Genomic DNA, 288,358 nt, shown 5'->3' on the forward strand with positions numbered 1-288,358 from the left:
TGTTAAGGTGCTGATATTCACATACAGAAGCTGAAGATAGTATTTAGGCCAACACATTGTTTTTAACAGCAGAAACATGCTGTACATATTTAATATTTTAAATAATTTGCATCAATAAAGGTGATGCTAAATCAGTGCAATATTATAATAACGAATCTTGAAGGCATATTTTGACATTTTAAATTGAATGTATTTTAGACTGTGTCAGGAAGGTTCTTTCATTCTGAGAGCAAAAAGAAAAGCGGGATTAATTTTCTCCCGTTCTTACCCTGCTTTTCTTGTCGAAGAAAAGCTTCACGGCACTTTCGTAAAAACAGGCCAAAGTAAAGCTTGAGATCTATGGCGCTGAAGTCCTTGGAGGGCCCGCTCGGAATTATTTTTTTAAAAAAACGGTTCGGGCTGTCAGAGAGATTGACCTCCCGCGCCCGCGAGTGCCGAGCGAGGCGCGACACTGCCCTCGCCGGACAATGCCGCACAGCGCGCGGCGCGGGAGGGTGTCAGAAGTAACGCTACGCCGGAGAAGCGGGAGTGAGCGTGACAGCATGGAGCCGGAGAGGCCATTTCGGCTTCAGCGCTTGAAGTCGAGCTTCGGGTTCCCGGAGGGAGGCTGACAGTTGTACAAAAAATGGGGTAAAAAAGGAGAAGTATTTTATTTTTATGTGGCTGCTACTTTTTTAAAAAAAAAAAATTTTTTACAGTGACATTTAGGCCTACTTCTCATTCTAAAGCAACGCTATCATATGTAGGCCTACATTCGCTCACATTATCTTTGCATTCTTCTCGCTCTGGACAGACGGCAAAATTTAAATTCGGTAGCTACATGTTTAAAATATTTGAACAGTGTTAAGTCGGTCCCACTAAATTGCCTGTTGCTACTCAATCAACATTTGTCCTTAATAACATTTGTCCTCTTAAATAGGCCTATATGCGAGGTTAAATGTTTTCTTCGCAAACCCAGTTCGGCGAGTTTGTTTTAGTGATTGCTGAACTCGAGTGTGCGTGTTTATGATGAAAACAATAATGACAACTTCCTTTCGTTTGTTGTGAAACTTAAGGACAAAGTTTATCGAATCCCACCCAATGCTTATAATTTTGGAAGTGTAGCGCTGCTGTAGAAGAGGTTGGCGTAAGAAGAACATTGCCCGCGGGTGCGGTGGACATTTCATTTCAGTATATTTGCCCATTCAGATCGAATGCTTTATTTCTCCCTCGATACCGCGGCATCGAGGCCGGAAGCAAACTGGCGGTTTAGTCGTGTCTGATTTACTTATCGGGAACATGCAGAGCTGTCGCGAGCACATTTTATGGCACCCAAAAATCCCTCCGGGGGCAAACCGTGTTGAGCACAAGGGAGGATTTTTTCATCTTAGCTTGATATAAACCTAAATTATTGGTTTATTATTCGTCCACTCTGTCTGAGAGCCTTCGCTTTAAGACTCTAGGCTATATGTATAGACTCCAGTCTGCACACTCTGGACTCAGACTCTAGGTTTCAGACTCCAGAGGCCGGACTCCACAGCACACGCCCTGGGCATCGCCCTCGGCTGTCCGGCCTGCTGAAACACGACTGACCATTTGGAGAAGTGCTCGAGAAATGAGTTCACTACGCAGCACACACAGTGGACAAGGCAATCGGGACTTTTCCACTCCTGAAGAGAGTGAATCTGACAAGCTGTCCCAAAACTCTGCGCAATAATTCTTCAACATTTCAGAGGGAAACTCGAAAAAGAACAAAATTTGAAATGCTGCCCACATATGTAGCTAATAGGGTACACTGTGCACACAAATACACATATAGTGCCACTCACACACACACACACACACGTGCACACACACATACACGCATATAGTGCATTACAGATTACATTACAGGCATTTGGCAGACGCTCTTATCCAGAGCGACGTACAACGAAGTGTATAACCATAACCAGGAACAAGTGTGTCGAAAACCCTAGAGAGAAGTACCGTTCCAAGTGCAGGGAACAACCGCATAGTTCAGCTTGGACCCTGAAGGTTAAACTGATTAACACTAACACAAACGAGAACAGCAACAACGCAGTCTATGCAAAAATACAAGCAATAGTTAAGACGAGTGCATTAACTAGTCACCTACGAAACAGCTACCTAGTTACAACCCTAAGCTTACAGTCAATTTAGAGATTACAGGGAGGTAGGGAGGGATGGGGAGAGGTGCAGCCTGAAGAGATGAGTCTTCAGTCGTCACTTAAAGTGGGTCAGTGTCTCAGCTGTTCTGACCTCCACGGGGAGGTCATTCCACCTGTGGGGCCAGAACAGACAGGAGACGTGTTCGGGAAGCGCAGGTGCGAAGAGGGGGAGGTGCCAGGCGTCCTGAGGTAGCGGAACAGAGGGGTCTGGCTGGCATGTAGGGTTTCAAGATCTTGTGGAGGTATGCTGGGGCTGATCCCTTGACTGCCTGGTATGCTTGGACCAATGTTTTAAATTTGATGCAAGCTATAACAGGCAGCCAGTGGAGGGTAGTGAGCAGGGGAGTGACGTGGGAGTGTCTGGGGAGGTTGAAGACCAGACGAACTGCAGCATTCTGAATGAGTTGCAGGGGTCTGATGGCAGATGCCGGTAGTCCAGCCAGAAGAGAGTTGCAGTAGTCCAGGCGGGGTAGTACCACTGCTTGGACCAGGAGCTTGGTTGAGTAGGTGGTGAGAAAGGGTCGGATTCTCCGGATGTTATACAGGAAAAATTTGCACGCCCGGCTTACCGCTGCGATGTTCTTGGAGAGGGACAACCTGTTGTGCCACTCACACACACACACACGGGCATGCACAAACACACGGGCACCCACATGCACACACAATCACACATTTAGTCTCACTCACACAAGCACACACACACACACACACACAGTCCACTTCTGTATTTAGTGGTGATAAAGTGCCTGTTGTTATGAAAAATATAAATTACTCCAGCATTGAAACAGACGAACCCGAGGACACCCAAGTAAAGAACAAATTCCAGTTAACAACAATTTATTCGTTGTAGATTATTTGTTTGAATTAGTATCAGATTTCCTCTTTATGTTCAGAAGAACGTAAAGTCCTTTTCATGATAACCAAGGGGCATATTTAGAAGCAGAATCGAGCTGCTTCTCCTTTTACATTCTGCTTTATAAAAAGACGCAGCTCGTGAAATCTGCTCATCCATGCCTCTGGCTGAAAGAATAAACCTTGCGCAGCACATATTGTCTCGGAAAATGAAATAATTATTTGTTGTTTTCTTATTTTTGTGATGTCATAATTATTTTTTTATTCTCTCTCGCGCCCAGCAACCCGTCTTGTTGGACAAATTAACACCATTAACATCAATGAAATAGATTGAATAAATTCAATGGCATCAATTCACACATAGACAGATTCACAGAAATGATTTAAAATAAGCTTACTGCCTGCTGTAATCTTTTTACTGGGCCACGGGGACCACTATCAATATTTACATAGATGAATGCAATTCTTTTTAACTTCTAGATGATATTGCGCCTCACTTTTTCATTGGTGATGTCTGGTTGTAGAATAGAACATCAAAGAAGATACACTGGCGCCATCTTGTGGGAATTAACAAAATAGATGCTTTGTGGACAATTGCTGTAATTTGCAAAAAACAGGTCAATACAATTATTTAATAAAAAAAGTTTCATATTTTATGCAAGTGTTTTTCATGATTGCATTTTATTATATTTATATATCCTCTGAAACAAACAAGCCCCTATACTGCCCTTCAAAGTGTAATTTATCAGTGTACTTTTTTTAGAAAAACAAAATGGCAGAATCTTGACAGAAATCACTATTCATTTGGCCTACGTGTCTTAATGGAGAAATTGCAAAAAAAGGAGTTCTTAACTTGATGAGAATGTACTTTTTTTTATTATCAGAAGGTAAAATGGCTGACAGCATAAAGAATGAAATACTACTGATGAAGCTGCCTCCCCACAGAGCAGCATGTTATTTAGGGGAGAGAGTACGGTGTGGGATGTAATATATCCACCCAGTAATGGCGTGAGTATTCCCCTCTCTCTACGGGCCCTTATCGCGTATAAAGCTTTGACATTTTGCAGAATCTTCTTTGGGAAGCACTCAAAACCAAGCACCGGGGGAAACAACATGGCTCAGGCCTACATAAAGTAAATGCCACAGACGAGTCAGATTCGTAAGTGCCTGGTGTATTCGGCTAAGCGCCGTCCCCTGAGTTTAAATAAAAAGAAAACTTGTGAAACAGGGATTTTCAAACCTTACACACATTGGAACAGTGGGGCCCATCCACACACTAGAACAGTGGGGCCCATCCAAACACTAGAACAGTGGGGCCCATCCACACACCAGAACGGTGGGGCCCATCCACACACTAGAACAGTGGGGCCCATCCACACACTAGAACAGTGGGGCCCATCCACACACTAGAACAGTTGGGGCCCATCCACACACTAGAACAGTTGGGGCCCATCCACACACTAGAACAGTGGGGCCCATCCACACACCAGAACAGTGGGGCCCATCCAAACACTAGAACAGTGGGGCCCATCCACACACCAGAATGGTGAGGCCCATCCACACACTGGAACAGTGGGGCCCATCCACACACTAGAACAGTGGGGCCCATCCACACACTGGAACAGTGGGGCCCATCCACACACTGGAACAGGGTCTTAACTGATATTATATCAAATGAGCTCTCAGCAGCCTCTAAAGTGCTTTAATTTACTCTACTGGCATTTAGCAGGCGCTCTTATCCACAGTGACTTATTCTGCCGATACAAGTGCACAGATCAAGGATGGAAGTGCTGTAATTCCCCGGCGGGGGAGAGCGTACAGCCCCAAGAGAGCCAGCAAGCACAGGGACGCAGGCTTGACTGACAGCCTGCAAGTGACCCTATTGAACATTAAGCCAGGCTATACAATCAAGGGCACAGCAACCCATTAAATGAAACAACTGCAAAGAACCCCAGGCTCTAAAAAAACAAAACACAAAAAAAGATAGAAAGAAAAGAAAACAAAGTTACACTTAATGTGGTGTTAGTGCTTTCTAAAGCGCTATAGAGGGTTTGGGGGGGGGGGGGGGGACCAAGGTGCTGCCTAATGAGGTGGATCTTCAGTGTACTTCAGAAAATGGCCGACATCTCTGCTGCTCTCCTGATCGTTGTGGGGGAAATTAATTCAGCCACCGAGGGACCGGAAAAAGATTAATCAGAATGCATGTAAAACAATATTTACAGTCGGATGCCTCACATTTCTTTTGTGTGAGTGGTCGTTTTATTTTCACAGCTATGCTGAATCGGCTCTAAATGAGTATCATAATACTTCAAGAGGGATTGCATAAGAAGAAGAGAATTACAGAACAACAGTCATTAGTATACAGCAAAGTTTAATAACCTATAAATAAACATCTGTACCTTACAAACTCCTATATGTGTACCTGTGTGTGTGTGTGTACGTGTTCAAAAGATATATACAGAATATACTTGGGATAGGGGGACTTGACTCATTGAATGGCATTGCTTTAATACAGTTCAGTGTCTGTTTTTTTGCAGACATTTTGAATTTTGCCTCATAGTCATTGCTTGATTTGAAAATACAGATTTCAGCAGTACAGATGGAAAAGAACCAATTTGAAAAGGCTGTCCCAATACTTTTGCATTTAACTGCATAATATAATTTGTGGATGGGCGATATGCGCAGTGCATCCAGCCACAAAATCAACAGATGGGTATAGAGCAGTCTATTTTAATCAATACCGCCGAGGCGCATGACACGTTCGGTGATCTATACGGCGCGCGGATTGGCTGATTTAGTAAGGCTGATTAAATAGGATGAGCCATTCCGATAATTTAAAGGTCAGTCAATCTGGAGCATTAATTTTAAAAAGTAGAAGAAAGCAGAACAGGCTGATGTGCGCGGTAGGTTGAAGCCGTGTGCAGGGGAGGGGGATGGGGGGATGGGGGATGGGAGTGGTACAATGACCACACATCTGCACGCTGCCTTTCAGTAGAATAAGAATATACTACCTTGGTAGCCTTGGTTTCCTTCTTCACAGAAGAAGAAAACAGAGAGACGGGAACAAAAGAACAATAGAAGGGAAGGATATGAAAGAGGCCTTGATGTTGCCCAGCATCTGATGCAAATGCCACACCGGGAGGACACACAGAAGCCAAGTCGGCAGCAGCGGAAAACAATATAAAATATGTCGGGAGGGGGGGAAGAAAACAGAAAAACAAAACAAAGCAAAACATGTAAAAGCAATGTTCAGTGTAAACATCACGTTCTACGTAACGGAGAGGGAACGAACACAGCCCCCGGGGGGTAAAGGCGTCGCACTCGATAAAATAGCCTACGAGGCGCGGTAACGCGTTTCGATGAGAAGGACCTAGTCAGTCAGTCAGTCGCAGGCCGCGGTCATCAGTCAGTTAAATGTTATTTCGCGCAGTGCAGCGTGACGTAAAATCGATCCGCGTGGGGAGGGCCGGAGAGCCTGACGCCATTACCTCAGGTATTAGCCGGAGCCACAGGTGGAGCGACATGCAATTTAGCTCGCTAATAATGTGAGAGTGCACAAGCAGCCCGTCCATTCCGAGGTGAATGTAGACGTCTTGCTCTCCCGGCCCGGTTTCCATAATGGCTGTAATTCCATACGTGCTGTGAAAGGGTACCCATGCTCACGGAAATTGAACCTGCTGCATATATTGAAACTGAATGTATCGTAATGATATTGCGACGCTTCACAATTTATGGGCTAATGTAGCCTACAAAATATTACCACTTTTACAAATTGCAATTAGTAAAAGAAAAATACATTAAAAGTTGTGCCGCATGTTTATCATGATTTCCCCCCCGCATACGTTCAATATATTGCTGCGTTTCATTTATTTATTGATTTATTTTACTGAGACAGCGAGTGGCCATTTGGCTATCCCAGAATTAGCTCACGTTATTATTTCAGGAAGGACTGGTTTGTTTGCTTGTCAGCAGAAGAAGCTTGCTTGTCTTTGGAAGGTAGCCTAATTTACGAATGGTTTCACATGACGGACGACTCACTGAAGAAAGACATCTGCAGCTGGCGCTTCTCGGGATTGATTCTCTCTTACTGTTTTAACATTGATACCACCTTTTGTGGGGGGAAAAAAAACGTCAGCACCTCAATCCCACGAGTTTGTGACAGAAAAAGCCCGTGTATAACAGGCTCTTCAGATTTGTGTCAGTAGGCTATTGCCGACTGTAGCTTTTTGAACCAAATTGGCTGAATTGTAGGCTAATCGATTTTGCACCGGCCTTGCGGGATTGAAAAGCCTGCTGGCTTTCCCCTCATTCCGTCCTAAAACCACCTGCTTCAGAAAATAGAAACAGTTTGATATCCTCTTGAGACCTCACAGACAAAAATTACGTTTTTTTTGACATAATACAAGTGTTTTCGAACGACAAAAACATTGCAGTGAAAACATTTTTAAAATATATTATTTATTTTATTTTTTATCGATTGCGCACTTGCAGTGTAGGCATCCGCATAGTAGAATATGTGGTTCTTGAGATTAAGACCAGAGCCTCGTGTCCCCTACGAGGTACAAAAACGAATTGCTGGGTTTCAGGAAGTTATAGACCGTGCTAATAGAAATAAAAACGAAGGACTCCTTCCTCGGCTTCTTGCAAAACAAGAATTTCCGAGGCCATTGGTTTTTATTTTAGCTGTATAATGTCGCGGCTGCAGCTTCTTTTGCGGACAAATTATGCTACATCGGTTTGGGCTTTTAAAATGAGCCCAATAAGTACCACAGTCAAAGACAAAAGAAAAAAAAAACTGCCTGCGCCACGCCCTTAAGGTAATATACCCAGTAAACAAAAGGAAATTTAGAGGAAAAGCAAACTCAGGCGTGTGGGGCTGTGTCTGTGTAAACTTTTCCATTCCTTGTACCAATCCTCTGAGCATTTGGAAATATTGACTATGCTGCAAAGAAGAACTCAGAACAGAAATGTGTTTTTTCTTTCGAAAAAAGAAAAATGAGAATAGCCTACAATTTTAACCTTGAGAAATATTTGGCCATTTTTTTATTGGTTACAATTACGCTTTTCATTTTAAAAAATGATTGTTTTTTTCTTCTTCTTGTTTTGCGAAATGTCCCACACTAGCAACTGCAAAGATTGGTTAAACATTGCAGATCTTTGTGGAGTTGTACAGCTGGGCTGCACAACAAGGACAGATCTGTTTCAGGCTTCCATGGGACCACTGCTCTAGATGATTTAAATAGCCCAGTCATTTGTTCCATCTCATAAAAAAAGAAAAGAAAAATCAGCCTTGAGCCAGAGCTTTAGGCTCTAAATGTAACAGAAGTTTCATTTTATATACAGGATTCATTATTAAACAGTTGAATGAACTGTTGAGGCTATCCATCTCATTGCTCAACAGTGACCCCTGCAGGTTGACCGTGCGCCGGCGGGCATGCCTCTGTTGAGCTGCACATGAAGAGAGAACGCCCCGCTTGTGAACTGCAGTGTGATAAGAAGGTGGCGGTTGACATCACGTGCGTCAGAGGAGTACACACGCTTGTCTGCGCTTTCCCGAAACGACAGCAGAGTTTGGAATGAGAGCTGCAGCGTAAACACGAACGAACATTTCCGAACTGTGGAGGAAAGGCGCGGAGAGGCGTCCCTTTTGGATAAAAGCGCTAGATATATGCAGTTTTGAATTTTGAAGTTTTAAAAGCCCAAACATTTGCTGTGCGCACACGGAGATGATGTAACTCACCAAGCATTTGCGATTGTGTACGCGGATGAGTCAGAGATGGAAAGTCCACGGGTCAGATTAAGTAAAAGTCTTGCCATGTGTTTTCTTCCACCCATGAACTCCAGGCAGCTGTTTAAAAAAAACAAAAACATTTTGCCTGAAGAATCAGTGATGTGCCCCACAGTCCACAGTTAATTCCTGTCCATGTGACCAGCCACTTTGTAGGTGACACCTAATTTGGCAAAAACACAATGGGTCCCGTGGGGCACTACTAAACTAGTCTTAGCACAGGCCAAGGAGGGGAGGTGCAGGCAGAATTATCAGAGCTTCCCACAATTCATTGCACAGAGGGGGATGGAGGCAGAGTCATCAGAGCTTCCCACAATTCATTGCACGGAGGGGGATGGAGGCAGAGTCATCAGAGCTTCCCACAATTCATTGCACAGAAGCACCTCCTCTGGCTCGTTACCCTCCTGAGTTGAGGTATTCTAATTTTTTGACAAAATACAATAGTATGGATGACAATAAAACTTGCAGTTTTCAGAGGTATTATTATTTATTTTATTTTTTATTGAATGTCCCTTGTAATGAGGGTTTCAGCATAGTAGAATATATTGATTCTTGAAATGAAGACTAGAGACTCATGTCCCTGACAATTAGGGCCGGTTCTAGGCATAGCTGACATTTGCGGTCATCTACGTCCCCATCTGTCGGCACCAAACAAAGAGGAAAAACTTAATGTGAGTAGAAAAACCAGCGCCATGAAAATTAACTTAAAATTTACCTCAGTTGGGTGCTGCTTCCATTTTACAAATGAATGAGGTGACGGTATTATGTGTCTGACAGGATCTGCGGGTAGCTACCTTTCCGGAGGCTGTAATCTTGATAGAATTCACGTAAATGCAATATACCCCATTGACATTGCCATTATTCAGTTTTCTAATTGAATTTAGAATTTCTAATTGACGTTGAACACATTTAATATTCTTGCTTCTTCTTCTTTTTTTTTTTTTAACCTGTTACTTGTGTGGGGAGAAGTTATGTAATATGGGGGCATTTCAGTATTCAGTCAGTGTTCTAGAACTCTATTGCTTTCAGTTACCAGTAGTGATTGCGACATCAGCATTAGAATGTTCAGTTAAGAAATCGTAATGATTGTGACATCAGCATCAGAATGTTCAGTTAAGAAATCTCCAATCACGTATTTGTGACCTCACACCGTAAAGGATCAAACAGTGTGAGCGTTTATGTTTTTCTCTTTGTGGACGGCTTATTTCAGGACCTCCCCTTACAGAAATGAAGCGTACCCCAATATAATTGGTGCAGCATAGATTATCACAATCTGATAAGATACTGCAACACTTCACAATAAATAGTGGAAATATACAAATTATTGCCACTTTCAGATATTTAAATATGTCCAGGGATGTGCAATAGAAAATACGCCCTCTTTCACGTCTATGGTTTCACATCGCCACCAAGTCCTAACAGCAGATAAATCTATTTTTAAACATATTATCATTATATTTTCCAAAAGGTCCTACTGTTTATAAGACATGGCAAATTTATTCCGTGTCTGTTAGGGTCACATACATTGATGGCTACAGCTTAGAATTGCCTCTCTCCATTCACAAAATGTGGGGTCAAGGGTCTACCGGATAATTTTGCAGCAGAGCCTTTTGACTTCAAAACCAAATTTTAAATAAATATCAATATTTAGCCAGAGTATAAGTAGTTAAGTAGTTAAAATGCTTCAGGACAGCCATCTGCGCCTGATTGCCAATGGCTGCCACAGAGATCAGTAAACAAGCGCGAACTGTGAACAGGAACTCGAAGTCAAGAACCCATTCATTCATCCGTCATAACAGAAGCAGCGGCTTGGGTTGATGTCAGCGTGCGACATTCCGGCGAAAGAAAGCGGCATTTTTTCCACAGTGAACTCTGACAGTTTCTTCCCTATTCGGTGCGACTACCATTTAAACAAAACACCACTTTATAAAAGACAGGAGTCATTCAGGACCGTGTTTACGTGAATAAGAGGAACCTTGGGAAATTACCGATCTTATCCTTTTCTTATGTCGTGCTAAAAGGGTGCGCGGTAAATGAGAATATTATTCACACTTGGCCGTGTTAGAAACAGAACGCTTTCAGAAAGCAGGGAAGTGTTCAGCGAGATCGGCTTTTTTTGTTTGTTTTTATTGTGTCAGACGGGTGGCTTGCGGTGCGTGCGCTCAGCCGTTCATTCCGGAGATAAATTGCCGGTGGTGCGGCGCAGGAAACATTCCTGGGGACGCTCCGCCGGAACGACCTCTATTAAAGACAAGGGCAAACATCAGAGACCCGCGCCGCTGACTTTGATCTCGGAAAGCACGGATACAGGAGCCAGTCTCTGACAGTCTTCGGAACAGATGGTGCCTGTTTGAAACCCTCTGAGGAGCAGGTAGAACACGGAGACGCAGGTGTGGCGGGGCCTTGCGCAGGTGCATTTTTTTGGGAGGTGCTGGAAAGTGAGCACTGATGAGTGAACAGGCTTCACACCTATGGAGTGCCCTTCAAAAGTACGGTTAGAGGTAGAGTGAGTTTTTTTTTTTGGGGTTTTTTTGTTTGTTTGTTTTTTTACTCAAGGAATTTGGATTTGAGATAAAAATCAGACAATCAGCTTTTATTTCATGGTATTTATGTGCGTGTATGTTTCGCCATTTTACAGAAGCAGATGTTTTTGTACTTTTGTTATCTCAAATGCAACTGCCTTTACCATACTTTAGGAAGGGCATGAGCAGGAGTTGGAACACTGAGGACAACCCATATTGGTGGTTTTAGAGTTCTTCTTCAGTCGGTACATGACCACAGACATCCCCACACACAGTTACATAAACATGCATGCAGAGACACACACATACATGTGTGAATACACGCATACACACACACACACACACATGCACACATGCACATGCACACACACACACACACGTACACACACACACACACATACACACATGCACACACACACACACACACATACACACACACACACATGCACACACACACGCATACATACGCACACACACACACACACACACACCAAACACAGGCACAGAAGCACCGACTCCTTGTCACTGGCCAGTTCCCTGTTGACATCTCTCCGGGTGTTTGGCAGGCTGCCCATTGAATGCTTCAGGGCAGAAGTATCTATGGCTCCGGAAACGCAGCGAACGCCAAGATGCCATGCTGCCAATCAATCACAGAACACGCGTGCCACCTTTTAGGAAAAGTGGAAAACAACATGGACAAGTTACGGGGTCCACAAATGACAAAATATGGGATCCAAGTATGAACTGGGGAGGGGGGCGGGGGGTCAGGGGGTGTGGGAGAGCAGGGCCACGTCAGAAATATACGTACAACGTTTTATTTTTTATGTCGAAATATCAGAGCCAAATCGAGAGGCTTGCTCTTGTTAAAAGCAAAAGAGGAGGGGGGGGGGAGGTCAAAGGTCAGGTTCAGCTCTCGACCAGCTGGAACTACGCTGACTGAAGATTCCATCACAGTTGGAGGAGGCAAATATGCCTCATTGTGCTCGCGCTCATCGCCATCTACATTTTTTTTTTCCCGATCCCCATATTTAACAGGGGTGACATGCAGTGCATATCTTTACGTGTTTTATGAGAGAAAACCGGTTTTGATTCATAAAGTGACCGCGTTACGTGAGCGAGGGGCGTCCGAGAGAGATGCTGCCGGAGAGACTCGCAGAGCTGGCGACGCTGTTTTTGGGGGGCCGTCAGACGAGAGGAGACGGACGAGCGGGGGTAAACTATACCTTTATCGACAGAGGTCTGCCGTCGCTTCTGCTCCTGAAAGAACCAGAAAAAAAAGAAGAGAAGCGGTGTGAAGCTCGCAGTGAAAGATCACAGTTTCGAGTGGCAGCGCCTGGCAGAATGGTTCGGGAGTGCCCAGGGAGGAGAATGTGGATTTTGTGTGTGTGGATGCAGCATGCACGACGGCGTTCAGAGAAAGAGCAGAGCCGTAAAAACCAGGATGTAATGGAGACGGACAAGCGGACCACCAGCCTGGACAGCTGTCTAAAGTGTGAAGCAGGTGTGGCAGTGCTGATTGGGCGGTCTCTGATTACATCGCACCAGCGACCAATAGGGGAGCCTGCTTTTGGAGTCTCGCTCTATGATTTTCTGGGAGGAATTTTCTCCATTGCCGTCTTCAGTTAGTCCAAATTGTAGTTTTTGGATTAATTGGATATCTTAAGGCAAGGATAAGACCTACAAAAGTCAGAGTGTATAGACTTGAGAGAAGGGTTATTTGATGTTTTGCCAAAATATTACCAGCATATATATATATATTTTTTGAAGTGCACAGCAGCCAGACTATATATGTTTGAAAACCTAATTTTATTCCATATTTTTCCTCCTGCATTTTTGGAATGCATGGTCATAATTGGAATAATCAGGTTTGCAAAATTGCACCGGAATGAAGCACAAGACTTCTGGAACAAATTTGCATATGCCAGCCCTGTAGCTCTCTCAAATTGACAGATGTTCTGTTCAGAATGCTTTTGCTTCTCCAGTTCTACAAATATGCTTTCACAGTAATGGTGGTATATTTCTTGTCTGAATTAGTGTCAAGTAAAAATATAAGATTTATTATTTTTTTTGTTGTTGTTGCTGTCAATACATTTTTTGTCTGCCATAGTAGTACTAATAATTTTGCTCTCAAGTCTTACAAGTTTTGCGTGCCATTAAATGAGAAAAATGAACCATTACGTTTTATCACGTAACATTTATTTGGCTGACGCTTTTATCCAAAGCGACATACAGTAAGTGCATGCCGAAGGTCAATGGAACAACTACAGGACACAGGTCCGATAAAGTACAATGCTCGTTATGTAACAGCTATTCATAGCCCTGAACATGTTAAGTCCAGTTCACTCAGTAAGCGTAGGCTAGGTCAGAGAGTAATGCTAAGTCAAACTAGGACATTGTAGACTCACATCGCTTATCCATCAAGACTGGGAAAAAATGTTTTTCATTGCTTCAAATGTGTGTACACATGCCGACCATGTTCAACGTTTGGGAACTGTCAGTGTGTCACTGTTACTGAGGACCTGTTATTGTGTTACTTATTACTGTGTGAAGTAAAAACAGTTTCACCAGTGAAGAACAAGTTCATTTTACTGTCAATGAGGCAATAAGAGCTGAAAAACAAACTGGAACAAACTCCCTGTCCCTCTTCGAACCACACCCTCATTTCCCATCTTCCTCTGTGGTCTGAAGACACATCTCTTCAGACTGTACCTGGACTAACTGCCACCACTCTGCGGATCATTTAACTTAAATCCCCCTCTTTCATGCAACTCATGTTACATGTACCTCCATTCCAGCACTTATTGTACTTTGTATTATCGTCCTAATGTTGTAGCTTGTACTGCCCACTAGTTTGACTTAGCATAGATTAGGTCAGAATAATGTTCGCTGCGTGAACTGGACTGTGTTCTTGGCTATAAATAACTGTAGAAAATGAGTATTGTACCTTATCGAACCTGTGTTTCGTAGTTTTTCCAATGACCTTTGGTATGCACTTTTGTACGTCGCCTTGGATTAAAGTTTCTGCTAAATAAATGTAATGTAATGTACTGTAAAAAAGTAAACTTTGCAATAAACCAGTGAAAGTCCACACTGGCCAGAGAGGGAAAAAGGAAAAGTTTGTATATTTAATGTCTGTGCTTTTTACGCTCGGCAGGGTGACCTCACAGCTGAGGAAATATGCGGAAACCACTGGCTGGCCTCCTTGCATTGTTCATGGAAACTCTCCGTTTCAAACACGCCTCATAAATGACTGTGGAGTGTTCAGTTCCACTCGCAGTTCAATTAATTGCCTGAAATTAGACGGTGCAGATTTCCTCTGGGAAGCCGGGATTGTAAAATATAACGCACTTTGATAACCACATCCATGAAAAAAATGACATTGAAGTTAGCAATGTTAATTAGAGCACCAACAAAAAGTGACATTTTGGCCAATGCTTTCGGCAATGACCTTGAAGGAAAAAAAAGTATACATATGCATATATATATATATACTGTATATAAACTGTGGGTCAGAATAACAGCTCATAGAACTTATAATTAAAAGCATGCCTCCTCTTGAGAGGATGTTGAACAAAAGTTGCCCTCTTCGTGAAGCATTATATCATCTTTTTGTTTATGCAGATGGATAAACACTCTACTGCAATTCAAAGAGTGGTTTAACCTTCTTTCATTCTAGCTGGAATCTGTGCACACACACCCACGCACACGCATACACACGCACATACACACACACACATGCACACACGCACACACACAGACACTCACACACACACTGTACTGGGAATCCACTCACTCACAGGCCCTACAGAATACAAAGTAACTACACTCTGGCTCCTTATAAAAGTAATAATTGAGTAAGAGGAAAGGAAATAGTGGCTCTCTTTTATAAACCGTAACCTTTAATTACAACCTAACAGAGAAAGGAAAGATAAAAAAAAAAACATACACTGAGGCGTTAAAAAATAAATGTGGAGACAGAACGCTTTGCCAAGAAGGCTGAAAACATTTTCCCCTCCAGTTCCATCGGAGAAGCCTTTAGCTGCATTTACCCTTTTGTAATGCGATCCGCAATAGGCTCACACCTTGAGCTCTCCAGTTCAACAGCAGACAATCCCGTCTGCCCCCCCCAGGCTGAGTTAACCGCTCGCCCCCCCCCCATCTTATTTCTTTCTTCAGTGCACCGTCTGGGCTGTAGAATGGCTTTTAAAATCCCACAAGTGAAGTCAAAGAAGCTCGTGCGCGAACTGGAATTAAGACCCATTACGTCCCCTGTTTCTCTCCAACGTGTGGAGACTGTGAGAGAGTGTTTTTGAATTTCGTAAAAAACAAGCCGTCAAGATGCTTTCAGCGCTCCAAAAACACAGCGCAATTTCACAAACGCCTCACGTTGGCTGGCTTCCGTTGCGTAACCCGTCCACGTCTCCCCTCCTGTTACATCACTGGATCCAATTTACACAGATTTCGCTGAAAAAGGTCCAATTCATTCTGCCATTTCACTGAAAACATTTCCAGCAGACATAATGTTCTTGAAATCGGTAATGAGTTTTTCTATAACTGCCTTGCGGTCTTTGTCGCTCATTCTGTTTCTTTGTGCAGATTAAAACCTAAAAAAAAGTCTAAATTTGGATTTTTATCTGCAAATTTACTGTTTATTGCTACTGTTTGCTGTTAATCACTTGTGAAGGAATTGTTCACTTTCTGATGTTTTCATACGATGTCATTTAAAATTTATATTTTGCCCTGATGGTTTTATGTGCAATGAAGGATCGTTTTGATGCTTCAGGGGATTCAGAAGTTTGTGGTCTGAAGCAGGGCTGCCCAACCCTGTTCCTGGACATCTACCATCCCGCAGGTTTTCATTTAAACTCTAATTTGGCACATCTGATGCAACTAATTAGCAGCTCAATGAGATCTCTAGCTGTTGAATGAAGCTGCGTGCTTTGTTAGGGTTAGAGTGAGAACCTACAGAATGGCACATTTCCAGGACCAGCCTTTCTTGTCTAAAGCAAGAAAGCACTGTTCAAGGAACTCCAAATCAGTTTGTAACTCTAGGTTATTTAAACTGTTAACATGGCTTTTTAACGGCATTTAAATTCTCTACATGATTACATTTTAATGCATTCTTTTTTGCAGGGGTATATTTCATGTAATGAGAAACAACTCTAATAGTTTAAACCACTCTATAGTGCATTTTGCTAAACCCTGGATTATACAGAAATGCGTAATCTTGTGCAAAGTAATATTGGCCTTTGATTGCACTCTTCAGGGTGGCCTCCACCCTGCAGGAAATAGAACAATACCCAGCATGCCCTGCAGGAAGTAGATCAATACCCAGCATGCTCTGCAGGAAGTAGATCGATACCTAGCTTGAGTGCCTGATCCTAATCGAAAAACAGAAAGCTGGAGTTATGGCTCTCCCAGGCAGCAGAAAACCAGGAGCGGTCGGAAAGTTATGTTCTGTTCATTACAAACACATTACACAGGACCAAAAGGCATATAAGTGCAGACAGGGTACTTTCAAATTGATTTTGTTGAGGAACTAAATGTCATTGGATTTTTTTTTTTAAATAGTAAAAAAGACTTTTCCACACCTGCATCAGACAGGTCCGCCAGATGAGAAAAAGAATATTAAAGAAAAGTGGAGTCCCACACAATACACGAAAACTTTTCTCAAATTATTTTTACTTTTGTTCTTAAAAACGTTCCTACAAAAACCCAATATGGGATTCATGACACATGGGCAGACCTTTATTTTTTGTGCATATCCCAGATGATGAATGCCGACTATTTGTAAATTTTATGCACAGTCCTGTTAATGTGATTAACATAAGGAAACAGCCATGAACAAATACAGGTACGAATAAAATGACGAATGGCGAAATATTCTTGGAAACGTTCTTATACACAGTTTAAGATCAAATGTGATCGTACGCATGTTTTGTGAGTGAAGCCCCTTGTCTCACTTAGAAAGGAATTTATTAGTGAAACAACGTCTCGGTCACCTTGTCCTTCATCAGGGATCTGGCAAACAGTGGGAGAGAACCCATTTAAATTGCATCAGTTGGTCCCCTGACCAGGTTTAGATAATCATGTCATAAAGCAGAAATTCATCTTAAAGCGACAGGGTGTAAATATTAGTATGCCTTAAAATCAGTAAACAGATACACGTCTCCCTTACAGAGTGTCAAAAATGCAGCAAGAGAAAAAACACACAAAAGGAGAAAATACAGCACAAGACAGCTACAATGACCTGCTGAGGTGCACGGACACAGAACACCAGTACAAATACAAATAAACCAAAACACATCAAATCCACAAGAATGCTAAAATCACTGAACTACCCAATTGGACATGACATAAAGCACCAAGCCAGTAGAATGACTCATCTCAACTTCCTGTTTGGTTTATCGCCTTGCTCATAGTAATTCCTTTTATAGAACTGAATAAGTGAGCAAATAGCAGCAGAGAAAGCACACGTGATCAGATTGGTCTGCAGTGTGGGCAAGTTTCTGTCTAGTAAGCCCTAAAAAAACCCCCATCCTGCACAAGGTACTACAGGCCAGACACCATCAAGCAACTTATAGCTGTCCAACTTATAGCTGTCCAAAACTTATAGCTGTCAACAGTACCAATGTTGTAATGGTCCACTGGTGGGGTTCAGCTGTCTTCCTGGATTAAAAGTCTTGCATTGTAACGCTGTTTCGCATCGATGTACCTTAGCCGGTCATGGTGACTTTTGTGCGTTGTATTGTCTTCTTGTGTCATTTATTTATTTATTTATTTATTTGAAAAGGCATACCTGCCTTCAGTAAATCAACTGATGGCAATTGCAGATTTTGTTGGCAGAGTTATAGAGCGGCCTAATCCTAGCCAAGAAAGCATTATGTTGATTATGTTGTCTGGGGTTCTTTTGGCCAGCTATAAGTTGGACTGCTATACAGTATGTTGCCCGATGTATCGGGCCTGTAATACCATGTGGGGGGTAGAGGTTTTTTTTTTAAGGGCCTACTAGACATTAACTTGCCCGTACTGCTGACCAACTCACTCATGTGCTATCATCCGCAACCGGCTCCTTCTGCAGATATTTGCTCACCCATTCAGTTTTATAAAAGGAGTTGTTATGAGCAAAGGTGATAAAACAAACAGGAAGTAGCGATGTGTCACTCGATAGCTAACATGCTATCACATGGGCATCGGATGCCATTGTGGTCAGTTCCAGCTTAGTTGTCAGCCGATGTTGCTCTGTTGCTGTATTCTAATGCCTTATTATATGTGTTTTATTGTATTTTGCATTCGCCGTGATGGTCTTGTCTGTTTTATTGTTGTGTACCTGCCCAGGGGACTGCATGTGAAAATGAGCTTCTAGCCATGTGTGGTACAATGCATCAGATTTCTACTGCTTGCAATGTATGTTAAAAATTGTAGGTACATCGTCCCTGACAAATAAACTTGAATAAATAACAATAAATAAAAACCGGTCTCAGGTGTCTAAAACATGCCTGCTTGAAATGGGCGTGGACCAGAAACTACAGGGAAAATGGAAGCAGTTACCAGGAAATCCACCTGCCGTGCCATAATGAATTTCCTGCCAGTAAATCGGAGGTTCCATTTACCCCGAGCAGCCTCCCTCAATTTACACTGTCAACAGCCCTCACAAGGCCTCAGGGAAGCCTGCGTCACCAGCAGAGTTCTCAATCAATCAATCAGCCAATCAATCGATCAGCCAATCACCCAATCAACCAATCAAAAGATCTGATTCAAACACAGTCCACTGTTTGCTCTGTCAGACTCTCTGTTGCATTTGCTACTTTTATTTTGTTTTTGTTTTCTTTTGCTCAATAGGCAAGAGCTTTTTTTGTTTGCTTATTTATAACCCACTCACTTCTTTTCTATGTGGGAAGTTGTAAATCTTGTGTCTTAATTGCTCTGTGACTTTTGTGCTGCTTTCGTTGGGTACCACGCACTTTCAGTCCTGCAGTACTCCCCGTCCTGCCCAGACTTGCATCTCCTCTTACCCAGCTGAAGGGCCATCTCATAACTTATTAAAATCCTCTTTGTACTGGAGTTATTTTCTCTGTGCACTCATTGCTGCTCTTGGCTGTTTCCTCTATGCATCCGATGCACAGATTTTTGTTCTCCCTCTCTTTCCCACCTTCTGATTTACTGATATCATCATAGTTTTCCAGTTTTGTTTTCTTAGTTACAAGTCCCACCATCTTAAATGTTAATTTCCCAGATTTGCTACCAAAAAAACTAAAATAGTCTCAGTTTCAGTTTCAGAACCTCAGCATATTTAGGGATGTTCCCTTGTTGTTGTGTGGGCGCCTTCTCTACAATTCATAGAATCTGCCATTTTAAAACAATGAGTTCTGTGTACTTCATTTCTTGAAATTAATCATTCTTTCATTCTTTGGATTGTTTCTTACAATTCTCTGTTCACCAGTAAAGTTGAACTCCAGGCATTTCATATTTTAACGAGCTTTCTGGGACTGTACTGTAAACATTGGATATAATCATCAAGGCTGCTGTTATCTAGCTCCTGTCTTTGCTATTTTGGATATAGTATTATAAAGTAGGTATTCAGTAGTGTATTCCAGAAGGGGCTGAATCTGTTTTGTGTAGCTAGTTTGGCAGCTAGATAACATTGACTATGAGACTTAAGTAGTGTTAGTTTGGCATTTGGAATGTTTTCTATGGATAGCATCCTTTGTTGTTCTGTTTTTAAAATAAGACAAAATTTTATTTCAAGAATGCAGTGAGTCAAGGCAGTGCCAGCTCTACCCTTTGAGGGGCCCTATGCAGGATTTGAATGGGGGCCCCATCAACCCACTCACAAGCTTCCATCCATTATCTGATAATCCGCTTACTCCTCGTCAGGGTCACGCTGGAGCCTATCCCAGCATTCGTTGGGCAAAAGGCAGGAATACGCCCAGGACAGGTCACCAGTCCATCGCATACACACACACCTATGGGCAATTTAGACTCTCCAATTAACTTAACCTGTCTTTGGACTATGGGAGGAAACCAGAGTACCTAAGCAGGATAAGCGGGTATAGAGATAATGGATGGATATACATATATATATATATATGTTCAACTCACACATATTTAAAATATCAGAAATGATTTACTCTTTGAGAACACATCTGTTTCGTTGAGAGCTCGTGGAAAAACTGTTTTGCATGGATTTCCCCCTCTGGAATATCTCACGGTGAGCAATTGTGTCCAGGCTCCACCGCGCCCAGCCAGTGTACGACACACCCGACTGCCGTTTCCAGGCAGTGGAATAATGCTGCATATCGGCGTTCGGCATGTATGAGATGAAAGGGGCGACATAGCTCAGGAGGTAAGACCGGTTGTCTGGCAGTCGGAGGGTTGCCGGTTCGAATCCCCACCCTGGGCGTGTCGAAGTGTCCCTGAGCAAGACACCTAACCCCTAACCGCTCTGGTGAATGCGAGGCATCAATTGTAAAGCGCTTTGGATGAAAAGCGCTATATAAACGCAGTCCATTTTACCAAAGCTTTTGCGGGTACAGCTAATTACGGGGCCCTTGCCCGTCGTAAATCTGCCGATAGGCGTGGCCTCGCACTGTTCCCGCGCTCGGCCCACATTGCTCACTGAACGTCCGACAGCCCGTTGCAGCCCCGTTCTCTTTCAGACCCCCCTCTAGCGCCTCATCGACCGGAGGTCATGGTAAATGGTAAATGGACTGCATTTATATAGCGCTTTTATCCAAAGCGCTTTACAATTGATGCCTCTCATTAACCAGAGCATTTAGGGGTTAGGTGTCTTGCTCAAGGACACTTCGACACACCCAGGGTGGGGCTCGAACCGGCAACCCTCCGACTGCCAGACAACCGCTCTTACCTCCTGAGCTATGTCGCCCCATAGCTCAGGAGGTCATCATTTACTGTCCCTGTACATCAGGGGCGGTCACACCGAGTCCCTAGGGGGCCGTGGTGTCCGCCGCGGGGTTTTTTTTGTGTTTTCCTTTCGATCAGCCGCCAATTTTAGCCTTGAGAACAAGGCGTGACGATTCATTATTAGCCAATCAATGACTTCGATGAGACGCTTGTGCTGAGAATACCCCCCCCCCCCCCAAAAAAAACAGCAGCAGACACTGCGGAACCTCCTGGACTGGAGCTTGACACCTGTGTTCTACATCGTTGTTGTTCACATCTTTGTAGTCTGTAAATATCATAGATTAACATATCATTTTTAAACCTGAAAATATAGAACATTCAGCTGTGTGTGTATTTTAGAGTGGTTCCATATGAGTCAAAGAGGTGTTTACATAATTTTCGTTGTTTTGTATATACAGTATATATAAGTTGTACTGTAGTAATTTGTACATTAAAAGTCTCTCCGGATATTTTTACATCTTCCTCCCACTTGTACTACTGTGCTTAGTATGTCCACTACAGAGTACCAATATCAACAGCAGCAGTGGTAATTTCATTATTATTATGATTATGATTTGGATTAGGATTATGATGACAATGAGGATTATTATTATTAGTGTTGTTGTTGTTATCAAGTGCTAGCTGAAACGTCTTGCTCGTGAAGCTCCAGCAGCAGGCCCAGGGCCGAATCGTGAGGCACCATACGGTCAGTCTCTGCGGTCGATGGGACCCTCTGCGCTATGTACTCTGCTCCAGGAGGGTCGATCTTCTTCTTTAGCTCAAGGAGGTTGACTGAGCCGGGGATCTTTCCCGCGTACTCCTCCAATCCCTTTTTTGATAACCCGCAAGCACTCCGATGATTACGGGTTCATTCCACACATCCTGCCTGTTTCAATCTCTAGGTGTTTATAACTGAACTGTCCCCCCCCCCCCCCCCGACCATTATTGAGGTGTTGGTCTGATGGTGCTGTCATGTCCGTACATTTGCTGGATTTATCCTTGTGGAGTGTAATCACTACGTCAGGCCCGTTGGCTGATAGTTCTCTATCTGTGCATATTATAGCAGTCAGCAGCCACACTGCCATGCACCCTGCTCCTGCTGAGTGGCTGATGCTAAGCAAGTGTGGGCTTGGTTAGTATTTTGGATGGGAGACCACCTGGGAAAACTAAGTTGCTGCTGGAAGTGGTGTTGGTGGGCCAGCAGGGGGCACTCTCCCCTCTGGCCAAATAAACCCCAATGCCCCAGTGCAGTGACGGGGACTCTGTGCTGTAGGAAATGTCACCTTTCGGATGAGACGTTAAACCGAGGTCCTGACTCACTGTGGTCACTAAAGACCCCATGACTCTTATCGCAAAGAGTAGGGGGGTTCCCCGGTGTCCTGGCTAAATTTCCAAGCTGGCTTTCTCAAACTTGCCACCTAATCATCCCCTGATTTAATTAGCTATAAAAATGTTCTCTCCCTCTCCACCTTAGCTGATGTGTGGTGAGTGAATCTGGTGCAAAAATGGCTGCCGTGCATCACCCAGGTGGATGCTATACATTGGTGGTCGGTGTGGTGAGGTCCCACCCATGACTGTAAAGCACTTCGAGCGTTCAGAATAGTGCTATTTAAATGCAGTGATTCATTGATTCGTTCCTCGGTATAGTTTGTTTGGGGGAGGCCTCTCATCCACCTGAATTCCTGGGGAGGGCGAGTCAGTCTACGTCGGCCCTTGGACGATGCGTTTTTGTGATGATGAGGAATTTCATTTTATTTTATTTTTTTTGTGTTTTAGTGTCTGGCTTCTTGATTTCGCTCATTTTTCAGTTTATTTTCTTGAAAGTACCTCATGTGACTACTGGGACAGCTCAGGTGTAAATGGCCTCAAATCCGTCGGCAGCTTTTAAGCTCACTTTTGGGAATAATTTGGCGGTAGAGGTCTTTTCTCACTCTGTCTTTCGCGACAGCATGTTGTGTACAGCCACCTTCACTGACTCCAATGTACTTGTACGTGCCCTCTCCTGTTCTTTGATTCAGGTGTTGGCATCACATTTGTAAAGTAAAACTTGAACTCTAGCCATGTTTTTAATATGAAACTTTTATTTTCCTGCTGCCATCTTGACCAGGACTCCCTAGCAGAAGAGATATTGTATCTCAATGGGACCTTCCTGGTTAAATAAAGGATAATAAATAATAAATAAATAATAAATAAATAAATAAATTTTAATCGTGACACTAAATTTATTTACAAATGTTCAGTGGGCCGGCCAGCTGGTGATTGTCATATCTGGGCATAGTTTTTTTAAACTCATCCATGCAGAAAAGGTAGTTAACTTTCTAACTCTGGGTTTTATAACTCACTCTAAGTCCTTTCATTTAGCTGTGAGCTCAGTGGCACGAGAGCAAGGTAGAAGTGGAGAGAGATGCTTTTTGATGTTATTACGCCCCAATGTTATTGACCCTTCAGCATTGGTCATCGCAGGACAGATCTTATAGACTTCCATGCACGTTATGATCCATGCCGAAAGCTTTCCGTAGTCTAACCAGGCCCTCTTTAGATTATTTTTCCTGGTCTAAATTCACCCAAAATTATCTTGTTTATCAAGAGGTGGTCTTTACTGTACGTCCATGGCTTCTCCTCTTGCATCCTTTGTATTCTGATGGTAGAGTGTGTGTGTTCTTCCTGTAATTATCATAGATGTGAAGACCGTACACATGGCTTTGTATCTTCAGTCTTTGGTAGTCAATACGTAAGACCCACAATAAGCCATTCAGGTGTTTCTGCTGGGGAGTTTGATTGATGCTTTTTTTGCACACTTTTGGCAGGACTTTGTGGATGCTTACGAGATATTTCAAACATTGTCTTCCCCAGAATATTTTTAATTGCCGGTTTTATTGATGGTATAGGTAGTCTGTTCAACATTCACTGCTCTCTGTGGCTGGCTGTACACATCTTTGCACAAGTCCTCTTGTTTTTTATTCACTCTGTGTCTTTATTTAGCGAGTTGTCATTTTGAAAGACGTTACTCCAGAAGTCGACAACTTCTCCAGGTGGTGGTGGTGGTTCATCCACATCAATCTTTTTTCTTTTATTTCTCAGCAGAACTTTGTTTTTGCATCCTCTTTGAAGGTCTCATTCTGCCTGAAATATTTGTTTCTCTTTTCAAATCTTCAGACTCTTTGTGCTTCTGCTTGAATTCGCTGTTTTAGCGTTTCTCTGGCAGGTGATAAGTCTTCAGCCTTCTTGATGCCATAACATTTTTCAATTTGTTTTCTTTTTCTTTCTTTGATGTTTGAGCCTTTCTGTATTACTGTCAAGACTGATATTCCACTTGAGATTGAAGGCTTTTTTTCTTCTTCTCAATTTTTGCTTTCCAAGAAGGTCTCCTTTCTCTTGTTTTTTTCTTTTGAGTTTTGGAACTATTTTGTCAGTGAGTGTTGAAGTAGCACCATATTCACTTTGGCAGATGTCAATCACGCTGGGTGTTCCGTTGATGTCTTCTTTGATTTCTTTAATAGCTTCATTAGCAGTGTCGATTGCAGCACTGACGCAGCGATCTTTCTTTATCTTTGGCAAGAATCTTGTCTCAGCCGTTTGTTGTTTTTTTTCACAGTACAGTACTCTCGGCCGTGTGTGTTTCCGTGATGTTTCGCGTAAGTTCACCGCTATCCGTTGTAGCATCAAGAGGTGTCATCGTTAGTATTTTTAACTTCTTTTGCAGTTGCTGAATTCTAGGTGATGTGCGGGAGGGTGTTTTGCCTAGCATTCGCTTTTATGATATCAGGGAGCATCAGTGTCAGTGAGCCGTTTGCCCCAGAGACTGTTTCCTCTCTATTAAGTCTCCCTCCTTATTGGCTAGTTTGCTAGCATCGTGGTATGGTCGCTTAGTTTGGTTCTTTCGACTTGACGTCGTAGGTTTCAATGGTGGTGGTTGTTTCTGATGGCTTAGAAGCGGCAGCATAGTGTGCCTCCATAATTTATTTATTCTCATCCCATTTCAGTCCATTTCTGTCATGTTTGTTCAAGGGTTGTTTTGGGCGTTAGTATTCAGAAGGTCTCTTTGAAGAATGTCCTTTGAATGGTTGTCCTCTGGTACTCCTTGTTGGGTAGAGTTTGTCCTAGATATCCCAGCAAACAATGTTATAACATTGCCACTACATGGCAGCAACATTGCGATAATGTTTTGTGTTAGCTATTATTTTAAGCCAGCTTCCCCGATCATGGTCCTTGTTTATCCGCGCGACCACATGAAAATCTAGTGGTGCGCAGCTTTGTCATATCTGTATCGGTGCTCGTGCTCCTGAGCCGTTACTGGGCACTGCCAGCTCGAGCCAGCTGAGCTCACACCTCGCAAGGGTTACTACTCCCTGAAGTAGCCTAGTAGTTATTAATTACTGCCCGTTACCGTTTTATTATTATTATTATTATTATTATTATTATAGCAGTGGTAATAGTAGTAGAAGTAGTAGTAGTCGTAGCAGCTGTTTTTAGGACCAGCTACTGTATCCATCAATAAATGTAGCCTAAATATCTATTTAAAGACATTTGCTCATAAAATAACCGGAAACGTTCCAAAAATCTACAAATTACAACAACTTACCTAAACATCACGGCCTGTGCTACGGTACTCAAACTTTCCGTCGCGGCCGTCATATCTATTACATTCGCCGCTCTGCACGCGCAGTCAGCGACTGATCTCATAACTTCAAACACCAGCGTACACACCTATCTCCGTAGCTCATTGGCTACGCGGTCCGTCCTATTTGCATGTGTGAAATAGGATAATGTGATTGGACGAATGCCATTTCAATCACTGAGCGGGGTTTCGGAGGCCGGGTTAGCTGTGCAGCTGCTGAGTAAGTCATGGTAATGCGTGCAACAGCGAGGAGACTGCCACAAGCGAGCAAGAAAAAAATCTGGCTAATGTTAGATTTAATAAAAAATAGACACTATTAAGGATTCTTATCTTCATTTAACTCTGCTTGCAAAATGCGACTGACGCGGAAACGGTGGACTATCTGCACGATAAGCATCCTTCTGATTTTCTATAAGACAAAAGAAATAACAAGAAGTGATGAACATCAGGAAGCTCAACTCACGGGGTAATGTTAGCTAAGCTACGTTCTCTATTGCCACTATAGGGCTTCTTAATTAGCCTATTGATCTACCAGTGAATCGATGTGATATGAAATGCCTTTCCCCCCCATAACGATATAAGGAGTACGTCTTTACTGTGCATTGTTTTTCTTTCTTTGTCTAAAAGTGTTGCATTTATTTATATAGACAGCTAGCTAGCAGTGTGTATCGTAGAAGCTAGGGTCCTGCAAATGGTCCAGCCCTTGGTAATTGTATTGGGACGGACTCATGTATTCCTTTGTTTGCCCAGAATTTGCTCTCACATTTATCGCTCACATACTTAGTCCCGTCAAGTTCAGTCGTGTTCATCTGGCACGTTTGTGTATTCCAGTTTTCGTGTTGTAGGCTAATTATGGAGGAATACTTAAGTTATTTCCATTTTTAGTGTGAATTGCGGAAAACGTGTGCTGTGCGAATGAATCAGACCGTCTGTCTCCCTCTCTTTTCTTAGGTTGGCTCGTTACTCAGGTAGACTACGCTGGGACAGTTCCGTCGTAATTTACAAATAAAATCACGCAATGAGATTTTAAAATGACCTTATTTAACGGCTTTGAATACGACTCCAAAGACGTTGACGAAAATAGTGATTTATAAAAATGCCGTTAAAGGTGGCACTTCCGTGAAGTTAATATACTAAAAGAATTTGATTTTTTTTTTTTGGCTGTGCTGCAGGAAATGTGATCCTTTTAAAGAAAGTTACCTCCACAGCTTGTAGGCCAGTTTACAGTTTTCTTGATCGCATACTGTAGTGTGCCAGTGACCGCTTGTATGGTGAAAACAACCAGATTTATCCAAGAATTGTTCTGGGGGAAAAAATACAAAGTGATTTTCATCACAAAGCTAGTTGCATCTGAATGTTGACTTGAAGACTACTGAAAGCTATTTTGTGGAGAAGAAAAGAATGGGAGAAAGTGTGTGCTTATTTGGCAAGACCCTGATGTCATTCGATAGGTACGGAAAGAAAATGTGATTTGTATCTTGTGCAAACATGTCTGAATGGAAATTACCTTCTTGAGTTCATCAGGAAGTGACGAGAAAAACAGAATTTGTCCAAGTGGAGGGCGCACCAACAAAAGCAGTTTAGTCCGAATAACATGTGGTGTGAATTATTGATTAGCCTGCATTGTGTACATGATACTGCTTTAACAATAATAATGGTAATAATAATTTCTGCACATCTGGATTTTACTAACTAAACTTACTGTAGAAGAGGTGTCTTGCTCAGGGTCCATTGGAGTCGTTGTGTGCTTGAAGCTGCAAGCTTTATTTGCATCTCTAGACTGCTGTTATGTTATGTCATGTCCCACAAATATTTGAATGGTCAGTTGCATGGCCTGTAAAGCACACAGCTTGGTTGATCTCTTCCTGGAGGTGTTGTGGATTTCTGAGAGGGAGCTAGATTTCTGAGAGGGAGATAAGGCTACAGCTTGTGTGGCCGTCCTGGTGTGTGTGTGTGTGTGTGTGTGCGTGCGTGCGTGCGTGCGTGCGTGCGTGTGCGCGCGCGTGTCTGTGTGTCTGTGCTTGCGTGTGTCTGTGTGCGTGTGTGTGCACGTGCGTGTCTGTCTGTCTGTCTGTGTGTGCGTGTGTGTATGTGTGTGTGTGAGTCCGTGCGTGTCTGTGTGTGTGTCTGTGCGTGCGTGTGTCTGTGTGCGTGTGTGTGCACGTGCGTGTCTGTCTGTCTGTCTGTCTGTGTGTGTGTGTGTGTGTGTGTGTGTGTGTGTGTGTGTGCGTGTCTGTGCGTGTGTGCGGGTGTGCGTGCGTGCGTGTGTGCGTGCGTGCGTGCGTGTCTGTGTGTGCGTGTCTGTGTGTGTGTGCGTGCATGTGTGTGTCTGTGTGTGTGCGTGTCAGGGTGTGCGTGCGTGTGCGTGCGTGCCTGCCTGTGTGTTGGCAGTTAGGAGAAGGTGGCGTTTGGAGGGTAGAGAGCAGCCCTGACGTTTGCCCTGTGAGCGAAAATTATCTGCAAGATCTGCGGTTTCCTTTTCTCGTTCAACTCACGCTCTTGCACGAGTCTTCAAAGCAAAAACAGGAAAACACTCTCTGGCCCGGGAGTCGATGAGTCTGACGCTTCTGACACCACAGAATGCCAGTGAACTGCCACCATCTACTCCAGCCATGTTTGATTGTGGCAGTCAGTGTAATTTTAAAGAGTTTTGGCTTTTGCATTAGAAAAAACCAAAACATATTTATACATTGAATTGAATAAACATTTTATCGACTGAAACAGCTTTACTGTAGCACCAGCTGTGGCACCACCCCCAAGATAACGGCTGGTCCCATCCTGGCCACCCCCAACGGACAATTTTCAGGTCCTGTCACTGTGACAGAGACGGGCAGCTGATTAAACCGTAAGGGAGGCTAGTGCACAGAGGCTGAAGATGCCAACGGAGCCGCACTGCTAAACGTCAGCTTGAGAAACATGCAGTGCAACTGACCTGTGTTGCAGTTAAGATGGCACCCTGATGGGTCGGCAATTATAAGGATATTTTTAATCCTAATTGTGACCCTAATCCCCCCCCCCCCCCCACCCCCCATTCACTCAGAATTCCATTTGAATTCTTAAAATTTTTTACATTTTTTTTTTTTTTACACGTTTTCTTCCTACATGACAGATAGCTAAACAGGATTTGACCCAGGCGATATAAAAAGACGAAAGTGTAAAAATGCCACATTGTTTTTTTACGAGGGCGCCGCTGTCTGACAGAGTGAGGACGAGCCCCGCCGCTTCATCCTCCTCCAGCCTTTAACCCCCGTGCCTGTTGCCACGGCCATTTTGAATTGATGTCCATGACAGAACGCGGGTCGTGGGTGAAGGATTCGGTGCACAGAAACGCAGCCCCCCCCCCCCGCCCCCTCCCTCTCCCCTGGTGCGCTTTTTTCACCATGGTGATTGTAAGGGTAAAAAATGTTGCTGGCAAGCGGATGACATTTATGCTCTGTGAATGATATTCGTTCGGCTGGTCTTTTAAAATGTTGACTTGCAGACCAGTTCCCTTTTAGTTTCGTTCGCTTTTCAAAGAAGTAGTAAATTAATATTTTTTAAAATTTCTTTTTATCTATTTCCTGGAAATTTCAAACGAACCATCGCAGCTATCGGTACGGGGTACCTTAAATCTTGATCTCCAGTGTCTTCAATCTGAAGTAGGCTAACGCTGATGTTCACAAAGGGAACGAAACCACTGACTCAATGGGTATTTTTAGCCTGTTCACTCTGTCAAGGATATTGCTAGAAAAGAGTGCCGGCGTTGTTCCTATGGATCAGTACTGTTCTGTCCCGAGAGTACACTGACTGATCATGAATAAATTCATGAATTAATCCATGGCCGGCGTTGCTCATTCAGACCTAATGGCCAAATACGACATGTCTGTTGAGGATGGCCGGGCGGGTTTATTCTAAATCCGCTCGTATCCACAGACTGACGACCGGCGGGCATCCCGCTGATCGTGTTCAGCAGTTCTGTAATGTCTTTAGTAGCTCTGCAGTGTGCTCAGCAGTTCTACACTGTGTTCAGCAGTTCTGTAATGTCTTTAGTAGCTCTGCAGTGTGCTAAGCAGTTTTACACTGTGTTCAGCAGTTCTGCCATTTGCTCAGCAGTTCGGTTTTCAGCAGGTCTGTAACGTGCTCAGCAGCTTGGCAATATGCTCAACAGCTCTGCATGGTGCTCAGTAGCTCAGCACGGTGTACAGTAGCTCTGTAATGCCCTCAGTAGCTCTGCATTGTTTAGCAGCTCAGCACTGTGCTCAGTAGCTCTGTAATGTGTTCAGTAGCACTGCAATGTGCTTTGTAGCTCAGCACTGTGTTTGGCAGTTCTGTAATGTGTTAAGTTGCTCTACACTGTGGGCAGTAGCTCTGCAATGTGCTCAATAGCTCTGCACTGTGCTCAGTAGCTCTGTAATGTGTTCAGTAGCTCTGCATTGTGCTCAGTACCTCAGTAATGTGCTCAGTACCTCAATAATGTGTTCAGTAGCTCTGCAATGTGCTCAGTAGCCCTGCAATGTATTCAGTACCTCAGTAATGTGTTCAGTAGCTCTGCAATGTGCTCAGTAGCTCTGCGCTGTGTTCAGTAGCTCAGTAATGTGTTCACTACCTCAGTAATGTGTTCAGTAGCTCTGCAATATGCTCAGTAGCTCTGCGCTGTGTTCAGTAGCTCTGTAATGTGTTCACTACCTCAGTAATGTGTTCAGTAGCTCTGCAATGTGTTCAGTAGCTCTGCAATGTTCTCAGTAGCTCTGCAATGTGCCAGACAGAGGAAGAGCTCAGCCGTCGATGAGGGCAGCTTGGCACAGGTCCCATTTCACAGAAGGCAAAGACACCCAGTTTACTTTTGACTTATTTAGCAGGCAGTGCCATCCCGGGATGGATTGCAGCAATGCAAACCCTGTGTGATGTAAGCTGGTGAGTGTTACATCACGATGCATCAGTCCAATGAGCAACGAGTGATGCAATTTCACATTTGGCTTGGCTTCATCCTGATGTGGTGGAATTCCCGTTCCGTGTGTTTACACAAACAAAATGGATGAAAGAGAAGCAGAGGAACAGAGCGCGTACTCCCTCTCCTCCTCCTGCAGCAGGAGAGAGAGAGAGAGAGAGCACGAGCGAGTGTGTGTATGTGCTCTACCTGGCATCACCTGGGACACTGCTTTTTTTTTTTTTTAGCACCGCAAGATGCAGCTGTAACAACTTCCAAAAAAAAAAAAAAAAAGTTTTCTGGAATTTCTCCTCATTGAATCAGACAGCGATGTCACAACGGCTTACACTGGGGGGGGGGGCTGCTGCAGGTTCAATTCTCCCTGCCTTTGCCTTTGTACCCTCGGGTAAGGTTCCTAACCTGCGCTGCTTCAGTAAATGTTTCTGTACACAACACCCTGCAAGTCATCATGGTGCTGTTATGTGTGCGGTTATCCACAGCAGTGTGCACAGAAAAGGATTTTCATGGTGTGTGAAAATCCTTTTCTGTGCACACTGCTGTGGATAACCGCACACATAACAGCACCATGATGACTTGCAGGGTGTTGTGTACAGAAATGAACCACTTCCTATTGTGTAGTATTGGAATGACCATTACATTACAGGCATTTAGCAGAAGCTCTTATCCAGAGTGACCTACACAACTTTTACATATTTATACAGCTGGATATATACCGACGCAATGCAGGTTAAGTACTTTGCTCAAGGGTACAATGTCAGTGTCCTACCTGGGAATCGAACCTGACCAAGTCCTTACCCATTATACTACACTGCCACCCCAATGACCAGACTTCAAGTAGCCTACCTGGGAAGTCTAACCTAAGTTCATCTTATTATGCATTATGCATTTGGATTCATCTGGTACTTTTGCATCCGGAATAAAGACTCTCATATTGACAGTGACCAGTTCCGACAGTGTAATATTGGTGAGATTCATGCAGGCCTGCTCTTTCCGATGGGAAATTTATTACCTTGTAACCGTACTGCTATGTGATGTGTATTTTAAACGAGCGGACAAGCAGCGCTGCTGAACTAATCCTCGCCTTATTGAAACAGGAAGGGATACATGACATGGACACTGCATGGGAAAATAAATGTAAAAAAAAAATGTGAAGATTTCTCAGAACTGAATTCAAAAGTTTAGGAACAAAAGCACAACACTCCCGTGGAGTATGCAAGAATGCCTTCCTGTGATAAGGAAGAATAGGATTGTCGTTTTCAATTTAGCACCTTTGAAAATGAGATGGGTGTGGAGAGAACTGACACACGGATTCTGTAGATTCGCCAGGTACTGAACTCCTGCTTTCCTTGCCCTCCTCTCTGTTTACTGACTAGTGGAGGATCCAGTTGGTATCAGAAGTTTTAGCATAGCCATTGCCCACTCATGCCCCTTAAAAATTTTTTTTAACAAATTTGACTTTCAGACACAGGCTTGCATTACAGACACAGGCTTTAGTCTTATAGACACATGTTTTAGCCTTACAGACACAGGCTATAGTCTTACAGACACAGGCTGGCCTTACAGACACAGGCTTTAGTCTTATAGACACATGTTTTAGCCTTACAGACACAGGCTATAGTCTTACAGACACAGGTTGGCCTTACAGACACAGGCTATAGTCTTACAGACACAGGCTGGCCTTACAGACACAGGCTATAGTCTTACAGACACAGGCTGGCCTTACAGACACAGGTTATAGTCTTACAGACACAGGTTTTAGCCTGACAGACATAGGCTGTAGTCTTGCAGACACAGGTTTTAGTCTTACAGACACAGGCTATAGTCTTATAGACACATGTTTTAGCCTGACAGACATAGGCTGTAGTCTTGCAGACACAGGTTTTAGTCTTACAGACACAGGCTATAGTCTTATAGACACATGTTTTAGCCTTACAGACATAGGCTATAGTCTTACAGACACAGGCTATAGTCTTATAGACACATGTTTTAGCCTTACAGAGATAGGCTATAGTCTTACACACACAGGCTGGCCTTAGAGACACAGGCTATAGTCTTACAGACACAGGCTGGCCTTACAGACACAGGCTATAGTCTTATAGACACAGGTTTTAGCCTTACAGACACAGACTATAGTCTTATAGACAGGCTTTCGGGTCACAGACATAGGCTTTAATCTTATAGACACATGTTTTAGCCTTACAGACATAGGCTATAGTCTTACAGACAGGTTTTAGCCTTACAGACATAGGCTATAGTCTCACAGACACAGGCTGGCCTTACAGACACAGGCTATAGTCTTACAGACACAGGTTTTAGCCTTACAGACACAGGCTATAGTCTTACAGACACAGGCTGGCCTTACAGACACAGGCTAAAGCCTTACAGACACAGGCTGGCCTTACAGACACAGGCTATAGTCTTACAGACACAGGCTGGCCTTACAGACACAGGCTAAAGCCTTACAGACACAGGCTGGCCTTACAGACACACGCTATAGTCTTACAGACACAGGCTTTTTGTCTTACAGACACAGGCTGGCCTTACAGACACAGGCTATAGTCTTACAGACACAGGTTTTGGGGTCACAGACACAGGCTTTTGCGTGACATACCCTGGCTTTAGCCTTGTCATGTATTGAATGTGAGCTTGGATATATCACCAATCAACAAATTGCCTCCATTTTCAGACCTTCTTAAAATCATCATGCAGATAAGAGCCACAATTAGGGCTCGCTTTAGTAAATTAGACAGAATACTTAAGTGGCCAAAATCTCTACCTTGTTTTAGCAAGTTCATCCCAGGTACATACTGCATGTACCAAAAAGGAAAGTTGCGGAGGAGACATAATCCCCTTAAATATCCCCTTTGTGACTGCGCGACACATCCAGCATGGTTACCGTGACCTTGAAACAGCCTGCTGTGGCATTTGAAATGCAGTCACAGCCCTCCCAGTGAGTCTGTCCTTTTCCGAAATGAACTGCGCTGCCCGAAAAAACGCGTCGAAGGTCTGGAGGGTTGTCAGCTTTCAGCTGTTGTGGCTGCCGGAGAGCGCGCTGTCAGTTTTAATGGAATTCTTTCTCTTTCTGGGTGCCTGAAATGTCCGTCACGGAGCCTAAAAGGAAACCCCACCATTCCGTACGACCCGTTTCCAAAAATAAGGCGCTGAATTATCCATTTTCTTTGTAGCCCGAGTACTTTTATTTTTTTATTGAAGTCCAATTAATTGTATGGTAAATGGACTGCATTTATATAGCGCTTTTATCCAAAGCGCTTTACAATTGATGCCTCTCATTCGCCAGAGCAGTTGAGGATTAGGTGCCTTGCTGAAGGACACTTTGACATGCCCAGGGCGGGGTTTGAACCGGCAACCCTCCGACTGCCAGACAAGCGGTCTTACCTCCTGAGCTATGTCACCCCCGTAAGGGGGCGTCGTATAAGCTGTACTTGCTGTCATACCTGTTGTACACGCTAAACATAGGTCACTATTCAAATGGTACACGGACTGCATTTATATAGCGCTTGTATCCAAAGCGCTTCACAATTGATGCCTCTCCATTCACCCATTCGCACACACACCAACGGTGAAAGGCTGCCATTCAAGGGGCCAATCAGCTCGTTGGGAGAAATTTTGGGTAAGGTGTCTTGCTCAGGGACACTTTGACACACCCAGGGCGGGGGATCGACCCGGAAACCCTCCTACTGCCAGACAACCGCTCTTAACTACTGAGCTATGTCGCCCCGTTCGGGGATTTTGAACAGCCTTATGCAATTATAAGAATGTTAACCTTCGCATTTTTATGTGTAGTATAATTTTGGGAAATGTATACATACATTTTCTTTTTATAGCGATCTAAAATGCTGTTACCGATGCCATTAGAATCCCTCGTTGTGTTTGTTCGTGATTCAGATGTCACAGAGAAGGGTAGCCTAAATATACCATCTGCGAAACGGAGGCAAAAGAAGTTCTGTGGGTGAAAATCAATGCGAAGAGTTGCAGCTGTGCTAACCGGCAGAATGATGGAAACCCGCGCGTGCAGTAGGCGGTTGCGCAACACAACCACAGATTTTCCGTATGTTTTTTTTAAATAAATCTGTGAATTTCCGGTTCTTATCACATCTTGCTTTGATTGTTCGTTCGTATTTAATCCGGTCCCTAAAGCCTGCATATTTATTGTTTTGTTCCGTTTTGCTACATGGAAAGGCTTTGAAAGTAATTTCGGTGTGGGAGGAATATACCGTGTCAATGCAAGTGCAGCCTAACGCATGGGCCTGTACGGAGCGACAGAATCGCAAGTAGGTCAACAAAAAACGGCTCCGCGGCGCGAAATGCAAGGGTTATTTGCATAACAATCAAGGCACTGCACCAGTCAAAAGTTTGAGTGCGCTTGTTGGGGAAGCTAGATTTTTTTTTCAAAATTGGTGGTAGTTTTATGTCGCACTTGTTTCTGTAAATTTCTTTAAAAAAAAAAAACCAAAACGAACAAGATCAGACATGATGGGGTGTGAGCAGACACTGATGATGTCCGTCTGCCTAAAACTGCCCCCGTCCTTGGGTAGCGCTATGGGTAATTATCTGCCCCCCTGATGGGTTCCATGCCCCTGTCACAGTCGTGGTGTGATACCCCACCCTGGGGCTCATCCACACCCTGGAACCGTATCGTAAAGGGGTCTGGTCTGACACTCAGATCACCCCCCTGTACCTTGATGCTTTGGGGTGACACTGTTTTTTGGGGTTCGGCCCACTTGGTTACTATCTTTGGAACAGGACTGGAAGGAAATCAACAGCCTTTGAGTGGGGTTTGAAGTCGGCCTGAATATCAGTTTCAGTTCTGCAAGGTCGTTTCAGTTAAAGGTCTAAAAATATACGACTTGTTTTTTTTAAATTTTTATATTCTGGTTGTTTGTGCTTTTAAGGTGTCAAAATAAAAGTCTATTGATTAAAGCTCTTTGTTCAGTGTTTTAAGACCAAAACAATACTTGCCAAAATAGTTATATTGTGGGCAAATGCTGAAAGCAAGACAAAACTATGCATTAAATGCCAGCTAAACTGGTTCTGGACATAAGGAATACGCTAAACCAGAAAACTAATTTAGCTATAATTTTCTCCCCACAAAAATGAATTGTGTGAACATAACTACAAATGGCTAATTGGATATTGGACATTGCATATTGGGTATTCCAAATTAGAGTAGGAATTGGACGTTGGGTGCCAAATTTATTTATATAAAAAATCAAAATAAAAAAAACAATCATGCATTTCCTTGGGACTCAGCCGGTGCTGAAAATATTACATATCCGTCGTGTGCGTCGGGCACTGCGATCTGTTTGCAGTCTGTGACAAGCTGTCATCTTGCAAAGTGGCCGTATGAATGGGCAGGACTGCATATTTCCCAGGTTCAGCTGGCGAAAAGAAAACTGTCATTGAATTCTGAGCCGATCCACCCTCCTCTCTTCACTCTGATGGACGGCAGCTGAACGCTTGACTGGTGAAAAGGGAGCCTCTGCCATTTTTCTGTTTGTTTTTTGTTTTTTTTGCAGTGGGTAATAGAACTCCAGGGGCCAGGAGAGGGGAGGGGAGGTGGGTGGAGTTGTTGCACCAGTGGGGATTTTGTGTTTGTGGTATTAATTCAAATGTGGTAATTATGTACGGTGGTTATGAATTGTAATGTGGCCTCCCGGCGGGCATGAATCATAATGCGGAATCCCGGCGGAGATTACTTGTAATGCGATATCCCAGCATGCTTCAGCCCGCCTGCTGTGCTGTCGTTCTGCGCGAGGTGAGTGCCCGGTTTGACCCTAGCTGAGGGCGAAAGGTCGCGACGGAACAGCGGGACCAGGTGGGTAGCGGGTCACACGTTAGAGAGCGGGTCGCTTGTGAGATGTCAGGCGCTCCTGTCATCTATGAGACGCATCCTGAGGCCTGAAGGGAGGGGTCTGGTTAGAGGTGGCGGCAGTCTGTAGTGAAGATGGCAGTTGGCTGGTTAGAGGTGGAGGCAGTCTGTAGTGAAGATGGCAGTTGGAACTGTCAGGTTGAGGGAGCGTATGGGGCAGTCTAGTGAGTGGCATGGCTGGTTAGAGGTGGAGGCAGTCTGTAGTGAAGATGGCAGTTGGCTGTTTAGAACATGGTGGCAGTCTGTTGTGAAGGTGGCAGTTGCCTGGTTAGAGGTGGAGGCAGTCGGTAGTGAAGATGGCAGTTGGCTGGTTAGAGGTGGAGGCAGTCTGTAGTGAAGATGGCAGTTGGCTGGTTTGAGAGCGTTGGTGGCTTTTGCAGTCTTGTGTGAAGATGGGGCTGGTTGGGTACTGGTATGAGAGGCATGGTGGTGAGTCAGTCTGTAGTGAAGATGGCAGTTGGCTGGCAGTTGAGAGGCTGGTGGCGGGGGTCGAATGCATTGGGTGAATGGTGCAGTCGAAAGCGCGTGGCTTGAGTTATCGAGAAGATGCAGTTGCTGTGAGGGTGGGAGTCTGTAGTGAAGATGGCAGTTGGCTGGTTAAAAATCACAACTGCAGGGGAGGAAGCAGTCAGGTGGAACTGAAAATAGTATGTTTCCATTTTAAAAGAACCAAAATGAGTCAACTATATGTGGAGGCGGGGACGGGGGTAACTGTCGTTTGAATTCTAATCTTTTGGGTTTAAGCCCATTCTAAACTGAATTTAGCCCCATCCTCACAAATCTGACTGGCTGGCTGCCTCTTCAGACATCAGATTTAGCCTAGCTGTGTGCGAAAGTACCCATGCTTTAGTGTATACATGCCTTTGTATGTGTGTGCGTGTGTGTGATCCCATGGTTCTGTGTGTCTGTGTATGTGTGTGTGTGTGTGATCCCATGCTTCTGTGTGTCTGTGTGTGTCTGTGCGTGCGTGTGTTTGTGTGTGCGTGTGCGTGTGTGTGCGTGCGTGTGTGTGTACGTGTCTGTGTGTGATCTTTTCGTAAAGGTTTACACGAGGCCGTAGCGCCCCCCGAAGAGAAGAGTGGGGGGGTGTGATTCCCGCTGCCCGCCTTTCTGTTTTCCCGCCACGGAGACGAAGCGTCCTGCCGAGCCCCCCAGCGTGGCGCTCGATGCCCACTTCATCACGCCGCCCGCTAATTGGTTTACCGGGACGGCTACCCCCCCCCCCTTTTTTCAATTTTCTGCCGAAGAAACCGCTCCGGGAGCCATCCTTTCGCACGGCTGTCGGATGTTTGCTCCCCTTAAATTCGGCTGCCTGCCTCGGTGGAAATCAAATTTTTTTTATTTATTTATTTTTTTTAAAAAGAAACAAATTCTGACAATCGTGTTGTCTGTTTGAGGTAGTTCTCTTCCTCGTTTGTTTGTGTACGCTTGTTCCTGGAGGTGATGAACAGATGCTCGGGGTGTAAAGCGATATAAAAGACTGCCTGGATTTGAAATGCTGTGTTGACGGTGTTTTTGGAGTGAGAAACCTTTATCAGGGTGGCAAGTTGAATATGCTGTAAACGATGTTGATATACAGGCGTAATAACGGTAATGTTGTTATGCGGTTAGGTTATTTAATATGAAATTTGAACACTTTCTCATATAAGCCCTTTGGATTTTCTTTCAAATTAAAGCTAATGCAGTTGATTCTAGTTTCAAAGATATTCTATTAAAACCAAGTGAAGTTAATTGAAGTGGGTGGGTATTTTTTCTGCGATGAAAATTGTCTTGAAATTTACTGTTTGCGGACCATTTCGTTTGAACGCTTCAGATTTGTCCCATAGGTAACCTCATTATGGAGGGATCTGGATGTTCGAGATTTGGGTTCTTTTTGAGAAACTGCCCGTCGATGTGTAAGGCCGGGCATGTTGGCCCTACAGGTGCCACTGCAGCCTTTAAGACGCGATGCGTTCACAGTGCTGCACTTTTTATAGAAAGGGTTAGCCATGTGGGGTTTAAAGGGTTAACCGTGTGGGAATTAAAGGGTTAATGTTCCCTGCTGTGTGCGTGTGCTCTCTAACATCCTCAGCCGGTGTTTTTTTCCTCTCCCCAAGGCCAAGCTTCCCTCTGATTGGTTAATTACGCTCCTGAGGAGCCCAGGTGTCTGGGAAATGGTCTGGACGTTCACTTTGGAAAGTTCCGGAACACTAATGAGTGCGCCCAATGCTAATTGGTTCTCTAGAGGGATTAATTGAATGATTAAATGTTGGAGTTTTTTCGTTCGTTTTTTTAGGTTTTTGAATGAATGAATGAATGAATGAATGAACTAAATGGGAAGAACGTTGATTCCAGGGGTGAATATTGAGCGACAGTAGCTGTGTGTGAACCGATGGGGAAGAAAACCTGCAAAGAAAGGCTTCAGCCAGAAATCATGAGCCACAGAATCTCGGTTCACTAATCTTTCCCTTCATTCACTGAATATAACCGCTTTCTGGAATGCATTATTATCAATAACTTCTATCCATTCCTTGAAATGCATCCTAAGTTGCTGCAGGTTTTCGTGTGTGTGTTTTTGTGTGTGCGCACGCATGTGCGTGCGTGCGTGTGCGTGCGTGTGGGTTTGTGGTTTGTGTGTGCGCGTGTGCGTGCGTGTGTGTGCGCGTGTGATTCATTCATTTAAAGGTCAGTCAATTTCAGACTTTCTTTGGCATTGGCCTGTGAAATAATAACTGCATTTCCTTTCGGTGGCTTGGTGTAGATTACAGTGGAGACACATCTTCTGAAGTCATCAGGGGGCAGTCGAAAGGGCACGGTGTCACGGAGTTCTGTGACTGTACCCTGAGTTAGCGTGCGTGACTAACGACATATTTAATGCCATATTTCACTGTTCTTACCTTAGTCAGTAAACTCATTCATCATCACCATGGAACAAAAAACAAAAAACAAAAAAAAAAAAAGTTGGGTTACTGTTTTCCTTTGAGTTCTGCACTTACATTACAGGCATTTAGCAGACACTCCTATCCAGAGGGACTTGCATTCTGTGCGTGTAATCAATTTATACGGCTGGATACTTACCGAAGCAATTAAGGTTAAGTACCTTTTGCTCAAAGGTACAACGACAACACCTCACCTGGGAATCGAACCTTCGATCTGAAAGTTACAACGAGCCCAGTTACCTAACCATAACACCACTCTGCTACCCCTGAGGAGGAACCCGCATCAATACCAGAGAAAATGGGAGAAATTCATGTTTCAATTTAGGCTGTTATTTCTTAATCCATAAAAATGTTAGATTTAAAAGTGTTTGGTGATTTATTATCTGATACACATACTGACACCTCCCCCCCACCGCCATTTCCACATAAAATGGGCTATTCTCTGATCTCCATAAAAATGAATGAGACTCTACTGAAATTTTATCTTTTCTACAATACAGTTTATAGAACAAGTCAAAAAGCAAAAATGAAACTTTTGAGACATTCATATTTATACTTTTCAAAATTATGTTTGTAAATACTACACAGGATTGTTATAAACTTCATAATACCTAGAATATCTTTTTGGGATTATAATGATACTAAGATGCTGTTGGTACAATGTACTTTTCTTATATTACATGATCTAACCCTCCTGTTGTACTCAGGGGAAAAACATGACTCTGAAATTTCTGGAGTGATCCTACCATTTGAACAAGTTAAACATTGCCCTTTTTATATTCTAATAAAAGCAGTACATAATCGGTGTACAAAGATAGTCTGATGATTCATTTTTAACCCTGCAGTTATGAAGTTAGAAGTCATAATCAAAGTTAAATGGCACACTAGAACAGTAAAAAAAATCAATTCTGCTGTGTGTTTATTTGGAAAAATGAGTGGTGTAGACTGGAGAAATACAGTCTCTCTGGTCTGTGAAGTAGGAAAGCAGTTATTCACCAATATATTGATGAGTGACAGGATTCTACATGCGTGCGTGTGTGTGTGTGTGTGTGTGTGTGAGATCTTTTTCTACAGTGTTTCTACATTCAAAATGTTGGTATAAGGTTTTGAAATTCAACGAAGAGGCTGAATCACGGGGGATCGAATCACGGGGGGGTGGAGTGAGGATGAGTCAGTTCTGACCCCGTGGAAACGGGGTGTTCGCGTAAGAACACAACAGAGCGGTTAAAGTTGGCCATTCGTAGGGTGTGGCAATAATGCTGCAGGTGGTCACTGGGTCACGTGATGAGCCACAAAAATATCCTTCTCCTGTGATTGGCTGCCCGCTTTTTATTCACTCCTTGCGCTTAAAGAAAAACGATTCGCAAAATATTGTGAAAATAGAGGCACCGTCAAACGGACAGAAGAAAATGGCCATGTGGCAGAAATGTGTGTCTCTTCTTGGCTTGGCAGCTGGGCCTTTCATAGAGCACCGTAATTAGGCAACGGGGAGCAGTTGGGTTTACTGGAAATGAGCCACACCTGCCCCCCCCCGCCCCCATCCCGCTTGTGAGTGGGGCAGATGCCGACCGTGGTGCTGCGAAAAAATTGATTTTTTTGCTCGTCAACATCCATTAAACAGGGTTTTTCAGGCTGAAATTAGTGTTTGGGTTCTACCCCCCCTACAGAACCCGTCCCCTCATGGCCGCTCACCATATCCACCGCTAATTCCGCTCCTGGTTGGTGGGCTCCGGAGATGAAGATGAAGATGATGATGATGATGACGACGTTGGTGTCAGACATTATAGCAGCGTTTGCCATCGCAGTGAAAGAGAGTGGACGGCGGCCATTTTGGGGCGGAGCAGCGATGAAGGCTGACGTGCAGCGTGCGGTGCTGCCGTTTGCCGCGATGGCTTCTTTTCACTTTGCGCTCCGTTTTTATACCGCCTCAGCGGGCCGCTTAAAACAGCGTGACCGGTCCATGACTCACGTCCCCGGACTGGGCCATGAGCCTCGTGTGTGAGCGGCTAATAACTCTTCTCCCTCTCTCTCCCTCCCTCTCTCTCGCTCTGTCTCTCCCTCTCTCCCTCGCCCCCTCTCTCTCCCTCTCTCCCCTCCCCCCCCTCTCTCCCTCTCCCTCTCTCCTCTCTCCCCTCTCTCTCTCTCTCCTCTCTCCCCTCCCCTCTCCTCTCTCCTCCCCCCTCTCTCTCTTCCTTCTCCTCTCTCCTCCCTCTCTCTCCTCTCCTCTCCTCCTTCCCTCTCTCTCTCTCTCCCTCTCTCCCTCTCTCTCTCTCTCCCTCTCCTCTCTCTCATCTCTCTCCCTCCCCTCTCTACCTCTCTCTCCTCCTCCCCTCCTCTCTCCTCTCCCCTCTCTCCTCTCTCCCTCCTCCCCCTCCTCTCCTCTCCCTCTCTCTCCCCCTCTCTCCCCCCTTTATTTCCTCCTCAGTGATAGTGAGCTGAGTTCCAGACTGATGGTGAACGGCTCGGATAAAGCACTGGGGAAAGGCATGGCCCCGTTTCTCCAGCACACGGTCCAGGGCTGGCACCTCAACTCCTCTCTGGTCCTCATGATAAGGTAGGAAAAGTGCGCTCCCCTCCCTAGGTTTGAGTCCTGGCCTGGGCCTTTCTGTGTGGAGTTTGCGTGTTCTCCCCGTGTCCGCGTGGGTTTCCTCCGGGTACTCCGGTTTCCTACAGTCCACAGTCCCAAAGACACGCAGGCCAGGCTAATTGGAGACGCTAAATTGCCCATTGGTATGAGTGTGTGAGGGAATGGTGTGTGTTTCCTGCGATAGATTGGCAGCCTGTCCAGGGTGTATTCCTGCCTCTCCCCCAGTGCACGCTGGGATAGGCTCCAGCACCCCCCCGGGACCCTGGCCAGGGTATGCGGGTATAGATGATGGATGGACCCTGCCCAGGGTATGCGGGTATAGATGATGGATGGACCCTGCCCAGGGTATGCGGGTATAGATGATGGATGGACCCTGCCCAGGGTATGCGGGTATAGATGATGGATGGACCCTGCCCAGGGTATGCGGGTATAGATGATGGATGGATGGATGTATGCTCTCTGCTCGGTGCTGAAGGTGTTCCTGTTTCCATTGTTTCAGCATAAACTCCTCCCCCCCCCCCCCCCCCCACCAACTGTGCATTCAGACTGAGTGCATTTAGGGGACAAGGCTGTTGTTTTAAGACTGGGCCAGACGGGCTCGGGTTCACGGGGGGAAAGGGCTTTGTGTGGGTGACTTTGCGTAATTCGGATGACCGAGCAAGCCGTGACGTTTTTCTAAAGAACGTCAGTCGCTGCGGTCGGACAACTTCCCCAGCTGCAGCGGCGCAGTGCTCTTCCCCCCTCACGAGGGTCACAGCCAAACGAGGAACAGTCACCGTGCAACAATGTTTTGCGCTGAGTTTCAGTTCAAGCGCATTGCTGAAACTCTGATGGGAACTGGGCGGAATTCGTGTGTGTGTGTGGGGGGGGGGGATACCTCCTCCGTAGCTTTTTGTCAAATTCCCAGGAAAACATTTCTTCCTCTCCATCTGGAACCTTTTAGTTTTATCCCCCTCTGCTGTCTGCATCACTCCACTCAGTGTCTTTGGTATCAGTTCTTTTTCTTTTGTCGTGAAACCCTCATGACCGCACCCGGTAGTGCATGGAGGTGAAGGTTCAAATGGAGTATTTTGCACGTTCATCTGCTTACATGTAGTGTTTCAGCTGGTTCAGCCAGAAAAGCCCTGCCTGAATTTGGGGAGTGGCCCACTGTGTGATGCTCAAACGGGCCTATCATTGGCCAGGAACTGAGGGGAGTGGGGGGCGTCCATCGGGAGTCCGGACTACTCACCTTGAGCTGATTGGCTGGTAATGCAACAATGGCACAGGTCTGCTTCTGTGATTGGGTATTCCATATTGGGGAAAAATCTTTTCTTTTTTTTTTTTTAAAGGATGAAAAAGTGTTTTTTTTTAAATTATTATTATTTTTAATAAAATTAAATTGTGCACAGGTAGCGCACAAAAAAATGCATATTCCGCAGAGAAGCCTGAGGCTCTTTTTAGATTCCACCGACCGAGCGTGAATTGATTAACTCTGTTCTGAGGGGGCAGTGTTCTGTCACATTCCACTGGCAGAGTTCCAGGATAATTACTGTCGGGAGACAGACCGTTTCTTTTCCCACTGGCTCTTTGGGGCGGCCAGGTTACTCAATGGGGTGGCCCAGGACCACCAATTCTTTGTGGTCGAATTTGAGATACATACAGTAAAGGATTTTCTTTTCTTTTTTTTTTTAATTCTGAAGGTATGTTTCATTTGAATATGTGATTCATATTACCAGTTGACTTAGTGCGTGTACTTCCCCTTGACGAAATGTGAACCATCTTAATTTCACTCCCAAGTTAATTTGATCTGCCCCCCATAGACTGTGGCTGAGGTGCGTCAAACTAAAATTGCCTGACGAGGCCTGATGGTGTCTTCTCATAGGCGGGGATACTGCAAGAATCCCCCCCCCCCCCAAAAAAAAAATTAAACGCAGTCCTGAACTTGTGAACGTTTTGTTCAGTCGTCCCTGGCTGTTGTTTTAACTCGGGCTTCTGTTTGTTAGCGGAAACCTGACTGCACTTCCCCTCTGTTCAGACGGCCGAACCACATCTGCTTGGGGGGGAAGTGGTGATTGGGCGATGCCATCTTGAGAGTTTCAGTCTGGACCCGCCCAGTCTGCACTTGCACTTACTGACGTTCATGGTGGAGAAAGGGTTTTTCCTCCAGGCTACGTGCTCACAAAGAAGGCACATGATCTGCTGGGGTATTTAGGACAGCTTTGGGAAGGGGAAGGGGAAGGGGAAAGGGGGGGGTAATACTCTCAGATCAAGCCTGATGTTCCCTTCGTCCTCTCTGAATTTGGCTTTGAGCTAAGTTACTTCACTGTGGATCAATAGAGTGTTACAGTTTGTAGCCCTGAAACCCGGAAGTAAGTTCGCATTTTTCATGGGTTTCATGAGTCATGGGTTCCCTCGGCAGATCTCCAGTGCTTTTTTTCCCCCCAAAGGGATTTCGTTTCTCTGCCGAAAATAAGGTCTGTGGTGAACGTAAGCCTAAGAGAGTTTCACGCTTTGTTCTACAAGATATAAGCAAGGGGGCAAGGATTCAGGGCTGCAGGGGTTAGGACGATTCCAAGGGCCCTTGAATTTCAGATCTTTTCTCGGGGCCCAAAATCCCTGGTGGTGCCCCTGGGTCCATCGCCCATCGAGGGTCATCTAGATCAGAGGCACCTCTGTCGTCCTTCATGCCTCTTCATCCTCTGTTCTCCACTCAAAAAAAAAAAAACCCCCTCTTCAAAGCAGTTCCCCTCCGCACAGTGCAGCTCGTCGCTGTACCCCGACGGTTTCCTCCAAAGAGGCTCGGAAACTGGCGCTGCCGCCGCCCGCTGGGATCCGGAGCGGCAGATGCACTGCTCCACAGCAGATGTCACTTTTCCCACATTTTCGAGCGTTTTTTTTTTCTTTTTTTCCGCGAGGTGCCTGCTGGAGAGTAGCGCGGGGAAGAGTGGATGCTGGATCCGCGTTTGGCCTAGCTCTGGTTCTCGTCTAAAACCAGCGCTTGCCGGTCTGTTTTTTTTTTCCTTCTTCTTTCCCCGGCTGTCGTTGACGCACGGTGCCTCTGTCTGCGTGGGTATCCGTACCTGCGCATCACAGGAGGCTTTTGCCCCGTCGACGGGCCCTTTTTTTTTTAAAGCCGCGAGGCTCGGCCGTTCCCCTCGCCCCCCCCCGACGGCTCGGCGCGCTCAGCTGAGCGGGTGACGGTTCAGGGGTCGTCTTCCCGAAGAACCGGCAGCTTCCTCCTCGCGGAGTTCTTGTTGTTCGAACGTAACCGTGACGACATCTGCTGAGCAGCCGGAGTTGTCGCTCACGGTGCTCACTGCGCAGTCCTGCGCTAATATTGTTTTAATCCCAGTGAGGTCATTGTCTGAAAGTGGTCTGTTTTTTTTTTTTGTTATTCTTATTGAGTTTTTCGGAGGTTATTTAAATACTAACAAAGCTAAAAAAAAATATGCTTTGAAATCATGTGGGGGGGCCTTGTGATGTTTGTATGTGGGCCATTTCTAACGTGTGGTCCGGAAGTTACGGGCTGCTGTTGGTTCACAGGGGTCATTTTTGCACAGCGGCCTGGAAAGTGTGTGCTGTGCAGTGCGCTGGGTCCTATGTGTACCTGGATGCCTTCCATAATGCGCCCAGCCTGTGTGTGGCCCCTGTGCTGTGGGTGGCCCCTGTGTCACGTGGGCGAACAGACAAACCAGACAAAAGAACAATACTTGGCTTACCATCTTTCATTCACGTTGGGATTTAAAGAAACATCAACAACAACGATAAAAAAACATCCATGGAAATAAAGAATATGGAAAAAGGAACAAACGTACATTGTTGTAAAAGGAGGAAGTCCACAGTGATAAAGGCAAAACCATAGAGGCCGTATGGAAAAGGGGCTTTTTAGGCCTGGAAGCAGGACCGTTTATAGAGTACAGTAATAACGCAATGGGCAGCAAAAAGTGAGCAGTGGCAAGAAAAACACTGAATAATTTGTTGTGCAGATCTTCCAGCGAGCTAAATGACTAGTCAGCGATCTGCGTTAGCTAAGGTCAGTTCGTCGCCAACCTAGCCAGTTAGCAACCAGCTGTTTTCTTCATGCCGCTAGTTAGCACGTTAGCCGAAGCCCATACAGTTTTTAGATAACAAACGGCTATCTCCAGGGGTTGACGGGTTTTCATAAGCCATTTTTCTGACTGGCTACCTCGCTGTTGGCCAGTTAGTCATGTTTCGGGTGTTTCCATCTCTGTTCTACAGTTGGCATTAGCGTGTACTGGAATGTGAAATGTTGGACATTGTTTAGTAGTGATGAGGATATGAAAGATATACAAGTGTATAAATAAGTGTAGTTTCCTCTGTTTTATCTAGCTTCTCCAAAAAAAAAAAAAAAGACAGAATGTGCAAAATGTGTGCTTTGCTTCAGTGCTTAAACGTTTTTTTTTTGGATGCAGTATGATTGCAGCATCTGCTGATGCATGTTGATTACTGAATGATATAATGAGATATTTACAAAAGGAAACTTAATTTGGGTGAAGGAAGTCTAGCGGCCAAACCAGGTCAGTTGTGCTGCTGTTTGGGTGCCCATATCCCCCATTATCTGTGGCCTGGGGAGGGGGGGGGTTGGCGGCTTAATTATATTGCCGTGTATCATTTTTTACATTTTTGTGTGTGTATTGATTGTGTGTGTGTGTGTGTTCTCGTTTCCGGAAAAGGAAGGACATCCTGCGCTTCCTGGACGCGGAGCGGGACGTGTCGGTGGTGAAGAGCAGCCTGAAGCCCGGCGACATCATCCACTACGTGCTGGAGCGGCGGCGCACGCTGAACGTGTCGCGGGCGCTGCACAGCCTGCTGCCCGCCGTGTCGCCCATGAAGAACCGCCGCTTCCGGACCTGCGCCGTCGTGGGCAACTCCGGCGTCCTGCTCAACAGCGGCTGCGGCCGGGAGATCGACGGGCACGACTTCGTCATACGGTAAGGCGCTCGCAGAATAATCCCGCGTCGCTTTTCTCCCCCTCCTCATTTTCCCTCCTGTGTTCTCATCGAATCGGAAAAAAACGCACCATTTTCCATTTAATTCCTTTATTGAAAACCATTTGGTTTTTTTTTTTTTCTTCGTTGGAATGTTTCTTTCAACTTTCAAATGTCGGTGTTCTAGAACTCCATTGCTTTCAGTTACCAGTGGCAACTGTGACGTCAGCATTAGGAATGTTCAGTTAAGAACATTCTAATCGCACAGTTGTGACCTCACACTTTAAAGGGTTACCAGACACGCATCGTATTACTCAGTGCAGCCACACAGAGTGCATTTCCAGTGCTGAAAAGCTAGACAGTGGGAGACACTATTGTACCGGAGCTGTCTTGCAGAAATGAGTGTTTTCAAAGGTGCCTGCTGTGCGAAGTGCAGTCCTCGCAAAATGATTCACACCTTTTGATAATGACGAACAGAAAAAAAAAAAGAGTGTATGAAATAAATAATACAAGTACTGGCCTATATTTACGGAGCTCTCCCGGCTCATCCTCTTCAAGAGTGTGAATAAATTTGGAGGGCTCTGCGTGTTATTAAACATGTTGGGGTTAGCAGGGGGCTTTTGAGGAGGCATCTGAAGAGTGCTCTCTTCGCGGCGGTGCCGAGCCGAACGCGGGCCGCCCGCTTGACGCCGCCGCGGCAACGTCGCTTGTTTTCTTCTCTCCTCCGCATTACGATTTGTGATTTGTGTTTTCCCCAAAGAGCCGTGATTAATTATTTAAATAAATGCCCCATGCCTGCAGTGATTAGAGGAAGCGCTGCACGGCCACTTATAAACGAACAGAGAGCTCGTGTGGCGCAGCGCGTGGGGGGGCCGGCTGTCCGTGGGGGGGCGGTGGGCGGCTGTCCGTGAAGGGGGGGGGGGGGGCTGTCCGTCCATGGGGGGTCCGGCTGTTCGACTGCCAATCCAACCCTGTGGGCGTGGCTTTGATTCCCCTCCATCGGGCTCTGCTCCGTGATCCCAACTGTACCTGTACTGCTGTCCGCTCCTCCCCCGTCTGAATCAGCAGAGAAACATTTCACAAGCAGCGAGGGGACTGTCTGCGCGCTCTTTTTTTTCTCTTTTTAAAAAGTTAACTTGGTATCTTGTAATTTTATTTAAAAACATGCGTGATCTCGCACGTCTCTAATGGCCGAAAACGATCTGACATTTTAACATCCCGCCTGTTGAACTTTCGCCTGATATTTAACGGGCTCCATTCTGGCTCCGTGAACGAGACGCCTTCCTGTCAATCACAGCGCAAAGGCACGGAGCGTTGTGACTGGAAACATTCTAATGTTCAGACATAAACACGTCAGGTGGAAATGGACCGGCTGTAAATACTTCCACGGGCGTTCCACCTGTCAGGAGGTGTCCACCACAAGAGAAACAGCGACACATTTGCTCAGAGGTGGAACATCCAGAGGTCAGAAAGTAAAAGTCCTGCCATGTGTTTCTCCCACTCACGAACTCAGCCAGCTGATATCACTAATTAGCTCTGCCTTTTGGCTGAAGAACGGTATGCTAATCCAGGTGATTGGAACAAAAACACTGGGGAGGACTTTGACTTTCTGAACCTGGATTTTCCACCAGTGCTATCTTATCGGTGTTCACATGCAATGTGTGACAGACTTTTAATTCTATTCTGAACGCAAACGTTAAGCAAAATAAAGATTGACTGAGATGATTCACAGAGGAGCCCTCAGTCTAGTCCCACAACCCAACGGCATCCCAACTGAAAACAGAACTGAACTGAGTGACATATTTCCTTTTTTCCCCACCTTTCCTGTTGTTTATCCTCTTTTCCTCATTCCCCCCAGGTGTAACCCCTCTCTCTCTCCCCCGTTCCCGCGCAGGTGTACCAGGTGTAACCTCTCTCTCTCTCGTCCCTCCGCAGGTATAACCTCTCTCTCTCCCTAATTCCTCCCAGGTGTACCAGGTGTAACCTCTCTCTCTCCCTCGTCCCTCCGCAGGTATAACCTCTCTCTCTCCCTAATTCCTCCCAGGTGTACCAGGTGTAACCCCTCTCTCTCTCTCCCTCGTCCCTCCGCAGGTGTACCAGCTGTAACCCCCCTCTCCCTCGTCCCTCCGCAGGTGTAACCCCTCTCCCTCCCTCGTCCCTCCGCAGGTGTAACCCCTCTCTCTCGCTCGTCCCCCCGCAGGTGTAACCTGGCGCCCCTGGAGGAGTTCGCGGAGGACGTGGGCGTGCGGTCGGACTTCACCACCATGAACCCGTCGGTGATCCAGCGGGCCTACGGCGGCCTGCGGAACGACAGCGACCGCGAGCGCTTCGTGCGGCGGCTGGGCGCGCTCAACGACAGCGTACTGTGGATCCCCGCCTTCATGGTGAAGGGCGGCGAGCGGCACGTGGAGTGCGTCAACGACCTGATCCTGCGGCACAGGCTGCGCGTGCGGACCGCCTACCCCTCGCTCCGGCTCATCCACGCGGTCAGAGGGTGAGTCAGAGCAGCTGGCCCCGCCCCCATGACCCCCCCACCATGCGCCGCCCCCACATGACCCCTCCCACCATGCCCCGCCCCCACACGGGTGGCCCCGCTCCCACACGACCTACCCCTCGTTCCGGCTCATCCACGCGGTCAGAGGGTGAGTCAGAGCAGCTGGCCCCGCCCCCATATGACCCCTCCCGCCATGCCCCGCCCCCAAACGGTTGGCCCCGCCCACATGACCCCTCCCACCATGCCTCGCCCCCACACGGCCTACCCCTCGCTCAGGCTCGTCCATGCGGTCAGAGGGTGAGTTACCCGCCGTGGACGAGCAACTGGCCCCTCCCACACTGCCCTGCCCACACGGCCCCTCCCACACGGCCCCGCCCACTGGCCCCGCCCACATAGCCCCTCCGACACATGACCCCGCCCACACCGCCCCGCCCACACGGCCCCTCCCACTGGCCCCGCCCACATTGCAACGCCCATACGGCCCCTACCACACTGCCCCGCCTACACAGCCAACCCCTCGCTCCGGCTCGTCCACACGGTCAGCGGGTGAGTTGCCCACCGTGGATTAACGGCTGGCCCCGCCCCCTCTCCAATGACAGAGTCTGAAAATGTGCACACGTCTGCACAGTCTAACACGCTTTGGACATGCTTTCATTTCTAAACATGGCGCTTCTGTGGAGACTGCTGTCCTAATGTGGTAATTACAGACATTATGAAGAAAGAACACATCTCCATTTCTGTATTTAACCTATCTCACTAAATAACACTAAATATACAAACAGTTGGACAAATCTAATAGAAATACAGAATTTGAGTGTATTGGAATTGAACGATGCGTTTTTTTGTAAAAAAAAAAAAAAAAGAAACTACGATTATATTGTTAAACATAAGTGATCGATCACCATTTCACATCCGATTATATCCCTCCACTCTTTACCTAGCAAAGTAGTCCGGTCAGAATGATCTCTAGATAACATTAAATGGTAAATGGTAAATGGACTGCATTTATATAGCGCTTTTATCCAAAGCGCTTTACAATTGATGCCTCTCATTCACCCATTCACACACACACTCACACACCAACGGTGAGAGGCTGCCATGCAAGGTACCAATCAGCTCGTTGGGAGCAATTAGGGGTTAGGTGTCCGGCTCAGGGACACTTCGACACGCCCAGGGCGGGGGATCGAACGTGCAATCCTCTGACTGCCAGACAACCGCTCTTACCTCCTGAGCTATGTCGCCCCATTTTTCTGCATTAACTAGGCGATATGCAGTAAAAAATCTTATAAATTTTAATTTGTAGCAAATGATTAAAAAAATATAGTTTGACAATTTTTAAAAGTGTACACATTTTAACTTAACCTATATTTAGGAACACTAATTAGGCAGATATATTGATTCAATACAAATAAGTGAATTCAATTTTTTTATTTTACTTAGGATTTTTACTTTTACTTGGCTAACTTTTGATAACTTAAAAAAAAATTAGATGCACTACTCAAAAGTACAAGATGGATTACCAAAGAATTCTGTGGCAAGCGATTAGCAAGTTCAAAATAAAAGTTTGCAGAAGTTCTTGAGGAAAAAAAAAACACATCAACACTTTTACAACTGTTTTGTTTTCCTTCCCTTTTTTCATAATTTTTCTCGAAGATTGGAGCGTGGGACGTTCACTCTCTCTTTGTGTTTCTCACAAGTGTGTGGCAATGCTCAACAGAACAATTTATTTCTCGATTTGCGGAGGTACGCTTCTGAGCACCAGTAACATCAGCAAAAAACCACGAGCAAGGAGCAAGAATACAAGAGGGGGTTATAAAATGCCACATCCTTCACGTTGTAAAAAGAAAGTGCTTGCTTTCAGCAGTGAAAGTATGACATCCTACGATGCACCTTAAAAGGAGTTCAACTCAGATGTCGTCATTGACAACATAAATGTGTTTCCTGTTGAGCAGACGCTCGCCGTTTCACGATGAAGGGTGTGGACCTCTTTCAGCCCAACTAACCCCCCTCCGCCCAAAAACTAAAAAAATACCCACCTTGTTTGTAATTTGTGAAAAAAAAAAGAAAAGGGCCTTGATTCCATGTTTTGCCATTTACCCAGTGGTTTCACGCATGCGTTTTTGAAGGTCAAATCAGTTAAAAATGTAATTTTTTTTTACACCAAAGTCTACAGTTCCATTACAACACGGATAATGAAACTGACCCCGTGACAAACGAGTTGATTATCGTGCCGTGCGGTCGGAAAGCATTTCCTGTTACAAGCGATCTGAGACCACAATTAGAGAAGCGGCGGGCCGCCAACTACGGTGGCCTGGAGAGGACATGTGAGAAAGGAGATTTGCGTCTCATGGCTGTGAGTGCTGTGGAGCTCAGTGAAGGTCCAGAGAAGCTCATATTTACCATAGAAGGCAAGCTCCGAATGTGAAGGGAGATTAATTACTGTTGCCAGCTTCATTATTTTGAATGTGTTGTCCTGCACAGACCGATGCAGAAAACTGGCTTTTGGTGTCCCATTAAAGCAGGGGTGTCCAATCTTATCCAGACAGGGCCGGTGTGGGTGCAGGCTTTTTGTTTCAGCCCAGGACTACGACACCTGATTCAACTAAATGAACTGACGATGGTCTTCGATCAAGACAGTGATAAGTAGAATCAGGTGTCTTAGTGCGAGGTTAAAACAAAAAAAACCTGCACCCACACCGGCCCTGTTCGGATAAGATTGGACACCTCTGGATTAAAGTGGCTAAAGAGGGTTTCATCCAGGGAGGGGTGTCTAAAATGACTCAGTGTGAGACAGTTTCAGTGTATGAATGTGATTTAAATGCGCAAAAGATTCTTCAAGGCCTGCAACTTTGGGATAATTTCCCCCCCGCATGTAGTCCCCATTAAGGCTTTCTGTATGAAGTCAAATATAGCCACGTTATTTCGGGAGGTTCGGATGGAGCAGGTAGACCAGGATGAACAGCACTCGAAACGCATCAGCTGCGCCCTTCCAATGCCACACACACACACACACACACACACACACACACACACACACACAAGCTGAGTGGGCTGCAGTTAGCGTTTTAGCATTCTGAAGCTTTCCGTTCGTAGCACTGTAGCATGTCCTGTAGATTAATGTGCCATCCCCCTTCAGGAACCAAGGGAGGCCCATTTCCAGTGATTTTATTTCCCCCTATGTTGTGTGCGGCATGAGCGTGTGTGTTGTGTTGGCATTAGCATATTTGAATGTAATTGCATTGAATTTTATTGTGGATCCCTGGAAGACTCCCTGAACAGAGATCCTTATAATAAACTGTAATAAACCATCACTGCAGTTGTGGGTCTGGCAAGTACACAAAGTGCCTCTTACAAATTATAACCCCCCCCGCCCCCTCACTGGGGGGCTGCTTGTGACCATTTCCTGTCTGTGTAATGCTGTCGACTGCCTCCAGCACACAGTTAAGGCTCAGTCTTTTTTTTTAATCATCATTAACGGCCAGACGGCCGTTCCACGCATTAAGGAGCCCAGCCTTTACTGGAAGGTTCGGCGAAAAAAGTTAACCCCTTCCTGCCTCCCTGTTTTTAACGTTGAGGTACTACCGCCGGCGGTTTCAAAGAGCAACACGCGACCCGCTCTCGCATCAGCCAGGGACGAGAGGGCTTCCCATTGGCTGGCACTTTCATTGTGCGGCAGCGACCCCTGCTGGTCGACCAGATGCGCGCGGCCTACTTAAAACGCGCTCCTCTGACTCATCTCTGTGTGAGCCTGTCTGGGGTGGGGAAGCAGTGGCCGACATCACATGCTTCAGAGGACAGCACATGCCCGTTTGTTTTTTTTGGGGGTTTTTTTTTTTTTGGGCTGACAGCAGAGGTTGTGGCAATGACCGCTGATAAAGGGGAAAGAAAGGACAGAAAGCATTAAAAGGGAGGAAAAAGAAATCCAACATGAAACATCCTTCCATGGGAGGAATAAGAGAAGACTTAATACTGTTTATGTGTCAGCCTGCATATTTTTAAAGGCTGTTTTTTGTAATTGCAATTTTGTCCAGACTGCATTCTCTTGCCACCGTTATTTCGCTTTTCATCTTTTTCAGCCGCTTGCGTACACATTATTACGTCTTCATTGATCTTCCGATAACTACATTACCCTCTGATTTTTTCTGTCTTTCTTTAATAACAGGCTCTTCGAGAGCAGTCGTTTTGACAGCAGCGTCACGTTAGGAGGCGTTACACTTTAATTGAAGGGGGGGGGGTGAGGGGGGGGGCGGGCGTACAGTTTGATTTATTTTACGGTCTCTGGGAATATCCGGACGGTTCCCCGGAGGCCTGGAAGATGGCAGCTCGGATCCGAGGATGCATCTCCTCTTTAGGGGTTGTCATGGCAGCCGGGCGTCAGGCCCCCTTTCGATCGCGTCTTCGTGGAGCCGGCCTTCCGGCGGCTAAATATAGACGAGCGGTGGCCCGGCGGCTCCGGCGCGGCCCGATACGTACTGCCGTCAGGAGCGCGGCACGCGGAAACGCTGGGGCGAGAACGCATTTCGGACTTTGTGACACGTCCCAGAAACGACGTGACGACGACCCACTTAATTACCCCCCCCCCCAACCCCCACCCTCAACTCCTCGCTGGGGGATGCAAATGAGGTCTGCCCGCTAGGCAACATGTGGTTGTCATGGTGTCCACAATGTCATTATTTCTTTTTACTTATTTGCCTGACGGTGATGCTGGATGTTTAATAATTTGTAAAGGCGTGCCTGTACGGTGCTATATCCTAAGTGGATTGGCTAATTGTGGTGTTAATATAAAAAAATGGCTGCCTGTACGGTGCTATATCCTGAGTGGAGTGGCTAATTGTGGTGTTAATATAAAAAAATGGCTGCCTGTACGGTGCTATATCCTAAGTAGAGTGGCTAATTGTGGTGTTTATATAAAAATGGCTGCCTGTACGGTGCTATATCCTTAGTGGAGTGGCTAACTATGGCGTTTATATTTAAAAAAATGGCTGCCTGTACGGTGCTGTATCCTGAGTGGAGTGGCTAATTGTGGTGTTAATATAAAAAAATGGCTGCCTGTACGGTGCTATATCCTTAGTGGAGTGGCTAATTATGGTGTTTATATAAGAAAATGGCTGCTGACCTGACACAGGGAGAGTGAAAGGGATGAAAATAAACATGGATGCCGGGTTGAGTGCGACCACTGTGAAAGGCGTGTCTTTGGGTATCCAGCCGGTACATCACACAACAGACCCGGCCATGTCTGTCGAATGCGGCAGGCCAGTGTTCAGTGCAGACCATCAAAGCCGCCCATTCCCCACTACAGAGCAGAGCGTATATCCACTGAAGCTAATTGCTCTGTTATGAGCTCCCTTCATTGTTTTATATGCATTAGACTCCTACATTACAGATTACTAATGCATTATTAAAGAGAACATCTAGACCAGAGCATTGTGGGTAATGACAGAATAAGATTTAAGTAATCCAGTGTGCCATGCGGGGTGGGTGCATGACTGGAAGGTGATGGGTGTGGTTTTAGCACTTTAGCATTGTGGGTAATGACAGAGTAAGACTAAAGTAATCCAGCGTGCCATGCTGGGTGGGCACATGACTGGCAGGTGCTGGGTGTGGTTTTATGGTTTCAGCCTTTGACTGCGGCTGAGCACCCGTGTAAACTCCGTCTGCTCTGCAGGTACTGGCTGACGAACAAGGTGAACATCAAGCGGCCGAGCACGGGCCTGCTCATGTACACCCTGGCGACGCGCTTCTGCGACGAGATCCACCTGTACGGGTTCTGGCCGTTCCCCAAGGACCTGGGCGGGAACCCGGTGAAGTACCACTACTACGACGCGCTCAAGTACCGCTACTTCTCCAAGGCCAGCCCGCACAGGATGCCGCTGGAGTTCAAGACGCTGAAGACGCTGCACAGCCGCGGCGCGCTCAAGCTGACCACCTCCAAGTGCGCACGACCCTGAGGCTCCGCCCCCCCATGAAACCCCTCCCCCCGAGCCGAATCCCGTGTGCCGATTGGCTGGATTTTGTTTTTGAAGCGGGGCTCTGGACATTGCGACGTAGCATTCTTTGCGCACGAGTGAGGGAGGAGAGTGCTGGATAGGGGAGGCGGGGCCACATAGGCAGGGGGCGGAGCCATGGACAGGGGGCGGGGCAAGACAAGGGGGACAGCACCGTACTGACAGTTTGAGTGATGTGGAATACGCAATATACGGACGACTGAAACTTAAAGTAGCCTGAAGTTTATATTTAAAAAAAAAAAGAGAGTGTGCCTTGTTACGGACTGAACAGATGGAAATAAGGTACAGCAAATGGACTGAGTAATAAATAGGATTTTAAATGCTTTTTTTTATTTTCTAAACTGGCTCAGCATATTGAGAATGTTTCGCTGTGAATCAGATGTTGGTGTATCTGCCTGGTCGTCTTTTTTTGGGAATGGTGTCGTTGATCACACGGTACTAGAGATTTCAACAAGGGGTTTAGTGGCAGTTCTCTGAAGAAAACTGGAAGGTTCAGGTCATGCTCAGTGGTGTGTTAGAGATTAGAGAATGTATTCTGGATGTTTCAAGTGGAGAAAATGGGTCCTTAATATTGATTCCAAAGATATTACTTTCACTTTTATTTCATTTTGACGCTTCTTCAAAAGATTGTATTGTGCGAACTTAAATGCTGTACTTTTTTGGCAACTCAAGGCCTCAGGGCATCAATTATTTTTGTATTTATCAAAGTCGGGAAGAAGAACCACTGATTATCCAACACGCTATTTCTGGGAGCGATTTCGACTTGAAACCATTAATGAGCATTTCACTGGACAGATCATTTTATTCAGTTTCCAAATCTTGGATTGTAATTATCTGCCGAATGTAACAGCTGATACCATTGGAACAAATCGTTTGTGCAGCTACTGTGAAGTTAAAAAAAAAAAAAAAAAAAAAAAAAAAAAAAAGCTAAATGATAAGATCATAACTGGATTTTTTTTTTTAAAAGGACTTTGCCTAACCGTAATGTATCCCTGTGTGAAGCAACGTCATCATGTAACTGCTAACCCAGCGTACGCGGGATGCCAGCCCCAATGCCATTTTAGGACCCCTGTGCTTTTGATTCCAATTTTACAGCGACTCGTATAGTAAGTTCCGCACGGTCACTTAAACTATGCGCAGATGCTATGATTCAAATACGTAGTTAACAGTAAAATACGGGACAGCTAATACTTTGTTGAATGTTTGCCTTGATTTAAAAAAAAAGAACTGTATCCTTTTATGACGATGTAACTTAATATTAAGAAATATGCTTACGCAAAAAGGCAAGATGACATTTTGTCGTAAATGATGCACCTTTCATTTTTGTGTAAGATGTCCATGCACTTGCAACCATAAGTTTTTTACGGTTCATATTACACGTTTAATTGCTTATTAAAAGCAAACCTTCAGTATTATGACGCAGTCCAGCCGCGCTACCGGGGCTGGTTTGCGCGTGCTCTAACCGAGCTGGAGACGCGAAGTCAACCTGATTAATGCAGGTCGATCCTTTATTTAACCAAGTAACTGTATATATCAATTATACGCAGCCCTGGCGATCCAGCTCGTCCTCACCGCCAGGGCATTACACTGCCGGTCATCCTCATTGTCCGCTTACTTTCTGACGTTTCGTCGTTCCTCAGAAACGCCAGTGTACACTTTGACATGTCGTCTTTGTATCTTTGTAAAATTTTGAAGTTGTCCCTTTTCCGGGGATCTTGAACGGGAGAATGTACATATCTAGTATGGAAATGCAAACATGAATGTTTATTCATATATGTGTATAGTTACTTAGTGACAGACAAGTAAAGGAAATTGCCTTTAGTAACCAATGAAACTGGTATTTATTGGCAATATAATAAACTTCTCTTGAAAAGAATGCGATCAGGAAATTTACCATGGGTTTCAAGCCTTAATGTATTTATTTTCATTGTTTTTCAAAGGATGAATAATATGTTGCTGTTGTTTTAGTTTGTATGTGTTCATACATCTGTAATTTATAAGGTTGTCGTATTTTTGTAAATCTTGTATTTGGACACAAACCGACTAAGGTGCTGAATGTGGTAGGTTTAAAATCGTTTTTGAAACATTTGATACTAGTTGTTTTGCAATATTTCCAGCTTTAAATTTGGTTTGTTTCTTTTGTAAAAAAAAGTCAGATTTGTATGTATGTGTAAAAAGGCATTTTAGAATAAAACATTGTTCTCTTTTCAGTGATGCAGGTCAATTCATTCAATAAAATGTTTTTTGCTTTTCTTTTGAAAGTGTAGCTTCTGGACTGACGGGTGTTCATTATGTTACAGCATTTAATTTCTGTGCGAGAAGCTACGCGACTTCAATCAGAGAATGGGCAAGGTGGGACATACAGGAAGCGTACAAGTAGTTCAAACGCTGAAGGATTCTGGTAGTTGGAGTTTTGAGGGATGGAATTCTCCTCCCGTTTAGTCAGTGGTCTCAAACTCCATTCCCGAGGGTAAGCGGTTTCTGCCGGTGTTTGTGATTTTCTTTCAATCAGCATCCAATTTAGATCTTTGAAACAAGGCATGCAGACTCTTTAGTTAATCAGTGACTTAAATTAAGCACTTATGTGCAGGAGAACATCAAAAACCAGCTGCCACACAGCTGCCCTCTACGATTTGAGTCTGAGATCTCATGCCTTAGAGATGGTAGCGTTGGCTAAAGTATTTTGTTCCTGCCGACTATAATGGCTATCGAAATGTCCCCGCTCACGGAGCACCACTGGCGCCTGACGTTTGAAGAGCGTGATGGTGACAGTTGCCACGAGTCTCCCTCTCAGTCGCCATATCTGTGGAGCTCAGTTGAGCATGCATGGAATGTTCTGGAATGAATGAAGCCTACAAAGGTCTTTCCCCCACTTTCATCAGCTAGGTGTGATTTGATTGGCTCTCCCATGGGAGAGTGGCATATTCATCCGGCAGAATTTCATACCCTGCTGGACTCCGTGCCACGGCACATAAGGGTGGCGCTAGCCATGCGTTGCTAGCCCAGTATCCTGTTAGTGTTTATAGTTTTGTTTCCTTTTTTTATATCTTTATTTGTGTCTTGTCTATATAATTTACTCATGAGTGACCTTAGGTGTGACTCAAGTGTCATGTTACTCTTATGTTTGCGTGGGATTCTGTAATGTGAAGAATGTCTGTCATTAAGCTCAGTTTAAGTGTTATTTATTTAAAAAAAAAAAAAAAAAAAAAAGCTGTTAAAAATGCTGCTGGCTCGCAGGAGGTCTGACTCATGGCCATGTGTGGAACGACGTGGCAGGCGGGTCTTGTTACTACACGCTCTGGCGCGTAAAACGCCTCGTCTTCAGACGCATGATTTCAGGGTAACACACGCCCTGGAGGAGGAGGATGAGGAGAAATGATTCAGGCGCGATTCTGATTCACTGAATCATTACGACGCCAAGAACAGACCCGAGACCCACGCGATGCGATGCTTCATCAACGGCATTTCCGAGACTCCTCTTTCGCTTCTGTGCAGGTAATCGGCATGAAATGAAAATGCTCCAAGCTCCACAAGTAAAGGGCTTTGGAGCACTCCTACCCTTCAAATGCTGGGTTGATACTTGTCGTAATCCCCATATTAAAGCATTCTTTCCTGTGGAGGGGACGTGTCTTCTGGCCCGCCCCCCGCCCCCCCCCACGGTCTGAAGAGCCACACAGTGGTTTAATGAGCATGACTGTGATGTCATCCATCCATGCATCATCGTTCCGGAACACTGCTGTGATTCCATTGTTCACTAAGTCTACGGTAGGGTTGCCAGATGTAAAAAAAAAACCAGACAACATACACAGTTGGTTAGAAGCTTGATTGGAAACAGGGTGGAGAACTTAGGGGGGGATGTCCCTCAGAAGCAATGGTAGTCTGGGTGGGGGGGGGGGCTTTAGGTTTATGGCTATTGGAACCTTTCACAGATCTTGGAGGAGGGGTATACATGTTGCAATTAATCGTGGACCGGGGGTGGTCGAGACAAGAATTAATTGCAAGCTAATGGTCATTTATTTTAATCAATTGCTCAGACTGGACATTATATGGTCTGGTCCAGACTACAGACCGGACATGTACAAATCATTTGAAAACCTGGACATTCTATCTGGTTAAAACACTGGGGACCTGGCAACCCTGTGTCCATGGCCCTGTTATGGTTTCCTCTGTTAGCTGTCTTACATGTCATTGGTTACAGTGGGGGGTGGGGGTGGGGGGGGGTGGGGGGCTCTGTGATTTCAAAAAACAACTGAAAACAGACTTTGGAGCACACAGTGGCGAGATGACAAATAAAACCTAGCTATTATTTTAGTGTAATGTGGTGAAATAGCTGTAGTAATTAAGAGTGGGACTCAATGTTCTCAAGAAGAAAGGGAAATTAGATTCACAGCCAGACATGGGAAAATGAGAATGATGCAATGGTGTCCCCAGACAATGAGGGGACTCTTTCCGATATGGTTAGTGACTTTTACATGGATTCACACACACACACACACACACACACACACCATTTGCAAGGATGCAAATGTTGTCCATTTCACAGACAGTGGTGCACCCACCAGCACACAATGGGCCTCATTCACAAAAATATTTCTAAAATTGTTCTTACTTTTGTTGTTAAAAATGTTTCTACGAAAAAAACAACATGGCATTCATGACACACGTGCAGACCTTTGTTTTTGTGCATATCCCAGGTGTATGAGATGATGAATGCTGACTGTTCGTAACTTTTATGCACAATCCTGTTCATCTGATTAGCACAAAGAAACAGCCATGAACAAATACAGGTAAGAAAAAAATGATGAATGCCAAAACGTTCTTAGACAGTTTATGATCAAATATGATCGTACGCATGTTTCGTGAATGATACCCATTGTATTCAGACCACGTGTTGTGTTTCCTCTACATAATACATAGTGGTTTCTGTGAAACTAGTGAAAATACCCCTCCACCTGACCCTACCACTCGGATTCCAGGCTGCACTCATAGGTGATGCTGGTCACATCATTCCAAAATAAAAGCTTTATCAAACGTTTATCTTAACTGGGTAGAGAATTACATTAATGTGCCTTATCATTGACTGCTAGCCATTAAAGGCCAAATTGTCTGCCATTCCTTTGAATGGCCACATGGTGGCAGCAACGATGCCTTAATCCTGGCTGGTTTTAGAAACTGGTGGTAATGTTAACGGCAACATTAACTGATAATTCTATGGAATTAACCTACCTGATATAGCACTTCATCCAGGTTGATTCTCAAAACCAGAGAAAAGAGTGGCAGCCTTACAGTGGAACGGGACTAGGTTTGGATTTTGGATTTTAAAGTAGCCAAAATAGCCAATCCTGAGTTTAGTCTCAGATTTAGGTTTAACCAGGCAGGGAAAGAAGGAGGGAAGGGATTTACATTTCTGTCCTTTGATGTAATATCGTGGGTTAGTGGGGAGGGATGGCAATCTCAATGGGATGTAATATATGCGTTCATTTTGTATTTATTAATTCTCTTTTCTCTTCCCAGGGACCATGAGATGAAGAAACACATCCTAAGGAATTTCACTTCAGAAAAAATATCACACGATGGCCGCTGGCCTCATACTTCTCACACATCCAAATCCAAAGGAGTTGCTTCATAAGAGTAACCCACCAATCACATCCTTCAAATCTTCACATACTGACCAATCACAGCAGGGACCAGCGGTAGAGAAAGGGGTGGTCGATTTGTTAATGCACATGGAACATTACATGGAAGGAAAATTGCACTTATCTCAGGCTATGCCTCCAACGTCTATGGTACAGATTCACTACCATCTGTCAACTTAACCTATCTGACCATACGTTGATAACTGAATGCTGATGAATGCCATTTAAAATATATATAGATCTGACTCTGACTCCTAGCTGATCACGGGAAAATGAATCCGAAGCTCTGACATTTTGTTAATGACATTAATCCCGGGGGACCTTGGGGAATACATCATCCCGAAGATAGAGAGAGATTACACGTGTTTCTCCGCCAGACTCGAGACTCTTTAGAACTCATTTTATTCTGTCCTCGAGGGATATGCTAACCGCTGACATGAAACCGAATCATGAATCAGAATCATGAGTCAGAATCATGAGTCAGAATCGTGAGTCAGAATCATGAATCAGAATCATGAGTCAGAATCATGAATCAGAATCGTGAGTCAGAATCATGAGTCAGAATCATGAGTCAGAATCATGAATCAGAATCGTGAGTCAGAATCATGAATCAGAATCATGAGTCAGAATCATGAATCAGAATCATGAGTCAGAATCATGAATCAGAATCATGAATCAGAATCGTGAGTCAGAATCATGAATCAGAATCATGAGTCAGAATCATGAATCAGAATCGTGAGTCAGAATCATGAATCAGAATCATGAGTCAGAATCATGAATCAGAATCATGAATCAGAATCATGAATCAGAATCATGAATCAGAATCATGAGTCAGAATCATGAATCAGAATCATGAGTCAGAATCATGAATCGGAATCATGGCCCTGATATGTAGTTTTCCACGTCAGGCCACTTCTGACCCTCGCAGATGTTGGGAAACGTTCTGCGCTTTATCGCGGGGAAATCGTGGCCCTCAAAGCCAGTTCAATTTCTGGTTTTCTCTTCTGCCTGATGGTCCGCGGTCCAGCCGATGTCACTGATTGGCCAGAGATCTACGCTCACCTGGTGCGTCAGGTGTAAATCAATCTCTGATCAGAGGGGAGGAACAAAAATCAGCGGCACTTCCTAGCCACCGAGAGCCAGATTTGATTGTCCCTGATTTTATCACATTTCGCCTGGATTACTGTAATGCTCTACCTGTAGGAGGTCCATCCAGACTTCTTCCACAGATACAGGTAGTGCAGGATTAAATTTAGGCAGGATAGTCCTCCCCTACACCTCCAGTAAGGATCATATTTACCCCTGTTATGATTCCTCTCCACTGGCTCCCCTTACAGTACAGAACTGACTTCAAGGTCCTCACCTCCTCACTTGTAAGGCTCTACCCTATTCCCTTACGAGACTACATTACCCAAGCTCCTTCACTATGACACCTTTGGACCTGTACTGTATGGGGAAAGGTCATTGACCTCACATGCCCTCCTGTACACATCGTACAGGTAGTATGTGTTCATGCAAGTCATCTTAGTAAACAAATCACAGGTATGCTAACATCATCACCCCGTATCCCACACCTATAAATTCGTCCACCTGAATTGCGAACCACAAAAAAAACCTGTTCATTCTCTGTACCATCTACCCCATAATATCCTCAGCGATGTAATTGTTTCCCTAGCGACCGTATTGTCTGAAAGGGGAACTTGCCTGACCTTGCTAGCTGCTCTTTCTCCCAGCAGCTTGTGACAGATGTCTTTTGCAGCGGACCGGGTTAACCCCCCCCCCTCCCCCAGCCCCCCCCGCCCCGACGGTAAAGGGCTTTGGCGATTCGGTGAGCCAGGCGATATTATGCCCTCAATGCAGCCACGCTTGTGGAGACGATAGATTTTAATACCTGCTTTGGTCCATCCAGCTATTTCTTTTTTTTTTTTTTTTTTTGAGAAAGGTGCTTTGTGTCAGAAGAAGTGCCAAAGAAGCTTTGATGGTTTCATTGCTTCATTGGACCGAACGTCTGCTCATAAGATGCACATTGGGTTCAGCGCCTAAAAGAATCATCAGTTGCAACAAATCCATACTTTCCCTAATTCAAATCTAGTTCATCTCCACACTACAAGAGGAAAGCCAAATGATCAGGACCTAATGTCTTATTTCCAGACTCACCCTGCATTAGCAGTACTGTACGACTGCTCTGTCAGAGGTAATCACCATCCCCCTGGTGCTGCGGTCACCCCAGAAAAGATTTGGGGAGCTAGCCCATGAGCCCCCCCCCCCAAACAACGCCTCAGGGGACTGTACTCCTGGCCCAGAATGGCTCTGCAAACAGAAGCATGCATTTTTTTAAAAACGTACAACCTGCAGACAATGCGTCCAGCCCTCTGGCTACTCACAATACCCCCCTGGGAAGAGGTGCCATGGGAGGGGAAGCTACTTTATTTTTATTTTATTTTATTTTTTTAAAAAGGAGAGCAGACAGTTTGTCCTCCTTTTTTGAGGTTTAGCTTTATTCAGCCTGGGAGGATGCTGGGAGGGGGTCAGACAGAGAAGGGATCACAGCAGCAGGTACACAGCTCAGGACTCACCTGGACTCACCTGTACTCGGCCTGCAGACCGGTCAGGGTCGTGTGGAGGCTGGAGCCTATCCCAGGATGCATTGGGCAAGAGGCAGGAATACACCTTGGACAGGTCAACAGTCCATATCACAAATGCCATTTACCCACACACTCATACCTACGGCCAGTTCAGAGTCTCCAGTTAAACTAACCTGCATAATTTTGGGAGGAAACTGGAGTACCCAAAGGGACCCCAGGGAGAACATCCAAACTCCACACAAAAACGTCTTGTGGTGAGATAACAGTACTATCCACTGCACCACCACACCACCTGAAACAGTAAAGAAGTAAGAATAAACAGACTAAGTTGTGTCTGAATTGTGTTTTTACAGGAATAAACAGCCTACGTTGTGTCTCAATTGTGTGTTTACATGAAATCAGAGGGTACAGAGGAAGAGTATGGATCTCTGGTCATTACAGTTATTTCTCGAAGATACCTTAAAGACTGTTGACCTCTCTGCAGTATATATAAGAGTGCACCTCCCATCCAAATCATAACTTACAATATGAATGAAGGATATTTAGACATTACTGAAATATCCATTTTGTATAATGTATGTCGTAGATTACATAAAGGATCTTGTCATCTTGCGAAGCACAGTTGATGTCCTAATAATGTTTCTTTAACAGAACCAGCTGTGTGTGCCATCTGTGTTGAAGCATCTGCCTAACTGCCTAAATGTGAAGAACTGTCATGGATTATTTGATAAATTCATCCCATTTTCTGTCATGCCCAAACATTCCAACAGAGTGTCAGGGCTCAAGAGTGCCATCTGCTGTTTGTTCTTATTTATCAGGAATGGGGAAGACACTGATATAGGACGGCAAGAAAGCCTTATTAACAGAATAGCCATACCTCAAACATCACGCTCTCAAACCCAACCTCCCATCAGTATTACATTACATTCATTCCTTCATTTGGCAGATGCTTTTATCCAAAGCGACATACAAAAAGTGCATTTCATTGTCATAGACAACTGCTAAACACAGGTTCAGTAAGGTATGGGACACCCTCAGTATTTTGGAATCATTTTGTAGGGAACCTCCCAAGTCATTAGTCAATTCGAACACTGCCTGGAAGACACCAGACTCACATAAAGACATCTAAGAGAATTTGATTTAAGCATTTACTTTATACTTAAAAGGTATATTCTGCCCAGTAATCAAACTTTTATGATTTACTGCTGACATTGAGAGTTATTCTTGTGGAAAAAAAAAGTTATGTTTTTATATTTTATATAGTTTTCTTTGGTAAGTGCTGTTTTTCAATGATAAATTAAGCGATTAATGTTTTGACATTTGTATATGACATCAGATCATACAAGAAATCTAGTTTGTTTATCTGATAAAATGTTGTGACATACACTAGTGACATACACTGTAACTGTGTGTGGTGCAATAGCACAGCTTGGCACAGCATCCTGTATTGGTACTGCCATTGCAAGCTGTTGAACCGGAAATAGACGGGGCAGAAAACCACCTTTAAAATTTTGGATACATGTACTCTCAAATATTTTTAAAAAAATTGAAGACTTTCATTTCTCATGTATAAAAGTATATAGATTATTTTAGATTGTGGATATACTGTATGTCAGTGGTGTCAAACTCGTTGCCATGGAGGGCCGTGTGTATGCAGGTTTTCATTCCAACCAATTAATGCTGCCTTAATTGAGTCCAATTACTCATTCAGCCATATGCGTTTAACTGCATTGAAGCACAGAATATAAGAAAATTTTTATTTAGACAATGCGGGTCACCATAGACGTCGGGTCACCATTGTGCACAAACCTGCATCCCTAATTCAGCAAAAAATTTAACAAATTATATAATCAAGATCTGAGGCTGGAATGAAAACCTGCATACACACGGCCCTCCATGGCAACGAGTTTGACACCACTGCTGTATGTACTCACAAATTTTTTTTTTTAATTGAAGACTTTCATTTCTCATGTACAAAAAAATGCACACTCAACACTATATTACACTTACACTTAGACCATCAATCATCCATTATCTGCACCCACTTATTCTTGGGCAGGGTCGTGGCAGGTGCCGGAGCCTATCCCAGCATGCACTGGGAAAAAGGCAGGAATACACCCTGGACAGTTTGGCAGTCCAATGCAGAGCACACACACCATTCACTCACACACTCATACCAAGGGACAATTTAGAGTCTCCAATTAACCTACCTGCATGTCTTTGGACTGTGTGAGGAAACTGGAATACCCACGCGGACATGGGGAGAACATGCAAACCCTACACTCAGACCTCTGCTTGCAATACTTAACGTCATAAATAATTATCTAGTTCCTAATTTATTGTGTTTCTGTCTTCCCTGATGCTTAGGCCCCAGAACTTTTTCTAATGTTTCACAGAAACAGCCATTATCCTCGAAGTAACGCTGGCAGTGTTTCCCCTACGATAACTCAACTCTGGACCCGTGCTTCTTCATCTGAAGCATCGCAGCAGAATGAGGTCCTCACGCGCCCCATCAACATGCGCGATCTCCGCTGGTGTCGGTTGGAATCCTGCGAGGGAACTCCACACCGAGCGCGTGTTTGTTTGGCAGTTTGTGCACTGTTTGATTAAACTCGCAAGAACGTTTAGCGGGCTTCTCCTCATTAAGCGCTAGCAGTATGCTTGTGTTACAGGCCTCAGGGGTACGTCAGACGAGTAGGATTTTTGCCACAATGTAGGTTATCGCGGCTCTGAATCCATTTCTGTCTGCTATTACTTATTAACGAGCAACAAAAGACTCCCATACGCAGTGCATGTATTAAAATATTACACAAATTAAATGATCATATTATTATCAAAAAAATAAATAAAAACAAAATCATAATAATCCCAATTTAAATCTGCAAATTTGTTGACAGGTCAGGCGAACAGTGAACTGGCTGAATCAGCCAACAAGTCAAAACCAACACAAATTCATGTTCATGATTAAAAAGGCATATTAAATTAACAAACAATATATGACAATTAGAATAAGAGAAAATATAGTCATGTTGAATATATGACAGGGGCTGAATTTTGCTCAATCATATCTTGTGCTGACGTTTGTATGAGCTCCAGCTACAGCCGCAGACTGCAAGTGTGTCCTAAAGATTGTTAGGTTTGGAGTGAAAATGTGCAGGACGTCAGATTTCCAGGAACTGGGTTGGGCAGCCCTGCTCTAGCTTTTGAATGACGTGTGCATTGTTAGAGTTTCAGTAAAAACTGACAGGATAGCAGATCTCCAGTAACTGGGCGGGGCAGCCCTGGCGTAGCCCAATCAGGCTGCATGAAGACGTTTGAAACTTTAAGCGCATTCCAGAGGGGGTTAATGATTTATTTGAAACCGAATTTCAGGTACTGTTATATTTTGGTGCAGCTGAGTTTTGTTTAGTGTGTGTGTGTATAGGTTTGGACAAAGAGACAAGTCACCCACAATATTTTCATATGAATATAAATGCCAGACTAGCTCATATGCTACTGAGACTTGATGTTTCACTGGGCAAGGCTAGGTGGTCCAGCAGAGTGTCTCCCCCAAATTTAAAATGAAACCTGTGCCTGTGGCTCAGTGTGACCTCAAAACAACTCGGGACAATTCAGCGTTCATCAAACAAATTCTACGAACAAATCAGAAGCGACTTGATTCATCTCGACACATTTCACAGAAATCGCATGTCGCACGCTTGTCTTGCCAAGACTGATAATGGATTTTTGATTGGAAATGTTCCCACAATGCATTGCCCACACACCAGCTTAATCTCAGGAAAACAACGGAGTTTTGTGTTATGTTTAGTTTTTAATAAATATATTTTTGTTTTATATATTTAAGGAAGGACCCTAGCAAGGATTCAAACCCTAGCCCTTCTTGCTGTGAGATGACAGGGCTATCCACTGCACTACCATGCCACCCAAATAGATCATAATCAATTTATTTTGGGCTTTAATGTGCACATATAATAAATAGTAAAAATATGATACATTAAACAGCATGAAAATTATTTTCCCCTTACACTTCTAGCACCTGTTGACCTTTTAGTTGTTCTGAAATCCTCGGGAACAAATTGAAAAAATGTTAGGCTTCAGTGTACATTACAATAAGGATAATGTCCCATTTTTTTTATTTTATAAAATTTTATAAAAATTTTAATAAAAGGACTCTGAATTTCAGGATCCTTCTGGAAATATTTTTCCTGTACACATGGGCAGACACCTGAAGGCCATTAGAAGTGCACGTGATGCCAGAAATCACCCTTGACTTTCTAAAGATGTCCCCAAGAGGGCAACACACAAAAGCTGATGGCCGAAACACAGACAACCAAAAAAAAAAAAAAAAAAAAAAAAGGGACAGGTGGGTGGGGTCTACGGAATCTAGGTCATGTCATGTGACTTGTTGCATGAATGACAATGGCGAATGGAGGCGTTGGGCATATGGGGTCATCTTAGTGGGCGATGTTTCCCCCCTTTTTCTTTTATTTTACCTCAATATTAACTGGAACGCTCCAATTAGCTTTGACAGCCATTTCGGTAACGCTCAGCATCTGTCTTTTTACGGAACTACGTGCCTGAATCACTTTTTAAAAAGATCTCTGCCGAACTGAGCTCCAAGCTCAAAAGAGATCTCAAACAATTCCTTTGTGTCTATGCCATTTTCTCCATATAGTAATTACAACATTATTCTGTTTAATTTATTACTTGATTGTTATTTTTTTTTTTTTTGGTTTATTTCTGTAACAAAAGCTTTCAGACACTGCTAATATAATAGCTACACACTACAATATCTCAGCTTATTCGGTTATGCAATCCATTTAGCCTCAGTCAGGCACATAGGGCTTATGCGAGCTTTGAGATTTTTCCATTGGAGAATGGGTCGTGTCCCAACAAAATTTTGTATTTCCAGTGTAATATTACACAATAATAGTGTTCTGGTAATTATGTCAAACCGAGCCCTGCAGTAAATCTTTAAGAAAGTTGCACAGAAGATGAACAATAAAAACGATTCAAATAGAACCACAAATAAATATTTCAAGCCATTGTGAACCAACCAAAAATAATGCAGATTACATTTTTGAGAATTTTTTTTTTTTATCATTAAGCATGGATGAAGATGAAAATAAAAACTGGCAATCGGTTAAGCAGAAAAAGACCAAAAAAAAAAGGGGGAATCCATGGGAGAGCATGAGACCCCTTTTGTCACAACATTTTCAGCTTCCTGAGAGCTGATTCACGAAGGGTAGACCGCGCACAGGGCACTGCTGCTCAAAATAATTCCCTTGCTGCCCCCTAACATTAACAGAGAGTACCTTTGAGATTTAGACAGATCTGTCTTTAATTTATCAATATTCAAAAATCTATTGCGTCTGAAACAGACGCTTTTCCTACCAAGTTACGCTTCACCCTCATATGGGTTCAGGATGCCAAATCTATACAATTCCTGGACATTAGATACCGGCAACTAAGTCAAATTGTGTGTTGTTAAATTTTAGGGATATCATAGGCACTCTGTTCATCGCCTGAGAAATAAAAAATCGGCCATCAAAAACAAGGCTCCTTGAAGGAAAAAAGAGTTGTTGGACAGGGATTTTGTTCATGTGAGCATGAGTGTTGTACGAGCGAATAAGAGGACATTTAGGACTGAGAGCTGAAGAGTATTTTGTGCCAGTATAGTGTATATGTTAGAGGAACTGTGTTTGCGACTCAAAGTTGCTTGATTTGGGCTCTGTCGTTGTACCCTTGAGCAAGGTGCTCAACTTCAATTGCTTTAGTAAATATCCAGTCGTATAAATGGATTGTTTGTAATAAATAAATAAATAAGATAAAAATATAATAAATGGATTTTATATAACGAGAATGCGGGCTGTGCAAGTTTCCCAGGATAAGACATTAAATTTGGCCTTAAAACCAAACAAGGTGGAATCTAATCATTTTTGCAATTCTGTTTACATCATAATAGCCCACTAGGTGTAGTATGTTTATGTCTGATTTTTTTGTAACATTGAGCAGAGAGCCCCAGTTTTCTGATGATAAACAAAAGTCTATGATCACTGCACACAAAAAAGAAGAATATGACATTTTATGAAATATGAAATTTTAGATGCAAGTAAATCATTCAAATTAGTTCAAAATCAAATTAGTAATATAAGTATGATTTCCACTGTTAATTATCCTTTCTTTCGCCAGAAATCAGAAAAAACAAGCACTGTGTTTCAGGCAGTTTACCTAACTTATTGCATCTTCTGTTGTGGGGGGAGGGGGAACTGGTTTTGACGACGTCTTCCGTCGACCAGAGAAAAATTGTGCTTGAAAAAGTTTGTTTTATTTACATAACATTGCGTGAGTGGTTCCGGAAATATGTGGACCCCACAGAGGGGCTTGGGGGTACTTAGATGTAAAAGTCTGCAAAGTCGTTCGTTCGGTGCATTCGATTATCTGGTTTTTATGGCAGTGACATTTCTGGAACCCAGCACCCCCCAAAAGCCACCTCTTTTCATCCTTTCCCCTGTTTCTTCGTCCTGGCTGTTTGTGTAGTTTTGAGGGGGAATGCGAGCGTCGTCGTGACGTCACTGCCCGGGGTTTCCACACTCCAGATCGGTGAGAGCTGGACGGCGTCATGGCGGAGGCCGGTAATGTTAGGACGCATAGCTGAACTGCTTTCAATCTGCAATCTTTTGATCGAAGAATACTGTGCCCCGAATACGGAAAAGAAAACTTTAAAGAAAACAATTTTATTTTTTCTGAGGGAGGAATCAAGGAAGCTTGGCTCGCAGTCGGCTCGAATTTGTTGGAGCAGCTCTCTACGGGAGCTGGCTAGCAGGCTGCTAGCAAAGAAAATAAAATTGTTAGCTAGCTAGCTAGCTAGCCTGCGAGAAAAAAGGACCTCAAAAGTCGGATCTAGACGGGGAGACAGACTGGCAACTTACAGGAGCCAGGTACGAACGAAAAACGAGACTATAATGAGTTTGATTTTCAGAAAAAGCCAGTTACGGTATCCTCGGTTTCGTAAATGAAGCTAGCTAGGTTAATTTTCTTAGTTAGTTAGCTGGCTGGATGGCTACACGGTGTTGGCTAGATCTGGGAAGTGCGGGCGATTGTTGTTGAACACAAGCGCGTAGCATGCTAACATAGCTACCCAGACACTGCGGGAACCGACGACTAGATTAGCAAGTGCGATGTGTAAATATTTGCGAGGTCACGGTGATGGATGATAGAAAGCAAGGAAATAGACATCAAGCAGGCTAGCTGCACTATGTTCATAACCTTAACTTAAACGTGGGTAATAAATGCACAACTTACTGTCCTGAAGTGGTAGCTAATCACTGGCTCCCTCTCTAGCCAAGTCGACTGACCGCAAATCGCTAAAAATGGCCAACTGGCTGGTTATTTTGCAAATAACTGGCTATCGACAGCTAATGAGAAATTGAGGCGATTTGGCTTGCTTGCTAAAACAAAATAAAGCACAAAGTTCGCTACCTAGCTAACGCGTTGGCTAACTTGGCTACTTTTATCCACAATAAGTATCCGCTAGCTGGCTAATATCAGTGCGACTGCGAGTGTGATTTTAAATGTACCGCGGGTAATTCACACTGGTAATGGGAGATTGCTAGGCAAGTGGCGACAATTTCGGCTTTTCGAGAAAGGCATTTTCAGTGCGGTTTACCGTTTTCGGCTAGTCCAGCGAGAACGGATGAAGAACAGTAGCTTGCCGTGGAGCTCATGCAGAGGCGATGCGTATCATTGTCCAGGAGAGTCCGCCTGAAACTCAAGCACGCTGTGCAGGCCTCGCATCGGGCCTTTGCGGTCGGAGTGATGTGCTTCTGGCTAGCTAATGTTTTGCAATGGTAGATTAGATTGGGCCCTGAATTTCTCGCATGTAATCCATATATTGCGCGCTAAAATGGCTCGATCGGAGTTTATTTGGGCCATGTTTTGACGTTTGAAGTGTTTTTCGGTGTATTTTCAGTCTTCCTGGTTTTTTATAAAAAGTTAGCTCACTAGCTTCCAAGAACACGATTCTTGAAAGCGAACGGTTGCTAGCTAACGTTAGCGAGCTGAAGTCTAAAGCCGATCCTTAGCTGTCAGCTAACATAGGAAAAGGTTACGTGCGAAACCTGGGTCAGGGAGCCATGCTGGATTGTGTTCTTGAGTAAGCTAGCTAATTTAAAGAAACGAGGGAGAGCGTGGACATATATATTCTAGTTGGCTATTTTTCTTTCTTGCTGACTTGATGAAACCATACTTTATAACACGAGCATGGTCTCGTTTGGTTAGCTAACATCCTGCTTCAGTTAGCCAGCCAGCTAACGTTACACATGTAACGAGAAGTTTGATTGATGATGCTTAGGTGACAAGCTAGCCAGTTAGCTATGTACTTGCTAATATAACCTTTATGTTAGAATGCAAGAAATGTAATTTTAAAGTGTATGGTAGGGATGAATAAACAATAGCAGATTTACGTTTATATTGTAAATGCGTACCATTTGTTCCTTTATGATAGCGTCTAAATACTTATGAACGATAGCTTGCTAACGTTAGCGAACCAGCGACAGAAAACTTGAAAGGTAGCGGTATACTGTTCGCCTACATGTCTAAACACTGGGTATTCGGCACACAACGTAGGTTTTTCGTGTTTAATAACAATGCAGTTTGCTGGAAACAAAACATTCTCTCATTGGTTTTTCTTGAATCAAACGAAGATTGACACTTCAACGAGGCTAGAAATCGAAAGTGACATCATAGGCGGCACACGTGCCGAAGAAGCTCAATTTATAAAGTATTTCGGAATGTTTTGTGTATTTTATGCATTGTTTTGCACAAAGTAACCAAATTAACAATACAGTGTGTATAAATTCGCATAACTGGTCATGATATTGCCGGTGCAGTAAAGGAAATACTGAATAGGTTAGTATTGTGGAAACGCCACAGGTATTGCATTATGTACACCAAGCTGAGAGAAATGCATCTATAGTTTATAGCTTCCCGTTCATTTAACAGGTACATGATCAATCATCGTTATCATTATTATTGTATACATGTCTTTGTTCTTAAATTGTTGGGCAAGTTCAGGAGTTCAGTAATTCATTTTAGATATTATTTAGTAAAACTATAGCCTGTTAATGCAGGGTTGTCAGACCTAACTTTGGGAAGGTTATACATGTAGAGTATTTTGTTTACTTGATCAGACGTGGTTATATACTTCGACTTCTGGAGGCTAATTAAATGATGTGTTACGTCAGATGATTGTTCATATGCCCCATGGACATGTGTTGTGGGAAGGATGTCAGTGTAAATGTACACAGCTAAGTGGTTAATTGGAAGAATTTAGCCTGGGTAATTGGCTGTCACTAAACCCAACATACACACTGGCCCTCCAGGAGTTTAATATTAGAGAGAATTGGGGGAAGAACACAAATTAAAATGCATTTTATTAGAGTGCATACTTAAGCTTCAGTATTTAACTTTCTTATTTTATTTTTTGCAAATATTCTTTTTAGTGACACTGTACTGTGAAGGATAATGCAGTACCGAACGGGAAGATTTGTTGAGCAAAGTTGGTTTTAGTTAGATCATGAATGAGGTATGTCCTGTTTCAGGTTATTGTGGGATTCTGTAGGCCTATGTGTGTTCTGCAGGCTTGATTTCAAACTGAATATGACTTTCAGTATCAAAGCTTCTTTTGCTGTGGAATCTTCCGTTAATACATATCCTCAAACATTAATATTTGACAATTTTCAAAATGTTTTCATTTTAAGGGAAAAGATTACAATTGAATTAAATTATTATTTATTTTATTTGTAAAACGTTTTGCGATTAGAATGTAAAAACACGGTTTGCGAGATTGTGTGATACTGCTCACTGGGGACTTGGCCCCGTTGGTTGTCAGTGTAAGACTACTGTAAAATAGATGGGACAGTCAAGTTTTTGGAGCTGAGCATCCCTTTTTTTTGTATATGTATTCATGCACTCCAGATAATTTGAATGCCTATTCTTAATATTCTTAATTCTTAATTCTTACTAACTTACGACAAGGGAGAAAATGACACGGGAACAGCAAAAAAATTGCTTACATTTAGCCAAGAACCGTGTTATTTCATGTCAAGAGTGGCCTGCATGGGGACTACAGGCTCTAAAGCTAGGGTTATCTTCCATTTGAACACTTTGCTACCTGGAATCAACAGTTTCCTGCTTTAATTGAAACAATTTAACAGCTCCATCCAATCATTTACAGAACTCTGGTTAAGCATATCGGACTGCAGCCTTCCAGAGATGGGTTCTGTCAGCCCACGTTCAAAACAAAGATTCATTCATGGGGAAAAAAAAATGTCTGATTTTTACTGTGGGGAAATCACCATTTCAAAGTCCACCCTTCAGGGTTCAAATGCTTGATGGTCGTTTCCCAGTCTTTGTTTTTCTTTACCCTGAATGTGAAATTAAAATCCTGTCGACGCCTCAATATTTGCCACTCGGTTTTATTTCTTGGCATCTTGACTAGTTTTTCATTCTGTATTAAATCTCACCCACGTTAGTATGACAAAGCTTGGTCTTTTTGAAAGTTGGCTTACACTGTTAACACGTTGAGGTGGACAACAAAGGCAACTATTTGCAAAAAAATATGTTTTATGTAATGAATTATTCAGATAGAGGTGGTCATTTTTCCCTTGCAAGGATTTTTAGATTTTTGAAGGTAACTTTGAAGTTTTAGTGAAGGTGACACAAATGTAAAGGTTTGGATGGCTCATCTTGGGGCAGGGAGAGTTCACTATTGGGATAGTGAATCCTCTGTGCCCAATTCATTATCTTCTCGTCTTTCACTCTTGTGGGTTTCAAACCATAATATCTTAAAATGAACTTATTGTTATTAACCCAATGCTAAGATTGTAGCCCAATATGATGAGGCAATATTAGGCTAAACATGCACCAGAGGGGTCCCACATTTGAATTTCTTCTGATGATGTAAATTAAGTCAAAATGTGATGTTCAAAAAGTAGCATAATCATAGTCCTCTCCATCTGCTGAATTCTGGAAATGCAGTTGTTTTGATCATTGCATTGTTTAGTTTCAAGTTGCACAGTGTCTGCGTTAAGCTGTAAAACTTTCACAGATTTGTAATCTTCTGAGTACACGATCAGCTGGGAAGTGGGTGGATTGACATTAAATTGTTCTTCCAAACAAACTGCATGCAAGTTGTATGTGTCTGTGCACAAGGACAACAACAGTGTTCCGCTTTCAGGTTCCGCACTTTTCGGTTTATTTTGAGCGGGAAAATTAAGCAAACGTAGCAGATCAGGTGCAAGCTGGACAGCCAGGCAGTGCCAAGAGAGTTAACTTCATAAAATGGCATTTTAAGCTCAGAAGCTTGACAGTTTAGGGACCACGTTTTTACTGATGAGGCCTAAATAATGATGGAAATTCGTCAGCTAGCATTACGAAAACCTACCAGTCAATAGTTGGCTTGCCACCATTATGTATTTTCCATTTTATTTATTTATTTATTTAGTTATTTATTTATTTATTTATGCTGCTTTTACCATGCCCCCATTAGTGTCAGGCGCATAGATTGAGTGTTTTAACAGTCGGGACATAGTGGAGTGAAATGGTGCATCTAATCATACCCTCTTCATGCTGTGGGTATGCATTAGAACCAACGCACGGATTTGCCTTGTTTTTCTCTTGTGGCAGTATACTTCGGTGGAGCTGTTGGATGATTATGATTTCGTAAGATGGAAACGCTTTCATCCTTAGCTTGAGTAATGTTAAATGATCGAAATCGGATACCCGAACGGTAGTGTGAACACGACCTTGGTGGAGTGTCACTCGAGTTTGTTGCCCACGGTGATGTTTTTGTTCAGGGCACCTGTTTGTCACAGTTTATTATTATTATTAGGCTATTATTTATGAAATTTTAAATAAGTAAAGTTACGTCAGGGTGAAAACACACATTTTTAAATGAGCAACGACCTGGCAGATTGTAGGCCTACATACAGAGCTTCATTGAAGATCTAATCAGCTGCAGAGTTAACTTAAACTGATCATCAAACTGTAACTTAGCAACGCAAGGAGGCAGACACCAGAATTAGCACGACTTTTCAACAGTGTCTGTGAACTGCTCAGCCTCAAGATAGAGGCATGCATTGTCATTGTAGTCTTCTAAAATAAATATCCGTGTGATCTTTCTTCCACTCACATTCAACCGGTGTAATTGATATTAAATTTAATTTTATACCACCAGAAGTATCAAAGTGAGAAACAGTATCCACGGTGCTGTGTTGTACCATCAAACTGGTGCTGTAATCTGTTGTGAAATGGCCGTCAGTATGTGGTGGTCATTATGTAGACATAATGACTGCTCACTGACAAGTCAGAATTGAGTACCCAGCCATAGACTAATTAGCTACTTCTAGCCGTAGAATGATCTAAATCCAACTTTTTATCAAGATGAATAAATAGCCACTGTGGAGACACATTAATTTCTTTGTGGTCTGAATCACCGATTAGCTTCTTATGAAATGAAAAGTGTTACAGCCTTCCAAGCATTTGCTTTAAGGTATGGTGTAGATTATGTATTGCAGAGTTCGTTATACCTACCAAATTGGGAACTTTTGCGCTAAGACGGGTGTGTTTTTCTTACCTCTCTTACCTTTATTTATTGTCTTCTCAGTCCCTCCTTCCTGTACATCTCCTCTGATGTGCCAGAGTTTAGCCCCCCCCCTCCTGTCTCCTGTTTGAATCCTCCCCAGATCCACAAGTTTAACTTTTTAAAGCAACTGCATGTAACAAGTAAATGAGAACTTCCTCACTGGGGGCTTTTAAGAAATCCACAATTGAAGCATAATTCGGTTGTCAAAAAAAATTAGTTTCACTCGAACGGGAAAAAACTTAAACGTTAAAAATAGTAAATAAACACAGCTGCGTATTTTATTTGGGGTGTTTTAAAACTTTCACCTTCGCCCTTCAGGTGAAATCTCATTGCTGTGATTTTTTGGCCTCTGTTGTGACTGTTTACAAACTGGATGTGCAAAAACTCAAGCTGTTGCATCATGGCTGAAAGCATCTGGTAATGACATCTGAAAACATCTGTTAACGACCTGATTATCTCTCCTGAACATCTTAAGAAGTAAATTTTGGAAAGTGTCCGGGTTCTGTGGAGCCCGTGGGGAGGATTCTGCAGAAGGTACACGAAAGTGGTTCACGAAATTTGCAGACTGGAGTTTCGGTAGCACAACAAGCGATCTTGTAAATTTGCATTCTGCTGAGTTTACACAGAAGACCAGGTCAGAGGCACCTGTACGTAAACATTCAGGCATGACTGCGTCCCCCCCGCCCCCTGCCCCCCGCCCCCCGCCCCCGCCATCCACACACGCATTACCTCGCTGCACACCTGACTGTTGTGCATGACAACCTTGACAAATGCGTGAATTTTGCTATATGTAAATGTCGTGTAAATCCATGCTTTGGGCCAGTGACACAGTTTTTTTTTTTTTTTTTGCTGTTTTGGCTCTGCACCCCAGCACACTGGATTTGAAAGGAAACGGTGAAGGTGAGATTATGCATTGCAGAGAGTGCAGACTGTCAGGTTTTAATTCCAGGCCCGTTTGCATCCCTGTCGGGATAGGCTAGGCTGGAATTCCGGCCCTTTCCGCACAGCTTGCACGGAGCGTGTTTTCCGAAGGGAAGGCCGTATGACATCACGGTGCCGGGACTGTGCTTTTACCTGGGACTGCAGGTTCAGTTCTCGAGTCTTACCTCAGACTGTGCTTTTACCTGGGATTGCAGGTTCAATTCCTGAGTCTTACCTCAGACTGTGCTTTTACCTGGGACTGCAGGTTCAATTCTCGCGTCTTACCTCAGACTGTGCTTTTACCTGGGATTGCAGGTTCAATTCCTGAGTCTTACCTCGGACTGTGCTTTCACCTGGGATTGCAGGTTCAATTCCTGAGTCTTACCTCAGACTGTGCTTTTACCTGGGACTGCAGGTTCAATTCTTGAGTCTTACCTCGGACCGTGCTTTTACCTGGGATTGCAGGTTCAATTCCTGAGTCTTACCTCAGACTGTGCTTTTACCTGGAACTGCAGGTTCAATTCTCGAGCGGGGCACTGCGGTCGAGCCCTTGTGCGAGGTATGGTCTGAATCCCTTCGGTAAAATATCCAGCGGTAAAACTGGATTGTTAAAAAAAAAAGAAAAGAAAGAAAAGTAGCCTGAAGTGTGCACCTGAACAACCAAATTGGTTGGATTTACGGCTGAGAGATGTAGTCGGACTGTCACAGAATTGGATTATTCGTTTAAAAAAAAAGTTATTTAGAAGTTAGTTTATGCAAATCCTACCCAAATCTACTGGATTGTACCTTTCCAGGTGTTTTCATTGAAACTGGTTTGGTCTGAAACGTGAGGGCGAACCGCTTGCTCTCATGAAGGTGCAATGAGCACGATTAGCGTTGTCCTGCTTGCTAACGGGGTTGCTAGCTGTATTGGCTCCATTTGGCTGTACCTAGGTGAATGGACTGCATTTATATAGCGCTTTTATCCAAAGCGCTTTACAGTTGATGCCTCTCATTCGCCAGAGCAGTTAGGGGTTAGGTGTCTTGCTCAAGGACACTTCGACACGCCCAGGGCGGGGTTTGAACCGACAACCCTCCCCCTGCCAGACAATCGCTCTTACCTCCTGAGCTATGTCGCCCCAGGTGGTCATGAGCACGTTACGTGTTACTGGTCTTATGTGTGAAATTGGGTAACAAAGTCTATTTCTGGGCCAGGGATGTGGTTTACAGCCTGGGTCAATTCTGTCTTTATTTTGGCTCAAGATTGGTCTGATGGTGTTCCACGCAACAGATCAGTGGTTATGGGCACAGTTGGTGATTTAGGTTTATTTATTTGTTTATTTTGAATTCTTGATGATCCTTTTGCATTATGGGTTAGTAGAAAGCAACTTGCAGTGTACCTTTGCAACATACAGTATTCCAGGCTTTCAATGAAAAAGGTTAAGTTGTGGATTAAAATAAAAAATAGTCAAAACACTGGAACACTAGAGCCTGATCAGAGCTACTTAACAAATTGACGAGTTATTTCAGTCTTGCTGTGCCCAGTTTCCAGGAAGAGGACTTTGGAGACTCTTACACTTTTAGCGAGGATGCTCTAAATGTAGAAACCCCATGCAGTTTAAACAAGCTCACGTAAAATACGGGAAACGCCGCAAACAACTTGTTTTTGAAATGTGCTGTTATTATTTTTTTTTACAGGTGATCCACACCGAATAGGAGACCTTCCGTGTTTGTGACCATTCAAGAGCGGCCTGGACTGACAGCTTGTTTTTGAAGACGTGATTTTGGGGAGGCCTGGAGATGGATGGGCGTAGCGAGGAGGACAGTGTGAGCAACAGCAGTGCAGAATCAAGGTACTCCTACCTGGGGGGTCGGGGGGATGGGGGTGGGGCGGGGCGGGGGCGGGAGGGGTGAGTGGGGGCGGGGTGGGGGGTTGTGGGGGGTTCACAAAACGGGTCACTTTGATGCTTTTCCTACAGTAACGGGCCCATGTACTGTGGTGTGAGCTTGCTTTATTAGTGCAGGTCCCAGCTGGGCTGTGCAAAGTCTGTTTGGAAGGAAGCCGGATCGTGGACAGCTACCCATAATTCCATAGTGTGCGCAGTTTTAATGACCCTCCCGTCCCGGCCGTCTCCGCAGTAACTCTGACGACGAGTCCGGGTCCGGGTCGGGCTCCGGGTCCGGGTCGGGGTCCAGCTCCAGCAGCAGCAGCAGCAGCAGCCAATCGGGAAGCAGCGACTCGGGGAGCGGGTCGGACTCCGGCAGCCAGTCGGACTCCGACTCGGAGAAGTCCAAGGAGAAGAGCCAGCCGGAGAACAAGCCCGCCAAGATCGATGGGGCGGAGGTGAGGCGGGGAGGAGGGGTGTGTGTGGGGTGAGTGTGGAGGTTAGGGGAGGTCAGTGGAGGTTAGGAGGGGAGAGTGTGTGAGTGCAGGGTGGAGGTTAGGGGAGGTGGGTGGAGGTTACGAGGGGAGAGTGTGTGGGGTGGGGTGGAGGTTAGGGGAGGTCGGGTGGAGGTTAGGAGGGGGGAGTGTGTGAGTGCAGGGTGGAGGTTAGGGGAGGTGGGTGGAGGTTTGGGGAGGTGAGAAGTGTGTGGGTGCAGGGTGGAGGTTTGGGGGTGGGGGGGTGTGCATATTTGGCTGTTGGTGGGATGTCAGTGAGCTTAATGCCTGTGGAGTGTGAATAATCAGTGCCTGTGGGTTTGGAGGTGAGCACGTGCGTCTCCACCCTCAGGACTTCACTGAGGTGGTTGTTACTGTGAGCATGGACACAATTCAGTGTTTCTGATTGGGATTTAGGAGTAAAGATGGATATTGTTTTCTGATGTAAAGTTACTTGGGTAGCTGTCTGACCCTGAGCGCTGTTGTTTTGCCCCCCCCCTCAGTTCTGGAAGTCGAACCCCAGTATCCTGGCTGTACAGCGGTCGGCCATGCTCAGGAAACAGCAGCTCCAGCAGCAGCAGCAGCAGCAGCAACAGCCACAGAACCAACAGCAGAGCTCTTCTGACAGTGGCTCAGATGAGGTAATTAACCAATCACAGCCCACTGTCACACCCGTAGCCCCGCCCCCCATTAGGTTTCCCAGCCTATCGGAAGAGGCATCATTCCCAGCATCATGACCCAGCAGACCTGGCTGAAATATGTATTTGAAGCCCTTTAACTGTTTTTAAAAACAAACGAAAAAAAAGCTTCTGCAGAATGTTTCGGTATTTTATTCATTTTTGGTGAAAACTCGTCGCTGACTGATATGTGCAAATGTGTGATTTTGTGAAAAATCTGCAGGAATATTCGTTGTGTCTGAAGGGTTGTCTTTCAAGTAAGTATCTGACCCAGGTCTGCAACGCAGAGCCACGCCCCCATTCTCTCCTAGCCAATCAGCGCTGGCATGGTTTGCAGTGAGGGGGGTGCATAGCTCTCTGATAATGAGCTAGTAGTACTTAAATGGCCGGAGTTTGATGGTGGATGTCATTCAGTTTTTGGCAAACAGTTATTGTGCAATGTGCGGTTCCACAAAGGTTGTTGCTAGAACATATGCTGCCCATGTGCTGTCATTCACAGTGGTTGAAACTTTAATGGTAGTAGTAAGGTTTTAACGGTTTCTTCATTGATAAGCCATTTTGCGGTTGGGGTCAATTCGATTTTAATCAGTCAGTTTAGGACATGAATTGAAATCCGGTTGATAAGCTGAAAACTCTCTGGAACATGAATGCAGGTTTTTTTAATTCACTTTGTGAATTTGAATTTAACTTCCTCAAATCAAACGGAAGTGGCCTCCAGCTTGAACCGTTTAATTTTGATGACCTCATTTGAACAAACGGAATTGTCTCTCTGCAGTAGTAGCCTCAGTCCATATACTAATCGAACTGGCCTTGTGCCTGCAAGGATAGAGATGGGCATCATCTGTCCACTGCTCAGTACTGGATACAATTAACACCATGGGAGGAATCCTTCAGACGTTCTGGAAAGCCAAGAGCACAAACGCGTTTAGAGCAAATGGAAGTAGATTGCCCCTGAGATGAATGGCCTCGTGGTTTATTGCGAAACGTCTTCCCGCCTGCAGGATTCGTCCAGCAGCGATGACTCGGACGATGACTCCTCCAATCAGACGAAGAGGAAAAGAAAGCACAAGGGGTGAGTTATCTCGCGGGAAAACGTTGCGGGTGCGCTTCAGAGAAATCGATCAGATTTCGTGTGGGCTACAGATGTGGGCTGCAGTTGTGTTGATGTGGCTTTTGCAGCAACGCCGCTTTTTAGCCTAACCGCTCGCCCACCTGTGGCTCGTGTAGCGATGTGTGAACCAGCGCTGAGTTCGGCTGACATATCAGTTCAGTTCAGTCAATGATGTGCAACTTAAAAAATGCCTGTAAAGTTCTTGGGGGATTTTTCAGTGGAGGTATTAGATTTAGATTCTCTTCCTGAATCGACAGGTGTGTGAAAAGTGCCTATCCTAACGAGCACTGTTTTTTTTTCGTGCGGTTCCAGATCGGACTCGGGGTCTGATTCCGGTTCCGGGTCCGGTTCTGACTCCAGTTCGGGGTCCGGGTCCGGCTCGGACTCCTCGGACGAAGCTGAGAACTCGGACGAGACCGTCTCTGACTACGAGCCGAGCCACAAAGTCAAGAGCAGGAAGCCCCCTAACAAGTACGTGCTGCCTCTTACACTGGGCCCCCTCTAATGCTGGGCCCCCTCTTACACTGGGCCCCCTCTTACACTGGGCCCCCTCTAACGCTGGGCCCCCTCTTACACTGGGCCCCCTCTTACACTGGGCCCCCTCTTACGCTGGGCCCCCTCTACCTGGGCCCCCTCTTACACTGGGCCCCCTCTAACGCTGGGCCCCCTCTTACACTGGGCCCCCTCTTACACTGGGCCCCCTCTTACGCTGGGCCCCCTCTTACGCTGGGCCCCCTCTTACGCTGGGCCCCCTCTAACGCTGGGCCCCCTCTAACGCTGGGCCCCATCTTACACTGGGCCCCCTCTTACAGTGGGCCCCCTCTTTCGCTGGGCCCCCTCTTTCGCTGGGCCCCCTCTTACGCTGGGCCCCCTCTTACACTGGGCCCCCTCTAACGCTGGGCCCCCTCTTACGCTGGGCCCCCTTTTACACTGGGTGTCTTGCGTTAGAAGGTGGAGTAATGCCTAATTTAGTTCTGCTCTCAGCTTTTTCTGTTGGGTGTTTAAACTGTGAAAAGCAGAAAAGCTCCTGCATACAGAATTCATCAGAATGTCTCCGTTACATTACCGTACATTACATCACAGGCATTTAGCAGACCCTGTTATCCAGAGCGACTTACACAACTTTTTAAACAGCATTTACACTGCATCCCTTTATGCAGCTGGATATATGCTGAGGCAATGCAGGTTAAGTACCTTGCTCAAGGGTACAACAGCAGTGCCGCCCATACTCCCTTTCCTGCGTCTCGCTGTGCGATTTAGTACATGAGGCATGAAATAAGAATCTCCACAGCTCAGGTACACAGTCTTTAAAGCATTGACACACCCACCCGGTAATACACTGACACACACTCATAGTAATGCACATGAATGCAAAACGGTGGGCTGTGTGGCAGTCGTCCATAATCGACACAGACGGGTGTAATGGATTCAGTATGCTACAAGAAAAGGTAGATGAATTGTTGTTGTCATTTTTGTGAAATAAATAAAAAAATATTGATTGTAAAAAAGAAAAGGTAGCCCAAAAAACAGCAACACCTAGGAATATCGCTGCTGCTCTGCTTCCCTTATCTAGTGGGGGGTTGTAGGCGGGGCAGTCCGTTTTCAGATTAATAGGTGCAGATGCGTAGAGTAGAGAAGAGAAGGGAGAGAGGAGCTGGGAGAAGAAAAGAGAGATGAGAGGAGAAGAGAGGTGAGTAGAGAAGAGCAGGGAGAGATGAGGCCTTGCTGAAGCCCTGCCTCAGTCCATAACCAGGAAGGGGTGTTGGCTGTTACCGCATCCTGATGTCAAGATGAAAACGTTTTTTAACCAGTTCACGAGTCTGCTTTTTGACAGCCGTTGCATCTGCTGACTGTTCCGTTTGCAATTATTATTATTATTATTATTATTTAAAAAAGTAAATTTGAAGTGTGAAAGAGGAGGTGTGCCTAAAGTACCACGTGGAATAGCCGTGCGTTTTAACCCCCCCCCCCATCGCAGGGCCAGCGTCCGAAACGGAAAGAAGGGCAAAGCCCAGCGGAAGAAGGCCTCGGGCTCGGGCTCGGGGTCGTCGTCCGACGAGGACGAGTTCGACAAGGCCAAGCTGTCGGGGCCCCGGCGCCAGGCGACCGTCAACGTGAGCTACAAGGAGGACGAGGAGATGAAGACGGACTCGGACGACCTGGTGGAGGTGTGCGGGGAGGACGTGCCGCAGCCCGAGGAGGACGAGTTCGAGACCCTGGAGAAGGTGATGGAGATGAGGACCGGGAGGAGAGGAGGTGAGCCTTTCGCTTCGCGTAAATGGACTGCATTTATACAGCGCTTTTATCCAAAGCGCTTTACAACTGATGCCTCTCATTCGCCAGAGCGGTTAGGGGTTAGGGTGTCTTGCTCAAGGATACTTCGACACGCCCAGGGCGTGGTTTGAACCGGCAACCCTCCGACTGCTAGACAATCGGTCTTACCTCCTGAGCTATGTCGCCCTAAAACGCTATGTCGTGTAAAAAAAGTCTGGTGGAGGAGAGAAGGTGAGCCTTTCGCGGAGGTGAGCCTTTCGCTTCGCGTAAAAAGGTCTGGGGCCTTGGTCTTCATCCCTGGTCCTGGAGAGCCGCGGGCTCGGCTGGTTTCTTGTTGGTGATCGATTAAGGCAGTCGATTACGCAGTTAACTCGCCTCACCTGGTTTCCTGGATTTTGATTGGTCGCTTAAATTGAGGCGAGAACAAAAAGCAGCGAAGCCTGCCACACTCCAGGACCACGTGGAACTTTTTTTTTTTTTTGCCATCGGGTCCAAAATAATCAGTCGCTCGTTATTTTTCACCGGCGGTGGCGCTGTCACAAAGTTGTCACAGTGAAAGTTTCCAGAGGGAGTAGGGGAGTGAAGTGAAAGTGAGTCATTTCTGCAGGATCTCTGAGCGCGTTTGGCTGAAGAGCAGGCCCCACGTTCAGCCGATGGGTCCTAGGAGTCTGTTTTGTCCAGTATTTAAGTAGATAAAAAAAAAATACATACTTGAGCCTATTATTATTGTTTTTTTTTTTTTTTCACTGCTGGTAAAGGAGTGTTTGCTTCCTGGTTTGCACCAGGTAGAGGTGTCAGCAGGGGAGCGGATGGCGTTTCACGGGACTCGGATAAGATTTCAGACTGAATCGAATCCGTTTGAAATTTGATCCAGTTGCTTCGTCCCGCTGGCTTTACCGCCAGTGGTCTGCGTCTTTAGTAACACGGGGGGGTTAGGGTTAGGGTTAGGGTTGGGGGTGGGGGGAGGGAGGAGCCCCTTCCTGTTCCGTAGTAACACTCAAGCTCCAGCGTGCAAAGCCGAGTGTTGGTCGTGTTGGTCACTAATGAACACCCTGAGCCGACCAGAGGAGGCTGGGTTCCCCTCCCCCCCTTGAGCCTGGTTCCTTCCCAGGTTTCTGCCACAGGGAGTTTTTCCCTTGCCACTGTTGCTTTAGGCTTGCTCCTGTGGTGGGGTCTAGGCCAGGCTTGTCTGTGAAGCGTATTGTGACAATTGCTGTGAAACACACGTCTACAAATAAAATTTGATTGATTGATTGATTGATTGATTGATTGATTGATTGATTGATTGATTGAGTGAGTGAGTGAGTGTCTGGAAAAGCCAGATCCTCATGGGTGGGGGGACGGGGACGGGGACGGGGACGCTCGGTTTTTAACGGCGCCCGTTTTCTCTCTCCCGGAAGCCACGGGGGGCACCACCACGGTGTACGCGGTGGAGGCGGACGGGGACCCCAACGGGAACTTCAACCCGGCCAAGGAGCCGGGCGAGCACCAGTACCTGATCAAGTGGAAGGGGTGGTCCCACATCCACAACACCTGGGAGACTGAGGAGACCCTCAAGCTGCAGAACGTCAAGGGCATGAAGAAGCTGGAGAACTTCAAGAAGAAGGAGCAGGAGAAGAGGAAATGGTGAGTCCCCTTGGAGCTTCTGACGACCTGCAATTTGTTCCCGCCTCCTCCTCTAATTCTCTTGGGAAGGCTGCTGTTTCTGGTGGACTGTCAGCTGGTTTTTATGCTACATTGCTAGCCCATGGCCTCGAGGTGTGGGTGGTTGTCGAGTCCTGAACTTTCTGAGGCCTCCTCTGGCCATTACTGTCTGTAGCCTTGCTGATGGAGCAAGTGTGGAAGTCAGCAGGCAATAATCCCTCCTAGACAAGCAATATTAGCACCCCAAGTGGTTAAAGAAAAGGTTTGAACTCCAAATGAATCCTCTTTTCAGGAAAATTCTGGCCTTTTGTCAAGTGTGAAAGACGTGTGGGGCGCTACTGACCGCGCATTTGAATTATGAACCGCGGTTTCCGATTTGATTTCTGTACAATGTCCTCTGCGTGGCTCTGTGCAAAGTGGCTTACTGTGGTTATTGTGAGGGCGCGGTGGTCAGTTTCGGTTCATTGTCATTACTCGTAAGGGCAATATCATACGGTCACGTATCATTGGTTGAGTTGTTTATTGGTTCTAAGTTAACATATATGTGGCTGTTTTTTTTTTAAATTTTAGGATAAAAGCAGCTTCCCCGGAGGATGTGGAATACTACAACTGTCAACAGGAGCTAATGGATGACCTGCACTCGCAGTACCAAATCGTGGAAAGAATAATCGGTGGGTACCATCGACGCCGGCGTCGTAGATCCGATTCGGGAAGCGTTCACGACTCAAATTCACGTCTTTACGGTGTTATCTAAATGTGTGCTGTTTGTTTTTGTTTTTTGTGCCAGCTCATTCGAACCAGAAGTCCGCAGCGGGTTACCCGGACTACCTGTGCAAGTGGCAGGGCCTGTCCTACTCGGAGTGCAGCTGGGAGGACGGCGCGCTCCTTTCCAGAAAGTTCCAGAGGTGCATCGACGACTACATGTGCAGGAACCAGTCCAAGACCATTCCGTCCCGGGACTGCAAGGTAAAAGTCCCCTTAGCTTTATGGAAAGAAGGCACCCTCATTTAGGCTGTTGTTATTTTTGGGTTTTTTTTATTTTTTAAGTATAACGGTCTGCCCCCACCCCCTGTACTACTTATTTTTGTTTCTCTTGGAGTTTGCCCTGTTACCTGCACCTGTACGAACAGCGTTACAGCTGAAGCGCATGCGACGCGATGGTGCGTTAGCCTTGATGTCAGCGATAGCGCAGGAAACGCTGCACCACAAACGCTCCGGCGTCAGTCACAGGGAGAGGCCCCTACTCCTCTGATAACACCTGGCGGCCCAGGGGTGCCTGGTGCATTGTGGGTAAGAGGCGATGCCGCGGTGTCCCGAGGGAACCCTGGCTGGCTCGAACTCGCCCCACCCCTGGTTTGACATACAGTAGCTGCACAGAGGAACTTTTTGGGGGGCTGGATTTTACCCGATTCACTTTGAGGTTTTACACAGACCCCCTTATAACATTATAACCAGGTGATGACATGCGACTGCCTGTCTTACTGCAGACTGAGCACCATTACCTTTTTCTAATCTTCGTCCTCTCTCTCTCTCTCTCTCCCCCTCCTCCCCCCGTACCCTGTCTGTAGGTGCTGAAGCAGAGGCCGCGGTTCGTGCCCATGAAGAAGCACCCGACCTACATCGGCGGAGAGGGCCTGGAGCTGAGAGACTACCAGCAGGACAGCTTGAACTGGATGGCCCACTCCTGGTGCAAGTGCGTTCAGCGGGGCTCTGCTTTGACAGTGCCAATAGGCGATATCATTCATTTAAAAAAAAAAGGTTACTGGTTATGAACAGGACCTGCTGTGCCTTGTCTGTGCGGTACCTCTGCGCTGTTATAGTCCTGATGGTAAAGCTCATGTTTTGTAATTTGTAAATCTCTTGTGGGTGTAAGAGCATCTGCCAATTGGCTGCAGTGCAAAGCGATGCGTTTTACCTGTTTGGGAGTGCACTCCCCCCCCCCCAGCGTGTGTCTCTCTGAGACCTGGTTTTGGCGCTCACCCGCGGTGTTGTTCTGCGCTCTGCGCGTTCCTCCAGGGGAAACAGCTGCATCCTGGCGGACGAAATGGGCCTGGGCAAGACCATCCAGACCATCTGCTTCCTCAGCTACCTGTTCAACGAGCACCAGCTGTACGGGCCCTTCCTGCTGGTGGTGCCCCTGTCCACCCTCACCTCCTGGCAGAGGGAGATCCAGCTGTGGGCCCCCCATATGAACGTGGTGGTGTACCTGGGCGACATCAGCAGCCGCAGCATGGTACGCATCCCCCCCCCCCCCGAATCGTTTGGCTCGGAAGGCGAATCGGCACAGGCCTCTGCCAAAACGTTGGGCGTCTCACCGTACTGCCCTGTTCAGATTTGATTAGAGAACAAAATGAAAATGGGAAATAAAGAGAGAAGCGGTTTTTCCCTTTGAGTGCCTCCACTTTTTTTTTTTTTTTTTTTTTAAACCATCTACTGATTATTTTGGATTTGTAGCCAGTTTATCTCATCTGGTGATCTGTTGTTTAAGAACTTACTACTAAGTTACTACTAAGTGGTCAAGTGGTCAAGTATTTGACCACTGTCCTTACTGGTTTGAAGTTCTGTTTATTTGTAAAAATGTGGTTTAGATGCTGGAATGTGTTTTGTTTTGCTACAGATCAGAACGCACGAATGGATGCACCCACAGAACAAGCGACTGAAGTTCAACATACTGCTAACCACGTATGAAATCCTGCTCAAAGACAAGGTGCGTGTGCCTGCATCCTGTTGAATTGATGCTGGTTTTTCTTTAGAAGCGTAACTGGTCAACAGAAATGGTCAGAGGGTAGTAATGTCTTTTCAAATAATGCTGGGAAAAGGCTGTTTGGCTGTATGAGAATACATTCTTGATGCCATGTGCTTTTTATTTCAAATGCATAAAATTGAATTCTATGGTAGAGCCATGAAGTTAGTCTAAGCTGAGGTCCTTCCAGTGGTGTGAGTTGCAAATCTCCAATACCTTAGAAAATCCTCAGCATCCTCAGAAATGACTAAAAACTCCCTCTAGTGGCTGGGAAGTCAAACTCTTTTTGTGGCAGTCCCTCTCTGCCCTAAATTCAATAAAATGCACTTAGCCAGTTTAATGTATGTAATTCAGTCAAACCAGGCGCAGGTTTTTAGATTCAGTTGAACTTTAATGGTTGTTAAAACTGGGGGGGAAATCCAATAAACAGGAAGCTGAAGATTCTGGTGCCCAGCCTGGAAGTTGAGGCTTTTTTAACGAGCAAGTGAACTTGTGCATTTTGAAATAAGGACCTACTTTACAATCCCTGAAACTCCTGGTAATGTTTTATTGAGGCTATTCAAAATGAAAATACATAAAATGAAGTCTTAATTGCTATTACTTTACCACTGTTTAAAAAGTCTCTGTGGAAAGTCATCTTGAAGTTGTATCACTCTGTCCCCATGGTTCGATTTCTTGCTATGCTTAGATTGAGCTGAATTTGACATGCTAGAAATTTGCAACCCACACTAGCACACTTAAAGCATGATAAAACAGGTACCATGTCTTGTGTCTGACCTGCTGCAAACCTGTGTGTCAATCACTTATTAAAACTTATTTTCACATTACTTTTGGAGCAAAGTTGAAATATGGTTTGATTTTAATAAGTTTGATTTTGACTGAAATTCAAATTCTGTTAGACAGTCTAAGTGTGTTTGTGATTGAATCCCCATGATTGCCTGTCATTGGGCTCGCAGGCAGATCTGGGTTCTGTTTCATTACTGGGCATTGACTGGACTGGAGAGTTTTCCGTTGTCTGAGTAACATTGGGGTGATAATGATGGTCATGGGGAGTTGATTTTTTCGGTCGGAGCATCATTGCAGTGATAATGAAGCTCATTGGCCGCTGTTCTTTTTCGGGCAGTCATTCCTGGGAAATGTGAACTGGGCCTTCATCGGAGTGGACGAGGCCCATCGGCTGAAGAACGACGACTCCCTCCTGTACAAGACCATGATGGAGTTCAAGTCCAACCACCGCCTGCTCATCACCGGCACGCCGCTGCAGAACTCGCTGAAGGAGCTCTGGTCCCTCCTGCACTTCATCATGCCCGAGAAGTGAGTTCCACCTGCGCCCCCCCCCCCTGCTGTTTAACTCTTGGAAGAGCAAGTTTTTGTGAAATGTTTTTATTTCAAAGTTCTTTGTTGGTGTTCTAGAACTCTACTGCTGTCAGTCACCAGTAGTGATTGTGACATCAGCGTTAGAATGTTCAGTTCATGACACACATGTTTGTTTGTTTTTTTTTTCTCTTCTGTGCAAAATTCTGGAATATTCTGGAATTCTGGGTAGTTTGAGTCGGTGTGTTTTGCACTTAGTTTCATTGTTTGTTTGTGTGTGTGTGTGCGTGTGCGTGTGTGTGCACATGCGTGTTTCCAGATTCCACTCCTGGGAGCTGTTTGAGCAGGACCACGGAAAGGGGCGGGACTCGGGCTACACCAGCCTCCACAAGGAGCTGGAGCCCTTCCTCCTGCGCAGGGTGAAGAAGGACGTGGAGAAGTCTCTCCCCGCCAAGGTGGAGCAGATTCTCAGGGTGGAGATGAGCGCCATTCAGAAGCAGTACTACAAGTGAGAGTGCCACCCCAACTCCACCTTTTACACATCCCTACCACTCCCCTTCCACCTCTTACTCATACGTACCACTCCCCTTCCACCTCTTACACATCCTTACCACTCCCCTTCCACCTCTTACTCATCCTTACCACTCCCCTTCCACCTTTTCTCACTGAGCGTTGCTTTGCGCAGGTGGATCTTGACCCGGAACTACAAGGCCCTGAGCAAAGGCACCAAAGGGAGCACGTCGGGCTTCCTCAACATCATGATGGAGCTGAAGAAGTGCTGCAACCACTGCTACCTCATCAAGCCGCCCGAAGACAACGAGTTCTACAACAAGGCCGAGGCCCTGCAGGTGCGCGTGGAAGAACGCAGTTCTGAATATTGACGAAAAAATAATGTTTATTTTCAAACTGTCGGTAATGTACGGGATTTTTACTGGTGTCTTAATTATTTTTGATGAAACATTCGACCTAGGATAGCACCCCGTGTCTAACTTTTCCTTAGCTGGTCACATGCAGCACCACATGAACAGTGAGCGCAGACTTAAATGCGATGTTCTGTAAACATCGCCTGTGAACACAGTCTGAAGGCAGCAGTGTAGTATAATGGGTAAGGAGCTGGTCTTGTAACCTAACGCTGTCGTTGTACCCTTGAGCAAGGTACTTAACCTGCATTGCTTCAGTATATATATATCCAGCTGTATAAATGGATGCAGTGTAAATGCTATGTAAGAGTTGTGCAAGTCGCTCTGGATAAGCGCGTCTGCCAATCGCCTGTAATGTAATGTTCTCTCTTAAACGCTCACTGCGAGCGGAGACTTAACCGTGCTGCTCCCCGCCGCTCTCTCGAACAGCACCTGATACGCAGCAGCGGGAAGCTGATCCTGCTGGACAAGCTGCTGCTCCGGCTGAAGGACCGGGGCCACCGCGTGCTCATCTTCTCCCAGATGGTCCGCATGCTGGACATCCTGGCCGAGTACCTGAAGAGCAGGCAGTTCCTCTTCCAGGTCGGCCGCGGCTCCGTAAAACGTCCCCTTCCGGGGTCATCTTCCTCACCTTCCTCTTCCCCAATGCTTTGTTAGGCCTGTGTTGTGAAGCACGCATCTCTTCGGCAGAGATGTTATCGTGCGAAAGGTGCTGTGCAGATAAAATTTAATAACGAACCCGAGGATCACTTTATGTTTTTTTGGTTTAAAAATAATCAGTTTAATTACTACGTTATCATTTAAGTGTCTGCCTGCTTCCTTGGAACTGTGAAAGTGGGTCGGAGCCTTTCTGTTTAAGTCAATAAAATGGTGAAAAGGTAAATGTTGGTTTGAAGGGCTAGGCGTGTGCCGAGATAGCAGGTATTCGAAGGCTTGTTTAAATACGCTCACGCTGTCCAACAAAGCATTTTCCCTGGGTTTTGTTTCCTTATGCGGGATGCTGTGAGAAGAGGCTTCCAAACGTGGATGTGTAGATTATCAGTGTTTTGCAGTCAGTTGTTTATTGTGTGGTAATCTCCGTGCTCTCTCCGTATAGAGACTGGATGGCTCTATAAAAGGAGAGATGAGGAAACAAGCTTTGGATCATTTCAATGCGGAGAACTCTGAAGTAAGTGTGTGTGTGTGCGTGCGTTCACGTGCGTGCTGCGTCTACAGTATGTGTGTGTGCGTGTGGGTGCTTTGAACAGCCTGTTATATTCGCAGGTACTTTTCTAAAAATTAATTTTCTGAATTAATTTTAAGAAAAATATCTATGAATATTACAAGCTGTTCAAAGCACCCAGGTACTTAGGGTACTTCGAAAATAATCGGTCAGTGAAATGTAAACTGTTTTAATAACACCCCTCCCACCCCCCCACCAACGGCATTCACCAAACAAACTAATAATAATGAATGCGGTAGGATGCCTGCTGCCCTGCTGTTTTGGGAGCTGTAAGAGCCTCCTCTTCCTCTCTCCTCTTCCTCTCAGGATTTCTGCTTCCTGCTCTCCACGCGCGCCGGGGGTCTGGGGATCAACCTGGCCTCCGCCGACACCGTCGTAATCTTCGACTCGGACTGGAACCCGCAGAACGACCTGCAGGCCCAGGCCCGGGCCCACAGGATCGGGCAGAAGAGACAGGTACGCACGCGCCATTCCGTTATCTAGAAGAGACAGGTACACACGCGCTATTCCGTTATCTAGAAGAGACAGGTACGCACCGCTATTCCGTTATCTAGAAGAGACAGGTACGCACCGCTATTCCGTTATCTAGAAGAGACAGGTACGCACGCGCTATTCCGTTATCTAGAAGAGACAGGTACACACGCGCTATTCCGTTATCTAGAAGAGACAGGTACACACGCGCTATTCCGTTATCTAGAAGAGACAGGTACACACGCGCTATTCCGTTATCTAGACAAGAGACAGGTACACACGCGCTATTCCGTTATCTAGAAGAGACAGGTACACACACACTATTCCGTTATCTAGAAGAGACAGGTACACACGCGCCATTCTGTTATCTAGAAGAGACAGGTACGCACACGCTATTCCATTATCTAGAAGAGACAGGTACACACGCACTATTCCGTTATCTAGAAGAGACAGGTACACACGCATTATTCCGTTATCTGGAAGGGACAGGTACACACGCGCTATTCCGTTATCTAGAAGAGACAGGTACGCACCCCTATTCCGTTATCTAGAAGAGACAGGTACACACGCGCTATTCCGTTATCAAGAAGAGACAGGTACACACACGCTATTCCGTTATCTAGAAGAGACAGGTACACACGTGCTAAACCGTTATCTAGAAGAGACAGGTACACACACGCTATTCCGTTATCTAGAAAAGACAGGTACACACGCGCTATTCCGTTATCTAGAAAAGACTGGTATCTGTCTGTAATCACACTCCTGTTATCTAGAAGGGACAGGTAGGAGCCTGTAGTCACATGATATCTTGTTATCTGCCGCCATCATCTTTGGGTTTCTTAATCGCTAAAAAAAAATCACTGTTCATCCTGAGCTTTCCCTGGCATGGACCGATGATTTGTTGGATTGTGAGACGGATGGATAAGTGCTTATATGGATGAACAGATAGATGGATAAGTGCTTATATGGATGAACAGATAGATGGATAAGTGCTTATATGGATGAACAGATGTCCCTCAAAGAGGGATAGTTGGGCAGGTGAATGGTACCAGTGACTTGACTAGTGTAGATACAGGTAACATCCAGAACTACAAATAAATGACATGAATTTGATTCGCTGCAAGTGACGAGCAAACGGGCTAGAAAACTTAGGCACTAGACTTGGTTACATTTCCTGTCCAAAATTTTTGTGGCAAACGGTTGTTCAGTGTCTTCCTCTGTTTTTTCCTCAAGGTGAACATCTACAGGCTGGTGACCAAGGGGTCGGTGGAGGAGGACATCATTGAGAGGGCGAAAAAGAAGATGGTGCTGGACCACCTGGTCATCCAGCGAATGGACACGACCGGGAAGACCGTCCTCCACACTGGCTCCGCCCCCTCCAGGTGAGCACTCTCATTGGTCTATTCTTGGGAGGCCGTAGTCTCAGACCAAGATGTGTAATGCTTAAACATTGGGTAATGGGCTGTTTTTAAGGTGACCAGCTCCACCTCCCTTGCGTATTGAGTCCCCTAACAAAGTAAAATATGTGGAAATTTGCTTCCATGTGGCCAGTGAACATTGCTTGGTCGCATTTTTGTGCATCGTTCTGTTTTGTTAAATGTGTGTTTTCACCTGCAGTTCCACCCCGTTCAACAAGGAGGAGCTGTCTGCCATCCTCAAGTTTGGTGCCGAAGAGCTGTTCAAAGAGCAAGAAGGAGAGGAGCAGGAACCTCAGGTCAGTACGGTGTTCACACATGTGCGGCACACACCCCTGAACTGGTCTCAGGTTTTAACAGCAGGTTTGGTTACACCGCTGAACTGGTCTCAGGTCTGGTGTTAACAGCAGGTTTGGTTACACCGCTGAACTGGTCTCAGGTCTGGTGTTAACAGCAGGTTTGGTTACACCGCTGAACTGGTCTCAGGTCTGGTGTTAACAGCAGGTTTGGTTACACCGCTGACCTGGTCTCAGGTCTGGTGTTAACAGCAGGTTTGGTTACACCGCTGACCTGGTCTCAGGTCTGGTGTTAACAGCAGGTTTGGTTACACCGCTGACCTGGTCTCAGGTCTGGTGTTAACAGCAGGTTTGGTTACACCGCTGAACTGGTCTCAGGTCTGGTGTTAACAGCAGGTTTGGTTGCACTGCTGAACTGGTCTCCGGTTTTAACAGCAGGTTTGGTTGCACTGCTGACCTGGTCCCAGGTTTTAACAGCAGGTTTGGTTACGCTGCTGAACTGGTCCCAGGTTTTAAACAGCAGGTTTGGTTGCACTGCTGACCTGGTCCCAGGTTTTAACAGCAGGTTTGGTTGCACTGCTGAACTGGTCCCAGGTTTTAACAGCAGGTTTGGTTACACTGCTGAACTGGTCCCAGGTTTTAACAGCAGGTTTGGTTACGCTGCTGAACTGGTCCCAGGTTTTAACAGCAGGTTTGGTTGCACTGCTGAACTGGTCCCAGGTTTTAACAGCAGGTTTGGTTGCACTGCTGAACTGGTCTCAGGTTTTAACAGCAGGTTTGGTTGCACTGCTGAACTGGTCCCAGGTTTTAACAGCAGGTTTGGTTGCACTGCTGAACTGGTCCCAGGTTTGAACAGCAGGTTTGGTTTCCCCTCTCTTGCAGGAAATGGACATCGATGAGATCCTGAAGCGAGCAGAAACCAGGGAGAATGACCCGGGCCCCTCTACTGTGGGGGAGGAGCTGCTCTCTCAGTTTAAGGTACAGACAGAAGCTCAGAACCTCATTCCACAAGGACATCACACACTGAAGGGCATCACACACACACACACACACACTGAAGGACATCACACACACACACACACACACACTGAAGGGCATCACACACACTAAAGGGCATCACACACACACACACACTGAAGGACATCACACACACACACACACACACACTGAAGGGCATCACACAGACACAGACACACACACACACACACTGAAGGACATCACACAGACACACACACACACACACACACACACACACACACACACTGAAGGACATCACACAGACACTAAAGTGCATTACTTACACTAAAGATACACACTGGGGCGATGTGGAAATGAGATCATACAGTGATATTTTTCGGGTGGCTGTGAATGTGTGTGTGTGTATGTATGTGTATGTATGTACATATGAATGACAACACTGTATGTGTCATTCACAGCTGACTGCACTTTTCCCGACTGGTATATTTTTGGCTGCTGGAGATGCAGCTGTGCAAACAAAAAACTTAAATGCCATTAAAAGTGCTTTTTTCAAGGCAGACTTGGCTTGGTTTTGGTTGAGATGTCAGCCCTTGATACATCCCCCCCTCCCCCCCTCACCCTTACCCACAATCCCCTGCGCATCCCCACAGGTGGCCAACTTCTCCATGATGGAGGAGGAGGAGATGGACATGGACTCGGACCGTAACCACCGGGGCTGGGAGCACATCATCCCGGAGGAGCAGAGGAGGAGGCTGGAGGAGGAGGAGCGGCAGAAGGAGCTGGAGGAGATCTACCTCCTGCCCCGCATGAGGAACTGTGCCAAACAGGTCTGTCCCACCATGGCACGGGGTTCCCTAAAAACACCCCAGGGTCCCTGGACGTCCCGAGATAGCTTCGGCTGCGTCTTACAGATTTAAAGACATTTTACTTTTCTTATTCATTTAAATACTTCTAGTACTGTTGAGTGCTTCGGCTCAAACCTACTTCCCATTTTATTTGTGTGTAAGATTATGGGCAGCAGTGGATAGTGAAACTGTGTTTGTAGCATAAAGGTTGCAGGTTCAGTTCCCAGGTAGGACACTGCTGTTGTATCCTTGAGCCAAGGTGCTTACCTGAATTGCTTAAGTATGAATCTGGCTGTATAAATGGGCGTTGTGTAGAAAATGCGAAGGTTCAGTATGTCTCTCTGTGTAAGATTGTCTGCTAAATGCCTGTAACGTAGTGTAACATTGACTGGGGAAAGCCGTAGTTAATTCACGGTGCTAACCATAATGTGAAGAACATAATCGTGCAGTCAAATGACGCTCTGGCCGCATGTGGCATTGACATTTAAGTCACATGACATTACAGGCATTTGGCAGACGCTCATATCCAGTTACTTTATCACTCTGTTTCTCTAATGTCTAAAACACATTAAATGTAATTGAAGCATTGAACAAAAAAACGAATAAGATGTCCTTGAAGTGCAGGATGGTTGTTTTGGCCTTAGCGCTGACGCGTGCTCTTTGGCTGCCGCAGGTGAACTTTAACGGGAACGAGGGCAGGCGGAGCAGGAACCGGCGGTATTCGGGGTCGGACAGCGACTCCGTCTCCGACCGCAAGCGCCCCAAAAAGCGGGGGCGGCCACGGACCATCCCGCGCGAGAACATCAAGGGGTTCAGCGACGCCGAGATCCGCAGGTGAGGGAGCGCTCAAACCCCCTCCCCCCCCCCCCCCCCCCGTCTCCCTGGTCCTGTCTTTTCAGCCCTCCTGCCCTGAATTTACCCCCCTCCTCTGAGAATGTTAATCCTCAACCGTACTGCTTTACTTTCAACAGATTTATCAAGAGCTATAAGAAGTTTGGTGGCCCACTGGAAAGGTAATCTATAACTCTCTCTGGTTATATATATATATATATATAAATATCTATAACTCAATCTGGCTAAACTTCTGCTGTATTTAACCTTTAATTTTACTTCTAACCCAGCAGGAGTTGTTTTCTTAAACAGTGGCCTGAAAACTACTGTAGTCGTCAGGCTGACTATTACACAGTGTGACAGCTTCTTTGTAAATGGCCTTTTTTTTTTTTTTTTTAAACACACGCAAAGACTGATTGGTTGGTGTAATGTGAAGTGGGTGGGGCCTGTTCTTGGCGTTTGTATGTGGGCGTGGCTCCCTCATAAGGCCCCTCCTCCTCCTCTCCCAGGCTGGATGCGATCGCTCGCGATGCGGAGCTGGTGGATAAGTCTGAGTACGACCTGAAGAGGCTGGCAGAGACGGTGCACAACGGCTGCATCAAAACGCTGAGAGAGAACCCCTGTGGGCCCGAGAAGACCTCAGGTAAACACACACCTACACACCTGTGTGTAACACAGGGAAACGCGCACCTGCACACACCTGTGTGCAACACAGGTAACCTCACGCACACGCCTGTGTGTAACACAGGTAAACACACACCTGCACACACCTGTGTGTAACACAGGTAAACATAAACCTGTGTGAAAGCAGGTAAACACACCTGTGTGTAGAGCAGGTAAACACACACCTGCTCACACCTGTGTGTAACACAGGTAACCTCACACCTGTGTGTAGAGCAGGTGGTAAACACACCTGTGAGTAACATAGGTAAACGCACACCTACACACGCCTGTGTGTAACACAGGTAAACACACACCTGTGCTCGTGTGTAAAGCAGGTTAACATGCACCTGTATGTAAATCAGCAGCATAACCTGCAATATTCATATAGTTGTGCCTGGATAGAACTAGGTGGACCAGAACTGCCTCGGTGGGCATTCAGCATTGGGTGTGGTGATTCAGCCCAGATAATGAGTGAGCCAGGATGCCTTGTAAGTGGCCATGGCCCACCCTGGCCCACCTGTGCAGACTCAGGCATGCAGGAGATGTGATGTCCTTTGTGTGTGACTGTGCCTGCGAGGGGACCGCAGGTGAGAGAGACTTTTAAAGAGCGCCCGTCTTTCGGGACGGCAATGATTGGCGGCTGGGACTCAGCGGTTTGTTTGTTCTGTCCCAGGAGGCCGGCGGGGGAAAGTCAAGGGCCCCACTTTCCGGATTTCGGGGGTCCAGGTGAACGCCAAGCTGGTGATCTCGCACGAGGAGGAGCTGGCGCCTCTTCACAAGTCCATTCCTGCTGACCCCGAGGAGAGGAAGCGGTAAGAAGCCTTTTAAAAAAAATAAGTGACCGGTTTTCTGCTTTTCTCTTGCAGAAAAGACTGCTTTCAGTTTTAACTGCGCTACTGGTACCAGGACTGAACTCAGACATATAACGGGAGTTACTGGAAATTACTGGAGAGTTTTCGGTTTCTTGCTGGTTTTGTGTGAAACATACCACTTGGAAAAAGTACAAACAGTCCCTTTTGAAAAACACTTGACGACATAAATCCTATGTCATTTTGTGAGCTGCTGCTGCACACCCTGGTCTCACCCCCTGGCCTCGGATCTCCTCAGGTACACCATCCCGTGCCACTCAAAGGCGGCTCATTTCGACATCGACTGGGGGAAGGAGGACGACTCGAACCTGCTGATAGGAATCTACGAGTACGGCTACGGAAGCTGGGAGATGATCAAGATGGACCCCGACCTCAACCTCACTCATAAGGTGCGTTAGCGACGTGCCCCGTCAGCTAAAAATTATGCCATAGTACTGCTAAACCTGGGTTCCCCAACCATGGTCCTGCAGAGCCAATGGGTCTACAGGATTTGTTTTTAGATATGTTAGATGTGTACCACTTCAACCGTATGAGCAGTTAGACTTTTTGGAATGTTTTTTTCAAAATTCTAAGTCAGTGTTCTAGTACTCATTTGCTTTCAGTTGCCAGGAGTGATTGTGACATCAGCATTAGAATTCTCACTTCAGAACCTTCACATATTTGTGATCTCACGCCTTCAAGAGCTTTTCTGTCAATAAAGTGCAAAGTCAAACCAAAACCGGCAAATTCTGTGGCTCTCTCTGTGGACCCCTGCATCTGCCCATTAGGGTAGTAAAGAGCACCTCATGCCACCATCATATGAGATGCTTAGCCCTACTGTAGTAGACACGAGCAATACTACACGCAGTATTAGGCGAGCCTCTTCTCAAAACCTCGGTTAGCCTTTGGGACACGCTCATGTTTGGGTGACCTTTATCGTACGTTGAGACTCGTTCTGTGCTGCTCACACTCTTATTTGTCCCGTTCCCCCCCCCCCAGCTCCTGCCGGACGACCCTGATAAGAAGCCTCAGGCCAAGCAGCTGCAGACCCGAGCGGACTACCTCATTAAGTTATTGAGCAGGGATCTGGCCAAGAAGGAGGCGCAGAGACAGGCGGGAACGGTAGGTCGCCCCGAGTCTCCCTCCCCCCTGCTGCTGAATGTTCTTCACACGTCAAATCTTTTGCAGTCCACGTCCCAATCCTGTTCATTCATTCAGAATTTCAGCAAAGTGTTGGCAGGATTCCTCCATTACAAATACATCAGTGTTTGGAATAAGTTCAGAGAAACTCCCGTTCATTTTTCTTTTCCTCGTTTAGAGAGACATGTATGGAACACAGAAAGGTATCCTCTTCCAGGTGTCTTTGGCCATGATTTGTTGGGGAATTCGGTACAGCCCACAGTTACCCCTGGCAACAGAGTTAGGCTGATTCAGGCGTCCTGATTGGTGAAAACTGGAGTTGTGGGCGGGGCCTTCTTAAATGATCCATTTCAGTTAGTATTGAGTGGGCTTTATGGAGGTTTCTTCTCTATAAAGCTTGCTTGGAGACGGCAAGGACACTTAGGGGTCTTATGAGTTATTTTTTCTTTGAAACGTTGGGTGAACTGTGAGGGACTCTCTTCTCAACACACACATGAAAGGTTTTGGGTGAAAGGTTCTGGGCCAGTCCTGGAATCTTCTGATAAATCCACTCGTGCCCGCAGGCCAACTCCCGCAAGAGGAAACCCAGGAACAAGAAGAACAAGGTGGTGAAGCCGAAGGTGGAGGAGGTGGTGAAGAGCGACTCCTCGCCCACGCCGTCGGAAAAGAGCTCGGAAGAAGAGGAGGAGGAGGAGGAGGAAGAGGAAGAGGAGAAGGAAGAAGAGAAGGTATGTTAAGACGAATAACCAAGGTCCTGAAATTGTTAAACTGAAATGGTGGCTTTCTGAAATTTTTGAGACGGAATTGATTGTAAGGGGTCCTTTAAAAAGGGGTCCTCTCTGCTGAATTGCGGTATGGAGGTAACTCGTTTCGTCGGCTGGTTTGCAGGAGGTGCTGCCGCTGAAGACCTCCAGCAGGAGGGCCAAGGTGGAGCGGGTGGCCAAGGAGCCGGAGGAGGACCCGGTGCCCGAGGTGGTGCCCAAGAAGGAGCCCGAGGAGAAGGAGATCAAAGAGAAGGAGATCAAAAAGGAGGGCAAGAAGGAGAAGAAGGAGGAGGTCCGCGAGACGAAGGATAAGAAGGAAGCAAAGAAGAAGGAGGAGAAGGAGGCCAAGCCCGTGGAACCTGCCTACAGGAAGGAGGACATCAAAGAGGAGAAGGTGAGTGCCTGTGTCCTCCCTCTTAGAATGGAGCTCCGTCCAGCCCTGCAGACTGGGAGATTTCCGTTGTCTTTGAGATGGTTAGATACAGGGTTACTTGTGCACACTGTGCACTGATTTACCGGAATGACACTGTACCTTAACTTCAGTTGTAAATGAAACGTACAGCAGTGTTGCACATGGCAACAGAGAAGCGACGGACATTCTTAAAACTGATATGTACGTGTGCAGTGTGTCCGCCTGTGAGAGTGAGTGAGAGTGAGTGTGAGAGTGAGTTTGTGAGTGTGAGAGTGAGCATGTGCGTATGTGTGTTATGTTTGTGTGTGTGCGCCTGTCTGCGGTTTGAATGGCCCTGTGCTTTTGTGACCGGGTTGCCTTGGTTCCCAGATAACCGAGGTGAAGGTGGAGATCCGGGAGTCGAAGTCGAAAAAGGCGGCGGACACTCCGGTGCACATCACGGCCAGCGGGGAGACCGTCCCCGCCTCGGAGGAGTCCGAGGAGCTCGACCAGAAGACCTTCAGCGTGGTGAGTCCTGCACAGCGCCGGGGCTGTTTATGGACATCATAACAGTGGGGAAATGGGAGTGAAACGGTGGTTTACCTCATGGCTAGTTATGAACCTCTGAATTTTAGGCCTGTTAAGGTGACCGTGAATATATACACGGTCACATTGCTCTGTGTCTTGCATTAATAGTACAGACACACATAATGGAAGTCGGGAATCTTATGAGTAGGGACAGTGCTGTATCTAAGGCAGTTTTCTCACTTGTTGTTCAGTCATACCTCTGCAATGGGGTAGTAGAGCATAAACATACACACACACTCTCTCTTTTCCGCACATACACACGCACACTCACACTCACACTCACACACTGGTACTGAGACACGCTTGTCCCCCGGGCCCAGTCATGTGACTGCGCTGGTTGGCTGGTGCCTCTGCTGTGCTGTGCTGACACTGTGCCTCTGCTGTGCTGGTGCTAACGCTGGTGCTGTGCTCACGCTGTGCTAACGCTAACGCTGTGCTGTGCTAACGCTGTGCTGATGCTGTGCTGTGCTAACGCTAACTCTGGTGCTGTGCTGATGCTGTGCTGTGCTGGCGCTAACTCTGGTGCTGTGCTGATGCTGTGCTGGCGCTAACCCTAACTCTGGTGCTGTGCTGTGCTGTGCTGGTGCTGTGCTGTGCTGTGCTGTGCTAACGCTAACTCTGGTGCTGTGCTCGCAGTGTAAGGAGCGCATGCGTCCGGTGAAGGCCGCCCTGAAGCAGCTGGACCGGCCGGAGAAGGGCCTGTCGGAGCGGGAGCAGCTGGAGCACACGCGCCAGTGCCTCATCAAGATCGGAGACCACATCACAGAGTGTCTGAAGGAGTACTCCAACCCCGACCTGATCAAGCAGTGGAGGAAGTAAGCTCTTCTTCCCCCCCCCCGCCCCCAGCCTTATTGAACACCAGAACATCATTTGTTTCCTGACACTTTTTTTTTCAAACCTCTTTTATTGTTTTTGTTTCCTTCCAGGAATCTGTGGATATTTGTGTCAAAGTTTACCGAATTTGACGCCAGGAAGTTGCACAAGCTGTACAAGCACGCGATTAAGAAACGACAGGAAAACGCTCAGGTATGGGGAAAGGCCGTCTTCTCTTTTCTGCTTTTCTCACTCTGTCGTTTTCTTACTGTACTCCAGCAAGTCTTTTTCGCCCTTCACCTCTTACAGTCTGCAGCAGTAGTTCCTCTTATTCTGCGTGTTCTGCACAGGGTGGCAGTGTAGTATTATGGGTAAGGAGCTGGTCTTGTAACCTGAAGGTTTCAGTATATATCCAGCTGTATAAATGGATGCAATGTAAATGCTATGTAAACAATAACAAAAGTTGTGTAAGTTGCTCTGTAATGTTCTGCAGTCGCTGCTAAGGGGTGAGAAAGAATGATTTGTGTGGAGATAAGTTCACTGTCCTTTTTTCACGGGTGTATATTTGTTTCATGCGTCCGCATCTCGTATTAAAAACCTGTTTCTTTGCAGGCAGCGGACCATAACACTAGTACTGTAAATACAACCCACAGCTTTAAACACACAGGTGAGTCCTTTCACTTTCCTGGAAAGTGTTTTCAGTTTTTTTTTGTGTACAAAATGCAGAGAAGTGAACGCTGTATTTCACTCTGAGCAGTAGATTTTACGGATGTCTGGAGAAAAGTATTGTGCCGTGAGTTAAAATGAAGTTAAGGAGGTGGTGAGGTTTAGTCACAGGCCTTTAAGGTCTAAAGTCTAAGGTTTGCCCTGGTGTTCAGTGTAGCGATACACCTGACACCTGTCAGAACTGGCCTGGCCCTGATTCTGTACCAGACTTTACCAGCCACCCACTGGAACAGAGCCTTAACAGACACCAGACCATAGAACTCATCCTTGTACTAGAACAGTGCCTTAACAGACACCAGACCATAGAGCCCATCCATGCACTAGAACAGTTACTTTAACAGACACCAGACCATAGAGCCCATCCATGCACTAGAATAGTTCCTTAACAGAGACCAGTCCATAGAGCCCATCCATACACTAGAACAGTTACTTTAACAGACACCAGACCATAGAGCCCGTCCATACACTAGAATAGTTCCTTAACAGATACCACACTATAGAGCCCATCCATACACTAGAACAGTCATTTTACTGATACCAGGTCAAAGAACCCATCCATGCACTAGAACAGTACCTTAACAGGATGAGTCACCCTGCACCCTTGGGCTCTATCTTTTGGGGTTCGCCTGCCTCACCCCCATTTAATTCCCCTTTTCCCCGCCGCCGCCGTCGTCCCGCAGACGTAGAGCGGTTAAAGGACAACTCGCAGCACGACGACAGCAGCAGGGACAGCTACAGCTCCGACAGACACCACTCGTCCCGCTACGCGGAACACGGGAAGGACCGGCACGCCCCCGACCCGTACCGGAAGGGCAGCGACTCGCGAGACTCCCGCAAGAGGCCGTACTCCTCCTTCAGCAACGGCAAGGACCACCGGGATCGGGACCGGGACCGGGACCGGGATCGGGATCACTACCGGTCCGAGAGGCCCGACAGCAGGTGGGTACAAGAGGGAGGGGCTTAGTTCAGTGGGAGCAAGACCACGATTTTCACTGCGCCTCAGAGCAGGGCTAGCAAACTCCAGTCCTGTAGGGGGCGCTGTGTCTGCAGGTTTAACTCCAGTCCTGGAGGGGGCACTGTGTCTGCAGGTTTAACTTCAGTCCTGGGGGGTGGGCTGTATCTGCAGATTTAACTTCAGTCCTGGAGGGCCGCAGTTCCTGCAGGTTTAACTCCAGTTCTGGAGGGCCACAGTGTCTGCTGGTTTAACTCCAGTCCTGGAGGGGGCGCTGTGTCTGCAGGTTTAACTTCAGTCCTGGAGGGCTGCAGCATCTGCAGGGCTTTTATGGTTTCCTTTCAATCAGCAGCCAGTCTAGGCCTTTGATGTGTAGCCAATGATCTGTGCCAAAAACCAGCAGACACTGTGGCCCTGTGGGACGGGTTTGAGATGGCGGTTTAGTAACCCCCCCTCCCCCTCCTCCGCCCCTCAGGTATTACAGCGACAAGCACAGGAAGATGGACGACCTCCGGTCCAGCCGCGACCACCGGCTGGAGGGCGGCGCGAAGGAGCGCTCGCACGGCGACCGCCGCTCGCACTCCTCCGACCGCCGGTCCGGCTCCGACTACGCGCACCACAAGTCCTCGCGCGACTACCGCTACCACTCGGACTGGCAGATGGACCACCGGGCGTCGGGCAGCGGCCCGCGCTCGCCCCGGGACCAGCGCTCGCCGTACGAGTCCCGCTCGCCGCCGGGCCACCGCGCGCGGTCGCCGTTCGAGTACTCGTCCGACCACAAGAGCACCCCCGAGCAGGTGTGGTGCGGCCGCAAGACATAACGGCGGGACCGTGCCGTGGGGGGGGGGCGGGGGGGCCGTCTCCCCCCCCCCGAGCCATAGACACATCCCAACCCAGTAAATTGCCTTATGGGAACTTGTGAAAGAAAAGCAGTACTACGCACTGTGTAACTCTAGGGGGCGGTGTGGTGTCCTCTCTCCAGTCGGCAAGCTGTGCTGTCCTGTAAAAGGGGGGGGGGGGAGGGGCGTGGCCTATTTTTTTTTCTTCAATATTTAACAGCAGTGCCGCCAATGGCACAGCGAGTTTTTTTGGGGGGATTTTTTTCCACCCCCCCCCCTTCCCACCCTTCCCACCCCTCATTTTTTATTTTTTATAAACGGACGACTTTTTTACTCGGACACAAATGACCTGAAACAGGCGTTGCCTGTGTCTCGCTCCTCTCAACACTGGATCATGGCTTTGATTCTTTTTTTTTCGGTCCACTCCCTACGTGAGTCTCAGTTCTTCAGTTTCAGTTTTTTTTTTTTACGATAATGTAGAACGAAAACGCGCACCGTCGCCAGTAAATCATGCTTTCGGGTGGACTCAGGCTGTTTGTTTGTGTTCTTCTCTTCGCTCTCTCTCTCTCTCTCTCTCGCTCTCTCTCTCTCTCTCTCTCTCTCTCTTCAAATGCAACCGGACAGACTTGGGGCGCTCCCTCCAAAGTACCTCGTTTACAGTGTGTATTGTGACCACCCTGCTGTTTTTCCATTATTTTTCTTTTTTCATTTTTTCATTTGAGCTTCCCCCCTCTTCCCCGCCGCCGCCCCCCCCCCCCCCCCCCAGCAGCCAGTCTTGTCTGTGAATTATTTAATTTCTGTTTCAGCTGTAAAATAACCTGGATTTTCTTTTTTTTGTGATCAATTTGGAAAAAATGTCCCTTTTTTCATGAAATGTACTACTGTAAATTATTGTAAAATAGTAAAATTGAATGGGCTTTTTTCTTCTCAGGCTTCTGTTTTTGTTTTGACTCGTACCTTGCCCTCGACTCAGGCTTTTTTTGTTTTTTTTCAGTTGTACAAATATGTCAGTTAATAACCGCTAATCTCGTTTGAAATCGCTGTGCAGAATGTAACTCTTGGGGAGGGGAAATAATAATTCCATTTGTGTTTTGCCTCTTAGGAGCGCGCGCGTTTCGTCTCTCAGCTGTTGTGTGTTTAATTTGTGTTTCCTTACTCTCCGGTTTAACCTCAACGGTCAACTGTCAACACACGTTTTTGAAAAGGCCGTGGAAGCCTTTGCTTTTTAATTACGTCACGTCATGTGAAATTAGGGCAAGGGCCTCTTCTCACTGATTAAAAAGGCTCCTCTTAGATCTCGAATAAACTAGAACTTTTTTTTTTTAAGGAATGTCCTTTATTTTTTCTCTTTTTTTTCCCTCCCATTCTTTTTAAATATAGGCAATAATATCAAATGTTCTATGCAGCCAAAATGTGTTTCTGCTGAACTGTCCTGGAAGTGATACTGTTACAGTGCACACTGTTGTATATAGAGCTCAGCTATATTTCAAATTAAATTTACACCGAAAATGCATGAATAATTTTTTTAAAAGATTGTTTTATATAGTTGTTTATAAAGTCATTAAACTCAATCGCTGTACTCCCTTTTAATCTTGAGTTGTATACACAAGGCTCAGTGTTTTAAGTCAGAGTATTTCCAGTTTTGGCATTGTGGGGTTTGGGGTGGGCAAAAAAAAAAAAAAAAAAAATTGCTCATAAAGAAGTCACAAATTTCCTTTTTTTGTGTTTTGCCAATGGCTCCAAGATGTTCTGAACCACTGTATCAAGTCTCAGGGAACAAAATGATTGACAGCAGGGCTGTCCAATTGGAAGGACAAACCCATGACTGGTACCCATGATGCACCTCTCCCACAGCCCACTCTGAACCACGACGATTCCAGGCTTGTTCGGAAACCTCGCAAGCCTGTGTTGCGTTTCTACGGCAACCAAAACTGTTCCCCGTTCTCCGCGTGCCTGTGTGAGGCACTCGACGCGGCATCTCGTGGCGTAAACACGCGCCTTTATAAATCCGCGCAGGTTCGATCCTTTTTTTCCGGTAACTTGTTCGCAGAAGCCGATGAGAAACCACGGAGATCATTTCTTGACCGATGAACAGTCGTTTTATACTGACTAACGTGATTTAAAGTATTAATTTTTTCAATACTTAACCATGTTGATGTGCTCCATGATAATTGGGCTGATGGTGGATCATGGAACCCTTTTTTTGGTTTAGAATTTTTTATTTTTTTATTTTCCAGTAAGAGGACTTTATCACCACAGAATCAAGGCCTTTTAGTGGCACCTCTTGTTCCATATTTGTAAACTGTCATTTGTCGATGCAGTCTGTGTTTATTACTGAGCAAGGTCTTCCGCCGGAAGATTTTGGAACTTGTAGCTTCTTAACTGTCCAGATATTTTACTTATAAAGCTGATTGTCTAAACACTTGAGGGAAGACTCATGTATTTTTTTACCATTTAAAATTTCTTGATTTTTACCCATCGCAGGTCTAATCATGATTTTTTAAAATGCGATTTCCGTTTATAAACATTTGTTTGTGCTAACTGAGAAATACAAAATGATTCACTTGTCATTTTTTGGTTAGTAGTTAAGCCATAGTAACAGTTTCAGATGCACACCTACACTAAAAAGAATGAGGGAATTTGTTATATTAGTCGTGACTTCAGGCCGATTCACGTCTGACAATAGTTCCAGTCGTGGGAGGAGAGTCAAATTTCTAATATTTGTACTTGACAATTTATACGCATTAATCCTCTATCTATTAGGGTTACTTATGAATATATGTCCTGATGGCACGCTCAGGGCTATTATAAGTCTGTTAGTGTGCCCTCTTGTGGTCACATCTGTAACCAATTCAAATGATCTTTGGTTAGACTGACTGTCATGGTTGTCACACATCTAGTTTACATCAGTCTGAATGGGAGATGAAGCCTGTTGGCAGGTCAAGGGTCAGTGAGTCTGTGTATTGTTGATATAGTGCATGTGCTTTTTTGCTGGTTGGTCAAGAGCCAGTGTACTGCCCCTCCCATGTCTGCCTCCATTTATGGTTGTCCTTTCAACAGATTAATTTATACTTGAATTTACTGAAACTAGAGCACAAATGTCCAGCTCAGGTATGCAGTTGCTGACTCCTGTGCCCAACGGCCGCTCGACGGAGGCGCCAACTGACATCTGCCCACAGCAACCAATCAAAGGGGAGGTGCCAACTGACATCTGCACCCAGCGGCCAATCAAAGGGGAGGTGCCAACTGACATCTGCACCCAGCGGCCAATCAAAGGAGGTGCCAACTGACATCTGCACCCAGCGGCCAATCAAAGGAGGTGCCAACTGACATCCGTACCCAGCGGCCAATCAAAGATGTACGGTGAGTATTTTTGCACGAAGGGAGTAGACGATCGTAACAAGAAGCAACTGGAGACGGAGAAATAACGGCAGGTTTTCTTTTATTGGGAGTGTCAGCAGAGCAGGGTGAACACATCACAAAGGCCTCGTTTAGCCGGTAGCTACACCACGTAAAGGTTCGAAAGGTTTTCAAAAGTAAGGTGGAGGTTCAGCCATAGGCACACTCTCTCTCTCTCTCTCTCTCTCTTTCTCTCTTTCTTTGCTGCTTCTTCATCGTTACGGCATACCGCTATACTTTTACCGGGAAAAACAGTGAGCAAGACCTAAGAACTACCCCTCCGGTTAGTTCACAATATAAACAATTAAAATAAAATAAAAAAATTCCAAGGCAACATTAATTTATTCAGACGCGTGACACAGTCCTCTTCAGAGATAGAGCCGTTTCGATGGGGCTTCAACCCCGGGGTCCTCTTAGGTGCTCTTCTTTTCCTCAAAAATGATGTTTGCTGTTGCTTTTTTGGCTGCGAAACGGAACACAGATTGGATTTTAATCCTTTTAAGTGCAAGATAAACACATGATTAGAATGTTCTTAACTGAAGACTCTTATGCTGATGTAACAATCACTGCTGATAATTGAAAGCAATGGAGTTCTAGAACACTGACTTAGAATTTAGAAAAAACAAAACGTACTCTTCAAAGTGTTAAGGATGCATTAGACGTGATAATCCTATCTACTCTGTCTTTATCCGGATGGAATGCTGTATCCACTGGCTTTAATTTAATTTAGGTTATAATGCCCAAATTCAACTAATCGCCATCTTGCTTCAACTATTTTCAATTTCCTCCCAAAGAGGAAACCTCTGGGAACCCAGCTGAATTATGGCTCTTCAGGAGCCAGGTTTTCCAAGTCCATTATCAGGCAGGCCGTTCGATTGCAGTCTAATGGCCGGTGGAGGTGAAGCTAATGATTTCATAATCGTAAATAAAAGTTGATAAGATAATTTTTTATGAGGTCTTTTCTTTTTTAAATGAGGCTGTTAGATAATGCACCATATATAACCCTTTTGCGATGCGAGATCACAAATACGTGATTAGAATGTTCTTGGAATGATTGGAATAACTGAACATTCTAATGCTGATGTAACAATGCCTACTGGTAACTGACAGCAACAGAGTTCTAGAACACTGACTTTATAAAAAAAAAAAAAAAACATTCCACAAAAAAACCTGCTCTTCACAGGGTGCGCTAAGCACCGCTGGGCATATGTGTGTGTGCGATCCTTACCCTCCTCCCTGAACTTGTCACTGGCTTCCATGGCCTTGTCCTTCAGGTCCTTCGCCACGCGGTCGATGCGAGCCTGGTGCTTCAGGAAGATGGGGCGGATGATCCGGTTGTAGATCACGACGGAACCGTTTGACGGAGTCGGGGCCATGCACCACACCAGAAAAGCGCACTGAAAACCACGAGGGACACACGCCAGGACTTTGTCAAAGGCGCATTTGAAACGCTTCATCCTCTTTACACGATGGTATAAATTTGAAAACACACCTCAGAATGTTCAACTTTTAACTAGCCAAAAATACACAATAATTGCAAGAAGTTAAAACAATTTTTTAGCTCTGAATATTGGAGAGAAAAGATTTTGGGCCGACGTGCAAATGTAACCGCTCCTGCAAGCTGCAATATGGATGGGCGCTCTAAGCGAGGGCGGGGAAACCTGCAGAACTGGAGAACGGCCATTTGCTGACTGAGCTCCTCAGTGCTGGAGCAACTGGAGTCAGCCCACAATGAGGGCAAGCCTAATCCTGCCACAGATCACAGCTCAGCACTGCGAGCAAATGCAGCTTTCGCAGTCGCAAAATGCAAATGCAGCTGCAAAAGCAGGGCCCTGCTTCACGAAGCTGGTTTACCAAGTAACCAGAATCACCTGGAACCCTCCCGAACCTGGAACACGGGCTGGGGTGAAAAGAGCTGTTCCGGGTTTTACTCAGAACAGTTAGCCAGCTAACTCAGTAATCCGGCTAACTCAGTAATCCTGCTAACTCAGTAATCTGGCTAACTCAGTAATCCGGCTAACTCAGTAATCCTGCTAACTCAGTAATCCGGCTAACTCAGTAATCCGGCTAACTCAGTAATCCGGCTAACTCAGTAATCCTGCTAACTCAGTAATCCAGCTAACTCAGTAATCCTGCTAACTCAGTAATCCAGCTAACTCAGTAATCCAGCTAACTCAGTAATCCAGCTAACTCAGTAATCCAGCTTTGTGAAACAGGGCCCTGTACTGTGAGCAAAACTGCATTCATGTCCACACTTCAGCATATTTTTAATACTAAAAATGCCAATAACGTAACACAAAGTGTCTCAGTACAGTTTCAAATATATTGCATCATTTATGCACATGCTAATATAATTACTAGCATAATTTAAAATCAATCCCAGCTTTTCTATGATTGACATGACCAAATTGTGTTGTGCAATATAAACAGGCATATGTGCCTCAGAGTCAGAAATTTATTGGTGTTGATCTCAAGTGTAACAGATCAACACCCATAAATCTGCATCGTTTCAGTCCCAAAGACAAAAGCTGCAAATAGTTCGTCCCGGAATAAATTTTCACCATGTATTGACCAGCAGATGGCGATATTACAAGTATAAGTGTTTTTTTTTCTTTTTTTGGAGCACATGCATGAATTACTTGATGACTCAAAAGGCATAATTTTCAGCCATCTGTAGCCTGTAGCATTTTACATAACGCAACATTGTGCCAGAAATGCCTTTAAAAAATGCCAACGAGTCAGCATGCTGGTGCTCCCCTAGTTTAGACAAGGCCATACAGCAGGCCTTCAGCAGTTTTAACAAACAGACTAGGTTAACCGGAATATGACTCAGGTTTTTTTTTACATTACATTACATTACATTACATTACAGGCATTTGGCAGACACTCTTATCCAGAGCGACGTACAACAAAGTGTATAACCACAACCAGGAAGAAGTGTGTCGAAAACCCTAGAGAGAAGGGTTTTTAACCCGGATATAGCCCGGCTAGTTGGCTAGAAAGCTTTCGACTGGTCTGGACGCAAAACTGCTGTTGGAAGATGTTAAACGGCTCAAACTGCTCTCCGCTGTCCAGCCACAGAACACCCCACAACATGGCCACAGACACACACACACACACACACACACACACACGTTACCTTTATCATGTAGTAAAATGGGAACCAGGAGAGGAAGATGTCAGCGAAGAACTCGCCCACGCTGAACACCCCGAACACCACCCAGTAGGTCAGCCATTTTGTGTCATCGTCCTTGGTGGCACTCTCGATGGCTTTGATCCTGAAACAGGGCGACACATCGGACTCAGACTCCGGTACAATCCCAGAGGACAGCTGTACTGTACAGCATCAAGATCCATCCATTATCTTTACCCGCTTATCCTGGACAGGGTTGCAGGGGGCGCGACACACACTCATACCTATGGCCAATTTTATAGTCTCCAATTAGTCCAGCCTGCATGTCTTTGGACTGTGGGAGGAAACTGGAGTACCCGGAGGAAACCCACACGGACACGGGGGAGAACATGCAAACTCCACACGGAAAGGCACAGGCCGGATTCGAACCCAGGACCGTGCTACCCACTGCGCCACCGTGCCGCCCTCAAGATGAAATACAACAATCAAACACAAAAGAATCTCAAGACAAATATAGACACACACAGAAAACAAACCCCGTACCTCGTACAAACGCGCTTAGCGGGATTTGCTCATTATGATTTGTTTGGCAAACAAACGGCTGAGGGACAGAACAATAGAACATTTGTGCCTGTAAATCTTAATCTCTGGCATCCTGAAGTGCAGGCCTGAGGGTAGAGGGACAGACTCATATAGCGAGGGACGGAAGGTCGCTGTCTGAAAGGAAAGCCTGAGCGTTTGACAGGGCCTGCCTGTCTGTCTGTCTGTCTGTCACACAGCTCAGAAAAAGGCTGAGCCTTTCACAGGGCCTGCCTGCCTGTCTGTCTGTCTGTCTGTCTGTCTGTCTGTCACACAGCTCAGAAAAAGCCTGAGCCTTTCACAGGGCCTGTCTGTCTGTCTGTCTGTCACACAGCTCAGAAAAAGCCTGAGCCTTTCACAGGGCCTGTCTGTCTGTCTGTCTGTCTGTCACGCAGCTCAGAAAAACATGTCTATTTTAACCCAGTAAACTCGCTGCGCTGGTCAATGTTGCGGATGAGTACATTCCCGTGTCTGATTTGTATTAGCAATGACAGCTAATACACACATACACACACACACACACACGCACACAGTGGCAGTCTTATAGTATACAGTGCACTCCACCAAGTGCATTCGTGAGTCAGTTACAACAACTTGTTTATTAATTGGTTCGCCAAAAGCAAAGAAAATTATTATTCCTTCTGATTATTCCACGTCAGCTTCTGGAGACCTACAGTGTATGGAGGTCCCCATAAGTTCACCCCCTGGAACTTGTTCCACATTTTGTCCTGTCACACCTTAAAACATTAATGCACTGAAATACTTTTTCTTCTTCACAAGCACAACAAATTCAACACATTTACAATGCGAATATTTCTTTTATATTCAACATTTTCTTCAACTGAAAGAGTGACAAAGGTATTCACACCCCTGTCCCAGAATCAATAGGTAGACATTTGGCAGAAACTACAGCTCTTAAAGAGGGTCTTCTCGAGTACATCTATATGAGCTTCGGATGTTTACATTTTGGTATTTTAGGCCCATTCCCCCACGCCAAATTGATCCAGCTCTGCCAAGTCAGATGGAGAGCTTCAATGGGCAGCTGTTCTCAGGCCATTCCACAGATTCTGCAGTGGTATTTTAAGTCTGGTCTCTGGCTGGGCCGATCTAGAACCGGCCATGTTTGTTTTCTAAGCTGTTTCTTTGCTTCCTTTTCCACGCACTTTCCAGGTCACCATGTCCCATTGGCACACAAATCTTCGCCCCCAAAACACAGACATTTTGTGGCCTGAATCAGGTTCTCCTCTAAGGATTCGTCCATCTTGCTCCTTGATGGCAACAAGCTTCTCGGTCCCACTCGCAGATGAGCAACCATAGCAACGCACGCTGCTGCAGCCGCCAGGTGTGACGGCGGGGACGGTGTTACCCGAGCGATGAGGTGCGTTTGTTTTCGCACAAACACGGCGCTTTGCCTTCAGGCCAAAGAGCTTGGCTTTGCCCTCCTCACACCACAAAATGTTCTTCCAGGGCTCACCGTGTGTCACGTGACCTCTGGCAAACTCCAGACACGACGTAATGTTGGCCTGTCTCAGGAGTGGCTGCCGCCCGCCCAGCCACTCTCCCAGTGGCTGTGATGGGGTGGGCAGTGTAGTATAATGTGTAAGGAGTTTGTCTTTTAACCTAAAGGTCACAGGTTCGATTCCCTGCTAGGACACAGCCGTTGTACCCTTGAGCAAGGTACTTATCCTGCATTGCTTCAGTATATATATCCAGCTGTATAAATGGATGCTATGTAAATGCTATGTAAAATGTTGTGTAAGTCGCTCTGGATAAGAGCATCTGCTAAATGCCTGTAATGCAATGTAATGATGTGCCGAAGAGACTGTTGATCTCTGGACAGTTTCTCTCATTTCTGACAGGGTGGCAGCGTAGCATACTGAGTAAGGAACTGACCTAGAAACCAAAAGGTCAGAGGTTCAATTCCCAGGTGCTTAACCTGCATAATGTCATGCAATTTCAGGCAACGGGCTCTGCGCCTGTCAGCGTAGCTGGCCTCCTGGTCACTGCTTTGACTCTACTCTACTACTCTGCCTGATCTTCTTTACATTACATCACAGGCATTTAGCAGGCCGCTCTTATCCACAGCGACTTACACAACTTTTAATCATCGTGGTGTCTGGGGCGCGAGTAACGGTTAACGTTCAAAGTTTCACTGATTATATTTATAACCCTCGCTAGCTTGTTGCCTCCTAACAACTTCATCTTGAAGTTTCATGGGTCAGTTCCTCGATTTTCACGACAATCTGACTGAGTTTGCTCGCTCTCGAGAAAGCGGACTGGGGTACACCTAGTCCAATGGAAGTAAATCAATTCTGATTTGAGAGCTATTCTTGTAAAAAAAAACAAAAAAACGTAGGCCTACACACAATTTATTTATTAAGTTGTTCATTGCGGCAGTGTGTACCTTGATTGTCGTGAATTACTGCTCAGTCACGGATTGCATCAACAAAAAAAAAATGCAGACTGAGGTTGATTTGCCTTTGGGCTTCATTAGTCACACATAGGGTACATGTCGAAAGAACACAGGGAAATCCTCTAAGGCTTGTTGCCAAATGCAGTTAATTTAACTTGCAATGCTCAAGTTGTGGCACGCGCGGGTGGCATTTGGGCTAGCAAGTACCAAAAAAGTCGACATAAATTTGTCCGAGAAGTCAAAACGATTCGCCTGAGCAGGAAGTTGGGCTGTACACAGTAATTCTAAAAAGCACGACAGAGCGAGGTTCCTACATTACGACTGAACTGTCCAAATTAAGATATGACAGTTAGCATTATACAGTACTGAGCCATTTCCCTGTAGTTCCCTATGCCTGAAAATGGACATCACACCAAAATGCAATATATTTGGGCACAGCTCAAGTTCTTAGCAGAACACGGCAAAAAGGGGTTTAAAATAATCCACCGGTTTGAGGGTGCCCTGCGATGTACTGGCAAACTGTCCAGAGTGTACTCCTGCCTCTCGCCCAATGCGTGCTGGGAGAGGCTCCGGCACCCCCCACGACCCTGACCAGGAATAAGCGGGTACAGAGGGTCAGACAACGGGAAAATGAATACCATACACTGGCACAACACACAGACAGGGCGGTTAAATGAACACATATCCAGCGCCAAATCGTTCAAAGAAGTTGCTGAGGAACCAATGCATGCACGACCAACACCAACATGAAAATGGCCTTGTTTTTTACCCTGTTCAGCCTGTTTTGCAAAACACATGTGCCATTTGTATATTTCACTTTAATGAAAATCTTTTGCAAATGTGAGATTCTATTACATACTGTCGAACACAATTGCCTACTGTGCACCAGACCTGGATCAAATAGGCCTACGTATTTGTTTTGGATTTAAATACTTTCCTACGCTTTACTGATCTTGTCTGGTGTATTGAAACCAATGAAATGCTCTCAAAAATGCAAACCCTGCCTTCTGGTCATATTGGCAGGCTCAATTACACCAGGCAAGATCAATAGAACACAGAAAAGTATTTGAATCCAAAACAAATACATATTTGACCCAGGTCTGCTGTGCACACACTGATTACAGATATTCCTGCTATTTTAATAATATCAAAATAAAGCATACACAAAAGTGGGCTTCTTTCAGTTACACAAAAAACCCAGGGAGAGCATTGCAAATGTTTAATTCTGAACACTGCTAATTATTTAATTATGTGTTCTCTCTGTGGGCAGTTGAAACTGACAAAACAACTGAGAGTAACCTTTCCATTTCTTCCCTCTCAATTGCCATGGCAACCATGCTCTGTTCATTTGCACTCTAGCAGTAAACAGACAACAGTTGGTTGAGCTGAGGCAGAACTGACAGCTCGGTGCGCTGTTGGTAGCTCTGCGGCCATTTTCTCCTACAGTTGGGGGAGGCGGTGAAGGGTAGAGCTGAAGCCTCAGTAAAGCACTGTGGTAATTTGCTCTTCCTGTGTGTGTCTGTGCATGTTTGTGTGTGTGTCTGTGTGTGACTTTATCAGTCTGTGTGTGGGTGTGTGTGTGTGTTTGTGCATGTCTGTGTGTGATTGTGTCAGTCTGTGTGTGTGTATATCTGTGTGTGTGTATGCTTGTATGTGTATGTGTATATGTGTGTGTGTGTGTGTGTGTGTATGTGTATATGTATGTGTGTGTGCGTGTGTGTGTGTTTAGGTCTGTGTGTGTATATGTGCGTGTGTGTGTGTGTGTGTGTATGCTTGTGCGTGCGCGTGTGTGTATAGGTGTGTATATGTGTGTGTGTGTATCCTAGGTCGGTTTCATTGGTCAAACCACTTTAAAAATATTTAAAGTGCATGCCTTTTTATGCTAAAAGATCTGTCTGGGTTTCCCTTTTTATAGACAGGAAGATATCTAAAAAAACAATTGAGAAATTAATTGTTTCATTTTGTTTCATTAGTCTCATTCGATTAAACAAACAAAAAAGGAAAACCGCTGGAACACATAAAGTCTGTTTGACTCAAATACAATTGTGTGCACGTCTGTATTTGTTTTGGTGTATGATGCTTTCTTGGCCTGAGGGGCTTACTACTACAGCGTTAGCGAGCTAACTTAAGCTTTAACCCCGAGGTTTTCCATTTCACACAGGTGACTGACTGTTAATCAGGGTATATCACCATGGTAACTTATGCTCCACGGCTAACCTGGTCCACAGCAGGTTAACTGCTCATTCTAGAGCTCCTAAACCTTAAACCACTTGACACAGGATGTTTAAAATATTGCCCGAAGCAATCACAGCAAAGTTTATTCATAAACTCAAAAATGATGGGACTCAGGCCATTGTCCCATAATTAAGTGAAGTAGATATGGACGCGTAGGGCTCTAGTAGCTTGCATATGCACTGCATTGCCTCTTGAGAATCTATATCTTTTTATTATATGCAGTATCCTCGGGGAACGCAAGTTGTCACATTAGGAATGAACTGCAGGACATTTAGTGAGTGTAGGTTTATTTGTTAGTTGTGGTAATGTACATAAGGTATTAACTATAACACATTTACACCGTTTGCAATTTCAAACCCATGTCCCCGACTTTGCTGGTGGCAATGGCAATGTTACTTTATGACATTATGATTTTTTTAATGTTCTTCATTTTCCATCCATGTCAGTCTTTTTTCCCCTCGGGTGAAAAATGTGCTGCTCGAGTACACTCCGTGCTGTACTGCTATAGGCTCATTTTTGCATCACAGCGCCAGGGAACAGACGTGCACAGCGCCAGATTAACAAAGCCCTTGTTCACTGAGCAAGCTGATGACCACCTCTGTTAAGCCCGATTGCGGTAACTAGGCAGGAACTGCCGCCGTGGGCTATGCATGGCAAATTGTGGTCACTCACTCACTCACTCACTCACGGACGACCTGCGGGACGCATGCGCAGGTGGTGCTCCGTTTACTTGGACGCATGTGCAGGTGCATCTCCCAAAATCACCACTTCGAACGGCACAAGATTTTTAAGCACAGCTTTATCGCCCAACGTTACTTTAGCTAAACCTAAGATGTTAGCGTTTCGCCTACTTTGGTTAACCTACTTAGCGCGTACCACCGATACAGATGTATGGACACACGGAGGACAACAAGTAACGTTACAGAGGTGTGGACATGCCATAGCTAGCTAGCTACATAGTTAGCCACGTTTCACTCATGACACTTTGTACAGGTGCGCCGTGGGTCTGCGCGGTTTCGTGCTTGCTGTGAATCCAGCTAACGCAAAGGAACCCTGGATATGTTAAGCTTCCATTGCAGTATCCCCCCCAGGCCTCCCTAAACAAAAGAATCTTTTTTCTGACTAATATTGGGTGCATTTACATGCACGCTACTATTTCGGTCTTACTCCAATTATGGCGATACTCTGATTATTGCACAGTGTAGAGAACGTTTGTTCCTTTAGATCTAGAGCATAAAACCAGGTGCGTAGGTCAAATGTGATCAAACAAGTAGAAAATATGTGGAAAAACCCGCTCGCTGGCGTAAGACGAAACGTTTGCCGTTTGACTGCTATCTTGAGCATTATGGACTTTATGATAAGTTAAATTTCTGGGTTTCATTCCATCCACCCAAGCTCGAGCACAAAAGTTTGATTGATTATTTAGTGCCTGAGAAGAATATGCAGAGCCTGAATGGTGAGACAGCTGAACACCTCCAGCTCATGGTCACTGGCATTCATTAAGTCTAATCATTAATCTAATAATGCAGTTATAGGTCTTTGAATGGAGCAAAAACCAGAAACATTTCTGGCACTTCAGGACCAGGGCTGCTGACCATCCCACTACATTGACACGAATATGGACTGACAGGCTAAATTATATTGGGACAGAGCACCTGTCGCTAAATTGCAGTGACTTATGGGCTAAGAAGCTGTCTTGAATGCAACATTTATGAATGCTGACACTTGTTAATGAAACAAAAGCAGCTGTGCCACACGGCCATAGAAAGTAAAGGAAGTGCTGAATTATTTAGCCCGGACACAGCACTTAAAAGCGGACATTTTGTTTGACACAGCGCAGCAGTATGGATCCGTCAGGAGCCTTTCTAAAATGAGACCGTAAGTAAAAGTGCCAGAGATCGGTGGCGCGAGACACGTGGAGTCAACCGCGTGGAGAAGCCGTGGCAACTGCTGACACGAATGAGTCACTCGAGTTCCTGTGGTTTTGAATGGTTGCGAAAACGCACTTTTATCTCACATCAAGCAGACTCACTCGAAAGAAAAAGCTTCAAAACGAGGGGCCACACCGGGACACATTTGAAAAAACAAAAAACAAAAAAACGTTCATACGCATTTTAAACTTAAAAGTTCCGAAGAACAATCCTAGCACAGCTCGGCAAAGCCATTGTGGTTTAAGAAATTTATTTTACAGATACACATGGCATTGGGGAAAAGGTCTAGGCCTGTAAACAGGCTTCAGTAAATCACCCCTTATAACAACACGTTCCCCTAGAAACTGAGTCGTTCTGATTGACAGGTGGAACTTACCATCAGGTCCCTTGGTAGAGACACACAAAAAATAAATAACACCATTTTCCCACATATGAAAATATTGTACTTTATTGATGATAGAATGGAATCAAAATAACAGGTTTTTATTAACAAATCATTATTTTCTTTCCCTAAAAAGTATGTTTCAAAATTGCTGGCACCCCTGTGATTATTATGTGGCTCGGCCTCCTCCGGCAAGAATGACAGCACAGAGCATTTTCCTATACTTAATAAGATTGGAGGTTGCGTATTTGGAGGAACCATTTCTCCATACATTTCATGATCCTTGTTAGTAGACTACTTAAGGGCTGCCCTCTTCAATTCAGGCCACATGTTTTCGGTCCGCGAGTCAAGAGTGCAAACATTTCTGCATTTAAATGTTCAGAACAATGAAAGGAGTGTGTGACATCACTAGCAGGTAACGCATCGCGCACAATAGTATCCAAAACTGAGCGGCACATTTAAATTAACGGTAAATCACTGAACCTAAACTCATTAGCAAGGTAGTGCAATGCCCAGACGCAAACGTAGCCTAAACTAATAGCCAAGTTGCATATCAGGAAAAACCGGAGAAGCACCGCGCTCTTTGTTGACACTGATTAACAGTGTAGGAATTCCGGTATCACAATTAACGCACCTGATAAATACATTCCCAGGTAGCCCAAAAATTATTAACCTATCCTTCACCTATTTTAAGATGCTGCTTCACTAAATTGCGCTGCACATGAATCCATTTGCGAGATTTACAAATGTAGGCCTACGCAGCGGTCCTTCAATTCTTCGAATCTATGGGGTTTCAACCTTTTTTGATCCAGGGACCACCCAAAGCTCAAAGGCATCCAGAGGACCCCATCATAAATTTTGAAAGGCTTATATTTTTAAAAATGGTTTATATTTGGATATATTTCCCCAAATCTATGTACAGACATTGTGTATCAAGACTGGTCAGGGACCCCCAGTACCTTCGCGGACCCACTGTTGAAAACCCAGGCTCGAATCCAATTCACGGCACTTTATAACATCGTTTCTCGCTCAGTATTTAGTTTGACGCCACGATATTTTAAGTTTAAAATGTGACGGTAATAATACTCTGGATATATATCTCTCCAATCTATCCCAAATACATGTGATATAATGCATTGTCTGTCTGAATAGGCTACATCACTCGCGTCTCATATAATTTTGGCTGGAATGATTACTTCATAACTGTATGTTCAATTCTGCGTGCACATGAATCCTGGTATTAGACGGTAGCCTACTAAAAAAAAACTGACATGCGCACATACGTAGCACACAATAATTTGTTGCAGCATGAACAACACCCTCCATAAACAAAGCAGAAACCCGAGAGATTTCAAGAGCACACATTATTCTGTGTGTACAATGGGTGTTTCCCCGTCGAAGCAGAACCGAATAGTCTACTCTTCCCACTTTCAAGCGCGAGTGGACGAAGAAAGGGAGACTTCCCGAATGCTCGCGGTTATAATTACTGGCCGTAGAGCAGGGTTGCAGTGATCGTTTTACAGCGCTTGAACATGTTAAATGTAAAAATAAATTATGCATTTCGGGGAGGAGAACTCACGAGATGTATGCAGGGTAGCCGAATGCTATGAGGTTACACAGAAGAGAAGCCCCGTAGCCAATGACGAGGTAAATCGCAACAAAGGCGATGATAGCTGAAAAACACAAGAGAAGCACTTTAGGTACCTTTGAATGCTAGCTACGCTAAAAAAAAAAAAAAACATTTCATATGACCTGCCAACGGCACAACCTTGAGTTTAGAACAGAACAGTGTGGAAATTCGCCTATTACTTCGTATCTTTCGTTAAAAAAAAATCTGGTCACAAGGCAGTCAACTGATGGCGCACATGCACTTTACATTTTAAGGTACGCAATTAATCTTAATCAAGATCAGAATTTACACAAAGGCATCAGGAAAATTTTATTTAAAAAATACACCGCCTGGTGACTGTCTACTGAACAGAAACGTAAAGACTTCCCAGTTAAATAAAGGACGAGAACCGATGTATGTGAGCTACTGTTGTCTTTCACAGTGGATTTCTCTTGCTAATGAAAAGAAGCCCCATTGCCTTTCCCTGCATGATGTGTAACTGTGGTTTTGACTTACCGACTGCAATGTACGTCCTATTTACTCCAGTTTTAGCCTCGATCTTCGCTAACAAATCCGTCATAAGATTTTTCTCATGAAGGAACTTGTCGAACCGTTCTTTTAGTCCGTGTGCCATGATTTCTATTCCTGTAAGTTAGATCTCGCTATTATGCTATTCAACTGAACTGCGACACCCATTAACGGCAATACAAGCTTTTGCTGTACAGCTTTTTTTACAGCACACCAGTGACCGCACCGTCAGAGGCAGGCTAACCGAGACGTCACAACGAATTTCTGCAGCCACACCCTTGTGCAGTGGCTGTATGGCAGTGCCAAATCTAACGTACCACTGTAACCCTGCTTGTTCTAGGTTTGTTTTCTTACAGTTTGTTGTTTTAAATAACATAAAAAGCAAAAGTAAAATGCAATTGTATGGTGAAAGCGACACGAAACCATTCTGTGTTGCTCAAATTATATTTTTACAGTTCTATCCGTTCGCATTTTAAAGTGTAGGGATTTTACATTTGTTTTCACAAAACAAACAGCATAGTATTTTAACGGAACTGAAAGCTAACGGAAACAGATCCATTCGCTGTCAGTCTTCCCACAGGCCTGCTTGGGAGTTGCCACTGTCTTCAGCGATGTCACAGTGTTCTGAGAAATAAAAGATAAACCCAACATTGTTCCCTTCTGTTTTGGAAAGTTTTCATGAAAGACCAGTAGCGGCGTCGCTTTTTATTGCTTTCTTAGTTCATGGTGCTATTTAGATATGATAGCCCATCAAGCATTCATTTTGGACAGAGGCGGTGTGCAAATGGGTTCTCAAATTAAAAAAAAAAACTTCTGTTGAACTTGATGATGTGTAGGTCTATGTGATTGGGTGTGGGAGTGTCTGTAATTAGGCAAAAAAAACCATCAACCTTTCATTTCAAGTTTATTGTACTGAATGCTATTTGCGAGTGAAGGGCTATAATTTCCGGCTGATCCATGTGTACTGGTACTGTGATCATAACAGCTTGAAAAATTAAATGTAGGCTACATGCCTGATTCATTTGCTAATTGAGAGTTTGTGAAAAATAGAATCAATGCAGTTTTAACACTATTTGGCCACACACGATTACAGTGTAAAAATAATAATGAAAAACTATTAAACACAATACACTGAAATATGAATTACTGAAGGGTAACCAATGTGCGTAATGATCCATAATATGTAAGAGGAATGAGGGTGATAGGAGAAATGGTTAGCCTATAATAAAACCTGCTCGCTATAATTAAACTGACTTCGTGGGTGAACTTCTGCTATTGGCTGATCACAACTTCATTTTCAGTAAGGCCTGGAACCCTAGCAAACAATGCATTACTGAATATAACTGTATGCGATGAATGTTGGGCTAATGTTTTGGGGGCAGAGACGAACTGCACAGATCTTTGGTAAAAAATCTAGTCCTTATGGAGCTTAGGTTTTGTAAAAGTTAAAGGCCTGCGTCGCCAAAACAGATCGCAGAGGTATGCGCAATCTTCCTCTCTCTCTGCCTGCCATGACTACGCACGCATGCGAGGCGGGGATTCTGTGCAACAACAGGACAAGGAATTCCAAATGACGAACGCGACAGTTCTTTGAATGCCGCGGAACATTCACTAAATTAATATCTTTAACTGCGCTCAGAACTTATTCGCAAGACGAATGAGGGAAAAACCGCAAAGTGCGTAGCTAGGGATTTATGCCGTCTTCAACAACTTCCTCTTTCACAACCAGACTTGTTGGTAATGGCTACATTTGGTGCAATGTCATTGGTACACGCTTGATGACGTTTGTTTTACATGCCAGAACACTCGTTTTTTGTGTTCGACCTGCAGAACTAATGGTTCGACTGTACAACTAAATCAGAATTTATACAGTTTGGTGGATTCGATTTTGTTCACGAATTGAGCGGTAAATGAAGCTCCGTGAAACAAGCAACAATAAGCCACTATATGTCTTCAGTCTTGGCCTTCTGGGTTGAATGTCCTACCATTACCTGCCAAAATAAAAGCATGCTCCGGCTATAGTTCTAGACATTACACAACAACCAAATTACTGAGTTTGAGCAATTAAATGAAGCGAGTTAACACTCCTCTACAAATAAAAAAAATTGGAAAATGACTTTATATTCCTTGGCAGTGATACTACCATACAGACCAATCATCAGACCCCCTGGATCCACCACCATGCTTAATGATTGGCAGCAGACATTGTGGGTTGAACGTTTCCTTTGTCTTTCTCCAAACATTATAAAGATTAAGATTAACAAGGCACTGCATTGAAAGTGCAGAAGGACAGAAGTGGAAAAAAGTCCAATTTTATGCAGAAGGAAAAATTATACTAGTTGTCCTTTCCAGCTTTTTTTCTCATATGTGTCTTTTCCTATGAACAAGTAAACACTAAGCATCTGTAAAGAATGGCAAAGGAGACTATCATACAACTATCCACAAAATTTAAATTTAAATCTTGCCTTTCACTCAATTTCAGTTTATCTGTTTTTGACTTTCATTTTTTAAGCCTACATCACTACAATTTAATTGTTGCAGTATGTAGTGATGCATATGGAAATGCTGCCCCGCCAAGGCGTAACCTTCCATCCCAATACAATTGCTGGTAATATAATGTCGCCTTTTATGTGTAGGCCTAGTTCACATTGCTTAGAAAGAAAAAGATTTACTACTCGGCACTGTAAAAATGTCTGCTGAATGTCTATGGTTCTACTGGGTTCTACGCACCGAAAACAGCATATGGCAACATTGCCGTCAAACACTACTTGTGCTTAATTAGTGACATTTGATGTAAATTACTGAGGAGGGGGAATGCAATAATTTCCCGACAAGAAGGCACCATCGACCTCTTCCTGAGGAATGACTGAATTTCAGGTGAGAAAGCTGCCCTGCTCAGACTAGTGTTCTTACTGAGAAGAAACAACTAAGAAATAACCTACTGAAATAAGTCATAACTTTTATTGTGAAATGTATCCCTCTAGTGGTTTCCTGGAAGTAGTTTTCTTATTGTGGTTAGCTTCACGCTCCTACAGTTAGCTTGCAGCAGCAGGTCACTGCTGAAAAAAGTTGCGTTTTGTTAGCTATGAGATTACTCTCATCGGTATGATTGCGCGGTGGTGTGTATTAGCCCTGCCTACACTCTCGGAGTTCAACTAGTGCAGTCAGCAGAATCTTCAAATGCATTTCTTTTTTCTAACTATTCATGGGACGTTTGAAAAATCGGTTATAGCACGCTAGTTTGTTTTTCCCTCTCAATAGTTTCGCGAATTCGGGATGTTCTCATCCTCATCATGGAGACAAAACGAGGGGAGATTCCCACCGGTGTATTGGACGACCTCTGCAGGTATTGGACTGGCTGTCTTACTAAACTAGACATGTAGTTAATAACTGGCTAATGCACTCCGGGTAAACAAAGCAACAAGCAGTGGCTAATGTTAGCTTTGTTAGATGTTGTTAAACTGGCCAGCTAAGTGATTCGCTGGCAAGCTAGCTAACAAACATTGCTAGGCTACTAGCAGCTATATAACGAACGTTAGCCAGCTATATTCAAAACACTGTTAGCCAGTTTGCTACTTGAGTAGTTTGGTAACTTGGCTAACTGTCCAGAGATCCAACTTGATAGCAATTAATTTGGAAAAGGCTGTATTTCACAGGATTTTACTTACGATAATACATTCAGACCCAGTGTTTTCTAATTGCTAGGCGCGCAATATATGATTTGATAGCTAACGATTGTACAAACAGGGTATGATTTGTCTTTGTAACAAGCTAGCTAGTAGCCAGCTAAGTGAAAGGGAACTGTTGTTGAATGAGATTGCTGTTAATGTAAGTCTGATTTAAAAGGTTGCGGTTATATATCGCATTCGTATCATGATGTGTAAGGTATAACGATTGTAAGAAGTACCTAGTCTAATACATTTTTAACAAGCGTAGAATATTTCAGTTCTTTTCAAATTGTATTAAGTTCTCCACGACGTCTTTAATTGTATTTCCTTTTTCCACGCTACTGTGCTAACTCTTCTCTGTCAGACAATTACCACTGAGAGCTCGTTTTTCCAGTTGCTTCAGACTATGTTAATGGCGTCAATTAAATTTACACATGACATCGAATTGCGACGCATTTGATAGCTAATATCGTGTATTTTTGGTGTAATTGAAACCGTCATTACAGACGGTTCTCCGCATATCCACGGCAAGAGATGGACCTATGTTTGGCAAATGAGAGTGCTTGCTGACCCAAGTCAAAACAACGTTATTTAGACTTTCTTTTCCTCCTCCTTAGCCGATTCATTCTCCACATTCCCAGTGAAGAGAGGGACAATGCCATCAGAGTTTGCTTCCAGATTGAACTTGCCCACTGGTTTTACCTGGACTTCAGTATGGAAAATTCACCAGGATTACCTCAGTGTGGGATAAGAGATTTTGCCAAAGCTGATATCCTTTTTATGCTCGACGCAATGCAGTGCATGCATGGCTTGTGATCAAGATCTAGTTGCGGTACGCACGTCGACTTTTTATGTTTCTTTTCAGGAGAAAATTAAACCGAAAGTGATGCGCCAGGAAATAAAGGAATCGATACTGTCAGGCAGTTTTAATATTTTCATGGTGGCAGTTCAGATATGCAGATCTCGGCATGGTAATGTGTGAGCAGGCAAAATAACTTGCAAATGGGTGACCTGCGGTTCAGGAAGTAGTAAGAGAATGTTTAGTGAAAGGGAAGTGCTTGTGACTGGTATATTTGTATCAGTATTCTGAAACAAGTCTGAGTTGCTGCCGGTAGCAGTGATTGAATCTGCACTGCTACTGAATAGCATGTCGATCCACTTCCGGTTTTTCATACAAGAAAGTGCACGTTCTCATGGTTTCCTTACCTGCGTCTAGTGCAGGGGTGCACAACTCCAGTCCTGGAGGGCCGATCTGCGTTCTGGTTATTATTACAACTGATTACCATAGATACAGTTTTCTGACGGCTCTACAAACTACACTGCTTCACTCCTGTACTTGAGCATAGCACAAATCTCCTGGATACACTTGCAGCCTGCGGCTGTAGCTGGTGCTTACAGGCATGTCAGATCAAGATATGATTGGGCTAATTAAATAAATGTTGGCAAATGTTCACACAAAATCCTGAAATGGATTGGCCTTTGTTGTGCACCCCTGGTCTAGTGAAATCTGGAAAGCTGCTCTGTATCAGGAATGCAGCATCCATCCACACTGGTGGCTAGCGGAGGAAGGTGTGGAGTTGGGAATAGGGAGGACCCGTTGGGTGGCATAGATGATTCTGATTGGTCAGACAGCCTTTCCAGGAAGGTGTTGCACGCGTCCAGATGGGGGACAGCATTAGGGCCTGCGTCCGAGGTCTTCACGGTTCTAAAAAGATATGCCCAACTCAGATTGTACCCACAGATTTTGTACCCGAGATCCAACATGCAAAAATTCGTTTTTAAACGATGTGATACCAGAATCCTAACAGACTCACTGACCACAGACCCACATGATTACCTGACGTGTTCCTGCACAGATTCCCTCAGGTCTAGAACCGGTCTGGCCCAAGTGAGAGAAGCAGCCTGCACAGAAATGATTTAACAATTAACTTGAGTAGGCCTCACATAAAGGAATAGCCTACTATGCAGGATTTTTTTTAAAGCCTTGTGTTTACAATCGAAGACATCTCCTCCTGCCTCAGACCTGCTGTCCCTTCCCTCACCTGCATGCATTTCCAGTAGAGATCATAAGGTCCTTAACACGAGCCACTGTTCAATCATTGTCCTTTTCTGTTGCCGCATGGAGAGGATGTTCAGAAGGTTCTTGAGCAATGGAAAGAATACAAAATGGGTGTCCCCACATATGGTGCAATTATTCTTGATGAAACTCTTGACAATGTGAGTAGACAACCTGCTTTTTAAAACTTTTTTATTTAATTATTTTTATACCTGAATAACTATATATTTATTTGCTCCTTTGTTTTATTTTTTAATGCTTACTTTGATTGTTTATATTTGTTCTACTGTATGTATTTTGGGCTATGCCGGTTGTATGAATGGTGCATTATAAATGTAGTATTTTTGGTTGTTATACGTAAATATTATAAATCAAGTATTTTCAGATGTATTTGACCCAGGTCTGGCATTCAGTGGTTAAGGTCTCTGCAGTCAGTTCCAGAGTGCCAGTATTGTTTATTGCGTGTTTATGATTTATAATGGGGACACCGCACTAGCTGCTGCAGTAGCAAACCGTTAGTCTTTATGTTTAATCTGACCTGTGGTGCTGCCTGACCCCCCCTCCCCAGGCGCTGCTGGTGCAGGGGTACCTGGCCAAGTCCGGCTGGGGCTTCCCCAAGGGGAAGGTGAACGAGGACGAGGCCCCCCACGACTGCGCCGTGCGGGAGGTGAGCCCCCCCCACACCCCCCCCGCCAAACACGCTCCACCCCCCTCCCACTGGGGTGTGATTCCGCTTCATTTGAAATGTTAAATGTGTGGGGGGATGTGTGCAAAAATACGACTACAGTTTGTAGGGAGATTTAGGAGAAGGAGAGGGAGAGAGAAAAAGAGAAGGGGGGGGGAATGAGAGAAGGGGACAGAGAGAGTGTGTGAGAGAGAGTCCCTCCTTGAGTAACACATTGGCTCTACTGATTGGCTCAAGGGTTTATGACTGACAGACTCCATTTTGTCTTTTCTTTCTCATTTCCTTCTGTCTGCAGAACAGTTATTCTGTACAAGTGTTCTGACTTACAGCGCATTAAAAACTTACCGAGGTCCTTTTTGATTTTTTTTTTTTCTTGTTTTCTTTCTCGTAGGTCCTGGAAGAGACGGGTTTCGATATCCGGGACCGCATCTGCAAAGACACGTACATCGAGCAGAAAATCACCGATCAGCTGGCCCGCTTGTACATAATCCCCGGAGTTCCGCGGGACACCAAGTTCAACCCCAAAACGAGAAAGGAAATCAGGGTATTCCCCTCGGCCCTTCTGCTCCGGATCGTGTTCCTCAGCGTCGTGGAGTCGAACCGACCGTTTCTCTAATCCTGCTTCTCGCTCCGCGTTGCAGAACATCGAGTGGTTCCCCGTGGAGAAGCTCCCGTGTCACAGGAACGACCTGACGCCCAAGTCGAAGCTGGGGCTGGCGCCCAACAAGTTCTTCATGGCGATTCCGTTCATGAGGTTTGTACCCTTAAACAAAGCTTCGGTGTCGTTCAGAGTTTTCTTTTATTTTTATTTCACCTTAAATACATTTGTTACATTTGTTATGAACTGATTTTTGAACACTGGTGTATTTAAAGACATTGAAAGATACTCAAAACAATAATATTTGGAGTTAATATTTCTTGTTAGAGATTAAAAGTGATGTGGTAATGCATTTGGAAACCAGCCCAGTATTGTCTGCCTTTCAAGTTCCCAAGTCAAATTCATCACATTTGAATTAAAGTTTGGTGACACTCGACGGTATCACACTGGCCAGCAGGTACATTGGCAATGCACATACAATCGTTCTATTGTGGAAAACTCTTACATTTATATAATGCAGAGCCCGTGTAGTAGCCTAGCATTCTGGATAACCTCGACGCATGGCTAGGCTAAGTTAAGCAACGGCAACCTGAATGAATGTATATTAGTACCTGGTGCCGAATATAAAATTTTATGTCAGTCAAAGCGTAATTGCCGCTTCGAACCTTAATTTGAATTAGGAGTACGTGTGTTATACGTGTCACATTGTTTACGGGGTGAAACGGTCTCCTGTGTGCTGGACTCAGCGGCGGGCGGTTTGTTGTGAACGCCTCGGTGACGTTTCGCGTTTCCGCCGGCAGGCCGCTCCGGGAGTGGATCGCCAAGCGCAAGGGAGAGTCGTCGGAGAGCGACGAGGACGCCGCGTCCAATGGGAGCACTCCGTGCAAGCCGCTGATGGACAAGATCCGGTGAGGCATTCAGCGGGAAGGAGTCGCCCCCCCCCCCCCCGCAGGCGTCTTGGGTCCCGCGGCGTCTTCCGTACCGCTGCGTCGCGTCCTCATCTTCCCGTGTTTTTTTTTGCAGGCCCAGAGCCCGGCGGAACCAGGTGCTGGCCGAGTCCACTCCAGGGGACGCCTGGCCGAAACAGAAACAGCAGAAGCCGATCGGCCAGTCCGGCCAGTACGACCTCGCGGACGTCCTGAAAGTGAAGGTAAGGACCCTGCGGCTTGTGTCCTTATAGCTGCCAGGACTGAGTGGGGCGGCATTCAGAAGCTGTGCTTAGGCTGATTTCTACATAGAGTGACGCGATTGGTTTTTAAACCCTTAATAAGTATTATTCCTGTGAATGATGCATAAAAGTGATCTTCACGGCTACCTTTCTAGCTACGCAAACCCTGCTATGTTATCCCGTCGTACTTGTGCTTACTGTGTAAATGAGCAAAGTTATGTTTTCTGTTCCCTTGAGAAAATGTCTATCCAGTTCAAGTCAATTTAATTTGTATGGATGTTTTCACAGAGACAGTGTCACTAAGATGTTTCACAAAAACAGGAAATAGGACAAATTAGGCAGGACTGAGCCTGAACCTACCCCACCCCCGTTAGCAGACATTTAACGGAGAATCGATTGGAGCAAACTGACAGGGGTTTGGTCTAGCTCGAAAATGGAGTGATAAACGGGCGTGGCTGAGTGACGTGCTCTGTGTCGTGTGCAGAATCACAGCTTGAAGGGGAACGGGAAGAAGCACCAGGACCCCCCCAGCCTGAAAAAGAGGACAAACGGGGTGCCGAACGCCCAGCTGGGGAAGCTCCATCTGGGAGCGGTGAGTGAAAACCTACAGGACGGTAGATCTGAGGAACAGGTTTGGGAACCCCTGCTTTAGCCGAATCGCTTTGTACAATTGATTTAAAAGCCATTTATCTGAGGTGTTTCTTTCTCATCCTTTGGCACTTTTAACTGTTAATTGTGGCAGTCTGTCATTTTACCGTCGTGTTCCTGTTCCTTCAGAAAGACGACAAGAGACTTCAGCCTCGCCGGCTTCAGGACAACTTTGAAACGGGTGAGTTCGCGACCGAGATGGACAGACGTCACTGGTGGGTGTTGAATATCAGAATGGTCTGAGTGGTCAAGATTACGAAGGGGTCCGGTTTCCATTGGAATGACCCAATTAAGGCCTTGAGAACCGGGTGTGTGGCGTCTTTACCCAAACATTGCCTTCAAATAGCTGTGCACGCATAAAGACACCAACATCCAGCATGCACTTGGGCCTTCCGGGACTGGAGGTTGACACCCCTCCCGTTGATGAATCCGAGTCTGATTGTGATTGGGAATTGGCGATTGGGTGACTTGGGGACGAAAGGCGGGAAACTAACGGCGGATATTTGACCTCCGCAGACGCGGCGTGCGACATGAGCAGCTCCAACGACGAGCTGCCCGCCCGGCAGACGGACTGCAACGGCGACTGCAACGGCGACTCGCTCACCTCCAGGTCGTTCCTCAGCTTCAAGTTCGACCGGGAGGCCATCATGAGGTCCTGCTTTGACTCGTGTTAAACGCCATCCATGGATCTGCAGGGAAAGAAGCTCAAGGCTTTTTTATTTCCTCTCTCCTCTGTCTGTCTCAGGAGTGGGGGGGGGGAGAATGTTGGGGTGTCTGAGGGGGCGGGGGCGGGACGGCGGGGCGGGGTGGGGTGGGCGGGGTGGTTATGGGGTCGGGTGGAGGCACCAGAAGCCTACGTTCGTGTGTTGAAGTTTACACGTTTGGAGAAAGGGAACGGCTGACCTGTCAGCTTTTGTAAGTTCACTGACTTGCCCGTCTTGCCTTTTATCGGCAGCTGGTCCGTTCGGAGAGTTTTAACTGAAAGCCGGGGACTACGGTGTCCTGATGGGTTCAGCTTCATCCTCTGGCAGTCCTTGCTTGCTGTGTGCTTCGTCTCTAGCTTATGGTAACAAAGTTGAGGAAGTGCTGACTTATTTGGATTTCTTTCTGTGACCTGTTTTTGTTGGACTTGGAGCGGCGACCCTCCCCAAGCACACTGTGTTTTTTCGGCAATAAGGCCTGGCGTCCTTCAAGTTGTCACTCAGAAGTTTGGAACGGGGCGCGGCAAGGTTGGATGGGTCAGGCAGAGGCCTGTGTTTCACGGGTAGCATGGTCAAATGAGGCATGAGGTCTTTTTTGTGTGTGTGTGTGTGTTAGATCCACACACACACGAAGGTGCTCCATGGTCTGGCCTGTGGAAGCTCTTATAGAGGTTTGGCGTTCTGGCTATCGTAGATATCTACACGCTTGTAGCACAGCGCTTTCAAAGAGTGACCAAGTTTTTTTTTCTTCTTTTTTTTTTCCCCCCCTCATTGCTTTGAAATATGTAAGACAGTCAGTGTCTGTTCGGATAAAGCAGAGTTTCTGCTGCTGTGTTCCATAGTCGTAACTTTTGATGAAACACCAAGAAAAGATAGCCCAGCACCTTGACTATATGACTGTACCCAAAACGCTGCCACGTTTGGGGATTCTTTGTAATGTACCGCAGAAAGAAAAGATTAGTATTGGTATTTGGGTCATATCTGTGGCTATAATAATTTGGTCTGTCCTTCAACGTAATATAATTGGCATTAAAAAACTAAAACAAGGGTAGTGTTCTCCAACCAAATTCCTAAAAAAAAAATCTTACAAGTTATCAAGTTTCAAAGTATTTTCGCTCTGAATCACATCGTGATTTTGAACTTGGTCTAAAACGGTATGGAAATGCAAATATGTTGTAAGTGAATGTATCGATGACGTACAAGAGTAAGGCCTTTTTAGAATATTTTAAATTGGGGGTGTGGGCTAAGAGCAGAAATGCCATATTTTCCATTTGGTTGAGTGTACATCCAAAAATTGCAACTCAAAGCTTGGAGAAGCGTAAATGTATTGAGTCACCACTAGGGGGCAGCAAAGTATTTTTTGTTATTGTTGACTTCCTATTGAACCTTTTTGCAAGCCAGTTACCACTCATTCGATGAGCTTTGCTGGGGGTGAGTGTTCATTAACCTCTGTGGTGACAGTTTCCTCGGCCTGCACTGCTACAGTCAGCAGTCAAAGAACGTCTGCATTCGGCAGAAACAAAATGGCTTCTATTTGCCGTCATTAAATGGAAATATGATTTTAGCTTGACCTTTTGTGCATAAAAATATTTATCTAAATGTGAACATGGCCTAGGTTGGAGGGAAAAAACCAGTCCTATGGAAATACCATGCTTCAGCACCATGCTTCATAACTTGATACTTGACTTCATTTGTCCTCTGTCAGCCAGAACAACACCGGTTGGTTTGTTAAGAATCATTAAGATGTTTCCCTCTCCGTTGGCTGTTCGTTGAACTTCACATGCACTTAAATTTTTTTTTTTAAACCTGCAATCTGTATGCCAGTAAATCAATTTTGTCTTGTATGGACGACTGTGAAATTACCTTGACCCTGCTGGATGGAGAAAGGTCCAATCATCAAAAATGGCGGTCACTTTAATGTCGACATTCAGGAGCTTGTTAAATACCATAAGCCGCCTTTTTATTAAAGCATACCAGGGAGAAAGGATTGTGACCTTTAACCGGAGTTTTAATGGTGGTATAATGCATAGTTTTTAAGAGTTGGAAGAGTAATAAGATATTCTAGATTTCTGGCCTTTGGTTGGAGAAGAATGATATTACACACTGATCGGCAAGCTTTTCAATTTCTCAGTTTATTATGTTAAATGTAACCATTGTTTATTAGTCCTGTCCAGTTATATCAGACTTTAATTATAAAAACGTCAGGATATATCTGGGTTTTTTTTTATTTATGTACATCTTATATTTTTGTATTAATGCAGTTGCTGAATTGCTTCTTTTTTCTTTCACGAAGAGAGGTGACAATTTGAATTATTATTATAATTGTTTTGCCCACATTGACCATGTACAAGTATTTCTTCTCTGGAAAAATGGCACTGATGTTTTGACATGCAGTAATACGGAAAAGCAGTCACATTTTACAAGCATTGTTTCTTTTCTTGTCTGCAGGAGACCTCTCCTTTCACTGCTGTTTAGACCTTTTTTTTGTTTTGCAATAAAACTGATTTCTAAAGAGATGGACAAACTTGATATTCTTGGTTCCAGTGAGGCCTTGTGTTATCGTTTCCTTTCTGATTAGACAGTTCCTGGTTGTTCAGTGAAACCTGCAATACCACTGATTCTCTGTATCTGGGATGCACACTACATGAATCATAATCCACCACAGGATATCAGGACAGGTTCCAGTGGTTCAGAAATTAATTTGATTGTTTTAGAATAAATTTGACTGCTGTGTATTGTCTATTGAACTTTAGATCTGTATGGTTTTTGACAGCTGTGGGATGGTGATCCTGACATTGTTGAATCACTGTCCCTAAACATCTGCCTTTTCTTTTATTATTTTAAAATAATTTTTAATTTAAATTTGTGGATGCATTGTTTTCACACACATTGTATTCAGCGTTCTTGGAATTGTGATCTAAAAAGCCCTTTGTTGATGGATCTCGAGCTTCCACGTTGCACTGAAGCTGATCTTTTTCCACAGTGCACTGAAGCTGATCTTTTCCCCCTCAGTGCTCACTACTAAATGTCCGATCAGCTACCATGTGACTGCGTTTGAAGCTGTCGAAGCTGAAGCACAGGTGACTGGTTTGAAGCTGTCGAAGCTGAAGCACAGGTGACTGCGTTTGAAGCTGTCGAAGCTGAAGCACAGGTGACTGTGTTTGAAGCTGTCGAAGCTGAAGCACAGGTGACTGCGTTTGAAGCTGTCGAAGCTGAAGCACAGGTGATGGCGTTTGAAGCTGTCGAAGCTGAAGCACAGGTGACTGGTTTGTCGGTTAAGGTCTTATTTGTAGCTGAATGTCTTCAGACAAAAGAGAAGAATATTTGGCAACATTTCCAAACCTATGTGGGAAACACCAGGGAATCTACAATAAGAGAAAAAAGGTAAATATGAATTGATGTTAAAATAAAACAAGTAGATGCAGATTACTATGAAAATGTGAAGATAAACACTTAAAAAGCTTCAAATATAACTACAGCGACATTACATCACAAAAGCACACCAAGTCAAATCAAGGTATTGGCAATTATAAGTCCTTCACTTGCACAAATACTACTTTCTGCTATTTTCCACCCAATTCAGTCATCCAGAAAGCTTGCGAGGACAACGTGTTATTAAAGATATGGGAGTCTGTTAAAATGTCCCCCAGGAACGCGAGAATTTAATGAGGGATTACTTTGCCGACCGAGGCTTTTAATCCAGTTTATATCCCATAAAACCATTTCTCCACAATTCCCCATAATCCAATCTGCTGGGAACAAAACAAGCGGTGCAGGTCAGAAAAATGTTCCACGTGCAGGCACAGCAGTTTGGAGGGTAATCCAGTTACAGTGTGAAAGCTAAAACTATACGCGCAGTCCATCTCTGTGATACTGGGCACAGGTTAAGAGTGCTTGCAGGACTGGTGGAAAAACAAAGACTCCGTGTAGATTCACCTGTGGATGTAGATCCCATCAAGTGGTTCCGCCCAATATTGTCATGCTGTATGGGGTGGTGAGGACAGTGCGCCGCCCAAAAAATCCTAAAGAACATTTCCTGCTTGTTGCCCCGAAGCTCAATGGAGACCTGTGTTCTTGGATTCACTAGACACGTAGCTACGTATGTTTAAAAAAATAAAATGTAATACTTTTAAATTCTGCCAGGTCTCAGAAGGATATGGACTGTAGTTCTGTAGCAGTTCAGGACTCACAGCAAACCCTGACTCCCCCGGTCCCATGACCCCCTGACCTTAGCTCCTTAAAACTGGCAGCTCGGAATTCCACCCCGCCCTAGAAGATCTCCCCAGGCAGTCATCGTGGGGCAACCATAGATCTATCCCGTCAGACACTGCTTTCTATCAAGGTGTCAGTGGTGGCCCATCCATACGTGATTGACAGTTGCTCAGTGGACCAAATCGCGCGTGTGTGCATGTACCCAACACCATCACCTACCAGCCCCAATCTTAGGTTCCTACGTGGAGTTCAGTGACATTATTGATTTCTGTCAGTATAAACCCATGTAAAACTTGCACGCTTTGTTCTGAATAGAATGATGCAGTCTGCCCTTAACAGACTTAACTTTGTGGACTTCAGAATACCTTTAGTAGTGTTTTTTTATCGTAATTAGTGTGATCTTAAATCATGCTGTAGGAAATGCCGTCTTTCGAATGAGACGTTAAACCGAGGTCCTGACTCTGTGGTCATTAAAGACCCCATGACTCTCATCGCAAAGAGTAGGGGGTTCCCCGGGGTCCTGGCTAAATTCCCAACCTGGCTCTCTCAAACTTCCCGGCCTAATCATCCCTTGATTTAATTGGCTAAGTAATGTTCTCTCCCTCTTCACCTGAGCTGATGTGTGGTGAGTGTTCTGGTGAAAAATGGCTGCCGTGCATCACCCAGGTATGTGCTACACATCGGTGGTGGGCGAGATGAGTTCCCACTCACTGTAAAGCACTTTGAGCATTCGGAAAGGTGCTATATAAATGCAGTGATTCATTCATTCATTCATTCATTCAAGAAATGCAGCCACCTGCGGCGAGGGTTGGTTGGGTGGGGTGAATGAGTAGGCCAGTTTACTCAGAGTGCCATAGTAATAATCAAAGCTATATGTTTGTTTTGTTTTTTTCTGTTGGCAAGTCTTTTGTTTATTTTGTTTTACTTTTTATTATTCAATTTGTCATTTTTACGCACTGTAAATATTGTCATTGTTTTCCACCTGTCAACAGAGCGCACCTTGTTGGCTTTGAGATCTATGAGTACCTGCGTCCACGGCTTTAGCACCTGTGTAAGCCTGTTCCCCTAGTACTGCCGACATCGACTGTATCGCTGATTTACTGATCACTTCCGGTGGCCATTTTCTTTCTCTTCTCTGGCTCAAGTAGCCTCACTTGGTCTCAGATTTAAAAAAAAAACATATTTTTCTCATTTTTATACTGCTGTTGGCTAACACAGACACACTTCACTATGCCCCCCCACCCCAATATGGAAATGAATGATTGATGTACCTGGATGTCTGACTCAGTATCGACTCACGCTCAGTATCGCCTGGTCAGATAAATATGTCTGGCACACACAAAGGTCTCTGGCACCCGCAAATCTCAGAAATGCGCCTCCGGAAGAATTATTCACCCAGTTCCTATATTACAGGCGTCTGATATGGTTGCCATGGGCAAATGCATAATATTCTTGTGCTGTCTGACCAGGCCTGTGGTGCATTTTAAAAGTAGCCCCAAAAAAACCACGACCAGTGGCTTTGTTCTTTTTTTTTACCCTGTAAGTTGTAGCCCATTTGGGTGGGAATCCCCGGGGACACAGGAACACTGCCCCTGATTTCCCGTAGGTTTTCCTGGAGAAACAGCAGGGGACAGAGGAACAGAGCCTGACCGCTTTTCAAACACTGGGGCCTACCACCCTCCCACACCCCATCCCACACCCATCCCACACCCCATCCCAGCGGTCTCAGAAATAAAGGTACAGCGGAGGTATATTTTTGTTCCTTAAGGAACCAGTTTCCCAAAGGTACCCTGAAAGTACAATGATGTTCTATTTCAGTACTGGTAAGTACCTGTTGCAAGAAAAAAATTCATCAAATTAATTATGTCCAGCTGGCTGGGGGTACAAGCACCTATAGGGTACCACACCCCAGTGACAAGTGTTTGTACCTTTTTAGCTACTTTTTTGTACCTTTTTTTGAGAGTGTGGCTTAGCAGTGAGAAATAAAAACACCTGAGTGGCGAAAGTGGTGCAGGGGCCCACAAAAGGAATTTAGGGACCCGCAAAGGGATTTGAAGGACCTGACGGTTGAGGCCCCTGGAGCTTTGAGCCCAATTGCAGCTGCCCCCTGTGGCACCTGGTAGCCCAACGAGCCCTAAAAGTTGTGGAGACCCGTCGGAATGGGAAGAAGCGTAGGCCACGCATCCCAAAAGGCACAAACGTGCGAACGTGGATGTGAGCGTGTGAGTATCGTCTGATGGCGAGGCGCAAATTTGATCGCTTCAGGATGTAATCCCTGAAGTGGGTCAAATGGTCAGAGATACTTCCTGGGTTTCACGCGGTCTCTCTTGGCAGTTTTATCTGAACACCTGGCCCAGCGTGCCTTTCTGCATCGAGTCCCACAAAAGCAAGCATTGTGTTAATTATGTGGATATCATAGCCCAAATTTCCCCCGTGCTGGGTGGAGGACGTTAGCACATTAGCCTGGAATGTTTCGGTTTGCGCAAACATTCGGATACATGCGCATAAGGACACGACTTCCCAGTAAGCCTTTCCATTATAGAGAAATGATTCATTGTTATGATAACATGATAAGAGTCACACTGGCCACATTCACATAAAGAAAAGGCTTTGCAAAAAAAAAAAAAAAACGAAAAAAAAACAAAACGAAGCAAAGAGCTTAAGATCAATAACTGCAGAGAGTCACACTTTATCAGTGTTCACCTGGCGGCGAGATCACAACTGTTTTCTCAGCCGAGTCACGGCTTTGGCTCGGATCAGCGCAAGGGCATCTGGACTTAATTGCACAAAGGCCCCGCTTGTGACACACCGAGTGCTCTGGACTTTGCTCACTGGGGGGGGGGGGGGGGGGGGGAGGGCCCGATCGCGGGTAGGCTGGGCCCGCGGGAGATTAGATTAGGCTGCAGTTGGCTGGTTCGAGTGGCTTCCCCAGGCCAGCCCGGAGCAAGGATGCAGTCGGCACCTTGAGGAGGAGGAGGAGCTTCTGGATCCTGATTGGTGGGCTGGAGCCTGCCTTTAAAAAAAAGCACAGCTCCGGACGACCTGCTCCTGAGTCAGTGCCACCGGGGTTAGTGGAACGGAATCAGGGGAGTGGTGACCGTGGCAACGCAGGAGTTCCTTGTGTTCCGCAGGAGTTACAACGCTGAGATGCTGCGCAGACTCTTCCTCCTGGTCCTCTTCCAAGCCCTGGTTTCCTCATCATCGTCTTCATCGTCGTCCGAGGAAGACGAGAGCGGCAACGAGGGGGACCACACTGAGGAGCACCCCAAAAGTGAGTCCTGACGTTGATGTGTTGGCATTAGACGTACAGGGTCACACTTTGGGGGTTTGGGGTCACACTTTCGATTGGTTCCTGCTTTTTCACATTCTGAAATTCTTATTTTACTGCTACTGCTGTAAACTGCTACTGCTGCTACTACTGCTGCCAGGTGCCTTTTCTTTAACACGGGGAGAATCTGGGACATTTTCTCACAAATGTCCCAAGTAATTACATAAATTGCAGCTGTTAGCTTGTGTATAGTTATTCATGATAATTTTCTCTCACACAAACTGAACATTAAAAAAAAAAAAAAACAAACAAAACAAACATTTGTAATGATAGATTGTCACATGAGTGACACTTAGCCTGAAGCACTCTTTGCTAATTGTTCTTTTTGTGTAATTGAGCGAACACAATCGAGTAAATCTTTTCTGTGAATGTTATTGATGTGGATAATGTTCTATTTCGCTTTTTATAACTTTTTGCCCCCCAAAAAACCACAGAACCAGATAGAAAGAGACTATCAACAGTGTTGAACCACAATCCCTTTGTTGCTGAACTCAGGTCAAAACCAAGAAAGAAATGAGTGGGTTTTGTTTTGTGACCATAATCGCACACGCATAACTCAATTTAAGCCACAGTAACAATTCTGAGTCACTGTAATTATACTCTTTAAGGTAATTAACAAGCAGATAGAAAAGGCTTAGTATTTGTATTTGGCCATTATGTCAGTTGTGAAATTGCACATTTGTTTTATAGTTACCTCAGGGAACAGAATGGCTGTTTTTGTACTGAATTTTTTTTACTAATCTGTGTCGGTCTGAGTAATCTAACCATATTTATTTTGACCATGGAATTTCTAGAAAAAATACTAACTGAACCACAGATTCAAACTCTAGCCCTTAAGTTGCAGACGGTTATGTATGGTTTTCACAACCACTCTGTCCATTTAAAATTAGTAGCTCACTTAAAAATAAATATTGATTTTGATTTATATATAAGTTTCTTCAAAGACAAATGAAAATATCTTTGATTTTCTGCTTTAACAGGGACGTTATTGATTATTATGTTCACTTTCTGAATTTTCCAGTTAATCGAATGACTGTGGAAAAGAGGACATTGCAGCAGTCTCTGATGTTGTAGAGTGTTTTTGCTTCGTTCTTTTTTTTTTCCGTATCTGTGTATATCAGATCGCACTGCTATCATAATAGCATTGATTTAGTACTTGAGTGACCATTTGATGAGCAGGTTTCCCTGGGTTAGTTTATAGGAATGTGATGAGTGATTCAGCAGGAACAGGGGGATATCTGAAGCATTCCTGCAGTGAAGTGATCATTCCTGATGAGAAACAGCAGGGAATTTGAAGTTCTTTAACTGAATGGTAATGTGATTATTATGGTCTGTATTTCAGCTCAGCACAGATTGTGTAGCAAGTGCTCTGAGGATGCCTAATGTCTTATGTTGAATCTGCAAGGTTTACATTTTTTTTGTTAACTATAAAAGGCAGGAATTTAAAAAAATAGTTTTTAATAATTTAGTAATTCATGACAAGTCCTGCATATTTGTTTATTTTGAGACCAAGCAGCTATTAGCATTAATTGAATGACCCCACTCTAAGAAATATGAGAGCCTCACATCTGAAGAGTTTCTCTCTAGAGAGAGAGTGTGTGTGTGTGAGAGAGAGAGAGTGTGTGTGAGCCAGAGAGAGAGAGAGAGAGAGTGTGTGTGTGTGTGAGAGAGAGAGAGAGAGAGAGAAAGAGAGAGAGTGTGTGTGTGAGCCAGAGAGAGAGAGAGAGAGAGAGAGTGTGAGCCAAGAGAGAGAGAGAGAAAGAGAGAGAGTGTGTGTGTGTGTGTGAGAGAGAGAAAGAGAGAGAGAGAGAGTGTGTGTGAGCCAGAGAGAGAGAGAGAGAGAGTGTGTGTGTGTGTGTGAGCCAGAGAGAGAGAGAGAGAGAGAGAGTGTGTGTGTGTGTGTGTGTGTGTGTGCGAGAGAGAGTATGTGTGTGTGAGTGTGTGTGTTGTGTGTGTGTGTGTGCAGAGAGAGTGTGTGTGTGTGTGTGTGTGTGTGTGTGTGTGTGTGTTGTGTGTGTGTGTGCGAGAGAGAGTGTGTGTGTGTGTGTGTGTGTATGTGTGTGTGTGAGAGAGAGAGAGCGGGAGAAGATTTATACGGCCTATTCAGGATACTGTCGGAAACACTCTGTGGTTTTGGCGAGAGCGGCGGGTCTCGGAGTCCTGACAGAGAAAGACATGCTGTGACACAAGGGTTCTCTTCCAGGGAGTGAAAGTGAGAAACAGGAAGTCTGCCTGGAGCACAGTGTCCATAAACCCTTTTGGGATGCACTCGGGCTAAGGAATTCGGCCCATGGGACCCTGCGATCGGTGCCACAGACACAGGATAAGCGCAGTCATAGAACGCAGGTTTCATTTCAGTTTTGAGGGAGAAGCACTGCTGCACCACTTAGTCTTGCCTAGTCTAACGCGAAGTCTCATCAACGTACTAAGATATAAGATAAGATATACTTTTATTGAACCCCGTGGGGGTAATTTGTCCTCTGCATTTGACCCATCCTAGTTACTTAGGAGCAGTGGGCAGCCACAGTGCAGCGCCCGGGGACCAACTCCAGTTCTGAGGCAAGTGCCTTAGTCAAGGGCAACTGCAGGAGCGCACCTAACGTGCATGTCTTTGAGTGTGGGAGGAAACCGGAGAACCCGGAGTAAACCCACGCGAACACGGGGAGAGCATGCAATCTCGGACCCGGTCGGACCCGGATTTGAACCCAGAACCTCGTTCTTGTGAGGCAACAGTGCTAAAAACTATGCCACCGTGTCCTAGCTAGACTAGCAATGAGTTTGTATGAAAACACTGGAGGTGACATGTCACCCCTGTATGACCCCAATGTAGTACAGCATTAGGTGAGGTTGTGTCCTTGATCTACCCCACGTTGCTGGTGCTTTTCTTAGCAGAACACCTTTCGCTCGTGTAAACAGGCTGGACTCGTAACTGAACTCCACTTATCAAGGTATGACACTTGGGGGGGGACGGACGCAAATCCGAAAAACGGGCGGGTTCCCCTACCTTGTGCGGCACACGTCAGTGTCGGGAACCAGAGTGTCTATGTTGGAAACGGACATCAATTTGTACACAGAGGTGTTCTTGTCCGGCCGCTTGGCATAAACTCCCAGACGTGGCCGTCAACGTCTCAGGACATGATGTGAAAATTTCAGAGCGGGCAGAGTCCTAAAATAAATAGAGAAATCCTGTGGACCCATGGTCTGGGAATTAGTAGAAGTTTCTAGAAATGCGTGTGTTGACACAGAAACTACCACCCACGACAGACACGCCCCAGATTTCACTAAAAATTAACTGGTTGGATACCTTCCAGTTTTTCATGCAGTGAAATGTTTTTGACCTTCTCAAATCTGATGATGGCATGAATTACCCTAGCCCTAACTTCAGTCTATATTTTTTTATAAAATGCAGGCTTACACACACCTCAGTTGAGCGGTGATATGTATAGGTAGTAGAGTGCTAAATTTAGAAGCGGTAAATTTAGTAAAAGGTAGTAGGTAGTAAGGTAGTAGAAGAGCTAAATTTCTTGAAAAAGGGTTGCTGGGTGGCTCACACATTAAAAAAAAAAACGACTTGCGTGTCCTCGTCACGCTCTCCTCCGGGAACCTCCTCGCTCCTCCAAGGAGCGTTTAAGGGGTCGGAATGTTCTTAAAGATGGCGGACCTCGTTCAATTTTATGGGTCAAGTGAAGGTCAGGGAGATGAGGCCTGATTAGTGATTGGAATGAATCCCAGGACTGTCCTCCTCCCATTCCTGTCTGCCAGCCTGGCTTAGCACCGCAGTGCGATAAGGAGGTGGTGGCTGGCAGAACATGCTTCAGAGGAGCGCACACGCTTGTCTGTGTCCTCCCAAGCTGACCGAAGGAGGTTTCCGATGAGCGTTGCAGGGTGATCAGGATTGGGAACTCCAGAGAAACAGGGGTGAAAAGTATTCAAAATCTCAGACAGTCTGATTATATGAATTCCACTAAATCTGGTGGGCAAGTCCAAAGTGTCAAGCTGCTTCCTGTGCAGTCAATTTAACAGACAGCAGTGCAAAAAGTGACTTAACGAACGCCATGGCCAGTTATATGTTCAGTCAACGTGTGCAACCACCTCGCCCCCTCGATTGGCTGCTCTTCAGCCATTCAGAATCAATTCAATTGGAGCAGAACTCACAATGTGGATGGCCAGTGTGGTGAGAAGCCTGGATGCATCAATCTCCAGCGTGGACGTTGGCCAGTGAGAGACCGGGAGAAGGCTTTGTACCCGCAACGTGTCCTGACTGTGTCATTAACCGGGAACAAGGCCTTCCAAAGCTCTCAGATGTCCGTCCCGTTTGAAAGGTTGTAAACAAAAAAGGGTGCTGGCAACCAACCCGAGGTTGCTCAACATTCTACGCAATATGGTTTGACGGTTACTGTTGCCAAAGCCACCGGTCCTTCCAAATCCATTTAAGCCACTTTAATGCGAGAATACAAATGCCTCTTGTTTGTTTGTATGCCATTGATATCTTCGGCTTGTGTTGTGTGCTACAAACACATGACGTGTGCCCAGCCTATCCCAGCATGCACTGGGCAAGAGGCAGGGACACACCCTGGACAGGTTGCCAATCCATCGCAGGCCAACCTCAGGGACCTTATAAATTTATAGCAGCGAGGAACTGTGGGGGGAAAAATATTACTAATGACTCTGGCTGCTCTTTGAAAAATTATCAGGAGTGCGATCACAAAAAAAGAAACGATTGTTTTTAAAGGATTGCAGGGAACATGTCTGACTAACCTCACTGAAACTTGAAATTATTACATTAGACATTTGTTACAGATAGCGGTAACTAATTACTCTCTGGTACATTATGGTGTGGGGAAAAGCACTGATACAGGACCTGAGGAAATGAAACCCAGCTTGGTTGGACACTCTGAATAGATGGCAAACTTCCCTATGCTTGGTATTGTATATCCAGCCAAACCTATCGTTTTGCTGTAGGACAGATGCAGATGCCTTTTTAACGCACTTGTAAATAGTTACAATGACGAAACAATCCTCTATGACTGTGCAGAGCGGCATGAACGAACATGCAAGCGTCTTAGCTCCTGTAGCAGCGTTCACAGACGCAAGTTAGCACCTGAGGGTGGGTTACATAATGCAATGTCATCGCTGGGGAAACAATACGAGCTCAATTAGTTTTCCTTTCTAGGGATTCATGACCTCAATGTGTCTTTTGTTGAGCATAGCAACCGGTGGGAGCTTCCATTTCCCATTTCCCATTTCCCATTTCACTCCAATTTATAATCCTCCAGGAGCCCAGCAGAAATAAAGTATTTAAATTTTTTTTGTTGACATAATACAAGTATCTTGGATGACAGAAACATTGTTGAAGTGAACATGTTGTCAAAAACCTTGTTTTATTTTTATTGAATGTCCTTGTAGTGTAGGTTTCCGTGTAGCAGAATATATGATTCTTCAGATTAAGACCAGAGACATGTTTTTTTTCTTCACAAAGCACAAAAATGAAACAGTGGGTGTTAGGAGGATCTAAACTCAGAGTCGAAAAACAATTCAACGTACTTCAACAAATATGTGGCATATGTCTGAGTCTTTTTCAACATCCTCAAAATCTTTGGTTTCAGCTGAATTTCCCTGAATTAGAAGAAGGGTCAAACCAAGTGACTAAAATTGGGCATCATTTTTAAGCTCACTTCCTGGTCTTTCCCGGCAGTGCGGCTGGCTCCAGTATGGGTCTTTCCATGCAAGTCAAGATAAGTCACTATGGTGAAAACACGAAACCAATAATTTGTTCCCACAAGAACGTGTAGCCGCAATAGGTGCTTTCTGTCTGTCTCCCCATGTGCCAATTTATTAAGCTATTGTGTTATAATGTGGATATAATACGTGAATATTTTGAGGACAAATCAGGGACAGTTTGCGTCATTGCTGAGTCACTGTGCGTCACCCTGGGGGGTGGGGGTGGATATTTCACCATATAAGACCCCCCCCCCCCTTTTTTTTTATCTACTGCACAGTCTCTGGCTCCGAATTTCTACAACATTGTGGCACAAAAGCTGCACTTCCACGGTTTCAAAACACCTCTCCCCCAAGCCCATGGAACGCCAATGGGTGACGTCACAGTGACTTTGTCCATATTTACTCTGCGGTCTGTGGGCCAAACGCAGGTCTGGCACAGGGAATGAATCAATACAAGCACAAACTGGGCTGACTTTATTAATTGCTTACGTTTCATACATATTTGTATTAATTTGGTTGCGTTTTTTTCTTGGCAATGACATGGTCTGGTTTTGGGTGGCAGTGTGGTATAATGGGTATGGAACTGGTCTTGTAACCTGAAGGTCACAGGTTTAATTCCTGGGTAGGACACTGCTGTTGTACCCTTGAGCAAGGTACTTAACCTGCACTGCTTCAGTATATATCCAGCTGTATAAATGGATGCAGTGTAAAATGTTGTGTAAGTTGCTCTGGATACGAACTTCTGCTAAATGCCTGTAATGTAACGTAATGTTTTGATATCATCCATGGAGATCATCCACACACTAGAACAAGACTTTAAGAGGGAGAACCACCCAAAATATCCCTATTTGTATTCATTTGGATTACTTTTGGCAGTAAGAGTTGAATAATGTTTAAACACTGCCTAATATTAATTTTGTAATATAAGTATATATCAAATTATTATCTTTAAAAATGCCTTTCACTTTGTAGAAGTACACATGTTAGAGGGTGTTGGTTGAAGGTCATTTTAGAATCTGTAAGACTGACTTGTCATTGGTCAAGGGATGTCCCTCGGATCAGGAAGTCAAGTGGGCGCGGGTGATGTCACAGTTTAACCCACTGACCAATGACCTGTGTAGTGAAAAGAAAGAAATACGCAGAAACAAAGGAATGAGCTCAGGCTATGGAGAACAAGGCCTCCATGATATTGGCGTGTTTGAGGCCTGCTTATTTCAGAATATTCTCTCTCTCTCTCACTCCCCATTTTGGGTGCTGAGCAACAACCGCAACTTTATTGCCTTGACGCTCATTTCACGCAATCCACAGACACACCGTCCTTTTCAGTGACACACCGTGATCCACGCTACAGGGTGTTCTGTGATAAATCAGAGTGTAGCACAGTGGGTATGGAACTGGGCTTGTAACCGAAAGGTCCCGGGTTCGATTCCCGGGTAAGGACACTGCCGTTGTACCCTTGAGCAAGGTACTTAACCAGAATTGCTTCAGTGTATATATCCAGCTGTATAAATGGATACAATGTAAAAGTTGTGTAAGTCGCTCTGGATAAGAGCGTCTGCTAAATGCCTGTAATGTAATGTAAAATCATTTCTGCCAGGGTACGTGTCCCCTCTGGTTGCGTATGGTTTATTCCAGCGCAGTCCAGTCTCCAGTTCTCCAGGGCAGGGGGGCTGCTGTGTCAGCTGTTTTTCAGAGGGTTAAAGTACTTCGGAGTGTAATTTAAGTAACTTATTGGCTAAAGAGTTCCCACACCATATTTCAAACTGGCTGCTGAAAAAAAAAAAAAAAAAAAAAAAAGTGCCAACACTGCAGGTCTCCACTGGTTTGAGTTTTCCAACCATGTCTAATTATTTTTTTAAATGGAAACTTATATTTAAACAGCTGAATGAGTAGTGGACATGTGCACTGGATGGAACACCGCATTACCAGAATGAAAAGCTTTATTTTGATTCATTATATCAGTCAGAAAGCTGTAAAATTGCCAAGCGGTCACGCGATGTTGAGTGAATGGAGGTGGAAGAGCTTCACGCGTTTGCCAACGGCACACCTGATAAGGAAGAACGTGCGGTCAAAATTTAATCCGGGAGGTACTAAAGTTCAGCTGTCACCCCGCCCCACCCCACCCCACCCCGAGCCTTCACACGTTAAACATTAAAATGCTTGGCTGAAATGTGTGCTTGGCTCATGTGACCACAACAACACATGCCGCTACGGATTCCTTCCACATGCCCACACACTCCTGTCAGAAAGCCTATTGCTAAAGCGCTCGCTTGAAAAAAGGAAATGTACACATTGCATAGCATTTTTCCAGAAAACCGCACTTGGGTTCACTAACCCATATTGTATTCATGCGGAAAACATAACACAATTACACAATTCAGGTATTACCGTGGCAATGCTGTGGTTTGAAACAGATTTGGATTACGGAAACAGGTAATCGTACCGACAGTACACTGAAAGAAATGTCCCCGTATTTATCGACAGTGTCTTTCATAAGATACAGATAATTCTGCTTTAGGTTACAAAAGCCCTGATACACTGTGTTATAGACTGTGAGTTCATTACCTTCCTTCCACGGCCAGCCGATACCAGATAACGCTTCTGACTGCAGACAATCGGGCCCTTGTCTCTGCACGTGGTGAACAGAACGGTTCTGTCGGTCTAAGAAACCGCAGCATCGCGTGTGTTGCTAAGGGCCAATCGAAGTGCTCAAGTGCTCACGTCCCACCCCCCCCCCCACCCCACCCCCCCGCTCCACCAGATAAAGCACATCTGAGGCATGCCTAATCTTGCTCGAGATCCAGAGCCGTTTAAGTCTGAAATGGACGCCCCCCACTACTGAATTGTACTTCGTGTACTGTGCCGATACTGCAGCTATGCTTGCACCTATATTTAGTTTGGGAACTTATATGGGGGGGGGGGGGGGCGGTGATTGTAGTATCCGTAGGTTACCGTTATAGTTACCGACCATGCTCAGCTGGCTGGAGTCTCATTTATCATGTTAGCTGGCAGTGAGGGGTAGGGTGTGTGTGAGTGGGGGGGGGGGGGGTGATGACAGACTCCTGGGCGGAGGGGAAGGGGGGGGGGGGGGGTGTGGAGGGTGGATTGAGATTGTGGTCCGTGGGGGGGGAAGGAGGGTACTTTTCAAAGATAGGCCTCCGGTCGACAGTCTCTCCGTAATGTTTATACACCTGCGAGGAGTTACATGCTGTAATTCGGTTAATCAGGGGGCTTTGTTTTGTTCATTTAGGGGCGGCAGTGCAGTGTAATGGGTAAGGAGCTGGTCTTGTAACCTAAAGGTCACAGGTTCGATTCCCACGAAGGACACTGCCATTGTACCCTTGAGCAAGGTACTTATCCCGCATTGCTTCAGTATATATCCAGCTGTGTAAATGGATGCAGTGTAAATGCTGTGTATAAGCTGTGTAAGTCGCTCTGGATCAGAGGATCTACTAAATGCCTGTAATGTAATGTAATGTTGTGTTTTCAGCGTTGCAGCCTGTTCTCATCTGGCGTGACTGTGTGAGAGACTGCGGCAGCGAAGTATGAGAGTTCACGACCCCGCTGTCGTGCCTTCTTTCCTATCGCAGAGAAATAAGGGGGAAAGGTCACAAGCAGGAACTTGTGGGGGGATAAATTTCGGAGGGGGTGAGAGGGGGACACGAAAACTTCAAGCTGGCCCCGTGACGCAGTTAGGACGGGGGTTAATTATTTAACCCCCGTGCTCCTCCAACCCCTTCCCCCAAATCTGTGAAAAAGTCAAGGAATGACTGCCCTTGGCAAAGTAAACACAACCTGCCTCTGAGTCTTTTAATTAAGCCAGCTGCAAGGTTAGCTAGTGCTATCCCCCGACATTACAACTGTTATATTGGCTCTACCTTAAACCACGCCCACAATTGGAAAACATTAATTTGCCCAGGGTTCCAGTTCCATTGCATTTTATGGTTGTAATCAGCATGCAACACTAACCTAGATGTCCTAGAAAATGTGGGCATAAGTTGCATTGAGTACTTTTATGATGAAACACACACACTCGATGAACTGAGCAATACTTTTTTGATAGTATCTGTTATCAGATGGGGAAACAAACTTTTATTTGTTTTGTTACTCTATTTGACAAATCTGTTGTCAGGCATCTTAAAGCCCCACTGTTCAACTTGTTTCAGTCTATCAGACCAATGGTGGAGAATGTTTGATTCATTTCATGGACACAAAAATACAATCTTATCCCGAAATACAAAAGAACCCTGGGGAAGAGTAGCGCATGGTATCTGTGCACAATATCAGTGAAGTGGAATACCCAATGATACATCTTTAATCTTTGTTCAATGCTTTGTTCAATGCTTAACAGCTCAAGGGGCTGTTTAGAATATAAAGAAACGTATCTTTACCTAGCTGACACAAAATTTCCTCGCATTGTTACTGTTTTGTCAGTATTATGACATTGGCAGTACATTGCAGCAACATCTTGAGGACATTTTGTGCTGCTGGGTTAGTGCTGCTGGGTTGGGCCCATTTGCATTTCAATTTAGTCAATTTGCGGAATTCGATTCCTTAATTTAAGAAAAGGCTCTTAATGGTTTTACGAATGAACTGAAATTCAATTAGACCTGTTTGCCTGAAGCTACTGAATTGCAACAGCTACCCCCAACCTGGCAGTGCAGTGAGATGGGGATGCTGTCTTAAAAGATTACTTAATTCAGATGAGACGTTGTCTTGGAAGGACGAGGTTCCAGTGAAGCCAGCGCGAGTTCCAGGTGACTAACTGAAAGAACCCAAGTGTTCACTGCTTAGTACTGGCCTTATTTGGGCCTGTATTCTATGCTTATATCTGTGTGATAACTTCTATTCTAAACCCACCAGTTTTCCACGGGCTGTCACTTTGAAAACAATTCATCCTTCCTAATCTTCCCTGGTTATGTTTTAATGAAGTCATCAAACAATTAAGGATTAAAAAAAGGATGAAAAGTGAAACAGAGGATGAAAGTGAAAACAGAGTACTCTGAGCCAGTGACTGATTAGCTTGTCTTGTGACTGTAGCAGATAGCACCATGTTAGGACCCTGAACTCGGAGTTGTCAATGATACGAGACAGACCTCCAACCCCAACCCCCCCCCCCAAAAAAAAACTAAACTAAAAACAAACTCTGTCAAGTACAATGGCTGCCTTCACTCAAGCACAGGGTCAAGGGTCAAGGGTCAGATTGTGAGTGTGCACCGATGTCAGAGTTAAAAGTTTTAAGTTGTGGACACACTGGATCCCATCCCCCCATCCAAAATAAATTGATGTACTGGTGAATGTGCTTGATTAATAATAATAATAACAATAATAATAATAATAATTATTATTATTATTATTATTATTAGCAGTAGTAGTAGTAGTATTTTGGTGACTCAGCACTTTGGGGTTTGAAAAGTGAGATTGCTTAAAGCAGAGGTTATGTTTTAACCCCATACAGGCTTCTTTTAAGTAATGTAACTTGTGGTATTTCAACTAATGGGTGCAGCGGATTAGCATCAGGTTTACAGTTTACAGTGAATGCATTTGCAGAACACATCTCTGTAAAGAGGCTTACTTTGTAATGCTGAGAACCTTCCTAATCATATAAGCCTAGCTTGTGAGAAATACGTGGAGTATACAGTTGGTTTTTATATCTCTGATTCTGGCACCCTCTGCTGTGGCCTACAGCACCTGTGCCTGGAGCCGGCCCTGCCACCACGCACTCACGCATGGACTATAGCGTTATGTTATTGTGGTGCAGTCTTTCTGCATGCTTTTCTTTGCACAAGGTGCACGCGTATGTGTACTCTGTGGTCTGTTTATTACTGTAATGCACGTGCATGTTTTCATGACACGCAGAGATTAATCATCGACTCATTAACATTGTTCAGGGTTTACTCCCGATGCTATACTACTTTGTTAGTTTCTCTGGATAAGAGCGTCTGCTAAATTGCAAATAACACATTGTAATTGGATTTAATAATGGGGACTCCTTGGGTGACTGAAGTCTCAATGTGTGTCAGTTGAATCTAGATGCAGACTGACCAACATCCATGAGAAGACGTATTTCTTGGCATTAAATTATTGATTTAAAATGGGCTGGGAAGAAGAGATTTTTGAAGTTGTGAAATTTTTCATTTTCCTTTCCATTTATACAAAATTAGTGTGACCGTTGGATTGGAATGTAGCTATAAGCTCACATAACCAAGATGCTAAAAAGCAACAAAGCAAATCATGCTATACCTATATGTTGGCCTATTTCATTGATAATCTATCTCGCTGTGTGTGGAGAGGGAGTTGGTGGCTTAAACAGGGCAATGAATGAACATTTTATGAACTTTATTTGACCGCAATGTTAATGTGTCACACACACACAAAAAAAAAATCGGTCGGGAATGAACAAAGAACAAGTCATGCTGTTAGACTTATAGTCTACTGTCGATAGCACTGATAAAGCTACAGACATCAGTATCGTAATAAACAAATAAAAAATCTGGCTTCATAATTTCAATAACTGGGACGGCCTGGCTCGAATGACTGAGGCTTTTTATTATTTTTGGTTTATTGCTATACTGGTCTCCAGACGCAAAGAAATGTGTCTTTGCCAACAGATGATTGGCTGTGCGGGGGAAGGGGGGGGCGGCATCTTTGCACAGCGTATGATCCATTCCCCCCCCCCCCCCCCCCCGCCCCCCGCCCCCCTCAGCAAATTAGCCTCAGCTGACTATTCTGTCTATTGCAAGCCTGTCTGATTCGGTGCACCCCAACTTTTGAACTAAATTCACACATCTGAGATGCCGAATCTCAAATAAACCTTTTATCTCGTATGAGTGGCAGTGGCGACAGTGTAGTATACTTGGTTAGGAGCTGGTCTTGTAAACGAAAGGTAACAGATTTAATTCCCGGGATAATGGATACGTGCAGTACGTAAAGGTTGTGTATGTTGCTCTGGATAAGAGCGTCTGCTAAATGCCTGTAATGTAATGTAATGTGTGAACAAGGTCTACTCTTCACTGCCTGCACACCGAGGGACAGTTGTTTACCTCACTACTTTTGTTTCAGTTATAAATCACCACAGGGTGGTGAGTGACCCAAGGTGACATAACTGAGCACTCTCCCCAGCCAGCCCACACCAGCCCACGTCAAATTCAGTCTGTTCAGAGCACTTACATTGCATTATATGCATTTAGCAGATGCTCTTATTCAGGGCAACTTACACAACATTTTACATAGCATTTACATTGCGTTCATTTACACAGCTGGATACTGTATATACTAAAGCAATGCAGGTTAAGTAAGTTGCTCAAGGCTACAACGGCAGTGTCCTATCTGAGAATCGAACCTGTGACCTTTAAGTTACAAGACCAGTTTCTTACCCATTATACGCTTATACACTACTGCCCACTTTCATGTTTTATGGTTCACCTCGGCATAGTACACCGTGGTTGAGATTTGTATGATATTTTATTGGGTTTTTCCATGGAGCTCCAGATTTTCGATATTAACATCACTGGCAATGAATCCCCTATTAAGGTATATACTGTATCCCTGCGGCAACTCTGCCATTTACATCATATAGGTTCAGTTATCACTCCTTTCTATAGGAGAGATTCAGCCTGTTGTTATTCGTCTGGGTTAAGCTGACCTGTCTCAGACCTCTCTTTCGAAAATATTTTTCTGCCGTTTTTTCTACCATAGCTCTGGCTCGCTATGTATTGCTCATGTTAGTTTTACACTTTTTGGTTTTTTCGACGGGTGTAATTCTCTTCCTATCTTTAACGACGGTGCAGTCCAGTCAGCCCTTTCTTTCTCTCTTCCCCCCGGTGTGTGTCTTTCAGGTTCATTTCTCCCAGCCCCCCCCCCCCCCCCCCCCCCCCCCCCGTGTCAGCTTCTAAATCGGAACTTAAAATACGCACTTGGAATGCAAGAGGAATTCATAGCGTTGTAAAAAAGGGGAAAAAGTCCTTGACTTTGTTTATGAAGAACGAGTTCGTATTGACTTTCTGCAAGAGACGCATGTGACTGCCAGGGAACATCTCGAACTGAAGCGTGATTCGGTCGGTATTGAAGGGTCGTGGTTGAAAAGTTTAACCGTACAAAGCGCCATACGTGCAATTATATTAAAATAAATGTCATACCGACCATATGATGGTTTGATAAAAATATAATGTATCAAGTGTTCTCATCTTATTTTAATAGCAAAAGCAGGGGTAGGTCCACAAACGTGTGACAGCATCACACTTGGATGTGTTTTTGGAAAAAGCTGGTCGATATGTCTTACTAAAAGGTTCTCTGTTTGGTGAAGCAGTAACTTATGAATGCATTCCACCCTCCTCCATTCAGTCACATGACTTCATTACTCACATCCTCAGAAAGTCCACAGAACGGTATTGCAATGATGTTATTAATGGTATTGTAATAGTGTTATTGCAGGAGATTTCAATTGTTGCCTCTTATCTAAACTTGATAAGTCCTGAGGAGGAGGCGGGGTTTCTGGTGGAGCCACCCAAGCTAACACAAAACATTCTCACAATGGTAAATTGGCTCCATTTTATATAGCGCTTTTATCCAAAGCGCTTTACAATTGATGCCTCTCATACACCCATTCACACACACACTCACACACCAACGGTGAAAGGCTGCCATGCAAGGTACCAATCAGCTCGCTGGGAGCAATTAGGGGTTAGGTGTCCTGCTCAGGGACACTTCGACATGCCCAGGGCGGGGATCGAACCGGCAACCCTCCGACTGCCAGACAACCGCGCTTACCTCCTGAGCTATGTCGCCCCTGCTGCCAAGTTATATAACATTGAACATAACATTCCAGTTACATTGTGAGGACATTTTAATCATATTAATCATATGATATATGATCTGGACTTGATTAACACCTGAGGAATTTTGCACCCAATAGATAGGAAATACAAAAATGTTTTTTCCCATAAGACCAGCAGCAGGACTACTTATTTGACAGACCTGAGTCTACTAATTAGCAACTCAAAAAAGATCTCTAGGTTTTAATTGAGGTGTGCTTTGTTAGGGTTGGAGTGAAAACCTACAGGAGGGTAGATCTCCAGGAACAGGGTTGGGCAGCCCTGCCCTAAATCCAGTTAGAAATTTGGTAAATATTTAAAAGAGCAACCTAACTACTCCTTTGCATAGAATAGATCCCCTGTCATTCCATCAATTTGCTGTGGGATGCTCACAACGTAAGTATACGTTAGAGGACTAACCATTTAAAATGTGGCTAATAAACAAACAAAACAAAACTAAAACACAGAGTCTGAAAGAACAAAGGAAGTTGGGTCTCATCTCAGCAATTGTTGCTGAAATCATTCATAGCGGGAATATACAGAACATTGAGGGAATGCTAACTGTGTGACTGCAATGAAAGTGCTGTGTTTGTGCTTTTGATGATGTCATATCTGACTGACCACATCCATTATCTCCTGTTTCAGAATCCTCTCATGGACACTGGAATTATCTCGGTGAGTGAACAGACTCAATATGGCGTCCTCCTTTTCCTAAGCACATAAATTAAAGCAGCTGGGTGGTTACGAAGAGAACTTCCTGTAGAATCTTGGCTTTGTTTTTGACTTTGTAACACACTTGATCACATGACACACATTTTACACACACACACTCTAGATAGAATGCAAGTACGCGGTTTGGAACACCGCCGTAAAAAAACTCAGTTCCACCCATTCAGGTTGGGTTGGTGTCGCGTTAATAATCGTCCCCCTCCCGTTCACAGATCAAGACGCCTGGCCTTCAGATTTCCAGCACTGCAGTGGCAAATCCCAATCTCCCATTAACATCGCCACCAGGGAGGCCATCTTCGACCCGAAATTACCCGCCATAGAGCTGGAGGGGTACGACCTATCGGACACGGAGCAGCTGAATCTGGTGAACAACGGACACACACGTACGAACCCCTCCCCCGTCTGTCTTCTGCTGCCTCACAGTCAGTGTGCATTCAGTCAGGGATTCAGCCAAATTCCCTGAGCCTGCGGCCGACTTTGTGAGCTAATGGATTTCCTGTGACCCTCCCCTTAATAATAAAACACAGTCTTACATGGCTGTCAATATACAGAGGTAGCGTAGTATAATTGGAGTGGATTGGGACGGAGTGTAGCACAGTGGGTAAGGAACTGGGCTTGTAACCGAAAGGTCGCAGGTTCGGTAGGGCACTGCCGTTGTACCCTTGAGCAAGGTACTTAACCGAAATTGCTTCAGTATATATCCAGCTGTATGAATGGATGCAATGTAAATGCTGTGTAAGTCGTTCTGGATAAGCCTGTAATAAATGCCAGTAATGTAATGTAATGTAATACAATTAAAATGTTTTCAGCATGTGGCAGAACAATTGCAGGTACATTGTAAATAGTGCACTGCATATAACCTGTGGCACCACAAGCAGAATTGTGTGGAATTAGCATCAAGGTAATCTGCTGATATGCATACCTTGGGTCTTCCTCTATGGGGCATGACTGAACAGTTCAAATTGGGTAAAAATAAAACACATAGTTGTAGCCAGATAGGATACTGCTGGAACTCTGCAGTGCCCTGTGGTTCTGCAGTGTGGTGAGCGATGTCTTACGTCCTGTTTTTTTCCAGTGCAACTGAACCTGCCGGACACCATGCGCATCGTGAGCGGGTTCGACAACACCTTCCTGGCCGCGCAGCTGCACTTCCACTGGGGGACCAAGGAGGACCCGGGCTCCGAGCACACCATAGATAGCGTGCATTTCCCAGCTGAGGTGGGAGGCTCACATCCTGTTTGTTGGGTACAGATCTGGGTTAAAAAAAAGCTCACATCCTGTTGGGTACAGACCTGGGCAGAGACACTCAAATCCTCAAATCTAGCCTTCAGGGTCAGTAGTGCCGCTGTTTTTCAGTCCTCCCCTCTAATCAGGGACTGATTTAAACCTGGGAATCCAGGTCGAGTTAAATCTCTGGCCAATCAATCAACAGCGTTGAATCGATCAATTAACCGTCAAGTAGAAAAGAAATCCAGCAGTACCAATGGTCATGAGAACCAGAATTCCCTGCTGTATGGATTCACTGTAAACAGTGCTAAATAAACAGACTCAATTGGTGTGCAGTGTACCAGGTGGGTACTGTTGCACCCGGTCACTAAAAGAATTGTGTGTGCATGTTTAATTTCAAAAAGTGAAAAAGAAAATGCACACCTTGTTTTAGCGAGGTGCAGACCAGAAGGACATGCAAGTAAAACTTAAAAAGAGAAAGAAGGGTCGCACACTCTGTTTACTCATGATTAATTTCATCATGTAATGCATCTTTGAGATTTGTGAAAAATACAATACTATACTATAATTTAAAAAAATCATTTCTGGGTAGATTATTGCATCCATGTGTAGAAACGATCACCATTTGAAGATGTACGTATGTATGGAAATATGATTGTGCTTCTTTGCTTTTAATTGTAGATACATGTGGTTCACTACAACTCTAAATACCCCGATATCTCAGAAGCGGCTAGCAAGCTGGATGGACTGGCAGTTTTGGGGGCCTTCATTGGGGTAAGAAATGAACATCGTCATCACATAATTTACACATCTGGATATAAAAAAAAAATATATATATATATTATTTTGCTTATTGTGCATGTTTTCGATGGACTGAGTTCTAATTTTTGTGTGCAGTGAGGGATATTTGAGATATTTACCGATTGTTTTTTTGGGCTCGCCAGCTTTCAATTGGCTGGTATTGGATAATTCAGGGTACATGGCCTAAAGCAAGTAAATATGTCTCATATACATGTCTCAAGTTCGTACAATGATGCTGTTTTCAGAGGTTGTACATGTGTGTACTGTTATTCTTCTGTCTTCTATGGAAGAAGATAGAAGAAATGAACAACCAGGATCATATTAAAACTATATGTTCATTAGATAATTTGCCCTGCGATGGACTGGTGGCCTGTCCAGGGTGTATTCCTTCCTCTTCACCCAATGCATGCTGGGATAGGCTGCAGCACCTCCCTCAAACCTGACCAGGAATAAGCGGTTGTAGACAATGGGTGGACGGGTTAGATTAGTACCAAGTACCAGTACCATGAATTGAATCGGAGTTTCACTGGTAGTCTTAAATAGAAAGTAACTGTATTGACAATGGTTTGTGCCCTTTTTGTCAGGAATACCCTATACTTGACCTGATACAGTACTTGACTATATTTGTATTTTATTCTAGATTGGTCTGCATGAGAATGAAAACTATGAGAAAATCTTATCTTCTCTCAGAGATGTCAGCAGAGAAGGTAGACACCTTTTCCGATGTAATTATTTCAGAACTATTGCTTTATTGTTTAGTCTACTAAATACTATACATAATTTTATTGCAATGTGATACACAGCCAGAACCCTTCAGCAGTATGTTATAGCTTCGATAAGACAATACCCCTGAATATGAGGATTTTGGCCTTCTAATTTAGATCACAAGTGAACTATGGAATAATTTAAATGATTTATTATGTAATAAAACACTGGCTAACTTTACTGGTGCAAAGCACAGTTCATATGCACCATACCACAAAGCAAACACCTGTATTTGTACAGCACAGTTCACTTTTTACATTTTCAAGTTTCAATGTAAAAAAAAAGAAGAAAAAAGAAAAAGATTCCTAATGGAATATAATGATTGCGATTATTTGCAGTAAAATGAAGTAGCATCTGTCAGGCTGGATTGGGGGGTGACCTTATAAAACAGTTAAATAATTGATTGAGATTTACCCTTTAATTTTTTATGTTGTGTCTACGTGAATAAAGGTTAATGCTAACTGTGTGAACTGGACTTGATGTTCATGGCTATGGATAATGGTTACATAATGAGTATTGTTCCTTATCGGACTTTAGTTCTGTAGTTGTCCAATGGCCTTCAGTATGCACTTATTGTATGTCGCTTTTTATAAAAGCCTATGCCGAATTAATGCTATGTGATATAATGTTCAAGGAGAACTTCTGTCATTTTCCCCCGACGTTCCTGTTATTCCCTGTTTCAGAGTCCGATACGGAAATTCCGGGGTTTAACGTCCGGAATCTGTTGCCGAACAGCCTGGATCGATTCTACAGGTACAATGGCTCCCTCACCACACCCCCCTGCTTCCAGACGGTGAACTGGACCATCTTCAACGACACCATCACAGTGTCTAGACGGCAGGTGAGCTCACAGACTTACATTTAGATATCTTCTGGGGTGTTTATGACTAGCTTGATTTTAAGTCTCTCCTAATCCTACTACAAATGTACATGTTCAGGTTCATGACGTTCAATGGTACGCTGGCGATTAAGACTGCAATTTATTGCATGTTTTCAAACTAATGTCTGTTTTACATGCTTTTGATAAATTCAAACCAAACGTCTATCTTCAGTTTCTTGTACAAGAAGCAAGGTGCAATTTTCATAGCTAATATGAATATCAATGGGCTCCAGACAGCAGTATCAATGTAGAGGCGATAAAATCATATTCTATTCAAGATGTGCCTCGAAATTAAATAAGAAGTTGATTGACCTTCCTTAAGAAAACTAGAATTTTACTATGCCCAACATTGATAGTTATGTATTTGTAAATTGTTGGTGCTTGAAAAAATTGGGTGACAAAATAAAAGGTGCATAAAATTGAATGAATGAACAAGATGAAGAAGTGTCAATGTTTTTGGGGTGATAGTGAGGTGCATTGATTTTTTTTTTGAGGCTGTAGCTGCAATTTCTTAAACAGCACAAAAATCTTAGTCAGTCTTCTGTATTCAACGCTACCTGAGAGAAGACCGAAGTCAAAATATGTTGCATACAACTGAAGTGGGTAGAAAAAAACTATTCACTAAGTTGTATGTTTGTTTGGCTGTTTTAGTGCCGTCTAAGCAATAATAAACAATTAACGTCACCCACAATTTACTATTATAATTACGTATTAACAGAAGCTGTTATCCAGAGGAACTTACAAAGCACTGCAGCATCATGAGTTTAACACTGACAGGGTCAATGAATAACTTCTGAGTGCCATGAAAACATCAACAGTAAGGACTAGACCACATACCATACATATATGCCTGGTATGAAGCTGAGATAAGAGCATACATCGGACTTAATACAAAGCAAGCAGCAGGAGTGCATCGTAATAGCATAACACTAGAGTCTTGTTGTTTTGTTGGTCTAATTTTACCTTGTTACTTTGGTTAATCTTGTCCTCTTTTGCTTTCAAAAGCACTCTGAACACCATGTTCTGAAAAGTGCTATATAAATAAAGTTATTATTATTGTTATTATAGAACAGATTGGCTATGATATGGTGTATTCCTGCCTCTCGCCCATTGCATGCTGGGATAGGCTCCAGCCCACCCCCCTGTGACCCTGCCCAGGAATGAGCGGGTATAGATAATGGATGGATGGGTTATTTCAGAGTATGAGTGTGAGTGTGTGGTGAGCCAGTGATGAGGCTCCGCCCCCCTATTTTTTCAGTTGGCCGCTCTTGAGGACACACTGAAAGCCGGACAAAACCAGCTCCTCAACAAAAACTTCAGAGCTCCCCAGCTGCTGTATAACAGACGGGTGCTGTCCTCGTTCAGGGCAGAAGCCAGCTCGACAGGTAAGGCGCCCAGTCGGGCTTCCGGAAAGGGTTAATGTTCACCTTCAGTTCTACCCAAGTTAATTCTACACGACGGTCATGTTGCAGACGTTCCTAGTCAAAGTGACGTGCAGTAATGGAAAACCTCAGTGCGATTCTCAGGAATACAAAAATAAAAACAGCATCGACAAGAAGACACAGAGGCGCATTTATGATCACTAAGTGTAATATTAACCTAACAACACAACAATTTAACCAATAAAGGTACACCAATTTAACTAATGAAGGTACAACAACACAGATAACATATCTTTCCACAGCTATATCTATAACACATTATCTAAAAGGAAATCCAGTGGGCCAGAACAGAAGTGTAGGCAGGAGGGAGGTGTGGCGGGGGGGATATGGGGGGGGGGGGTGCAGGTACCAGATATCCACAGAAACTGTAGCAAAAAGGATGGTCTGGTAGGTGCGTAGGGTCTGATGATCTTTTAAAGCTATAAGGGACCTGTTCCTTTAGCTGCTCGATAGCCAAATATTTAGAATTTGATGCAAGCCGATGTAGGCAACCAAGAGAAGGAGATGAGAAGCTCTACCTGATTCCAGGTGGATATGTGCAAATATTCGCTACCTCCTAGTCAGAGTGCTTACAAAGGAGGACACAAACAGCTTTTTATTTATTTATTTTCAACAGGCCCCCAAGTCCCCTTTAATCCAGGCAATGATGGCTCATCCAAGAAAGGCAGAACTATGAATGAACCAGTCGGTAAGTAAAGAATTAAAAACATTTACAGATTCCAGCTTTGGAACCATAAACCAGCCAAAATGTAAATGCTAAAATAAATGTAATCGTACTCTTTCCTATTTCACTTCATCATGAGCGCATACTGCTTAATTACGATGTGGTGTTTTAAGGACACCATGTACGTTCAGCATGTGTGTTTTTCACGTTCATGTGCGACCATTTTGTCGATTTTGAATAAATACAAATGACGTTTGTTCACTTTTCAGATTCTGAAGAAACACTTTCCCGAGGTAAGCCAAAAGTGTTTTTTCAGTACAGATTAATAGTTAACTGCTACAATATTTAAAATATTTACAATATTTTATTACAATATTTAATATTTAACCTAATAACCTACCAAGGTGTGGGAAATTACCATTGTTTCGGGGGCTGGTGGGTGGCTCATCCTGTTAAGGCACTGTGTGTGGATCAGCCAAAGTCTGGTATCTGTTCAGCTACTGTAATATATAAATATATAAATATACAGAAATGTGACATGACATGTGTAAAGTATCCATAGTATAAAGTGTGAATCGGTCATACATCGGTATACACTTTTCATTACACATAAAATACTGGTTTTAAATTAAAACGCCAGCATTAAAAGGGTAATCAATAATCAATAATATTCTTTGCAGGGGACATTCTGGCGATAGTTTTTGGCGCTCTATTCTTCGTTACCTTGCTGTCCTTTATGATATACGCATGTCAACAGCGGAAGAAAACCTTGAGGTATGACCTGGACAGCTACAGCACCATACATTACATTACCTTACATTACAGGCGTTTGGTGGACACTCTAATCCATAGCGACTTGCACAACTTTTTTACACAGCATTTACAGTGCATCCATTTATACAGCAGGATATATACTGAAGTAATACAGGTTAAGTACCTTGCTCAAGGGTACAATGGCAGTGTCCTACCTGTGACCTTTAGGTTACAAAACCAGCTCCTTACCCATTGCACTGAACTGCCGCCTACCACCTTGTTCTTGCCCTCACTTATTCCCGAGCTCGGATACTGCAAAATTGCTCTGGTTAATTTTTAATGAAACATCCAACATAAAATTTAAATGAGATGTCTGTACCACCCATTGTTAATGAGAACATTCCCGTGTTTGTCTTGTGCAATTAACTATGTTCCAGCAAAGAGGGAATAATGTAAATTAAGGAAATGAATGTAAGTTAATGGAAACAATGTGATTTAACTAAATAATCATATGAGCACAATTTGTCAAAATGAACTGCATGATGTCACATCCTAACCTCAGTTGTGTTCAGGATTTATTAAATTGTCCTATTTGTTTTCTGCAGACTCAAAAAAGATGCACGAGAGAACGTCATTTATAAGCCAGCGACGAAAGAAGAAGTATAGCGGACCCATAAATTTTCTCATGTATAAATTTCCCAATGACATCCTTGTACAAAATGTAATGATTTTTCAGTAGAATTAAATTTTCACACAGTGGATATGTATGACCTGGAGTTTTATTGTGGTGTACATTTATTATGGTGTACATTATATCTTGGAATATAATGCATTTTAAGATATAATTTTGTGATCTCGAGGCAACAGAACCTGATCTCAACGTAACAAAAGTTGTTTTCTTGTGATCACGACTTCTGAGTTTCTACCTGAAAGTCACAATCACTGCACATTCAAATGGTAAAGGTTATTTCATGATGACAAGAAAGCAACTTTTGCCAAGTCCAGATCAGGAGATAAATAAGTTGTGATTACGAGAACTTTCATATTGAGATCAGTAAGATAAGTCGTCATCACAAGAATACAACTTCTGTTAAAAAAGCCACAAAAAAAAGTCATGATCACGAAAAAACAACTTTTACATCAAGATCAGAAGTTATATTTGTAAGAGAACAACTTTTCCTATGTTGAGATTATGAGAAATAAGTTGTGATCATATCACAAGATAAATAAGTCATCATCAGAAGTAAACCTTTGTTAAAAAAGCTAAAAAATATTGTTTTCTCGATATAAAAGTTGTTGAAAACAACATTTATATCGAGATCACAAGATAAGTTGTGTTTGTGAGAGAAAATTTTTGTTATGGCAAGATCACGAGATAAACAAGTCGTGATCATGAGAAAATAACTTTTGTTATCTAGAGATCACAATATAAATACATTGTGATTGTGAGAGAACAACTTTATTCATTTCAGGATTACTAGATAAATAAGTAAAGATAAATAAAAATTCAGCTATTGTTGAGATCACGATATAAATAAGTTGTGATCACAAGATAACTTTTATTATTTTGAGATGACGATAATAAGTCTTGATCACGAGAAAACTTTTATATCGAGATCGCAAGATAAATACATTGAGATTACGAGAACTTGTACATCGAGATTATGAGATCAATAAGGCACGATCACGAGAAAACAGCTTTTACATCGAGATCACGATATTAATAAGTCGTGATTGTGAGAGAACAACATATTTTAAATTTCAGGATCAACAAATATATAAGTTGTGATCAGGTAGAATTCAGCTTTTGTTATGTCGACGTCACAAGAAAACAACTTCTGTTTTGTTGAGATGACAAGCAAAGTAAGTTGTGATAATGAGAAAACAACCTTTCCTATATAAATTAATTGTGATCATCAGATACGTTCTGCTATGCTGAGATCACGAGAAAAATCTTTTTCACACACACACACACACACACACACACACACACACTTGTATTGCTATACTTGTGAGGACTTCCCATTGACTTACATTCATTCCGTAACCTCTAACCCTAACCCTAACCCCAACCACTACATGCCTAACCTTAACCCTAACCTTAACCTAATTGTAACCCTAACCCTAAGTCCTAAGTCCCCTAAGTCCTGGGGACATTTGGTTCTCACAAAGATAATAATACATGCACACACACACACACACACACACACACACATATATATATATATATATATATTGCATGGTTTGTGAGTGCAGAACATTGAAGCTTCCCATTCAGTCAGAGGTGGAGGAATATTGGACTTACATGTTAATAAACTAATGCTTAAAGTTCCTCCAGCTTACTTTAGTCCATTTTTTTTAAAAGCACTAAATGGTAGGCTATACATACTGTACTACAACAGTGTAACAACCCTCCCCACACACACACACACGCATGCACGCACGCACGCACGCACGCACGCACACAGATGAAAAACATTACTGCAAAAATAAAACCATTTTTTATTTTTACTTGTACTTGAACTGAAAAAGCACAAGTGAAAGTATCCTCTCCAAACAACCATGGTCAGGTCATACATATGTTTTTGGTTTACCACAGGCCACTTTGCTGAGGCATAACCCGAAAAACAAATTTCATGTCTTCGACTTCAGTACTAACAGTACAATACACCGAAGTATAAAGACTGAAGTATAAACACTTCTCAAAAGATTTAACTAGGGGTAACCGCACATTTAAAAAAATATTATTTTTTCAAGAATTTAATACTTTAAAAAACATGCTTGGCTGAATATACTTCCAGTATTTAACTCAGAAGGTACAGAAGGTTACTTCATTAAACTAAAATAAAAATATATTATCTGGGATTCATTTCTTAGGAATATATTCTTTCACATTTTAAAGTGTAGCCTAGGCCTACTTACGGCATACTTTTATAAACTTATTTTTGTAAGGGAATTAAAAATAAAAAAAAAATGTCACACTTTTTTCATGGCTGCCCAACCCTGTTCCTGGAGATAAACAGTCCTGCAGGTTTTCATTTCAACTCTAAAAACGCACACCTCACTCAACAGCTAGAGATCTGGTTGAGCTGGGCTCATTATTATAATCAGGTGTGCCAAATTAGGGTTGGAACGAAAACCTACAGGATAGTAAAATCTCCAGGAACAGGGTTGGGCAGCCCTGCTTTATACTGAACTGAACACAGTGAAATGGCAAAATCACAGACAATAAATAACACGAAAATACCTAGCGAGTTTCAAAATTAATGTTAAAATAGTACAAAATTGATTCTTTGTATGAGATGCAACGCTTTTTTCCCCAATTGCCATGTGGTCTACGACGGCGGAGGTAGTTTGAGTCTCTGCCACGCCTAATGGTGACGTGACCACACGCACCTGAGTTGTGTTCACGATTAAGCCCAGGTGCTTAATAAAGGTGTGCTCCTCTCGCCGATACGGGCTTGAGCTTGGGGAGCATGCACGCTAGGAACGAGGCCAGTTATGAGCAAGCCAAAGCCAAATGAACTGCTGAAAAGTTGTCCAGCTGCGAAAAACTGTAGTTGACTTTGTTATTTTAGTTCATTATTTTTGACCGGAACCCGTGAGGGGGATGGCCGAAGATGTTAGTTTATTTGTTTTCATGTCTGTGTGTGTGTGTATGTGTGAAATGCGCTCGTACGCAAATCGTGGCTTAAGAAAAAACACTAATTTCCCCGAAACCATTCCGTTAAAGGCGTGACGAGCCGCTGAGGCCTTTCCTATTGCTTCTAGAGTGCCGGTGTACACCTGTTTTACCTGGAGTATCAGGCTCTACTCAGTGACGTGGGCTTTGAGTAGAGCCTGAAACTGACAAAATAGAATTTTCAATTTAAGAAAAAACAAAAGCTGAAACTATTTATTCGCCTTCATGGCTACCGATAGTACCGACTTATGTATGAACTCGCAGATTCATAGCTTTGTCCTGAAGTAAAATGTTGACTATATTCATTCTTCAGTCGGTTGGTCTTGGGTTGAGCTATTTCTGTGTGCAGTTGTAGCCAGTTTGATGCTGTAAAATGGACAACATTCAACTTGCAGAACTGAAACAATTTATTATTAACTTTTAAAGTGTGATTAAAAAAGGCATCTAAAGCATCTTTAAGTTTACGAAAGCATTTCAAAGATGGTAGCTGACGGGCTCTTCTCAACATAAGTCACGCTTTGAAGACTGAAGCGAGTATCCTAGAAAGTGTTCCCCAAGCTCAGAAACCCCATCGCTAAATTTTTGCAAAATTTCCCTCCCTGAACATCCTACAAATCAGAATATAGTAACAATAAAAGGTAAATTGTAAAAACGTTCAAGTGTCCATTACGAACATTGGATGCTTGTTGTCGACCTGTCTGGCGCAACCGGCAGGTATTTGCAGGCCTGGTCCGCAAGCATTTGAACGGGGTTTGCTGGGATCGATGAATCACAGAGAGGGGCAGAAGGAAATGGTATGAAATTAACAGGCTATTCCTTGAAATGAGGTGCATGGACAGATGTAACTTTACGTTTACGTGCATTAGGCTACTGATGTATGCTAGTTATAGGCTGCATACCTATTCTCGATTCTCCTTCGAAATGTTCTGACGATCCACCATTTCGCAAACCTCATGTGCCAGGATTACGTGTGGTCAACAAAGCTAAATGTGCAGATATTACGTGTTTTTACACCCGCACGCACGCGCGCGCACACACGAAAAGTGTAGAGATTACGTGCTTTTACACACGCACACGGTGTGTATATTTTTCCTCTGCGTCCCTGTGCCGCCGTGCGGTCTGGAAACTTTGGCGGTGTTTTACCGGGAAGCGGGTACAGCGGGATGCCAGAGGACGGGGCGATTTGCACGTACGATTAGGTCTGTCCTTACTCGCCTGCCAGTTCACCACCACCACCACCACCTGGCCTGGTCTGCCAGCACTGGAAGAGAGTTAGCTGGGAGAGCTGAATCATTGAGAGGGGAAAAATTATTTTACATTCCTTTGAAATGAGGAGCATGGACAGAACTTTAATGTGATTTTTGCATTACTTGCAGCTAGACTCAGACACACTTTTACCGTTGATTTGCCTAAAGTAAAACGCGTTCTCTGGTACCGCATTGGTGAAAGTGTGGACGCACGGCCTCTAAAATGAACCGTTTCTTAGTTTAAGTTCTTTCGTTATTATTTTTACTTAAACAGTAACACACTGCAGGTCTGACTCATTATTTACTTTGTATTTGAATTCAATACATGTGTTCAGCAACCTAAATGGGATTCAAATTCAGATTCACTTCTGTCTTTAGTTTGGTCCGTTTAAAAAAATTGTTACCTCAGTAGTTGTTTGGAATATAGCAAAATGTGAACATGGGACTCTTATTCTTCATAACATGCATATCATAGCTATTTCTGACAATGTGGTTTAAGAAGGTAAATCCCTCTGGACATGAAGTGTTCAATTAATATGGGTTTGCAGCTGTGGTTGGAATGAAAACCGGCACTCACAGGGGGCTCCAGGACCGAGGCGGGGAAAGCACCGTGTTAGCCATCGCCAGCTAGCCTGTTTGTCTGCAGTTACTCCCTGATAACATTGGTATCTACGAAATTATAATTTGACATGATGGGTAATCTCTTTTACTCTCAAGTCGCAGAATTTTAAAACAGACCCAGGTAAGGTTGAAATAAGGAAATACGATGACCTTTTTGAATGTCCACTAGATGGCGCATAACCCCCAATTAATTATGGGACCTTATGTGACATAACATTTCTCCTGAATTACAAATCACAGCAGGGACACAAAAGCTGCGTCCTATGTATGTACTTTCATACTCTGTATTCGGTTTGGCTGAAAGTTGTCACGATTACACCCGTCCTCCATCATCTGAAATTACCAAAAATATTGAGCGGTTGTAAATCTCAGCTCTGAGGGTGAAGGACAAACAAAAAGTCACATCTGTTCCAATTCTGTTCCAGTGTTCCAATGTTGCAGCCAATCAGAAAGGCTTCTGCATTCCAACTGGCAGCCTATCAGAAGGCCATGATTGTTCCAGTTTCCTCTTATTGGGAAATATAGCCCAACCCTGTTTTGGTGTTCTGAATTCCACAAATGTAACGTGAGGTGGCAGCTGTGGTCAGAATTCTGATCTCATGATTAATCAAGGCAACGAGGACTTTTATTTTCCTAGAAAAGGTTTGCAAATACAAATCTTCTGGCGGTGTGCAATAATTAGTCATAGGCTCAGACTGAACCAACCCTGTAAAAACCAAAAAAAAAGTTGGTATCAGTTCTTTTGTGAGTTGAGAAATCCAGTAGCCTTACCACATCCAGTGGTTTCAAGGTCTCTTATGTTGCTTTTTTTTTTTTTTACAAAGGTGAAACTGTATGCATCCTTCCCACGTACATGCAAATGGAATTAAAATGAACTGTAGAAACGAAACTGTAGGCCATTTACAGTGTGTCACGCAGTTATGAAATGTAGGCAGATACTTATCTGTTTTCATGGTGCATATTTACTTTTAGCTGTGTCTAATATACTGCATTTCCCACATCATTTTTGGGCAATTTAGTGCCCAGAACACTTTGCATGAACAATCTATTCTGTAGATTCTCAAACATTAGATTATAATATCAGATTCCCTTAATTGTGATCCTACCAGACATGTTAGCAGTCAATGACTGGTGGAAAAATCTTACAAGATTTTGTTTTTTTTAAATGAAAAATTTTGACATGAGAAATAACTTGCAAACCTTTAACACTAGGTGTCAGCACAGGGCCAGTCTAGGTTTGACTACCTGCACAAGACTGCAAACCTGGCCTATCAGTCTTCCTCACCAGTCAGTAGTCTGTCAGTTTTTAAATTTTTTTATTTAAATTTTTTTTGTTTGTTTTTTTTTGTCAGTTTGTCTACTGTTCCAACCAAAGAATGACCAGATTTTCTTGCAACCGCAAGTGGGTCCACATCTATGCCCATTTGTCAGTCTCACAAATCCCTGAAATTTCTGCAGGTTCTGCGGTGATCTGTGGTATCTCTGCATTTTTAACTCTTAAATACCCACACTGTCTGGAAAAGAAGTGGAACTGGACTATGAATGGCAAAACATGATCAAGAACTGAATTTGAGCTTGCTAGATCTGCATCAAAGGCATACATACTTGTACAATCACAACGTATTAAGAAAAACCATAGTAAACTCAGTGAATTTATGCAGAGCAGCAAACAAGTGATTGGTCTTATTAAGTTTTATTTACAATATGCACTCAAGACACAACTAAACATTTGCAACATTCAAAGGGTGGGGAGAAAAGTTGCACTTCAATTACAGACATCCAACATTCAAAAGGCGGGGAGATCAGGCGGGGAGGAGATGGTTTAGGCCAAGTTATGATCCCCCCCCCCCTTTTAATTTGATAATTTTATTGAGGAATGTATTTTAGGGTGTATGGTAAATGCTGTATATATGACTCTTGGTTGGGCTTAAATTCGCCTCCTAAAAGAATTGTAACGGTTGTCACTAAAGAAGGAAGTTTTAATATTGGCTTTAGAAGTGGACATGGGAAAACAAAAACACTAAAGACAGGACCTGGGTCCTCGGTGTCCTTGGCATAGTTACGGTCCTGACTGGAAACGTGAGTCCAAAGAACCTGTGCCTCTGTTCATGAGGTTATTTATTTAGATTCTGGTTTCGCATTGATTTGTTCTCTCTTCTCTCTCTGCTTGATTGATGTCCAAATTAAAATGCATTCTCCTCTGTGCTCTGTGATACATTTCCTTTTTGCCCTCACAGGGGAATATTTATGGAAGCCCCCCCCCCACGTAAATCTTGGCTTCGTTCAGACCGACCCACTTACATTAACTTCTCCCTCCTCTGCTTTTTTTTTCTCAATTTCCATCCCATTGCCATTGTAAATCAATGAATGTCCATCAAGAAAGATATCTGCTGTACATTAAACAAAGCCTAGCGACTCTCAGATGAGTCAGACATTTTGGTTTCCTCTTGGTGCAGGAAGGGCTGGTGCTTGCCACACAAACGCTGACGCACGAGTACAGTATGAACATTGGAATGCGGACGCACTCACAAGCACATTTGTGAAAAACTCGCACTCACGCGCACGCTAAGGCTATGAGTGAGCACGTAACTGCCTTGGATTCTATCTATATTTTTCCTTAACTATGACTTAAAAATTCATTTTGAAGGAAGTGTTCCCCTGCTAGTGTGTGCGGGAATGGTGTGTGTGCCCCCTGCAATGGACTGGTGAACTGTCCGGTGTGCATTCCTGCCTCTTGCCCAATGCATGCTGGGATAGGCTTCAGAATCTCCCACGTCCCTGCCCAGGAATAAGCAGGTGTAGATAATGGATGGATGTTACCCTAAGCACTCTTCCTGGGTTTGTCTTATACCAGAAAAAACTGTCTGTATAAATAAAAGAAGGGAGTAGCTTTGTCTTACAGCTCTGCAGTGATGGATAAGACACAGTTTATTGTGCAGCTAGAGAGATGTAAGACATTTTAATGAACAGCTATGCATTTTCTTTCTGAATATTTCATCCACCTTTTCACTTTGTAAGGTTGTTGTTTATATAAAGAAAGGAATATTTTATAAACAGCAGAGAATCACAATACAGCAGAGAACTGTTTACCCCCTATGAATAACATCCAAAAACATTCCTGCAAGTTATGTACTATACATGTCCTGAGCAAAAAAAAAGTGTTGTAAATTGCTTGCATGTGGAATAACTAAAAACAGACAACACACTACCAGTCAATATACAATTCCGCTATATAATTCCAGTCAAAATATATATTCCATGTCTCCTTTTTTTTCTTTTTTTTTCATTCTTTTCATTTTCTTTCAAAATATGATTTAATTCAAGCTGCAATAAAAGCCATTGCCCCATCTGCAGGGGAAATGAAATTCATTTTAATAAGTGTTGCCTCTGCATTTTAAAATGATTAAATTATGAAGCTGTTGAGCAGACTGCTGGCTCTAAGTCCATGAACTTTCTTCTTTCAGTTCGGTCCTCTCCAATAGTGCTGTCTCTTGAAAAGGTGGACATTTTCTTCTGATTTAATTTGTAATGACTGACTTCATCTCGCCTGTGTGTTTTATCACTGCATTGGGGAATGAGTGATATTTCAATGAGTGATCTTTGGTGTGGATAGGTGCTACATTGTGACATACAGTTCACATTCTTCCCAAATATCTAAATATGCACACTTGCATGTTTGTAAAATTTTATAGTATTTGCTGTGGTGCCTGGAAAGGGTGATGGTGCTCTGTCCTTTCAGCACCAAAGTAATCCAGCAACCTGTGGGAACTACAGGACCACGGACAGCACCGACCCCACTCGCAGGAGAGCTTCAGGACCATGGACAGCACCAGGCCCTGTCACAGCCAATTGTAATCACCACAGCTGCTGCCCGTTGCCTAATTATTGGGCCTCATATAGGGCGTTATTTCCGGGCCTAAAGGGGAAGAGCTCTCCTGCAAGCTGCTGGGTTGGTGTTGTTGCTTGTTGTTCTGGCTTAAGAAAAGGCAGTATTATAAAAGCCGTATTTCTAAAATTTGTGTTCAGCACCAACATACACACATTCTCACACTCTCTGTCATACTCTATCATGCTCTCACACAGTGCAGTTTTGAGACGATTTCAGATATTTATATTTTAGGTATTCCTATGCTCAAATATATCATGTACACACTCTATATATTTCTTTTCCATATTGGCAGTACCAGCCCATTGTAAGTTTATCTTATCTTCTGGAAGTCACAGTTACAAGGCATGCCTTATGTCCCAAAGGCCAAAACCATCCATTAGATGGATACAAACTGTTAAAACAATGTTAAAATTCACCCTACAAGTCTTTTGTATTTCCCTGAGACCCCTTACTGTGGAAGTTCTTCTTTTTGCTGTTGAAAATCTAATTATCTGTATTATTCTCCAGGACGCTGAGCAGGATGTGTGCATGGGGGGGTTTAATTAGAGACGGACTCGGGCTATTTTCTCTCTCTTTCTCATGGTGATCGGCGATTCCCAGGAAGGATTTGCTGGTGCGGAATTGATCTTCGGGAAGAAGCTGCTTTCCTTTGCCCCACATTTCAGGGACTCCTAATCCCATGAAAACCCATAAGACTTACTTTATGCATCTCTTTCTGATACTGTATGAAATGGTACCCATGCATTATGATTACAACCTTATATACAACCGATTGCAGCATATACAGCTGAGTGTAATGGGTAAGGAGTTGGTCTTGTAACTTAAAGGTTACAAGTTCGATTCCCAGATAGGACACTGCCATTGTACCCCTGAGCAAGGCACTTAACCTGCATTGCTTCAGTGTATATGCAGCTATATAAATTGATGCAATGTAAACTGATGCTATGTAAAAGGTTGTGTAAATCCCTCTGGATAAGAGCATCTGCTGAATGCCTGTAATGAGTATATAAGAGAATTTAAGGCCTAATATAAAACAAAACAAAAACCTTAACCTGGACTGCTTTTATCACAAATAGCAAGTTCTTTGAGGAGAAAAATAACACTTGCATATGACTGAATCAGAATCAAGGAACGACGTTTAATGGCTGTTGACCGAAGGGACTTTGTGGAACAGTCATCAGGTCCCCTGTCTGCTTCTTGTTCCGTTTCCTCTGGTTTCCTCGTTCCTGCAGTGACAAGGTATGAGCTTTCTGCACTGTGGCCAGGCTTTTTAAAGCTGTAATCCTCAGGTAGAGCTTTTAGCTTCACCAATCCCACACTTTAGTCCAGTGGTAAGCAACCCTGCTCCTGGAGATCTACCATCCTGTAAGTTTCCATTTCAATTCTGCTAATTAGCAGCACAGGAAGATCTCCTGCTCTTGAATGCAGGCGGCCAGGATTTCTCTCCTAGCATTTTCCAGGGGAAGTAACAATTTCTGGGCTTCACGGCACAAATAAACCTGCAACTTCAAAGGACCATGTGCTGTAATGTTTGAAGAATAAACTCCCTAAAAAAAACTCTGTCGAAAGAGGTTTGCCATATGGAAAGTGAGGAAACTGTCCAAAACCAAATGAAACGATGGCCAACAAATGGAGGCTTTTTTCTCTCAATACTTAATACATAGACATGCTTAAAAACCCATCTGTGTAGTGAGCCATATTGATGTGGTCAGGGTGTATGGGCAGTGTTCCCATCATACTGTATTTTTTTTTTCTTTCTATGGAGATCTATGTCTAGCCATTCATGTGGCTGTCCACACACGGATCAAATCTACCCTCTCTGAGTAACTGCGCATCAGAACGCGTCAAAGGCGCATAGCTCAATGCGCTCTGTGTGACGCGTTTAGTTTAGCCACAGCCCCTTCTCAGGGTCGCCGTGACGACGAGCCGAGCTGAAGTGACCGTGAGAGGGGCCCAACTATAGGCCCCGGGCTTCCCGCACAAGGACAGGAGAAGCGCTTAAAGTGTCCGTCTTATTGTCAGGGGAAAAACGGGTCCGTAGCAGTGGCGTCAGCGTCGATCGCTCTGTGACAGTGAATCTGAACTCTCTTGGAATGCAATGTAAAACCATGTGATGTACGGTATTCAGTAAAGCGTTGTACTTCTCATATCATCGGTGTTGCACAAAACCTCATATATAAGTAAATCCTCTGGAATAGCAAAAAATTTGTGTGTGGTTTTGAACCAGCTTTATTAGTTGTTGAGCTACGGGACGAGAACACTGCACAGAGCTTGACGACATTTCTGAGCGTCAGTTACAAACCCACAATGACCAGAACCGGATTGTACTGTGTGAGAACTTTCATGACGCTGCAGATTTTGTAAGAATGAACAAACAAACAAAAAAAAGTGCTATAAATAGGCAACTACAAAGAGTAGATGGATATTTTAGTGTAAATTACATAACATAACGTGACATAATGATAAGAACAGGCCATTTTGCCTGAACATGCTTGCCATTTTCCTGACAAAAATGCTACCTAGTGCTCTGATTACCTACAGACTAGATGGTATCTAACACTATATCAAGCCTGGTCTTGAAAAACCACTATGTAGTACAACACCCCGCTCACCCCATCACCCTAGAGATATTGTATATTCTGGTTTCAACACAATACAGAAGAAAAAGTGAGTGTTCGATTTAAGTTTGCAATGCTGAGATGGCCAAGGATTTATGTACATCATTTGCTGCAAATCTCAAAATAACATCTCCACATTATAAAAGAAAACAAATTTCACAAGATGAAAATTATTTTATTCTTGCCTTATGATATATTCCATTCCTTTCCTATAGACTGCAATTCAAACTGAAATTCTGAAGTTCTGGTCTGAGCATTTACCACTACTGAATGCTGCCAAAAGAGTATAATAAATAGTTTCCTGCATTTGTCTGACTGAAATCCACGTTCATATTCTGTGAAGTGCATTAAACATTAGTCTGTTCAAGCAAGCCGGGGATGCATTATGATAGCATTGCTTTATTTTAATATGAATACCATTTGAGATTTCGGACACAATAATGTATAATTCATTTCTGTCCCAGTGTGCTTGCTTTTTTTTAATCATTTCTTCCCATCTTTAAGTCTGTGTTCTTAGATCTTGCTCTGGGTAAAACCACTTCACTGACCGGACCAACTTCTTACATTGGATCACAAACAGATTTTCAAACCTTATTCAGTTGGTGGGATCAGATACAAACGATGATGCTAAAGGCTCATGTTTGAATGCTTTCCCCCCCATCAGTTTGCACTATGAATGGTAAATGGACTGCATTTATATAGCGCTTTTATCCAAAGCGCTTTACAATTGATGCCTCTCATTCACACACATACCAATGGTGAAAGGCTGCCATGCAAGGTACCAATCAACTCATTGGGAGCAATTAAGAGTTAGGCGTCTTGCTCAGGGACACTTCAACACTCCCAGGGCGGGGGATCGAACTGGCAACCCTTCGACTGCCAGACAACTGCTCTTACCTCCTGAGCTATGTCGCCCCTATTACACAGTGGTCCGTGAATGGGATCCTTATTTGGTGCAATTTAAATGAACTGTCTTTCTCTCTCAATTTGCAACTTCCTTTCTGTGTTGAGGGTCTAGGGAAGCGATCATATTGGGAGGTTATTTTCCTGCCGAATGGGGAGGCCAGCTCAGCTGAATGAATAACGATGTGGACACGGAGAGACTAGGATACAGTCTTCACCCAGAAAGGTCATGCTTAACAGCAGAGTGTGTTCGTATCACAACTTCAATTTAAAAACCGTTCCCCATCAAACGTGTTTGAATGATGAAAAAGGTCACAATGCCTATTTAAAAGGTCACCCGCAAAGCCTATTATAGAGAAAGGAACTTTATAAGGAATTCTGGAATATAGGCCTTTTCGTTTCTCATCTCTATCTTTGGTTTACCAGTTGTAGACTTGGTTCAGTGAACAGCTGCCAGGCAAGTTCTTATTATTATCATTGATGCCCTGCAATAAATAGATTAGTGACCTGTCCTGGAATAGGCTCCAGCACCTCCTGCTACTCTGACAAGGAATGAGCAGGTATAGATGATGGATGGATAGATTGATGGATTATTATTATTTAGCCCTCCCTCCCCACCTTTCCTCCAAGTTTAACAAGGCAATTTCAAATATTACATATACATATGTTAAAGCTGGGCTTCATCTGGCTTTACCTAAAATCCCAGGGTGAGCAACATGGGACATGGAGAACCACATAATGCACTGCTTGTTGTTTCAACCTTAAAATCAGCACCCACTTTAGATCAATGAGTCAGCTGCTTTTACTGGTCAAAAATAACACCGCATAACACTGCAGCTCTCCAGGACCAGGTTTTCAATGGGTCGACATTTAAATAAACCGACAATTTACTTGATAGGAATGATGAACTTTTTTAAACATGAAATCAAATGCTGTCAATATGAAGCATAAGTACTGCAGATGCTTATGACAAAACACAATCAAACAGTTAGCATGAGCTACAAACGTAGAGAAACGTGAGTGAAATGAGCAGCAGTTTAAGAGCAAGGGACCAAATCTGTGGACCTTACAATGGAGACTGATTATGATTGTGTGTGTGACTTACAGTATAGCCGACACATTCACAAACTAAACAGTTCATGAGCTAAATGGCTGTGTGTGTGTGTGTGTTGTCATTGACCCCCTCAACTCTAGTACACATGGGGTTAATGTCACCTGTACTAGGGTGGCAGTGTAGTGTAGTGGGTAAGGAGCTGGTCTTGTAACCCATAGGTCAAAGGTTCGATTCCCGGGCAGGACACGGTCGTTTTACCCTCGAGAAAAGTACCTAACCTGCATAACTTGCATACATCCAGCTGTATAAATAGATGCAGTGTAAATGGATGCTATGTAAAAAGCTGTGTAAGTCGCTCTGGATAAGCGCGTCTGCTAAATGCCTGTGATGTAATTTCATCCTGTGTTCTGTACACTCCTCATAAGGCTGTCAGTTCTGACACCCCTCCCCCCCCACCAGGCAAGATATGTTTTACTGTTACCCCCCCAGGGGATATGCTGCCCGCATACACACTCCGACAGCCCCACAAATATGTGACCGTGATGTTGATGGAAAATACTGCCGTCAGCCTCCCTGCCCCCCCTCTGGGCCTCTAAGCAAACTCCAGCCCCCAAACATCCCTGCCCCCCTCGGACCTCTAGCAAACTGCCAGCCCCCAAAAAATCCCTGCCCCCCTGACCTCTAACAAACTTGCCAGCCCCAACAAACATCCCTGCCCCTCATAGCATCTGAGCAAACTGTCAGCCCCCCCCTCCCCCCTAAAAAATCCTTGCCACCCTCTGACAAACTGCATTTCAGATTTCAAGGTCAACAAACACGCAGTTCTTGCACATAAACCTATATTTAAAAAAATTATTATTTTTTTCTCTTTAATTTCTCTTTAACGCTCTCATTTGGTGGTGCTTGTACCGTTCATGGGGCACGCTTGCAGGGTCAAATGTGTTTGAAACATTAACTCTTTAGATGCCAATAATAACTGTACACTCCTGCAGATCCCAGTGAAACACTCCTAACACAAATATCCTCTCATATCTCAAAAGAAAGAATTCTATTCTGAATGTGGGTGAAATATGAATCTCCTACAATAATTTGAATGCCATCTAATTTAATATATTAAAGATGTATTAGACATGGCGAGACCTATTCAACATTGAGATTAGTGTTAATATGACACTGCGCAAGGTCAGTGATCACTGTGCTAGGTGATGAGAGGCTAAAATTCAATCTGGCAACAGGCCAAATTGCCAGTTAGTATTTTATATCCTGCTTTTATTTTGGGGAATTAACACTGAAACAAAGAAGCAATCAAAGAAGTGCACAAAGTTAATTAACCGAAAATATCGCTGCACAGGAACAGCAAAACGTAAAGTACTAGAACTGATGCAGTAGTCGTGTGCAAGGGGGTCTGGCTCCAAAGCAAGCTGTGTCTTCAGACATGCCTTTGCAAAGGCAATGAGATATATACCTGGGCCTGATTACAAATTAACCACAGGTGAGCATGCCTATTGAGACTGGTGCTGTCCAAGGTTCTGACGTCCTCCCCAGACTTTGGGGAATAGGGCTTAACAATGGAGGTTCTGTCCCCTTCAAATCACCACCTGGGGATAAAACATCTCACGGACGCATTATCTGCTATCACCTCGTCAGGGTGCGGTGAGTTACCGAGATCTCGCGACTTGGCAGCGGTTCTGGAACGCAGCCTTGTCCGCGCGCACTCTTCTGGCGCGCCGTCAAAATCAATGCTCCGTTCGGGAGGAAAACGGTTTCGCAACGGTTCCACCTTCAACGGCACGTTTAATTTTAAAGGTTTGCCATCTTTAAGAACAATCAATAAAATATAATTTTCTTCCTTATTTGTGGGCGTGCAGGGTGCTGCGGACAGAAGGGTGCCGTGGAATGAAATGTGTACCACAGGCAATTGGCCGCCATAGTCCCAAAAAATGAAAAAAATAAAAACGGCACGATTCCATTTCCGAAAACAATTCGACAAAACTAATCACGTGCCGTCAGTTATGAAAGATTCCGAGAGGAGAAGTCACATCAAAGAACGCCATTATTTAGCCTGTGTTTGAAAAAAGTGTAAAGGCTTTCCATATTCCTACTGTAACTAGATGACCAGAAGACTATGACCTTCGTATAGGTTTCCTATGAGTGTAGGCAATAACTATTATGATTAAATTTACTGGTCAAATTTTTCTAAAGCTTTAATGAGGCTGTAAACTGGAGCACACCGGAGATGGTATGCGACCACAATTCACTCTGCATTAGCTGGACACTCTATTCCAGTGCTGACTGGCTTTATTATTAGTTTAATTACTTAAGAATAGAACGCATTGTCGTTAGATGCAATGCCCCGAAATTTTATCTTAACTTCCATAAACTCGCCTATTCCCTCAACATCAATAAGCCACGTACAGTGTATTTCACAATAAACTCAGACATTTTGAATTCTGGGATTCAACTGAAATTTATTAAACGGAGGAGGGTGGTGGTGCACCATGGTGGGACGGGGCGGGGCGTGGGGATTGTTTTTTTTTTCTTTGGTATTGGAGCAGGAAACAAACAGACCGTTACACTAATCATTACGAAGTTTGCTCAAGCAGGGAAGAAAGGCTCGTGATGACAACACATTAACTAACGCTTAACTGCGCGGCATATCCCGCCCCTACATCCACGACCATCACCGTTAACATTTGCTGATCTCAGGGTTTAGCAACGGATTGTCGGGTCCTCGAAGAATAGCGACACTTCCCAATCAATGCCGCGGTAGATAATCAACCGATTAAACAAACAGCAATTTTGTTGTGAGTTCCAGTCGTGGGCTGTCGTCCGTTTAAAAACAGCAATTGCCACCCCGCGTCTATCCAACAGAAACCGGTTCTTCCCGAGGAGCGCAAGACTTTCACGGGATGACCTCAGTCTCAGCTTTAAATACCCACTGTTTACTCAAACGGCCGTGATTCGCAACCGTCAGATCTCGGAGCGGCAGCCGCAGGGCAGGTCCGTGCCACCCTGCAGCGCGCGGCTTTTTCACAAGTGACAGCACTGAGTAAACCCTTCCCCCCACCCCCCCTCGCTAGCTCGCTCGCTCGCTTCACTTTTTAAAAGCGGCTACGAAAGATCGAAAAGCCAACTACGACGACCACACCGAAGACAGGAGGGCGGAAAGTCTCGACTGCCCGTCTGTTTCACGTCGTTTTTCGTCATTTTGAGAATATTTAAACTGGATGCAGAAAGCACTTTCGGTGAAGAGGGCTCTATAATTTCCAGTTCCATCCGACGATATTCCGTCGGATAAACTGTGGAGGTAGGCTGCTTTGTTTGAGATTTACTTTCAGAAATGAATGCAGTGTTTACGCATGGAAACACGCTGCGTTGTCTGCCCTTTTAACGTGTGTTGCCCTTGGCGCTTGCCTCGTTTGAGTGACGCGAGCGCGCTGGTCAGATCGATAAGAGTTTTATCAACTATTTTTGCTACATGTAAGTCACAATATACAGTCTTCCAGAATTCATAACTGTGCATATTCTTTGGTTTTGCGTGTTCCGCTGTGCGCAAGTTGCGTGGCCTACATTAAACATATTCTATACGCACATCGCAGGTGTAAGTTTCCCATCTTAATTCTATAAACTATTTTTGTTAAATAAATAAATAAACAAACAAACAAATAAATAAATAAATAGCACGTATACCAACTTCTAAGTGGGGTGTCACTTAAAATGATTCACCACGGCTTGCTAAATGATCTTACAACTGCGTTGATCATAGCGCGACTATGCAAGAGGCAAATGCATATCAGGACTATAATGAGTTGCGGTTTACAGGAAACGGTCAACTCTTGTCACACTGGTGCCTGTGTGTCAGTCGGCAAGCCGAGAGCACATTGTGTAATGCGAATCACTGTTTAAGCGCTAAACTAGCGGGATCCTCCATCATGGCACAAAATGGGGTTCGTCCAGCACAATTCTCGTCAGTTATTTTACCCCATGGAAGTCATGATCTAATGTTTCACTGGGATATTTCCCCACTTTCATAATCTCCTTACTGTGAGCGCATTCGTAATATTTGGAGATTATTCGTTCGTAAACGGCTGATTTGTATTTTAGATGCATCTGCAAGCCTCCGTATTGTGTCTCCAGTAGTTAGCCTACTCTTCGAGTCATTATTTGCTAAACAACTCAGATGATATCATATAGAAACGACCAAGCTGTCAAATTTCACGTTTGTCATCACCCGTCTAAATGTCTTTGCTAATGCAGCTCGGCAGGGAGCGGGGAGGCAAACAGATGGGATACAAGGAAGCCTCGAGCTTGTACAAACGAGACTTGCTCTCGCGCATACGACGGGGAAACCTCCGTTGTTTAAAAGTGCACCGCGGAAGATGGGCTAGGCACATGTGTGCTTACAAGTCCCCTAAAGACAAGCGCCCTCTGTCCTTGTGAATCGAATTAATTCGCCACCGCGGCATAATCAGGCAGTCGGCTGGATTGACAAACAACTCATTCTTTGTTAAACAGGGAGCAAACAATCTTACGTACAAGGATTTAACCCAGATAAGCATGCAGATGATGATCCGAGAATATGCTGACCGATCCAATGAAAACAAAAAGGAGGAGCCGTTTTTTTTAGGTGCTAACTGTTAGCGCGGACACAATCAAGGTTAGCAGTCGATCTTTCACTAGTTATCCCACTTGGATTCGTTTTAATTAGAGTGTAAAAATAATCTGTTACCTCTGTGTGCTGCCTTGGCTTACACAACTCCCTTATTACTGTTACGTTTTTTCGCAATCTAAGCTTGATTTCTTTTAATGAGAAAAATCCACGTAGGCTATATCTTGAATGCAGGAGGACTCGCGCATGATTGGCATGCGCACGGAATGTGGCCAACGTCTGGGTGGGCGGTCCGCGAAGGGCGACATGTGACGTTGGCTGATCGCCCAGGTTATATTCAAATAGCGCGACTCGCCTTGTTTACTGCGCTCCGCTCAGGAGCGTACTGTGAAAGGGGTAGCTTCCGCGGTGACAGGTGCAGCGGGAGAATTTGGTGCAGAAGTGATTATTAATGTTGTGGATATCTAGCAGGTGAGTCATCTTCAGCGGGCCGGGCTGCCGTGGCTGCTGTTCAAATCGGATGAGATTTATGAATTTAGACTACGATCAAAGGCCACGCAGTAGCCTACGTACGGTACTTCTAGTCGATAGCTCAGGTAAGACGATTGCTGCAGCAGTGGGTGTCGTTCAACCGCTGGCAGCAAGTGTTAGCAAGACCTACCCAATGCTCTGGCGATGAAGCTCACTTAGCGTTTGATAACGCTATCGTCCATTACATAGTCTGCTTACTGACTCTACTGCCGATAAAATCAAATCAATTTTAGCTGTATGGTGCTATCAACACTTTTAAAGAGTGGTAGAAAAGAGCAACAAAAGGATCTCACTCTTTTCAAGGGTGCAAGGTTAAATCTTTATCTTTGGGTTAGCTTTACCAGATCACCAAGTATCAGGTTGAGTGACTGTTAAAATGTTCTTCGCTCATGATTCAGAGTTGCTCTTGACCACAGTTTGCCCCCTAGTCCCTCAGACATAGACATTATGCGAGCATCACCATATAGCCACTGTTCCTCATGGAACACCAGCAAGTTCAGCACTCTTATTCACTGAACCTCCTGCCAAACATATGCCAAGAGTCAAAGCCCTATTTCAAAGTAACTGAGATTTTCTTCCAGCCATGCTTGCAAAGAAATGGCTGATTTGGCCTGCCCAGCATCTTTATACAGACGTTATGCTGGGATGTTAATTGCTTATTAACGGTGTGGCTTCCTGTTTTCAATATACTTTGGATCCCCCATTTACTCAAGAGTTTCCTATATTTTGGCAGTTACCCATATAATCCAAACACAGTGTTTACTCAATGTAATATTATGAGATATTAATATAAGAGGTATGAGGTGATACTGTCATTAGTGATATGCTGTCAAAGCCAATTAGCAAACATGCGTGATACAGATAGACAAGACATTTTAAGCAAATGCACCACGGTTTGGCAGAATTTCTCCAACTCATTGTAACTCCAAACCAGAAATTATAGAGGAAAAAGAAAAAAAAAAAGCTAATCACAAGCACGCTTTTGGGTTGGAGACAATGAAGTAAATGTGAAAAGAAATGAATTGTCATTACAGCGTTTATCCATCACAGGCAGGAGCAGATTGCTTTCTCTCTGTCCTGCAGTGGACCACGGTTCGCAGACAACCACCTGAGACCATCTTGTACTAAATGATCAAATAAATAAATGATAGATACATCATTGGCTTTTTGGTGCTCTCATGTTCAGGAAAAAAATGTTCACATCTTATATGGAATATACCGCCAACCTGGAAATAGAACATACAGATATTTGTATGTTCTATTTTCCACTCTATCCCAGGTCTTAACTCACTCACTAGGTTGTTGTCATGGCAAAAGTAAAAACGCTTTACATTTTTGGAGGTGGCTGTGAGATTCATTGTCCCCCAGTTATGAAAGTCATGGATATAATGTGATTTCAGCACTGGAGAAGGCACCGCCACAACATCATCTTTGAAATTAGGTTATAAGATGATACTGAGAGGCCGTTTCGAATGAGCTAGTTTGCAACAGAAAAACCCAAAAGTGAGCATCTCTCTCAAATCAGAGCTAGCAGGGTGTATCATAAATATGACAATCCCATGGTCATGGGAGTATTAACAACTGTCATATTTCATAGTGTCTGGACACAGCTGATTCGGAATATAAGCATGACAAGGGTATGCGCCGTTATCCCAAATAACTCCATTGCCATGGCTATAGGATAAGCGCCATCATCCAAAATGCTGTGTGCTTCTAATCGTGGTCACTTTCATCGCACTGTTCTGTGTCCTTTTTCTCTCGACAAGGCGACGCCCGCATTTTGTTGATTTGAGTAGTTCCTGAGGGAACAGTGCATATTTGCAGTGTTAGGTAACACGGTTGTATGATTTCAGTTGGCATTCAGAGTAAAATGTACTCTATCAGAGAATTTAAACTCATTGTTTATATCATTGTTCCCAGCTGAAGGATTTTACACATGTGAATTGAAGCCTATGTCAAACAGGTCTGCATTGTCAAAAAACTTGCAAACACTATAATTTGGCTATTGAATATGTGCCATTTTGAGTTTAATAGGTGGCGTAATTGCAATCGCGACGCTCAATAATCAGATATTTTAACTCCGACCAAGATTGGGTAAGCTCGGTTTATTTATGAATGCAAATTGCTCGACATCTGTCAGCAGTTTGATGACATCATCAGCGGAGAAGGCCATTGCGCAAGAGGTTAGAGCGGGACATTTGCATAGACGCACTACAGCTCGCTGATTGGTCCTCATTCCATTTGAGTCGTAGCTCTGTCTGTATACATATGCCCCCTCCATCTTACTCTTCCTCCACCTTCTCTTTCGCCCTCTCTCTCCATCTCTATCCCTCTCTTCCCCTTGCTCTCCTCTCTCTATCTTCTCTTTCTCTCTCTTATCTGTAAATGTCACACTTCTCATATGTAGCAGCCCTGGATGATTATGATGGTGCCCCAGATGATTGTAATGCACTTCAGATGGCCATTACCTTGGCTGATAGAGCCCCATGGAAGGGGTTGGGGGAGTTGTGTGGTGGGAGGTGGGAGGTAGGCTCTAAATGCTGGGAACTTTCTAGAAATTCTCTGGGGTATGACAACCTTGATTGCATTCCTGCCAGAACCTTCTCTTTCCCGTACAATGTCCCGCTGGCAGCAATCTACCTTAGTTATTAGCATGTTGTTAATCGGGCTACCCAGTGATGTGCCATTGCTGGGAATGCCCTCCTTTCTGAACAGCTTGTGTTTTAGCAGCTCATGCTAGTGTAAAATGGCTTGGGGGGGGAAAATGGGTTATTGATCCAGTAAGCCCACAGAGTTCTGTGTACTGGGGGATTAATTAGTTAATTGGCCCGGCTCCTGCTGTGTTCCAATTAAAGCCAACACCGAAATGCACAGCCTGGACAGATCAGTGCTAAAATGGCTGCCAAGTTTGTGCTTTTGTGTGTGTGTGTGTGTGTGTGTGTGCATGTCGGGGGGTTGAGCGGTGAGTCAGGGTTCTTTGGCAACCTCTGAATGACTCCGTTCCGCATGAGCAGATCCAGTTTACACAGCAAGATGTCCGGTGTTAACTCCGCTGGCTGTAACGTGGGACCGAACGTTAGAGCTGAATTCACCCTGGACATTTTACTGTGCAGTGCTAAATCACAATCATGTCGAGCAGCTGGAGCGCCAGCCCCGTCCCACCCATGTGCTGGCAGTGTGGCGATGACCAGGGGTGTAGCACAAAATTCCGGGCCCTGTACATAAGCAGTCTCTGTGGGCCCCCTTCCTCTCTTGATCCATTTCTCTCACGCATCATTCCAGGCTTCTCGATGGGCCTTCTCCCCCCTATCGGGCCCTGGGTAGTCAGTCCCACTTTTACCCCCCACTACGACGCCCCTGGTGATGACTGAGCCTGTGAATACAGCAGCACCTCAGAGTTAAGGACCAGACCAGTCAGTCAATGGGGAACGAACCCGGACATGGCTTAGGCCCTTGTGCCTCTTATCAATGTGCTATTTTCATCGATGTGGGGAAAAATCCTGAGCATTAAATGGAATCAAGTCACGCTTTCCGTTGATGATGAAGTAACAGGAAGTAGAACTCTCCCTCTACAACTGCATGCTGGGCAAGTTTGTGCGGGAGGGTATTATGGGAAAATGAGTACCTTCTCAGGTATAACAGCACATGATTTAATTTGCTGCTTGGCATATTGGCAGTCACATTTAAACCATGCAGTACATGAAGAGGCCCCATTAGCACTGTTGCTCATATTGACAAAGTACTGTTTCAGTAGTGTATCATTTGAGGGTGATCTCATGAACTGTAACAGGAAGTTCTGAAGCAAAGGAAGTTGTTGGGGAACCTTTATAACCTTCCCAAAGAGCATGTCTCTTTATTGTGTTTCATCTTTATTTTTTTCCAGAGAAATCAACCCAAGGACATATTGGATATACCAAACATAAATTAGTCAGCTCTGCTGAAGACTGAATAAACAACATTACCTATGTTTGATTTTCAGATTTATTAAATTGCACCTGGGAAACTGTAAGTTGGTACCGGCAGAGCTATGTACAATATCCAATAATGTAAAATAATAATGGTAGGGGGGGTAATTGGCCAAACTTCATCTGAGTCCACGATGAATATGAAACCAAAGCAATCGCATCAAGTGGCGGAAGTGAATGCATGCCACTGCGGCACTTGTGATTCTAATGGAAATTCAATTTCCGTAGTAGTCCATGAAGAGACGCGTCAGAGACGTGAAGGTCCCTCTGTAGATCGGTCTCGCGCTCTTGAGCTAAAGAACAGAGCGCGGCAAGGCTAAATAGCCTCTTCTGGGAATTCTTGGGGCGGGGGGCGCATTTGGCATTTAGAAAATGTTTTGAGTGCCCGTTCTGTAGATTCGGTTGCATGTTCTCTCTTAAATGTGGTATTTACCACGTCTGGGCACACGGGCATTCTGGCTTCATCTGTTTTCTAATCCACTGAGCTCTTAATTAATTAAGCTCGTTTGAGCTTTGAGCTCAGCGTCTTTTGGTGGCCGTCCTCTGCGAGACAAAATTTTGCGCGAGCACAAGTGGATGTTTTCTCCAATTAATTCTGATCTTATGTGCATCAAATTAAACGGCAATGCAGAAGAGGATTAACAAAATAATTGATTCTGCTATCACTGAAATGTTTTATGTATACAGTACAAGCTGGATCAATTAGTAACTTAAGAAAGGTTGGGTGGCTGCCCAGATTTGGAACAGATGTTGACACAAAATGCTGAACAAACGCATTGTACGTTTTGTTTTGCACTAATAGACATTTTTCATAGTTACTTCAGCATATGCTAAGAAATGTCATCATGGACGACGCCAGGAGATAAGGCCATTGACTCGGATCATTAAACAAAGGCTTTAAATATGCAATGTTGCTGCATTTAAAAATTGCCATTTCAACAGTCCATACATCCTCCACTGTGACACATAGTTTTTCAAAGTAGTTGAATGGTACAATGATTCATAATGCAGTTATGAAGTTACATTATAAGCATACGGTATTCTGAAGCCCCTGGAAAAAACTGCCATAGCTTTGGTCAGTATAAACAACAAAAAAAGAGAGAACCTAAGAAAGTCTTCAAAGACGCTTGGGGAAAAAAAATCTTTCTAAACAGTTGCATTGGCAATATTTACCTTCCTCATTATATTCAACGACCTTACATTCATTTAGTTAATGCTCTAATCCACAGCGATTTACCCTGTAGGGGTACATAAACGCATTCACCTGATCTACTGTATATGAGCATCGCCGCCAGATCTGGCGAACAACATTCCCTAGCCGGCACACGAAGAGGCAACATCACTTTAAGCACCAATGCAAGTTAAGTCCTCAAAGGAGAAAACTTCATTTAGTGGAAATAACGAATCAACGCTGCCTTGGCACGAGCTGCAGGAATTCCCCGCGAGTCCGCGAGGCATTTTTTTATGAAACTGCCGCTTTGCATTACGGCCGTGATTGTGTGCCGGTCCGCTCCGAGACGGGTCTATTCCGCTGACAGATTCCGCCTACGTAACGGTCCGATTTTAATGAACGCCAAGCCAATATGCCCACCCCGGTACGGATACGCTGCTGGGAATCAAATTTCGTCGACTAAAATGATGCGCACATGTGATACCGAAGCCAGACAAGCCAGATATTGTGATTGATGAAATATGAAATTTAATCACATTGAGGCTTCTCTCATGACAGATATTACCACCATTCATTTCTGCCGTTAGCAATCGTGGTACCTGTGCTGTTATTGTGTTTTACTTTTTAAAAATATTACACGAACTCCTCACTAATCTTAAACCGCCTCCCACCACTAGTCTACTCTGTTATTGCTATGTAACAGTATGAATGAAGTTTAGCGTTCATTGTATAGGCAGCAGAATGTAGTTCATGATTCAACATAGCTAATTAATGCTTTTGCTGTTACTGTTTTACCAGTTTTTGGTTGTATGGTAGCACAATTCCATGCAGTAATTCCTGTAATCAGTAGAATTCTGAGATTATAGTGTGGATTATACTGACTAGATTAGGGATTTTGAATGAGCAGAGGTGCAGAGGGTAATTTGATTGAGACCCTAGCCTATTTCATAAAGCGTCTAATTTCACATGGTTTTCAGTTAGTCTGTGACAACTATTTCAAACATTATTCAAGCATTATTCGAGTATATAAGGGTACCTAAATATATAAGGGTATAGAAGGGCCGTTTACCTCTATTTTAAACCCATAAAATCGACTGACCACAGATCACATGAAAAGTACAGTGTATCATAGTGGCTTACAAAGCACTGTGAGTCATTTATTCAAACTGGCAAAATCTTGGCCTGTCATTAAAAGTACCAATATCAAAATGAGTTGTTTAACTGTGGTATTTTAATGAGGGGACTTGCCCAAATCTAATTTTTTAAAATAATATGTGACTGTGATATTGTAGTAGGGGTCACCTGCCTAAATCTTATTTTGAATGCTGTTTTGAATTTTGCCTGCCCAAACACTGCAGTATTTCACCCGACTTTCAGAAGACCTTTCGGCAAGGATAAGACGCCGCGTCTGCCAAGATTTCCTCTGCCGTGTCAGGAGTGGTTTTCCATCGACAGCCTCCTAATGTGCTTATGACACGCTCAATAGCCTGGACACCTCGGAGATGAGGAAATTCATTAAGCGGCGGTGCCGAATCGTCTCTTTTATTCCATCAGTCAAGCGCGTTCAATATCCCTTGCAAGAATAATCCAGCTGTTTCTGGGGGGGGTGGAAGGCAGATGAAAAAAATGTAATTAAAGTAATTAAGGAGTGGGGGAGAGCCTGGGCATTGAGCCCCTGTCTGTGGCAGGCATTAAAGCAAGTAGCTGATTTTTATGGTCACCCCTTTGTTTTGGTTTTTGGGGGGGGCTTTTCAGCTTTATTTCAGCTCTACAGAACAGTGTAGAGAGACAGGGAAGAGAGAGGGAGAGACGTGCGACAAAGGTCGTGCGGTCGGACTCGAACCGCCGACGTTGCGGCTTGTAACGAGCATGTGGACAGTCTACAGGCTACGCCACGAGACACCCATGGCCACCCCTTCTGAACCGTTTCCACGACGGCGACAGTTTGTACTCGCAGAAAAACGACACCAGCTTTCTGTCTTTCAACATCCAACTTTGCTGTTTTTTTTTTCTGTCCGGCTCCCAGGAGAGCTGAAATGCTGCTTAACGGCGTGTGAATAAAGTGTGAGGTCCTGAGTGTGGCCTCGTGGGGGATGAGGGATTTATCCAGAGCTGTCAAATATCAGGTTAGATGAAAAAGCTCTTTGCTTGATTTCTTCTTCTTCTTCTTTTCAAATGGAGCCATGACCAGCTCATGGGAAGGGCAGTAACGCTGCAGAACTTGTGAAATGGACCCCTGAGTGAAATGGCCCTGCTTTCTGGCCATGATGCTCTGTCCTGTCCTGTCCTGTCCTCTCTACATAAAATCAATCCCAGGACAACAACCCCTGCTGCTCCAATCACCATGACCCCGCCTCCTCTGGCCCCGCCTCCCCTGGCCTCTCTCACAGAGCCCCGCCTCTTCTGGCTCTGCTTGCATAGCCCCGCCTCTCCTGGACTGCTTGCATGACCCCACCTCCTCTGGCCCCGCCTCTTCTGGCCCTGTCTTCCCTGGCCTTGCCTGCATAGCCCCGCCTCCCTTATATGTTTGTCTTTGTAAAAGAATCCCAGGAAGTGTGTTAAGGTGTCTGTACCAAGTGCACCTTAACACCCCATGTACCCCCTGAAGATTTGATGTGCAAAAGTGGTCCCTGCACATCTCTCTGTCTCCCCTGGTTACAGCACAGATGACACGGTGCCTCATTTCCAATCTCGTGGCGGGAATGGCGATTGGGCAAAGGAAACACTGCTCGCTTCGTAGCGCTAATGCTACAGTCCGTTCTCAGGCTTCTCGTTTGCATGCGCACTAATTAATTAAGCCTCCTGCTCACGCTCAGTGATTCTGATTGTCTGATTGTCCGATTGTTGCTTTGATTGTCTCTTCAGCAGCGGCAGCAGGGTAGGGCAGCAGGGGGGAGGAGGGAGGGGGGCAGCTCCCCAAAATAGATTTGTTTGCTTAAACAATCTCCCCAACCCCTTCAGTACAATCCACTCATGAACGCTGTGGTACATTTCCTTCTACACCCACCTTATGTGAGGAGCTTTCCGTTTACGCCTCTCCGCACATGGTGGCTTTATGAATAAAACTCCGACCTTCAGCACTCTCTCGACGCTCGAGAAATTCCACTCGACTCCCGTAAAGGGGGATTTATTTCTTTCATCTTTTCTTTGTCTAACTTATTGGGTCCGTGGTGCGCATGGATTCCTCTGGGTTTGGGGTCTGTAATGGAGGCTGCGGTTTGGTTGTTACCACTGAATTTCGCCCTCTCTGAAGGTCAGGTCTGTGGTGTGGGCCCCGCTATGACTACAGCGATCGGTTGCAGTCGTTCTTTTTCTCTCTGGCTGGGAAATGAAGAAGCCAAGGAGAGAGAAATAAATAAATAAAAGATCAAAGTGCAGTGGGTTATTATAATTCTTTGCCGCTGAGACGGTAGGCCAGAAGCCTGCATGAACTCAGATAGTAGTGATGATGAATTTGGGTGAGTCTGAGCAGGACTGCAGGACTGCAGGTCTGGCCGAAGAGCCACAGCAACATTGTGCTCTGTTTTTTAACAGTTTTTATTTAATATTTTTTAAAATTCTGAACATTCGCTGCAGGAAGCCGACACATGGGGCTGGCTTCAGAGACGCAGGGGGCTAGCTCTCCTCAAAACGAGGCTATCCTTGAAGTGTTCAGAGGAGGTGTTGAGTAACCTTCGCTGACTAATCGCTCCTTTTTCTCTGTCGCAGTGTATCGCGGTGACTTCTGATTGGAGTCTTAAGCCGACAGCACCACCGGCCGGCGGCTGGGTTTGATTGACAGGTGATGCTGTGCGTAACAGACGGACGAGAGCGTACGCAGTGACGTTACCCAGCATTCCTCTGGGTGATCGTGCTGCTGGGACGTCTGGACGAGCAAGGAAATGAAAGTGTGGCTGGTGCCCGCGGCGGCACAAGCCACCCTATCCTAGACAGGGCTGTCAGAGGGGCAGATATTTTACCGAAAAAAATGTAGGGTTTTTCAAGGAATCTGTGAAGGCCATTTCAAAGGAAACACGTAGGGGGCGGTAAACGGTCTGTGGTTGGACATGTATTTATTTTTTTTAAAGCAGAATTTGAAATTGTTTCTTAAATTTGCATGGGCTTCTAGAAATGAGAGTTTTGAGCAGTATTCTGTACAGGAGACACAATCACAATTGCCTGGCAACAATTGCCGTACCAGGGTGGCAACGGGCTACAAAGGTCATGTACGGCTGACCCTGTCTGATTCATATGCGTATATATATATATATATATATATATATATCAGTGGAAAAAAATGTTCCCAGGACGTTCTATGAGATGAAAGAATGAAACCACTCCATATTTCATATCCTTCCTCCTCCTTCATCTTCCTCTTGAAATGACCTGATTAGGGCCCGGGGTTGCCGTGTGTGAGGACCCAGACGCGAGCACCGGTAATAAAAAATAAATAAATAAATAAATAAAAATAAAAATTGACCTGACAGCCCTGGCGGAATGTTCCAGATGAAAGTACTCCACGGGACATTGCGTTCTGATTGGTGCGCCTGGTTCCATTACACGGTGTCCCGTGGCCTGACTTTTTGGAGACGGAGACGGATCCGCATGGCCCCACAGCTGTCCCACAGCGCCTCCTCCTGGTCTCACCCACACCTCAGGACGGGCGTGTATGTATTTTTGTGTGTGTGTGTTCCTGTTACATTACACATTTATCCCGGTCCAGGCCCCGGGCCAAAGCAGGCTAAAACCACAGCAGCATGTGTTTTTTCCTCTTTTCCTTGGCTTTGTGTGAAGAATCATGTGGGCTGGGGGGAATTGGAAATCATTGGCAGAAGCACACAGTGGGTTTGTCCACGATGTGAGATGTGCTGCAGTCGCGTTTACGAGCAGCGGAGCTGGTGAAAAGAAGCTGATAAATTCAGGTCGTTGCAGAACACCTTCGGGCGAGACGATTTCGAGAGCTTTCAGCTGTCAGAAGAATAAAGGAAAAACTTTGTTGTGTGTTCTTGTGTCGGGTTGGGGGAGTGAGGGTTGTGGGTGGTGGGTGAGTGGGGTGGGGGGGGGGGAACCCATTGTGTGGGCTGACAGCCGTGTTTGTAAAATGTAGCTGAGCCGTTGTGCGCTCCCTGAATAATTACACACGCCCCGTTTCTTCCGATGCACTTCCAGCATCCGTTTTTAGCAGACGAGGCCGTCCCGCCCCCCCCGTGCAGGAACATAAGGCGCGCTCCCTCATACTGCCGGGGGGGTGCGGTGGGGGGACAGGCTAACCCCCGGATCGCCTCATCTGTTCCAACAGAGGGACGAGACCCAGAGACAGAACTTGGAAAGACTGCAAACCTAAACCAAGCACCCCACCACCACCCTGTGTGTGTGTGTGTGTGTGTGCGTGTGCCTGTGCGTGTGGGGTGTGTGTGTGTGTGTGTGAGAGTGAGCATACACGGGTGTGTTTTGCATTCAGACTCTTTTTATATATGGCATGTGGTGCGTGATGGGCTCATACAATATAAATGCAGATATATGGCTGGCTCACGCTCTTCTCTTTCGCTGCATTGTTGGCAGAAATGCTTGGAACAGCAGTAAGAAAAACTGCCTTCATCAGGGCCTGACTGTGCAATGTGTAAAAGGATGGCTTTCATTTCGGGTGCATTCCTGCCAGATAATTAATTTTGCGTGAAGCCTTTTGTAGGGGCGCTGAAAAGTTAAAGTGAAAGCACTTGCTAGTGACTTTGCCACTTAAACGTATTTTTTTTTTTTACGGTTTATCTTCGGTGATAAAAAAGGCACCGGTGTAATTTTGCGCACGTTCACGCCGCAGCTTGTGGCCGAGGTTGCGGTTTGAGGGCCAAGTTTAAAAAAGAGAAACGGAACGTTGCTGGAACGTTGCCGTGGCGTTGATTGTCCGCCGCTTGCCAGCGGCGTTGAGAAATAGCCGCAGTAACGTCGGGCCGTGACGGGATGAAACTACTCCGTCAGTGATGCTCACCGCCCGCGACTCCGACTGCCTGGTACCCCCGCCTCTCCCCACACAGCCCCTGTGTCCTGAAATGGGGTGGGGTGGGGGGTCGGGAGGAGGCATAGGATCGATTTAAGGGGGGGGGAGAAGTCACTGCGGGTTTATACCCCCCCTGGGATGGTGAGATCAAAGACCAGAGGGACGTAACTAGCATAACTAGTAACGCTCATCAGTGTGTTATTCTGAAGGTAAAGTTGGTTATAAAAAATGGTGTGTACGAATATTTTTTAAAAAGCAGTGCCGGTTTAGGGGTAACCTCACTTGCACTGATAACGGTTGTCATCGCGTTTGTGCTTAGAAAGAACATTCCAGAACAACAGTGCTCCCGTCAGCACCGAACTTTTATTAAATCTTAACTTTATTATTTGCGGAGCGCTTGTGTCTTGTGTCCTGGGTGGCATACAGGGTGCTGCAACGCCATAAAACAACACACACAATAAATGAAACCATAAATGAACAGTAAGCGATAAATACTGATTAAAACAGTAATGCATTTATTAATGGCGGTTACTTGAGGTTGAAATGGGTCTTTAAATTACATTTTCTGAGATATTAAATTTAATATTCCATAAAACTGGAGCCCTAGCTGCAAAGTGGGGGCGGGGGGATCTGTTGAGAATCTAAGGGAAGTGTGGTGGAGATGTTGGACGCTTTGGAGATAAGGGATGTACTCTAGGGCTGGGCTGAGCCTTAAAAGCAAAGGAATAACATTTTAAAATCAATTCTAAACGAAGCTGGAAGCCAGACTAGCGAAGCCCGACTGGGTGTTTTGTGATTATTTACCTCCGGGTGCGCTTACTTTCAGCAGTGAATAACCGGGCAGACGCCGATCCTTTAATGGGCCATAATGCTCCATAATAGCAGATGCTGTTATCGAGTTGCTGAGTAATCAGCTGCTTTAATTCATCAACTTGAGTAGTATAAAGAAATGAAAACCAGCAGACCCTGAGGCTCTCCAGTACCAGGGCTGGTGACCCCAGCAGACCCTGCGGCTCTCCAGTACCTGGGCTGGGGACCCCAGCAGACCCTGTGGATCTCCAGGACCAGGGTTTGGGGGCCCCACAGACCCTGCAGCTCTCCAGTACCAGGGTTTGGGGGCCCCACAGACCCAGAGGCTCTCCAGTACCAGGGTTTGGGGGCCCCACAGACCCTGCAGCTCTCCAGTACCAGGGTTTGGGGACCCCAGCAGACCCTGCTGGACCTCCAGGACCATAATGCTCCATTTTAGGAGCTCCTCAAAATTGATGCGTATTAACTGGCAACATAATTTAGGAGCACATGTACTAATTGGGTGGCATTAGTGTGCACCTACATTTTCCCCACGTGGAAGGACGTGTGCTCCTTGCAGAGAGAAGTTAGCCCAGAGAGTCGTGCTCGACCGGGGTTGGAGACCCTCAGTTTTCAGCACAAGACCACCAGCACCCAGGAGAATATAGTGTTTTACTAACTGAACGATGCAAAGAAGCTGAAAGCGTCTGTTACTTCCTTCGTGTTCAGCGTTTGTGCCAGCGCTCACAGCAGCGCTGAGAGGAGCTGTGCGTAAGACATCCCCTACGCTGGGAGGACAGGTGCAGAAATCACCGAGACGATCCTGCAGTCCTTCAGGAAATAAAAACACACTGCATCCGCTTCCTCAGCCGCATACTGTACAGAGCAGGAGGCAAGATGAGCCCACACACACACGCACGCACACACACACGCACGCACACTCACTCTCTCGCACACACACACACACACACACACACACACACGCATGCACACATGCACACACGCACGCACACTCACTCTCGCACGCACACACACACACACTCACTCTCTCGCACACACACACAGCCCACACACACACGCACACGCGCTCACACTCACACTAGATCACATCCTGGACTGTATACGGGTAATTAACACTCTTTGTGTTTGTCATTATCCTTAAGCAGCCTTGCGCTGTATGAAGAGGAGGTCAAACGCTGTAGAACATCTGTTCTATAATTATATTTGCGTTATAGCCAATTTCACTGGCAGCGAGTCACATTAATGCTTTTTACTGCTGAAGATTAGCCATTATTTCCCGTCTGTTTTTCGTGCCTTGATGAATCCTGCACTCGTACACAGGGAAGCTCACAACCAAAGCTGTGCTCACACAGTGCGGCTCTGTGCTTAGAGCTGTGCTAACAGTCTGTCTCTGTGCTTAGAGCTGTGCTGACTCAGTCTCTGTGCTTAGAGCTGTGCTAACGCAGTGTCTGTGCTTAGTGCTGTGCTAACACAGTGTGTCTCTGTGCTTAGAGCTGTGCTAACACACTGTGTCTCTGAGCTTAGAGCTGTGCTAACACAGTGTGCCTCTGTGCTTAGAGCTGTGCTGACTCAGTCTCTGTGCTTAGACCTGTGCTAATGAAGTGTCTGGGCTTAGTGCTGTGCTAACACAGTGTGTCTCTGTGCTTAGTGCTGTGCTAACACAGTGTGTCTCTGTGCTTAGAGCTGTGCTAACACAGTGTGTCTCTGTGCTTAGTGCTGTGCTAACACAGTGTGTCACTGTGCTTAGAGCTGTGCTAACAGTGTGTTTCTGAGCTTAGACCTGTGCTAATGCAGTGTCTGTGCTTAGTGCTGTACTAACACAGTGTGTCTCTGTGCTTAGAGCTGTGCTAACGCAGTGTGTCTCTGAGCTTAGACCTGTGCTAATGCAGTGTCTGTGCTTAGTGCTGTACTAACACAGTGTGTCACTGTGCTTAGAGCTGTGCTAACAGTGTGTCTCTGAGCTTAGAGCTGTGCTAACACAGTGTGTCACTGTGCTTAGAGCTGTGCTAACACAGTGTGTCTCTGTGCTTAGAGCTGTGCTAACATAGTGTCTCCCACTGTCTGTGCTTTGAGAGAATTACAGTTTTATATAATTCTCTTTTGGGTGTAGGGCCTCAAGAAAAGGATTAATGGGTCTCATGGACCGTTTGAAAGTGACTCATTAAGGATCACGTGATCCTGGACCGCGGCCTAGCTGAGAGACATTAAGCAGCTGTCACACAGCAGAACTGACAATGTCTCACCCCCCCTACAGCAAACCACAGGCTCTTACCCTCAAAGCGAACGCGTCCGTATGCGTTTCGCTCAACACCGCCGTCCTCTCCCGTCCCACAATCCTTTGCTGACGATGGCGTGATGGGGTGACGAGGAGCGTCGAACTGAACCGACTCCAGCCACGTGTAAAAGATTCCTCCTCAGGGGTGATTCGCGCTTTAAAAAGCTGTACGAGCGGGTTCTGAAAAAGCCGGCATATGGCATCCCGAGTGTTTTGCAGGGGGGGGGGAAGTTTGCGGGCGAGAGAGCGAGCTCTGGTGTTGTGAATCATGGAGAAAAAAAACAAAACATTTTACGTACTGAACAGATGGTGTCATTATGAATGAGCCGTAAACATCACAATGTGAGAGAACCTGCCGGAAGCTGCGAAGGTTTCCCAAACGACTCACGGAACACTGGGAACGATGAGAATTCTGGGAAGAGATTGTGACTGAAGTTCAGAAGTTTTGAAAAAATGGAGCACTACTAAAATTTATATTTCTGTTCCTCCACATAATTCAGACATGCTCACGTTACACTTGATATGGATGTAAAATAAATGCACTTTAGAATAATGGTTCATGAGGCCTTTTAGCTTTTTTTTGGGCATTTTACACACAATACAATGATTGCAAACGTGGGTGGGCGAGGAGGGGGGCTGGCAAAAAACACAAAAACAGATTAATTGCATACGTTTATTAAAATTATTATTACGTTAATTAAAACTATATATTTTACACGGTTTCTCCCTTCTCAGCTGTTGAAACAGTGTGATTGGCTGAATGTGACCGCAGATACAGGGTGATCACCAGTGCGTGGGAGTTTGCCAGCTGGAACGAACTTTGTCGAAGCAAGGCGCCGGGTAACACTGCCGTTAGTACGCTTGAGTAAGGTACTTCGCTCTGCTTGCTCCAGAGATATAATTAAATGGATCAATTAAATGCATGAGAAGAGTGGGAGTTGCTCTGATGGCGTCGCTAAATGCCTGTAATGTAATGTAATGTAATGTAATGAGTTTGCCTCAGCACTGCGATGCTACGCGCTAACTTACACTAGTTTGCCTCAGCTGTGCGATGCTACGTGCTAACTCACAGGCGATTGGCTCACCTGTACGATGCTACATGCTAACTCACAGTGTGATTGGCTGAATGTGACTGCAGATACAGGGAAACCGATCAGGCCCTACGTCGTTGTGACCGTTTCCCGCTGAACGAAGTTTTCGGGGAGCGCAGGCGCCGGCGCTAACCCCTCGCTGATTGGGAGCGCGTCTGAGTTACGGTCCCCGGCTCTCCTGTTCGCCGCTCCGCGCGGAGATATAATTAGACGCCGTGCTCCGTGCAGATAAAGGGGTGCAGTGGAGAGAGAGAGTGGGCGGGCTCGAGGGTGGGTGCGCTGAGAGAGAAGCGCTGTTTTCATTCGAGCTCAGACCGGGTTGTTCGCTGTATCGGGCTGCACAGTGCACGAGGCGGCTTTGTCTTCTGGGTCCCCTTTCTGTTTGGGGTCACCAAAAAATTTCATGGCTTCTCCTGGAGACGAATGTGAGCAGATTTAATTCATTTTCGCCTCTTCTGTTTTTGTCTTTTTTTTTTTTTGCAGGGAACCCGAGGAGGAATCCCCTAACCGCATGCGGAAGGCGCCGGTCCAAACTGACCCGAATTTCACACGCGGCCCCGTTTGTGGAATTTGACACGTTCCGAAGCTCTCCCAGTCAAGGGGCTCTTGCTCAAAGAAACAAAGTGAAGAGTTGGATTTGAACTTGACGCTAGGATTCGTCCGTGGCTGCAGAAATGTAAGTGGGACGGCCGTTGAGGGTTTGAAGGAATCGGAAGGTTGGACGGGGGGAGGAGGAGGTCCCGTTCGGGGGGTGTTTCTCCATGAGGGGGGCATCTGAAGGAGCCGCAGGGCACCGGGGACCGAGGATCAGGCCACGGAGGGAGGGGCCACCCACGTTGCCGTGGTAACGGAAACGTACGCACGATGTAGCTTTGAGACCAGCGTCCCCAGCTTTGAGACCGGCCTCTCTGGAGCACTGGATCAGCACATACGTTATCCCATTGGACCTGATACACTCCTCCTGCTCGCCAGCCACCAAACCCCCACACCACCCCATCGAACCCCCACACCACTGGACCCCGACCCCACCGAACCCCCCACACCGGCAGACCTGCGTCAGAACACTTTCAGACACCAATAAAAACTGTATACACCAATACAGAAGCGCGTAGATTAAGGGACGGTTTTTTTTGAGACGACACAATCCTTCTTTCATTGGATCGCACGGCTGCCCGTTTCGGTCAGCGATGCGCTACATGGGAAACCCTCTGGGAGCTGCAGGAGTGTTTCCATATCTTCCAGGGCCTTAAAGCTGTAGCGGTATTTTTTCTGGTACCCAGGCCTGGTCCGGCATCGCCGCCCCGCCCCGTCCCGTCGCCATGGAGTCGCGGGCGAGCGCCGGGCTGTCCACGGGCGCGGTGGGCGCCATCGTGTGCAACGCCCTGGCGGCCGTGCTGATCGCCATCCTGCTGGCGGTCCTCTACAAGGCCTGCAAGGTGCCCTCCGGCCAGGAGAGGGCGCCGGTGCTGGCTGCCGGCATGGACCAGCAGAAGAACGCACACAAGTACTTGCTGACGCCCTGACTGACCCCTCCGCGGTGGAGCGCGTGCCCCCTCCGGACTGTCGCCATGGGGATACGGCCTGGATTTCACATCGTGCGGAAAAGACGACACTGGGGATCACCGGGGGGGGGGGTGGTCAGGGGCGGGCGACCCGTCTCTGGGGTACATCGCGGAGGGGGCGCCGTCCGTATCGCGGATCCCGGCCAGCGACTCCCTCACTTTCGGGCACCCGCGGTGCACCCTCGCCGGTCGCCGTGGAAACCCGCGGCCGGGGACCCGGAGAACCCGAGCAGAACCACAGCTACGCGTAAAGTGCAATATAAGCCTGTCACTTACCTACGCTCGCCTGCGTTTCATTTCCCAAGCCTGTCACTTACCTACGCTCGCCTGCGTTTCATTTCCCAAGCCTGTCACTTACCTGCGCTCGCCTGCGTTTCATTTCCCAAGCCTGTCACTTACCTGCGCTCGCCTGCCTTTCATTTCCCAAGCCTGTCCCTTACCTACACTCGCCTGCCTTTCATTTCCCAAGCCTGTCACTTACCTGCGCTCGCCTGCCTTTCATTTCCCAAGCCTGTCACTTACCTACGCTCGCCTGCCTTTCATTTCCCAAGCCTGTCACTTACCTGCGCTCGCCTGCGTTTCATTTCCCAAGCCTATCACTTACCTGCGCTCGCCTGCGTTTCATTTCCCAAGCCTGTCCCTTACCTACGCTCGCCTGCGTTTCATTTCCCAAGCCTGTCACTTACCTACGCTCGCCTGCGTTTCATTTCCCGAGCGTGTCACTTACCTGCGCTCGCCTGCGTTTCATTTCCCAAGCCTATCGCATATGAACGCCACCTGACAAAACGGCTGAAGAGGACTTACGGAGGGGTCGTGTGTTCCGTTTCATAATCGCCCCGCTGAGGACCTCTGTGAGTCAGTGCGCTGGCATGAGAGGATCCGCTCGTGCGATTCGTCAGGTAGCGTTGCTCACTATCAAAGAGTCCACATCGAGGTAAAGCAGCTAAAACCTAACCACGTAAGACTGAATACTAAACACGCAATAATTACTCACAATAATCCATTGAATGAAACGTGTCTCATCATGTTTCCCACTGGTTGTACAGTATTATTATTATTATTATTATTATTATTATTATTATTGTTATTATTTTCTTGGTTGGGGTGCTGAGGACCTACACATGCTTCCTGGAGTTAAATGCTCATGTTAAAAGAGATGCCCCCTCATTACTGTGCCAAGGGGACGTTTAAAAGGTTGAACGCCTCAACAGCAGGAGAAAAAGTTCCGTAGCTTCTGAATTTTAAACGATTGCACCTCCTCACGAATGCTAATGGAGGGGGGAGAAGGTCTGTCGAAGCCCTTAAAATGCGAGAGTACACTCTGAAAACCGACATTAAAAAAAACTGTAGAACTGTAGCCCAGGGATACTCAAACCCCGCCCCTCAGGGCTAGTATTACTGCTGGCTTTCATTCCTCCCCTCTGATCAGGGACTGATTTAAACCTGACGCATCAGGTGAGAGTAACCTCTGGCCAATCAGTGACATTACTGGACTATCAGGCAGAAGAGAGAGAGAGCCAGCAGTACTGCTGACCTTGACAGCCAGGTTTGATGTATCTCTGCTGTATCCTAATGCTAGCGCGGTCATCATCTGTCCCGTTTTGTTAAAATTGGTGAGCGACTGACCATTGCAGATTTCCTCAATTTGAGCAGCTTTTTTCCACGTCCTTTTTTTTGGGACGTGATGCTGTGATTTATTCCTTTATTTTATAATTATTTTTTGAATAAAGATGGGTTCCAGTTTGTCGGGCCTGTTTCCACAGAGTGCAGAGATCCACAGCTGCTCTTTAAGATGAGACAACGCGTCCTCCCAAAGCTACTGTAATGCAGAGCAGTGTAATATTAGGAGCTCGTGGAATTTCTGGGCAGGAACTACAGTCTATCAAGCCAACAGCTTACAACTAGCATACTGCATATCCTCTGTTCCTCACATCTCTCTCTCTCGCTCACTCACACATACACACACACGCACACACACACACGCACACAGGACACAACATGCACACACAAACACACACTGTATGCACAGAGACACATACATTCATACACACAAACAACACATAAAACACACACACACATACACACAAAAACAACCCACACAGCACACAGACACAGGACACAGCATGAACACACAAACACACATATTTAGAATTTTCTAACTAGCATCCAAATCCAATGTGAAGTAGAAGAAATATGTACAATGCAAAATAGAGAGAACTTTTTTTGTCTCATTTTTAATATATACAACCAAACATTATACACACCCTTTTTATTCTTTTTGTATTTGACAAATAAAAATAATCTCCTGGACAGCTCTTCTTATTGTTTGGATTTTGTATATGAGAGGCCAGATGCCTGTGTCAGACACCTGTGTCATATGTCTGTGTAAGACTGCTGTGTAAGATGGTTCTGTGTAAGACTGCTGTGTAAGATGGTTCTGTGTAAGATTGCTGTGTCAGATGCCTGTGTGAGAGCTGTGTCAGACGCCTGTATCAGATGACTGTATGAGAGCTGTGTCAGTTACCTGTGTCATATGCCTGTGTGAGACAGCACTGTAAGATGGCTCTGTGTAAGATGGTTCTGTGTGAGATTAGATGTCTGTGTCGAATTGTTGTGTCAGATGGCTATGTGGGCTGCCTGTGTGAGATGGTTCTGTGTGAGAGTCCTGTGTAAGATGGTTCTGTGTGAGATGCCTGTGTAAGATGGTTCTGTGTCAGATGCCTGTGTCAGAGCTGTGTCAAATGCTTGTGTAAGATGCCTCTGTAAGACGGCTCTGTGTAAGATGCCTGTGTGAGATGGTACTGTAAGATGGCTCTGTGTCAGATGCCTGTGTCAGAGCTGTGTCAGACACCTGTGTGAAATGCCTGTGTAAGAGTGCTGTGTCAGATGCCTGTGTCAGATGCCTGTGTCAGATGCCTGTGTGGGAGCTGTGTCAGTTACCTGTGTCATATGCCTGTGTAAGACTGCTGTGTAAGATGGCTCTGTGTGAGATGGTACTGTAAGATGGTTCTGTGTTAGATGCCTGTGTCAGAGCTGTGTCAGACAGCTCTGTGTACGACAGCCCTGTGTCAGATGCCTCTGTAAGACGGCTCTGTGTAAGACAGCCCTGTGTCAGATGCCTGTGAGGGGCAGCAGCTCTAGGAGGTGTTCCCCGGGTCCCTCAGCAGGCTTAGCAGCTTCTCCATCTTGGCGATCTCCACCTCGGGGCCCTTGGGCACCTCCTGCCCCTTCTTCTCCTGCACGGGACAAAATGGAGAGCAGCTCCGTATGAGCACAGGGCAAAGAGTGCGGATACAACATGCACACGCACACACTCACACACGCGAAAACACAAACCTGACAGTTATCTCTCTCGCACACACACCCTGTTATCTTAAACTCACACACACTGTTTTTATCTCTCTCACACACACACTCACACACACTCACACACACTGATATCTGACACTCACACACACACACACACACACTGTTATCTTACACTCACACACACTGTTGTTATCTCTCTCTCACACACACACACACACACACACACACACACACACTCACACACACTCACACACACACACCCACACACTGCTGTTATCTCTCTCTGACACACACACATACACACAATAAATTTCCATTAACATGCGTTTATGCATCCTGACTGTCAATTTGCAATATTGCCAAGTCGAAAATAAGACTGTACGAAATTTAATTGATATTAGCACTTCGCCAAAGGGAAATAATGTGAAATAAATAAACTGTTCTAAAAGGAAGCAATAGAACTGACATAAATCTAATCAAAATTAAGCAGCAAGAAAAGACACCCATTCTTATTTACACACGAGGTTCGGGCATGCTCAGATCGGGTGACGCCACTTTTCTGAACAAAAGCCTGTTTGGCAACACCAGCTGTTTGGAGTCTGGTGCAGCACTGTAGCACTTTAACACAAATTTCCCTCCCTAATCCACCCAAATATAAACGCGTACACATGCACATACACCCGTATTATCACAGGGTTTAGGACTCAATGAATGAACATCAGATGATTGTCAGTTTCTTTGAGTTTGTTACTGTATAAGCCCTTTTTTTGCAATGACTTAAAATGCCATTCCATCATTTATATACTCAAAGCACGTTCTTGTAAGTTTTATAAATTATTCCGTGAAGCTGTAGAGTGCTCTTCTCAAAGGCACAGCTGTTCTACTCCCATGATCCTTTTGAGCCTGTTCCGGAAAACTAGTCCAAAAATAGATTTTGAGCTTAGCTCAAAGAAACGTAGTTCGGGGGCAAAGTTCTGCTGAGATATCAGCCTTGGTTTGCTGGCTCCAGACGTCTAGATGACTAACCAACACACCGGGGTTATCTGTACTATAACCAGAGGAGAGGGAGCGCTACAGGGACCATTTCCTGTCCCAGCAAACCAAACCTTCAGGGGGCACTTGGTGTGCAACTTAACACACATCCTGGGACTCTTCAACAAACAACTGGTTCTTGCTTGCTATTCAAATAATAGACAGAAGCTTTTTTTTTTAACTGCATAGGGAAATTTCAGCATTTTTAGCACTGACCTATGTGGTGGAGCAGAAACGACAGGAACACCGGGAAGAGCACAGCTGAACACCGGGAAGAGACGTTCCCAAAGCTCCCAGAATAATAACGTGGCGCTCCGCATCACTCTGACCCGGCAGCGCAGGGCGGGTTGGGGCCTGGTCCCGGGCTGGATGGAACTCCGGTTAAGATTATTATTCCCACCTTGAGCTCGCCTGTTTACGTCTCCGCAGTTCAGGGGTGGGGGTGGGGGTGCGGGCGCGGGGGGTGGGGGGGGGGTTGTAGGGTTGGGGGGGTGCGGGCATGGGCGCGGGGGGTGTGGGGGGTGGAGGGGGTAATTATATAAAGAGCGTGCTGACGCAAGGTGCTGACGCAGTTCCTTTCTGCCGACGCTGTTTGTCTCCCGGTGAATGCGACGCGGCTTGTTTGCGCAGTGATTAATGAGCCTGCTTTCTGACTCCAGCGCAGAGCGGCGGGCCGCCGACCTCCTGCCAACAACCCTGCCCGCGCGGCTCTCAAGATAATCACATCTGATGGAACAGCAATGGGTTCTGTGAGCTGATTGGGCTCCGTGGAATAGCAACAAGTTTTTTTTTTTTTTTTTAACAAAAGAAAAAAGCAGAGTCGCTGACTACAAAACCCACACATTCATTTTGCCCCTTGTTTTTTTCCCCCCAATTTTTCCCCCTATATTTGGAAAGGCCGGTCGCGTCCGTACACCCGTCTCTCAGGGGCAACGCCATCGATTAGCGAGAACGGCGGCGGGAAAGTGCTGAAGCCGCTGCTTATTTTCGGGGATCACGCGTCCCCGGCCGAACCGCAGGGGCCTGATCGATTCCAGGATTCGCCCCGCCGCTGAAAAACAAGGCCGACCCCCGCGGGGGGACGGTGTGGCCAATCACGTGTGGCCCTGAGCCGCCTGGCCGCCCAATCAGCACGGCCCGCGGTCGGGAATCATTACTAGACCACTGGGTGTGTTGCACACTTCAACTTCAAGTGTTTTTTCAATGTATTTGCATTTGTTTTTGCTATAGTTACTGGCGCATCCTTAACTTGGGATGTGCAGTTACCTATCTGTAGTCGCGTTCGTGCGCGCAATCCCCACTGGTGATTTTGGGGACAGGGGTGTGTAAACATTCGCTGAAAGCCTACAGACTTCAGAACATGAAGTACGGAACAATTCCAAACACTTATGTGAATAATCTTCAAATCCTACATGCCAGCCAGCTCCCTCTGTTCTGCTACCTCAGGACGCCTAGCACCTCCCCCTCTTCGCACCTGCACTTCCAGAACATGTCTCCTGTCTGTTCTGGCCCCACAATGGTGGAATGACCTCCCCGTGGAGGTCAGAACAGCTGAGACACTGACCCATTTCAAACGACGACTGAAGACTCACCTCTTCAGGCTGCACCTCTCCCCATCCCTCCCTTCCCCCCTGTAAATGACTGTAAGCTTAGGGTTGTAACTAGGCAGCTGTTTCGTAGGTGACTTAGGTGCATTAACTGTCTTAACTACTGCTTGTGTTTTTGCATAGACTGCGTTGTTGCCGTTCTCGTTGTTTAGTGTTAATCAGTTTAACCTTCAGGGTCCAAGCTGAACTATGCGGTTGTTCCCTGCACTTGGACCGGTACTTCTCTCCAGGGGTTTCGTCATACTTGTTCCTGGTTATGGTTATACACTTTGTTGTACGTCGCTCTGGATAAGAGCGTCTGCCAAACGCCTGTAATGTAATGTAATGTAATCTAACGTGTGAAATGTCTGCAGTGGAGCTGTGTGGCAGCTGACTGAGCCCAAACGAGGGGGCTGCCGACGCAAGCGAGCGCTCGCTACGCGAAGGCAGCAGATTGTTTTCTTTCCCTGTCACATCCCGAAAGCTCTGGGGTTTTTTTTGCGAATTCATCGCGTAGCGCAAAGTGCTAAGGGCTGAAAGTGCCGTCATACACGGCTTCAAACGCACCGCGAGCTATTTATAGCCTCGGCCTTCAGCTGAACCCGGAGACGGAGCTAACCGAACCGAAAAACCGAGAGCTAGCTTAGCGGGAAAAATCACTTCCCCCTGACGGAGCCGGAGCACCCCCCGACCCCCTTCAGGGCCGGTTCGCGTAGATCCCCCACCCTCCCAAAGTGGTTTTCCGCAGTGCCTGGCGCGCGGTTAGCGGCTGCAGGGAGAGTCGCGTCTCTAACCTGCGGCGGTGAGCGCTGGTCCATACGCTCAGGATACAGGATCAGGTTTCACAAAGCAGGATTATGCGGTTAGCTGGATAACTGCGCTGAGTAAAACCTGGAACAGCTCTTATTTTTTACTTCAGTCCGTGTTCTAGATTTGGGAGGGCTCCGGGTTTTACTCAACGCCAAGTTATCCAGCTAACTCAGTAATCCTGCTTTGTGAAACGGGGTCCCGTACAAGTTAAAATGTTGAGAGCTGACCCCAGATCAGTAGTCCTGCTCTAAGACCCTGTATGTCAGTGGGGATGGTAAATGGTAAATGGACTGCATTTATATAGCGCTTTTATCCAAAGCGCTTTACAATTGATGCCTCTCATTCACCAGAGCAGTAAGGGGTTAGGTGTCTTGCTCAGGGACACTTCGACACGCCCAGGGCGGGGGATCGAACCAGCAACCCTCTGACGGCCAGACAAACCGCTCTTACCTCCTGAGCTATGTCGGGGAAAAGGGAAGGCCACACAGATGAGTCTCACAGCAAACAAGCCCATTCGTTTCAAAGAAATCACTCTCGCATTGAGCAGCTTTGAGTTCACTGGCGTGTACTCTCTCCTTTGCAGGTCACAGGCGGCTTTAATGTCGAAAGTGTGAAATGAGAAAATATGAAATCCACGCGGAGAGTCTGTAAAAACTCCATTACTGCATTCGAGATTCCTTTAATTCCTTTAATTTTCTGTTTTTTTTTTTCGAGGCTCGGCGACAGAACATTGAAGGCAATTTGATAAGAATGTGTGCCTCATATTCAAATCTTCTTAATAGGGGGAAAGTTACTGAAAAAAATCTTGAAAAACATCCTGGAACATTACACCATCTTCAGCACGACGGCAAAAAATGACTTCAAAGCTCAGCAGTCGTTCCAAAACCGTTCCTCCGCGCGTTGGCTTCAAAGAAAAAACATGTAACTTAACAACTCATCTGCATTGCGCCGCGGCAATTACAGCCATCGAAGAACCGCCATAAAACTGACATTGCAGCATATCTGAAAAAACCAGAAAATGAACCAAAAGGGTGATTTACTCGACAGCAACGCGGCATAAAGTGACAGCAAGAGCCAGAAATTTAAGGAGCTTCATTACACCACGCATTACATTGCAGGCATTTAGCAGACGCTATTATCCAGAGTACTTTTTAACTTTTCTACATAGCATTTGCAATTGCATCCATTTATACAGCTGGATATATAACTGAAGCGATGCAGGTTAAGTAACTCGCTCAAGGGTACAAAGGCAGTGTTCTACCCAGGAATAGAACCCGTGACCCTTAGGTTATAAGACCAGCTCCTTACCCATTATACTACACCGCCACCCATGCATCCATTAGTCAGACACAGGAGCCCCAGTGTAGAAGGGTGTCTTTTCAGAGAAGGAGGGGATAAAAAAAAACATTCTACGTCTGTGTGAAGAACTCAACTTGGAATAATGAAATATTGATCTTAGATTTTTTTGTTTGTTTGTTTGTTTGTTTGTTTTTTTCGGTTACGAACACGTTTTTTAATAACTTGTTTCTCCCCAACCGACCTGAAGCAGACACTCATCAAGGTAGGTTTAAACCCAGATCAGACTATTGACAGACAGAAACGCAGCGAAGAAAGAGCGTTTCCCCAGAGGGCCCAGTGGATTACATCCGCTGATCGAACGCGCTCAGCCGCTTTTGGCAGGTGCCAGTGCTGTTCTTTTGATCTCTATCCTAAGACCCTGTTTACCGCTACCTTCGCTGAGTGACAGAGCAGGTGCGGATTTGGAGTCTCGATCCTCATCTTTATCCCCGTCCCGCGGCACGCTGGGAAAGGAGCCTCAACGCTCACCTTTTCATCAAAAAACAAAAATGTCACTGTTTATCCTTTCGGTCTTCATAAATACAAAATATGTCGCCTGAGCAACAGCAGCAGGACGGTGACGTCATCGCCGACTCCAATGCAATTCTCAGAAAGGCGGACATACTTTTAAATAAATACAATTAATTGCTAAATGAATGTTTAAATCAGTTTAACCTTAAAATAATTGTTTAAGCATTCCTTAAGCATTTAGAAGCATTCAATGGAACCCACAGAGGGTGTTGGACATGCTAGTTACACAAGCCTGACTCTGCCCTTTAGGACGGAGTGTGGCACAGTGGGTAGAACTGGGCTTTAACAAGGTCACAGGTTCGATCCGGTAGGACACTGCGTTGTACCTTGAGCAAGGTACTTAACCTGCATTGCTTCAGTATATATCCAGCTGTATAAATGGATACAATGTAAAATGCTATGTAAAAAGTTGTGTAAGTCGCTCTGGATAAGAGCGTCTTCTAAATGCCTGTAATGTAATGTAATGTAAAATGGCTCATATTCATAAACGAAAAGTAAGCCTACGTTCAGCACCATTAACAGGACTTAAAGGTAAATCAAAGCAATTAAGTCTAATATCTGGTTGCATAGTCCTCTCAAATGCCAGTCCATGGCCCACTGACATCAACCATCGTTCGGATTCCTCTTGGAAAATGCCTTGCCGGGCCTTCACTGCAGCTGCTTTCAGTTGATCTTTGTTTCGGGGGGTTTCTGTCTTCAGTCTCCTCTTCAGCAAGCGAAATGCACACTCCATTAGATTTAAATCACATGACCGACTTGTCCAGCCCGAAACATTCCACTTTTTCACACTGATGAATGCTCTGGTTGTGTAGGCTGTCTGTTTGGGGTCATTGTCCTGCTGTGGGATGAAGTGCTGGCCGATGAGGTCGGAGGAATTTCTTTGTACACGGCCAGACAAAAGTCCGTCTGTACGAATTCATCCCACTGCTGCCTTCCTCTGTTACATCAGCAATAAAGCCAAGTGAGCCTGTTCCAGAAGCAGCCACACATGCCCAAGCCATGACACCACCTCCTCCATATTTCACACATGAGGGGAGGTGCTGTGGATCATCTGTTCCTTCATTTCTCCACACATTCAGCTTTACATTGCTCTGGTAAAGGTATATTTTGGTCTCACCTGTCCGTAGAACCTTGTCCCAAAACTCTTCTGGTTCGCCTCTAATTATGATTTCATTTTTTTTGTGAATTCTAATCAGATCTTTCGACTCTTACTGCTGATGAGAGGTTTGCATCTTGCGGTGTAGCCTCTATAATTCTGCTGTCGAACTCTTCTGCTCATGACTTGCTTGTGATACGTTCATCCCAGCCCTCTGGAGACACTGCTGGTGATGTCACCAACCATTATTTTAGGGTTTTTCTTCACCGCTCTTCAGATTGGTCTGTCATCGACCGCAGCTGTCTTCCTTGGCCGACCAGTATGGCGTTGCAGCGAAAGTGTTTTTCACTGCAACCTGCAATAAACACCTCAGGAGGTTAAGCCCCCGTATGTGTGTATATATATATATATATCCTATTCCTCTGCTCAGGGCCCTTTGTTCCGTCCCTAAAAGCCGCTTCACGCCAGCGACAGCAGCATTAAATACAGCCGCAATCCCAGAGTTCCAGCGGGAACGCAGAGCAGAGCAGCGCTACGCTACGCTACGCTACGCGCGGAGCATGAGACAGCAACGAGACGCGAGGCGGCGATTCGGCCGAGGTCGCCGTGCTGAATCAGTCCGTTTTTTTCATCGAAGGCACGGAGTGATTAAGTGAGCTGTAGCCGTAGCTTTGACCCATTTTGAGCTCCGGGATTTAAAAAAAAAAAAAAAAGGCAAGGCTAAGGAAATCAGCATTGCGTAACAACCGCCGGCTAAGCCTGCCCTACAATAGAAAGTGTGATTGAACGAGAAAATAATACCCAGCATCCTCCATGCTGCGTGGCCGCCATCAATACTGGGGAACTATGCCTCGGCGTGTACTGCATTAATAACGTCAGGCAGCTGAGCTACACTGGAACAGAAGTGAGCTTGTACTGTATATCGCTGATATAAACACTGATATATAGCTGGAACATAGCTGGAATATAACTGATATAAACTCTGATATATTGTTGGAATATAGTTGATATAAACACTGATATATATATATATATATATAGCTGGTATACAGCTGATATAGCACCTCCAGTGATAAACATAAATAACCTCATAACATTCCAGCCCTTCTTCGGGCCGTATTTCTGTAACGATGAATATTCTGGGCGAGTGTGTGAACTGGGCGAAACGGACAGCGGGCAGCGGGCAGCGGGCAGCGGGCGGAGGGAGATACGGGCTAAAATCAAACGCGGCGAGCGCAGGGGAGTAAATCAGGCGGGCGGGTGAGCTCCGAGCTAATTTACGCTTTTAATAGCCTTCTCACGGGATGCGCGCTGAAGGGCTAACCCGGAGCGCGGAACGGCGGAAAGACTCGGTCACACGGAACCGTTTCTCCGGTTCGGTTCCGCAGAAGGGCATGCTCGAGCGGCCTTGCACAAGGCGATTACAAACTCCTTGTGCTGTGACCGAAAAAAAAAAACACACTCGTTCTGCACCTCTTATAGCCTGCTGAATTCAAGATTATATCTAATAAAGTATGCTAATTTTTGCGTTTGAATCTACTCTGTATGCACAGCAAGCCGGCTGTGGAGGGAATACAGGGAGCTTAATTATGTTTCTGCAGTGCGGACAGGCTACTGCTGAGGATAGCCTCGACCCCAGACTCTCTATCTCTAGAGTTACAGTGCAATTTCCTGCAACCTAATTCCACCCATCCATCTGTCCATTATCTAATCTGCTTACTCCTTCCTGGTCAGGGTCGCAAGGGGGTGCTGGAGCCTATCCCAGCATGCATTAGGCGAGAGACAGAAATACACCCTGGACAGTTCGCCTGTCCATTGCAGAGCACACACCATTCACTCACACCCTCATACCTAGGGGCAATTTAGAGTCTCCAATTAACCCAGCCTGCATGTCTTTGGACTGTGGGAGGAAACCGGAGTGCCCGGAGGAAACCCATGCAGAACATGGGGAGAACATGCAAACTCCACACAGGAAAGGCCACGACCAGGATTCGAACCCGGGACCTTCTCGCTGTGAGGAGGCAGTGCTACTCCACTCTGGTACTGGCAATAGCTGACTATTGGTTTATCAGCAAAGCACATCACGGGAAGCTGTGTAGAGTCAACATGATCACACTCATATTACTGTGTTGGGCATGAGTCTGACAAGTGAGCTCTATCAGTACGAGTCTGATGTGCCTCCCATATCAGATACCGCCATCCAATTATGAGGCGGGACTGTTGCGCGGTGGATAGAAAACTGGACTTGCAATCGAAAGAGAGCACGCTCCCGTTTTGAAGGGGCAAATTCGGCTCGTGGGGCAGTGACATGCTGTATGGCTCGAATCGAATTTAGGGTGTGGGTGGGCCCCTTGGTCGCGCCCTATGGCTCGGACTGAATTTCGAGCCCGGGCCGCCCCAGTCGTTTTTGCATTGGCTCTCTTAACCGGCGAGCCACGGCGGGTGACCTGTGGCGGGTGACCTGCGGCGGGTGACCTGTGGCGGGTGACCTGCGATGGGTGACCTGCGGCGGGTGACCTGTGGCGGGTGACCTGCGGTGGATGACCTGTGGCGGGTGACCTGCGGCGGGTGACCTGCGGCGGGTGACCTGTGGCGGGTGACCTGCGGCGGGTGACCTGCGGCTCTCACCTTGGGCTTCTTGCGCAGGTTGGGGGAGAGCTTGAGGCTGATGACGTAGCCGCGGTCGTCGCCGACGACGACGATGGGGTGGACGGGGTTGAACTCGATGTGGGTCAGCTTGGTCTTCTTCTTGGCCACCACGGGCTGCTGGCAGATGGCCTCGTACTTGTTGACGCTCAGGTCAAATACGTGAACCTGGGGAGGGGAGGAGAAGAGAGGAGCTCAGGGGTTTGTCTGACAGCGTTTCTGTGTGTGTGTGTGTGTGTGTGTGTGTGTGTGTGCATGTGCATGTGTGCATACAGTACAAATATATATGTATATATATATACAAATATATATTTGCATGCACAAATACACACACACATCCACAAATGCATACACACATGAACACGCGTGTGCGCACGCACACACACACATGCATGCACAAATATACATGCACACACACACATCCACAAAGACACACACACATACACGCATGAACACACACATGAACACACACACACACAACACACACACTCAGTGGCCTTTATGACTGTTGCTGCTTAAAGCTGCACCTATCATGTTCATTAATTTCTTATGCAGTAGTGCTGAGTTCCCGGGGTCTATTTGTGTTTGGAGTGTAATAAATGGAACGCGGAGCCAAACACGTACTTTACTGGACGCCACTGACGGCTTAATGAGTGGGAATTCAGCACAACGTCACAGTACAGCGTTTTAATAACAAAGCAATTGTTCTCGATGCGATCCACACCCATGTCTCCGGGGCGACGGTTCAGATGCAACAGCACAGCAGATTTTCATCTCCCAGTCCAGCACCAGATTCGCTTGGCACAGAGACGGTGTAGTGTGGGCGGCAGTGTAGCGTAATGGGTTAGGAGCTGGTCTTGTAACCTAAAGGTCACAAGTTCAATTCCCCGGTAGGACACCGCAGTTGTACCCTTGAGCAAGGTTACTTAACCTGCATTGCTTCAGTATATATCCAGCTGTATAAATGGATACAATTTAAATGCTATGTAAGAAGTTGTGTAAGTTGCTCTGGATAAGAGCATCTGCTAAATGCCAGTACTGTAATGTAATGAGACAGTTATGTGAAATTGAAAAACAATGCTTCTTTCTTTCGGGCTGGAATTAGGGACCAATGCAGGACCCACGTCCAGTACGTGAGAGTTTCTGCCTCACGCAGTAGAGGCAGAAACTCCGGGGATTATCCAGACTAGGCTTGATACGGTGTTAGATACTATCTAGTCTGTAGGGCGAGCATTGCTGGGCTGGATGGCCTGTTCTCATCATTATGTTATGTTACGTTATGTTATGTTATGTTATGTTATGTTATGTTATGCTACGTTACGCTATGTTACGCTATGCTACGCTAAGCTACGATATGTTACGCTATGCTACACTACATTACGCTACGTTACTGTGGTGTGGGGATGGCTGGTTTAAGCAGCCACACCTGCCCTGGGTCAAGCTAATTAGACCTGGCTAGTTAGATAATTGGTTATTAATTAGATAATTGGCCAGGCTAATTAGGCCCAGGAACAGGGGTGGCTGCACCTGTGCGTAGTGAGGTAATCAGTGCGCACAGGTTAAATCTGCCATCCCCACCCACACGGGGAGCCTTCTCTGTCATGACAGGGTTTTACATCTGCTCATTTGGCTGTACCATCTTGCCAAACCGTTGCAAATAAATGTGGACTGCTTGAACATCATCTCCCTGTGTCTCTGTGCTGCAGGGCCCCAAGGAAAGCCACTTCGGTGGCCTGTGGCAGGCGTGTTTGCCACAGTTACGCTACATTATGTTCTGGTATGTTATGTTATGTTATGTTTCTGCACGTGAGGAACCCCGCTACGATGAGCAGGTGGCGCTGGCTGAAAGGCCCCAACCGTTTTTTTGGCGGCAGGAGCTGGGGTCCGGTCACTCAGGGCTTACCGCCACGGCCGCTACTCTGCGAACGGGTTAAGAAGCGGAATCGGGCGGTGCGCCCAACGTCTGTTACCGCGGCTGAGCGCGGAACTGAAGCAGATTGTTAAATGTCGCTCACTGTGCACGGTCACATGCTCACACCTCGGGGGGTGAAGCCGTACATCCGCCGGTGAGATCACCTGGCGTCGCTCGCTCGCCTCCCACAATCGGTGCCGCGAGTGGGCGTCACAAGATTTTAACATGGGGGGAATTTTACATGTCGGATCTCAAAATCTGATTTGTTATCACGCCATCTTCTCCGTTCTTCTCCGCCTCGCGTCGCCCGCTATCCCAGCATGCCTTGCGGAAGCAAAATGAAATGTAATCTCCTCCGTTCATTTTCAAACCTGCTTCTCGTCGGAGGACGTGTGGGCTCAGCCTCAGTCTCTTGCTGGAGATCACCCGTGCCTCCCACACGGCTGTGCTCCTCTGCGCCTCCCACAGGGCTGTGCTCCTCTGCGCCTCCCACAGGGCTGTGCTCCTCTGTGCCTCCCACAGGGCTGTGCTCCTCTGCGCCTCCCACACGGCTGTGCTCCTCTGCGCCTCCCACACGGCTGTGCTCCTCTGCGTCTCCCACACGGCCAAACTCCTCGTGCTGAAGGCCCTCATTAACGAGCCCCGTCAGAGCCCGGCCCGGCCGCTAAGCGCTAATTAAAGCGCCTTATTCGCTGCGGTCATTACCCGCGTCCGCACTCGTCCGACGGAACGCTCGCGCGGTCATGGAAACGAGACGGGAGAACATCAGCACCACACCGGGGGGGAGGGGATCGGCAGCTCAGAAGATGCCCTGAATTTGGATTTTAAATTAAACCCTCCCTCAAAAAAACAAAATAAATGCGTACAGTCTCATGAAAAAAGTATTTGCGCCCTTCCTGATTTCCTTTATTTACTGCATATTTGTTACACTGAATGCCACTTTTTCCACGCCGCTGTACATGTATAAGACAAAACGAGCGTGCCCGCAGCAAACAGGGTGCTGATGACAGTCAGTGTAATTCCAATATCAGTCCCTTAACCGTGACACTGATGCGGTGCCGTGGCAACAGCAGCAGGCCAACTGGAGCCGCCTCGCCCGTAGCCCCCATGTGGGGCATTATCAGCAGGGTAATTAACCCAAATTGCTTCAGTAAATATCCAGCTGTATAAATTGATTATATGTAAGCTGCATGACTTGCCCTGGATGGAAGCGTCAGCTACATGCGTAAAAGTAAAGTGCTATATCTTCTAAATAAGCCCTAAATATTTATAGTATCCTCAATCTCTCTCTCTCTCTCTTACTGCAGTCCCTGATGTGCTGTTTCAGGTCTATGCGCAAGCAGCTGCTATCAGTTGTGATGTTGATGACAGTGCCAGTCCTGCTCCTTCCTAAAAACCCTTATCAATGCACTTACTGTAAGTGCTTCAGGATTAAGAGCGAATGCTAAATGCTTGTGTGGAATGCAAGTGTAAGCCTGCGCATTATTACTTTATAAATCTGTCCTCTGATTACACTGTACGGTTGAAAAAAGGGAAGTACCCACTACATTAAAAAAATGCCCGTCTGTCTGAGTTGAGCATTTTGTCCTGAGATGCCGGACGGATTGGGAGCTCGTCCACAGATCGGAAACGGTGTAAAAACAGAACAGGTGTGGGATGACTTCATCATTGGCCAATTAGCATGAAAGAGAGGAGAGAGGAGAACTGCGTTCATAGCATTGACTCCTCGGTCACCTGAATTTACCCTTTAAAGAGCTGGACTGTTTTTTTTTTTTCAAAAGTCAGTGTTCCACAACCCCATCTAGTCTGAAAAGTCAGTGTACCTGTACCTGGGAGCCAATGAGCACGTGGTGGCTCCTAAAGGTCAAAGGTGAATCCTCCCTCTCTGCTTCGATGACATCGTCAGCCCGATCCCAAATTTAAGAATGAGCGAGACCGTATCCCCCGGGCTGTCGGTCTTCATTCACGACTTCGTCACGCCAAGCGTCTGCGCGACCGCGGTGACAAATTAGCACCCCGCCAGCTCCCTGTAATTGGCCCAAATGGCGGGTTTTCACTGGGAAAGGACCACGCCCTCCAACGGGTGGCGGAATGCCAGGCCCACACACGTGATTTTTTTTTCATTGTGGTTTTTTTAAATATTTCTACCACCGCTTCAAAATCGATTCTGTACATTGCAGTCAATTCAAGTCTTAAATCTACGTAAAATGTGTAATCTATGAAAATCTCTTAAATCACAATAAGCAGAATAAAAATATTAGCATCTAATTCTAGGCTAATTATGCAGGAAACATCAACCTCTGTCTGAGGGGGAAGGCGACTCTTTCATTCCATGCCCAGCTCTCTCCTGAACGTGTGCAAAATCCATTTTATACCCATTCATATCCTCCTAAGACCCAGCAATTCATTTTTGTCCCCTGTAGGGAGACACAAGCCTCTGGTCTTAATCTGAAGAACCATGTATTCTACCATGCTGTACACAACAAGAGACATTTCTATACAAATAACATAATTTTTTTTTGTAAATAATTTTACTGCACGCTTGAATGATGTCAAAAAATCTAAAATACTAAAATACATTTTTTGTGTCGAAGCTCAAGAGGTTACAACAGTGCTCAGAGACTTGGGTTACTACTGTTCTGCCTGGGCTGAAACCTGACAAAATATCTGAAGTGCCACAATGTGTTTCAGTCCGCCGTTTTTGTCATTTTTATACTCTGTTTTTATGCAGATATAAAAGTGAAAAAAAGCTAAGCAAAACCAGACAGCCTGTCATTCTGTCTGGATGAAAACCTGACGTATGGCAGCCTTAGAAATTACTGTTTCAGCGCACGCCTGTTCAGAAGTACAGCAGCTAGCGGTCAGCGGAGAGGGTGAACAGGAAGTGTCACACTGCTTTACATTACATTTATCTGGCAGACGCTATTTATCCAAAGCGACGGACAATAAGTGCATACCGAAGGTCATTGGAACAACTACAGGACACAGGTCCGATAAGGAGCATACCCATTATGTAACAGTTTAATCCATAGATACGAACGCATTAAGTCCAGTACACACAGTGCGCAGAGGCTCGGTCAGAATGTTATGGTTAGTCAAACCAGGATGAGGCATGACAGCGAGCTGCAGCTTCAAAGATAACAACACAACACAAGTGCAATATGAGTGCTGGACGGAGATGTAATATCTCACGCTGGATGTCTGATGAGCCGGGCCAGGGTAGGAGCTTCATGCCCGGCTGCGTTAGAACTCCTGTGTTCCGTCGCGAGCTGGGGGGTGGGGGAGACGTGAGGGTGTTCGGGGTGGGGGGGGTTGTAGCTTGTGCCTGGCAGGGCAGGAGCTTCATGCCTGCCTGTGTCAGAGCGCCCGTGTGAACTCCTGAGTTCTGTCGAAAGCTGGGGGGAGGGGGGGGGGGGGGGGATGGGGCTGTGTGGGATGTGGAAACTGGGAGGGCAAGGGGCTGGGGGGTTGGGATGTGGGAACTGGGTGGGGGTGGGGGGGGAGAGCTGTGGGGGCGGAATGTGGGAATTGGGGGGTTGGGGCGGGGGGGGCGGGGGGGGGGTGCCTGTGTCGTGCCAGAGGCCTCTCTCCGGAAACAGAGCGCGACCGTATGCGTCCTCGTGTTTAATTAAGGGCTCCGTCGCGGCAGATGGCCCGCCTCGGCGGCAGAACCGCTCGAGCGGGAGAGGTGGGGGGTGGGGGGTGGGGGGTGAGGAGCGGGGGTGGGGGGTGGGGAGGGGGGTACCGTACCGGTAGAAATTTCTCTTCCATCTGCATCCGCAGTTACTGTGCCTGAACCAGAGCAATCCGGATTACGTGTATTTCTAAATGCTAAATTTAATAGGACAGAAACGGGTGACAGTTTACTTGAAGCCTGACTAATAAGAATGTAAGCACATTATAACAAGCTTATAACCAATGTCATACACGTCATAGCGTACGCAGGGAATTTTGCACAGCAGAATCAAAGAAGCGCTTTGGAGTGATTGCTGCATACATTTGATGGTGACACACAATTGCTCACAAGCTTTGCTCTGCTGTCAGGACTGAGAATGACAGATGTGTGTCAGAGGGAACCCTCCAGATCTGAGCAATTACTGTCCTCTTTCCAAACGTCTAATCCCAGCCACAGGTCATAAAATCCCAAGAGACTAACTCTCAGCAGAATGAATATCAGCTTGGACAGGATTTTAAATGAAGCTCAGACTGTCATAGTAAAGCCTGGGGAAAATGACATCATAAACGGATATAAATTTTTAAAAACTCTATTGCTTTAATTGTTGATCTGTGAAAGCCTGAGTGTTAGGCCTGATGAGTGGTTCAGAAACAGATCTCGCAGATGCCAATGGTCATCACAAAAGGGTCACATATCAGTTTTTCCTGAGATTGTCAAATGTGTTCCCCAAGGCTCAATTTTCGGCCCCCTTGTCATTTCCACTTGCATAAATGATCTTGGTAAGGAAATATAAACGACGCTGTATACGCTGATAATATTGTTGTTTATACATACTGTACAGTCTTATCAATTATCAGGCTGTTCAAGAGGTCCTTGGCATGCTGGCTATCCTGGCCGGCTGCTTAAATAAATTCCCAGCCAATTTATGTCAGCATTTTTTTTTACATTACAGGGCTCAAGGTTCAGTAATTAAAAGGGCATATGGTTAGATGATAAGATGCCATTCAAGGTCTCCTAAGAAAGATGAAAGATAAAAACTGAAAAAAAAGATAAACTAAAACTTCTTACTTTTTTTTTTTACTTCCAAAACAAATGACCTTTCTCCTTTCCGACAAATAAATAAGTAAATGAATAAAAAAATGGCTCCAGGCTCCTGTCTATCGATGGTTATGGTGATCTGTTGTATTTCTGCGTGCAGCTTCCTCCGGTCTTGTCTCTTGAAGGTTTTCACGCTTCGTCGCATTTTAATGCCAACAAAAAACTTTCTCACACGCCAGTGGACCTTCTTGCCCATTTGCAGGCCTGCGGCACTCTTGTGCTCTTTATCTATAAATCAATACCGAGTTTAACAGCCTTTCCACCCCGGGAGTCTCATTCATTTCAATGACTGGAGCGATCAGCCCTCTAAGAATGTGCTCTTTAATATTCCTGCGGTATTCACAGTTTTCGGGAAAAATTGCATTTTCTCCTTACGCACCCCCGAATGCGAAACAGCTTACAAAAACAAGTTTTTAAAGCTGGAGGCACCCGGCGTCCCTGGGTAATTTTAAATCTCTTCTTCACAGCGCTGCGACTGAACGAGCGTAATTGTTTTTCATGATGAGAATCTGATTTCTTTGGGTTGCAAAAAAAAATAACTACTCTCAGGGTTATTGTACGTTTGTGAATTGTCTTTTCTGAATTCTATTTAATGTTTGCGGTGTCGGCCAGGTCTCTCCTGAAAAGGAGATTTAATCAGGACCTCCTGATTAAATAAACGTTAAAAAATAAATCATGTTTTTTAAAAGTGTTATATCGACCTTGTGGCCACAATTCAAGTAAAGTGCAATGAAGAAAGAATAGACATAAGCCTGGATTCAATCAATATCTGTCCTTAACTTTAACCCACAAATGAATGCAGGCACACAAACCATTCGGGATTTCATTTCGGCGAATGCCGAACTCACCAAGTTGTGTTTGTAAAGAGTAGCTCAAAAAATAGAACGGACAAATACCAGGGCTGGACAAAACAGAAAGACCACACGGAATAAGGACTTTAACTTTAATGTAACCAAATCATTATTACAAAGTCAGCTACGCAGCTTGGTCATATTAGGCTGAATGCCAATTAGCAGTATGTGTCAGCTATAAACGAGCCATGTAAATCAGCACTTTTAATTGCGAGTTTCTAAAAAGGGCAAATAATTGGTGCCAAAATTGCCAGTAAATCTGCAGATTTATTTAATGTCCATCCACTGTCCCAGGGCAGGCTGATAACACTGAACACACTGATAACAACACAGACCAGACAAGATAGTCCTTATTCCTGATTTGTTTTCGTCTCCTCAGCCATGTTCAAATACCATAAAAACCTTTCTTCCTTCCTCCTTCATCTCCTCATCTCCTCGTGATAGAGAGAATTTGAACAAGCTGCAGTGACAGGGAATGTTCCCATTTTTTATTTAAAAGGTGGGAGGACAGCCCGCCCTCATTGTGTATCGTGTCACTTTACTCACACAGGGGGGAGAGCAGTGAGGGTAATGGATAAGGATGGAGACACGTGACAGAAAGTGATGTCGTGGTGGCTGAGTGAACCCCCAGCTGCATGGAGGAAATCTGATATGGGTTCAGAGGTAGACTGTGGATTGTCGCCACACGGTCTCCCGGTGATGGAATTATTTAATGGACAAAGAAAGAAAACATGATCCGTGTTTGCGGAAGTCATTTTGACTACAAGTCCCAGAAAGCCTTGCTTCAAAGGAGTTCTGTAAGGGTGAGGGAAGAACTGGTGCATAAACAAAATGAAGGAAGGAAGGAATGAAGGAAGGATGTGTTTTGTAAGTGTAAATCACCAAGACAGCCCTTCTTTTGCCTGTAACAACATCATTCGCAAACCCCACTCTCCTCTTTAGCAGAGTGAACGAGGTCGATGTCTCAGTCAGGGAATAACGGGACGCCCGTGATGTCATATCCTGCCCAAGTCTCGCAACTTCCTGATTTTTACCTCCTCGTTTTGTCTCGTAACGGACGGCTTTATTTGATCCGAAGGGTCCGGGGCGTGCTGTCGGGTCCCTTGTCAGGCTGCGTTTTCGCCCTGCTCGATCTCGGAGAGCACTTCCTCTCCGCCACCCGCAGAACAGGCCCTGGAACGCGGCCCACTCGATATCCGAGCCTCGGTGCGATCGTTTCACAACACGGCTCGTTTCGTTTACCCGCGTCGACAGCAGAGCGCTGAACGCAATCTAGCTCTCCAATAAATCGGACGCTAGCCCTCGTAGCCGTTTCGCAACGGCAACTCAGTCGACTGCAGCAATAAACAAACCGCTATGAATTTATAGCTGGATGGCAATTTAACAGACAATTAAACGAGACGAAACGAAAAAAAAAAACAAGAGAACAGAGCAAACGTCATCTTAATCAGCAGCACCGATTACAACAGTGCTCGACACCCACTGGAGTAATTACAACAGTTAAGAGCGCAATGAGGCGCTAAATTGAAGCACCAGCTATCTGCCCCAAAATCCATTTTAGGAATCAATTTCTAATGTTAGAAACACTTCCCTTTTCCGCCCCCATCCCAGAAAGAACCTCTCTCTAATTCGTTTAACAAAATTCCGCGGAGCGCTGCGTCATTCACAATCGACCCTTGTACGGGCTTTTCTGAGCACGGAGGTCGTTTTCTCCGATGCGGATAATGGACCGTGACCGAGCTCCAGTCTTTGCCAAAGTGCTTCAGAGGGGCGGGGGGGGGGGAGTAGGGGAAAGGGGGCTGAATTAAACAGAACCTTCTCCCAGGGGGGGGGGGGGGCAGAATTAAGGGTCGTGAGACAGTGGACGAGATCTTGCTTCTTTCCTGAAGTTTCTCTGCGGCTTTTAAGACTCTGTGCCGATTTAACGGGACCATGAATTTCCCCCTTAAGCCTTATGGGGAGGGGCACAGAACAAGGGCAGATCCCTTTCAGGATTTCCTGCAAACCTCTGCTCTTAATGAGCACGAGCAGAGCTCACCGTCAGCGAATAAAAAGTGAAAGAAAGATAAACTCAAATGAATGTGAACTCGTCCTTTCCTCATCAACGTTTGGTGGAATGGACAAGTATCGTTTCACGTTCTGTGCAATATTTGGAGGGATTTTTCCACCCATGTCCCAGAACTCCTTGGGTATCAAATGTAGCGCCTTGTTCATGTACCGGTAATTTGTAATGAACTAGTTTGGAAGTACAGTACTGTATTAATTAGTCTGGAAGCACAGTACTGTATTAATTACTTTGGAAGGACAGTACTGTATTAATTAGTTTGGAAGTACAGTACTGTATTAATTTGTCTGGAAGCACAGTACTGTATTAACTAGTCTAGAAGCACAGTACTGTAGTAATGATATCAGACCATTGAGGCTTTCATTGTAAGCTTTGAATGTGTACAGTAACTTGCATTATCAGAGACAAATGCTGTTATTTTGTTATAAAGTCAAGCTCAGAGTTCAGTAGGCGTTGTCTGATGCAATCCGTGACTGAGCTGTAACTGTTGGCAATAACAACAACTGTAAATTGGATGTAATTGATTTTCCTCGCAAAGCAAACAAACTGCGCAAAACATAATGGTCTCTGTCATCTGTTGACTCATCTGTGTCCATATTGTCTTTGCGTGTGAGTCAGCCGCCAGTGACTGCTCAACTCTCCCCCCCACCGAAACACCCCCCTGCCCACCCCCCTTGCTGATACAACGCTTCAACAAATCAAAAATGAGCATATCAGAAAATCTAAAATCAGCAGGTTTGCTGCATTACCTGCATGATACCGAGGTCAATAAACACAGAGCCAATGGGAAAGGATCTATGATTTTAGGATCTAAAAAAGATTTTAAAAAATAAATTCATGAACACGGACACACGTTTAGAGAACGTGACCTATAATGATTTCAACCTTCATTACCATCTACATCACCATGGGGTCACTGTAGGCACTGGACTGTTCATCAGCTGAATCCTCTGACTAATTACACAATTAGTGATTGACTGTGACCCTCATAAAAAGCACTTAGTTGATGTACTGCAATGGCTCGCAGTGGATGAGAACACAGGGACGGAATGTAAAAACACGAAAAAGTCTTTGAGCCCAAAAGGAACCCAGCGGTGTCAGCCAGGGAAGATGAAACATATAAATTAAGCGAGAATGTTACGCTCAAAACGCAGCCTAATTATAGTCCTCCGAGCTACTTCCATTTATTATTTACGAGCCAACGTAACAAGCAGGGCTACAAAGAAGCTCAGTACCTCTGCAGACTCTCTGCATAATAACAGAGTAAGCAAGTCATAAAGTTGGTAAGCTGACGTCTGTGCTCATCTGCTTCTCCCATGAGCGTGGAAGACTCGGCTGCGTTTTGTAATTGCGCTATAAAGTAAAATAGGTAGGAGTCAGCATCCGCAGATATATTTAATGTAACCTTTATTTAGACAGGCTAGGTTGAATTACAGCAACACCCTCGTGAGGCACGTCTTTGGGTTGTACCCCGGTGGAAACCCATGCAGCCATGGGGAGAACATGCAAACTCCAAGCAGAAAGGCCCTGGATGGGATTCGAACCCAGGACCTACTTGCTGTGAGATGAAAGTGCTATCCTTTGCACCACCATACCTCCCCCAATATCGATATCAGTTACTGTCACCAGATGCTCCTGAAGCATTTTTGAGAAAGGGAAACACGAGTGCATCGTTCTGCAAGTATTTTTCTCTGAACACGTGACGTGTACACGATCAACCTTTGTGGATCCACCTCTCCCCACCTGTCATATCTGTGATTGACGTGGCTTCAAACTGACGTTTGACTGAACAAGGACATCTCAAAAAAAAAAGAAGAAGAAGAAGCCAAAATACACGTTTCCTCGTTTTCTCCGTTCCTCGCTTCCTCCACTGGGTGGAGCTAAGGAGGCGAGGAAAGGACGCGAGGAAAGGACGCAAGGAGGTAAAATGAGCCCGCTGCAGGAGGTCTGTGATTGGTCCGCTTACCTTTCCGTCCGCGGTGACGGCGGCGAACACGGTGGAGGAGTACGGCGACCACGCCACGTCCCCAACCGCCGAGTTCAGGTCAAAGGTGAACATGGGCGTGCTGCGAACACACGGGAAGTGTTAGAGGGTAGGGGGACGGGGGGTGGGGTAGGGAGCAGGGGCAGGGAGGCAGGGGGTGGGGTAGGGAGCAGGGCAGGGAGGCAGGGGGGGGGGGTAGGGAAGCAGGGGGCAGGGAGGCAGGGGTGGTGGGTAGGGTGCAGGGGGCAGAGAGCAGAGGGTGTAGGGCAGGGGGCAGGGAGGCAGGGAGGCAGGAGTGGGGTTAGGGGCAGGAGGCAGGGAGGCAGGGGGCTGGGGTCAGGGGCAGGGTAGGGACAGGGACAGGGGGCAGGGAGGCTGGGAGTAGGGGTTAGGGGGCAGAAGGCAGGGAGGCAGGGGGGCAGGGGGCAGGGAGGCAAGGGGCAAGGGATAGGGGGTAGGGGGCAGGGAGGCAAGAGGCAAGGGATAGGGGGTAGGCAGCTTCCTCATTCTAACTCAGCATGCAGAGAAAGCTTGAGCATGAACGATATGGGGTGTTTTCAGGAAAAGTTATAAATGCCATGTTTGCCTCAGACCTTCTAGGACACAGCTGAGGTCCATGGAGGTCCATGGAATTTCAGTAAAACAAACCCTTGGGAACAAAATCCATTCCACTTGATACTTAAACAGTTCCCCTATTTGTTTTCTTGTGAGAAACCAATTCCATTACATATAATAATGATGTGACATGTAAATTTATTGCCTGAAAGCAGTGTTTTCCATAAGGAATAAATACACACAAGTTATACATCATGTAGCCATTCTCCATTCTGAACCACAGAGGTGTTTCCGGAGGCTCAGAACTTTATTAAGTTAAAAATGTCATGTGGTGAAAATTGCCTGAAGGTAAATCCAAACCACGGAAAGTGCTATTAAAATTTTAAATATCACACCGAACCTCTGAAATAATTACTACATGAGTCTGTTGAAGTGGCAGGGCTTGGGAAATGAGCCTGACTGAGAGTCTGACACACAGTGAACACTGGGGGGGGCGACATAGCTCAGGAGGTAAGACCGATTGTCTGGCAGTCGGAGGGTTTGGCGGTTCAAACCCCGCCCTGGGAGTGTCGAAGTGTCCTTGAGCAAGGCACCTAATCCCTAACTGCTCTGGTGACTGAGACTAACAGCAGAATAATAAATAAACAACTTCTTCTTCTTCTTCTTCTTCTTCTTTCGGCTGTTCCCGTTAGGGGTCGCCACAGCGGATCATCCGTTTCCATCTCTTCCTGTCCTCTGCATCTTCCTCTGTTGCACCAACCACCTGCATGTCCTCCCTCACCATGTCCATGAACCTCCTCTTTGGCCTTCCTCTTTTCCTCCTGCCTGGCAGCTCCATCTCCAGCATGCTTCCCCCAATATACCCAGCATCTCTCCTCCGCACAAGAATAATAATTAATCAATAAATAACTAAACGTATAAAAATCCTGACAAACTGTTGGCAGTCACCACACCCCCTGGCTTGGCCCTTTCACAGGGAATGTTTTTATGAAATTGTCTATATCAGTGGTCTCCAACCCTGGTCCTGGAGAGCTACAGGGTCTGCTGGTTTTTTATTTTCACCTAAAAACCAACACCCAGTTGAGACCCAAGACACCAGGTGAGTTGAGTTAACTACGTGATCAACTGCTCTAATTGATTCATGAAGTGCAGAGTCACCATGAAAACCAGCAGACCCTGCAGCTCTCCAGGACCAGGGTTGGAGACCATTGGTCTATATTGCAGATCCGTGAGGCAAGTCTCTCCAGGCGTGGATCCCTGCTGTGTTCTGTGCCACGGCAGATTAATTTTTTATGTTGTTTTTCTGAGATTTCATGAATGAGTGAGGCTGATCGATACTGAAACTATCACTGAGGGTCCATTATTAATGTATCTTTATTTCCGTATCTTATAGTCTAGTTTTATGACTGCTGAAATTGGTGCTGCGGGATAATGCTAAATTATCCTCCTAAGATCTGGCAATTAACTTCTGCCCCCCGAAGGGAACACAAGTTTCTGATCTGAATCTCAGGAACCATATATTCTAATATGCTGAAACCTACACTACAAAAGGGATATTTAAAGCCACTTAAAACACACCAGCAAACTCCTACACTTACTGACGCACTCTGCTGAAATTGAGGTCCATCTGATATGAATGTGGATAAGGGGGTCTGCTTCCTCTCAGGTCTTCAGTTTAATGCAGTGAGGGAGGTTAAAGTGTTAATGGAGGAGTATTACCACCAAAAGTCAAACTAATAAAAAATTTAAAATCCAGAAATACTGCATTACACTCAAAGTCTGTTCAGTTCGTTTTTGCTGGCATGAAATAGACACACATTATAAAAGCAAAATTTACAAAAAGCGAGGGGTTTGAGTGATGAAGTTATGAAAAGAGATCACCACAAGGGCAGGCTGAGTTCTGGAGCTGCAGGTTTACGTCCTGACTATGTCTCTAGCTGCCAGTGACCAACAAATCCATAGCTGTGAGACCCAGTTGGGTTAACTCTGGCTGTGGTGGGCAGGGTTTCAGTCTTATGGGGGGGTTACTGGTTACTGATGCAGAAGCCTCTCCCACCAATGCGTTAGGTGCCCGTAGGCTACCAATTCTTGTCAGTGACAGTCTCTCCACCAATCAGCTCTCCTGTACCACACCAGCTTGTGCCGTGAACACTATGGCTACTGTGATTCTTGCAGGTATGGTTACCAGTTTGGAGAAATAAAAGGCGAACTCATTAAAATAAAAAGGAAAAAAGGCCAATAGGTGTGATTCACCTTTCTCCAAAGTTACAACATGTTTCCAGTAAATACATTAAGCGCTAGAGCCCTCTGCTGGTGAGCCTGGGTAGTGCCGCAGAGACCTCCACAGAGACTGACGGTAATAATTAGCAATCATGAAGATTGCAAACCTGTCAGAACAACTGCAGCCAGTCAAATGCACTGCATTATAACACCATCAGCCGCACCTTCGAGTGCGAATAAAACAAGGACGACTGTTAATGAACCTGTCAAACGATTACCCTGGCTAACAAATGGCGTCCTGTTCCCCATCGAGAGGGAAGGGGACGCAGATCTAATTTGGCTCTGTGATTTGTGTGATCGGGGAGCGGATGCGAGGAAAGGCGGGTGGGAGTTCAGTACCCAGAAGCGGGGGCGGAATCTGTCCTTCAAAAGCCGTGGGCAGGGCGTGTGCCAGGGGGCCCGGGGTGAACCAGGCTGGCCCTGCCGAAATATTCTGGCTCTGGGCCTCAGCTGACCAGAGCTCTGGAGATTTTTCCAGGTGGCATCAGTGGATTGGCTACTGTGCATGATGCGATCAGCTGATTGGCTAAAATAGGCAATGTGATCAGCGGATTGGCTACCGTAAACGACGCGATCAGTGGATTGGCCACTGTACGAGATGCAATCACCAGATTGGCTGCTGTACGCAATGCGATCAGTGGATTGGCTACTGAACATGATGCGATCAGTGGATTGGCTACTGAACATGATGCGATCAGTGGATTGGCTACCGTAAATGATGTGATCAGCGAACTGGCTACTGTATGCGATGTGATAAGCGGATTGGCTACTGTACGCGATGCAATCAGCGAATTGGCTACTGCACACGATGCAATCAGAAGTAACACGTTTACTGCTCAGTCAACATTGGTCAATGTCAATCGAGGGGCCAGGGGCAGGGGTGGGTGGGCGGTTAGACTGTAATCGCAGAATGTGGGAGGGTGACAGGAGAGAGGGAGGCGGGGCCCTACGTGCAGTGCCTATCTTGCGTTCAGGACGCGGTGGCCCTGCTAAGGCTGAAAACTGGTGGAACCCAGGCCACGCTCGTTTCTATGGATACGGTGGAGGGCGGAGGGGTGCAGGTGCGGCGCAGGCGTACCTGATGGTGTGGTCCCAGATCTTGACGGTCCAGTCGGAGCTGCAGGAGATGAAGACTTTGGGGTGGAAGTGGTTCCAGCGCACGCAGTCCACAGCCATGTTGTGGGCGCTGTAGGTCTCCAGGAACTGGCTGGAGTAGGCCTTGGAGCACTGGGACCGGCAGGGGACAAGCAGTCAGACACGGCAGACCTCGGTCCCCATAAGACCAGGAAAACCAGACATGCATGTACACACACACACAGACACAGACACACAGACACACAGACACAGACACACACGACAACAAGACACACGACAGACAGACAGACAGCAGCAGCACACACACACAGCACAGACACAAGACAACACACACACACACACACAGACACAGACAGACACACACACACACACACACACACACACACCCACACAGACACAGACACACACAACAGACAGACAGACAGACACCACCACACAGAAGGGACAACACACACACACACATCCTGGTGGGCACAGACACACACACACACACACACACACAGACACACAGACACACACACACACACACACACACACAGACAGACAGACAGACAGACAGACAGACACACACACACACACACACACACAGACAGACAGACACACAGCACACACAACACACAGACACACAGACAGACAGACAGACAGACACACACATACGCACACACAAAGCTGCTGCATATAAGGAGCAGACTGACAACAAATTGTAGAAAATTGGAGATCGTGTACTCTACACACATTCTTCCCTGTTTAAAGGGGACCCACGACTGAAATGCCTTAGGATGAATGAGCTTTGAGGGGAAAGTCAGTCAGTTAGTTGATTTGAAATATTAGAAATTTAATGCTGAGGAAAGCGTGCAGTTAAATGGGCTACACCAAGCCAGCACGGGTCTCAGTGGGCTGATTTACGAACGAGTGACGTTTCTCATTTAAAAGCTTCGCTGGGATTTATAGAGCAATCGGGCAATCAAACGGTTTCTTTTAAGAGCATTCAACAAGTGTGACTGAATTATTGTGCGTGTCTGTTTTTATGCACGTGTGCAATCTGTGTCAGTGTGATTGCTTGTAAAATACCCTTTGTGTATGTGTGTTTGTGTGTGTGTGTGCACATGCGTCTGTGCATGCATGCGTGTACAGAAAGTGCAGTACTAAAGTACAGAGGGAAGTCCAAAAGTAAGAAATAAAACATTAAAATGAAAGTAAACCAACACTAAGGGCCCAGTCCCCTCTAATTAAACCCTAAAGAAGGGGGTTTTTTGGAATGAATGGCGTGAGAGTGGTTAGCGTTAGCGTTGCAGTGAACGCAGATGTCCACGACAAATTCCACGGAGAATTCTTTTTTTATCCCTAATATTTCTCACCTTGTGAATTTTTCCTTCTTCGGTGCCAACCAGAAACAAGTAGTCGATCTGCTTGTGGAAGTCAAAGGAGGTTCCGCAGGCTGCAGGGAGAGAAAGTCGAGGAATCAGGACCGGTCTTTAAAACTGCGGTTTCCTTTGGTAGGAACATAAGTCCACATCATTCACCTAACTATTTAGACAGCAAAGAGAGAAGCACTTAAAATACACTTTAAATCACTTACGCGCTTAAAATACACTTTAAATCACTTACGCACTTAAAATACACTTTAAATCAGCAAAACGCAAAGCTGTAAAAATGGACGATTTACATCATAGACATGCGTGTGACTCGTACCCATGGTGGGCAGCCGTAGGCCCTCTGGCTCCTCCGTAACAGCGCCCTCTATGGACAGCTTGATGACGTCCGTGAACACCAGCTCGTTCTGCGTGGGCGTGGCCAAACACAAGGACACAGGTGATGAGCATCACTCAGAATGACAAGCATCGTTTTTATAATTTTTTCATACGTCAATATAAGTTTTTCAGACCAAGATTGAAATTGATTTCTTTAACAGTGAAATTAGCAGGTGTTCAGTTACCTATATTAGCCCAAAGTAAACTGTACTGCCCAACAGGCAAACTGCACCAGATCCAACAGTACAAACGATAATGAAGCCAGATAATGTAAAAGGAAACCGACTTGAAGATACAACTTGCTGGCGGCACAAAGCTTTGCTGAGAAGACGTTTTTTTTTAAAAAGCGCTGATTGTAAGCACTGATTCTGCACCTTGACTAGAGTCCAAGAAACAACACGCCCATCGGACGACACGGAGAAGAAAATGTGATTGTTGTCCATGTCGTCTTTCTGCCATTTCACCTGAGAAACAACATTTACAACATGAGAAACAATATTTATAACATTGAGAACATTTACAACATGAGAAACATTTACAACATGAGAATCAACATTTACAATAATATATCACAAGAGGCAATAAGATGACTTAAACTGCGGTATAACTTTACTGAGACCAGGATTTTTAAAATATCCATTCATGGAACTGAAAAACTCCTCACAGAACAGAACATTACAGGTATGTTTCAGAAAGACACAGTGAGGAACATCAAAGGCAGACCTGGGTGAAACATGTATCTGTTTTGGATTCAAATACTTTTTCTGTGCTCTATCGATCTTGTGTAATTGAGCCTGCCACTATGACCAGAAGGCAGGGTTTACACTTTTTGCAAGTATTTCATTGGTTCCAGTACACCAGACAAGATCAGTGGAAAAAGTGTAGAAAAAGTATTTGAACCCAAAACAAATACGCATGTGACCCAGGTCTGATCACAGGCATGTTTCAGATGAAGATGTGAACACATGTATGGAACCCAGCCATGTGGGGGCGGGGGGGGGAGGGGGGTTAGGGTTTTCGCCTGACCTGCCAGACGGGGTCGGTGTGTTTCCCGGACTTGGCGGTGCTCTTGTAGACGGGGTTTGGGTGCTCCTGCAGGTTGTACACGGCCACGCAGCCGTCGTAGAAGCCCACGGCCACCAGGTGGGACAGGCTGGCGTGGACGTCCAGGCACATGACCCCGGAGAGCGTGGGGAAGGCGTGCTCGGGGAACGTGGAGTTCTTCAGCGAGTAGAGGAGCACCATCCCGTGGCCCTGCTTAGTGAAATCATCTACATGGCGAGATGAGGGGGTGGGGGGGCAACTTTTTAATATTTACTTTTTATTTATTCAGCGTATTTTAATGTCTGCAGAATTCATGGTAATCAGAACCACAGAAACGAAGAAACATGTTACATTATATTGCATTTATTTGGCAGACACTTTTATCCAAAGCGACGTACACAACTGCATATCAAGGTCATTGGAACAACTACAAAACACAGGTTCGATAAGACGATGCTAAAGCATGCCTCTTCACTGGAAGGATGCCCCATTTGTTTAGTTTTGATGTATTCATTTATTCTGATGCAGAATTCTGGCGTAAAGACGATGCACTTACAGGAGCCGAGTCCCACGGCAAAAATGTCTTTGTATTTCTGATTCCTGCAGAATGAGATCCCAAACAGAGTCAATTTTCAGTTGTTAAAAAACCTGTACAGTGCTGCAATCAGTTTTCTTTAACATAGCACTAGTAATATTTCTGTCAACAAAAAAGCTATTATATAGCACCAAGCATACAATATGTGCCTTTTTTAAATATAAATATATAGGTAACATTGACCCCCAGTGGGAAAAGAAAGTAGATTACACACCATATCCTGCTGTATAATACTCAAAAATAGTTTAATTAACAGGATTAATTAATTGCCTGGAGGTATTTCTGTCTTGTTCATTCCTCTTAATCAAGAACTATATTCTTTAACAGATGGAAGGTTTTAAGCAAATGTTTTTTTTTAAAATATTTTCCCCAGTTTAAGCATTAGGTTATTACTGTTAGACTTTTTCATGGCAGCTAGTGTGTGTGTATTATGCCAGTGTGTATTAATTCAATGATTCATTAAAAAAACATGGACCAAAAACCATGTTACAGCACTGCGGTTTGGTATTTTGTGGTCACAGTACAGATAAATTCCATTTCATGTCAGCCAATTCAAGAAATTAACTGAATTTCAGAATTTCAATTAATTTAAAGACAAAAGCTAATGGAAAGGGCATTATGGGAATTGTCCATTGAATTAACTGAATTTCAGTTGATTGGCCTGAATTGACTGAATTGAAATGAAATTGGTCCCGGTCCTGCACACGGCAGCCTGAGTTACCCGCAGGAGAAAGAGTAGCGGCTAAAGTGCTAAATACTACACGCCAGTAAAGAAGCGATGTAATGACGGTGTACTGACCAGCAGAGGGCAGTCACAGCCAGCCTTTTGGCTTTATCGTACTGGAACTTCCAGAGCGGGAGCAGAGTTCCTTCCTGTTCCCGGAACTCATCGGAAGCGTCCTCAAAGTACTTGAAGTCTGAGGGGAGGAAACAAGGGTTCAGGAATCTGGAGAGCTGAGATCCATTCATTCATTCACACTTTCCACACCTGGGTCAAAATATGTATTTGAAGTGCATGAACCCTTCATACTGTAGATGCCAATGCCAGTAGAAAATACTAGCTAAAACATAGGGCCAAATGAAAGAGGAATATTTGTGAAAATGCATGCTTCTTTTAAATCTCAGTAATCTGCAAGATTCTTTTATAACTGCTTGTATAAATGATTTGTGTACACAAAATAAAAATTTAATCCAGATAATAGGCCCTGCCAAGCCATTAAGGCCTGATTTATGAAAACATGCCAACCGTGTCAATAAAGGACTTTCCGAGTCAGCTAGAATTTGGGTGGCATCCCCACAGTTCAGCAAAATTCATTTGTGTAGGGTGGTGGTTAAGGCACACCCACTTAAATACTTTTCAAAATGCATCGTGGCAGGGCGTTCAGACAATGCAGCCAACACACCCAGACAACAAAATGCTTCATCAGCAGAAACGTTCACATTCTTCACTTAATTAAACGCGTTCTCAATCCACTCACATAAAATGGGCCCTGGCAAAAAAAAAAAAAAAAAAGATGTACTTACAGACGTACATAACAAATATATCTGCCTGAACTCAACACTAACAATGTTATCTCGACTCTAACAGAGTTTAATTGAATCCATTCACTGAAGCGGTCGTTTCATAAACACAGACTCTCTGCTTAAGGCACGCTTCACTCATTGGCTCTGACAAGCTGATGATGTATTCAGGCCTGTGCCATTGTTTTTTAAACTCAGCAGAGACTCAGGGCCTGTCCAATCAGAACCGCAGGCGCTGGATCATCAAAGGCAAACAGAGAGATGATTAAGAGTGAGGACCATAATGCATTGCAACAAGCATCATGCAGAGATCTGATTTCGCCGGCCTTGTTGCAGAGTCAAACAGAAGGATTTTAACAAGAAGCATGAGATCTATGCAGAGAAACATTTATCTCTCATCCCCCTCTTCTGAGTGGCTGTTAATGCTTTATATCTGTATATATAAGCAGGAGTTTGACATTTTATATTCCCTCAGTATGGCGTGGTGAATGAAAAACAATTTAAGGATGACAAGCCATTTAGAATGGTTTGTAAACAGGGACCATATGTTCCCTATTAGAGCTGAAAGTACTCTATCACCGTTGAATTTATACTGAAGATTTTTCTGCTTATTTTTTTTGTTGCCATTTGAAGAGACAGACTCCGTGAGGAATTAGAAGCAGCGAGAGATGGAAATAGAACATGGACCCATAATGAACTGATAAATGTGTTTTTTATGCATGTCAATGAGCACTGCTTACGAAACAGGCTGAATCAAATATAAGCACGTTCGTATCTATTCTCGTATGCAAGAAGAGGAGTGTAGAACATTTCAATTACTTCTGCAACTTACATTCTGCAACAAGGGACGATACGTGTATTTTCTTCCTTGATTTTTGGCTGGACCGAAACAGCGGGGCCAGCCCTACAAACGCGAATGTCTGTGACTGACTGAGTGAGTGACTGAGTGAGTGATGAAGTTACACCATTGGTCGGCCGAGTAGTTATGAAGTCACACCATTGGTCGGCCGGATCACATGTGTTAGGTTCAGCCATATACTAGGTTTTAACCTGGTCTTGTGTTTTTTTTTTTACAAAATAAAGATACTAAGACTTCCAAAACAAATTCATATTGTCTTTCAGTGCTGGTGTGTGGATAAGGCGTTCTGACAGACGCAGAAGCTCTGTGCGCGTGCAGTTAAGCGATGGCAGTTTCCTGCGAGACGGCGTACCTTGTGCGATGTCATCGAAGGTGTTCTGGTTGACCATTCGCTCGATGATTTTGGCCACCTTTGCCACTTTGGTGATGTCGTCACTCTACGGGGTGGGGGGGGGGGGGATTAAGAACAAAAACAGCCCATGTTCAGACATTCTGACACCACATCAATTTTAATGAGCAAATAAATAAAACCTACATCCGCAGCCCTACGGGGGATCAAATTACTTTCCAGAATATCTCTAATTATATGAATTATTTACGCACGTCAATAAATGGCAAATCCATATCCAGTCCAAAAGGGCAGCACAAACCTTTAATCTATTTCTAGTTGAATAGCCCATTTTAAAAAAAAAAAACTTCCCCTGTCATACATATCATTCTTTGTACGAAACCAAACAGCATGATTTGCTATTTAAATATAGCAAAATAACACAGAATGTTTCATGACACAGAATGTTACACACATATATATGCACAGACACATAATCATACATAGAATATATGATTAAATAGTGAATCATGAAAGCATGCTTTAATAGTTTGCACAAAACAAGCAATGACTGCTGACAGTTGTGTTTTCTCAAATACTTCAGAACTTGCCAGGAAAAAAGCAATCAGTGTCATCTTATGTTTCCTTTTCTTTGCGAATGCAATCCCAGCGCTGTTTCATCTATGTTTACTTTGTCTAACGTCCTTCCTCGTTAGTTTTAATGCAATTCCAAGTGTTAAAGGGCTCTCTCTGAAGAGATAGATCAGTGAAGCCCTTCAAAAAAATCTCCCATCTTGAAGGGACTAGGACAAGGAAGTTCAAGATGAAGTACAGAGAGAAAAAAACTGCTCTTTCCAAAAGTGAAGTTAACTAATAAATGCATCTGACAATGTGTGGAGAAAACACATGAAATGCATGGTTAATGTGTGAAAAAAAGCATTGAAACTCATGGTCAATGAGTGGAGAAAAATCATGGAACATCAAGGTCAATGTGTGGAGAAAAAGCATAGAACCTTATGATCAATGTGTGGAGAAAAAGCATAGAACCTTATGATCAATGTGTGAAGAAAAAGCATAGAACCTTATGGTCCATATGTGGAGAAAAAGCATAGAACCTTATGGTCCATATGTGGAGAAAATGCATAGAACCTTATGGTCCATGTGTGGAGAAAAAGCATAGAACCTTATGGTCCATGTGGTCAATGTGTGGAGAAAACACTTAGCAATGCAATGTTTATTGTGCAGGAGATATCAACGCTTTTGTTTTATTATGCTGCTTCTTCATAATTTTTCCCAGCATGCAGTTCAGTGAGGGGTGCATCTCCAGTTATTTTTTTCTTCAATGAAAAGTATTATTGACTGTTTAATGTTTAATGTTCAATTCTCACCGTTTGCATCACTGGTAATAACGCAATCTAAGCATTGTATAATAAGGACCTGGGAGGCATGATTCCTTATGCTACTGTACTTCCAGATTTATACCGTTTGGTTGCCCAGCCAGTGTGTAACTCAGAGGTTCATAAATCAAAGTTTGCGCTGTACGTGAAATGCCGTCTAGGCGTTTTGGTGAGAAAACCCGGCCACATTCGGCTGAGAAGTGAAGAAGGTTTCTAGCCGACTAGGACGCAGCCAGCCTACATATATCGGATAAAACCTGAGCTACGTTGGAGTTAACTAGGTTTGTTTAAAATGCCTCAACCCAGATTTCCGCCTCTCCAGGTGGGCGCTACACATTGGTGGTGGGTGAGGTGAGTTCCCACTCATCACTGTAAAAGCACTTTAAGCATTTGGAAAACTACTATATAAATGCAATGATTCATTCACTCATTCATGAATGGGGGCGGCAGTGTAGTGTAATGAGTAAGGACCTGGTATTGTAACCTAAAGGTCGCAGGTTCGATTCCCGGGTAGGACACTGCCGTTGTACCCTTGAGCAAGGTACTTAACCTGCATCGCTTCAGTATATATCCAGCTGCACACACGGATGGAATGAAAATAGATGTGTAAGTCGGTCTGGATAAGAGCGTCTGCTGAATGCCTGAAATGTAATGTAATGTAATGAAGATTTCGGTTTGTGCTGACGGGGGCCGGCTCACCTGCGTCTCCGCCAGCACGGCCTTCTTCTTGGCCCGGTCCTCCTCCTTCTTGGACGGGGGCGCTTTCTGCTTCTCCTTGCTCTTCTCCTGCTTCTGCAGCTCCTGCACGTACGCGTCGTAGATCTCCCACTGCGGACACGTCGCCGGAGGGGAGTCGTCTGATTTATATATTTATATTTTCCCGTTTTTTTTACGAGCAGGAGGGTTTCGCGAGCGTTACTGTCTGCAGTACCCGCGAAACATCACAGGATCAAACACCCCAGGAGATTCAGTTAAAAAATAATTCTGTGGGGTGGTTTAAAAGTAAACTAAGTTAATCAATTCCCTGACAATTTATAGACAAAAAAAGTGTATTGTGGTTGGATTGAACAGTGGCGTTGGTTATACTGTGTGCGCTTACCTGATTGGCTGTGATTGAGGAGTTTATACTTTGCGTGCTTACCTGATTGGCTGTGGCTGAGGAGTTTATACTTTGTGTGCTTACCTGATTGGCTGTGATTGAGGAGTTTATACTTTGTGTGCTTACCTGATTGGCTGTGGCTGAGAAGTTTGAACGAGGTGGGGGTTCTGTTTGGCATTCTCGATGCTGAAAAATCAGGTGAAGAAAATATTTATATAATATAGAAATATAGAAGCTACCTGAACAAAAAAAATCAAGATTGCATTGATTTTCTGGCTGTAGCTGTCAAACACTCAACTCAATAATAAGTTAAAAGAAATGAACTATTATATAAAGCCAGCGAGCATAATGAAATTATTAAAATGGCTCAGCTTGTGTTCATTTTAAATTGTAGTGAATAACTGCTGATAATTCCAAACAGGCATATCATTAGCATGACCCTACAGGGGTCCTCAGAAATCGGAGACATTCGGAAGTAGAGAAGTTTTTCAGAATGACATTAAATATTTTATTTGTTAAGTAGCACTTAAATTGTTTGAGAAGCTGGCTGACAGTGACTGTGTTCTTTTTTCTCTCACCCACCTGTGATTAAAATAAATAAATAAATAAATCCCCTTTCCTCTCCGTAGCTCATTCTACCGCTCCGACCTGCTGCCCGTTCATCAGCCTGACGCTGAGCGGACTTCAAGGCCACTGAAACGGAAGCTGCGAATGGAAGCTGTCCGCTCTGTGTGGTGTTACCAGCGAGTCGTCGAAAGATGTTGGGGGGGGGGGGGTAGTGGTGGTGCTCAGAGAGGCGTTTAGTCACTAGTCACCCTCAACTCACGCCCCCCCCCGAAAAAAATGGCACACGCACGAATACCTTTTTGCGTCAGCATGAAATGACCTGCTGAGCAATCTCTCAATGCTCCCTAGCCCCCCCCCCAGGCACCCCCTGCCCCCCCCACCCCCCCCCCTGTCCTGTCTCTCTCTCCTGCTGAAATATGTGCCACAGTCTTGCACCAGATACTTCCTTATCAGCTCAGTCCATTTCTTTAAAGTGACTTCTGGGTTTCCAGTGTTGCATTCGAGTTCTGTTTCCTCAGATATTAATCCTCGTCCCTCTCCATCTCCCATCTTTCTTACTCACGCCCTCTCTCCTTCCCTATTCCTCCATCCCTCCACCTATCTTTCTACCTCGTTTTCACTCTCTCTCTGGTGTGTCTCTCACACTTTTTCTCTCTATCCCTTGCTTCCAATCTTTCTCTCTCACCTTCTCTCTTTCCTTATTCTTACCTCCCACCACCAATCTCGCCCTCTCACACACACCCTCTTCTCTATCCTTCCCTCCCCATCTTTCTTTTTCACACTCTCTTTCCCTATTCCTCCCTCTCTCTCTGGCTCGACCACTCTCACTCCCTCATTCTCTCTCTCTCTCGCTCTCTCCCCCACTCTCTCTCTCTATCTCTCTGACATTTCACATTACGACATTCAGCAGGGACAGAGAGAGAGAACAAAGGGAGTGATCACAAGGTCAGGGGTGTCGCAGAAAGAGGCTCCATTGTTACAGGACGTGCACAACAGACCCCCTTCCCCCCATAAGCCTCCATTTTGGATGTGAGGTACCCGCACTGATCAACACAGAAAACTTATTTTAATGATTTATAAAGTGGACTGCATTTATATTTATATAGCGCTTTTATCCAAAGCGCTTTACAACTGATGCCTCTCATTCACCCATTCACCCTGTTACGTCCCCTGCCTCTGCTTGCCTGGGTAGTGCAGGTGGAGGTAGTTGCTTAATTACTTAATTGCCTGATTGCTTCCACCTGCCTGTGGCCCAATATAAGCCCAGTAGTATGAGGCAGGGGAGAGTTTTTCTTTTGGGGCTTGTGATTTGTGTGGAGAGCTTTGGTTTTGTGAACTTTGTGTGTTTTTGTTTGTTATTTAGATTAATAAATGTCTGGGTTTGTTTTTAGATCAGTTTCTGTCGTGTTTTTGATCGATCCGGACTTTGTTTGTTGCGGCCAGGCGAGCCAGCCGTAACACACCCATTCACCCATTCACACACACTCACACACCAGTGGCGAAAGGCTGCCATGCAAGGTACCAATCAGCTCCTTGGGAGCAATTAGGGGTTAGGTGTCTTGCTCAGGGACACTTCGACACGTCCAGGGCGGGGGATCGAACCGGCAACCCTCCGACTGTCAGACAACCGCTCTTACCTCCTGAGCTATGTCCCCCTCTTTGGCTCTGTTCCCGTAACTTTGGATACCATATTTACAGTAAAATAAATAAATAAATAAATAACACTTAATATGTACATAACTATGAGTCAGAAACAAATTAAAATACATTACTTTTCTAAGGAAGTTCAGGATTGCGTATTTGTCAGTGACTCATTTGTCAGTGTTGTGGAGCATGCGTCAGAATCAAAAATGGTGCTTTAACTCACTTTAATCCTTAACATAAATTTTAGCAAATGACGCTACAGTCCTTAGATCAAAGTCAAACCCCCCCCACCCGCCCCAAGTGTTTCGTGTACAAAATCCACCAGGCGGCACAGGCATGAGAATACCTTTTTACAAAATACAGAAACTGGAAAAAAAAGATGAGAAGTTCCATCTTAATGCATGAGTAACTGTATATGGATCCACTTTTGCTGAATCACTGACAGGATGTAACTGGACCCTGAACTTTACTGGATTTTATTTCATTCTCCCGTGTCACATAAATGCAAATGAAGGGCACAGTTTAGAAAGTAGCAGCTTCCTGTATGAGGTAAAGGAAAATATGCTAATGCTAATGGTAATAGCTGAGGAAACTCTTTGTTTCCCATTCATTTTCATCAAGCAGAACAAACACCCCACGGATTGCCACGGGCATGCTGCAACCTGCAGCTGAACTTCTACATCAGAGAGCGTTACACTCTCCGCACAGTCACCCAGTCTCCCAGCATGCACTGGGAGTGCCTGGTGAGGGGAAACGGGACCGTAACTCTGTTTAGAAGAGGCTGCGGGTTCCAAGTCCTGGGAAGGGGCAGTGCCACTGCATTGCACTTGACCCGAATGCCTCCACAGCTGAAGCCACACACCCGCCGGTGAGAACCGACTTTCAACTGGAGCCGATTTTCTTGCATTCGCAAGGCATGCTGGGATCGCTGGCGATGCGAGGCAAGATGGCGGAGCGACCGGAAGGACAGGGGAGCACAGCACGATAACCAATCGGATTAAAGATCCGACGCGTAAACCGTCTGCGATTTAAAATTGTATTTCCTCATGCCACATAGTTCTGTTAAGGAGGACTCATTAATTATTGCTGAAAGGGGGATTTCCAAAATACACGAATCGATGTACGTTTAATGAAGGCCAACAGGCAGCTAACTATGGGAGGCGAGAGTGACGCCCTGGCCTAATGTGTAAACGGAGGGTATGGGAAAACGTGAGGTCAGTTATTTGCTGCTGACATGAGCACCCGCTAAGCTAATAAGCAATAATTGATAAAAAGCGCAACATCACCCCGTCTCCAGAGGTGCTGCAGTTAGGCCCCCCCCCCTTCCTCCCTACGCCCCAGGCAGCTCTCTCTCACCCCTCCCTCTCTCCACCACCATGTGGCTCTCTCTCACCCCTCCCACCCTCCCCCACCCAGCCCAGGCCGCTCTCTCTCTCTCTCACCCTCTGGGGGTTGTTGAGCGTCTGGGATGCCCGCTCGCTGAAGTTGAACTGGTTGGTGAGCTTCTGCTCGCGCCCGCCGCCCTTCATTTCCGCGCTCTCCGCCCTCTCCTCGGCTCCGCCCTCCTCTGGCTCCGCCTCCCCCTCGGCTGGCTCCTCCCCCCCAACCTGAAAGAGAGGAAAACGATGTGTTGAGCCCTCATCCCCCCACCTTCCAGGTCCGATGAAGCCACGGCAGCTAGGCTAGATCAGGGTTATTTAAACATGTACAGGACAGACTGGGTCCATTACAGCATGCTTAGCTGAAGTTTAAACCCCGCCTAGACGACAGCACTGCATTAAAACTAAAACACCTAATCCTCCTTTCACAGATTGGGATAGGTATTCCAGTACTAATCCACTTCTGTGGTCTAGAGGGTTAAACCTGAGGTTTAAACTCCAGCTAAGTACACTGTAACTGAACCACACTTGTGTGCCCGCACGCTGTTGCCAAACTAAAGATGGCCCAGCCATGTTCCCCAGCCACACTGTGTCCTAACCCAGTGGCAGGTGAGCTAGCAGGTTAGCCTTGATGCGCTCAGCTCCTGTAATCCCGCCTGTATGTTCCTGAGCGTAGCCAGCACTGCGTGTCTGAGGGGATTTACAAACGTGCCAAATAACAACAGTTCAGCCCGAGTAGCATTCGTTCTGTTACCGGAGTTTCTGGCTTCTCCTCGTCAGTTTCTGCTATGGAGGATTCAACAGGAGCTTTTTCTGAAAAGTACAAAGTTATAATATATCACTTACTTATAACATATCTTCACAACATTAATTACATTAAATTAAGTCACCAAACTGTGTTTATGAAGGAAAAAATTAACCACTAGCATTTATATATTTAAAAAAATCAACATTTATTTAACAAATTTAACTATCAACAATAGTTGACTGCACCCAGGCCAGAGTTAGGATGAGAACCATTTTACTATGTTTTGCTGCTTGTCTCACTTTAACTCCACATTTTGGTTACAAAATGGCTGCGCTATGTTTTGCTCATCGTGAACTCAGTCCTGACTTTCTTCTCTGCATAGTGGGCCCAGTGGTCTCTTGTGATTGGTCGAGGCGTGCCGGTGCTGCGAGGCTCCGCCCACCTTCAGCCATTCCTTGCTTGGCCCTCTGCCTGCGAGCCTCGTCCGAGTCCAGGTGCAGCAGGTTCCCCTCCAGGACGAAGTGGACGGCCAGCTGGTCCACACTGCTGATGGGCTTGTAGGCACGCTCCTGTGGAGTGGAGATAACAGGGAATTACATTACCCCAAAAAAAAAGCAGAAAGGTCAGAGCACCTGCGATCCAGCAACCATGCAAAAGGAGATTAAAGCATTTCCAATCATTTTCTCGACACGGGTCGTGTCTGGTCTGGGCCAGGTCAGGTCAGGTCAGGTTGGGGGTTCCTGTTGTGGGCCTGACCGTAAATTTAAGTCCGCGACAGGTCACCTTGAAGCTGTAGCGGACGATGTTCTGAGGGGCGTGTGGATTATTTGCTGTCAGGATCCTTGTAAACTCCTCTTTCAGCTCCTAAAAAAACACACACAGTAAAAGGTGAGTTACTGTCGGCCACTGCCGACAGAAAATTGAGTCCTAAAACAAAACTACAAAATGAGGCAGGAGCAGGTCAAGCGGAGATATCACAACCCCACCACCTGTAGAGCTTCTGACATCAGAAAGGAGGGTCCCTCTCTTACTTTGATCTGCTCTTTAATTACCTTTGGAACGAAAGTCCCATTGACACTCCAGTGTCCGCCCACCCCCCCCCCCCACCTTCACAATGAAGACTAGCAAGGAGAGCTGTGATTGAAATCAATTCAATTCAGTTCAATTTTATTTGCATCATGCTTCTTTTTTTTTTTTTGCAGAGACACTGTCACAAAGACGCTTCAGAGAGGAAACGAAAGAGGAAAATTGGGCATAAAAAACCAGGCCTGAACCCCCGAAAACCACACAAGCGAGGTACAAAAAAAAAAGGTCTGCGAGAATCTCTCACGTCAAACACGAGCATCTTTTTGCAGAATACCAAGCAGCCAAGGAGCCAGACGAGACTGGAAATACACGCCTGTCTGTTCTCCAAGGTCTGAAATTGCGACGTGCCCTCTTCATCTCCGACGTCATGATTACCCGGGCCAGCCGCGGCCGACGCGCCCTGAGGCAATCAGTACCGCCGGGCAGACAAGGTCAAAGGTTAACGTACCTTTCTATTTTCCCCCGGACCAATCGAAAAAAAGGGACAATGCTGCGAGTTAGGATCAATTCAGAGCCCCTACTAGGGGCTGAAAATAGCGCTTTGCTATCTGCGGCATGAGGATTCATTGCTTATTATGATAACCGAGCTCAATCTAAGAGATCAGAACCAAGATGAATACCGAGCGAGCCAATATCACAAAAAAGAAACGATAAAGTATATTTAGTTCGGCAGGAATTACACCCCTTTTTTTTTTTGGGCAGAGTCATAAAAGATTTATGCAGCTACAGGCGGCGATTTAGCGTAGGTCACGTGATTAGACGCAACAAACAAGCAGCTTCCTGTCTGAGGCCTCTTTGAAAAAAAGGGACGCTTTGGTGTAAAGGAAGTACACTGCATTGGAAATGGAGACAGGTCCCTTCATGTGAATGTGTCAGTTTGAATATACTGACGGTGTATGCTAGCTTCCATGCCCCCTAAAATACACATATTTACATGAAATAATGTACATATGGATTATTATTATTATTATTATTATTATTATTATTATTGTTATCAATAAGAAGAAGAAGAAGAAGAAGAAGAATGTTATTATTATTATTATTTGCTTACCAGATTACCTAGTCTAAAGCAATTTACTGCATATACATTTATAAATTTAGAGTCTGTTGGCAACCCCCCCCCCCCACCCTAAAAGAATCATGCACTGCACCCATTAGTGGTTGTGAAGGATATTGCTCATAATTATTGGAAAAAAATAAACAATATCCAAACACCAGCAAATGCTCTGTTTATTCAAATTGCGCTTTTGCTGGTGTGCAGGTGTCCTTTATCTTTTCAATCTCTCATTCTTTTCCCGGGCACCAGGCCACACCAGTTGGATGAGTTCACCCCCTAGAATTATTACCACAATTCTCCCAATACGACGGTGCCACCCGCCAGTGCTTCGACCTGAATCCCAGCAGCATTACGCATGAGTTTGCCCCTTACGTGAACAGATGTTCGCATACACCAGATACAGAGAGACCCGAGTCACGAGCCGGAGCCGTATATCAGATATGAATATAAACAAGTCCTTACAGCTTCAGTCAGGTCCAGCTGGTCGGGTGGTTTGACCAGGGTCTTCCCCTGCATCCAGTCTTCAGTTCCATCACCTAGTTCTGTCCCATCATCATCATCCTCACAAACACAAAGGGAAAAAAAAAATATTCCAGTTTGCTTCCCCGTATTTGTTCAATAGTGTAATAAAACACTGATGCGGAACAAGGTACTATTACACAGGTAGGATTTGATAACGTGTCTGATTCCACGTGCGTTAATTTGTCCATGTGTGTGTTGTGCATGATGCCACATCTGGTGCTTGAATTGTGTTTGTTACAGCGACCGCAGGCTACTCAGAATTCAGACTGTATAACCTAGAGGCTGACACATTCGAAGTCTCGAGACATGCGTAACTTCCGAACACGTTGACAGAAAAACACAGACAGACGCACGGGGACGTTCCAGGGTACCTTTCTCTTACTGGCGGCTTTGGCTGGTTTAGCAGGAGCCTTGGTAGACTGAGACTGTGCAATTGACCCCTGGATAGTGCACACAATAGTAAATAAAACGTTTAATACAATAGAATTTAAACTTTGGTGGAAAAAATATTGCAACACAGGTAATGAACATTAGAGCATTTTACTTCACTTCAAGTAACTGTTGTCCTTTTGCTGTGACCCGAAGTGACTTGCAACAACAAACCTTTAGGTTGTAGATAGTTGAGCGAGCACGCTATGCGTCACGTCGCTCATCAACCGTTTAATGTCACTTTACCGTTCATTAACATGACATGTGCATTTTTATAAACCTGGTCAAGTTGTCTTGAGCAAAGAGTTCAGTTGAATAAAGCATCGTTTACCTGTTTGGATTTCACATTTGCAGCTTTCAATTGTGCTGGCATGGTTTCAAAGTAACCCCAGGGAACACTGTTCCGAATCAAAGAAAAAAAAGAAAAAAAGGCGTCTTCCACTGGTTTTAGAGGCTATTCGGTTAGCTACAGTAGCCACATGTAACGTTTTCTCGAAACATTAAACTCGATTTACTGCAGGATAGTTTGAAGGAATGAGACGCAGTCGCTACAGCTAAGCTATGCGATTGTGTACAACGGTTACCCTGGCAACCAGGGCTGTCTGTAGAGTCGTGTGCGCAGGTTGCAGTGCGTGCGCGGGGTAGGAGGGTACGTTCAAAACTCGAAGCCTAAATCCATGATAAGATAGACAAGCATACTTGCATACAGGGTTAACATAGCAACGTCTTGTTTTTCTGATAGAAGGTTTATTCATTTGATTTCTGAGCGTTAAATGAAAATCACGCCCCTAAAAGCAGTAAAGAAACACGTACATTGATAGAAAGAATTGCTTTTCTTTCTTTCTTTCTTTCTTTCTTTCTTTCTTTCTTTCTTTCTTTCTTTCTTTCTTTCCGAAACATAGGCCTACATGATTGAGGTCTAGTAGCCTACCATGTCAACACACCGCACAGAGTTTACGCACTTCATTTCCATACGTTTGTTCAGTACACTATTAAGTTGTGGACAAGCATGCATCTCATTACATCAAATGAATAGTAACAACAACAACAACAACAACAACAACAACAACAACAATAATAATAATAATAATAATGCAACCATGATATATTATATAATGTTTATTGATTTATTATTATTATTATTATTATTATTATGAGTAGTAATATTAGTAATAGTATTAGCTAGTGGTCATAGTTATACCAGTCATAATATAGCCAATAATAATAATAATAATGTATTATTATTATTATTATTGTTGTTGCTTCATGAATAAGTAAATTCGTCTGGGGCGTCCTTCTCTGGAATGGTAATAAACGGGTGCTCCCGGACCCGGAAGTGAGATGTTGGTGTTGAGTCACCGCTGACAGTCCGTGGCAGAGAACAAGCTAACTGGCTGTGATGAGGCAGAACGCGAGAGCATCCTGTGTACTGTTTACAATCTAAAGAGACTGGACTCTGCCTCTGTACAGGATTAAACACTAATTTAATAGTCATATTTCCACAAAACTGTGACTAAGTACCAGACACGCGCTGCCAAAATGATGGAAGAAATAGATCGATTTCAAGTGCCGACTGTTCAGTCGGAGATGCAGCCCTTGGTAAGTCGTCGTAAATTAATTTCTTTTCTGTATATTTATTTATGTCGCGGTTTTGCTTTAACGTGACTGTGAAAACAAGTCAGTGCAATTCGTATGCTTACGCGATTCGTATAGTTTGTTTAAATAAAACAATCGTGTCTCTTTCTGATTGCTTTTGGACGCTATGCAAGCTATGTATGCTAGTTTAGCTAGCTAGTGCAGTATTGTAGGAATATCGGCGAGATCGATAGCCTATAACGCTACTCAACTAACACACTTTGCGCATGGCGATAAATACTCGGCCAGTGTATTATAGCATATTGTGCCAGTGTTTCGTTTCGTTTAGCCTCTTCCTCTTCTGCTTATTTTCTGCACATAGGCTAATCAAACGGTGTTTCTACGGACAATTAAATTATAACCTGTTAAAAAGTGCTAAACACAGGAAGACAAGGAACAGGTCGCTACGGCGCCGTCGGATTGATGCTTGTTTACTGGAATAACGGATGTGATATGTTGCAATTCTGTGCACTGAACAGAACGCACCAGGCGATTTGTTACAATCGTGTCAGTAGACGTATCCAAAAACCAACCAGGGCAAAAACCTCTTTTCCAAAACAGACTGCGTTTATAGGCGGGGTCTCTCTCAGCTGATGGATCGCGCTTTAGCCTTTACAATCCCGACGCGAGCAGAAAGGACACGGCGAACGTGTCGTGGATTACTTCATTTTGCGGAGGCTAGCCAGATCCATCAGCTGTGCTCTAGCCTACTTGGTGTAGCCTCTCTACCTGCTTAGTGTGCCCACCCCTCCTCCACAGTTAGTCCCCACTGGTTCTGCACCAGCTGGTTTGTGGTTTATGGTCAATGGTCAGAGTTACGGCTCCAGAACAATATGGTAATGCGTCCCTAGTAGGTTTTTTTTTGTGTGTGTGACTACGCCACTGCTCTGACGCGAGGATTCTCCCTATCTGCTGTCATCCTAGCTGCGTATGATTAAATTAGCATCCAAGGGGCAGTTTTCGGGCACCAGAGATTTTACCCCCGATGAGCTGTCTCTCTTTCTCTCGCTCTCTCACAGACACAGACACACACACGCGCGCGCACACACACACTCTCTGTCGTCTTGCAGAGTGCATTATTGCGACCAGCTTTGCTGGATCTGCTGCCTGATCTCTGTTCTGCTGGAGTTAGCAGGTTTCTCACAAGCAGCCCACCGCTGTTAACAGCAGTTGAATTGCCCAGCGTTTGATTTTGTTTAATTCCAATTTAACTTTCAAAAGGAATACATATTAGCTCTTTATGGTTAGTAATAACAATTGTTTTTTAAATGGACATCCAAAGACCATCTCATGGAACTGCAGGTGGATTAAAATTACTGTCCATTGTTAAACTGTGGCTCTGTATTTAGGTGACATGATTGTTTGCTTAAAATCCTGTTTTGCCTGATGAGGGACATAGCAAAGACATTTTTTCCCCACTCACATGACATGACTTTCAACTGGAGGCTGCTTTTCTGTGTCTTGGTCCGAAAAACTGTGCAACCAATCTTATAGTAGAGTACCTGTCAACATGTAAATGACACGGTGTAAATGTACCATATTAATTCAGTCCAGACTATAAACTCATCTGTTTACTCTTACTATCAATAAAAAGACTGGTAAATAAATTACTCAGGAGGGAAAGTAGCAAATTAGATTTAAACACTATTTTTTGAGCCCGTATTATTTTCCACTGACGACATTGTTCTCCCCACCTTGCGGCTATTTGTTGATCAACCCTCGGAACTGAAAATGAATATGTATTTACTTGCAGTTTGTACTTTGTAGATAGCAATGCTTGGATAGTGAAACTATCTAGACTATGGAGGGTAAGGTTATGTGTAAGTCCCGCCCCACATTTTTTGTGTAGCCCCAGAAGGCGACGCTTGCGGCTTTTGAAACCTTAGTCCGAGCCTTTAAAGTTCCTGTGTGGGGTGACAGTTGATCATTCCAGATTTTTTTTGTACTTTGTTGAGATTTGTCCTCACCCTTTGAGGAGAAGCTGCTTGGGTAAGTAAGTTTCTCTAATTATAAGTGTGGGTCTTCACCTTGGAATAAAGGCCTAAGTGTGTGCTCGTAATGCAGTTGGGGCGATGACGTCCCTCTAGTTAGTGGTGGTGTAAGTGACCATTGGATGAGCTCTGGTCTCTTTTTTTGCGGTGAGATGGTCATTTGTTGGTCAAAATGAGCACAGGTGCGCAGAACTTTGTACGGTAAGACTTTCTAACTGGTTGTTGGGCTCCTATTATTGGATGATGATGCAATTTCTTGCACGGAAGTTTTTCTTTAAGCCAGTATTCGTCGTAGAGTTTCACACGTAATTTTTTTGCTTTTGTTCTTGTGTGGATATGCTCTTGAATTTAGTGAGGGCTTCAGTGAACCCACCCCCTTCTTTACACCCACAGCACCCCTCCCCCCAATGTTCTGAACCCCCATATTCGTCCTTCAGTCGCTGCTATGGGGTGCCCTTCCCAAAAAACCTGTTGTGAGTAATTTGCACAGCACAAGCATAACTTATAATTTACATGTCAGTTGCATGACATTGCTTTTTTATTGGCTGGCATAAATAATTGTTGTACCAAATTACATAGGCTATATTCACAAATCTAAATTGACTGCTCTCCCTTTGGGATTAGTGTAGTAGTTTACCGGAGGTACAGTGATCATAAATTGGCTCTAACAAGGGGTTTTAAAAAAAGAACGTTTGGGACTTGCACGTGGAGTTTCCTTGTGCAAAGCGACCGTCCGTTTCTCCCTTGTCATTGGTAAATGCGCCAATGGTGAGTAAGGTTGACAAGGTTTTATTTGCTCTTAGTCTGAAGGTGTATGTTCACGTGCATCCATGCGACTGCATTTACCTAAGCAGTTATGTACTTGATCCAGGGTAATGGCCCACAAAGGATCATTTGTCTTGCGAGTGCTGCTCTGTTGTGCCGCAATTCACGTCAACGTCTTATTTTTCCCAGTCTACAGCAATCGGCAGTTTTCTTTTTACGAGGCACGCATTCCGTCTGGCCTTTCTTTGGCTTTTCCCGTCCTCTGTCTCCCAGTTTACAGTACGCATCCACGTGCGCAAGATACTGCGAAAAACCGCAATCGGGAAAAGCTGCGCACAAAGACAATTAGGGCTTCCGGTCAGAGAATGTCAAAAGTGATGAACTGCCGCACAGAGGAGGAAGAATCTGAACCAACGCACGCGATGGGTCCAGCGTGAGCTGTTTTCTTCCTGAAATGTGCAATGACAGCGAGCGGTATCGGATTTGTTGTTGGGGATTAACGGATGGCGAGGAGGAGTTTGATTCAACTAACGGCATTATCAGGAATGATAAGGGAAATTGTTTGAACCTGTTTGACCCGTAAATAATGTCGCCGCGGTGTCAGCTGTTCGGGCTTCAGCGTAGATGGTTGTGATATTACGATGTAAGTAAAGAGAGATAAAGTTAAGAGAGTAAGTCACCGTTGTTCACCGTTGAATTCAGCATAAACACATGACCGATTCATGACCGCAGTGAAATAAGGATCGTATTAATGCTGCAATTTCACAGCCTCTGCTCGCGCGTTGACGTCTGTGTGTGACGTCACCTTTTAAAAAAAAGAAAAGTAAAATACGTGCCATCTTCCACATTCAACGGTCTGAGAATCTACCACTTTCCCGTCAGTTCGCGGTATAGCCTGCAGCGGGATTCTGTACACATTCCGAACCCCCAGTGGAACCTGAATTTCAGAGGGACAGCTGTTCCGTCATTCACAAAGCAAAGGAGCTTTGTTATTGAAATTAGTTCAGCTTTTTTTGTGCAGAGAGAGAGAGAGAGAGAGCAAGGAAAAAAAATCAAGGCCTGGCACCTGCTTCTCAAACGCACAGAAATTGATTTCATTTGAATAAAAATGTTCAGCACATTACTTACAGTTCCGTGGGCGGAAAATACGGGCGACTTAAATATCCAAAGTCTGTGTCGGTTCCAAAAAAAAAAAAGGATCAGGAAACGGTTTAATCTGCCAGTTCGGATTCAATTGAATTTAATCTAAATAAGAACAGGAAAAGGTAACTGAGGCTTGGATAATGAATTCTAGGGTCCATTAAAAGTAATCTTTTTTGTGTGAGGTGTGTCAAATTGAACTGAAATTTAGATCAGATGAAAGGGAATATAATTGGACAGAATGTGCATGGTTACGCCTGGACTTGTATTGCAGATTTTTTAAAGAAAAAAATGGTATAATATCTGAAATAACTTCCAGATTCTCCCCTGATTTCTAAAAAGGTTTAGTCGGTGGAGAACGATAAGAAAACCTAGTGAACGTGATCTCAACACGGACCAGTGAAATTAGAAAAAATAATTCATTAGCAAGAGGTGCAGTCCTGAGGCTGGATGTACTGCAGTGAAGTAGACTGCTTCATGAAATATTACAGGTGAAGTGTCTGATGGTATTTGTAGTTTATCTGTCGGCCTTCTCTTTGTGTCTTCTCCGTTAGGCCGCTCGTCGCCTTATCGATCGTGACAGCCTAACTTTGGCCCTGGGTAAAGTGGGTCGGGGTTTTACGCAGGTCAGGTGATACATAATCCCTACAATCCCTGGGCTGTTTTATTTTATTTTTTTTTGCCATATCAGCATCCTGTCCGCTGTTAAAAGAAAAGAAAAAAAAAAACATAGTAAGCCTGAGATTCATTTCCAGAAGCTGGCTGTCAGGCTATAGAACCTTCTGGAAAAAAAGACGTGAGCGATGGTGAGGTAAAAGAAAGAGGTGAGCGTCTGTATTAACGAGGTTAACTCTGGACATCTGTCAAGGTTACCAGCACAAAGGCGGGGGACAATAAAACCTCCTTTCCTCTTCAGTCAGTTCCTGGGCCTGTATTCATAAAGCATCCGAGTAGGAGAGTTGATCTCACAGCAGGTCTCCCCTATTCCATACCCGAACCTTATCCAAAGGCTAAACTGATATTACTGTAGATCTGTATTCATAAAGCATCTGAGTAGGAGAGCTGATCTCACAGCAGGTCTCCCCTATTCCATACCCAAACCTTATCCCAAGGCTAAACTGATACTACTGTAGATCTGTATTCATAAAGCATCTGAGTAGGAGAGCTGATCTCGAGCAGGTCTCCCCTATTCCATACCCGGACCTTATCCAAAGGCTAAACTGATACTACTGTAGATCTGTATTCATAAAGCATCTGAGTAGGAGAGCTGATCTCAGAGCAGGTCTCCCCTATTCCATACCCGGACCTTATCCAAAGGCTAAACTGATACTGCTGTAGATCTGGGTCCCATATTCATAAAGCACCTTAGTCAGAGTACTGAGAGAGTGTAGTGTAGTATATCAGCAGTGTTGTAACAATGGTTAGGGAACTGGGCTCGTAATACGGAGTTGCGGGTTTGAATCCCGGGAAGGGCACTGCAGTTGTACTGTTGCGCAAAGTCCATAACCGGAACTGCTACGCTATGTTCAGTATCTCGCTGTACAAATGGACACTATGTAAACATGGAAGCTGTATACTCTGGACTGGGGCCTTGGCTAAATGCCTAAACGTCAGAAGGGTAGGGTAAAGCCTTATTTATACTTTGTCGCATGACCCTTTCGACAAGTGTCACGTGACAAAAATGACGTATTTTCAACAGGAACATTTTTCAGTGTCGCGCACCTCTAGATTTTTGTTATGTCACAGAATTCAATGCTTTGTCGCACGGTGTTGATTGGTCAGCCAAACGGAACGCCAGACAACGTTCTTTTTTTCTGATTGCTTCATTTTAAAAAACAAAAGTAGATATTAAATTCATTCTTCCCATGTTTTTCTGTAATGTCACCAGGCGCCGCAGTGTTTTCACAGATGTAAACATCAGCAGTTTGGCGTCTCGTTACCATAGAGACAACAGAACACTCTCCACAGCCCTTTGCCGAAGTGTAAATGCAACACATAGTGCGACACTTTCTCATTTTTTGTCGCACGACACTTGTCGAAAGGGTCGTGCGACAAAGTATAAATCAGGCTTGAGGCCCCTCTGTCCACACCCCACCCGTATCCCGTTACGAACAGGGGGTTATCTTGGCTGCAGGTGTGGGTGCGCAGTCCGCATACAGATGAAGGTTCAGGGGAACTATTTGATTCTGAGAAACTTTTTTTCTCCGTTTATTTTTTTTGTACAGTTTCCCTGTAATATTAAACCTGGAAATGAAATGCAAGCAGGCAAGTCAAGTTAAGCCGTGTATTACCGATCTGAGCGAATCGCCCTGCCCGTCGGTGTGATTGATGTGATTGGCTGCGGCTTTGACAGGCGGAACACGAGCGTGCATAGCAACGGTGTGAGGGCGACGTGCCCTTGTTTAATGAAGCCCTGCTAAAAGTGTGTGTGCGTGTGTGTGTGTGCGTGTGTGTGTGTGTGTGTGTGCGCGTGTGTACGTGTGCTCTTACATGCCTGTGTGCCTGCCTCTGTGTGCGTGTGTGTGTATGCGCGTGTGTGTGTGTGTGAGAGACTGTGTGTGTGTGTGCGTATGTGTGAGAGGCTGTGTGCGTGTGTATGTGTGTGTCTGGGCACAGACGTCTGTGTATGCATACCTGTGTGTGTTTGTGTCCGCACTACAGAGCGTACACACGTTGTCTTTGTTCTTCTTTGGAGAGGCGTGCATGAGGAGCTTCTGTGAGTGTGAGTGTGTGTGTGTGTGAGTGTGTGTGAGTGAGTGCGTGTGTGTGTGTGTGAGAGTGTGAGTGTGTGTGTGTGTGTGTGTGTGTGTGAGAGAGTGAGTGTGTGTGAGAGTGTGTGAGAGTGTGTGTGAGTGTGTGTGAGTGTGTGTGTGTGTGTGTGTGTGTGTGTGTGTGTGAGAGTGTGACAATGTGTGTGTGAGTGAGAGTGTGTGTGTGTGAGTGAGAGAGAGGGGGGGAAGAGAAAGAGAGAGATGTAGGCCTGTGCATATACACGGTGTGTCAGGAGGAAAGGCGAGGTTCACGCGGTGGAACCGTGGCTGTCTGCGGGTAATGGAATCCTTCACCCACAATCCCACAATCCTACAGTCCTTTTATATTCAGCCGAGCCGGCGGACGTCAGACGTCATTTCGCTCATGAATAAGGACACCGGTTTATCCAGGGCTGCTCTCAGTCATCCCTCGGGGACGAGGTGGACGGAGCCTTGCTGTCTGTCACGTCCCCCCCCCCCCCCAGTAATCTTCATCGTTTGCCGCTAATTAAGCACAGACGGTGATTGACAGCGGCGTTCCCGCCCTGCCGCATTCTGCTGTCAGCGCGCGGAGACGCGGACGTTTTTACAGCGTCGGGCTGCAGGGTTCTTCCTTTCCTTAGCAGCGGGAAGCAGACATAAAAAATCGCAATTATGTTGCCTGCACAGAACTGGTTCGACGAGACGAATCGTAGAACTGAAGTGGTTCGCAGGCGGTTCAGCCTTATGAAAAATGAAAGGCTAAAAGAGATGAACTCAGCCGAAAGAGAAATGTGTTCAGATTTTCTGATTAGATGTGATCTTGGTCCGTTGTTCTCAGTCAGTCCTTGGTGATGCTCAGTGTTATCGTGTCCATAGGACGAGAAGCATCTCCCTGCGTCAGTGGATTTAGTCGGAAAGGACAAGTATCCTTTTGACTATCTATCTATCATCCATCCATCCATCCGTCCGTCTATCTATCATCTATCCATCCATCCATCTATCTATCCAGCCATCTATTTATCATCTATCCATTTATTCATCCATCCATCCATCTCAGAACTCCCATTCCCGGTGCAATATTTCTGAGGCACTAGTCAAATCCTGGAATCTGTCAGCGTGTAGTTTCAGGGTAAAGCCTGAACCTTTCTGTAACTGTGGAGTGACACTTTCCTGCTCGGGCAACGCTTGGAAAAATCGTTTTTGAGTACTCCCACAAATGTGCCCACAATTGTTGGAACTCGCTAGCCCGATATACCGTTCGCGATTGAGCCTTGCAGGTTCAGTGAACAGCGTTTGCCATCGAGTCTTTGCGGGTTTCATTGTGCTCTTCCCCCGTGTACCTGGCGTTGTCCCGAGACAAATGCAGTTTCGTTGATGAAATCAGCCCGGAGGTTCCGGAGGCATTATTCGAAGCGGTGCGTTACCGAGCTGTAATTCACGGCATCGAGCTACACGGCGCTGGCCGTGGCGAATAACTTGATAAATAAGGCGGATGTGGGCCTCCGTGTTCCCCGCGGGATGAGTGAAAGTGCACGCCAGCGCTGTGTGTGCCCTTCCGACTCTTCTGATTTTCGCCATCTTCATTTTCGGCCATCTTGATTTCGGGCCTGTCGGCCTGTGATGCCTCGTCCAGCCGAAGTTCCTTTTTCAGGGAATTCCTCCGCCGTTTCTTACATGCTTGTTTAAAAAAATCTGAGTAAATTAGGTAAAACTTTTTCAGGCAGGATGTTTGCACTCAGACAACGCGCCTGTCGAATGTCGCATGACTTCCGTCCACTGCTCAGTGCTGTTTTTTTTTGGTTTTTGTTTTCCTGGTGACAGAGGAAAATGGACGGCTTGGTGGTAAACTGTGCGAAATAAACGGGCTCCATCGAGGTGCAGAGTACCAGGAGGGATGCCCCCTGTCACACCTGGTCACTTCATCTCTGTCACATTCCGTCCTCTCACCTGGTGCAGTATGTCAGTTAATTGCTTATATGAGGGTCACTAATTGGTCACTAATTGTATAATTACTCAGGTGCAGTAATCCAGTGCCTACAGTGACCCCATGGGGATGTAGACGGTAATGCGGTTACGTGGCTGAGATTACACCGGTATCCCTACTCTGAAAAACGCATTTATATTTTTCGTTCTCGAAATCTATGCTTCCCCTCGGTTCTGTATAAATTCACCTCAATATCATGCAGGTAATGCGGCAAGCCTGTAGGTTTTTTTGAATATTCTATTCATTTTTGATTTGTAAGCACAGTAACAGCAAGGGGGATGGGTGGGGGTAGCGGGGGATGTTTCGGGGTGTATGAAGCGAAGCAGCCTGGTATCTCAGCCAATAGGAAGTGCTGTCATCTTGGAAGCTGGCTGTCCCACAAGCCTTCTGTGACCGTTCCCACCCTCCCCCCGTCCCGGTTTGTCCCTGGTCTTAAGATGAACCGGGGGGGGGGGGGGGTCGGGTGGTGACAGCCAGGGGTACAGGGCTGCGTGCCAGCTTGGCGGGGGCCCAAACTCTGCAATTCGGGAAGAGGTCAGCCAGCCGGCCGGCCAGGAGAGCTCCTGCAGGCTCTGCGGAATTCACCGGAAGAGCTCAGCAGTCTGTGTGTGTGTGTGTGTGTGTGTGTGTGTGTGTATGTAAAATGGTAAATGGTAAATGGACTGCATTTATATAGCGCTTTTATCCAAAGCGCTTTACAATTGATGCCTCTCATTCGCCAGAGCAGTTAGGGGTTAGGTGACACTTCGACACGCCCAGGGCGGGGTTTGAACTGGCAACCCTCCGACTGCCAGACAATCGGTCTTACCTCCTGAGCCCCCACTGTATGTGAGAGAGTGTGTCTGCGTCTGCATCTGTGTGTGTGTGTGTGTTCCTGATTGCTTTCATCTCACAAACAGAATACCAACTTTTAACACACCCAACCCCCCCCCCCTCCCCCCCACCCCCCATATTCCTCAGGCTTACAAAAACTACAAGCGCCTCGTTTGTGTTCTCTGTCAGAGGTAAATAATTGCTCTCCCTGTCTTCGGGAAATGGGATCATTCATTTCTCTGACACCCTTTCTCGGTTAATATTCAGAACATTATGAAGCCCATTTAATTATCGATGATGTTATGATTCTGTGGAACATGGTCTACCTCCAGGAGGGAATCGCTTTCGCTTTGGAATTTAGGAATGAGATCTCAGTGGATGTAGCGCTTTCACTGATGGGGGGCCTGGGGGGGGGGAGTAGGGGGGATGAGGGGATTGGGAGGGGGGGGTGATATTTCAACCTCCTGCATCACTTCAAAGCCTGCAACATTAGTGCACTGCTTTTTCCTTCATTTTCATTTCATCTTGTGTTCCAGTTACATGTTATGTGTTGGACATGTGTGAATACGTAAATATGTTGGGACATAACTTACCCTCATCTAGCCCTCACCTGATCCTAACAGTACATCACATCACAACTAACCTTGTGAAAAATAACTCATAACTACTTTTAATTTGTCATTATTTATGTCAGCCGAAAATAAGCCGATTTATTAGGCATGTTATGTCCTAATATGTAAAACCATTGAATTGAAAGATACAGGTACCGTTTCTTTTTCTCATCACTGTGTGTGTGCGTATGTGTGTGTATGTGTAAGTTGCATCATGATTGCTCACGATGCAACTTTATTGACGCATCGCCTCTACGTCGTTTGAGCTGATGGAGAAATAAAAACATGTTTGTGTGGTGGGGTTAATGCATAAGGGATAAAAATCGTGCCTCAAGTTGACACGCGGCCGCCGTTTGTCCCACTCCGACTTTGCGAGCGGACCGACTGCGTTCTCACGCGGAAAAAAAAATCATACGCGCGGAAATGAAAAGGCGAGTGGCAGGACCGGATGAAAACATTTCGCGTTGCTATCGCGTTAAACATCGAGGATCAGTTCTCCTCTCCGTGTCAGATCCCAGATTACGGAGATTAGGGCTCGTGTGTGTGTGTGTGTGCGTGTGTGTGTGTGTGTGCTAGAGAGGGTTTGCTCACACAGAACTGTGACCGAAACCTAACTGTTCTTATTTGAATATTCATATTTTTATTATTATTCCAATATTAAAACCTCCACGTTTAAACATATATTCAGTCAAGTTTGACAGTGGTGGGAACATTAATGGAGAGGGTGTTTCTGTGAACCTTCTACAGGAGGCCTCCAGATTTCATTTAACTTTGTCTTGTGTAGGCAATCTGTTTTTTATTTATTTATTATTTTTTTTAGCGCAAAGCTGTTTTCACTTCCCGCCAAAAACAAAGTGGCTGTTGTAAAGATTCCACTCGATAAGGATTTATCTCTCCATCGGAACAGTAGCCCTACTGCTGCCCACTGCCCATGTGCAGTAATGCATGGCATCACTGGTAGAATGTTCACAAATGGAATCTTGGCTGTGAGCTTTGTTGTGGATTAGGGGTATACGTGGGAAATGGAGATTTTGGAATGTGAAACCTGCAGTTCCTACTTTCTGTTATCTCCGTATCTGTCTTCATGTGCGGGGAAACACACTGGAGGTGATACATGGTAGATCCTCATCTTTTTATTGTATAATATACTATAATGTATGTGGAACATACAACAGTGTGCTGTAGATATTTTTCACATCGTGTAAGGGGGGAATTTAAATGGGCTTTTCCTAACAAAAGGATAAGTGTGACTCAAGGTGCCTTGTAAAATGTTCAGTGAATGGCTGGTTGTAAAAACATTCTTGTGAGAGCGATGGGACAAACGAGAGCAGATTAAATTGAAAATTAGCATCCGGAGTAGTGCCCTTTATTTTTTCTTAATTGCCAATCTATTGTCCGCCGTCCCCCATTCCCCCCTCAGCCATTCAGAAGCTGGGGAACATGTGACACCTGGTGCGCCCGAAAGCTTTTTGGATTCACCTGTGAATCACCTGGACTCACCCGTCGCTTCTGCGCTTGGCGTGTCCGCCCCTGCGCGATGACCGAACGAAGCTGAGTCATGTGACTCGCGGCGTAGCCTCCGATCGCGCGGCCTGTTTCACGCGGAAGGTCCGCCTGTTTCTGGTCCGTTTTGGCGCGGTGCTTCCGCCGGAAGGTCATGAGCTCACGACCCACCAAAACGAGTGGGAGTGCATTTCCTTTAACCGGGCCCGTGTTTATCTCGACTGAGCCTGACACACACGTGGTCTAACGTGGGATTAAAACGATTTTAATCCTGTGCTAGAACCCCTCTCCCCCTCAGACGAAGGAAAGAAATCTGGCATAAGACAGACACCATCCTCAATGATTCAGCTCACCTGCTACGCACAGAATTTGTGACTAACCTGTTTCCTTGAGGAATCTGCGTTCATTCCTAAGGCTGTTAAACATGCTGAAGCACTAAAATGGACCCTTGAGCCCTTTTCTCTGTTGGTTTTTTTTACTTTTCTTTAACCTCTTTGCCTAATTAATGCATGTTTAGAATTTTATTCTTTGCCCAAGGACTAATTTATTTTTCTAATTTATGCATGAATTACCTTTTGATCTCCTCCCTGTGATTGTAAGGTTTGTTAATGGGTTTGTAAAACCCATGAATGGAAAATGAGGTACATACAGCAAGTTATTATTATATTTTTTTCTCTTTTTTGTCATCTTTGTGATCCACCACAAGTCCTTCTTTGGGCCGTAGCTTGGGAGCAGCAAAGGAATTTTCCAAAACCCTCTCCCCCCCCTGCGACCCCCCCCTCTCTGAGCAGGGGGCATGACGGAGAATCGGCTCTGGGACACAGAGTGAGATGATTCAAAGCGGGCACGTCTTGTCCTCCCCTCCTCAAAATTCAGCGCACCTCCCCGAGCTTAGAGGAGTTATTGCTGAGGGACAGAAGCAGGGGAGTGGGCGGTGGGGGGTGGGGGGGGGGGGCGAGGAGGGGGGTGCTGCTGTTAGACTGATATTGAGCGAGGCCCTGTTATGTGGCGAACAGCAGAACAATGAGTCGTGCCGACAGTGACACACACATCCGTCCCTGTGTCTGCTGCGGGGGAAAAAGGCGTGTACAATCAAAGTCTCACACAGAAATGTGCTCAGCTCACAGCTGAGATGCGGCACCATCAGTCAGTGTGTAACTATTTAAGGGCATTGTGGGTAATAATTATGTACACCTGATGAAGACTTTCTAATTGGAAATGTTGTTTTGTTTGGCATGAAGTGAGGGGTGTGTGTGTGTGTGTGTGTGTGTGTGTGTGAGAGAGTGAGAGAGTGAGAGTGAGAGTGAGAGTGAGAGAGTGAGAGAGTGAGAGAGTGAGAGAGTGAGTGAGAAAACCAGCTGTGTACAATATGAAGCCTATAGCCTTATGAACAACAGTAGCATCTCTCTCTCTGTCTTTGGCTAATGCTGAAGGTGTTTTTTCCAGCCTGGATACTGGTGTGGTAAAATTTCTTTCTTTTTTTTTTTAATCACTGAAAAAGCCAAGAATAGAAAAAAGAAAAGGCCAAGGGTGGAACGTGGATCAATAAGAAGAAACGAGTGAAAAGGGGAGCGCTGAGTGTGAAAAAGAAGAGAAGAAATAAAAATGACGAAGCTAAAGCGGACTCAGGAAAGAGGTCTGAGGACCTAACCTGTCTTTCCATCTTTCCTGTGGCTCCACTAAGGGAGCTAACCACGCTCTGATTGGTTGATTATGGTATTGTTTTGCATTCTGTGCAAGTCATTCATGTGCTAGCCTGCATGTCTATACTCTCACACGTTTGTCACAGGAACCTGCTAACCTGCAGTGATTTCTGGGTAATGAGACACAATTCTTCTTTGGATTCAGAAACAGCCTTTTATTTTTTTGGACCGGTAAACAGTTGAACACTTCGGTTTGCACTAATGGCCGATCCTGAGTGAAAGTGTTTCCAGCGCCAGCACAGAAAGGCCTTTTAATAGAGCAGGAAGCCACACCATGTGACTCAGAGGAGCACGATGACATCGTTCAAAGACTCAGCAGCAGGAAAAGCAAACGCTCTTCGATTCATTGGAAATCCATTTTCGAGAGGGGCTGATTATCTTACATATATATATATATAAAAAATGACCCTCCCTGCCAGCATGTGGAGGAGGGGGAAAAAAAACAATGACAAAGGCCGTTCAATAATTCATAGTGTACTCATAGGGATTACGGTGAAATGTCAAGAAAATGTAACGGGGCGCATATTGCCTGTTGCCTTGTTTTCCTTCTCCGTTCTGTTAGGGTGCAGGAAGAAGATGCCACCGGCGCCTTTACAGCTGATGTAAAAATTAGCATTTCTCGCTAACAGCGTTTATTTGGAGTAGCGATTCTGTGTTTGTGCTCTTCTCGTGAAGAAGAAGCCGGTCCCCGGTAGCCTGCTCGTCCCTTCCTGGGGGGTATGCTGATTCCTCTCTCTAGCTTTGAAGCTTTGTGGAGAATGAAGGGAACATCCCACCCCCCCCCCCCCCTTCAATCCCGAAGAGACCCAAGTCCTAGCGCACTCTCTGTGGCACCCCTGAAATCTGGAACGCTCTCTGTTCAGGTGATTCACGACTCATAACATAAACGAATCACGGATCACGGATCTCAGTCACAAAATGAAATCTTTCTCTTTTTTTTTTAATCATCATGTGCTGCGGTCTCCCGAGAACCAGTCCCAACAACGGTTTGAAGTGAAATAAATATTTGTGCGGCTTTTTTTGCGATGGTACGGCTGGCTTTCGTGTTGTAATGAACGCGGGGGGAATTTGAGTTCGAGCTCGTCCCTGCTTTTACAGCCGCAGTGCTGCACGGGTGCACCCTGTGACTTTATCCAGCTGTAGTGCCAGGTTTGGGCAGATTCACACACCCCACAGCGCGGCGTGGATCCTTACGGGCTCCCTGCAGGGCGGCCTGCGATTGGCCCTGGTGTTGCTCAGGGATGCGGGGGGGGGGCTATTTGGCAGGATTGTCCCTCGCTGTGGGAGGGCTACAGAACTGCATGTGAAGCATACTCCACCAGAACTGCAGCTTCTCAGAGCAACGTACACAGATTATATTCCTTTACATGCAGTCTATTTATACAGCTGGGTATTTTGGGTTATGTTGCTCAAGGGTACTGCAGTACCATCCCAGATGGGATTTGAACCGGCAACCTCTGTAGCTACAAGCCCAGTTCCCCAAGCCCCTGTGCAGATGACGCTGCATCAGCGAGGCAGGCCCACGCACCGGTTCTGATTATTAGAAATGCATTTAACCCTTTGAAATGTCGGTTTTTTGAAAAGTAAGTCAGTGTTCTAGAACTCTGTTGCTTTCGGTTACCGGTAGTGATTGTTACATCAGCATTAGAATGTTCAGTTAAGAACATTCTAATCACATATTTGTGACCTCACACCTTAGAGGGTTAATGCTTTTCCCCATTAACCCTTTAAGGTGTGAGATCACAAGAAGGCCCGATTAGTGCTCATTGATGCTCTTTCTTTGAGCGCATGATGTCAGCTGTGTATTACACTGCAGTCTGCAAGTCAGGCTCACAGCACTTCCATGTGCCCATCCACACAATATGAAGCCTATCCACACACTGTGAGGCACATCCACACACTGTGAGGCCTATCCACACACTGTGAGGCCCATCCACACACTGAAGCAGTCTAAACATGATCAGCTACCAACCAGCTCCATTATTAGGAATACTTTAACCCTTCAGTACATTGTCTGACAGTGTGTAAGATTTCCAAAGCAAAAGTAGCTGTTTTTTACAGCTGTGTGATTTGCTCAGTATCGCGTGGCAGTTTGCTGCAGTATGTCCATAATTTATCCAGCACTGAGAACATTTCAGCCACAGATTTCACCCAGGTCTGCTGTGAGCTTGACTGTGAGCCCCAAAGTGAGAGAGGCGGGGGAAGGCGGAATAAAACAGTAAAAAGTTTGAAAAGCTGCGGCACAAGTGCACAGCGATGCTTTGGCACTGGCTAATTAATCACAGTAAGGGTAACTGCGTGTGGAGCAGAGATAATGTGTCCCTGAGCATGATGTTTCTAACAAGTGCATTAAACGCCAAACGGATTGCTGTGGTAAATGAATGCAGGCAGGGCTGCTTGGATGTCACTGAGTGGGGGGGGGGGTCGGGGTCTGGGGGGGGTCGAGGGGGGGGGGCTGCTGTTGTACCAGCTTGAGGGAAGGTGTATAGCGCTGCCAAAAAAAGGGGGGGGGGGTGTTATGCTTTCGACGTGCCACAGTAAACACGGCCGACGCCCATCCACCCCCCATCCCGGCTCGTTTGGAACAACAGGAGGCTTGTGGCTGGGGATAAGGAGGCCTCTGTTTTTGCGGAGCGGGGGTCCAGGCCTGTTCCCCTCACGGGCCGGTCCCAGGGCTCATTGGGAGGCCCCCCGAACAGGACCCCCACTGTTCGCCTCTCCCGCGAGATCCGCTCGCCAAAAACGACCCGAACACGTAGCGTTCTCTGGCGGCGCGCCATGTAGGGCACGGACGATGGCGGTAAAGGAGAAACGGGGGGGTGGGGGATGTGGGGGGGGGGACCACTCCCTGTAAGCTGACACAGCAAACGTGACACCGGGCATGCGTTCAGACTGCAGTGCCAATGAGCAACGCGGCGGTACTAGGCTTACATAACTGGCCCTTTCTTGCTCACATAATGGGTGCCTACAAAAAATAAGGAATCCAGAATTTTATTTCAGTTGTGTTTCATGTTTTTAATTCACTGTATTATGTGGGTATTGCCACTCAAGTTATTAGATCATAATAATATAATTAGCGTTAACCAGCGGTAAAAGGCGATAGCGGGTGGTAACCAGTGTTATGAAATCCAGCACAAGCCACTTATGTCTTGTCGCTACAGAATACATGTCCGTTGGCTAACAATGTATCCCGCTTAACGGATTTATGTTACCTCACATTACATTAATTTACCCAGTCTTATCCGGAGCAAATTACAGTGTAGGAGAATTCACCTGCCACTTTAGCACCAGACCTGGCTAACTGCATTCCCTGAGCAACGAGGACGTTTGTGCACCACCTGAAAGTCGTTAACAAATCAATTTGTGCCGGAGATGAAACACAGTTCCAGCAGATAAAAATTCACTGGTCACTTCAACCTTATTTTTATTGTGCCAGTGTTCAAAATGGCTGACAACCATGTCATGTTAGAAAGCCAGAAAGCCATTGCTGCTGTCTCAGGGATACAGTCTTTTACGGCTGTTTAAATATATACCGTGAGTGTGTTCTATATATATAGAAGGGTCGGTACATGCCTAAATAGCACAAGAGCACAAACACAAATGCAGCCGTTAACGGTGGAGAAGTCCTAGTGACTCACAGAGGCCCTGAGGCGAGGGAGAGACAGTATTATGATGATGATTTTGTTAAAATACATTTGGGGAATATTTTTTGGAGCTCATTTAATGGAAGTGAAACGAATCGTCTGAGCAGCCAGTGAGCGTGGCATGGCCTGGTTCTCCGCGTCCCTTGGGGTGGAATTTTAATAAATCCTATAAAAATTGCGTGTTTGCTGCCTTTCTAATGCATTATGTGAAATATTATTATTGAAAATGCTATTGACCACACATTCTTCCTGCAGTTCTTATCTATTCACTCCCGAATGTCCTCGGCTGCGATGCAGTGCACAGTGAAAATGCGCTTGTGCTCCAGCTGATATGAGAGATATTAAAGTGGACGGTCTCCGAGAGTTTAGAGCTGTTTGGTGCTGACTCGGGTGCTTTCTGCCACAGTTTGAGCTAAACAGCTGGCTTCGAAAACAACCGCATGCTAGAGAGAGAGAGAGAGAGGGGGAGTGAGAGGGAGTGAGAGAGAGAGAGAGAGAGAGAGAGAGAGAGAGAGAGAGAGAGAGAGAGAGAGAGGGGGAGGGAGACAGGCCCTGAGAGAGTGAGAGAGATGGGGAGGATGAGAGAGAGATGATTATTGCGTAATTAGTGTATGATTATTGTGTGATTATTGTATAATTAGTGTGTGATTATTTGATTAGTGTATTATTATTGTATGATTAGTGTGGGATTATTTTATGATTATTATGTGATTAGTGTGAGATTAGAGTGTGATTATTGTGTGATTGTTTGATTAGTGTGAGATTAGTGTGTGATTATTTAGTGATTATTGTATGATTATTGTGTGATTAGTGTGTGATTATTGTGTGATTATTGTGTGATTAGTGTGAGATTATTGTGTGATTAGTGTGTGATTATTTTGTGATTAGTGTGAGATTAGTATGTGATTATTCTGTGTTGTGCGTGGGGTGCCACTCCCATTATTGTCTGGAATGGCTGTAACACAGAGAAGTTGAATCTGCTGCAGACGCACTCATACATTTACCCACGGAAATGACACATGCTGGAGCAGATGAGCCATCATAGCTCTGTCTGTCACAAGCTTCTCTTAGTTCACAGCTCCACTGCTTGGCCTGACCAGTCTTTGTGTGCGTGTGCGTGTGCGTGTGCGTGTGCGTGTGCGTGTGCGTGTGCGTGTGCGTGTGTGTGTGTGTGTGTGTGTGTGTGCGTGCGTGTGCGTCTCTTGTTCCTCTAGGACCCGGCGGCATCGTCTACTTCAGAGGGAGACTCGGACACCAGGGAGGGGGAGTCCGTGGCCATGAACTACAAGCCATCCCCGCTTCAGATGAAAATCGGTGAATTATTATTATTATTATTATTATTATTATTAGTGGTGGTAGTAGCAGGAGTATCACTCTTTATGAATGCTTTATAAACACATGTAATTGTTCCTAATGTCCTTAAAAAGATTTTGCTATGCATGATATAGTATTATAATGACTTAGAACATTAAGTGTCAGCATTGTCATCGTAATCTGGGTTAGGCTGTAAAAACAGGGTTTCGGGGAGTTCTGAAAAGTTCCAGTCCGTGTTACCTCTCAGGCCGCCGCCCCCCTCTGTCCCGTGGTTGGCCCCCTCCCCCCAGCGGGGGTGCGAGGTCAGATTTGGCCCGGTACTCAACACGGCGCAGTTGCCCCGCTCGCTGAGGTCACTCCGGGTCCGTCCCGGGACGTCTGCCCGGTCAGCCGTGCGCATGCCCGGGGATCCTCCGTTTCCATAAGGAATTTAGCGTAGCTCGACGCGGCTGCCGCGGCAACAATACCCGGGAGTCAAGCTGGAGACGCTTTGCTGAATCGGGTCTTTAAGAGCGCCCGTCTGCGCAGACGGTGTAGAGAACGCAGTGCCTTTCTGCTAGCATGGCTTAGCATGCACACACACTTCCTTTGCCTCTTTTTGTCAGTGCGGTGTGTTTGTTTTCTAGCCTTCATAAGTAGGAAGGAAACTCCAACTGCGTGGGATCATAGAAGCATGATGGTAATTACGTGGCTGTGGAAATTGGAACTGAGGTTACAAGGGCAGCGATGTACACGGATAAACAAACCCTTTAAAAACTTGGATCCATTACATTACAGCCATTTAGCATACGCTCTTATCCAGAGCGACTCACACAACTTGGATCAACTGGCCGTCTCTCTTCAGAAGCAAGTCGTTGTTTTTCTGTGTGTCTGGGCAGTGCGGCTGTTTTAAGCTCAGAATAATACTCACTGCAACATGCCAGAACATACGCTGATGGCCGCTGGTGTCTCTCCACTGCCTGTGCACTTTGACTCTGTGCGTAAACTTCTGAGTGATTATGCCGGAATGTTCCGTGGGCCAGTATTCACCTTCACTTACTTACTTATTTATTAGGGTATTCTAATATTCCATTTGACTTTTTAGTAAACAAACAATATTAATTTTTACAAGTTAATAATAAATAAATAAAAATGTACTTTTGGGTTATTGGTAATGCAGGAAGCACAGAAAAGCCACTGGTCAGTGAAAGTTTAGTGTAATTTCTCTGAATTTATTTTATGCATTTATCTCGGTTCATTCGGTAGGAGTGTTATGGAACCCAAACGGCTTGCCTGAGATGCTGAACGCTGTCTTTATTACACACGTCTTATTTCGGTAAACTGTTTTAACTGCCCAACATAGATTTGATATGTCCAGATATACAGGCTATCTCACTAATATTTGATGGCAGTAATATATTTCATATCACATTCATAAATATATTAATGTATATTTTTAATATTTTATAAATGTGTAAAGTGCCTTTCCACTGGCAACACATCTTCAGCAGCAGAACAACTGGATTTTGGTGGGATGAGATTGTGTACTCTCTTTCAGTCTCTCTCTCTCTCTCTTATTGACAAGCATCAGGGTGCAAGAGCACACATACAAATAAGCGGTTTAATTATTTATTGTTCAAAAGATGATGATAAATTTATCCCCGCCCACCGATTAGAGTTTTATTTCTTCACAGAGCCAGCGAATAACAATTTAAAAAATTCGGGCTTTTCTTTTAAACCAATTTCAAGCAATTGAATTCAATTGTGGTATGCAGTTATTAACAGAACTGAGTCCAAACTGCTTTGCATTGCCTAAAGGATGGGCCCTGTGACCTGCCGTTAACCTCAGGCAAATAAAGTATCAGATATTTATACTCTCAAAGTCATCATCAATATCCAGATAGACTAAGAGGGAACGCGCATGAATATGTAACAGTGTACTTGTGTTTGTTAATATGCGTTCTGCAGATCACAGTGTACAGCCAATAGAAAATATATTATGCAAGTTATTGATTGCTCTGTCTCTATGAGTAATCTAGCCATTGGACCTTTGGAGCTCATCCAGAACGATGCTGCTTATCTGATCTACAGCCCCCCCCCCAGACTCAGCTTGTTTCCCTTATCTGGATACCTACTGTACGTCGGCTTGCATCACATTCATAACCTTTGCTGCTGGCCTATCGGGCAGCTGCAGGGAGAGCTCCGCCTTTTATCTTCTAAAGATCATCAGACCCTACGCACCTACCGGATCTGGCCCCTCCCACTTCCTGTCTTCACTTCCGGGTCACGTCTCCTGTCAGTTCTGTCCCCCGTCCACCCCACTGTCCCCCATCCCCCTCTGTCCCCCAATGGTGAAATGAGCTTGCTTCTGTCTTTCTCTGTTTCGCTTTCTTTCTTTCTCTCTCTCTATCTTTCTTTGCCCAAATAATGTACAGGCCTATGAAGCAGTTGTGGCAAGTTATGGACACACCTCCAGTGCTTATCCTCCTTTTTTATTGGTCTTTTATGGATTGGGGGGGCGGGCCTAACGTGGTGTCGCGTCCTGTGATTGGCAGAGAAACAGCGAGAGCTGGCCAGGAAGGGGTCGGTGAAGAACGGGACCGTGGGCAGCCCAGTGAACCAGCAGCCCAAGAAGAACAACGTCATGGCCAGAACACGGTACGGTTAGCGTCACGGGAGGGTGCTGTACCCTGCTAGCCTGGGCTATACTCTGCTACCCTGGGCAGTACTTTGCTACCCTGGGCTATGCTATGCTACACTGGGCTATGCTATGCTACCTTGGGCTATGCTATGCTACCCTGGGCTATGCTACGCTACCTTGGGCTGTACTCTGCTACCCTGGGCAGTACTTTGCTACCCTGGGCTATGCTATGCTACCCTGAGTTATGCTATGCTACATTGGGCTATGCTATGCTACCCTGGGCTATGCTATACTACTCTGGGCTATGCTATGCTACCTTGGGCTATGCTATACTACTCTGGGCTATGCTATGCTACCTTGGGCTATGCTATGCTACCCTGGGCTATGCTATGTTACCCTGGGCTATGCTATGTTACCCTGGGCTATGCTATGCTACCTTGGGCTATACTATGCTACCTTGGGCTATGCTATACTACTCTGGGCTATGCTATGCTACCCTGGGCTATACTGTGCTACCCTGTGCTGTACTCTGCTACCCTGGGCTATACTCTACTACCCTGGGCTATACTGTGCTACCCTGGGCTATGCTACCCTCCCTCACTCCCACCCACTCTCTCTCTCTCTCTCTGACTTTTCCCCCGTCCCTCACCCTCTGTCTGTTTTTAATCCTTTCTCTGGTCCAGGTTGGTCGTCCCGAATAAAGGCTACTCCTCCTTGGACCAGAGCCCGGACGAGAAGCCATTGGTAGCGCTGGACACAGACAGGTAACGAGCACCCGTTTGAAACCCTCAAACTGTGGTTTGTAGTGCGCCTTATGGGTTTACCCTGCTGTTTCTTACTCTTAGTCGAACCTCCTGAATAATGAATTTCCACACATGTCTACGCTCACTGTGTGAACTGGACTCAATGTGTTCATGGCTATGAACAACTGTTACATAATCAGTATTGTACCTTATCAGAACCTGTGTTCTGTAGTTGTTATAGTGAACTTCAGCATGCACTTGATGTACGTTCCTTTGGATAAAAGCGCCTGCCAGATAAATGTAATGTAGGTCCTCAGACAGGTCTGGACCCAGGTCTGGATGACTGTTTCCAAGTATTTTGGTCAAAATTTTATAAAAGCAGTAGTTGAAGGGAAAGTGGTTTCTAAATTGTGGCTGATGTCTCCATCTAGGCTTTTAACCGTTTGATCCAAGCGTTAGAAATCAGATTTATTGAAATCTGGTGGCAGGCTGACGGAATTATTTTGCATGCATGGAAAAGTGGGACTCTAATTTGGGGACGTAACAGTGGGCCTGAAAGAGAAACTCATCTGGGTTCCATAATTTTCATTTTTGTTGGTGAATTATTTTATTTTGTACAGTTATTGCGATCGGGAACATGGTTTACAAAGAGAATCTCTAGGCAAGCAGTCCATAGTCCGTCCTCTTTGTCCTTAAAAATCAATCAATCGTATTGGCTAGAATGTTCAAAGGGCGATTATGATTTTGAGGCTTGTTCATCCAACAGAAATGTGTAAAAAAAATTAAACGCACCATTTCATTTCCATGGGATTTGATTTGACGAAGGACATTGACCTGATTTCACTGAAGATGTTCCTTAACTTTAACTCACAGATAAATGCAAACGCAATAGGTTTTTGCCTTCACAAGCTCAGTTTGGAAAGTTTTTGCTGTTTTGCTGAACTTGTCAGAACTGAAGAAACAGGGCAAACTCCTCAAATGAAATTGATTGTGATTCAAAGCTGATGAAGAATATTGATCCAGACCTTTGTTCAATCCAAAGGTGTTTTGGTCTGCTCTTAGTAAAAAGGCAGCAGTGTAGTATAATGGTTGAGGAGTTGGTCTTGTAACCTAAAGGTTACAGGATCGATTCCCTGATAGGACACTGCCATCGTACCCTCTAGCAAGGTACTTAACCTGCACTGCTTCGGTATATACCCAGCTGTATAAATGGATGCAATTTAAATGCTAAGTGTTAAAGTTGCGTAAGTCGTTCTGGATAGGAGCGCGTGCTGAACGCCTGTAATGTAATATATAATTCTAATCTGCATTTTCTTTTCTGTTTTCACCGCCTTTTCTGTTCTGTGTGTGATGGCCCCCAAAAATAAAAAAAACGTAAAAGCAATTGCAGTGCTTTGAAGCTTTAGGGCTCCCAGGTTTTTGAATGACCTTCTCCAGATTGTACAGAAGCCGGAACTGTATTAATCTTTAAACCTACTTTAAACTCAGAAGTGTCCTTTTTAGCATCTTATTTTCCATTTATAATCCAAGCCTATACCCTACCTACCTGAGCGGTTTTGTTTTTAAACTACTGCCTGAAAACTAATTTCTCGTAAATGGAGGATACACACAGGAGGACTGATTTATTAGTTGGTGGCCAAGCAAGGAGGGCGAGCTGCCGCTCTTCTACTGAGCAAAGGGGAGGTGGGCGTGGCTGCCGTCCGTACGTGGGTGTGACACGAATGACATCACGGGGAAAAGGGCGGGAAAGTCGCGGGTGGCTCAGAGCGGGTCTCAGTAGCGTGCTGTGATAACGTCTGAAAAGCGCCTCTCATCCTTCCCGGTTCTCCTGGGGGGGGGTGGGTGGATTAGTGGCTGGGATTAATGCGGGGATTACGCGGTCAGCGTTGACAGATTTATCCCCCACCCCACCCTCACCACCCCCCATCTACCCCCCAGATGCCCCTCCCACTGCCCACTAGTTTCCTATATAGCAGACTATCTAGGGTGTAGATGCTTTCTATAAATTAGCCGACACCCTAGTTCATCCACTATATTGGAAACTAGTGGACCAGCAGGCCTGGTGTCCTTTCCAAACTGTGCCAGTGTCTGTTGCTGGAAGGTTTTGTGTGCCCAATTACAGTTACCGTTTCAGTGTCATGTTTCTTGACACGTCGCCCCCTGGTGTTGGGAGGTGGCTAGGCCCTCGCGCGTCTCACTCTCCCTGTCCTTCGCTTTCAGTGACGATGACTTCGACATGTCCAGATATTCCTCGTCAGGATACTCCTCAGCCGAGGTGAGATGTCTGAGGGACCAGGTACCTACGCCCTACGGCTAACGCCACTTACCACCACCGCCATCCATCCGCCATTCATCTAACCCTACGCCCTACGGCTAACGCTACTTACCGCCACCGCCATCGCCATCGTCATCCACCATTCATCTAACCCTGCCCTACGGCTAACGCCACTTACCGCCACTGCCATCGCCATTCATCTAACCCTACGCCCTACGGCTAACGCCACTTACCGCCACTGCCATCGCCATCCATCCGCCATTCATCTAACCCTACCCTACGGCTAACGCCACTTACCGCCACTGCCATCGCCACCGTCATCCGCCATTCATCTAACCCCGCCCTACGGCTAATGCCACTTACCGCCATCGCCATCGCCATCCATCTAACCCTACCCTACGGCTAACGCCACTTACCGCCACTGCCATCGTCATCCATCCGCCATTTATCTAACCCTACCCTACGGCTAACGCCACTTACCGCCACTGCCATCGTCATCCATCCGCCATTCATCTAACCCTACCCTATGGCTAACGCCACATACCGCCATCGCAATCCATCCGCCATTCATCTAACCCTACCCTACGGCTAATGCCACTTACCGCCACCGCCATCGCCATCCATCCGCCATTCATCTAACCCTACCCTACGGCTAACGCCACTTACCGCCACTGCCATCGCCATCCGCCATTCATCTAACCCTACCCTACGGCTAACCCCGCTTACCACCACTGCCATCGCCATCGTCATCCGCCATTCATCTAACCCTAAGCCCTACGGCTAACGCCACTTACCGCCACTGCCATCGCCATCGTCATCCGCCATTCATCTAACCCTACCCAACGGCTAACGCCACTTACCGCCACTGCCATCGCCATCCATCCGCCATTCATCTAACCCTACCCTACGGCTAACGCCACTAAACCGCCACTGCCATCGCCATCGTCATCCGCCATTCATCTAACCCTACCCTACAGCTAACGCCACTTACCGCCACTGCCATCGCCATCCATCCGCCATTCATCTAACCCTACCCTACGGCTAACGCCACTTACCGCCATCGCCATCCATCTGCCATTCATCTAAATATACACTAAGGCTAATGCCACTTACCGTTCAACTCTCCACTGCCATCGTCATCTGCCATTCATCTAAATATACGGCAACGCTAACGCCACTTACCGCCATCGCCATCCATCCGCCATTCATCTAACCCTACCCTACGGCTAACGCCACTTAGCGCCATCGCCATCCATCCGCCATTCATCTAACCCTACCCTACGGCTAACGCCACTTACCGCCACTGCCATCCATCCGCCATTGATCTAAATATACACTAAGGCTAATGCCACTTACCGTTCAACTCTCCACTGCCATCGCCATCTGCCATTCATCTAAATATATGGTAAAGCTAATGCCACTTACTGTTCAACTCACCACTACCATCGCCATCCACCATCGATCTAAATAGATGCTAAAGCTAATGGCACTTACCATTTAACTCACTACTGTCATTGCTATCCCCCTTTGATGCATATGCAGTATACGCTATGGCTAACTTAGCACTTAGCTCGCCACTGTGTCGCCATCCACAACTAATGTAAATTTAGTCCAGGTCTAATGTAATTTAGGCTTTTATTAGCCCTGTCATCACCATCCAATTGCAAGCATACTACTGGTCAAACTATCACTATTTTTACTATTTCACTATTTCCACTACTACAGGTCCTAATACTGACAATAAAAGTACTTGTAATGATTCACGTATGAAAATGAGTATCAGTACCCAGAAGTGTTTATAATACCGATGTTAGAGGGAAGCATTTTGTGGAGCTACAATGTGCTGTCAATCGCTCTCATGTGAGCCAATGACAAAGCTTTGCTCTCCACAGAAAAAGCACTATGGCCTGTGTGTAATCATGCGTTTGTCCTTTCTGTCCCGTAGCAAATAAACCAAGACCTGAATATCCAGCTGCTGAAGGACGGGTACCGCCTGGACGAGATCCCGGACGACGAGGACCTCGACCTCATCCCCCCCAAATCCGTCAACCCCACCTGTATGTGCTGCCAGGCCACCTCCTCCACTGCCTGCCAGATTCAGTAACCTGCACCCCCCCCCCACCTCCAAAAAAATACGCCCCTCCTTCCCATCTGCAGTGAGTTTACTTCGCCACCAGAGCGGCGACAGAGAGCAATGATTAAAAAATAAAATAAACGATAGTAATTAATAAAGAAGGGAATTAAAAAAGGTGGAATTAAAATCTATTTAAAAGAAATAAGAGAAGAAAAAAAGAAAACTAAGACTAACAGTCATTTCTTCCTCCTATGGTAGGATATGTACGTCACTGTGTTTGTAGAGCCAAGCTGGAGATGATTGGAGAGCTTGAAGGGTATGAGGTGGCAATCCCTTTGCCAGTGTTCTGATAACACTTTTTGTCCGTTGTGTGTAAAAAAACAAGTTAAAAAATAAATAGATATATTAAAAAAATTATAAAAACACTAAAAAATATTTTGGGAGAAACTACACGTTCAAAGATGGCCGCCCCTCATCGATCCTAGCTTCCACTCATCTTTTTTGGCTTGATTTTTTTTAAATGGAAGATTCTGGAATGATTGTGCTGTGTGCTGAAAAAACAGACATGAATGATGGTTAATGATAATGCAGAGTGTGGGAGGTTTGGGGTTGTAAATAAGAGAAGCATAAGGAGATACCCAGGGCTCGTGTTGGTACTTGTGTTATTCTTGGGGAGTTTTGTGAATGAATCTCCCCTTCACAACACTGAAAGTTGTACTGTGTAGCAAACATGAGGGAATTACACCTGTCCACAGTTTAGTGAACACTCCCTTATGAGTTTTATCGTAATGTCTAATACTTTTGAGATATTTTGTTTCTGTAACATTGTTTAAAGACAAATTGGATTGAAGGAGAGATTTATCGTGTTCCATGTTTTTTTTTTTTTGTTTTTTCTCACCGGTTTCTTTTTTTGAAGTTCTCAGAAATTTGTGATCTCATTCACGTCCTGCAGTGAAGGGTCAGAGACATATCTCAGAAGGAATTTGAGGTGCTTCTCTCTTAACACATTTGTTTTGGTGACTCAGAGAGTGTTGAAAGTGTTCTGATTCTTGTGGTGTCTCTGTGTTGTACAGTAATTCTAAAGGATAGAAGACTTTCAATCTTGAAAATGAGATTTTCAAGATTCTGGAGTGGCTTGTACACAACCCCGCAAGCCATGATAGTTGCCTCCATGATGAACGTTGTGTTACTCTCCAGTTCAGTGGCAGTGCAGTTTTTTGTCCAAACAGTCTTATGAAACCACAATGTCCACCGTACCATGTGTAGACGACCATGTGTGCACTTTATGGAGCCAGACTCTGCTGTTATCGAGGCCCCCACAGAAGGCTGTGTGATTTCGATGTGTGGAAGGAACATTGTCTCTTCTGAAAACAGACATGGCAGACCACAGAAAAAAGATCAAATCGACACTGAAAGGCTGCAAGGAGAGAAGAGTGGTTTAATGTTGCTTTCATACCCGCAAAGCTCACGGGACTTGTTGGGGGAGGGGCGGGGGCTTCTCGAATTTGGCTCGTGTTACTTGTTCTGCGGTGGATCAGGGATTTATGTAATTTGGCTCTTGGGACTTATTCTGGGGTTGGTCCAGGGGGCTTATTGGATTTTGTCTTGTGGGACGTAGAGTCGTGTGTGGGTCCAATGACTCTCTCAACATTGACCTGCTTTCCCCAGGGAGTGAATGGCCTGGCTACAAAATGGCTTCCGATAAGCCGAAGGCATGGGTTCATCCCCGAAATACAGCAACAGGGAGTTCCCTTGGGGAGGGGGGGAGCCCAACTGCGATCTCCCGCCCCTGGGGTTTTGTACGGTGGGTCTTTTTGATGTGAATATGGAATACCTCCTCCGGTATCTGGTCCAGAGACCGGAAGGCAGCAGCAGCCGCAGTGCATTGTTGTCTGTTGGAAGCACCCGCAGTGCTGGGAGAAATCCCATTAGTAAGACGGTCCGTCGCTAGGGTAGATACGCTAGTGACGGAGCTCTGCCATTCATGAGAACTTCAGCCTCCCCTTTGTGTTCGCTCTTCGCCTTGACGCGCCGGAAGTTTCTAGAATTCCTGTCCACTCAAACTGTATGTACAGTGATGACTGCCTCTCCGGTGGCTGTTTGCGGTTTTGCTTGGCGGTATTGATCGATGCCGTTCACTTTGTGGCGCGGGTGAAATTACCAGGAAAAGACACTTTAGTGTTTCCGCCGTCTGCTCTACAGTCTGGTTGTCTGTATTGATTTATTTTAGCGGTTTATTCTTTTGTTAATTTTTTTTTGTCTGATGTTTGTGTATCTGCTTTGGCTGGGAGTTGGATGTCATCGGAGCGAATGTTGTCTGGAGGAAGTGTGTCCGTCAGGAGGGGAGATGCTGGGTTTGCCGATTTCTGACCCAACATGGCGTCATTACAGAACGAGTTCCTTGGGTTCTGAGGCTTGTACTGATGCCAATTGGCTGAGATTCCTCCAATAACATGCTCGGGACATTCAGAAAGAGCTATGTTCCCAATATCATTTTAGAACCACTCCAAACTGTACCCCAGAGGGAGAAATGGTGCCAAACATGCAGTGTGTGATGCATGGAATCTTTTCAAATAAATATAGTAAAGTGTAATCTTTTAAGGCAGATTTTCCCATGATGCATTGCTGCTGTACATGGTTGAAGGTTGCTGAGGCAACCCCTACTATAACAGCTCTGGATGCGACTGGCTGGGCTCCACCTGCTGATAATTCCCATGATCCAGTCTGATCTTGTGGCCCTGCTTTTCGACAAGGTCAAACAAAAAGCACAACCCACGACGGTTGTCCTTCAGCCATTCTGTAAACCAAAGAGAGGGCCGTCCCAGTTTCGCCAAAGTTCGAATGTTGCCGTTTGAAATGTGGCTGTCTTTCCCAGTGGGAAGATGAGCCTGGAAGACCGGGCTCTTTCACGTGAACGTGGGAGAGAAGATGAGGTCGCAACCGGCTAACCGCTAACCGGCTAACCAGGTCCGCACGGGCTCCAGTGCGCTCGGTCCTACGCGATCCCTCGCGCTGCAGTACTCATATTGCGAGCAGCCTTTAGCCTCTGACCCAAGTTTTTATAGCTTTCGGTTGCTAAAGTGTGCCATGGGAGAGGCTTGTGAAGGGGTTGGGGGGGGACTGCAGGGTTCCAAAGGACATATGACATTGTTTTTAATTTCCCCTAAAAACTGTGAGATGACAAGCACAAGGTTTGCTTTGATACAGTGCAGTTCTGCGCCCCGCCTCTTTAATTGAGTACATTTGCATGCTAGTCTGAGTCATGGCTGAGGCATCAAACGGTTGTTTTGGGGTTCTGCTATTTGAATGGGAAATTATATTTTTTGAATGTAGGTACTTCCAACCCATGTGGCCGCTGGCGCGTTGTAAGAGAGACTAGTAAGTCTTTTGCTTCTTTATGATCCTTTCAGTTTGTGGCAAATCTGCGTGTAATGACCACCATTGCAGAGGGTCAGAGGCACTTGGAGTCTAGCTGTTTTAATGTCACTGAACACATTATGTGCGTTTAACACTGACCCAGATTTGTTCACAGAAAACCGACAGATATACCACGATTCGCGAGAAAGGGGTCAAAAGGTAAATGGGTTTGTTTGAACAACTACACAATGTGAGAGGCCACCTGTTTCCTTCTGAGCAAGGAATGCACCAATCAGATCGTGAGAGAGGTCACATGGCCAAAACACTTTTTATGTATTTTTAAAGTAGCATTTTTTTTTTTTAGCCGCTTTGTTTCACATTACTTGCGACACCTGCTCACTCCCATTGCACTGCACAAAGATGGCCGTCCTTGCTTATCCTCCCTTAGCCAGAACCTCGGTGAACCTCAGCGCCCCCTGCCTGTCACTCTCTGCTACTGTCACTGAACACTCCGCATGGGATTCCACCTCACTGATCAAGCCCAACCTCCCTCATCCACCTAATAACATAAAGCGATACGAATGCAAAATATCAATAGCAGAAGGGAAACGTGAACTACAACATTATATGTATATAGAGGGCGTTTGTTTATATGTATTTAATGAAATGGCTTCTGGTTCAGTTCTAACAGAATCGGGTTCTCTTCTGTATGTTTGCCTGGCTCTGAATGAGTGTATGGAATGAGGTGCGATTGAATTCTCTTTCTCAGGCAGGTTTGTGAGCCTGCCTGTCCAACTCCCCTCTGGGTAAAAAAAAAAAACCGCTTCAGAGACACGCGGCGCGTCTCTAAATTATTCACCCCGTCTAATTAAAATTGCTCTTTCAAAACTGAACGCGTATGCGTTGGCCGTGGTACTCCTCACAGAGAGGTGTTCTCTGGGGTAACGTGTCTGTTTCATTGTCTTTTCTTTTAAACGCAGCACTTCGTATGATGTGTAGAGTGTACACAGTTTCGCGCACGTAATGATGTCTGTCGTTACTCGCTACAAGTTATCCAAGCACTGGCCCCGGTGCCAGAATCACAGCATCGAAGAGTAAAACCGATCAACTGATTAACGTCTATATGTTCTGCGGTCAGTGGCATTAATTAAAAGTGTTGACCGGAATATTCATAATATAACGTGAAAATCATTTTTGCCTAACTTCTCTGTTCAGAGTTAAGGACAAAACCATGCTGTGGGGAAACCTAATCTGGGCACAGATCTCAGAGATACAATGTTCCTTCCATTCAGTTGGACGGGGGAGATTTATGAGGTTTGGGTGAGCAGGGGCACCTTCCTGCTGTCAGTGTGACCGTCAGGCCTGTTTTGTGCTGTGTCTTCTTTCAGCTCCGAAGTGACATTGTGCTCAAGTACACTCAGTACTGCTCCGTCTGAACGAGTGGAAACTTTATTTTTTATTTATTTTAAAAATCCTCCTTTAATCTTGTTTTTTTTTTTTTTGTCCAGTCCCTCGTCTATAAACACGGTGTCCCTTCTCTGGAAGAGAGGATGATGCAGAGTTCGCTTTATTTTTTATTTTATTTTTTATTTTCCTTGGTTGCAGTCTCATTACCGCGCCCGCTCACGGCTCTGAATATGTTTGCTACATTAGAGTATGCCTTAAGTGATGTATTTTATAGAACTCATATTTATTTCCAGTGTTACGTTTTAATTTATTTGAGATATAAAAAGTATGCATTTTTTTAACATAGACACAGATGTTTTTTTTTTTTATTCTTATGATTATAAATGTGAACATTTCCATACCAGTATTTAACAATGTTATTGTTCTGTGTAGTGTAACATATCAATAAAGACAAGAAGAAAAGAGATGGCCAAACTCTCTGTTCTTTAAATCCTCCACTTTAACCCCAGACCCCTGTATCTATTACATTAGAATTACATTTGGACTCGAAGATACCATTTGGAACAGAATGTGAAGTGCTTCTCTTTATTTTAAACACGGTATAACATTTCTATAATCATTCATTGTTGTCTTAATTCTTCCATGTTTAAAATGGAGGTGTAACCAGAATGTTCTAGGTGCGAGTCTCGTGTGGACCACTCTCAAGCAGGGTCCTGAACTTGATTTGGTTTCGGTAAATGTGGTTAAACAAAGCTTAGCGATGATAGCACTGGATACGCGCTTCCAATGGGAAAATTAAAGGAAGGATGTAATTGAATTTCTATCCTTATCTTGTTTTTAGGATACAATGAGCAGTGCTGGCACACTGAGATGTAGATAACCCACACACTGTGCCTCCAACCCCCCCCCCTTCACACACACACACACACACACACGGGTGCCCCCGCCCCCGCCCCCACCCCTGCCCTCACAACTACCACACGGTGCCTTCCCCCGCCCCCCCAGTCCACTCTGTATTGTTGGAGTCTGGCAAGCTGCCGGTCAGGCATTTACCTCCAGCATCAGAAGGAAATTGAGCCGGCTTATCTGTAATACATCGAAACGGGAGAGCGAGCCGTGCTCTCTGATTGGGTTATTTACCGCAGCCTATGAATATCCCTCCCAGCATCCTCCTGGGCTCAGCTTGGGCTCTCATTTCTACGCACACCACGGCCGGTCCTGGAGCCGTAAAACCCGCTCGATGAAAGCCACGAATGCACCCGTCTCCCTGTGAACGCCGAGGATCACGGAAACGAAGAGGCCAGGTCCATCCCGTCCCCGGAGGCGGCTCGGAGGCGAGGCCAATATGGCTGCCGTCTGCGTCGGTGGATCTACTGCCCTGGTTCTCAGACTCGCCCCTGGGGGACCGCTGTGTGTGTGCTGGGTTTTTTTTTCCAACAATCTGTCTTCTGCCTTTTTTTTTTTGATCAGGTGCCTTCATGTTTTAGAGCAGGGGTCCCCAATCTTATCCAGAAAGGGCCAGTGTGGGTGTCGGCTTTTGTTTCAACCAGGCAGTAACACACCTGCTAATCAACCATGAGAGTCATTGCTAAGCACCTTGATTAGTATATCATCTATATATATATATATATATATATATAGATTGAGCAGTTGTCTGGCAGTCGGAAGGTTGCCAGTTCGATCCCCGCCCTGGGCGTGTCGAAGTGTCCCTGAGCAAGACGCCTAACCTCAAACTGCTCTGGCGAATGAGAGGCATCAATTGTAAAACGCTTTGGATAAAAGCGCTATATAAATGCAGCCCATTTTTCCATGTATATATATATAAATAAATAGTATGTATATATAGATGAGACATGCAAAATATTAACAAAATATTCTTATTTATTTATTAATATCACTGAGTAGGGCCCTCCGGTACAGTGCAGCATCAGCCGCAAACAGAATTGTTAACGGGCCCCGCTTCAGCATCGAACGCAGACAGGAAGTCTCCGCGGGCCGGCTGCTCAGGCACAGAGAATCCAGGGCTGAGGGCCGGGCTGTTTACCTCCGGTCGCAGAACCCGCTGGGAACGCCAGCGCGCGCAGGCGTCCGCGTCCCTTTTAAAAAGCTAGGAAATCAAAGAGATTACACAGCAGCGTCTGCTACGAGGCTAACGAAGCTACAGCCTTGCCCTCCTCAGCACTAATGAGCCAATGGGAGTGCGCCAGGGACAATTAGCTTAGCGGTAGCAATGTGAGCGTGACAGCATGTCTGGAGGAAGGGAGGAGGGAGGGGAGGGGAGGGGAAGGGGCGGGGCGGGGGGGGGGGTGATTAGCCCTCTTGGGACAGATGGAGGCTGGGATTGGGATTTACCAATGAGCTGTCCCAGGCCGAGGGTGCTAGTTCACTTTTTTATTGTTACGGTGAGCGAGGAGCGTCCGTCGGAACGCCACCGCAACCCAACGGACTAGGGATCCACGGATCGACCAATCAGAAGAAGGGTTCACACAGGACACAGGTGAGTGTGTATCACAGGTTTTAGGAGTAAATATGCCTCAAAAACAGAAATCAGGTGGGCAGGACGTGACCTTACAGGGGGAGAACTGCACCCCGTTCGTGTTCGTCCTTAAGTAGAGCCCCCACGCTCCATCGTGTTGTCCATATGTCTTATATTGAAATCCATTCTGAAACTAATTCAACATTTTGGGGGTGCAATGCATTTGATTAAATACTGTGTGCTATTTATTCATTTTAATTTTGTGACCAACTTTTTGTTTACACTGTTTGTCCTGTAGGCTATTATACTGCAGACGCTTAGCAGATGCTGAGTTATGCACAGTACTGGAGCAGTGTTACTCTCAGGAATACAAAAATGTGGTCCATTAATAATCACTAAGCCTGATATTAATTTAACAAACAAGAATCTGTAATGTACCTGAAAAACGGGCCACTAGACAAATATTCATTTCATGGCTATGCCTATATCATTATCCCAAAAGGAAATCCAAAGAAAGACAATAGGAAAAGTTATCTATGGGGGACAGGGGTACCAGGGTGGTACATACAGGTAGATGGAGTGCACAAGCCTTCAGAAGCTAACATCTTTTTCCCAAAAACCCTGTCCCGTACTTGAGCCCTGTGACTACATTTCCTCAGGTTTACACAAGCCAAAATCAACCCAGGTATCAATCTACGTCCAGAATTTAAACTTTAGATTTCTTCTCGGCGGTGTCTGCTTGTCTCGAGGCCCTCTCCAGCAACTCTCAAAACAACTAAGGGGAACGTGATTTGCTGGTCGTCCCTATCCCGTTAAGAAAACTCAAATTGAGGTCGCACTCGTGTTTAACTGCAAATTGAGACGTGTTCTCGAAGAGCCGATGAGTCTTCCTGCCTTCATCAGGGGAAGAAAGTGCAAGAAAAGGCATTAGTCTTTATTTACGAATAAAATGTTGTTGTTAAGAGCGTGTGACCTCAATTTAAGTTCCTTGTCCGTGTTCCTCGTGGTCTGCTACTTGTTAATTAGGATGTGCATTATTTATCCTATTCACGTAAACCAGAAGTACACTCTGCTCCATTGCAATTCACTCAGGAAACAAACTGAAACCGAATGAATTAACTGAGGAATCCCCATAGAAATAAGTTTATCTTCAGTTCCCAAATTATCTTCTCTGTTCTTTCGCCCTCCCCCTCAACCCCGTCCCAGGATCAGAGCACCAGACGTCTGTCAGGTTAAGGGACGAGGGGAGGAGGGAGGAGCCATGTTTAAAAACGCCAGAGGGGCGCTGCTGCTGCTCCTGCTGAGCGCCCCCTGGTGGGGGGTGCGCCCCACGGACGTCCCCGCCGTGTCCTACGAGTTCACTGCTTACAGGATGCAGCATTACGACCTCCAGCAGGAGAAACACGGTGCGCCTCCCCCCTCCCCAAAACACCTCCCCACCCAGCCCCTGACCCAGCACTACGACCTCCAGCAGGAGAAACACGGTGCGCCTCCGCTCTGCCCCCCTCCCCAAAACACCTCCCCACCCAGCCCCCACCCCTCCCCCGACCCAGCACTAAGACCTCCAGCAGGAGAAGCATGGTGGGTTAGGGTTAGGGTTAGGGTTACCTCTGCTCTGCCCCCCCACCCCCTCCCCTCCCCCGACCCAGCACTACGACCTCCAGCAGGAGAAGAACGGTGCGCCCTACCTCCGCTCTGCCCCCCTCCCCAAAACACCTCCACACTCATAGACCCCAGTGCTAGAACACAAACACCTGTGATTGAGCCACGTGAGACGTGCCCATGAGGACAAAATGGCCGCCGCTCCCCCCCCCCGCGCAGGTTGCCGTAGCACCGTGGTGGTGGGCGAGGGCCGCTGGGTGGACGACGTGGGCCTGCAGCGGCGCTGCGCGATCATGCGGCTGCCGGACTTCACCGCGGACCGCTACCGCGAGGCACTGCGCCAGAGAGCCGCGGCCGTCCTCATCCTGTTGCCTGGCAACATATCCGCCGTCCCCCAGGAGAACATGCAGGTGAGCTCGAACATTACCCCTCGAGAGCTTGTGCACTTTCGACAGGGACGTGGATGTAAGACGTGGGACTGTGCTCGCTGAAACTTTTACTTTTTCTTTGTTAACAGTGGGGGAAAAATTTTTTTTTTGGTTTGAGAGATCGTCAGGAAGTAATCGTCCGTCCTTTTCAATGTCACTCGAAAAATCGCGGGGGGGTGGGGGGGGGGGGGGCACATCCTGTCCTGTCCCGTCCCACGCACCTGTCTTGTCGAGCGATGGATGATTCGGGAACCCGCTTTGTTTCACGGGACACAGCGCGACTGTCAGAGTGAGCAGATTGAGGTTTTGCCAGGAGGGGTGGGGGGTGGGTAAGGGGGGGAAGGGGGGGGGGGGGGTTGAAATTACTTTGCGAACGGCAATTAATCTGGAAGGCGGCGTGACCGTCGAGCCTCGCCGAACAGAAGCCGTTACTCACGGCCGTAAATTACACTCTGGGTACCGGCGACGGGCCGCCGTCCCCGCCCGATTCGCTGAAAGCCTGACATAAAAAAAGGAGCGGTGGCGTTCGAGACAAAGCCCTCTCTGTACGTCTTCAAAGATGAGGCTCGGGCTCACGTCCTCTCGATGGTCTTTATCGTCGACAAATCGGCCGTTGTAAGTGTTGTAAAATGGCTGACCTTAAGTGTCCCGTAGGCTCATACGAGAAAAAAGGACGTTTCTTATAAGATGTCACTTGGGTAAGAAGGCCCTCAGGTACTGGTAGTGATTAATGAAATAATGTAAGTTGATTACAGTTATGTGGTGTCTTTCATCTCCAAGTTCTTCACCGTCAAGGTGGGGGGGACTCAATTCAAACACCACCATTGTGTCAGAACCACCTGGGTGTGTGTGTGTGTACGCAAGTATTTTTTGGGTGTTTGCACACATTTGTGTATGTTTATGTATCTGTGAATATGAGTGTAGATGCGTGTGTGTATGTCCAAAGACATTTGCAGTATTTACTATAAAGTAAATTTTACAAATTAATTGCAAAAAATATTTCACCCAAGGAAAATCTTCAAATGATTCAACCATTTAATCATTCAACAAGTATTATCCCTTCTCGAAAGAAACCATGCCTTTGGAGAGTCCATCTGCTAGCTGGTGAGGTCCTCACTATGTTAGGTAGACATGATTCAGGTTCCCACTTGGCTCATTAAAAGAAACAAACATTAAAATTTTCATTTCAGTAAAAATTATGAACAATGAGCTCAAGACTAAATTTGTTTAGTTTTTTAAAAATGCTTTGAAACTACGGTCCCCACTTGGTGGGAATAAAGTGATAAAGTCCCCTTTTGGTAAGATAGATGTGTTTTGTGTGTGTGTGTGTGTGTACGTGTGTATATGTGTGTGTGCGCGTACGTGTGCGTGTGTGTGCGTGTACGTGTACGTGTATGTGTGTGTATGTGTGTGTGCGTGTGTGTGTGTACGTGTATGTGTGTGTATGTGTGTGTGTGTGCGTGTGTGTGTGTGTGTGTGTGTTTATGTGTGTGCGTGTGTTTATATGTGTATGCATGTGTGTGTGTGTGTATGCATGCATATGTGTGTGTGTGTGCGTACGTGTATGTGTGTGTATATGTGTGTGTGTGTGTGTGTGCATATGTGTGTGTGTGTATATGTGTGTGTGTATGTGTGTGTGTGTGTATATGTGTGTGTGTGCGTACGTGTGTGTGTGTGTGTGTGTATATGTGTGTGTGTATATGTGTGTGTGTGTGTGTGTATATGTGTGTGTGTGTGTGTGTGCGTACGTGTGCGTGTGTGTGTGTGTGTGGGACGGAGTGTAGCACAGTGGGTAAGGAACTAGACTTGTAACCGAAAGGTTGTAGGTTCGATTCCCGGGTAAGGACACTGCCGTTGTACCCTTGAGCAAGGTACTTAACCTGCATTGCTTCAGCATATATCCAGCTGTATAAATGGATACAATGTAAAAATGCTTTGTAAAAGTTGTGTAAGTCGCTCTGGATAAGAGCGTCTGCTAAATGCCTATAATGTAATGTAATGTAATGTATATGTGTGTGTATATATGTGTGTGTGTGCACAGAGCTTCATGGTCAGTGAATGGGAGGCGCTGCAGGAGGAGACGCTCATGCCCGTGTACATCGCCCATGAGGACGAGCAGCTCCTCTTCATGTACGACCAGCTCAAAATGGCCGCCGCTGCCCGGGGCTCCTCCATTCTGGTGCGAGGTGAGAGCGGGAAAAAAGGGTTTTATTCAAAATGTGTTTCCATCCAAGACTCCAAGCCTGTAATATATATATATATATATATATATATGTTATTTACCTTATTTTTATTGAATGTCCCCAGAACATCAGGTTAGTGGAATACAAGAGTCTTGAAATTAAGTAGTGTAGTGTAACAGGAAAAAATGCATTACGGAAAGAGAACATACTGTCCTTCTCTCTCTGTGTCTGTCTGCCTGTCTCCCTCTCTCTCTCTCTACCCCATGTCTCTTTCCATCTCTCTATCCCTCTCTCTCTCCTCCCACCCTCCCTCTCTCTCATATTTACCTTCTTGCTGCAGTGTTCTCCAGCATGTTACTAACAAGTGGGTTCCAGATTACTGTGAGCAACACCTCTCCTGTCAAACCCATCACCGACACGGCCATCGTCACCCTGGAGGTGGGCAAACAACCCCCCCACCCCCACCCCTCAGCTCCCACCCTACTCCAGCCATCGTCACCCTGGAGGTGGGCAAACACCCTCCCCCCCCACACCCCCACCCCCACCCCTCATCTCCCACCCTACTCCAGCCATCATCACCCTGGGGGTGGGCAACCAACCCCCCCCCAATCTGGCCAACACCCCACCCCTACCCCCAGCCCCCAGCCTGCCCCAGCCATCATCACTCTGGGGGTGGGCAACAAACCCCCCTCCCCCCCCCACCCCTCCACCATGGCCCCCGCCCTCATTACGCCATCTCCGTGTTGCAGGGAGTACTTCCTGGAGCGGGAGTGGACCCGCCCACCATCATCATCACAGCTCACTACGACTCGTTTGGCCTCGCCCCCGTGAGTCTCGCGCTTCACACGTCCGCTCTAAATTATATTTGGGCTCATTCGGGTTGCTAACGGCACAGATTTTTAGTAACGATTTCGGCCCGGCCATCTTTCACATTTCAATTCTCACATTTCAAGTCTCCGTTTTAGAATTTCTTCATAATTTACCCGTTCAGCTTGAGTTTTTAGCAAGAGCGTTGAGATATAAACGTGTGTTTTAAGGGCATAACGGTACAATTTCACCAGGGTATCCAACCCAGAGCCCCCAGACAAGCTAACTGTTCTCTCTGTCGCCCCCTGCTGGAGCTGTGGCTCCAGTGACTGTGTTTCACGTGTGTGATTTGCGATCGGGGCTGGTGTCAGGTATTTGCCGAAACGTCTTGGCAGGGAGACAGGTTGGAAATTCATAGTCACCTGTCAGGCACCTGAGCTGTTAACGGTGACAGAAGGCAGTCCTCAAAGCCTCCAGACTGTGATTAAATACCAACAGGAGCTGCCCCTATGCCAACAGCCAGAGAGCTGTGAACCCAGGTAATAGCCCATTGTATCAAGTGCCTGCTAACCAACAACGATGTCATAAATCTGACACAGTTCTACAACAAAGATATTGCTTCCAGTTGCTCTCATGCGCTGACTAACACGTTCAATTTAATGAAAGTGCCGTAATTTTCCCCTGAAAAAGATGTTTCACGGGGTTCAAACATGTTTTGTTACACAGCAGACAACAGTTAGAAACTTTGTGGGAGGAGAAGACATTTGGATCAATACCCCACTGCACTGTAACAGCATGCAGCACTAACCATGTGGTTTTTTTTTAACATTTTTAAAATCTTTGCTGAAATACTTGATTTTCCCAGTCAGTAATGCTTATAAGTAGGGTCTCGGAGTAGCTACCTGGCAACTAGGCCAATTATGTCATTCATCTGAAATAAGTGCCCAATTTGTTCCTCTATTTGAAACAAAATAATAAGGTAATTAGGTGTGATTAAGCACCGATTCATTTGACAAAGAAGGACCAATTGTAGCGCTTTTTTGAACGCAAATTATTGCAATAACTGGGTGGACTTCTGTAAAACAGCAAAGCCGTTTTGACCGGGACCCCAATTATTATTGCCATGATGTAAATTTGTCATTTAATATTGCTTTTCCCTTTATAATTAGTTTCATAGAAGTGCATTGTGCCTAAATGGAATAAAGCCAGTGATTGCTACTTCTACTTCTATAACCAACCTGCTTTTTTGGTGACAGATTTGGTAAGATTTCAGTCCTTTATTAATTAGTAAGAAGCGAAAATCACTAAATTATACATCACGGTCATGATAAATATTAATATAAAACTGACACACTGTCAACTACTGGTGAATAAAATATATCAGCGCCTATCCATGATTCCATGTGCAACTGCACAGAATTGACTATATTAAGTGACTGTGATTGAGATGATACACGTGCCACAATGCAAATATTGTTAAATACTGCTCAACAAGTGGCTTCATGAGGAGATAACATTAAAGGTTCTAGAACCTTCTTTTATACTGAAGGTTCCGGGCCCTTTGTCGCAATCAGAATGCTGACTGTGGCTGTAACTGTCGTTACCATAGAACCCAGAGAACCATAGAGCTGTAAGTGTGTCACTTGCAGAGTAACGGTATTTTATTGACTGCAGCACGGAAAAGGTTACTGTGGATGTGGTGTACGGATTCTGAAGGAATTCCACGCAGAGTACAAGCTAATTGATAAGCTGTACTGGCTGTCACTCTCCAGCTTTGTCCCTTTCTCTCCCTCTGCTTTTAGTACAAACGCGTGAGTCAAATTCACTCATCCGTTAAATAAACAAGCAAATAAATCAAATAACTCCCTGTGTCCTTGAACCTCCTTTCTACCTGTATCTCTCACTCCCCTCCCTCTCTCTCTCTCTCCGTCTGTCCCTCTCACTGTCTCTCTCTCCCTCTGCATGTCTCTTCTTTTGTTTTGGGGTGGAGGGGCCCCAATGTCAGCTCTTTTCACGGGGCCCAGAATCCCTGGTGGCGCCCCTGGGTAGCGTTGCGTGAGCGTTCTGTGCTGGCATACGAGACCTTGAGCCCTGTTGAATGACTCCGGTGCTCAACCCCAAGGACAGCAAGGAGATGTCAAACTAAAGAAGAATTTAAAAGGTTTCCCTCATGATAAAACACTGCAGTCTTTATCCAGTCACCAGCGTTGCAGCACTATACTTGCACAGCCCAGTGCTGGCTGGCTGCTTTATTTCACAGCTGAGAAGTGAATCAGGCTAATGTGCAGAGGACAAGTGTAACAGCATAAAGATTAGATCCAAAATGGAGGTAATTCATTTTTATTATATGCCAGTTTGTATTTTATTCTAACAGTATGTCATCCTGAATATGTGTGCGCATACGTCTGCAGTGCATAAGTGTTGTAGCTCAGACTACATAGCTTGCACCTTATGCTTTAATGTCTACTGTCTCTAATAATGCAGCCAGAAATACCTTAATTTCAACTTATAAAAAAACAAACAAACAAACAAACAAAAAAAAAAAACATATTGGCATGACGTCCATAGTATTATTAATATGAAATACGATATAATGATAATAATGGAGATAACTGACACTATCATCTAAATATTAGCACAGTGCAAGAGCCTCGGGAGGGCAGAAAAAATTATTATGATTTTTTTTTACATAATACAAGTGTCTTGGACGACAAAAAACAATTTTCTAAAATATTTTTTTCTCTTATTTTTATTGAATCTCCCTTGTAGTGTAGGTTTCAGCATAATAGAGTTGAGATTAAGATCAGAGAACCATGTCCCCTGCAGCGGACAAAAATGAATTGCCAGGTAGTAGGAGGTTATCGCTCAGTAAAAAATACGGAATTATATATCATAAAAAGTTGTATTTTGTGGCGCTGAACGATAACCCTTCCGTACCCAATATGGGTTCGCGAGTCCAACAGAGACCGTTTTCATGCTACAGCTCCAGGAGAAGAACGTCGTGATTATGTAGGAGACCTCTCCCTGCTGGCTGCTCGCGCGCAGTTACGCTTTTCTCGCCGTTAAAACCAGAGAGAACTTCTCGTTGACTCTTTTCTCCTGCGGTGTTCTCCTACAGCAGTTTATTAATCGAAAAAATAACGCGCCTGAACTTCACGCCAAACCGAGCAGCGCTTTTTGATTTGTGCGCCAATGATCACGCTGTTTTAATCACGTAAATATGATTGCATTTACTAACGAAGAGGAGCATGGTATGATTTGATTTTATTTTTTTTCCCTCTGTGAACATCATCTCCGCTTCCCCTGTTGAACTTGGCATCGAATGATGTAGTGCTGTGGATTGCCTGATATTCTTGACGCATCCCTCACACGATTCAGTGGAGAGTTTTAGGCCACGTTCCTCAGGGGCCGTATTTGCCGTTGTCATGGAACAGAGTGCATTGTGGGAAAAGAACACTGTGTTAAAAGCAGATCTGCTCAGACGTGCATTTGAAATGCTTAAATCTGTTAGGTGCTGGTGAAATATTGCAGATCCCTGAGAATTTTCATCAAAGTGCATTCTATCCAAAATACAGAATCAATTGAGAGAAAGCTGAGACAATGAATTTTGTTTCTGTAGCCTATATTTATGAAACATGATGTTCTTTTAAAAACAGACATTAATCTACAGGAACATTTCCGATGTCTATAGGGCTAAGGTATCGTTGTTATTTGACCCAGGTCTGGTTCAGAACAGATGACATTATGGGAAGGGAAGCAGTTGTGTTCAGAACTGAAGGAAGCTGAAGAACCTCAGAGTAGTCATTAACAATGGTGCAGATGGTGAAGGTCATAAGGATTAACCCCCACAGAAAGTGCCTGACCTTTAAACTTCAGTCCCCTCTCAGGCAAGCTCTCACTGGCCAACACAGTCATGTGACCTGCTGTCCATCTGTCAGGCTCATGTCTACACATACTTAACGCTCTCAGCTTGAATCTCCGCATTCTTTAAGGTTAGAAGCTGGCAAAAGATAATATTTTCCATAAATTTGCATGTCAACATAAAGTCCAACATTTCAAAGTAAGACTCTTACTTCACTGTCAGTTCAGAAATGTAATTTCCTGCCCTGTGCTATTTTAAAGATTTGCATTTGAATGTCTTTCCCATGATCTGAGTGGATTCATTCTTGAATAAATTGGCAAAATGTCTTAGATCTGGTATTTAAAAAAACATGATTTTGTCTCCATTTGTATTTGGTACCTTATGACTTCCATTCTTTTCTCCAGACACAGTGGAGTAAATGTCTGTGGTTTTCAGGGTCCATATCAGACCTGGGTCACATACGTATTTGTTTCGGATTCAAATAATTCTCTGTGCTCTATTGATCTTGCCTGGTCTAATTGAGCCTGCCAATATGACCAGAAGGCGGGGTTTGCACATTTTGAGAGTATTTCATTGGTTCCAATACACCAGACAAGATCAGTAAAGCGTAGAAAAGTATTTGAATCCAAAACAAATGCGTATTTGACCCAGGTCTGGTGCGTACCGAAGCACAGACAGTAGCGCTGACCCTCTCCCATCCCCTCTCTCGTGTGTCGCAGTGGCTGTCGTACGGATCGGACTCCAACGGCAGCGGGGTGGCCGTCCTGCTCGAGCTGGCCCGCCTGTTCCAGCGCCTCTACAGCGACCCCCGCAGCCACGCCCCGTGAGTCGCCAAACTCGCAGCCGATATGCGCAGTCCGCAGCGCAAAAAAAAAAAAAAATGCATACGCTCTTCTCTTTCAGGAACAAAAGTGCGCTCTTCTCTTTCTAAAGCCTTCACATTATTCCTTCTTTCGTTCACTTACTTGCAGAGTAATATGTTCTGTGTTAAATCAAATTATGCAGTGATAGAGAACATTTAATCTCTCATTTGAACAGATTTATCCTCCCAGTTCCCGTGTTCGTGGTTATCTTGGTTATATGTACTTTGGTGTTTGTGGCTAAAGTACCGTGCCTGGTGCCATTTGCCATAATGGCCATGTATTCATGAACCAAATGGATAAAAATGAAGAAGCATTACTTTAAGCTTTATTATCATGTTCTAACATTTGTATTAATCATTCAAATCAGGCGTTATGAATGGTTTTGACCATAAATCACCTGTGGCGTAAAATTTACATTAGTTTATTTTCTGCATTGCACGTGCCATGTCTTCCTTCATATAGCACCGCCATGTCTAATGGAGTCATCACTCGATGCTAAAGCACCTTTCTTTCATCTTTCATTCAGGTACCACCTGCTGTTCTCGCTGACCGGCGGGGGCAAGTACAACTTCCTGGGGACCAAGCGCTGGATTGAGGAGAATCTGGACCATGCCGGTGCATTGACCTCCCTTCTCTCCTTTCCTCCTGTTTAACCTGAGCAATTGTGACTGTAGGGTGTTATTGCGATAGCAGTCTGTTATTGTGACTGTACGATGTTATTGGGATTGCAGTCTGTTATTGTGACTGTAGGGTGTTATTGGGATTGCAGTCTGTTATTGTGACTGTACGATGTTATTGGGATTGCAGTCTGTTATTGTGACTGTACGATGTTATTGGGATTGCAGTCTGTTATTGTGACTGTAGGGTGTTATTGGTATTGCAGTCTGTTATTGTGACTGTACGATGTTATTGGGATTGCAGTCTGTTATTTTGACTGTACAGTGTTATTGTGACTGTAGGGTGTTATTGTGACTTTAGGGTTTTATTGTGACTGTAGGGTGTTATTGTGACTTTAGGGTTTTATTGTGACTGTAGTGTGTTATTATGACTGTAGGGTGTTATTGTGACTGTAGGGTGTTATTGTGACTGTAGGGTGTTAGTGTGACTGTGGGGTTTTATTGTGACTGTAGGGTGTTATTGTGACTGTAGGGTTTTATTGTGACTGTAGTGTGTTATTATGACTGTAGGGTGTTATTTTGACTGTACAGTGTTATTGTGACTGTGGGGTTTTATTGTGACTGCACTGTGTCATGCCTCAGAGTCCAGCCTCCTCCAGGACAACGTGGCGTTTGTGCTGTGTCTGGACACGCTGGCCAATGGGGACGGACTCTTCCTCCACGTGTCCCGCCCCCCCAAACCCGGCACCCCTCAGCACACCTTCATCCAGGAGCTGGAGCAGGTGAGGTGCGGGGGGTGGGGTGGGGTGGGATGGGGCGGGGCGTGCAACTCCGTAATATTTATTCTATATTAAATTTATAGAAGGGAGTCCCAACCTGGGTGAAACGTTTACTTCAAGCATCTATTTTCACCAACCTTCAGAACAAAGTCCTTTCTTATAAAATACTTAATTTTATAATATTTCCTGGAACTCTTAAGGATCTTCAGGAGTGTTTTCAAATTTTACTGACAAGGGTTAAAAGGTTTCAAAGAGGCATTAGATGCACATCTGTGCTACTTCTTTAGTTTACAGAGCAATTCCAGTGAACATTTTTATGGTGAAAAGTCCTGTGAAATGCCATCTGGCCAAATAGGATGTAGCCAGGCTATATCCAGGTATATACACCTGAGCTATTTTGGGCTTCACCTAGTCTGTTTATGCTAAAACATCTGTCAAACTAGATTCCCACCCCTCAAGCCATCTAGATTCCAGGTTTTGCTCACTGGGATACCAATGTCGGCTGATACAGTAATGACGCTTCTCAGCTGGATCGCTCTCAACCAGCTCTCCAAGTCACATGACATAGAACGCCAGTTTTCAGTTTTAATCTGAAGCAGCGCTGCGCCACAGCTTGCCAGCCTAGACTCACAGCTGGCTAAATGAGTCCCCCCTCTCTCCCCCCTCTTTCATGCAGGTGGTCTCTTCCCGCTTCCCCTGGGTGAAGGTGGGACTGGTCCATAAGAAGATCAACCTGGGGGAGTCGGCGGTGGCGTGGGAGCACGAGCGCTACAGCATGCGACGGATCCCCGGCTTCACCCTCTCCCACCTGGACGACCCTCGGGCCGAGCAGAGGGGCTCCATCTTAGATACCATGTGAGTGGCATAGGAGGGTTGGGGGGGGAGATCGGGGCGGGAGGGGGTTGTGTGACCATCGGGCCGAGCAGAGGGGCTCCATCTTGGATACCATGTGGGTGGCACTGGAGGGTGAGGCCAGGGGGTGGGGTGGGGTGGGGGGAGGGCAGGGGGTGGGGGTTGTGTGACCATCAGTCCGGGCAGAGGGGCTCCATCTTGGACACCATGTGAGTTCTGCTGGAGGGTGGGGCCAGGGGTGGGGTGAGGGGGGGTACGGCCATCGATTTGAACAGAGGGGCTCCATCTTGTACACCATGTGGATGGCACTGGAGGGTGTGGCCAGGGTGCGGGGAGGGGGGTTGTGTGACCATCGGTATGAGCAGAGGGGCTCCCACAACAGCTATTAATTTAGTTGTAAGTCAAAGTTAAGGACAAATTCAGGCTTATACACCTTGCGGGCGGCAGTGTTGCATAGTGGGTCAGGAACTGGGCTTGTAACCAAAAGGTCAAAGGTTAGATTCCTGGGTAGGACACTGCCATTGTACCCTTGAGCAAGGAACTTAACCTGCATCGCTTCAGTGTATATCCAGCTGTGTAAATGGGTGCAATGTAAGTCGCTCTGGATAAGAGATTCTGCTAAATGCCTGTAATGTAATGTAATGAATCAGTGGCACAGCAGCACTGCCCCTTGGATTTGAACCAGCAACCCCTACAGGCCCAGCTCCCTAACCATTATACTACACTACTCACCATTATATTGCACTGCATTCTGTTGTGTGAGAGTTGCTGGTAGTTTTTTCTTTTTTTTGTTTGACGTTGTTCCTTGACTGGGTGTGCCCTCACTCCCCGCCCCCGTCCCCCAACCCCCCTCCCCAGCTCCCAAACGGACATCAGGAAGCTGAAACGGAACACAGTCATCGTGGCTGAGTCCCTCGCTCGATTCATGTACAACCTCTCAGACAAGGTGTGCTCCACATATGCGGGTTGGGGGGGGGGGGGGAGGCAAGGAGACATATCACTCCCAATATTTTCATATTAATTCATCGCTAGTCAGGCTAGTACGCTTATGAGACTTGACATTTGACTATGCAAGACTAGGGGGTCCTGCAGTGTGTCTCCTCCAAAGTTGAAATGGAACCTGTGCCTATGGTGCCCCAAGACTAAGGTAAAAAAAAAAAGGGGTGACGACACATTGGGTTGAGAGTAAAAATTTCAAGTCAGTGTTCTAGAACTCCATTGCATTCAATTGCCAGTAGCAATTGTTACATCAGCATTAAGAACATTCTGTTGAGAACATTCTAATCTCATATTTGTGTCCTCACACATGGAAACAAAATAGAGGCACTAGCCTCAGATTCTACAGATCTATTACTTCTTTTTCCCCTTTTCATCCAGGTGAGTGTTTTCCAAGATGGCGCTGGCACCGGCCTGTCTATTTCAATTTAAAACAGCATCCATAAAAGTACAAGAGTTTATTTTACAGGCCAGCAGCACTTCATCTATGAGAGTGAGACCACACGTCAGTTTTTTTATGGTGTGTGTTAAACTTTTAAAATGGCGTATTGATCGTGTTGCTTTGTTTTGACTCAGGGGACTCCGAAGGAGCTGCAGGTGTTTAAAGGCCAAATGGTAATGCTGTCTCTCTGTTTGAAACTTTTACTAACAGATGTGCTTTTGTTAACAAAAAAATGCTGTTATTCTGTTGTTGGTTTCATTGAACTCTTTTAACATTTTTCTCAATAATTTGTATGCGCAAAGTGCAGGAGGAACATAAGGCTCGGGAGATATTCGGTTTGTGTTTTCACAAAAACACGAGGGTGGGGGTTCACATCGGCTGGTCACTGTGAAACTTTTCGGAACACAAAAAAAAGTAGAAGAAATATCACAAAGCAGGAAAATAAACATATTCATGTCTCGAAGTGGAAGTGAGCAGTTTTAGTTTGAGAATGTTTTCAAAAACATTCTGTGGTTATTAAAAAAATTCCATTGTGACTCATTTCAGTATTAGCAGTAGCAGAGATGATTGTGGTGAAGCTGGAGCTGCATCGGTCCTAGCATTAATATTAATATTAATATTAATGTTGTTTGTTGGGTTTGCCGATGGCTCTTAGCCCTGTTAATGTGCAGATTTGTAAACAGAGTCCAGGGAAGCGCATTGCATTTTAAAAACAACACTGATTACACAGTGCAATTCCCTTATATTAATATTTAAACTTTACTGTCATATTTCATATTTGAGAAAATAACCAGGTGCCACCAAGATAATCATACAGTCACTCTGATTAAGTAGTGCGAGTGCAGACGTGAGAAAGTTTTAAAGTGGAGGGGGGGCATTCTGGGAGATGCGAAAGTACTAGACTAATGGTAGTTGCTAGGAGACAGGAAGCCTCTTTTTCATACAGGGCTTGTCAGCAGAGCCTTGGG

The 288,358-nt window shown here is 45.2% G+C and overlaps 8 protein-coding genes and 2 long non-coding RNA genes across 14 annotated transcripts in view; 7 read left to right on the plus strand and 3 right to left on the minus strand.

Annotated features, from left to right (window-relative positions):
• Positions 1 to 26,035: 26,035 nt before the first annotated feature.
• st8sia4 (ST8 alpha-N-acetyl-neuraminide alpha-2,8-sialyltransferase 4) lies at positions 26,036 to 57,810 on the plus strand. Its single transcript, XM_064307719.1, has 5 exons — positions 26,036 to 26,314; positions 42,009 to 42,137; positions 46,847 to 47,104; positions 49,302 to 49,595; positions 55,261 to 57,810. The coding sequence occupies exons 1-5, from the start codon at positions 26,202 to 26,204 to the stop codon at positions 55,541 to 55,543; spliced, it is 1,077 nt and encodes a 358-aa protein (XP_064163789.1). The 5' UTR covers positions 26,036 to 26,201; the 3' UTR covers positions 55,544 to 57,810.
• A 12,450-nt stretch (positions 57,811 to 70,260) lies between these two features.
• chd1 (chromodomain helicase DNA binding protein 1) lies at positions 70,261 to 106,639 on the plus strand. Of its 2 annotated transcripts, none has more exons than XM_064309498.1 (37): positions 70,261 to 70,762; positions 79,066 to 79,220; positions 79,507 to 79,711; positions 80,251 to 80,388; positions 81,426 to 81,496; positions 81,848 to 82,006; positions 83,514 to 83,791; positions 85,210 to 85,435; positions 86,024 to 86,124; positions 86,241 to 86,419; positions 87,022 to 87,146; positions 87,470 to 87,686; positions 88,071 to 88,160; positions 89,320 to 89,510; positions 89,830 to 90,018; positions 90,196 to 90,358; positions 90,860 to 91,012; positions 91,527 to 91,598; positions 91,959 to 92,108; positions 93,357 to 93,505; positions 93,741 to 93,837; positions 94,717 to 94,812; positions 95,463 to 95,639; positions 96,331 to 96,491; positions 96,629 to 96,670; positions 96,998 to 97,131; positions 97,828 to 97,963; positions 98,259 to 98,409; positions 98,999 to 99,121; positions 99,703 to 99,867; positions 100,028 to 100,297; positions 100,685 to 100,822; positions 101,519 to 101,697; positions 101,809 to 101,908; positions 102,308 to 102,362; positions 103,102 to 103,360; positions 103,849 to 106,639. In XM_064309498.1, exons 2-37 carry the CDS (start codon positions 79,168 to 79,170, stop codon positions 104,192 to 104,194), a joined length of 5,538 nt encoding a protein of 1,845 aa, XP_064165568.1. In that variant the 5' UTR covers positions 70,261 to 70,762; positions 79,066 to 79,167; the 3' UTR covers positions 104,195 to 106,639. The 2 variants fall into 2 exon arrangements, with proteins under 2 accessions (XP_064165568.1, XP_064165567.1); XM_064309497.1 differs by having other exon boundaries at positions 70,263 to 70,762; positions 97,825 to 97,963.
• A 998-nt stretch (positions 106,640 to 107,637) lies between these two features.
• Positions 107,638 to 120,653, minus strand: reep5 (receptor accessory protein 5). The gene is made up of 5 exons (XM_064309499.1): positions 120,410 to 120,653; positions 119,864 to 119,957; positions 110,751 to 110,889; positions 108,840 to 109,008; positions 107,638 to 108,074 (listed from the first exon to the last, which is right to left on the minus strand). Exons 1-5 carry the CDS (start codon positions 120,525 to 120,527, stop codon positions 108,025 to 108,027), a joined length of 570 nt encoding a protein of 189 aa, XP_064165569.1. The 5' UTR covers positions 120,528 to 120,653; the 3' UTR covers positions 107,638 to 108,024.
• Positions 120,654 to 120,671: 18 nt separating this feature from the next.
• LOC135240164 (uncharacterized) lies at positions 120,672 to 121,670 on the plus strand. The gene is made up of 2 exons (XR_010325603.1): positions 120,672 to 120,761; positions 121,002 to 121,670. It is a non-coding gene; the product is annotated as an uncharacterized LOC135240164 (long non-coding RNA).
• A 1,769-nt stretch (positions 121,671 to 123,439) lies between these two features.
• On the plus strand, positions 123,440 to 132,469 carry dcp2 (decapping mRNA 2). The gene is made up of 11 exons (XM_064309540.1): positions 123,440 to 123,767; positions 124,707 to 124,858; positions 126,179 to 126,306; positions 126,714 to 126,812; positions 127,222 to 127,374; positions 127,472 to 127,584; positions 128,229 to 128,336; positions 128,452 to 128,578; positions 129,081 to 129,188; positions 129,374 to 129,425; positions 129,761 to 132,469. Exons 1-11 carry the CDS (start codon positions 123,715 to 123,717, stop codon positions 129,916 to 129,918), a joined length of 1,251 nt encoding a protein of 416 aa, XP_064165610.1. The 5' UTR covers positions 123,440 to 123,714; the 3' UTR covers positions 129,919 to 132,469.
• Positions 132,470 to 132,770: 301 nt separating this feature from the next.
• Positions 132,771 to 141,406, minus strand: LOC135240179 (uncharacterized). Its single transcript, XR_010325606.1, has 2 exons — positions 140,490 to 141,406; positions 132,771 to 133,310 (listed from the first exon to the last, which is right to left on the minus strand). It is a non-coding gene; the product is annotated as an uncharacterized LOC135240179 (long non-coding RNA).
• ca9 (carbonic anhydrase IX) lies at positions 137,096 to 160,039 on the plus strand. The gene is made up of 12 exons (XM_064309542.1): positions 137,096 to 137,428; positions 152,665 to 152,694; positions 152,961 to 153,131; positions 153,824 to 153,966; positions 154,657 to 154,749; positions 155,417 to 155,483; positions 156,225 to 156,382; positions 157,680 to 157,806; positions 158,480 to 158,551; positions 158,797 to 158,820; positions 159,208 to 159,301; positions 159,886 to 160,039. The coding sequence occupies exons 1-12, from the start codon at positions 137,305 to 137,307 to the stop codon at positions 159,944 to 159,946; spliced, it is 1,164 nt and encodes a 387-aa protein (XP_064165612.1). The 5' UTR covers positions 137,096 to 137,304; the 3' UTR covers positions 159,947 to 160,039.
• A 37,451-nt stretch (positions 160,040 to 197,490) lies between these two features.
• dnai1.2 (dynein, axonemal, intermediate chain 1, paralog 2) lies at positions 197,491 to 239,774 on the minus strand. Of its 3 annotated transcripts, none has more exons than XR_010325414.1 (21): positions 239,504 to 239,774; positions 239,115 to 239,183; positions 238,684 to 238,782; positions 236,862 to 236,942; positions 236,521 to 236,647; positions 236,085 to 236,143; positions 235,394 to 235,558; positions 231,867 to 231,926; positions 231,341 to 231,469; positions 229,269 to 229,353; positions 227,336 to 227,453; positions 226,498 to 226,541; positions 225,924 to 226,168; positions 225,272 to 225,361; positions 224,839 to 224,926; positions 224,505 to 224,584; positions 223,130 to 223,278; positions 219,199 to 219,298; positions 207,613 to 207,798; positions 198,223 to 198,518; positions 197,491 to 197,676 (listed from the first exon to the last, which is right to left on the minus strand). XR_010325414.1 is itself a non-coding variant. In XM_064308298.1 (20 exons), the coding sequence occupies exons 1-20, from the start codon at positions 239,543 to 239,545 to the stop codon at positions 198,420 to 198,422; spliced, it is 2,115 nt and encodes a 704-aa protein (XP_064164368.1). In that variant the 5' UTR covers positions 239,546 to 239,774; the 3' UTR covers positions 197,491 to 198,419. The 3 variants fall into 3 exon arrangements, 1 of the variants encoding a protein (XP_064164368.1); XR_010325413.1 differs by having other exon boundaries at positions 197,491 to 198,053; positions 198,134 to 198,518; XM_064308298.1 differs by having other exon boundaries at positions 197,491 to 198,518.
• A 733-nt stretch (positions 239,775 to 240,507) lies between these two features.
• Positions 240,508 to 271,947, plus strand: fam219aa (family with sequence similarity 219 member Aa). Of its 2 annotated transcripts, none has more exons than XM_064307512.1 (6): positions 240,508 to 240,771; positions 258,908 to 259,007; positions 261,542 to 261,644; positions 262,311 to 262,391; positions 264,591 to 264,666; positions 266,591 to 271,947. In XM_064307512.1, the coding sequence occupies exons 1-6, from the start codon at positions 240,712 to 240,714 to the stop codon at positions 266,747 to 266,749; spliced, it is 579 nt and encodes a 192-aa protein (XP_064163582.1). In that variant the 5' UTR covers positions 240,508 to 240,711; the 3' UTR covers positions 266,750 to 271,947. The 2 variants fall into 2 exon arrangements, with proteins under 2 accessions (XP_064163582.1, XP_064163583.1); XM_064307513.1 differs by having other exon boundaries at positions 240,510 to 240,771; positions 264,591 to 264,645.
• Positions 271,948 to 273,959: 2,012 nt separating this feature from the next.
• zgc:109965 (Nicalin-1-like) overlaps positions 273,960 to 288,358 on the plus strand; it is an 18,247-nt gene continuing 3,848 nt past the window's right edge. The window contains exons 1-12 of the mRNA XM_064308572.1: positions 273,960 to 273,980; positions 275,166 to 275,365; positions 275,781 to 275,971; positions 278,031 to 278,175; positions 278,513 to 278,610; positions 278,922 to 278,999; positions 283,561 to 283,664; positions 284,231 to 284,319; positions 284,964 to 285,103; positions 285,777 to 285,955; positions 286,811 to 286,898; positions 287,525 to 287,571. Of these exons, the coding sequence (XP_064164642.1) occupies positions 275,221 to 275,365; positions 275,781 to 275,971; positions 278,031 to 278,175; positions 278,513 to 278,610; positions 278,922 to 278,999; positions 283,561 to 283,664; positions 284,231 to 284,319; positions 284,964 to 285,103; positions 285,777 to 285,955; positions 286,811 to 286,898; positions 287,525 to 287,571 (1,304 nt within the window). The 5' untranslated portion in view covers positions 273,960 to 273,980; positions 275,166 to 275,220. The remainder of the gene's footprint in view (positions 273,981 to 275,165; positions 275,366 to 275,780; positions 275,972 to 278,030; positions 278,176 to 278,512; positions 278,611 to 278,921; positions 279,000 to 283,560; positions 283,665 to 284,230; positions 284,320 to 284,963; positions 285,104 to 285,776; positions 285,956 to 286,810; positions 286,899 to 287,524; positions 287,572 to 288,358) is intronic.

This window comes from Anguilla rostrata, chromosome 14 (assembly GCF_018555375.3).
Source record: "Anguilla rostrata isolate EN2019 chromosome 14, ASM1855537v3, whole genome shotgun sequence".
Lineage (NCBI taxonomy): Eukaryota > Metazoa > Chordata > Actinopteri > Anguilliformes > Anguillidae > Anguilla > Anguilla rostrata.

Excerpts from the sequence above, each read along its gene's own strand:
- st8sia4 (XM_064307719.1), top strand. The coding sequence starts at position 26,202 with ATGCGACTGACGCGGAAACGGTGGACTATCTGCACGATAAGCATCCTT. Across the intron at positions 42,138-46,846 it reads TCTCTGGTCCTCATGATAAG|GAAGGACATCCTGCGCTTCC; the intron begins GTAGGAAAAGTG and ends TTTCCGGAAAAG. Across the intron at positions 49,596-55,260 it reads CTCATCCACGCGGTCAGAGG|GTACTGGCTGACGAACAAGG; the intron begins GTGAGTCAGAGC and ends TCTGCTCTGCAG.
- chd1 (XM_064309497.1), top strand. The coding sequence starts at position 79,168 with ATGGATGGGCGTAGCGAGGAGGACAGTGTGAGCAACAGCAGTGCAGAA. Across the intron at positions 88,161-89,319 it reads AAATCCTGCTCAAAGACAAG|TCATTCCTGGGAAATGTGAA; the intron begins GTGCGTGTGCCT and ends TTTTTCGGGCAG. Across the intron at positions 90,019-90,195 it reads ATTCAGAAGCAGTACTACAA|GTGGATCTTGACCCGGAACT; the intron begins GTGAGAGTGCCA and ends TGCTTTGCGCAG.
- reep5 (XM_064309499.1), bottom strand. The coding sequence starts at position 120,527 with ATGGCACACGGACTAAAAGAACGGTTCGACAAGTTCCTTCATGAGAAA. Across the intron at positions 119,958-120,409 it reads TAGGACGTACATTGCAGTCG|CTATCATCGCCTTTGTTGCG; the intron begins GTAAGTCAAAAC and ends TGTGTTTTTCAG. Across the intron at positions 109,009-110,750 it reads CATTTTACTACATGATAAAG|TGCGCTTTTCTGGTGTGGTG; the intron begins GTAACGTGTGTG and ends CGTGGTTTTCAG.
- dcp2 (XM_064309540.1), top strand. The coding sequence starts at position 123,715 with ATGGAGACAAAACGAGGGGAGATTCCCACCGGTGTATTGGACGACCTC. Across the intron at positions 124,859-126,178 it reads AAGAGATTTTGCCAAAGCTG|TGTTCAATCATTGTCCTTTT; the intron begins ATATCCTTTTTA and ends AACACGAGCCAC. Across the intron at positions 128,337-128,451 it reads CCGCTGATGGACAAGATCCG|GCCCAGAGCCCGGCGGAACC; the intron begins GTGAGGCATTCA and ends TTTTTTTTGCAG.
- ca9 (XM_064309542.1), top strand. The coding sequence starts at position 137,305 with ATGCTGCGCAGACTCTTCCTCCTGGTCCTCTTCCAAGCCCTGGTTTCC. Across the intron at positions 156,383-157,679 it reads TCACAGTGTCTAGACGGCAG|TTGGCCGCTCTTGAGGACAC; the intron begins GTGAGCTCACAG and ends CTATTTTTTCAG. Across the intron at positions 158,552-158,796 it reads AACTATGAATGAACCAGTCG|ATTCTGAAGAAACACTTTCC; the intron begins GTAAGTAAAGAA and ends TTCACTTTTCAG.
- dnai1.2 (XM_064308298.1), bottom strand. The coding sequence starts at position 239,545 with ATGCCAGCACAATTGAAAGCTGCAAATGTGAAATCCAAACAG. Across the intron at positions 236,943-238,683 it reads AGCTGGACCTGACTGAAGCT|GAGCTGAAAGAGGAGTTTAC; the intron begins GTAAGGACTTGT and ends GTGTTTTTTTAG. Across the intron at positions 223,279-224,504 it reads AAGAAGGAAAAATTCACAAG|TGCTCCAAGGCCTACTCCAG; the intron begins GTGAGAAATATT and ends TGCCGGTCCCAG.
- fam219aa (XM_064307512.1), top strand. The coding sequence starts at position 240,712 with ATGATGGAAGAAATAGATCGATTTCAAGTGCCGACTGTTCAGTCGGAG. Across the intron at positions 261,645-262,310 it reads AACGTCATGGCCAGAACACG|GTTGGTCGTCCCGAATAAAG; the intron begins GTACGGTTAGCG and ends TCTCTGGTCCAG. Across the intron at positions 264,667-266,590 it reads TGAGATGTCTGAGGGACCAG|CAAATAAACCAAGACCTGAA; the intron begins GTACCTACGCCC and ends TCTGTCCCGTAG.